The 288,358-nt window shown below is 42.3% G+C and overlaps 1 protein-coding gene and 1 pseudogene across 5 annotated transcripts; both read left to right on the top strand.

Annotated features, from left to right (window-relative positions):
* The first annotated feature begins 107,421 nt into the window (after window positions 1-107,421).
* PUM23 (pumilio 23) lies at window positions 107,422-264,741 on the top strand. Of its 5 annotated transcripts, none has more exons than XM_087668861.1 (11): window positions 107,422-108,070; window positions 188,961-189,342; window positions 189,433-189,729; window positions 190,532-190,702; window positions 190,779-190,922; window positions 227,756-227,875; window positions 227,984-228,169; window positions 261,161-261,309; window positions 261,437-261,619; window positions 261,742-261,852; window positions 264,188-264,741. In XM_087668861.1, the coding sequence occupies exons 1-11, from the start codon at window positions 107,457-107,459 to the stop codon at window positions 264,201-264,203; spliced, it is 2,373 nt and encodes a 790-aa protein (XP_087524987.1). In that variant the 5' UTR covers window positions 107,422-107,456; the 3' UTR covers window positions 264,204-264,741. The 5 variants fall into 5 exon arrangements, with proteins under 5 accessions (XP_087524987.1, XP_087524983.1, XP_087524984.1 ...); XM_087668857.1 differs by lacking the exon at window positions 264,188-264,741 and adding an exon at window positions 263,580-264,158; XM_087668858.1 differs by lacking the exon at window positions 264,188-264,741 and adding an exon at window positions 262,460-263,517.
* LOC148012055 (large ribosomal subunit protein eL13z pseudogene) lies at window positions 251,822-252,554 on the top strand (annotated as a pseudogene).
* Window positions 264,742-288,358: the final 23,617 nt, after the last annotated feature.

Raw genomic sequence — 288,358 nt, 5'->3', positions numbered from 1 at the left:
TTGGTGGCAATGCCATTCTTAGATACCACGTGCACTGGGATACATCCATGCTTCATCCCAAACTAACACTTTGAGGGGTTCAAGGTGAGGCTATACAACCTACATTTCTCAAGTACTCCCCGAAGTTAATCTAGGTATTCCCTCTAGCTGAAGTGAACACATAGATCGTCCACAAACACCTCCACTTCTCATCTAAGCATGTCTTTGAAGATGGTACACATGAGGCACTGAAACATAGCTGAGGCCTTTGCTAGGCCAAATAGCATGACTATGTAGGCAAACACATCCAATTCTATTGCAAATGTTGTCTTATGCCTATCGTCAAGGTGTACCTGCACCTAGTTATAACCTGAGAATCCATCCAGGAAGCTATAGGCCTCTTTTCCCGCTACTCTTTTAAGCATGTGCTCCTATAGGGTAGTGGATATTTATCTCTCTTTATTGTAGCATTGACCTTCTTATAGTTTATGTACACTCGAATTTTTATGTTCTTCTTCAGGACAACTACTATGGGTAATACCCAATCCGTGTGCTCAATTTTTAGATGAATGTGGCCTTCAACAGCTTATCTCTCTCTTCCTTTTGACAGTGTGTGTGCTTTGGATTCATCGAATATGGCCACTATTTAATAGGTGTTGCATAAGGAGTCATCAGAATGGTATGGGTTATGACCCTCGGATCGACTCCTTTGAGTTCATCTAAGGACCAAGTGAATAAATATATGAACTCTCATAGGAGAGCAACAAGATCAGCCTCCTCTCACTCAATTAGGTCATCAGCTACTATGAAGGCTTTTCCCCTTCCCCTTCCAAGTTAGATTTCTTGACCTTAGCAGGCCCTTTGATAAGTTCATTTGCTTGTCCTTGCCTCTTAGCTCCTAACAAGATCACTACCCTATTGCCCTTTTTAAACTTCGTGAAGTGCTTAGGTAGGTCCTGGGGCTTCCATTGTTCTTCAACTTCCAATCCCCTTGGTTGCTTTCTCTTTTCTTCCTTCAACCGCCCATGCCTTAGGTGGACTAGGAGCTCCCCTTTGGTGTGTTCGGCCTTAAGTGGCAGTTTTCCTTGGTGGTTGCAACTCCGAGGTCGATTTTGTTCTAAGGAGTGGTGCAGCACTTGGTTGAGCTAATCCAACTTGCTTGTATTCTATCACCCCTATGTGATCCTGTTCTCAGGACTCCTCTTTTGATCCTAGAAAATTTGCTTTCCGTGGCTTAGAGTATTGACTGCTGAAAAAATGACTCAATTTTTTGGCTGATTTTTGCTATTTTTGTGAACTGAATGGTTGATTTTTAATTCATTTTATATGTTGATTAGTTGTCTTGGAAGTGTTTGAGAGTGTTTTGGATTTGATTAGATCTGAGAAGCTCATGATAGTTTTTAGAGGAGATATGATGTTCTAACATATTCTGTTGATGTTCTATTGAGTGTTTGATTGGTTCTAATTAGTTTTGTTGAGCTTATGTTTTGTTTTGATTTCTTTTTGTATGTGAGGAGGAAATAATGATTAATGGAGTTTGAGAGTTTTTAGAAGCTTCTTGAATAATTCTTGATGGTTTTTAATGGTTTTAGCTTAGCTAAATACTTTCCTTATAACCTTTTCTATGATATTATAGACCCTCTCTTGAGCTTTTGTAGAGCATCTATCTCTGTTTTGTTTTTGTTATGTATGTCTCTATAAGTGTTATGTGGGATGGATGTGTAGCTTGGGAAATTTTTCCAACCTTGAAAAGAGATGAATACAAGTTAAAAATAGCTCAAAGAAGCGGAAAAAGTAGCTGCTGAAGACTCAATTAAAGACTAAAGTGACAATGACACTATTGAGCTACAAAGAGTCATTGCAGTGGCTCTGATGACCTTTCATATCAAACATACCTCTTGGGAGGGGTATCCACAACCAAAGAGGGGTTATGGATTTTTTTTTTTAATGATTCCAATATACCATTGAGAGAGAGCATGTATGCAAAAGAAGAGAGTGAAAGATAGCCAATTTTTAATGAAAAATAATGTATCTATGAGTGAGAGATCAAGAGAGATACTATGAAGACTATGAAACTATTGAAGATGAATGCTATGTGATGATTTCCATTCAAAGTGGAGCATTTATTTGTGTTATATTATTCTTTTGATGAAGAATATGAAGAATGTGTTGAAGTTTTATTGTGATAAATTCGTTAGAGAATTGTTATATGATGCTGCATGAATATTTGAGAAGATTGGTGTTATTTTTCTTGTTGTGGCATATAAATTATGAAAAATATGCTTTTTGATGATACAAGATGGATTTTCCATTTTCTTGGTGTTCCTCTTGGGGCTTCATGTTTTTGTTGTGTAGTTAGGGAAGATTGTCATCAGCAGGCATTAGAAGGGGCTAAAAATGAAGTTAATGGCATTGCTAAGAAGAAAAGAATTCAATGGATGCTTGCAAAGTTCCTTCTACCACTGAAGAATCGGAAATTCTTATTATCAAAGCCACTTTTTACAATATATTTATCCCACAATGGAAAAAACATATTACCATCCTGATGCAGGCTCTATGTGGTGGACTATTTCCTCTCCCTGCTACTAAAGCAATAGAGATGTGCATTCTAGTGGCAAATTTTTTGGGAGCAAATTGAAGAGCAGAAATAGAGAGAATGACCATACATGGTAGATTTGGCTTTCATTGAAGAGTTTTCAGACATCACTAAGTGGGAGATTATGAAGAAGCTTCAGGAGTCGTGGTCGATTGAAGTTCATAAGAACAAGAAGGAAAGGGTTGGAATTTGTTTGTGGATGCTCAACAAAAAGATATGTGGGATGCTTGGTGCACTGAGAACCTTATGTTTGTTCAATTCAAAACCCACTAGAAGCTAGTAGATAGAGTGTTCTTCACAACATGCATTGTTGAAACCATTAAAAGTTGGCATTACTATGATGATGGCACCACAATGATCCTCAAAATAATGAGTTTTGGTACCTTTAGACTTGAATATCTTCCCCTCCTATAGTGAAATGAAAGTTGAATTCAAAGATGTTGAAAACAAGGAAGTAGAAGAGTTGCTGGCAAGAGAGTCTTCTAGAGACTAAAGCCCTTCTGATTCTGTTTTGTTGAGTACAAACAAACTAGATGGAGCTAACTCCCTGATGAATGGCACGATCAAGAGGCAAGCACTAGAACGAGTCCAAAGGTATGTGAGAAGAGAGAAGGCAAAAATCAAAGTCGAGAATGAGCTAGCAATAGAAACCTCCTTTGATGCCCTTGTGGCGGCACTCTTTATAGAAATCCCCATGGCAACTCAATCTCCCCTTCCTAGTCAGATCCATCCTAGAATATTGATAACAGTGCAACAAATGTAGTCCCACTGCCCATCTTTAAGGGAGAGTACAATGAAGACCCTGATCTTCATGTAGCTGAGTTCATGGTAGCGTGTGTAGGCAACAATGCCAAAACCCCCGAGCATTGGTTGGTGATATTCCTTGCCACTTTCAAAAGCACGGCATTTTAGTGGTATGAGAGACAAGCAACAGGAACTTTTGGCACATGAGACGGCCTTTCTCACTAAATTCAACCGTGAAGGTTTTGAAGAGCGAATGTGAGAGTTCATGGACCTAAGTCAATCCTCTAGTGAACAGGTGGAAGCATATGTCTCTAGAATGGAATCCATACTGAAGAGATAGACTAACCATCACTTGAATGAAGGCATCCAGAAGGGAGTTTTCCTTAAAGGCCTAGAGCCAGAAGTTCATAAGTTTGTGGATTTGAGAAAACAAATCAATCTGCAAGCTGTAGTGGAGGGTGCAAGACTATATGATGAAGTTGAAGCAAGGCTGTTGATGACCTCAGTAAGAGGAGTCTTACCTCCCCCCATTCCAAGAATGGTATACCTACCAAATGCAGCCCTAGGGACAATTCCCTACCCCTACCCTCATATGAAAATGGTGTTGCAGTACAATGCACCAATTCCACAAGGGCCGCAAATGGTAGTACCTTAAATGATGGTTCAACCATAACAACAGTGACCTCAAACAACTCCCCCGATTGTAACTCAATAACAACAATGGAATCCTACCAACTGGAACCAACATCCCCTAGTCTCAACAAGAGCTCTGAATCAAAATCTTAATAGAGGACCTTGTGAATCAACCCAACCAGTCTATGCAGTGATTATAGAAGCTTCCCAAAAAAATATGGCCCCTACTCCATGAGCAAAAAATGTGAAGGACTACCTATCCAATTCAGTCGCAAGCATCAAGAAGGAGTTTATGGATGTGATTACAAAACAATTGCAGACGCTAAAGGCGAACACCGCCAACATATCCAACCCTACAAGAGGTGGAAGAGATGTGATGCAATCTAATACATGGTGTGTAAAGTGCCATCAAGCGGGACATTTAGCCACAAGTTGAGGAAGAGCCTTTATGGCCTTAAGCAAGCACCTAGAAAATGATACCATAAGTTTAATACTTTCATGCATTGAATGTATCCAAAGACCAACTATCCCTGAGAAGCCTTCTATTCGTAATATTTAATGAAGAACCATACAAATGATATTTTCTCTTTGAAGGAGATGTATGAAAGAAGGAAGAAAGATGAAGAAGCAAGACTCAACTTGTTCAAATCCAAGATGATCACCCAGGATATCAAACCAAAGCCTAAAGAGTTCGGTCCTTAGGAAGGTTGTCGATGACCTCACAAAGAAGAGTCTTACCTCCCCCCATGCCAGGAATTGTATACCCACCACATGCGATCCCATGGATTGTTTCCTACCCCTACCCTTAGATGCAAATAGTGTCGCAATGTACAGTGCATCGAATCCATAGTAGCCCCCACAGACAAGCCCGCAGACAACACTACCTCCAATGATGGTTCAACCACAGCAATGGTGGCATCAAACAGTTTCCTCAATGGCAGCTCAACAACAACAGTGGAACCCTACCAACTAGAACCAACAACCACCACTCTCAACAAGAGTTCTGTTAGAATATAGGTATGGGAATCCACCCTAAGCAAGGGTCTATGATGGTAGATGTATGTGAATGTCCTTAAGGGGCAGGGGAAACCCTAATTCTAGCTTGGCAAAGGCTATATAAATACCCTATGGGTCACTATCATGTGAGAAAAATGTACCCAAGTTGTACTCTGAGCAACTTAGCAAGAAAGATTTTGTTCTTGTACTTTGAGCTCTCTTCTCCCTCTTGTGCACATTCTTCTTGCTGCAAACTCTGATTTCCCACATGATATTAGAGCCTCCTTTGATCCTTTCAGCTTCCTCTATCCTCAACTTCACTAAGTGCACATAATTTTCCATCATCTTCATCTTTTCCTTCTTACATCCATAGCCAAACCTTGACCCCTTGACCTTGGATGACCTGAGGAGGCTAAAGGAGAGCATTTCAGCTCAAGGTTCCTTCTGAAGTCTTCATCCCCAACACAAAGCACTTTAGCACGGCACTTCAAACACAGAGATTGGGCAGCCAGGAAGACGTCATTGCAGAAATTGTGAATCTGGCATAGATTTCATAGCCTCTTCTTTAGCTCCTTGATGCATCTTGTAGTGGGCACAATCATGGCTGATGTCATAGGGCTATTGTAGTCCCTACAGTAGACCATCCTCACCTAAGAGGGTTTGTCCTAATTCATCTCCTATAGTTTATTGTGTTCAAAACCCTAGATGTGGGTCTTCTGGCAACCATAGCCAGAAAGCTTCAAGCTTTTCCATTTTTAATTTTTTCAATTTCTAAGCATTAACAGTGATTCTAATCACTAAAGCATATGCTCTGAAGTGTATTCCTGATCAATTCACCAAGAAGCGTGGCTTCAATACTAGAAATAAGTTAAGTGTCTCACCAAACTTAACAAAGTAATACCTAAACATCTCAATCTTGACATGAGTGCTTCTAAGCAATGAAAAGGCATGTAATGACATTAGTACTACTACCCTATGAATACTGATGTGATTGAAATCTCCTCGGACTCTTCATCAAGTGTCAAGGTCATTAATCGACCCTGCTCAACCAAATGCTCGTATACTAAACCGCAAGGAGAGGAAGAGCCTAAAGTCCAATCAAAGCTCATCTTGTTGAAACCTAGGAAAACAGTAAAGCTTAAATTAAGGCTTTTTCGAAGAACATGACCTTCTAAATCCTATCTTGAGATATTTCATGTGTATGATTTCCAACCGTTTTCAACTCTACAACTTTAAAAGTTGGTTATAATTTGTAAGGCTATCAGTTTTGCTATTTGGTTTTTGTACTTGGCCACCTGTAAAGGACTAGACACTGCCATTTCTCAAGGCAATAGGTAAGACCTTCTTATTATGGCCATGGCCTATGTAGATGTAAGGCCTCAAATTCGCAAGTTTAATGGAAAAGGTTTCCATCCTTGGCAAGTCCTGGTAAAATACAAAATGATGGAAAGAGGCTATTGGCCCTTCATAAAAGGGACCAAATTTATTGGCCCATCCAATCCCCTTGATGTAGAAGATGATGAAAGATCTCAAGCCATCATCATGCTTCATTTAGATGAATCTTTAATTCATTATATTGGCCAACTCTCCACTGCCAAGGAGAAGTGGGATAAACTTGAAAGGCTCTATGGAACTACTGAAAAGAACTCCAAGATCTTTCTAAAAATTGAGTTTTTCATCTTGGAATACAAACAGGGAGAAGTTCTAAGCAAGTTTGTTTCACATATGAAGGGGCTTATGGCACAGCTTGCCTCCATTCAAGCACCCATTCATGATGAAGATGCCATTGCCATCCTTCTAAAGTCTATGAAGAAGGTTTTTCCAACCCTTGTGACTACCCTAACTAATATCCCAAACCCAACCTTGGCAAGTACCATCCAGTCTTGCCTGGATGAAGAGAAGAGAAACCATACTGAAGGAACTTTAGCATTCACTTCCCTGAGCAAGTGTTAGTCCATACCGCCTCTACTAAGTGCTTCTTCTATCACAAAAAATGGCATATTATAAGCAATTGTTGGAAGAAATATCCTAACAAAATGAAGCGCAATAAATGCAAAAATACCTGGCATATCATCGTAAGTGTCCCAGTGTTCCAGAACTAACTAAGGAATTGGAGGCCAACTTCGCCTCCCAATCCATAGATGACGGACTCTTTTGAGTCTTGTAACATCCTCTACCCACGAATATCCTTGTAGCCTGATTTATAAAGGCATCCCGTTTGATTGAGGGGGGGAACCTTAACATGTCTTGTGATGCAATGCCACCCTGGCATTGGGGGAGGGGGGTGTTAGAATATATGAAAGGTGAGAAGGATCAAAGCTTGCACTCGAGAGCTATAGCAGGATAGCAAGAGCAAGAAAGAGAGAGACAAGAAATGGGAACTCCAACAGTCACAATGTGTGGCCGGGCCTTCCTTTATTCAAATTGTCACTAAAAGAATAAAGAATCAAGTGACAGTGACACGCGCCCGCCACCTACAATGTGTAGTGGCGGTGACTATCAGTGTAGTAATACACGGGCGGCTAGGCGGAGGCGCCTTTACCCCCAACAACCTCCCACTTAAAGGAGAATCTGCCCTAGTGAGGAGTGAAAAGAAAAAAGAAAAAAGAAAGTACAACATGTACACATGTACAACAGGATGAGGAAAGATGTCATCTCATCCCATGCCCATCAACCTCATGAGGAAGGCAAAGCGCTCTATAGACAGGCTTTTCGTGAGCAGATCTGTAGGATTCTAGTCAATCGAGATCTTGACAAGATCAACAAACTTGTCGTCAACGACCCCACGTATGAAGTGATACCTCACCTCAATGTGTTTCATCTTCGCATGGAAGACCGAATTCTTGGCTAACTGAATAGCACTCATAGAATCTGAATGCAGTGTAGGGATAGCATCAATACCAAGGTCAGCAACCATACGACCCAACCAAATGGCCTCCTTGCAAGCCTTAGTGGCTGCAACATACTCGGCCTCTATAGTACAAAGGGCCATGCATTTCTTCACCTTGGACATCCAAGAAACAGCACCTCCAGTATAGGTGAATACATAGCCGGAAGTGGACTTCCTAATATATGCATGTCCTGCATAATCAGACTCAGTGTACCCCACGACTCCTGTATCCTGGCTGCCATAGCATATGCACATATATGCATTGCCCTTCAGGTATCTCATGATACCCTTCACAGCATCCCAATGCTTCTTGCTAGGTGTAGCCTTATAGCGTGCCACAACACCAACTGCAAAGGCAATATTTGGACGAGTGGCAATCATGGCATACCTAAGACTGCCCACTATGGATGCATAGGGAATCTTGGCCATCTCGGCCCTCTTCTCATCTGTCTGCGGACAATCAGCCTGTGATACCTTCACATAAGAAGGTAATGGACAGCCAATAGGCTTTATGTCCTGCATGCAGAAGCACTCAAGGACTTTATGAATGTACTCCCTCTGTGACAAGTAGAGGAGTCCCTGATGCCTGTCGTGTCTAATGCGCATACCAAGTATGTGAGCACCCTATCCCAGATCTTTCATCTCAAAGCTCTTCTTGAGCTAAGCCTTAAGAGCGTCTAGCTCATCATGAGCTTTCCCTACTATACTATATCATCCACATAGAGTACCAAAATCAATAAAGAACCCTCACAACCTTTCTTCGTGTAAAGACACGGATCCATAGCACTCCTAATGTAGCCCTGTGACTACATAAAGGCATCAAACCTATGATACCACTCCCTAGGTGCCTGTTTCAAGCCATAAAGACTTTTCTTCAATTTGCACACTAGGTACTCCCTGCTAGGTTCTGCAAAGCCCTTAGGCTGCTCCATATAAATCTCATCATGCAAGTCCCCATGTAAGAAAGTTGTCTTGACATCCATCTGGTATAAATCCAAGTCAAGCTGAGCAACCAAAGCCAAGACTAAGCGCAGGGTGGACATCTTAACCACGGGAGAAAAGACCTCATCAAAGTCCACACCATGCTCCTACTTAAAATCCTTTGCTACCAGTCTAGCCTTGTATCCGGCTTGGGGTGTCTAGGGGTACTTTTCAGCTTGTACACCCACTTGCATGGCAAAGCCTTCTTGCCCTCAGGCAAGGAAACTAAATCCCAATTCTCATTCTTATGCAAGGAGTCTATCTCAGACTCCATAGCCCTCTCCCAGAAGTGACTGTCACCCCTGCGCATAGCCTCATCAGTGTCATCTATAGCAGTTGAGTTTGTTAGTCTTGAGAGAGAAGAAGAGAGAATAGAGGATGAATTTTTTAGAAGATCAAGAGGGGAAGGGCTTAGAAACTATAAGGTTTCAAGATGAAGTTGAGAGTTTGAATTTGTTGCCTGATGAGTTGGTCGAGATTTGTTCTGAGTTTGGTAGTGAGTTTGTTGATCAATAGAGTATTGAGGTTATGAATTCTAACTCTAGTTGTGATGATTTTGGTGTTCATAGGTGAAAGGCTCTCCTGCATCTGTAACCAAGATATAATGCATCAAGAAATCTATTAGGTAGACGTCTGTCTCTAGTGGATCGTCTCACAGCAGGCTCTGCTACCTGCCCAACTGCCTTTCCAACACCTTGACCATGAGCATCTGCTGCAACTGCAGGCTATCCAACTAGCTATGCGGAAGCTCTCAACTCCTCCTAAAATATGACCCTGCGGATCTCAACAACTCTCTCAGGCTGCCTATGCATCTTGTCTTCATGGAAGACTACATCATGACTACAAATGACTTTCCGCGCCTGCAGATCCCAGAGACGGTAACCCATCTTGCCTGCATCCCCATAACCAAGGAAAATGCATTTGACACTCTTAGGATCTAGCTTACTTCTCTTGTCCCTAGGCACATGGCAAAATGCCTCACATCCGAAGACACGGAGATGCACATAAGAGGGAGGTTTGCTAGTCCATACCTCCTCGGCAACCTGGAAATCCAAACTGACCTGTTTATGATATGCACATCTGTACTAACTGCCTCAGCCCAAAAGCTTTGTGGTAGACCTGTATGGCTAAGCATACTATATACACGCTCCTGGATGGTCCTATTCATTCGCTCAACCAAAACATTCTAGAGGGGGGTGTAGGGGGCGATCAACTGACGCTTAATACCCCTCTCATCACATAACTACTTAAAAGCACGTGAGACATACTCACACCCCTTATTTGTCCTTAGGCATTTTAGCCTATACCCAGACTGGTTCTCAACCAATACAAGCCATCTCTGAAACACAGCCAAGACATCAAATTTTAGCTTAATGGGATAAGCCCAAACTTTCCGTGAAAAATCATCTATGAAAGTAACAAAATACATGGTGCCACCCATAGATTGACAAGGCATGGGCCCACAGACATCCAAATGTACCAATTCCAAGGGCTCACTCATGCGTGGCCTACCAGACTTCTTATGCGTAGACCTAGTCTGCCTGCCATAAAGACAATACTCACATGAATCAAAACATGCATAATCAAGGGGCGGTAAGTACTGCAAACCAGAAAGCATTTTCATTCCCTTCAAAGACATATGGCCCAAACGGGCATGCCAAAGAGATACATGTGGGATAGAACCCACAAACAAAGCATGATCAAGGGAAGAAGCAAATATAATCAAGGGATAGAGGCTGCTAGCCTTGCCACCTCTCGCAATCACAAGTTTGCTACGAGTGATCTTCCATGCAGAGTCTCCAAAAGATACATGATAACCTGCGTCATCAAGATGTCCAGGTGACATGAGACTGTGTGTCAAAGCACATACATGACGTACATCCTGCATAACAAAACTGCTTCCAGAAGGAAACTGCAGCCTAACATCACCAATGCCCACAATATCAAGAGAGTTGTCATCACCCAAGCGCATAGAACCCGAAACAGTATGGTATGAACGAAACCACTCTCAGCAAGGTGTCACATGAAAGGACGCACCTGAGTCCAAGAGCCAACACTGTGCATACATAGAGTGTATCTCTGTCATGTGCAAAGCACTAGAAGAAGCTGCAAGGATATAATCATCATCAATATCCTCAGGCTTTGCAGGCACTATGCTATGATCAGAAGACTTATCCTGCACTTTGTCTTTCCCCTTATCTTTGCGCCTTTCATTGCGCAGTTCATGGCATTGTGGCCTAATATGGCCCTTTTTCCCACAATGGTGACAAGTAACATCTGCATTCCTGCCACGGGATTTGCTTCGTGACTTCCCACAAGACTTGGACCGAGATTTCTGAGAATCCCATCCATGGCCACTGCCACTGCCATGCTTTCCATATCCATCATTCCTGCCTCTAACTGTCATAGCATGCGGCATAGAGAGGCATCCAAATTCTTACGCTTAACCTCTTCTTGCAGAAGGGCACTCTCAACATCATATAATTTCAAGGTAGCAGTGGAGGCACATAATGCAGTGCGGAATACATAACATGACTCATTAAGAGTAGCAAGCAAGAAAAGAGGAGTGACATCCTCTACAAAAGTGATGTCTTGCGAAGTCAAGTTCTTGAGTGTAGTATGGAACTGTCTCAAGTGAGCAAACATAGTCACATTCTCCTTCATGAGCAGATCCATAAGCTGCTTCAGCCAATACATCTGACTCACTGGACTTTTCTTGTCATAGAGATTCTTGATTTTATCCCACAACTGCCATGCACTTTATTCTTCCTCAAATACATTGTAATGAACCTGTTTTGTGAGAGATAATACAATAGTGGACTTGCATAACTCATCAAGCTCAAGCCATTCCTCATCTGGCATAGTTGCAGGCGAATGCCCGCTCAACCTCAAAGGTTTGATCTACGATTTTTGCACAAAGATCTGCCAAATCTAGCTCTTCCAATAAGAGTAATTCATACCATCAAGCTTAGTGATGTTGAACATAGCATGATCAGTGGACGAACTCACCATAATGCAAGCTGGAAGACTGTAGAGAATTCAAAACTGCTTGCTATTTACTACAGAAAATGACCAAAAAATCACCAAAATCGAGAGAAAATTGCGAGAAAAGTGTAACCAAAGCTGCTGCCCACCAAGTACTAGTGAAAGTACATCATTTCAGAATATTTTAGCATGAAAAATCCGTGTCAATCCAGAGTTATATGCTTCCTGTAATAAATGACAGCACGGTACTGTGAGGGCCAATTGCTGACCAAATCACTGCACCAAGTCAATAAATGACGGCCAAGACATGACCAGGCATAAATCAGTATCAAATAGTCATCAAGACCTTGAGAAAACACCCAAACATATCACCAAAGCATCCGTTAGGCATACCCCCTGGACAATAGGGCAAAATATACATAATATTGGCAAGACCTGACACCAATAGGTGTATGCTCACAAGAGTGCAAAGCCCAAGCTCAGGTCAAAAGCAATTCCAAGATATTAATGCATGAACCATGCAATATTTAAGTGTAAAAGATCCCAAAGTCTCAAGTATCTGCAAAATGATCAAATAGCATAAACCTCCTGCTCAATGTCGGTCAAGCATACAAGATGCTCCCACTGGCTCAAAAGGCGGATAAACAAGCTCAACAGCTCAAGCAAACCAAGTCAAAGTACCAAAGACAGGTAATCAAGACAATGCCTCAATAGCATCCAAGTTCGTAATGGAAAAAGCCAAGTCATAATAGAAAAAATCCAAGTCAATGTCCAACTGCTCAAGGGAATACTCAAATGAATGTTGAGACGAGCTCAAACAACTGGCATCCACAGCCAAAGCATAAAGCATTCACCAAGACATCATAACCTGTACTGGGTAGTCTAGACATAAACCATGTCATAGATGAAATGCCAGCTGCAAAGAAGTGACAGTCAAACCCAAATCAAGCTCTAATCTCAACTCAAAATTATTCTGGAATATAAACAAGACATGTGGCATAAGTCTAATACATCATGACATCATACTAAGTAGTCGGGAGCACCCCGTGACCAATAGGCATAACCCAACCGTAGCATAAATAGCTTCAGTCTTGAAGTTTCCAGCAGCATATAACCTCTATAAACTGAGCATATCAGTGCTCAATCCAAGCTCAAATCCATAGGCAAACCATAGGCATACATTCCCATATATATAGGCACCAATTGGGCATAATCGGGCATCAAATGCCAAGACCTGTAAGCATAAAATTGAAGTAACAGGTGGCTGCCCTATTTTGGACAGATCTGGGATTATTCAAAATAGTCAATGGCTGAGCTAAATCAGCTCCAAATGCATCTCACATAAGAGGCATAACATCCACAAGTGATCCGGTATCAATAGACATCAGTAGAAGCATCACATAAGCCATAGGCATACAAATACATGTTGTCTCAGACCTGAAATCTGTTGCAGAATATTTTGTCATTAGAATTTGGCAAATCTGACATCATCATTGCGTCCGAAGTGTGCCAAAACCCCAACTTGTACTCTTATCTTGCCTGAATCGGGTTCCGAATGCCCGAGATATGACAAAAAGAGTGATTTTTGGGCCAGATTTTGAAACAGGCGCAAAAAATGCGTGAGCTGGCTGGGGGGGTCTGCTGTCCCATGTGTCAACAATGGGGCCTGAAGGGGGCACAAATGGGGGCCAAAGAAGGCCTACACCAAGCCTCAGCAAGCCTTGATAGTCTGGAAGCAAGATCCAGGTGAAGGAAGCTCCAAGAGGTGTGAGCTATGGCTGCCCACAACCTGTGAAAACCCTGTTAAACTAGACCTGTGGACTAAGGTAAATCTCTGAAATAATGAAGCAATACCTCAATGTCAATACCCTGATGGTGTCTCAATAGGCCAGGAAGAAGCTCGTGAAGCCGGGGAGTGACGGAGCTCAAGAGAATGAGCTATGGCTACTGGGAAGGAGACCCAATGGGAAGCTGAGAATGCCTCGAGCCAAGCTCAAGAGTCGGGAAGCCGTGCTCTGATACCAGTTGAAAGGTGAGAAGGATCAAATCTTGCACTCGAGAGCTATGGCGGGAGAGAAAGAGCAAGAAAGAGAGAGACAAGAAATGGCAACTCCAACAGTCACAATGTGTGATCGGGCCTTCCTTTATTCAAACTATCACTAAAAGAATAAAGAATAAAGTGACGGTGATGGGTGCCCGCCACCTGCAGTGTGCAGTGGCGGTGACTGTCAGTGTAGTAATACACAGGCAGCTAGGCAAAGGCGCCTTTATCCCCAACAATATAGGCATGGGAATCCACCCTAAGCAAGGGTCTATGAGGGTAGATGTATGTGAATGGCCTTAAGGGGCAAGGGAAACCCTAACCCTAGCTTGGCAGAGGCTATATAAATAGCCTATGGGTCACTATCATGTAAGAGAGTGTGTATCCAAGTTGTACTCTAAGCAACTTAGTAAGCAAGATTTTGTTCTTGTACTTTGAGCTCTCTTCTCCCTCTTGTGCACGTTCTTCTTGCTACAAACTCTGATTTCCCACAAGTTTCGAATCAGAATCAAAAGAGAGGTCTCTCTAGATCAATCCAACTAGTCTATGTAGTGATTACAAAGGCTTCCCAAAACCCTATTGCGAGTATTGCGGGAGGTGAAATTTTGAAGGACTACCTACCCAATTCAATCATAAGCATTAAGAAGGAACTTATGGATGTGATTATAGAACAAGTGCAGACACTGAAGGTGAATACTGCCAACATATCCAGCCCTATAAGAGGTGGAAGATATGTGATGCAATCTAATATATGGTGCGAAAAAAGTGCCATCAGGACATTTAGCCACTAAATGTGCCTAAAAATCAACCATCCCTAGAGCCTTCTGTTTGTATTGTTTAAGGAAGAATCATATAGATGATATTTTCTCTTTGAAGGAGATGCATGAAAGAAGGAAGAAAGAAGAAGAAGCAAGTTTCAACTTTTTGAAATCCAAAATTATCACCCAAGATATCGGACCAAAGCCTAGAGAGTATGGTCCTAATTTTGGCCCAAGGAGGTTTCCCTCTCAGAGTTACAAAGGATGACAATCTGGAGGTGGCCAAAGAGCAAAAGTCAAGTATTATAGATGTGGAGAAAAGGGACATATCTCACTAAACTATCCAAACCCTAGAACGTCCATGGACTACAAACCCTTATGCAATAGATGTAATGGAGAAAAGGGACATATCTCACTAAACTATCCAAACCCTAGAAGGTCCAAGAGATAGAGGATGCTAAAGTTTCTCTAGTAATAGAAGGATACACAGACAATTGCAGAGATAGTACTAGAGATCCAAGAGATAGAGAATGCCAAAGTACCTCCAATAATAGAAGAAGTGTAGATGTTTCCACTTCTAGAAGAAAAAGGGAAGATAAAAGTGGGGGTTGCCCCATTTCCTAGCCGGCTGGAAAAGCTAGTGGATCCTATCTAAGAATATGACTTGGGTCACACCTTTAAACCAAACCTAACATTGCGACAGTTGTTGATGTTGTCCCTTAGCTCTCGAAAGAAATTTAAAAGCATACTGACAAGAAGAAGAGGCCTAAGGATTGCTCCTACCACTGTCCCTAAGTCCAAGAAATCCTCAGAGCCTGTGAAAAAAGTGGATATGGCTAACGCCTTCTTGGATCCTGGTACCCCAAAGATTGCCATGTGGATTGAAGGATACTTTCTTACAGATGCATTGATTGATGGAGGTTTATCAATGAACATAATGATGGATGTGACAATGAGCTTGCAAGGTATGTAGCCTACACAGTGGCTTATCAGACTAGCAGACCAAAGTAAAATTAAGCCTTTGGGCATTTTCCTATATGTGAAGACAAACCTCACAGGAAGAGACTATTGGCTGACCTATCTGGTGGTCAAACCAAATTCCTATGGGACCTTATATCCTCTGTCTAGGAATACCATGGCTTTTTGAAGTAAGGTCTTGGACAGATTGGTTTAAAGGAATCCTAACCCTAGGCAGAGGACCCACTAAAGTAGTGCTGAAGTTGTATGGATCACAAAAAGGTAATGGATCCACTTCCATTGCAGTCTTAACTGACTCTTCCAATGAGATAATAGATGGCACATCAGAGGAGAAAGAAGCTGTCGAACAGATCTTTCCCAACAAAACAGAGGCACAGTCCCTAACAATGGGCATTGTAAGCCAACCCCCGAAAGAAGTAAAGTCTTTGTCAATGGGTGAATGCCTCCTGCTGCCTAAACCCAAAATGACTTTTGAAGTCATCTCTGAAAATGAGATAGAGGCATGGATGTAGTGTTCTCCCTGTTACATGGCCACAACAAAGATGGTAGCAGAGATAGAGACAAAAGCAAAGCCAAAGATAGGAGTAGAGACAAATGCGGAATCAGAGGTAGAGGATGCAATAGAGTCTATTCTTCTCTTACAGAGCCCCTATAGAGATAGAGACAGAGTTCAAAGAGGATGAAGATGGCATGTAGAAGAAGACTATGAAAGTGATCTGGAAGAATCTATCCTACTTGAAGAAGGCACAAATGAGGAAGAGGTCCTAGAAGCCTCAGAAGCAGAAGATCCCTTGTTGGATAGAATGATTATAGTACCCTTTGGACTAGCTAATGAGTCTGTCACATCATATGAAAAATATCCACAAGAAATGGATTAAGTAGAATAAGCCTTCCTTAAGTAGTGGCTCTTGTCACCCGAATCTATCCTTCTCAAGAGAGGATGATGATGATGCACCTTGCCAACAACTACCAGCCCTACAGCCTAAATAGAACTCCGAAGGTTTCTATTGTGTGATGTTCCTTGAGGCAACTTCAAAAGATGAGTCCTCGAGGTAATTGATTTCCAAACCAAACCCAAAACAACCCTGATACCTTTTCAACTTCCCAAGGAGCAAGCTTACTCTCTACTGAAAGAAGAAGCCAATTCTAACGGAGCCTTAGATATGAAGACACCATTCCCTTGAAGGAGTCAAATCTATACCCAAAAGCAATCTGTGGGACCTTCATTCACAAAGTGTAAGGTGAAAAGAAACTAACTTTCATGGATGTAGAAGGTACTAAACGTCACCTCAAGGTGGGTATCAGCCTTCTGAATGAGGAGCTGTCAGTCATGCATGACCTTATAAAAGAGAACTTGGACGTGTTTGCATGGTCCTACAAAGATCTAAAGGGGATTGATCCCAGGGTGTGCCAACATCATATTGACCTAGAGCTTGATGTTAAGCTAGTGAGGCAAAGACAAAGACGCATAAATCCAAATTACTATGCCCTAATGAAAGCCGATTTGTTGAAGCTCCTTGAAGCTAAGTTTATCTATCCAATGGCCAACCAATAGTGAATGGGTTTTGCCCATCATATTAGTATCCGAAAAGAATGAAAAGATGTGAATATGTGTGGACTTCTAAAAGATGAACTCCAAGACTAAGAAGAATCATTTCCCTATCCCTTTCACAGACCAACTGTTGGACACAGAGACAAGCCATGAACTTTATTTCCTCTTGTATGAATTTAGTGGTTACAACCAAGTCTAGATCGTAGAAGAATATCAATCCGAAACAACCTTCATAACAGAATGGGAAACTATGCTTACAAAGTGATGCCGTTTGGGCTCTATAATAACGCTCCTGCTACCTTCCAACGAGTGACGATGGCCGCATTCTAAAATCATCTGCATGATTTCATTGAGGTATACCTAGATGATTTCTATGTATATAGCCTAACCCGTGAGCATTGGGGACACCTGGACCAGTGCTTTGACAGATGTCGAGAGTATGGGATTTCTTTCAATCCCAATAAATGCATCTTCGGAGACTCTTTAGGAGTTCTTCTGGGCCACATTGTCTTTGCACAAGGGATAGCAACTGATCCTGCCAAAATTATGAAGATTACAGCCTTAATAATGCCAATCAACCTCAAACAAAGGCAACCCCCTTGCATAAGCTCTTGAGAAAAGATGCAAAGTTTACATGGACTGTTGATTGTGACAAAGCATTCAACATCTTGAAATAGTGTCTAATTGAAGCACCCATTCTATAACCTCTAGATTGGACGAAGGAGTTCCATGTGCACACTGATGCATCTATTGAAAGCTTTGGAGCGATCTTATGCCGCTATCTACTATTGATGCACTTCAAATTCTATTTGGACCATGAGACCCTATCCTTCCTACTGAAAAAATCCAACGTGAAGGGAAGAATGATGAGATGGGTCCTTCTATTCTAGGAGTTCAACTTTGAAGTAGTTACCAGACCCGATCGCTCTCATGTCCTGGCTGATCATCTGTCACGGATCCCTCAGAGCAACAAAGAGGAGCAGGATGACCCAGACCTTCCTAATGCTTCCCTTTTTCTATTTAAAAATGTAACCCCATGGTATGCATACATAGCCAACCTCTTGAAAACTCAACAGTATCCTCCTAGTATCTCCAGTCGTGAGAAAAAGAAGCTTCTATTGGAATCGATCCCCTACACCATGTTAGGTGGCGTTGTTAACCCTCAAACAAACGAAGGTGGAAAATCCGAAAAAGCTAAAGCAGAAGACAAAGACAAAGGCCAAGGCAAAGAGAAATGAAAGACAAAGACGCACAAGGAGAAGAGTCCTAAATAAGGGAGAAAGGCGCACAAGGAAAAGCGCAAGTCAAAACTTTTGTAAAAGAGCGCAAGCGCATCATGGTTTAATTCAAGGAGCGTCGCTCTCACCCGTGCAATTTGTAAATATAGACGGGCAGTGGAAAGGAAGCTCGGAAGATAGAAGGACAATGGGAAAAAGGGCCTAGGCTACGGCCGGTCATGTAAAAAAGGGGAAAAGGGGATGACTGCCCAAAAGGGATTTAGGGTTTTGTATATAAAGTTGAAAAGTGAATGAGAAGCTCATTCTTGTGTGTGGCCAAAAGTAGCTCTCCTCTTCTTCTTCTTCTTCTTCTTCTTGCTTGCTTGAGCTTGTGCTTAAGAGAGGGAGTGTGAGAGTGTGAGGGAGTGAGTGTGTGAGGGTGAGGGACCGTGGGGTGGAGAAGCTCTCCATCTTCTCCTCTCTTCTTCTCTTCTCTTCTCTTCTCTTCTCTTCTCTTGCTCGCGGCAATGGAGCTTGGAGCTTGGAGCTTGGAGTGGGAGGATCGAGCTTGCTTGAAGCTTGCACTTGGATCGTGGAGCTACTGGAGTGCGTGGGAAAGGAGGTAACTCGAACGGCACGGAGGTGAGCTCACTACACCCGTAGATTTGGATGGTGCGTCAGCTATGTGAGAGGTAGCCATTAGTGCTTGGCTTGGAACGCTTGAAACAATAAGCGGTCCGAGGGTCTTGGCGGTTGAGTGAAAGCTCCCACATTTTCGTTCCGTTTCCGGGACCAACGGATTCAAGCCTTGAGTGCTTGTGCGCTTCGAATCGAGCATTGAAGTAGGGTTTTCCCCGAACCAATGCTTGAGATAGGTAGGAAGTGAGGGGGTTGAAGATGGTATTCGATCTCCTTGGCAAGTAGGTTTTTTGCTTTCTTGAGATTTATGTTGAAGAATGAAGTAGCGTAGGTATTTACTTTGTGATTTGGGTGCATTAGGGTAGGAAAAAACAAAGAAAAAGAAGAAAAACAAGTATTAGGGTTTTTGTTGTCATAACAGGGCATGAGGGTTTGATTCGTTTACTGATTTGCATTTTGAAGTTTATTGGCTATCCTAGGTATATAGATCTCTTTCCCATCACTCCAACATCATTCTTGTGGAGTCTTGTAGCTTACAATAAACAATACCTTAAGATTTTGGATGATTTCATGCTCGAAAGTGCGTTCGGGTTAGCGAAATCGGACACCCGATCCAGTGTCCGATTCTCGAAATCGGACGTCCGATTCTGACAATTGGATGCTCAGATAACCGTCCGATTGGACCAACCTGTCCGACTCAGACACTCGGACTCGGACACTCGGACAACCGCCCGATCGGACCACTCGGACCAGCCCATACGATTTTGGAAATCGGACCACCCAGAATTGAACCACCTAGAATCGAACCAGTGCATAATCGAACGTTCGGACAATCGTCCGATCGGACCATCCTGTCCGATCGGACCACTCGGACCAAACTGTCCGATTTTGGAAATCAGACCACTCGAACACTCGGACTAGGACCATTCGGACCATCTTGTCCGATCGGACGCTCGTCCGATCGAGGCAATTGGACCCACCCTATCCGATCCGACTCCCAGAATCGGACCACCCCGAAAATCGGACCACTTTTTCGATCTAACTTCCAGAATCGAACATGACCAAAATCGGACCACTGGGCCGATCAAACCAACCCAAAATTGAACATCCGATTTTGATAATCGGACTCCTGAAAATCGGACATCTGAGAATCAGACAAAAAAAAAACTGTCAAAATCGGACAGGTATCTAGAACACAAATTTTGACACATCTAAACCCCGAGATTGACCCCAAAGGCTACGTAAAGCTAAAGGCACATCATAGATCTATCACTGGGCTAAAATTTAGAGTACGTAGCTCAAAATTTGGCTATAAACAGTCTACCAAATTGCATATGGCATTTACCGTAACGGCCCTGCGGGCCGGGGGGACTGCCCCCCCGAACCCCCACAGAGGGGGCTCTGCCCCCTCCGCACCTCCCCCAAGTAGGTTGGAGAGAAAACACGCGCCGTGACAGGTCCTCCAAATTGAACCCTAGTGTAGCAATGGCTCTACACGAGCATGGATTCTCACTTGCAAAAGAGCAACCAAAAGCTCGTACCCGAATAGAGACAAACAGAGACCCTAGAACCTCAATGGGCCCATCTAGTCAACAAGGGCAAAAAGGCCACACTGCAAAAACACATACGTGTTGGATTCGGACTGCATCTAGTCAAAGCAAAAAGCAACAAAATCAAGCTACAATAGTGAGAATGACTAGATGTGACAGTCCTGACAATAGACGCTCCTTGAATAGCACTGCCTTGACCATCCAAGACATCAGTGGAGAATCCACATCTGGTCGGGCAGTTGAGGACTCAAGGGGATTTGTCAGAAGGCTTAAATTTACGAGCCAAGACCCGGAAGATGAAGACGTAGTACCACCTGCTTATCTTAGGGTCAAACTCACCGCTAAAAGAGAGCATACTATCTATGCTCTGATTGATGAAGGAGCAGATTTCAATATCTTGACCTATGAATCATGGACCCTACTAGGCCAACCAGAGCTGACACCGACTAATGCAACTCTTAGCCCTTATGGGGGACCTCCACAAGCACTCATAGGGAAGTGCAATATCCTCAACAATTGAAACTAAAAGCTTGCCTATCCTATTTCATGTTCCTCCAAATAGTGCTAGCTACGGGAAAGAAACCCTCCTAGGAAGACCCTTCAAAAGGGCGACCAAGTGTGAGGCTGACTATATAGCACAGAGGATACACCTGACACTACCAAGTGTGAGGATAGTCACAACCTTTAGCAAGGGTGACCTCATCAAACCTCGAGGGAAAGGCAAGCAAGGTGCTGACATAACAGTCAAGCTTGCTGACGAGAGCAAGGACTTGTTGGAAGAACTGATACAAGCATAGGTCGAACAACGAGAACTAGTGAGTGAGGCCAGGCCTGAAAAAAGAAGGTCAAGAGACAATGCCAAGGATGGGCTTTGGACTTATCACAGAAGACCCCAAAAGAAGCCCAAGCCTTATAGATGCAGGCATCAATGGAGGGTCAGCGCAACGCCGCGATGGATATCCAAAGTGTTGCTACATGCTCAAGGGTACTACGCAGGTAACCAATGGATTTGGGTACCAAAATTCCCTGCTAAACCACCTCTATCAGCTGAAGGCCAGAGTGCATCAAAATCAACGAAGCACAGAAGGAAACCTTAGAGAAACTCTAGGTCTCGAGGCAAGAAACCATACATGAGTGTTCGATAGAAAGAGCCTCAACCTAGCATGCTAAATAGACAGATGTCATATGTAGCCATTGAGCATGCACAAAAATCGTTAGTGCCCAAGGAGCTTATGATTTCCCAAGGGGAGAACAAGCATCATAGGCACAACATTGCTCGAGGCAAGGCTGATCTCTCAACAAAGCAAATGGCACAATCGTCTAATAGCCTCGAGCAAATCATTCAGTCAGTGCCAAGTCCACCTAAGAGTCCTAGATCTCCTATATCCTCTTTTTCCAAATGGACACAGGAAGCACGACAGCGGTTGTCAAGGGAAATTGCTCAATTCCAATCTCTATCTCCATCTAAGCTTCCAAATGTCCAAGAGGTGGGACATGACGCCATCTGTAGCTCTCAACCCAAGGATATGCATGAGCAACCTAATGTGACTAGATCAACTCATGCTCGATCTACACAGATGAGTGCTCAAAGGGCAACAAAAAACACGGCCACTTCCAATCGCCCTAGGGACTTGGCGCCGCAATCCACCAAGGGTATCCAACCCACTAAACTAGTTGCTACTACTTCCAATCAGGGATCACAGCAGTCATAGCCCTTAGCTGTGACAATGCCCCTTGTGGAACGTGTCCTTAGTAGTTTACCTGTGGAGGAGGTGTTGCAACCAAATCCCTCGACAACTCCAACACTTTCAAAGTGCCTAAAGCCTAGGCTGAATGAGTTAAACACAAGGGAATTGGTTGAAGAGCTAGACTCTCCAAAAAGGGAGGTAGTTATGCTCTCACAACCTAGTGAGGCTATTCAGCAGGCCACGGCCATGTCCCATAAGGACACGCTAGAGAAAGAGGATGCTGAGGCCCAACCAAGCACATCAACGGTTGATCAAGTCCAGAGTCCTGAGTCGTTAAGCAATGCACCTTCACTAACCAAAAAAAGGAGGAGAAAACAAAAAAGACAACAGCAATCACAGGTGGTTGTGGACCCCAAGAGCATTGAGACCAAGAGCGATGGAGAGCTGGGGAATAAAGCATCAAGTCCATCCACCAGTGAATCCATTGATGTCTCTTCTAATAGCGGTAAAACCTCAAACACATCCGTGTGCTCTGAAAAATCAAAGCAGTTGTTGCCATCAACAGTTGCTTTCAACACTCAATCCACTGACAATAGAACTAACATTGATCAATCAAGAGTAGATACAACGTCGTCACAACAGGTGACAAATCTATACCAGTCACATCCGAGAAGAACATGACAAAATAGTAGCAAAACCTCAAGAAAAACACACAATCCCTGAGAGCATAAGCTATCCTAGCGTCGACCAATCTTGCTCATCTAGGCCTGAACCCCCAGTTATGCTAAAGCCTAGACAAACTCCTAGAACCTTGCATGAGATGGCAACTGAGCAAGCCCTCGTTGAACATAGAAGTGTTGCAGAATGCTTAGCTGAGTTGGATGCTAAGCTCAAGGTGTTCGCATGAGTCTATCTCCTTGCGGATGTAGGCACAATCCCCAAGGAGTAGCTTGGAGATTACTTGCCCTTCCCTCTATCCTGGAAGGAGCAAGAACATCTTAACGAGCACTATGATAGGCTTATGCATGAACGCATGAGACTCATCGCTGACGAGGAAGCCGATGAACTGCGCTTAACTGTCACGTTCAATGAAGTGCTCTGCCGACCGAATCTCGTAGACATAGAGCAACTAAAGCGACTAACAAAGGGCCGAAGTCAATTTGAACAGTGTTGGTGTGAGAACCGCGTTGCAATGGCTGAACTAGGGGCTCAAATCATGACAATATCTGAGGAGCAATTGGCCAAGTGGCGGTCTCAAAGAGACCCAACCTATGTGGCACCAACTTCCCTTCGAGTGCTAACCGGCATTCGGGATACGGACTTAGCTGCAACCAGCCTAGAGAGCCCTTTGATTTGATAAGGTTCTCACTGAGGAGGAGTTACACATTGCTAATAGACTGGGACAAGGTTCCATGCTGCTCAATGTGGCAAAATATCTATCGGTACTAAGTAAGCTACCACGAGTGCTGGATGCGTGTGCCACGCTCCAGTACAACCCTAAGTTCTACAATTGGTTCTTATCCCCGTGAAGTGACATGGATTCATAAATATGTGTCACCGTGTATCAACAATATCAACACACACAAGCAATGATAGTCAAGCGCAGGGAGAAGAGTTGGGTTTGACAAGCTAAGCTCCTCAGGTCCTCCTCTCATCACACATTTAAAAGTCGTATGACCATTCCCACCTTCGAGTGAAGGGCATGCAACCCTCATTACCGCCATAGGAAGCCTTGACCAACAACTCTGATGGTGTAGATGGAGTACCATCCCTTTCTATACACCTTTCCCCCTTTCTGGTCTATCCTTCCAAGGATGTGCCCTATCCCACTCCATGACAACCAGTCCACACAACTTAGCATAAGCCAATATCTGCTAATGGTTGGAGGCAAAACGAACATCATCATGGGGGCCATCCCTCTACAACAAACACTGCATGCCTCACCCCTCCCCTTCTTGTCATATGTGCTTGATAAACCACACTAAAATCCCTTCCATGCAAACAATTGTATCCTGTATCAAGGCCTAACCCTTGGTTCGCACCTTGTAGGTCCCCCTATGAGGAAAACATGGAGAGCCGAGAGCAGCTAGCTTGCAAGGACACTCTCCGTGGGCCGACGGGAACATGCAGTACACGCCCCTCCACCGATGCGCTACGTGCCCACCCTCAAACGGTATGCGAAGAAATGAGGGCCTAAGCGACACCGTCTCAGACGTAGGCCGAATAATCCCCGGGCCAGGGGAGCAGAAGCTCAAAGCAGCACACAAGAAGTGACAACATCAGTTGCGCAAACACCCAATGGACGCTCGGGCACCAGGTGCTCAAAGGCAAAAAGGGCAGCTCAAGACAAGGAAGAATTCAATGATTTGTTCAAAAGCATTTTGGAAACGATGGCGGCCAGGGATTACACCATTCATGTCTTGGCCGACATGTTCCCTACACAACCCCATGGGAGCTAGAGTCGCCCCGCCTCGTACAAATGGAGTAGCCCCATGTTGAATAAAGGCTTATCAAATGCTACCTGGCCAAAAATTTTTACCTTTAAATGGTTCAGTATTGACATGTTCCCTAATTGTACGAACTTTTCATATCTGTGTTTAATGTATTTCACGTCTTTAGCAAAAGAAAAAGCTAATCAAGCACAGGTGATAAATATCTAAGTCAACACCATAGAATTCAGATAAGTGATGTCTCCTTGCGTTGTACTGGTTTATGCATGTACTCTTATGAAGTGACGAAGTGGATGCAGGATGATACAAGTCTTTGTGCGAAAGTGTTCAATGCCCGGATCACCATAAGACCAGCGACCCCACAAAGAGCTGTGGCAAAGCCACGCTGTCGAAAGCAAAAATCACCCTTGCCGACCGCCCACATCACATGGCCCAAAGCATATTCATGGGCTACGCTCTCTTTCTGGGTCAAGCTCTATAGTTGGCTCACGGCAGTCGTAATTGTACTAACATTGCGTGTGTCGCAAGGAGGTTTGCAATATCTCAAGTGTATCTCCCCATCTCAACAACTGCTTCTCTAACAACGAGGCTAGGGCATAATCATCACTGTAATATCCATTTCCTGAGCCTTCGAAGCTTGAAATTTTCCAACCCATTGAAAACTGATAGCCTCAACATATTGTAATGGTTGTACTCAGGCAAGTCAAAAAAAAAAAGAGAGAGAAGAGAAAGAAAGAAAGAAAGCAAGAAAAAAGCACAATAAAAAGAAACAAAAAAAGAGGAAAAAAAAGAAAAAAATGAAGAAGAAAAAAAAAAGAAATGAACGAAAAGAAGCACCCACAATCACAGCACAGCACCTAGGGGTCCTCAAATTAGGTACGTCCAGTGACCTTGATCGACTGGCTCCGTCCCTAGTCCCCTAGCCCTTTAGCATCACCCACAATTGTTCAGGGCACATCAAGGGCAGGACACACCTAGGGAGCTTGTCTCGCCTATGGTTAGACCTGTCACCCTGACCCACTTGCACAATTCCCTCTTGCACTCTGCCTTAATACCATTGCAATCAATTGTGGTAAGCATCGCACGATTGGCCATCAAATGTACACCGTCCTCATCAAGCAAGTCCAATAGCTTCTAGCTACTGAAAGTGCGGTGTCTCTGTATTCAATGATGCTACGTCGTGCAGTCACAATGCAAAGGATGTCGCATATACCTTCATGTGTACTTCTTCTCAACAGGGACAACTTTGCTTCATCCACACATTGTTACGAGAAACTAGTGGCCTTGCTCACGGGATACTAGTGGCCAACCCTCCACAAGAATGCCTATGACTACTGTAAACATTGTGATACTTGTTAATGAATGGGAACACCTACCAAAACCTGTGATATGCCACTACATCCCATCCTTCCCCTAAAGCCATTCAAAAAATAGAAATTTGATTTTGTTGGCCCCATTGATCTGCCAACCAGAAGGAAGTAGAACAGATACATTTTGGTTTGTACATGGACCATGTGGCAAAGTGATGTAAAGCCAAAGCTTTGAAGCAGGATAATGGCAATAGCATGGCCCTATTCCTGTAGAAAAACATCATCACCTGTTTTGGCAATCCCTTAGAGCTAGCAAGTGACTAAGGTACTCACTTCCTCAACAAGATTATGAAAGAATTGACAGAGAAGTACAAGATCCACCATCACAACTCCATGCCTTACTACCCCCTAGAGCCAACGTCCAAGTCCAGGTTACCAATCTCATCCTTTGTTCAATTCTGAGAAGGATGATTGATGCACATCGCTCTAATTGGGACAATTGACTTACAGAGGCCCTCTAGGCATACAGAACCTCCTATAAGCCTACTACAGGACAGACCCCTTTTCAGCTAGTGTATGGCACAAAAGGTCATTTTCCATGTTGAACTGGAATTTCCCTCTCTACATGTGGCTATCAAAGAGTACTTGGGAGATGACGAGTCCCTGCAGCATTATCTCTTGCACTGGAATGTCTAGATGAGACTCACAGGATGGCCCTACAGTATATGAAATCCTTGCAAGCTCGACGAATGCCCTATCATGATAGCTTTATCAAGCAAAAAGAGTTTAAGGAAGGTGACTTAGTCCTTGCTTATGATTCACATTTTGGCAAGTTCTCATGAAAGCTCCAACAGCAATGGAGGGCCCCTATAAGGTACTTGTTGTCAACCCTAATGGCTCTATCCAAGTGTAGGCCATCGATGCTTCTAATGATCCCTTCCTAATTAATGGCTATTTCCTAAAGAAGTATTACCCTCCCTAGGGATCTTGATAATCATCACAGATAGCCCCTTTAGTCCTTACGCGTTGATCAGTAAGGATTTGCCTATTGCTCCTAATAGCCCTCTTGCTTATCCTAACAAGGTGGCCTCATTCTTCTAACCTCTCACAGGCACCTCCCACCCCTACATGGCTGATACATGGTATTCCTACCATTCTCCTTTTAACCAAGAAAAACAAGGAAAAAAATATATATCGATCATGGGAGAATAGGACTTCAATCACTATCATGCTGACCTATTCTTTGAGAAAATGTAGAAACACCCTTGGGATTAGGAAAAATTAAAAATTAAAAAAATCAAAATCAAAACTATTATGGGAGAAAATGAATAAATTTCATGTCATAACAAGCCTCATTCTAAGAAAAAGTGGCACATATCCTTGGACGGAAAGCTAGCTGTGGAAAAGGTGGCAACACTCATAGTCCAGGATAGTTGAATCAATAGTCGATTTTCTAGGATGTAGATCCGAAGCCGCCTCCCTTGGTGTGTTGTATCGTGCAACTCCATCAGTGCCTCTAACTCCTACAGACAACATTTCCAATATGCAATCCAAGTACTAGACTTGTTAGCTACCTCCCTTGGTACTTCTCATCCTCAACACCCTGATATTAGCCACAAGTGATCTTCATTGACAACCCTTGAGTGATGTGAGCTTTCATCCCAACCAGATGGGGATGTAAGTATAGGCTTCTCTTTGTATTTACTAGAAGAATGTGAAATAGAGGGTGGGGTGAGTGACCAATCCTTGCCTTTTTTATTCAAATGAGAGGTGAGATGTGTGAATGCAATGTTGCATGCCTAGGTTGGGCCTCTCAATGCACAAAGCACAATTCATTTCTGTGCATGGCACTATAAGGCTTCTTGGCCTTCCTTCTCGCACTGTATGCTAGCACAGGGTGGGATGCATTGTTGCACCATCAATTGTACACATGCATATAACCTTTGCACAAGTGATAGTGAGGACTACATCAATGGTGTTCGGGAATGGGTTTCATTACTATCGAGCAATCCATGAAAAAGGTTCCTTGGTGTATTATTTTGTACTTATTGTGAAAGTTTGCAGAATACTAGCTTGCTATGTTGTATCATTTTTTGTGATAATGGCAGAGAACAATGGAAATCCCATTATTGAGAAGCTTGACAAGAATAACTACCCTTCATGGAAGTTCTGTGTGACAAATTTCCTCATTGGAAAAGGCCTTTATGAGTTTGTTTTAGGTGAAGAAAATGAGCCAGAGTTTGTTATCTCTCCGACTGTAGATGAATTAAAGGTGTGGAAAGAATGGAATGCAATAGACAAAAAGATGATAGGCACGAAAGATTCAACTCAAGCAAGAGTTGAATACCTTGAAGAAAGGAAAAATGTATGTCAATGAGTATGTTTTGAAGGTGAAGAGCATTGATGCAAATGCTTTAGCAGTGATTGATGCAATGCTTGATGATGATAATTTGATTTCATCCACTTTGAGTGGACTTAATAATGAGAAGGCATGGAAATCACTTGTTACTTTTGTATACGTATGGAAGCCATTTCTAGATTTTGATGAGCTGGTCTCTCTCATGATTATGGAAGAGATCAATATGCAAGGTGACTCGTCTAAAAGAAATGGTGAATAGGTCCCAGAATTTTACTCAAGTTCAGGAAGGGGACGTGGTAGATTTTCTTCGAGAGGCCATGGTATGGACATACTAGCGATAACTAGCAAAATAGGTAAAATTAGCAATTTGGTGACATGCAAGTTTTAGGAGGCCGAGGAAACTTTAAATACAAGAGGAGCTCTAGAGAAAGAGGTGGATGGCAAAACAAAGGTTCTGAAAATTCTACTATTGTTTGCCATTATTGTGGCAAAACAAGTCATATTCCAGCCCATTGTTATGCTAAGAAGGATTATATTCACAATGGTAAATTGCAGCAAGGAAACTATGTATCATCTTCACGATAAAATGAAGACAAAAATGAGGGTATGTTTGTTATGTAGCATATGATGAATGTAGTTACAAGAAAGGGGACATATGATGATGTATGATATGTCGATTTAAAAGCAACTAATCATATGGCCAATCATGTTGAATGATTTGGAGAGATGCAGGACTTACAAAATCCAACTTATGTGCAGAGGGGTGATGATTCATACCACCCAATTTCACACGTTGGAAAGGTTCCCTTGTCCTTGCATGATAGCCAAACAAAGAGTCTGACAGATATATTATATGTGCCATCAATCACAAAGAATCTAGTGTATATTGGCCAAATGATAGAGCAAGGGTTGCAAGTTTGATTCAATGCAAAAGTTTGAATTGTAGAAGACTTTAATGATAAGTGCAGTTGGTCACAAAAGGAAGTAGAGTTGGCCACATGTTCACTTTAGATGTTGGAGATCTTACAATGGATGTTGCTATGTATGCTAAAGGAAAATGATTGGTTGTAGACATTGAAATATGGCATAAACGTATTGGACATGCAAATGTGCAAAGGCTGAAATTAATGCAATCCAAAGGATTAGTTACAGGTTTTCCTTCTTTTAGAGTTGCAGAATTTCATAAAGTGTATGAAGCATGCAAATTTGGTAAGCAAATAAGATAACCCTTTTCGCATGACAGATAAGTGAGTAAAAATATACTTGATGTAGTGCATATAGATGTTTGGGGCCTACACAAAATGTATCTCGTGGTGGCAACAAATACTTTTGTCATATTTATTGATAACTATTCAAGGAAGATATGGGTATATTTCATGAAGGAAAAGAGTGATGTATTTGAGCACTTCAAATATTTCAAGGCAACTGTTGAAACAGAAATAGGCTTGAAAGTTAAGTGCTTGATATCAAATGGAGGGGGAGAATACCTCTCTAATGATTCTAGTGGCTTTTTGAGGACTCAACGGATAAAGAGGCAATTTACTTGCAGGTATACCCCACAACAAAATGGGGTTGCAAAAATCAAAAATAGGCATATTGCAAAAGTTACACCGGCATTGATGGCTGAAAAGAATATGCCAAAACTTTTTTGGTCTAAAGTTTTTCATACTGCTATCTATATTATGAACAAAACTCCCACAGCTGCAATTCATGGGATGACCCTTGAATAATGCTTTACAGGCAAAAAGCTCGATGCATCACACTTGAAGGTATTTGGATATGTTGCATATGTTCATGTTCCAGATGAGTTGTCGAAGAAGCTTGATCCAAAGGCTGAAAAATCTATTTTTATTGGATACTCTTTAGAGAAGAAAGGGTCATTGTTATAACCCTATCACAGGTGAGTTCAGAGTGAGCAAGGATGTTATTTTTTATGAGATGAGTAGTTGGTATGCACCTGCTCTGGTGATGTATTAGATGATGATAATGATCATGATAGCTATTTGCAGAAAGAAAAGTAAGAATCAAGGAGACTTAGTGGACCAGAAACATCATTTGGTATTGCACCTATAGTGAGCCCTTGGTCTGGAAGACTAAGGAGTAGCCCTACATCTTCAAGTGGATCTATAATTGTTGCAGGCAACAAATGAAAGAAGAAAGTGTTCGATGGTAATGATGCATCTACCAGTCATTTGGGGCTTGATGGAGATTCTAGTGGTTCAAAGAGTTTGAATGATGAGCTTTTCTTCAGTCAGGACATTAGGTGTACAAAGAGCACATAGTAATGTAAAGGCTCCACTGAGTGATCCAGTGGTATGCAGGTTTAGTAGGGTCAGATACCCTATTAAAAGATTTGGTTTTGAAGGTTATACACCTCATCATTATGCTTATATGGTGAAGGTGGTTGAGGATGTTGAGCCCACTTCTTTTGAGAATGTTGTTAGTCATGCTTATTGGGATGCAACAATGGATGAGGAGATGGTTGCATTAGAAGCCAATAAGACTTGGAATTTGGTACCCTTGCCTAAGGGTAAGAAAGCTATTAGCTATAAATGGGTTTACAAATTCAAACATAATACAGATGGTTCCATTAGCAGGTACAAGGCTAGGCTGGTTGCAAAAGGCTATGTTCAAACATATGCCATAGATTATGAAGAGACATTCAATTCAATTGCTAGAATGGCAACTATAGATGAGTGATTGACTTGGCAGTAGCCAAAGGTTAGAGTTTGCAGCAAATGGATGTTAAGAATGCCTTTTTGCATGGTGAATTGCAAAAAGAAGTGTATATGGAGCAGCAGCAGGTTATGAAGATTTAGAGCATCCCACATATGTGTGCAAGTTAAAGAAGGTGCTCTATGGGTTGAAGCAACCACCTATAGCATGGTTTGACAAGATCAAAGAGTATCTTGTCAATATTGGATTTTGTATTTTTGATGTTAAGCACTCACTTTATGTGAGAAGGGGAAATGTAAGTTTGGTCATCATAGTCATCTATGTGGATGACTTGATTATTATAAGTGACAGTGACAATGGGATTGCTGAAGTTAAGTACTTCTTGAAGAAGAAGTTTGAGATGAAGGATTTGGGTGAGCTGAGATACTTTCTTGGTATTGAGGTGATCAGATGTGTTGATGGTATGTGGCTATCTCAAAGGCAGTATATCTTGGATATGTTATCCAAGTATGGTATGACAGCATGTAAGCCTACCATTGGAACAAAATGTGAAGTTGAGTGCTAACGTTGGAGATGAGATAGAAGACCCTACTATGTTCAGGAGGATAGTAGGGATTTTGATTTGCATGACTATCACAAGGCCAAACTTGAGCTATGTTGTTAGCCTTGTTAGTCAGTTTATGCAGATGCCTAGAAAGCCTCATTTGGATGCAATTAGACATATATTGAGGTATGTGAAGTCCACTTTACATTATGGACTTTTTTATGAGGCAGGTAAGGATCTACATGCCTTTGGATACACATATGTGTTGAGATGACAAGCTCAACACATGCGAACATTAATTATGGACCGCCTGGTTAGATGGGTCCACACATCTACACTTAGTATGTCGATGATCATTATGACTCTCACATGGCCACTGACTCATTACTTATTATATTCAGGTTGTTACATCTATTTACAGCTGGCATAGTTATAGCGCCAGTCGACTGGTGTAGTTAGTTATGCATTGTTTGACTTAGTAGACCACTTTCCTTTATGTTGTATCTTATCTATACTTTGTGTACATTGAAAAGTGTATGGAAGAAGAAGAAAAAACCAGCAAGAAAACGTTTTGGCCTCCATCTCTCTTCTTGTCTCTTCAGTGAGCTTCTCCTTGTGCATTCTGTGTGTGTTCGACGCAGCATCTTGAGCAAGTCCCCCCACCACGCGATTCTTGACATGGTATCAAAGCCACGCCATTGAGAGAGGCTGATTTTGAAGGATGAAGTGAATGAGAAGAAGCAAGATTCGAGCAAGCAAGCCACGGGTAAAAAGCTCTCCCATCCTTCCACTCTCTCTTAGATAGTGCTGTGGAGGCACTGGAAGTAGAGTCGAGCAAAAAATCTCAGATTGCTGTGCGATTTGTTATGCAAGCAGAGCACTGTATATTCTACATATAGCCCTTTTGGGCTTTGCCACAATTATTTTGGGCATCTGAGGCCATTTCAGGCCCCGTTTTAGAGCCGCAAGGTTGCGGACAGCAGTTTCAGGGTATACTGTGATTTCGCCTGTATTGACCAAAAGTGGGTGCACAGGTTACAGATTGCGAATCTGTAATTTTTGAGATGTTTGCAGGAAGCAAATATAAGGTTTATATGTAAACAGGTTGCAAATTATATGTACTGTTGAGCAATCAGTGAAAAAGGTTTCTTGGTGTATTACTGTGTACGTGTTGTAGAAGATTGCAGAAGACTAGCTTGCTGTGCTATATCCTTGTTTGTGATAATGGCAGAGAATAGTGGAAATCCCATTATTGAGAAGCTCAACAAGAATAACTACCCGTCATGGAAGTTCCGTGTAACGAACTTCCTCATTGGAAAGGGCCTTTATGAGTTTGTCTCAGGTGAAGAAAAGGAGCCAAAGTTGGGTATCCCTCGACTGCAGATGAGTTAAAAGCATGGAAAGAGTGGAATGCGAAAGACAAAAAGGTGATGTACTAGCTATCTGCAATAATTGATAATACTATGATAGGACATATCAGGAATGCAGAAACTTCACATGCAGCTTGGACGATTTTTGAGAGTATGTTTTCAGTAACACAAAGGCACGAAAGATTCAACTCAAGCAAGAGTTGAATTCCTTAAAGAAAGGAAAAATGTGTGTCAATGTGGCTTTCTAGGTGCTTGCATAAACTGACTCACAAGGGCAACAGCGTAGCTCAAGTCTGGCCTTGTAATGGTCATGTAGATCAAACTCACCACTATCCTCCTGAACATAGTAGGGTCTTCTATCTCATCCCCAACATCAGCACTCAACTTTACATTCTTCTCCAATGGGACTGAAAGTGGTTTGCATGTTGTCATATCATACTTGGACAACATATCCAAGCCATACTATCTTTGGGATAGCCATATACCATCATCACATTCTGATCACCTCAATGCCAAGGAAGTACCTTAGCTCACCTAAATCCTTCATCTCAAACTTCTTCTTCAAAAAGTCCTTGACTTCAGCAACCCCACTATCACTATCACTTGTAATAATCAAGTCATCCACATAGATGACTATGATGACCAAATATGCATCTCCCTTTCTCACATAAAGTGAGTGATCAGCATCAAAAACATAAAAGCCAATATTGATAAGATACTCTCTGATCTTGTCAGACCATGCTCTAGGTGCTTGCTCGAGCCCATAGAGCGCCTTCTTCAACCTACACACATACGTGGGATGCTCTAAATTTTCATAACCTACTGGCTGATCCATATACACTTCTTCCTACAAATCACCGTGCAAGAAGGCATTCTTCACATCCATTTGTTGCAACCTCCAACCTTTGGCTTCTGCCAAAGCAATCACACATCTGACAGTTGCCATCCTAGCAACTGGATTGATTGTTTCTTCATACTCTATGCCATATGTCTGGGCATAGCCTTTTGCAACCAGCCTAGCTTTGTACCTACTAATAGAACCATCTGCATTGTGCTTAATCTTATAAACCCACTTACATCCAATAGCTTTCTTGCCCTTTGGCAATGATACTAGACCCCAAGTCTTATTGGCCTCTAATGCATCCATCTCCTCATCCATTGCTGCATCCCAATGAGCATGAACAATGGCCTCCTCAAAACATGTGGGCTCAACATCCTCAATCACTTTCACCATATAAGCATAATGGTGAGCTGCATAACCTTCAAAACCAAATCTGTTAACAGGGTATCTCACCCTGCTAGACCTGCGTACCACTGGATCACTCAATGGAGTCTTTGCATTAATGCGTGCTCTCTGCACACCTGGAGTCCTCACTGAAAGAATGCCAAGCTCATCATCCAAGCTCTCTGAGCCACTAGAGTCTCCATCGAGAACTACATCAATGCCATCTGACACTTTATTCTTTCCTTTGTCTTTACTTGTAGTACTACTAAATGCACCTGAAGATGTAGAGATACTCCTTAGTCTCCCAGAACAAGGACTCACTGTAGGTGCAGTACCAGATGATGTTTCTGGTCCACTAAGACTGTGTGATTCTTGTTTATCTTTCTGCACATAGCTGTCTTGATCATTATCATCATCCTAAACATCACCAGCAGGTGTATACCAACTTTCCATCTCATCAAAGATAACATCCCTGCTCACTCTGAACTCACCTATGAGGCAGGGTTATAACAGTGATACCCTTTCTGCTCTAAAGAGTATCCAATAAAAACACATTTTTCTGCCTTTGGACCAAGCTTCTTCCGTAGCTCATCTGGTACATGAACATATGCAACACACCCAAATACCTTCAAGTGCGATACATCAGGCTTCTTGCCAGTAAAGCATTCTTCAGGAGTCATCCCATGAATTGCAACTGTGGGAGTTCTGTTCATAATGTAAACAGCAATATGGACAGCCTCAAACCAAAAATGTTTGGGCATATTCTTTTCAGCCATTAATGCCCGTGCAACTTCTACAATATGCATGTTTTTTCTTTCTGCAACACCATTTTGCTGTGGGGTATACCTGCAAGTAAATTGCCTCTTTATCCCATGAGTCCTCAAGAAGCCACTGAACTCATTAGAGAGGTACTCTCCCCCTCCATCTGATCTCAAGCAGTTTACTGTTAAGCATGTTTCTGTTTCAACAGCTGCCTTAAAAGATTTAAAGTGCTCAAACACATCACTTTTTTCTTGCATAAAGTATACCCATAGCTTCCTTGAACAGTCATCAATAAATGTGACAAAGTATTTGCTGCCGCCAAGAGATACATTCTGTGTAGGCCCCCAAACATCAGTATGCACTACATCAAGTATTTCTCTACTCACTTCTCTATCATGCGAGAAGGGTTGTCTTGCCTGCTTACCAAACTGGCATGCTTCACAGACTTTATGCAATTCTACAACTGTAAAAGAAGGCAACCCTGTAGCCAATCCTTTGGACTGCATTAATTTCAACCTTTGTACATTTGCATGTCCAATGCGTTTGTGCCAAATTTCAATATCTGCAACAACACATTTTCCTTTAGCATACATCACAGCAGCATTCATAGTAGGAATTCCATCATCCAGAGTAAACATACGTCCAACTCTACTTCCCTTTGCAACCAATCTGCACTTGTCATTGAAGTCTTCTACAAAGCAATCGTTTGCATTAAATCTGACTTGCAGCCCTTGCTCTACCATCTGATCTACTGACACCAAGTTCTTTGTAATAGATGGCACATGTAATACATCTGAAAGACTCTTTGTCTTACCATCATGCAAGGACAAGGGAACTTTTTCAATGTGTGAAATTGGGTGGTATGAATCATCACCCATCTGCACATAACCTGCATTTTGCAAATCTTGTATCTCTCCAAACCATTATGCATGGCTGGTCATATGGTTGGATGCACCTGAATCAACATACCAAACATCATCATGTTTTCCTTTCCTGTAACAGCATTCAGCATATGCTGCATAACAAACAGACGTTCATTTTTGTCTTCATTTTGTCGTGAAGACGATGCATAGTTTCCTTGCTACAACTTACCACTGCCAATATCATCTTTCTTAGCATAACATTGGGCTGCAATATGACTTGTTTTGCCACAGTAGTGACACACAATACCAGAGTTGTTAGAACCTATGTTCTGCCATCCACCTCTTCCTCTAGAGCTCCCCCTGCCTCTAAAGTTTCCTCTGCCTCCAGAAATCTGCATTTCACCAAACTATTGATTAAACCTGTTTTGCTGGTGATCGCTAACACGTCCCATACCACGCCCTCTCAAAGAGGATCTTCCACGTCCCCTTCCTGAACTCGAGTAAAATGCTTGGACCTGTTCACCATTTCTTTCAGACGAATCATCCTGCATATTGATCTCTTCAGTAATCATGAGAGAGATCAGCTCATCAAAATCTGGAAATGGCTTCCGTACATATACTGAAGTAACAAATGATTTTCATGCCTTCTCATTGTTAAGGCCACTCAGACTGGATGAAACCAAATCATCATCATCCGGCATTGCATCAATCACTGCTAAGGCATCTGCAATGCTCCTCACCTTCAAAATATACTCATTGACAGACATTTTTCCTTTCTTCAAGGCATTCAACTCTTGCTTGAGTTGAATCTTTCATGCCTTTGTATTTACTGAAAACATGCTCTCAAGCATTGTCCAAGCTACATGTGAAGTTTCTGCATTCCTGATATGTCCCAGCATAGTATTATCAATTACTGCAGATACCCAGTACATCACCTTTTTGTCTTTCGCATTCCACTCTTTCCATGCTTTTAACTCATCTGTGCAGTCATAGGGATACCCAGCTCTGGCTCCTTTTTTTCACCTGAAACAAATTCATAAAGGCCCTTTCCAATAAGGAAGTTCGTCACACGGAACTTCCATGAAGGGTAGTTATTCTTGTTAAGCTTCTCAATAATGGGATTTCCACTGTTCTCTGTCATTATCACAAAACTAATATCAAACAACAAGCAAATCTTCTGCAACCCTCGATCTGTAGTGCATAGCAATACACCAGACAGCCTTTTTCACTGTCTGCTCAACAATACATACAATCTCCAACCAGTTTGTAGACACCTTATGTTTATTCACTGGTAAACACCTTTGAACTTATAGATGTGAAATCTGTAACCTGTGCACCTGTATACGGAAAATAGAGCTGAAATTTCAAGATACCTTGAACTACTGTCCGCAACCCTGCAAGTTTAAAATGGGACTTGAAACGACCTCCGATGGCCAAAATAGCAGCAGGAATGTCCTATAGGGCTAATCAATAGAATACACAGCGCTCTTCGCGCACACCAAATCTCACTGCAATCTGAGATTTATACTCTGCCCTTCTTTTGGTGCCTCTAGAAGCACTATCCAAGAGAGAGAGTGAAAGAATGGGAGAGCTTCTTACCCGTTGCTTGCTTGCTCGAACCTTGCTTCTTCTACTTTACTTTAGCCTTCGAAATCAACCTCTCTCACTGGCATGGCTCTGATACCATGTCAAGAATCGCGTGATGGGGGATTTTCTCAAGATGTTGCGCTGAATACACACAGAATGCACAAGGAGAAGCTCACTCAAAAGACAAGAAGAGAGATGGAGGCCAAAACATTTTCTTGTTGTTTTCTTCTTCTTCTTTGACACACTTTTCAATGTACACAAAGTATAGATAAGATACAACATAAAGGAAAGTGGCCTACTAAGTCAAACAATGCATAACCGACTACACTAGTCGACTAATGCTATAACTATGCCAGCTGTGAATAGGTGTGACAACCTGAATATAATAAGTAATGAGTCAATGGCCATGTGAGAGTCATAATGACCACCGACGTGCTAAGTGTAGACGTGTGGACATCATCAATGTCCGCATGTGTTGACCTTGTCATCTCAACATGTTATACTAAGAAAGATGATATTCGCAGTGGTAAGTTGCAGCAAGGAAACTATGCATCGTCTTCATGATAGAATGAAGACAAAAATGAACGTCTGTTTGTTATGCAACATATGCTAAATGCTGTTATAGGAAAGGGAACACATGATGATGTTTGGTATGTTGATTCACGTGCATCCAATCATATGACCAGCCATGCAGAATGGTTTGGAGAGATGCAGGATTTACAAAATACATGTTATGTGCAGACGAGTGATGATTCATGCCACCCAATTTCACACATTGGAAAAGTTTCCTTGTCCTTCCATGATGGTAAGACAAAGAGTCTTTTAGATGTATTACATGTGCCATCTATTACAAAGAACTTGGTGTCAGCCGGTCAAATGGTAGAGCAAGGGCTGCAAGTCAGATTTAATGCAAAGGGCTGCTTTGTAGACGACTTTAATGACAAGTGCAAGTTGGTTGCAAAGGGAAGTAGAGTTGGACATATGTTTACTCTGGATGCTAGAATTCCCACTATGAATGCTGCTATGTATGCTAAAGGAAAAGATGTTGTTGCAGATATTGAAATTTGGCATAAACGCATTGGACATGCAATTGTACAAAGGCTGAAATTAATGCAGTCCAAAGGGTTGGTTATAGGTTTACCTACATTTAGAATTACAGAATTTCATAAGGTATGCAAAGCATGTTAGTTTGGTAAGCAGCCAAGACAACCCTTTTCACATGACAAAGATGTAAGCAGAAATATCCTTGATGTTGTGCATACAAATATTTGGGGGCCTACACAAAATGTATCTCTTGGAGGCAATTCATACTTTGTCATATTCATTGATGATTGTTCTAGAAAGATGTGGATATATTTTATGAAGGAAAAGAGTGAAGTGTTTGAGCACTTTAGAACTTTCAAGGCTGCATTTGAAAGAGAAACAGGCTTGAAAGTAAAGTGCTTGAGGTCAGTTGGAGGGGGAGAGTACCTCTCGAATGAGTTTAGTGATTTTCTGAGTTCTCATGGGATAAAGATATGGTTCACATGCAGGTATACCCCACAGCAAAATGGGGTTGCAGAAAGGAAAAACAGGCATATTGCAGAAGTTGCACATGCCTTGATGGCTGAAAAGAATATGCCTAAGCATTTTTTGTCTGAGGCTATTCATACTGCTGTTTATATTATGAACAGAACTCCCACAACTGCAGTTCATGGTATGACTCCTAAAGAATGCTTTACTGGCAATAAGCCTGATGTATCGCACTTGAAGGTATGTGGCTGTGTTGCATACGTTCATGTGCCAGACGAGCTACTGAAGAAGCTTGATCCAAAGGTAGAAAAATGTGTTTTTATTGGATACTCTTTAGAGCAGAAAGGATATCATTGTTATAACCCTATCACATGTAAGTTCAGAGTGAGCAGGGATGTCATCTTTGAGCCGTTGGTATGCATCTAGTGGTGATGCATTGGATGATGATGATGATCATGACACTCATGTGCAGGCTGAAAAGTAAGAATCACGGACTCTTAGTGGACTAGAGACATCATCTGGTAGTCCTTGGTTTGGGAGACTAAGAAGTAGCTCTACATCTTCAGGTGCATCTAGTAGCACTATAGGTAAAGACAAAGGAAAGAATAAAGTGTCAGATGGCATTGATGCAGTTCTTGATGGAGACTCCAGTGGCTCAGAGAGCTTGGATGATGAGCTTGGCATTCCTTCAGTGAGGACTCTAGATGTGCAGAGAGCACGCGTCAATGCAAAGACTCCATTGAGTGATCCAGTGGTACGCAGGTCTAGCAGGGTGAGATACCCTGTTAACAAATTTGGTTTTGAAGGTTATGCAGCTCACCATTATGCTTATATGGTGAAAGTGATCGAGGATGTTGAGCCCACATGTTTTGAGGAGGTTGTTGATCATGCTCATTGGGATGCAGCAATGGATGAGGAGATGGCTGCATTAGAGGCCAATAAGACTTGGGATCTAGTATCATTGCCAAAGGGCAAGAAAGCTATTAGATATAAGTGGGTTTATAAGATTAAGCACAATGCAGATGGTTCTATTAGTAGGTACAAAGCTAGGCTGGTTGCAAAAGGCTATGCCCAGACATATGGCATAGATTATGAAGAAACCTTCAGTTCAGTTGCTAAGATGGCAATTGTCAGATGTGCGATTGCTTTGGCAGCAGCCAAAGGTTGGAGGTTGCAGGAAATGGATGTGAAGAATGCCTTCTTGCATGGTAATTTGCAAGAAGAAGTGTATATGAATCAGCCAGCAAGTTGTGAAGATTTAGAGCATCCCAGGTATGTGTGCAAGTTGAAGAAGGTGCTCTATGGACTCAAGCAAGCACCTAGAGCATGGTCTGACAAGATCAGAGAGTATCTTGTCAATATTGGATTTTATGTTTCTGATGCTAATCACTTACTTTATGTGAGAAAGGAAAATGTAAGTTTGGTCATCATAGTATGACTTGATTATTATAGGTGATAGTAATAGTGGGATTGCTGAAGTCAATGACTTTTTGAAGAAGAAGTTTGAGATGAAGGATTTAGGTGAGCTAAGGTACTTCCTTGGCATTGAGGTGATCAGATGTGATGATGGTATATGGCTATCCCAAAGACAGTATGGCTTGGATATGTTGTCCAAGTATGGTATGACAACATGCAAACCACTTTCAGTCCCGTTGGAGCAGAATGTAAAGTCGAGTGCTGATGTTGGGGATGAGATAGAAGACCCTACTATGTTCAGGAGGATAGTGGGGAGTTTGATCTATATGACCATTACAAGGCCAGACTTGAGCTACGGTGTTGGCCTTGTGAGTCAGTTTATGCAAGTACCTAGAAAGCCACATTTGGATGCAGTCAGATGCATATTGAGATATGTGAAGTCCACATTACATTATGGACTTTTCTATGAGGCAGGTACAGATGTACAGGTGTTTGGATACACAAATGTAGATTGGGCTGGTAGTATGTCTAATAGAAGATCTACCAGCGGATACATGTTCTCTCTTGGTAGTGCAGCAGTTACTTGGAGCAGCAAAAAGCAATCTACAGTTGCTTTGTCGAGTACAGAGGCTGAGTATAGAGATGCTGCTGTTGCAGCATGTGAGTTAGTATGGCTACAAAAGTTATTGGCTGATTTAGATGTGCAGGTGGAAGGTCCAATATTATGACAACATGAGTGGTATACAGTTGTCTAGCAACCCTGTGTTCTATGCCAGGACAAAATATATTGAGGTACACTACCACTTTGTGAGAGAGAAGGTACTAGCAGGTGAGATTGACTTGGTGTATGTTAGCACATAGGATCAGATAGCTGACATCTTCACGAAGGCATTGGGTACAGAGAAGCTTCAAAAGTTTCGAAGCTTACTTGGAGTTGCAGAGATGCAGTTGAACTTGAGGGAGAGTGTTGAGATGACAAGCTCAACACATGCGGACATTAATGATGGACCGCCCGGTTAGATGGGTCCACAAATCTACACTTAGCATGTCGGTGGTCATTATGACTCTCACCTGGCCACTGACTCATTACTTATTATATTCAAGTTGTTACATCTATTTATAGCTGGCATAGTTATAGTGCCAGTCGACTAGTGTAGTCGGTTATGCTTTGTTTGACTTAATAGGCCACTTTCCTTTATGTTTTATCTTATCTATACTTTACGTACATTGAAAAGTGTGTGGAAGAAGAAGAAGAAACTAGCAAGAAAACGTTTTGGCCTCCATCTCTCTTCTTGTCTCTTGAGTGAGCTTCTCCTTGTGCATTCTGTGTGTGTTTGGCGCAACATCTTGAGCAAGTCCCCCCACCATGCGATTCTTGACAATATGCAAATTGGGCAGGGTAGTAGCATGTCAAACAAAAGATCTACTAGTAGATTCATGTTTTCCCTTGGTAGTGCGACAATTACATGGAGCAGCAAAAGGCAACCTACAACTGCTTTATTGATTTTACAGAGGCTGAGTATAGAGGTGCTACTATGGCAGCATGTGAGGTGGTATGGCTGGAAAAGTTATTAGGTGATTTGGATGTGTAGGGAGATAGTCTAGTTGTCATTCATTTGTGATAACATGAGTAGCATGCAGCTAGCTAGGAATCCAATGTTCCATGCTAGGATAAAACACATTGAGGTACACTACCAGTTTCTGAGAGAGAAGGTACTTGCAAGAACGATTGCATACAAGATCAGATAGCTGACATTTTCACAAAGTCATTGGGTTCAGAGAAGCTTTGAAAGTTATGAAGCTTACTGGGAGTTGCAAAGATAGAGTTGAGCTTGAGGGGGAGTGTTGAGATGGCAAACTCAATACGTGCAGACATTGATGATGGATCGCCTGGCTACATGGATCTGCACGTCTACACTTAGCACATTGGTGGTCATTATGATAATTACATGGCCACTGACTTATCACTTATTATATTTAGTTTGTCACACCTAACTATAGAGCTGGCAAAGATATAGCACCAATCATTTCATGTAGTCTGTTATTATGCATCACTATTTGACTTAGTAGGCCACTTTCCTTTATGTTGTATATTATCTATACTTTGTGTACATTGTATAATGTGTGGAAAAAGGAGAAGAAATCAACAACAAAACGTTTTGGCCTCCATCTCTATTCTTGTGTTCTTGAGTGAGATTCCTCTTATGTATACAATATGTGTTTGGCACAACAGCTCAAGCAAGTCCCCCCACCACACGATTCTTGATAGATAATATGCTAAATTTTGAACTTTTTTCTCATGCATGGCATATAGGACACATCATTTTGAAAATTAAGAGGGTCCAATAGCAGAAGCATGTTCGGTGGTGGACCTATGCAATGTAGCAATTATGTTTAAAGTAAAGGCATGAAAGAAATATTGTTGCATCTTCATAATGTTGGTTGTTAATGAAAAAATTATTTGAGCACTATAAACCATACATAATTGCATTGCATGCAACACATGGTATCACCCTAGATGCACAACAATTTTTTTCATGAACAATGACCCATGTTGAGGAGGTGAGGTACCCTAAGTTATAGGGCTAGTGATCGATATCCTTGGGGAGTGTGCAGTGAGGAATATATTACATATCCTAGAACGATTCGTTAAAAAGTGAAACAAGTATTGTGTGTGTTCTATGTATATGTGGCGCATCTTAGGGCCAATCCCCGAGGTGTAGGAGAGCCATAGTGGGGCCGCGAGACAATCAGTCAAGGGGTGCTCCCTTTGTCTGTGCTTACGTGGTGTGTGACACTGATATGTGTAGGGACTCCTTCTAAGGAGCATGGGAAGCGTTATCCATTGGATTGCAATCTATACAAATCTGAAGTTCTACATTAGAGGTTAGGGTAGTATACCCCTTAACGCTCCTAACTGCAAGGCTGTGTCGAGTGGTTTGGGTGTGCAATAGAGGCCCGACTAATGTCATAGAGCCAATGTTGGGCCGGTTTTAAGTCTTGACAAGTGGTGCATTTTCGAGGAGCTGCTAATAAGTGGCGATCTCTGAATCTCAATCGATATGGACCAGTTTATTCGTATATGCCAAAAGGTAGTGAAATAGATCCAAAGGACCATCAAACCGACCTTCAAAAGTAAAAAAGAGCTAAATGGACTAGATGGCGGGCTGAAATTATTAGAAGATATTATCTGCAAAGGGGTGGTTTGATATCCCTATAAGGGAGGGGTCTTAGTAACCCTAGCCAAACGCATAGTCGGTTAGGAGGAGGAGGAAGTTCTAATGCTTTCCCTCTCCCAATTAGTCAACCCACTTCAAGTGGGGTAGTAGTGCCATCCGTTCAAACTCCTTTGGAAAATCCAATTATTATCATGGCACAACATATTGCAATTCCAAGAGGAATGCCACACTTACCAGCCTTAGGATTTTCTCTACCCATTTTTAATGGGTTAGCATTAGAAGATGCAAAACTTCATATTAATGAATTCCAAAAGCTAATGTTTGACTATCGAATCTAAGATGAAGGAACTTGATGAGGTTCTTTAATATGACTCTGAAAGGATGAGCTACAATATGTTATCACAGCCTAAAGGCTAAAACCATAACTACATTTGATTTATTTTTCGCGGCCTTCCAAAGAGAGTTTTCCCCCTGAAAGGGAAGGTCGGTATTGGCTATGTAATCTCAATGTAACATGTCAAGAACCTCACGAGAATGTTTGAAGCTATGCCAAGAAATTGAAGTATTTCATAAGTTGTAGACCTATATTCCTATTCTAGTCGTTGCTCAATTACAATACTTTTTTCATGGATTGGACTTTAACATTCAATTGTAGTTGAGCAATATTTCTCTTGCTGACATTGATATGACTATTACATGAGCAGAGGAGATAGAATCACGATTACAAGTAGCCTATACCTCTGAGGCAAAGTGGAATCCAAGTCTAGGTGTTGGAAATACTTTGACACTAAGAAACGGAGGTCAAGGGATGCCCATGAGTACTTCCAATGGGAGAGGAAGCATGATTCCATGGTCACACTAGGAGGAAGCATGTTGCCAACTCCTCCTAATGTGACCATGCCGATGGCTAGTTAGATGGCTCCACCAAGTGTTGGAAGCCAAACAATAAATCCTAATGTTGTTCTAGGGAATCATTAGACAATTTTCAATCAAGTGGTTAGGCTAGTGAAATGACAGGTAGACGATCGTGGCTATGAGTCAAGTGCCTCAAATGTCCTTGGTGAAGTTAAGGATATGATGAAGCACTATACTAACATGATCATCGAATAATATAGGCAAATAGCTATTGATGTCAGTATCCTTAATAAAGTAGCATAATTTGATAGTGAGTCGGCACTCTGAAGAGGGTGCCCCCTCATGATTCTCAACTGTAAGTGGTGTGGTGGCCAACATTTCTCTAGAAATTATCCAAATGTTAAATGTGACACACGCAAAAAGTCTAGCCACTTAGGTAGTACTTGTTGGAGCAAGATTAGCTCTCTCCACAACAAGGAAGTAAACAGCTAAGTCCAGTCAACCATCAAGCATAAGGAAATAATCTCCAGCAAGATGAGGGACCAAAATAAATATTGCAAAGAGGGAAGGCTGATGCCAGAAGGCATATTCCACGGTGGATTCCGTGAGGTTTTGCGGTGGATTCCATAAAATTTTATTACCGGGGCTCATACACAAAATGGATTCTTTGTGTGAGAAGTTGATGGGGACGCCTATCCTTTTCGGGCGTTTTGTTAATTTTATGTGTACATGGGTGATTCCGTAGCAGGTGATTCCACAAAATACATATTTAAATTAATAAACGTTATGAGTTTAGAGTGCGCGCTCGTGATAAATTAAAGTAAGGATTGATTTCTAACCAATTTATTTATGTAGCTGAAGACTGTTAGGTATTCACTTTTGTTGGTTTAATTTTATTATTTTTCTAACAATTGTGAATGCTTCACTTGATGTGTAGAGATAGCAGTGGTGGCAGTGGAAAGCATTCGAGGATAGCGTGTATTCAAGTTATCGTCAATATTTTGATGGGCACATACCTTAGGCATGGCGCTTATATTTTGTCGCGCTTATTTATCAAAGCGCTTGATATTTCTTTATTATTTTTGTATGCGCATGGACGCACGATTTAAATATTTGTATTGGACATTGTATTTGGGTACGCCTGACTTCTTGGGTGCCCATTAGCTTTAATTCTTTATTGGCACAAAAGCAAACTCAAAATCTAAAGCGTGCTATTTTGTAATTTTGGCTATTATTTGAGCTTGAAGATGATTAATATATGAAATACATACTTTGTGGAGCGCTCACACAAGGCATGGGGGGAGATTGCACCCAATTTATCTCTTGTTCATGTCGTGCAAGCTTTCTACATTGATTTGTGTGCAAAAAGTAGAGTTCTTTTGTTCTTGGGGACCTTCTAACACTCACTACGCGCGCTTACGGCATCCGATCTGTGCATCAATGGTATCAGAGCGAAGCTGAGATCGAGAGCTTCCAATCGCTTACCATCTTGCGCGAAGGCGGAGCTCCTGGAATGATCGAGCTCTACAGTCAATTTCGTCGCGAACGGTCGATGCCGGTGTGTTCCTGGCTGTCAAGAACCCCCATCTGCACCCTTTGATCGCGAAAGACCAACCTGTGGAGGCGGGGGACCACGTGGGTAACTCCTACATCAAGTCGTCTTCAAACAGTAACCTCCATAGCTTAAAAGCTTAAAAGCTTTATCTCAAAGGTTAAAAAGCTTAATAGTAAGCTTAATAAGAAAGCTTAAGGCCTCAAATTTGACGAATTATTGCCGCGGGATGCTATCGCCACAGTCGACGGCGTGAAAAATGCCCCCCTCAAAAATCGAACGGCGACACAGACATCTTAAGTCTCCTAAAGCTTAAGTCAATTAAGCTTTAAAGAAGCTTAATCACCTAAGTTACACTAAGCTTACTTACTCCTGCAAGTTACTTAAGTCACAAAGGTCACTATAGACTTATTCAACAACTCCCATAAAGGCAGTTCACATGTAGAAGCACAGAATCCATTTATTGCTCTCTGGTAGACTCTGTTCACACTTTGCAGACTTGCTGAACCAGTTTCAGCAAACACAGAAGGTCATACGCAGGTCATACAAAGATTATACACCGTTTCTACGAAGACGGTTGTGACAACGAATACCGCAATCGCAAAGGACAAAGACTACAAAAGCCAAACAAAATTTACAAGCCTTGTATACCCGCCTTTGAGCTACGCTCATCCCGCTAATAAGATTTTGAGAGTGTGAGGTCTTTTGGATTTTACAGGATGACCGATCCAAACATGGACGATTTAATGGCTGAAGGTGATTTACCCGAACCAACAATGGAGCAAAAGTTGGATTTGATTATGATGCAGCTTGAAGAAGAACGAAGAGCCCGACAAGCTTTGCAAGTTCAATTGGCCAATCTGCAACGAACTACCACTGACCAAGAAGGATCGCAACCCGAAGATCTTATACGACGTACCATTGATGCAACACTTGAAGCCCAATCCATCCACAAAGAAACAAAGATAAGTAAAAGAAACTTCAAATTTCGTACTTTCAATGGATCTCGAGATGGAAAGACTGTACTTGCTTTTATCAGTCAATTTGATGATTACTTCCATGAAGAAACATATGCTGAGAAAGACAAAATTAAATGTGTCACTAACCATTTAGTTGATCGAGCATCCTTATGGTGGACTGTAGTCCGCAAGAGCATTGATTGTCCGACTACATGGGAGAGTTTCCAAAAGAAATTTTTTGCAGTATTTCCTTCCTCCTCAATTCCATGAAAAAGCCATCAAGCAATGGGATCTTCTACAACAAAGAGATCGCAACCTATTTTCCAATACACTAAACGTTTCTGGAATGCCCTACTGCAACTACGCATGCTCGAAGATGTACCTGAAGTGACTCACAAACACAAGTTTATGTCTAGCCTACTTGGACATTTCTATGCTGAAGTCAATATGTTCAAGCCAACAACCCTTGAAGATGCAATTTCCTTGGCTCATGACACTGAAGACAAGATTCGAGGACGAGACAAGTGACCACAACAATTTCCAACTAATGGTAACTATGGTTCCAAACAATTCAATTCAAATTTTTGAAGATTCAATCAAAGTCATTTTCTTCCATCTTCATTCCGTAAGTCTTGGACACGACCACCTGCTTTGCCATCAAACACCAATTCAAACTCTAAGCCATCCTCACAGTCAAATCCCAATCTTCCTAAACTCCCTGCCATTACCAATAATGTATCTAAAGCAAAACCCATAGTTTGTTACAAATGCCATCAACCTAGACATCTAGCAGCCAATTGCCAAACCAAAAAGCCACCTGTCCATATCAATTATCTTGGAGCAATCAAAGATGAAGAACATGAGAAAATGCCTGACTTTACGAAAGATGATGACGGCATTGGTACTACTTTGGATACTTTGCCAGGTATGCCAACTCCCCATTCTTTGTTAACAATGAAATGTTTTGTGCATGGTAAAGAAAAGACTATTTTACATGATGATGGGAGCACACATGACTTTATTTCTGCAAAGTTAGTCAAATAATTGAATTTACAAACTGTTTCTACACATTATCGCATTAAAGTTGCATTCCTAGGTACAAGATATAATGGAACACAAGAGGTGCATAATTTAGAAATTAAAATTGGTGAATATACTGAACGAATAAATTTCTCAGTTGTACCTTTGCAGTCTAGTGACATTATCTTAGGAATGCCTTGGCGTCATCAATATAACCCTGACATAGATTATTCTACGCATTCAATTAAAATTTATTTTCAAGGAAAACAAATCACATTGTATGGTATACACGCTTCCAATAATTTTCCACTGCTTACTCATACTCAAGCTAAATGTGCATTACGTAAAAGTAGCAAATCTTATTTAATATGGGTGAATGAACTTCAAGCTAAAGAAACACACATGCATCCTAGGCATACACAATTTCTTTCCCAATTTCAAGATTGTTTTCATGTTGCTGATTTACCACCTAGATTACCACCTTCACGTCCTGAAGATCACAAAATAGATTTAATTCTTGGAACACAACCACCATGTAAAGCACCATATAGACATAACCAAATTGAACAGAAAGAAATTCAAAATCAAATAGAAGAATTACTTAACAGAGGATTAATTAGACCTAGTAGTTCTCCATTTGGTACACCTATTTTATTAGTAAAGAAGAATAATAATACTTATCGCATGTGCATTGATTATCGTGCCCTAAATAAAATTACTGTTAAGAATAGATATCCAATTCCTAGGGTAGATGATCTTATGGATAAATTACAAGGATCTGCCATATTCAGTAAGATAGATCTTAAATCTGGTTATCATCAAGTAAGATTGGATAAATCTGATATATTCAAAACTGCATTTAGAACACAATTTGGACACTATGAATTTCTAGTTATGCATTTTGGTTTAACTAATGCACCAGCTACATTTAGTCATAGGATGAATCGCATATTTCTGAAACATCAGCATTGTGTCATAGTATTCTTTGATGATATATTGGTATACAGTAAAAATGAGAATGAGCATTGTGAACATTTGTCTTTAGTTTTCAAGTTGTTAAAAGACAATCAATTGTATACCAATCCAGAAAAGAGTGAATTCTTTCAAACCGAATTTGAATATCTAGGACATATTATTTCATTAGAAGGTATTAAAGTTGACCCTAAAAATATAGAAGCAATTTTAAATTGGCCCATACCCAAAAATGTGCATGAGTTACGTTCTTTTCTAGGTCTTGCTAGCTTTTACAGATAGTTTTTGAGGAATTTTTCATTACTTGCATTACCTTTGACAATACTTTTAAAGAAGGGTATTGTTTATAACAGGTCTGATAATCAACAAAAATCCTTTGATTTATTGAAACATGCTTTAACCCATGCTCCTGTATTACAACTACCTGATTTCAATAGACCATTCTTTTTAGTAGTTACTGATGCTAGTGGTTCTGGAATAGGAGCCGTACTTATGCAAGATAATCATTCAATAGCCTACTCTAGCTGTAAACTGAAACCATCTGAACTTAAATATTCTACATATGATAAAGAATTGTTAGCTATAGTACAAGTCTTACGTCAATGGAAACATTATTTAATGGGTTCTGAATTTATGATCAAAACTGACCAACAAAGCATTAGACATCTCCTTAGTCAACCACAAATATTTGACCGACACATTAAATGGGCAGCTTTCATTCAAAGCTTTCATCCCCTTATACAATATCAACCAGGAAAAGAGAATGTTGTAGCTGACGCTTTAAGTAGAAGACCGACAATTCATAATATTTCTGTGATATCATTTGATTCCCTTATCCCTATGAAAGATACTTATCATCAGGATCTTACTTTTCAAGCTGATTAGAATAAATTAGTTGCAAATAATTGGATTCCTATTGATTCACTGTCTTACAATAATGGATTCATGTTTTATGAAAAAAGATTATGTATGACAGTTCCATTTAGATCATTTGTTTCGAATGAAATTCATTGTCCTCCATATCAAGGTCATAGAGAAATTATATCTACTTTGCGTACATTGACTGAAGATTTTTATTGGCCACATATGGACACTGATGTATCTAACTTTGTATCTGAATGTTTAGTTTGTCAATGAGTTAAAAGACACCATGGTAAACAATACGGTTTACTAATGCCATTATCTATTCCATCACGACCATGGGAACAGATTTCAATGGACTTTATTACTGGTTTACCTAACACTAAAGCTAACCACGATATGATTTCGACTGTTGTAGATAGGTTTAGCAAACAAGCATATTTTATTCCATGCAAGAAAACTTTAACTGCATCTCAAGTTGCTCAATTGTTTTTTAAAACTGTTTTCACTAACCATGGTTTACCAAAAGTCATTATTTCTGATCGTGATTCTAGATTTTGTAATAATTTTTGGATTACTTTGTTTAGGAACAAAGATTGATTTTTCTTCTGCATTTCATCCTGAAACAAACGGTCAAACAGAAGCTACTAACAGTACTATTTTAGATCTTTTACGTGCTTACACTATTTCAAAACCATACACATGAGATATACCTCTACATTTACTTCAGTTTGCATATAATAATACACCACACACAGCTACAAAGAAAGCACCATTTGAAGTTATTTATGGATATAGATTGTCTACACCTGTTGCATCATTATCAAACAAAATTCAAACTGCTGATGATATTGCTAGCATGCATGCCGCTATTTTTTATGAAGTCAAAGATATGATTGCCAAAGCCCAGCATCATATACAAAACAAGCAAATAAGAAAAGACAAGCTATGAATTTTAAAGTTGATGATCATGTTTGGTTACGAATAGAAAAACGTAGATTACAAAGTGTAGATAAACACCCAGTTGTGCTCTCGATTCTATGGACCATTCAAGATCATACACAAAATCAATGACAATGCATTTAAACTAGAACTATCACAACATTGGAAAATCCACAACACCTTCCATATCAGTTTATTACGACCCTTTAGAGGCCAATTACCTATACACCCTGTCTATAAACTTTATTAGATGATGAAACTGAAATCCTTGAGCCTGAAACTATTATAGATACTGACTTTATGACCACTAGAACTAGCCGTAGATATTCTAGATATTTGGTCAAGTTTAAAAACCATCCTGTTGAAGAAGCCCAATGGATGCACGCTAGAGACTTAAATGCTTTCCCCACTCTGTTAGCTCCACATTGAGATAATAGCAATTGAGGACAATTGCTATCCCACCCCGGGGGTATGATGCCAGGAGGCATATTCCACGGTGGATTCCGTGAGGTTTTGCGGTGGATTCCGTAAAATTTTATTACCGAGGCTCATACACAAAGTGGATTCTTTGTGCAAGAAGTCGATGGGGGCGCCTATCCTTTTCGGGCGTTTTGTTAATTTTATGTGTACATGGGTGATTCCATAGCAGGTGATTCCGCAAAATACATATTTAAATTAATAAATGTTTATGAGTTTAGAGTGCGCACTCATGATAAATTAAGGTTAGGATTGATTTCTAACCAATTTATTTATGTAGCTGAAGACTGTTAGGTATTCACTTTTGTCGGTTTAATTTTATTATTTTTCTAACAATTGTAAATGCTTCAGTTGATGTGTAGAGATAGCAGCGGTGGCAGTGGAAAGCATTCGAGGATAGCATGTATTCAAGTTATCGTCAATATTTTGATGGGCGCATACCTTAGGCATGGCGCTTATATTTTGTCGCGCTTATTTATCAAAGCGCTTGATATTTATTTATTATTTTTATATGTGCATGGGCGCACGATTTAAATATTTGTATTGGACATTGTATTTGGGTACGCCTGACTTCTTGGGTGCCCATTAGCTTTAATTCTTTATTGGCACAAAAGCAAACTCAAAAGCTAAAGCGTGCTATTTTGTAATTTGGGCTATTATTTGAGCTTGAAGATGATTAATATATGAAATACATGCTTTATGGAGCGCTCACACAAGGCATGGGGGAGATTGCACCCAATTGGTCTCTTGTTGATGTCGTGCAACCTTTCTACATTGATTTGTGTGCAAAAAGTAGAGTTCTTTTGTTCTTGGAGACCTTCTGACGCTCACTACGCGCGCTTACAGCATCGGATCTGTGCACCAAAGGCTAATGTAGAGGGGCTGTCGCTAGTGGCACTGGAGTGAGCCTTATTGAAGCTGTACATGTCAATGGCACTAAAGCGTCCAATTTATAGGTCATTACAATAGGTCAAAAGACAAGGTAAAACCTATTGAGGGAAATCCTAAGCAAGATGATAAGGGGATGCAAGTCCTTAATCTCGACATGGAAGGCGGACCTCTAAAATCCATTGAATGGAAAACCTAATGCCAAGAAGGATAAGGAATTACCAAAGAAGAAGGCACAAGCCAAGAAAGAGGCACCAAAGCCTATTCAAAGACCAAATGAGAGAATGGTCTCACGTAAGAAGAGAGCTATTGCTAACTATCATGAATTTGATTTAGCAAGTTCTCTTTGTGAAGTTAAGCCGGATGATGTAAACCTCCTGGAGTTGATTAAGTTGTCTCCAAGAGTGCGCAAGAAATTTAAGAAGACTCATTAGAGAGGTACTCTTCCTCTCTACCTAACTTTAAGCACTTAACTTTCAAGCATATTTCTATTTCAACAACATCCTTGAAAGTTTTGAAGTGTTCAAATACATCGCTCTTTTCCTTCATGAATACACACACATCTTTATTGAACAATCATCAATAAATATTAAAAAATATTTACTACCACCAAGAGATATGTTTTGTGTAGGCTCCCAAACATTTTTATGTACAACATTAAGTATATTCTTGCCACAATAATTATAAATAATACCAAAATTTCTAGAATCTCTATTTTGCCACAATAATGGTAAACAATACCAAAATTGTTAGAACCTCTATTTTGCCATCCATGTCTTCCTCTATAGCTCCCCTTGCCTCTAAAGTTGCCACAATCTCATCAAACCTACATATCACTAGACTTTGATTTAACCTATGTTGTTGTTTATCACTAGCATGTCCCATACCACGACCTCTTAAAAAAAACTTGTTATGTCCACTTCTTGAACTCAAGTAGAATGCTTGAACCTGTTCACTGCTTTTTTCTAATGGTTCACCTTGCATGTTGATCTCTTCAGTAATCATACAAAATTTAGAAATGTCTTTCATAAATACACAAAAGTAATAAATTAATTTTGAATCTTTTTATTATTAAGGCCACCCAAAGTAGATGATACTAAATCATCATCATCACGCATTATATCAATAGTTGCTAAGGCATCTTCAATGCTTCTCACCTTCAAAACATACTCATTTATACGTAAAATTTCTTTCTTAAAGGTACTTAAATCTTGCTTGAGTTGAATCGTTCATACCTTTGTATTTACTAAAAATATTCTCAAAGATTGTCCAAGCTACATGTGAAGTTTTTACATTTCTAATATATCTCAATATAGTGTTATATCAATGACTACATATAGCCAATACATTATCTTTTTATCTTTCGCATTCCATTATTTCCACGCCTTTAATTTTTCTTTATTCATAAGGTTACTTAGCTCTAGTTCCTTTTCTCCACTTAAAACAAACTCAAATAGGCCTTTTCCAATAAGAAAATTTGTCACACTAAACTTCCATGACGAGTAGTTATTGTTGTCTAGCTTCACAATGATGGGATTTCCACTGCTCTCTACCATTATTACAAAATTGATACAAAACAACAAGCAATTCTTTTGCAGCCTCTCACAATAAGTGTACAATAATACATCGAGCATCCTTTTTCACTAATTGCTCAATAATACATGTAATATGCAACCTACTTATAGATAAAACTTGTATTTTCTTAGTGTAAAATATCTCCAAACTTACAAATTTAAAATCTATAATCTATGTATGCACTTTCAACACAATTGAAATCGTAGTATACCTTGAAATTGTTGTCTACAACCTTGCGAAATGGCCTCAATAGCCAATGTGGAAAAGCCCTAAAGAGCTCATCTACAGAATGTACAATGCTCTCTCACACACCAAATCTCATAGTAATCTAAGAGGCATTTATCCAAGAGAAAGAGTGGGAGAATATGAGAGATTTTTACTCATTGCTTACTTTCTCAAATCCTTGCTTCTTCTCCTTCACTTCAAATTTCAAACAATCTCTATCAGTGGTGTAGCTCTATCATGTCATGAATTACATGGTGGAGGGACTTACTCAAGCTGTTATGCCAAACACACAATACACACAAGGAGAAGCTCACTCAACAACACACAAAGAGCAATGGAGGAAAAAATGTTTTCTTGATGGTTTCTTATTCTTCGTTCATACACTTTTCAATGTACACAAAGTATAGATAAGATGAAACATAAAGGAAAGTGGCCTACTAAGTCAAACACTACATAACAGACTATACAAATCAAATGGTGCTATAAGTATGCTAGTTGTAGATAGGAATAATAAATCAAATATAATAGGTCATAAATCAGTGGCCATGTAAGAGCCACACAAATGTGATAAGGATAGATGTGTAGACCATCTAACTAGGTAGTCCATCGATGTCCGCACATGTTGAGCTTGCCTTCTCAATGCCATGAAGATCAAGTTTACAAAAACAATACTTTTGGACAAGTCCAAAAACACCAAGAGAACTACTTGTGGAAATTCAAAAATAAGAAGTCCATGACTACAAGAGACAAAATATTTCTTAAACTTAACCGATAAGCCCAGGATTACAAGAGGAGATACCAACATAAAATCTAGCCTCTAATATTGATGTAAATCAGAATGCATAGTCAAGATCAATGTATGTTGTAATTTCACCCTCTTTGTCTTCCATCATGTTTGTTATTGTAGTCTCCTTTTATATTGCTTTGTAATTCTTTGCTCCATATTTCAATCTTCCAATAAGGATACTTTGTGAAACAGAACTCTGATTTGTGGTTTGTCTTCTTATAGTGTTTGCATTGGTAAAACTTTCTCATTTTGATAGCATAGGCTAGCTCTTCTACATAGGATATCAATCCCATGCTCTTCTTTTCTTCAAGGAGAGAGTTTATTACATTCTCTACGGTTGGAATTGGTTCTTTTTCTTTTAGGATTTTGACTCTGGTCAAAGCTTGATGGCATACTGCTCAATGTTAGTGTTATAGAATCAGTGTCTTTGACTGGTTCTCCAACATTAGAAAGTTAGATCTTCAAGCTTTTCATTTTGTTGACTATAGATATAGTGATTTCTCCATCTTCAATTTTTAAACCAGAAAGATCAATATTAAGACTAGTAATGGAATGTTTACCTTTGGTTCCAAATGTAGTCTCCAATGTGTGCCATGCCTCAAGTGTAGTCTTTATTCCATCTACATGATGGACAAGCTCATCTACAAGATTAGTCACAACGGTCCCTAGCACTTCTTCATCTTTCTTCTTTTTCTCAGGGGTCAATTGAGCTACTTGAGCTTGAGTTGCAGATCTTGTGGCAATTCTAGAAGAACTTGATAAAGTTCCAGATTGTTGACTTTGAGTGGAAGACATAACATGCCACTACTTCTTTTTCGTGAGATACCCTTTCATCTTAGCTTGCCAAGTATGGAAGGTAGTTTCATCAAACTTGGTTGTCTTTGAATCCATGGTGAGGCTTGAGTAAAAGAAAAAGTAGTGGAAAATAGTTGAGAAATACTTTTAGAGAAGCTCTAACTAACTCATTGGATAGGCTCAGCAAATGAGAAACATAAGAGTAAGTGAGCTCTTTGTGTTTTTGGTGCGCAAATCGGTCGCAGATAGCTCACGTGGTGAATCCCAAAAGGTCCCCAAGAACAAAGTACTCTACCTTTTTGCACAAAAACCCATGTAAAAGCATGCACGACAAGAGGCAAGAGACAAATTGGGTTCAATCTCCCCCATGCCTTGTGTGAGCGCTTCACAAAGCATGTATTTATGTATATTTCCAATCTTCATGCTCAATAATAGCCCAATTACAAAAATATGACAAGCTTTTAGCTTTTGAGTTTGCTTTCTACAAAAATAGGAAAATAAAGCTAATGGACGGTGCCCATAGTGTTTGGCACGCCCAATCTCAATGTCCAAATAAAAATAACATATCCGGACGCATAAGCGCATACAAAATAATAATCGGTAATCAATGTCTCAATAGACATAACAAAATATAGGCGTGGCGCCTATCAAAATATAGTCCAAATGTCGAATACCCGCTAGACTCCAATGCTTTCCTCCGCCACTGCTGCTATCTCTACACATCAACTGAAGCATTCACAATCGTTAGTAAAATAATACAATTAAACCGACAAAAGTGAATACCTAGCAGTCTTCAGCTACATAAATAAATCAACTAGTTAGAAATAAATCCTAACCTTAATTTATTACGAGTGCGCACTCTAAACTTATAAACGTTTATTAATTTAATATGCATTTTGCGGAATCACCCGCTATGGAATCACCCATGTACACACTAAATTAATGAAACGCCCGAAAAGGACAGGCGTCCCCATCAACTTCTCGCACAAAGAATCCTCTTTGTGTATGAGCCCCGGTCATCTAAGTTTACGGAATCCACCGTAAAACCTCACGAAATCCACAGTGGCACGGAATCCACCGTGGAATATGCCTCCTGGCATCATACCCCCGGGGTGGGATAGCAATTGACCTCAATTGCTATTAGCTCAATGTGGAGCTAACAGAGTGGGGAAAGCATTTAAGTCTCTAGCGTGCATCCATTGTGCTTCCTGTACAGGATGGTTCTTAAATTTCACTAGATATCTAGAATACCTTCGGCCAGTTCTAGTGGTCATGTAGTCAATGTCTATGATGGCTTCTGGTTCAAGTATTTTAGTCTCTTCTTCTAATAAGGGTGGGTTTTCATAAACAGGGTGGATAGGTAATTGGCCTCTAAATGGTCTCAATAAACTAATATGAAATGTATTATGAATTTTCCAATGAGATGGCAATTCTAACTTGAAGGCATTGTCATTAATCTTATGAATAATTCTAAATGGTCCATAGAATCTAGGAGCTAATTTGACAACTGGGTGTCTATCTACACTTTGCAGTCTACGCTTTTCTATTCTAAGCCAAACATAATCATCAACTTTGAAATTCATAGCTTGTCTTTTCTTGTTGGCTTGTTTGGTATATGATTGTTGGGCTTTAGCAATCATATCCTTAACCTCATCAAAAATAGTATTATGCATATCAGCAATATCATCAGCACTCTGAATTCTATTAGACAAAGATGCAACAGGTGTAGATAATCTATATCCATAAATAACTTCAAAAGGTGCTTTCTTTGTAGATGTGTTGATTAGTAACACACTTGATTTTATCTTTTTCGGGATAAGTTTCCTCATGGAAATAGTCATCAAACTGGCTAATGAATGATAAAACAGTCTTTCCTTCTCTTATGCCATTGAAAGTGCGAAACTTGAAACTTCGTTTACTTATCTTGGATTCCTTGCGAATGGTTTGTGCTTCAAGAGTAGCGTCGATGGTACAGCGAATCAAATCTTCAGCTTGTGGTTCTTCTTTATCAGTGGACGCTCTTTGTAGCTTTGTCAATTGCGCTTCCAATGCTTGCCTAGCCCTTCGCTCTTCTTCCAATTGCAGCATGATAAGATCCAGCTTTTGTTCCATGGTAGGCTCAGGTAGGTCGTCTTCAGCCATAGGATCATCCATATGTGGGGTAGTCATCCTGTAAAACTCAACAAACCTTTCTCACTCAAAATCAGTTAGCGGGATGAGTGTAGCTCAAATTTGGGGTTACAAGGCTATGTATTTTTTGGTATTTTCTTCTTCAATTTTCAGAAATTCTGCAATATTTCTGTCTCCGTTTGCTGAAAGTACTTCAACGAACTTGTAAATAGGTAGAACAGCTTGCTGCGAACAACTTTCCAGTTTAGAGTTTTTGCATACGAACAAGTCTTCTATGAGTTTTAAGCACTAGTCAGTTCTGATTTAGTCTGACTTGCAGAGTTGCAGACTTAGCAGACTTGCAAAGTTGTTGACTTGCTGAACTTAGGCCGACTTGCAGAACTTGCAGAACTTGATTACTGTCGACTTGCAGAACTTAACTTCAGAAGTGCGAGACCCGGAGTTTACCGACTTGTCTGCCCTGTATGACTTGCAATGGTTTAAGCTTAAGTGATTAAGCTTAAGCTTATGAAGCTTAAGGAGGACTAACAGGCCGTCGTTGATTTCGTGAGGGGGGGGGCCGTTTTTTGGCCGCGCAATATTTTCGGGCCTATCTTCTGATACGCCGAGGTGATTTTGAAGAAGCTTAAGCTTCTTTTAAGCTTTTAAAGCTTTGTAATTAAGCTTTTAATTGAGAAGATTAAGACTTTTCTCACTGTTTTTCAACGACTTATTGTTGGAGATGAATGCGTGGTCCTCCACCTACAGAGCTTGGTCCTTCGCGATCTAACAGTGGAAACAGGGGTTCTTGATCGCCAGAAGTCTGCATGTATCGACGGTTCGCGACGAGATTCACTGTAGAGCCCGTTTGTTCCTGGAGCTCCGCCTTCGCCCGAGATTGGTAGCGATTGGAAGCTCTTGATCTCTGCTCCGCTCTGATACCATTGGTGCGCAGATCGGTCGCAGATAGCTCACATGGTGAATCCCGGAAGGTCCCCAAGAACAAAGTACTCTACCTTTTTGCACAAAAACCCATGTAAAAGCATGCACGACAAGAGGCAAGAGACAAATTGGGTTCAATCTCCCCCATGCCTTGTGTGAGCGCTTCACAAAGCATGTATTTATGTATATTTCCAATCTTCATGCTCAATAATAGCCCAATTACAAAAATATGACAAGCTTTTAGCTTTTGAGTTTGCTTTCTACAAAAATAGGAAAATAAAGCTAATGGATGGTGCCCATAGTGTCTGGCATGCCCAATCTCAATGTCCAAATAAAAATAACATATCCGGACGCATAAGCGCATACAAAATAATAATCGGTAATCAATGTCTCAATAGACATAACAAAATATAGGCGTGGCGCCTATCAAAATATAGTCCAAATGTCGAATACCCGCTAGACTCCAATGCTTTCCTCCGCCACTGCTGCTATCTCTACACATCAACTGAAGCATTCACAATCGTTAGTAAAATAATACAATTAAACCGACAAAAGTGAATACCTAGCAGTCTTCAGCTACATAAATAAATCAACTGGTTAGAAATAAATCCTAACCTTAATTTATTACGAGTGCGCACTCTAAACTCATAAACGTTTATTAATTTAATATGCATTTTGCAGAATCACCCGCTATGGAATCACCCATGTACACACTAAATTAATGAAACGCCCGAAAAGGACAAGCGTCCCCATCAACTTCTCGCACAAAGAATCCTCTTTGTGTATGAGCCCCGGTCATCTAAGTTTACGGAATCCACCGTAAAACCTCACGGAATCCACCGTGGCACGGAATCCACCGTGGAATATGCCTCCTGGCATCAGTTTTTGACTATGGCTGTAAGGTACTATGAGTAATTTGCTTATAACTCTCTATCGGAGTAGAATTTATTCAAGCCCTCTAAGGTCAAGTTAGATCACTATATGATCTTCAAGTACCCTATGATAGTCCTAGGAATGATTGTTGGGGGTAAAGGTGCATGTGCCTATGATGTTGCCCATGTATTCACTACACTTACAATACCTACACACTTGTATATTGTAGCTGGCGGGACCCGCACACATGTACATATGCAAATAGCATGTGGCCATCATGGTCACTTCATTCTTTATTCTTTAAGTGACTAATGAATAAGAGAATGTTGATCACACATTGCGACTGTTGGAGTTTTCGCATCTTGAGTCTCTCTATGTTGCTCTCTTGTTCCATTCTCCATAGCTCGCACCATCCTTACTTCCACTTGCTCGTACCCCCACTCAAGCTTTCCCCTTTGGTATTAGAGCATTAGTTCGAGGAGCTTTTTCTTTAGTGTGCTTTTGTCTTAGAAGACCTATAGCTCATTGTTCTTGGCAGCCATGGATGCTTCCATTGAAGGAGATAAACATTGATGTTCTCATTCTTCCCAATCTTCTTGGACTTTGTTCAAGGCTTCATTGGGCTTCTTTGAGCACCTTAGTGTACCCCTTGTGCCCCAGTTTCTTCAACCATAGTAGCAGTAGCAGCATAAATTGTGCATGTTGTTGTTGCCTCCATTTCAAACCAAGTGGTCATCATCTCAAGCTCTTGTGGCCTCTTGACAACCTTGGCAAGGCTTGGCATTCCTCCCACTTGTAGTCTTGTTGCATTGGGCATTGATTTTGAGCTTCTAAGATTCAGCCATTCACTATATGAATAGGGTAGCATGTTGTCATAAAACAGAGACAGCCATTTCACCTATTGTTTGAGCTCATACCTATGCCTATCAATGCTCATTTGATGTTGGATCATTGGTACATGTTTGGAGGATTTCTTGAGATGCTCTTGGCTTTATTTGAGCTTCCATAGCTCAATTTATCCAGGTTGGTTCATTGCTATAATATAGTAGGTAGCAAGTATTTACAAAGGAAAATATATGACTATTGCTCTTTGATGCCATTTGAGTAGTTAGCTAGATTTATTGATGTATGAGATTGATGCTATGCACCTAGATATGATTATAGAATGCTTTGAGCTTTACATTTGAGCTTGGTCACATGTCTTGGAGTTTTGGTTAGTTGCTATAGTGAACATTCACTTATAGTCTTGAATATTTTATTGGGTTTTCTGCTCCATGCTATGTACTTGATGTATCTTAGATGTTTGGATGTCATGTATATGATGTATTGAGCTTGTATTATCCAATTTGGCATTTGATTTTATTCTAGTGAGAGTTACTTTGAGCTACTTGGATATTTTGCATTCGAGTAGAGCTTTGGGTTTTATGCAATTGAGCCTAGTCTAATGCTTCTTGGATGTAGTTACTCTTTCGTGGGGACTGATTTGATTTATGCTTTGGATCTGGCACGTATATCTATCAGTGTGATGTCAATTATGTATACACGTTGCTTGGCTATGTATTAAGCCTTTGTTGCCCTTGCTTAGCCGGTCATGCATTTGAAAATTCTCTTTATTCCTCCCAAGATCTAGTACACACATGATGTCTAGGCCTACTAGATGTATGGTTTATTGATGCATTAATACTTGTTAGATATGCTCAATGCCCCACCCTCATTAGGTACTACCAATGATCCATGGTGCTCAAAGTTGTAAGGCCCCCATTATGAGGAGAAGCCAAGTGTGAGCCCGGACATTGGTGGAGTCCTGACTTGTATATCAGATGAGGTCTATGTGACCGGATGGCAAAAAGGTGACCATTGTGGGTCTAATCTTTGGGTTAGACAGAGTGGTTAAGCTGGTAGCAACTCGAGGCACATTGCATTGAGTTGCGTAGTAAGGGAGTTAAAAGGGGCCCCTATTGTGGGGTCCGGGGGCCGCGGAAGCGGCCCCTGGCTGGGGGGTCCCAGGGGGGCCAGCGGCCCCCCTGGCGGGGGTCCGGGGGCAGCGCCCCCGGCCCGATGGTAAAGGGAATATTCCCTGGAATATTCCCTGGCCGACTAGTGGAGGCTCATATGGTAGGTCGGTCAGCAGGCCGACCTAACGACCTTCGCGAGCTATAAAAGCTAAACCCCTTCGCAGCCATCGTACACTCATCTTTCACCCAGTCAGAGTTGTTGTTCCAGCTAGCCTTAAGCTCTTCACCTATCTTCTGTCTAGATCGCCATCTAAGCTTCACTCAGTGGAAGCGCACGGGTGGACAGAGCCATCTTTGTATCAGTTGTTTGGAGTTAAAGAATTTTACTGATTCTCCTCTTATCTGTTGTGTACTCTCTATCTCTTTCTCAGATTCTGTTCGCTGCGCCGTGTAATATTTTACATGGTATCAGAGCCCAGGGGGCTCTAGAGATCGGAGAGAGTGCAAGAGGCAAAGGCTTCAACAGCAAAGAGAAACGATGTCGACTCCGGGAAGCAGTTCTGGCGCATCAGGAAGCGGTGCAGGAGGTGGTGCTGCTGTACCGGCTATTCAAACACTGAGGATTCGTCCACCAACCTTCAGCGAAGGCAAGTTAGATGGTACAAACTACACCTTGTGGAAGTTCAAAATTACTACTATCCTTGATTCTTATGAGCTTCTGGAGACTGTGCTGGGGACTGACGCAGAACCACAGCCTACCCCCGACCCATCAAATCCTAGTGTGATGATTCCTCCGAATGCAGATCTTCTACGAGCTTGGAAACGAAGGAATGCAGATGCATTGTGTGCCTTAGTTACAAGCTGTTCTGACAGTGTTTTGACTCTGATTCAGCATACAACCAAAGCGTCAGAGGCTTGGAATGTACTAAGGAGTCAGTATGAAACACGAAACCAAACAAGGATTCAAAACTTGGAGAATCAACTAGCAGCGGAGAAGTTTGCTGAAGGAGAGACGGTTGAAGCATTCATCACTCGGATTAAGAATCTGCGCGACCAGATGGCTGGCGCTGGGATACAAAAGACTAGCGAAGAGCTAGCTCGGAGGTGTCTTCGGATTTGTCCACAAAAGTTTGATGGACTAGTAACTGCCCTTAATACTCAGGTGAGACCTCAAGCTTTGACTTTTGAGGAGTTTTGTGCATTATTAATGGAGGAGGAGTTGAGGCTGAAAGCCCGAGAAGGAAGCAACAATGGAGATGCTGCATTCTCTGCCAATGCAAAAGGCAAAGGTGTTTCCTCCACCAAAAATGATGGTGACAAAAAGAAGAAGGGCGGCAAGAAGAAGTTTCAAGGAGAGTGCTTCTACTGTAAGAAGAAAGGACATGCAATTGCAGATTGTCGTGTCAAGAAGGCAGATGAAAAGAATGGTACCCTTAAAAGTAAAGGGAAAGAGACAGCCAATACGGCTGAAGCAGAGTTGGAATTATTCATGGCGACCATTGAGGAAGTGTGCTCCTCGGCGCAAGAAGAATCTACCACTGACTCTTGGGTGTTGGATAGTGGGGCCTCCCGTCACATGACCAACAAGAAAGGTCTATACAGTTCTATGCAGCCTCTACAAGAATCCATCACTGTGACGGTTGGAAATGATGCTAAATGCCCTGCTGCGGGCACAGGTACTATTTCTTTTGTTGCTGCAAATGGTGAAGTCAAAAAGCTTTCAAATGTGTTGTATGTTCCCGAAATCAGAAGAAATCTCTTATCAGTTGCTGCCATAACTGATCTTGGTCATGAAGTGAGGTTCAAGAAGACAGGTGCAGAAATTATTGATAGTGCTGGCACAATTGTTGGCAAAGGAGAAAGAAGGAACAACCTGTATGAGCTAAGTGCTCTTACAGCCACCGCTGGAGTGGGCACAAGTAAGCTTTGGCATGAAAGGTTTGGACACATCGGATTTGCAGTATTGAAGGAGATGCAAAAGCAAGGTATGGTTGCTCACCTACCTACAATAACTGAATTGAAGGAACCATGTGAAGCTTGTATGATGGGCAAGCAACAGAGAAAGGCATTTCCACAAGAAAGCAAGAATAGAGCACATGCTCCTCTAGAGTTGGTGCATGCTGACTTGTGTGGTAAGATGCCTACACAGGCCTTGGGGGGATCTTCTTATTTTATGTTGATTGTCGATGACTACAGTAGGAAGATGTGGGTGTACTTCCTTCGTGATAAGGCTCAAGCTTTTGGTAAGTTTAAAGAATGGCTAATACTTGTTGAGAATGAAACAGGGAAAAGTGTGAAGAAATTTAGAACAGATGGTGGTGGTGAGTTCAACTCAAAGGAGTTTGAAGGCTTTTGCAAGAGCAAAGGGATCAAGCGTCAATTGACGACGCCTCACACACCTCAGCAGAATGGTGTTGTGGAACGCAGGAATCGTACCATTGTGGAGATGGCAAGATGCATGCTAAAGGGCAAGGGATTGCCTAACCATTTTTGGGCTGAAGCTGTTAATACTGCAGTCTACATTCTAAATCGGAGCTACACAAAGGCTCTCAAGGGAAAAACACCTCATGAGGCTTACACTGGTAAGAAACCATCTGTTTCACATTTCAGAATTTTTGGATGTGAATGTTATGCACATGTTCCAGATGAGAAGAGAAACAAGTTACAACCAAAAAGCAGAAAATGTATCTTCTTGGGTTATAGTGATGAGCAGAAGGCTTACAAGTTATATGACCAAGAGGCAAAGAAGATCATCGCGAGCCGTGATGTGGTGTTCAAGGAGGAGCCGCATACAGTGGAGGAGGAGAAGGCAAGGTCTTCCACTTTATCATCAAGCGAAGAAGTAGTCCACTATGAACCTGTCCCGAGAGCTATCCCTATCCTTAAGGAGGAGGAAGCATCATCTTCAGATGATGAGGAAAAAGTTCACCAACCTGACATCACCCCATCGGAAAAGCCATTGCCGCGCTGGGTGAAGCAGCTCTATGACCACAATAATCCTATGCCTGCATCTGTTGAGGAGAAGGCAGACGGACCAAGGAGGTCTCAGAGAATAGAGGAGCAAAGGAGGGCTTCTGCTCACATAGTCAACATGGCCTTGATGGTTGAGATTATGAGAGAAGTAAAGGAGCCAACTGACTTAGAAGAAGCACTTGCAGATCCATCATGGAAGGCTGCTATGCAGGCGGAGTATGACAGCATAATGAAGAATGACACTTGGGAGCTAGTGGATCGGCCAGCAAAGCGGAAGATTATTGGCACCAAGTGGATCTGGAAGGTAAAGTACAAGGCTGATGGTACCTTAGAAAAGTACAAAGCTAGACTGGTTGCCCAAGGATTTTCACAAGTTGAAGGGTTTGATTTTCAAGAGTCATTTGCCCCAACTGCCAGAATGACCACTATTCGCACGGTACTTGCAGTGGCTGCCCACAAGAAGTGGCCAGTGTACCAAATGGATGTTAAGTCAGCGTTCTTAAATGGTGACCTCAAGGAGGAGGTGTACGTGGCTCAGCCACCAGGGTTTGAGGCCCCCCATTCTGAGAACAAAGTGTGTAAACTAAAGAAGGCATTGTATGGGCTGAAACAAGCCCCCAGAGCATGGTACCAACGGATAGATAGGTTCTTTTTAAACCTAAACTTCAAAAGATGTGCCTCAGATGCTAACTTGTATGTTTACAGGGATGGTAAAAAGTCTGTAGTGATTGTCCTATATGTGGACGACCTTCTTATTACAGGTGACTATGAAGATATGATCAACCAAACTCGAAAGGCTTTGAGTTTTGAGTTTGAAATGACAGACTTGGGCTTGCTGCACTATTGTTTGGGGATTGAAGTCTGGCAAGAGCCAGGAAAGATCTTCATCTCTCAGAAGAAGTATGCATGGGAGATCTTGAAGGCATTTGGCATGACCGAGTGCAAGGAGATAGCTACACCTATGGAGGTGAATGTAAAGTTATCCGTTGAGGATACATCAGCACTAGCAGACATTGGGAGGTATAGGAGGTTGGTCGGCAGTCTAATCTACTTGTGTAACACCAGACCAGATATCAGTTTTGCTGTTGGTGTTTTGAGCAGGTTCTCAAACAAACCTCATGAGAGTCATTGGAAGGCTGGGATGCGGGTGCTCAGATACTTGAAGAAAACTCTTGACTATGGTATCACATACAGTTTCGGAACTTCTCTTGTGGGGAACTGTGACTCAGATTGGGCAGGAGACATTGATTCCAGGAAGTCAGTTTCTGGTTATTGTTTCTCTTTGGGTTCAGGAATTTTCTCTTGGATTAGTAAGAAGCAACCAACAGTGGCATTGTCTTCTACTGAAGCAGAGTACAAGGCAGCTTGTTTTGCTGCATGTGAGGCCGTATGGTTGAGAAGGATTCTATGGCATATGGGAGTGCAGGATGAAGAACCAACTGTGCTGAGATGTGACAATCAGAGTTGCATCGCTATTGCCAAAAATCCAGTGTTTCATGCACGCACCAAACATATAGAGATCCAGTATCACTATGTGCGTGATTTGATGGAGGATGGGATAGTGGAATTGGTCTACTGTCCAACAGAGGAGAATGGAGCAGATATCTTCACCAAAGCACTTACGAAGGATCTGCTTCAAGTTCATCTTCAGAGACTCGGCATTGGGCCGAGGAGATAGTTCACCTATGGGTGGACATTGAGGGGGGGTGTTAGATATGCTCAATGCCCCACCCTCATTAGGTACTACCAATGATCCATGGTGCTCAAAGTTGTAAGGCCCCCATTATGAGGAGAAGCCAAGTGTGAGCCCGGACATTGGTGGAGTCCTGACTTGTATATCAGATGAGGTCTATGTGACCGGATGGCAAAAAGGTGACCATTGTGGGTCTAATCTTTGGGTTAGACAGAGTGGTTAAGCTGGTAGCAACTCGAGGCACATTGCATTGAGTTGCGTAGTAAGGGAGTTAAAAGGGGCCCCTATTGTGGGGTCCGGGGGCCGCGGAAGCGGCCCCTGGCTGGGGGGTCCCAGGGGGGCCAGCGGCCCCCCTGGCGGGGGTCCGGGGGCAGCGCCCCCGGCCCGATGGTAAAGGGAATATTCCCTGGAATATTCCCTGGCCGACTAGTGGAGGCTCATATGGTAGGTCGGTCAGCAGGCCGACCTAACGACCTTCGCGAGCTATAAAAGCTAAACCCCTTCGCAGCCATCGTACACTCATCTTTCACCCAGTCAGAGTTGTTGTTCCAGCTAGCCTTAAGCTCTTCACCTATCTTCTGTCTAGATCGCCATCTAAGCTTCACTCAGTGGAAGCGCACGGGTGGACAGAGCCATCTTTGTATCAGTTGTTTGGAGTTAAAGAATTTTACTGATTCTCCTCTTATCTGTTGTGTACTCTCTATCTCTTTCTCAGATTCTGTTCGCTGCGCCGTGTAATATTTTACAATACTATGATAGAACTTGGTACTTATTGTATGCATCTTCACTCCTAGTTGCTCTTACATATCCCATTTGTTGTAGGATATTCTTGGCAATAGGAGCTTGATTTTTTGTTTGCTTTGCCCATAATTGGATTCTCATACTACTACATTTATTATAGCAATGCTGACATTGCAAGTTTATGCACTATCTATGAGAGTAGATGCCTTGATTTAAGAGTTTACTAGTAGCAATTTTCTTCCATTTAAACTTTGTCATAGTTGTGATTTGGGCCTAATTTAAAATCATTTATAGCATCTTATTTCCTTGTACTATGCTTTTATTTGTTGGACACAATGGCTAGTTGATCAAATGATAGTGTTATCTTTAACATTGATAAATTGGATGGCAATAATTACATCTACTAAAAGGCACATATATGGTAAATTTTGGTGTAGAAATTATAAATTAACCCATTGAGACACGAGGGTGTAAATCCCGAATGCTTTGATACAAAAGATTGGGCTGAATTGGATGAGTTATGTAAATCTACAATCATTTTGTCACTCTCTAAGTAGGTATTCTACAATGTTATCTTTAAAGGGAAAACTACATGGTAGTTATGGGAGAAGATCCGTGATGTCTATGTGATAAGCAAAGCCCCATGTCTCAAATGTATTTGCTGAAGCAACTCATGGACCTTTATATGAAGGAGGGGAATTCCATGTCTGCCTACTTAAATGGGTTTCATTCTATTTTTAGCCAATTGTTTTTGTAGGGGATTGATTTTAAGAAAAATCTTTCACCATTATTCTTGTTGGTTATATTTCCTAAATTATGGGACCCATTCTATACTATTATGTGTGCAAACATTCCTGTTCATGGGTTAAATTATAGGATGTAGAGAGTGCATTATTGAATGATGAAGTTAACAGAAAGAATGTAATGCTTCCCGTAGCTCTCATACTTTGACAGCCAAAGGCAATAAGAATGATAAAAGCAATAATGACCACCTTGGGAGAGACTTTCAAAAGTCTTGTTTCTCAGTTATATGGACAATCTTGCAGTAAGTCTCATGGTTGTAAGTCCTCATTGACTTATCATTATTGTGGGAGTCCAAGTCATACTCATATAGAAAGTACATGGCAAACTTAACAGAATTTGAGCAAGAAATAGAGAATACATAGTAAATATGAGAAGAATATAGAGTGCTTTAATTTCAAATGAACTAATACAAAGATAGCTATGTCCACCCATGCACTTCGCTTAGATGGAAATCCAAAAAGATGATAGGCAAAGAGCTTAGGGTAGCTGGAAGAACTCTTACTAGGTGAAAGATGGATTGATAAAGGCTTTAGATAGGTCTTTCTTTTATAGCCCAGAAAGGTAGTCTAGTCGGCATCTCTAACCATATTATGAATCTTCCCTACTAGACCATACAATATTCTAGGGAATATTCTATTTACCAGGGGCCAAGGTTGTTGCCGCTAGACCCTCATCACGGGTGTCACTGGTCCCCTTAAGACCTTCCAACACCAGGGGCCACTTTTGTGGCCCTTAGACCCCAAAGTAGGGGTCCCTAATAACTCCCACACCCCACAACTTGATGTATTGTGCCTCAAGTTGCTACTAGCACAACTACTCTATCTAATCCAAAGGCTAAATACACAAAGGTCACCTTTTTGCCATCCAATCACATAGATCTCATCTGACATACAAGTCAAGATCCACCCAATGTCCGTGCTCACACATGGCTTCTCCTCATAATGGGGACCTTACAACTTAGAATACCATGTATCATTGGTGGCACCTTACGAGGGTGGGGCATTGAGCATATCTAACAATTTAGCCACAATGCCATAAGATACATGATGGTAAGTACAAGGGAAAGAGAAAGGCAAAAGTGTAGAAAAAGAATGATGATCACAACATTATCCCTAGTAAGTCGAACATGAAGATTGAAGAGATTTATGTAGTGTAGACTAACTCAGATGATGATTACATGCTTGCAACTTTCTCTCTTGATGTTTCATAGTTGACTAATATGTCATTTGCTTATACTAAGTCTAGACGAGAGCAACACTTTAGACCAAAAGACAAATTCTAACAACGAACCTTCAATAAAAAAATTGGCATTTCAACCTCATTATACGTTGATTCATTATGCAGTGTTCTTTATATGATATGACATTTCTCCATAGAATCACCTCTTAAATGAGAACTTTAACACGCAAATGGGTGTAGGCTAAGGCTAAACCTCATGTCCTATAGCCCACCATAAATTTGAATATATTTTACTCTTTTTTTCTATTTTTGTATTAAAATCATATTTTTTCTAATTTTTTATCTTTTTTCTTGATTATTTCTACTATAAATAGTCAATATTATGTAATTTTTTATCAGACAATAACAAAGACCAACCATGCCAATCAGCATACACTATTTCATCCACATGTAATATTTCTTTCTACCATTTTTATCGATTGTTATCAAAACTACTTCATTTTACATGTTTTTCCATGTTTTGGATAATTAATTTCTCATTATTGTGATATTGGATTTTGGATTTTATTTATGATAGCACCCAAACACATCACATACTATGCTCATATCAAATTTTATGCCATATGCACATCATTTCCATGATCAAACAACAAAAAGAAACAAAATTTCAGCAAAATCAAGACTTATCAAGATTTCTTGTCTTTTGTATTTTTTTAAATGCATACACACAACCAGCAAATTGATCCAAATTCAGGCTCTACTTAGTGCTGGTCATTACATCTCAGCATCGACCTCGTCTCATCTTCATTCATATAGCAATCTCTCGTCCTGATCTTCTCTTGATTCACCATGCATGAACAACCCGCAAGAGGAGAGAGCGGGAGGAGAGAGAAAGACTAGATTTGGCCATTTCAGTTCAAGCCACCATTTTTGGAGGTGATGGCAGTGATGGAGAGTGAAAATTTTGAGGAGAAACCTTGTATTGTTGGTTGATATGGGTTTTTGTAGTCTCCCATAGCCTCTTCCCCCCTGGTCGTTCTACACCCCTGCCTTCCCTCCCCCCACCTGATTGGCTAGGACTCCCGCACTACCAGCACTTAACATTGTCAATCCCATTTCTTTTAGAAAATTTATAAAAATCTACAACCACTGCAAGATCCGTGTTCAAAAGTGCTTTCAAAACTTGTATTTCATGAATGCTTAAAATGATCGAATCTGCCTCCTTTGCTTCCAATGGGCTCGCATTTTTACTTTAAAATGATAAATTTTGGCATGCTTTCAAGCCTTTATCTAGCTTAAAATCGTGCTCTCAAGGAATGAAAATGCTTACCCATTTCCAGTATCTTCCTCCCCTTGACTATAAATGTTTTGATTCTTGTGATCATTGTCTTTATAGTAGGCAGACATGTAGTTTGTATAAGAACTTTGGCATTATACACATGGGTGAGCATCTAGCTTTTGTTCATTTTGATGTTTGTGGACCCATGTCCTATTAGTCATCATGAAGAATTTTGTTACTTTCATTGATGATTACTCACATAAGGTCTGGGCATAACCCATAAAGTAGTAATTGAAAGTATTGGCTGCATTTTAGCATTGGCTTGCTCTTTTTGAGAACCAATCTAGGTATAGACTGAAATGCCTATGATCTGACAATGGGCATAAGTATGTATCTAGAACTTTAAGCAGTTTTGTGATGAGAAGGGTATTAAGCGTCAATTGATTACCCCATTCATCCCACCCTAGAATGTTATGGTGGTGGCTGAGCGCATGAACATGATGATTTAGGAGAGAATCCATAGTATACTTAACTGGAAAACTTACCACAACATTTTTGGGCTAGGGCAGTTACTACTACCATACATTTGATTAATAGATCCCCATGTACTACTATTGGATATCAGGTTGTAGAGGAGATATAGTTTGAAAACCTCCACCATATTTTCATTTGTGTGTCTTTGGTTGTGAGGCTTTCTGTTGTACCCAAGGAGAAGTGCAATAAGTTGGATAAGTCAGTGAAATGTATCTTCATTGGTTATGGGGATGCATGTGAGATGGGCTATCACCTATGGGATCCGCAAGCTCAAAAGGTCATCCATAGCCACGATGTTAATTTCCATGAGGAGAAAATGCATAAGTAGCCTAACCAAATAGTTGAGGTACACATGGTGATATTTCAAAAGGAGCCTCCTTCTCCTATATATAGCCAGCTAGATAGCTTATAGAGTAGTTGATACTCTAGTGGCTTAGGACCATGATGTTAGATAGGAGGTACAAGCTCCATAGCCTAGTTTGCAATGGTCTACTCGAGATAGACATCAACCTTCTAATCGATTTGTGCCCTTTATAGATTATGTTATGGGGACAAATAATAATGGTGAACCTCTTACATATGATAAGGCCATGTGTAAAGGTGATAGTCACTCTTAAGAGAGAGCCATGTAGTCAAAGTATGACTCACTGTAGTAAAATCATATGTGGGATTCAATTCCTTTGCCTAATGAAAAACATGCTTTCCAATGTAAGTGGGTGTACAAATTGAAGAGTACCATTGGATGCCCCAAGCTAGCATATGAGGCTAGATTAGTCGCTAAGGGCTTTAAGCAAAAGCATGATATTGACTTCAATGAATTTTTCTCTCCTATAGTAAAGATGAATATCTTATGCTTGGTAATGGCTTTCATTGCTAAGTTATATTTAGAGCTTTATCATACATATGTCAAGATGGCTTTCTTACATGGGGACTTGCATGATGAGACTTTTATGTAGCAACCTAAAGGGCTTTGAGGAAAAAGATAGGCAACACCTAGTGTGCAAGTTCAGAAATATCCTTTATTGCCTTAAGCAAGTACCTAGGGGATGGTACCACAAGTTTGATGCTTTCATGCATTCATAGTTATACCTCCAATGATATGGATCTGTATCTATACATGAAGAAGGCCCATGATGATAGCATTATGATTTTGTTACTCTATATGGATGATATGTTGATTGTTGGAAGAGCCCATTATGAGTTGAATGCCTTGAAAAGTCAACTCAAGTATAGCTTTGAGATGAAAGACATGGGACATGTCCCACATATTCTTGGGATGTGCATCATGAATGATTTCTCTAAGGGGCTTCTTTACTTGTTACTGAAGGACTACATCCAAAAGTTCCTTTAGTGGTTTCACATGAAGGATGTTAAGCCTATTGGCTATCCTTTGACTTCTCGTATGGATGTTAGTCAAGCTGGTTATCCATAGTTTGATGAGCAAAAGGCCATGATGTCCAAGATCCCTTATGCATCCCAAGTGAGCAATTTGATGTATACCATGAGAGCCACTCATCCTGACATAGCATTTGCAATGGAAATTGTGGCATGCTAAATGGCTACACCTTATAAGCAGCATTGGAATGTCATGAAGGGTATCATGAGATATCTTAAGGGAACTACAGATATGTGCATATGTTATGGTGGCTAGGATATAGGAGTTGTGGGGTACATTGACTCTAGTTATGCAAAACATGCAAACTGTAAAAATTCTACCTCTGGCTATGTCTTCATGCTTTATTGAAAACATTGTTTCTTAGATGTCTAGGGTACAAAAATACACGACCCTATCTACTATAGAGGGAGAGTAGGTTGCAACCAATGAGGCTTACAAGGAAGCTTTTTGGTTAGGCTGTCTGGAGGCAAACCTTGGTATTACTAATATGGTCCCTAGACTGCATTTCGGTTCTATGAGTGCTATTCAAATGGCCAAGAATTTGAGCTTCCATGTGAAGACAAAGCACATTGAGGTGCATTACCACTTTATCAGAGAGACCATTGAGGAAAAGTCCATTGATCTTGTCAAGATCTCAACTTTTCAAAATCCTACAGATCTTCTCACTAAAAGTTTCTCAACATAACATTTTGCCTTTATTAGGAAGATGATGGGTGTAGGATGAAATGATGTCTTTCCTCATCCTATTGTACTCTATATACATTTGTCATTTGTCACTTTCTTCTTGTTCTCTCCTCACTAGAGGGACAAGTCTCCTTTAAGTGGGAGGTTGTTGTTGGGGGTAAAGGCACATGTGCCTACACCACCCGTATATTCACTATACTCACAATAACCACACACTTGTACACTACAAGTGATGGGACCCACACAATCATACACTATAAGTAGTGGACATCTATCACTATCACTTCATTTTTTTTTCATTCAATTCACTAATGTGAATAAGGGAAGGCCGATTACACATTTTGACTATTGGAGTTCCCACATCTCTCTCTCTCTCTCTCTCTCTCTCTCTCTCTCTCTCTCTCTCTCTCTCTCTCTCTCTCTCTCTCTCTCTCTCTCTCTCTCTCTCTCCTCCATAGCTCGCACATTCCTTGCTTCCACTTGCTTATGCTCCCACTTGAGCTTTCCCCTCCAATAAAGGCCTCTATGGAAAGAGATATTAGGTTGTTTGTAGGCATATGAATTTTTTGCCAAATTTGGGGATTTTAGTAATGATGGGCTATATAAGGCACAATGTTGGGGTTTCTAGTGATAGATAGAAGTGCCCTAAGTTGGAAAAACTTTTCTTAGTTCAGATCATGAGCTAATTTTCTCTCCATCTTAGGTAATGAGTTTTCCAAGTTGGGTAGGTAGATGCCACCTATATTCTTAGGAGTGATTGAAAGGGGAAAGATGCTTGCCAACTTGTACTACATTCTCCCCACTAATTATGTGTTTGACTAGATGCATTGACACTCAATTGGAAGGTTTTCGTAATGGATTGGACCTGCTTTGATACCATGTTAGAAACATGGGAATGACACATTAATCTAACTAAGCTACAAAGGATAATAATGAAACATTGTCAAAGTAAAATGGACATGAGACTTAATTGAAAAATGAAATGTACTAAATCAAGATTCCATTAAGTAGAAGAAGTTACAAAATGATGTAGGCTCACACTCACATCATCACTAGTGTGTTGAGACTGACACTCTTAGATTGATTCTCATGCTTGTTACGAATGAAGGATCAATGGCCTCTTTATAGGGGGGCTGAGTCAAGTGGATGATAGGTGAATTGTGACATCATAGATGGCTTCAACTTTTATTCCCTTCTAAGCAAAGGTCTATTCTCATGAGCTTGGATGAAGGGTCTAATTCTAATAGCACTAACACAAGGACCTTATAGTCCATAATAGCCTAAAATTCCACATCAATCTTGTAAGTCATTGTCACCTAAATAACAAGCACAAAAACAATGACAACCCCATGTGACTCCAAAAATGCAACCTCTGCAAGGCTTTCTCCACTCATCCCAAACTTGTCTCAACTATTGGAGGTGATCAAAACTAAAATCTAATCTACAAGGCTAAAACACAATTTTTTCTCCTTTACAAAAAGTTAAAAAACAACAACTTTGCTCCTTTCTCTTGTTTCACTTGTTTGCGCTAGCTTTGTGTTGATGTGCAACCCTCTTGCTTGCTCTTGAACACTAAAAACACTAAATTTTCTTGCACTAAAATCTCCCATTGGCCATGACCAATTAGCCCTTCAATGCCACTCTTATACCATGTCAGAGTGCAATGAATGTGGAAGTGTACGACCAAACTGAAAGAAAATAGACATAAGAGGAGAGAGAGAGAGAGAGAGAAGAGAATATAGAATGTAGAAAACTACAATAGATTAATGTTGAAATGAAGAAGGGAGATATACATGGCCTATCAAATATATCTCCATGAGCTGATGTCTCTCTCCACTTGAAAACCAAGTGAAGAATGATTTAGGCAAGTCAACCTTAAATAGGCAAGAAAAATACAAATTACTCAATAAATGTGATTACCATGTAGTAGCTTATATGCAACCTTTTTGGCCTACTCGAATCTCACTCGAATGCCCTAAAATGTTGGAAATGGCCTAGCAATTGCATCAAACTAAAAATAGGAAATGCTTAACTATGCTTGAGAGTACTCACTATACAACAATAAGTGCAAACTTTAACTATCAAAAATTCAATTAAGAAATTTCCTACCCAAGTTAGCCTCAACTTGCCTCACCCCAATAGACCAAAGACAAGCAATCCTTAGAGATAAGATCAACCCCTCAAGAACCCCTAGACCTCAAGGACTGAATATCACCTATCCCCCTAACGATACTCCCCTACATTATGTTGTAAAACATGTAGAACATAAGGATTATACAAACCCCTTTGTCTTCGATAATAGAAGTCCATCTCATCCTCATGGACTATCATCCAATACCTATCATGATGTTGGGATGTGGGAGGGGGCAAGGAATTATCCAACCCTGAGAAACCATAGCTTGCTGGAGTTGTAGATAATTAGGTCATGTGTCTTCACAATGTCCTCAAAAGCAAGAACCACCCAAGGAGAATGAGGTTGACCAATGGTGCATTGAATGTAGAATCACTCACGTATAATCTAATTTCCATTAGTGAAAAGCTATGACTAGCAAAGCAATTGTATCCTTAATGCATCTAAGTCTCTTGAAGTTGAAATAATTAAGGATGAAGATGTTATCCCAATTCTAGTCAATGCCATTATGAGGATGTAGAGCTAGAAAAGAGGAATTAATGTTGTTGACCAACAATTGCTAATAGAGAAAAAAGAAGAGTGCTAATAAGAGAACGAAGTGTATCGATATTATATGAAAGAGTAAAGGATTGATTATGCTTTAAGAAATCGCAATCATTTCTAGTGTAGAGAGTGCCACAATAACACCCCAAATTGAAAAGGTAGCCAAACCAAGGTAGGAGACTATCTTGACTTAGAAAAACTACCAGCTTTGATCAATTACATGAAATATTGGGTTAAGAAAGTGCAAGAAGAGTTACCCATCAAGTAGTGTCGAGCATGTTACACATGTCCACCCCCATCATCCCCCATACCTTTGGGAAACCTATTGTCAAGTCACACACTCAAGAAGAACATCATAAGGAAGCCATATACCTATTAACACATAGTGTAGGCCATGGGAAATTTTAGTTCCACGATATTGGACCTAGCATCATCACAAGCTTGGCCTCCAAAAGTGTCACAATTCACTTAGGAACCTTATTAAAGGTGAGTCCAATGATCTAGCAAGATATTTAGAATTAGATTAAACTATTATAATCAAATTCTAGAACCACAATAATGTGGGATATATATCCTACTTTGCCACTCCAACTCTAGGAGTCCTCAGAATGAATACATGTTGGGAAGGATTAGTACATGCTAGTCCTTCCCATGGAAGTTGGTGCTAGTTTGTGAAGATGGGCTAGTGCTACTCAAAGCAGGGCAACATGTATGCCCTCGAATCCCCATGCTCTTTGTTACTTGGTGCTTGTTCATGGACATAGGATGATATCTTTATACCATTCCTTAACATTTCTTAGGGTTAGGCTGTCCTCTCTCTATGTCTAGGACTTAGGCAATAATCCATCCAACCATACTCTTCATGAAACTTTGATGGTCACAGTTTTATTATGCAAAGTTAGTTCCATGGTTTTTTCTAATATGAACCTCAAAGAGATAGCTATTAATTAGTTGTTACAAATGGGATTAATTCAGCCTAGTCAACCATTATTTGCCTCTCTGGTGTTACTTATCAAGAAGAAGGATGGATAATTTAGAATGTGTATTGATTACTAAGACCTCAACAAGTGTACTGTAAAGAATATATACTTGATGCCTCAAATTTATGATATTCTAGATGAGCTCAAGGATGTTAAGTCTTTACAAAGGTAGATCTTAGATCAAGTTATGATCCAATACACTTGCAGGAGGGAGATGAATTTAAAGTAGCCTTCCAAGCTAAAAGTGATCTTTACCACTTCTTAGGCATGCCATTTGGTCTTTCAAATATGCCTTCCACATTTCAAGCATTAATGAATAAAGTACTACGGCCCTTCTTATTCAAAACAGTCTTATTTTTCTTTGACAATATCCTCATCTATAGTAAGAATCTAAGAGATCATTTAGAGCATGTGAAGGAAGTATATGGCACATTAAGGAAGCACAAAATTTTAGTCAAAGAGAGTAAATATAATTTTATGCCAAATGAGGTTGAATACTTGGGATAAATAGTTGGTGAAAAGGGCATTAATGTGGATAGCAAGAAAGTGCAATGTGTCAAAGATTAACCCAATCCCACAAACACTACTATGCAATGATTTCTTGGACTTTCTTTATTTTATCAATATTTTGTACAAAATTATGCTCATGTAGCCACTCCACTTATATCAAAAGTTGAAACATGAGGCATTCTTTTGGAATGCAACTACCACCAAAAGCTTCAATGAGCTAAAAGAACTTCTAATTTCAACACCTATCTTGGTATGTCTAAATTTCTCAACTAGAAAGATCTTACATTCAAAACTCTACCGGTCAACCCTTTTTGAGGGTGCAATATGCTTTGTCAAACACATTGGTGAGTGCTAATGAATGAAACTACCAATTTGAAAAGACAAGATGGAACTCTCTCTAGTGATTACTTGTCGACCCTTTGAAAAGTAGGGGAGAGATTTTGTGAAACCCATTACCCCACAAGATGGAACTCTCTCTAGTGACTACTTGTTGACCCTTTGAAAAGTAGGGGATAGATTTTGTGGGACCCATTATCCCCACTATTCAATACTTGCAAGTGTGCTACATTGTTGTGGGGCTATGGATTACATGGGAAAATGGGCAATGGTTAGGGTCACTCACAACATTGAATGATACTTAAATAATTGTTTAGTTCTTGTGGAAGCAAGCCATTTCTCGATTCATCCATCCCATCAAGATTGACAAGAACCAAGAATCTCATTTTATAAATGTAGTTATTGAACATCTCTTATCTACCTTCTCAATCTTGCATCAAATAATTCTCCTTAATATCCTCAAGAAATGACCAAGCAAAATCTACAAATAAGGTACTTATCAATGTGCTAACCAAGACTATTTTTGCCTAAAGATTGGATTGGGACACCCATTAGGCTCACATATGGAAGTGCTGTCATAATGCTAGTTTAGTTTGTGATCTCTAGTCTTTGGATAGTAATCCAAGAATGTAGGCTGACAGTAAAGCTTGAGCAAGGTCTCTAGTTGAACAAAAAAACTTAAGATAGAGACATGCCCTCTTTGTGCCTTGATTATTGTTGCCGAAAAGGCCAAATGAGAAGTTTGGTTTGATAAGAACATGAAATAGAGAATCTTTGATAAAAGAGACTTGGTGCTATTAGATTCAATCAAGTTGCATAAGTAGAAGCTAAAACTTTGATGCCTTAGATCCTACCATGTCTAGTAAAGTGGAGTTAGAAACATTGGCTAGAGAGCATTACACATTTAATCAAAGTCATGTCAAAAAAATACTATCTGCTAGGGCACTAAGTGCATGAACCTCCCATATAGGAACTTCATGGTCCTATCAGATCTATCATGGGGATAGAGTAACTTAGTATGAACTCAAGCAATAAACACAACTTAGCAAACTATCTCAACCAAATCCTTCATCGGCATGCCACACCACATTGTTGGAGTAGTTTTTCTTAGTGACACAGACTCTAAGGATGAACCCATCACATCACTAGCCTACCTTAGAGTTCAGTTTACCATTACAAAAGTTGTTGCAAATGCTAATTAATGAAGGACTGGATTTCAACATCCTTTTATACTCCTAAGAAGATCTTTCAAATACCTAACGAAGTGTAATATCAATTATGTTGACAAAAGGATTCAATTAGTATTTCCAAACATGAGATTTATTTATGAACTTTTCTTAGGGGCACTAGCTGTGGCACATATCAACCGACACTCCTATGCCATCACCTTTGCATTCAACTAGCAAGCTACTAGACAATACTCTACTAAGACAATTATTAGAAATTTGGGCCAAAACCTGTAACCAATCAGTGGGCCCAAGTCATCATCCCTACCTTAGAAAATCCTAACTTCCACGATGATTTCTTGAAACACCACTTCAAACCAACTAACTATACATGTGGGTTTATATAATATTAATACATAATTCTTCAAACCAAAACAACTCTACACATGCATTGAAATCTCAGGTCAATCTAGGAAGCTTGTTTGCATCTTTTTGTAAGGGAGGAATACATCGATGCTCTTGGTAACATCTTTTGGTAAAATAAAAGCTAAGAGAATGGGAACAAAAACTAAGACAATGGGTTTGATTTTTTTCCCATATAATTCTCATGATAGTCATTTTGTTGTACACCTAAATGGAAGCTCCTCAGCCCTCACAATTTGCAATTGTCATTTTGCTGACTCTTGCCCAAAGCAAGGAGACAATGAAGACAAACTTGTATTCACTGTCAAATTGGGACACTTGAAATTTTGGCTAAAATTCTCAACTTGGATCTTGACATCCTTAGTTTCATTTGGTATTCTTCTTTTTCTTTGTTTCATTTAGACTTTTTCTTAATGGCTTTCATCTTTTCTTGATTGAGAATTTTTTAATTCTTGAAAAGTAAAATTCAAAAATCCTTTCTTTAGGACATAATTGTTTTTGCATGAATTGGCTTGGCACAATGAAGTCATGGCATACATGGCTTGATGGGACACTACATAGATACATGAAGCTTGAGATTTTATTCAACTTTGGCTCAATGGCTTGCTAGTCTTTATCAATTTTACATTTGCTTGCCATTGGAGTTTGATACAAATATTTTATGATTTTAAGGTGCATTCGTAAGGGATTTACAAAGAGGTCCCATCGAGTTATTTCCACGATAGTGTTTAACTCCTTACAATATACTTTGTTGGAGATTGTAGAGGGAGCTCATTGCTCAACCACCAAGACCCACGGACCACTTATCCCTTCAAGCATTTCAAGAGAGCACCTATGGCTATCTCTCACCTAGTTGACGTGCCTTTGATCCTACCGGGGTGTAGTGAGCTTACCTTGATGCCCGAATGAGTTGCCTCCTCCCTCAAGCACACCAGTAGCTCCAGATTTGTGATGCAAGCTCAAGCACTCTCAAGCTTTCACCTCCAAGCTCCATCCTCCATAGTCGCGAGCGAGACAAGAGAACAGAAGAGAAGAGAAGAAGAAGAAGAGATGAGAAGATGGAGAGCTTCACCTCCAAGATCCCTCACCCTCACACACTCACTCCCTCACACTCCCTCTCTCAAGCACACACAAGCAAGAAAAGAGAAGAGAGGAAGAGAAGAAGATGAGTCCACGTTTGCCACACACCAAAGAATTAGCTTCTCTATTCACTTTTTGGCTTTTATACATGCCTTAAATCCCTTGCACTCTTTTACAATAGTTTTAGGGGTGCCTTGCATTTAAAAATACGCTTTTGCCTTTGACTTGATTTTTAGGCCACCCTTGCGCTTTTAGCTATTCTCCATCTTGCTTCTTCCGTTGCATCCGCATTCTTGACTTCTTTTTCTTCCGTCTCCAACTAGGGTTAACATTACTCCCCTCCTAGATGAGTGTCAGCCCCATGGTACTTGCGGGGCTTTGCTGATGAGGGCTTGGTGCTTGGAAGGGTGGTTGTCGAGGTGATGATGGGCCTTGTGTAGGTGGGTACTAGGTGAGAAGCTTGGCAAATGATTGTGTTGTTGAAGGCTGAGCGATATGTTGGGTGGATGGTGGGGCCCCCGATGTTGGTGGTTTGGAACATCCATCACTACTACCTGAAAGAGAAGAAGTACGCTACCTAGGGGGTGTGTCTACCTTACTGAGTGGTGCATTGTGCTCGTGTGAGTGGAACTGGGCGCTGGGTTTTACCACAAGAAGCCTGGGTGGTGTCCCACACTTGAGAACCTAGTTTGTGCATAAGGGAGGTACAGTGGATCTAGCTTAGGGAGACAAGTCTAATCATAGACAAGTGTGACCTCCCTAGGTATGTCCTACCCTTGATGTGCCCTAAGCGTGTGTAGTGGGGAATCAAAAGGGCTAAGGGCCAACTAAAGCCACCGAACGCACCTAACTTGAGAACCCCTAGATGCAGTGCTTGTGGCCTATGTGAAGTGAGGTGGTCTAACTACTTTGCTCATTAAGTGCTTCTCTTTCATCTTTGTTATTCTTTTTTTTTGAATTACATAGTCATGACAAGAGGTAATCTTCATCATTTGAGTGGGGTGGAGATGGGGGCCTAAAAGATTTATTCAAGAATTTCCAACTCTGGAAGTACCCTTTGAGATTCAAGCAGACTTGCAGAGTAGTAGTAGAAAGAAATGGATGATTGCAACGCATAAAGGGGCTATCATTCATATCTTCAAGGAGGGAAAAGAAAAATGAAGGGAGAAGAGCAGGTCGCATCATCAATCGAGTCATGGCGCAGCTATCTATGGCATTGGGATCAAAATAGAGGGTTGGAAGGCTGCATTCTTGTGGAGTGGGATCTTGCCTAAGTAGCATTCTAAGTAGTCTAAGGTAATTACATGTAGTGATGAAAGCAGGGTCGGGGCAAGAGGAGAATTTGTCTACAAAGCCGTCTATAGAGTCATACAAATCTTCATATGTGAAGACAAGGGCCTCTTCAAGTTTAGTACAATTCGCATTGTAGATTATAGGGAAGTCATATTGGCCATGGACATTGGGATCAAAATCCACTCCTACTCTTCGAGGGTATGGCATGAATGTTGGGTTGTTCCGCTCAAAGGGCAGGATGTTACTAAAAGTCATCCAGTGTCCATATTCACATCACAGATGTGCCTTCTCCATGTGAGTTGGCACTCATAGCCAGGCAGCTTTTAAAGGCCCTAGCCTCTAAACTTCATATTCTGTTTATGACCCTTGATGGAGTATAAGAGTACTAAGTCTCCCTATTTGAAATCTCACTACTTGACATGCTTGTCAAACTAGCTTTTGCATCTTGCCTTCTCACATATTAGTGTGTGGGTGGCTAGAAGTTGAGTTTCCAATAGGCGTTCTAGCTCAATTAGGCACTATGTCCATGCTTCCTTTCCATCCCATTTCTCTTAAAGAGTGATTCTCATTCTAGGAACAAAGAATTCTATGGGTAGAATTGCCTCAGTCCCATAGGTCAACCTAAAGGGAGTCTGTTCTATAGCCATTTTATAGGCTATGAGGTAGGCCCACAAGGCTACCATCAATTTGTTATCCAGTCGTCGCTGCATGAAGCAAAGACTACTTTGGTCAGGACGTTTACTACGATTTTATTAGTAGACTCAACTTGGCCATTCGCCTAAGGATAGTAAGGCGAAGACTTTTGATGGATGATTAGAAAGGTAGAGAAAAGGTGAGTGATCATTTCATTAATGAAGTGTGTGCCTTGGTCATTAACCAGTTTGATGGGGCAGTCGAATCATGAGATCAGCTACTCCCATAAGAACTTGGCAGTGATCCTAGCATCATTCTTTCGAGTTACTCATGCTTCAGGCAACAATGATGTATTTGGCTTGTGATTACTATGCCACAAGACTAATCGGCCCAATGAAGTCAATTCCCCACTTCTCAAAAGGTTTTCTTGCAATGATAGGGGTTATCTCCATTTGATCCTTGTGAATCAAGACCTTGGTCCATTGGCACTCGTCGCAGTGTTTTACGAATCATGCTACATCTTGGAAGAGTGTAGGCCACTACAGTTGAGATTGCATCACTTTGTAGGCTGTCGTATCTCCACTGAAGTGTCCTCCTGCAATCCCGTCATGTGCCTCTGTCAGAATGTCATACATTTCATACTCGCATACACATCTATACAGCAATCCTTCTTGCCCTAGTCTATAAAGTTGGCCTGCTATCTGATAGGGTTGGATTTTAAGGATGAGTTGCCTAAGTCGGGCCTTCTCGATAAGGGCATTTAGGGAGTCTGTGATCAAGCACTTGGACTATGTCGTCTGCCCAATATGGCGTCAAATTATCTCTAAAAAAATCTCTCTCGTTGCTAGATAGGTGAAACAGATGCACATCTGGTAATTCATCTGGGATGCCCTATCCACAGCGGCTTCTCCTATGGGTATGCGAGACATATGGTCACCCATGTAATGCTACTTCCCCTTGCATACCACCATGAAGAAGTCAAATTCTAAAAGTAGAAGTAACCATTGAGCAATGTGTCCCATAACACAAGGTTTATTAATAAGATAAAGCAATGCCTGATGGGTCAACAAAGAAGGTAAAAGGCGTGGCCAAAAGATAATGCCAAAATTTCTTTACAACAAATACCATGGCTAAGCCCTCTCTCTCTGTTGTTGAGAAATTCATTTCTATATATGTGAGTTGTCTACTAGCAAGGCTCACTGGATAGTCTAGGTTGTGTTCACCAAGTTGACACAACACAGCTCCCACAGTGAATTTTGGAGCATCGATGTGAATGTGGAAGGTGATTGTCTAGTCTAGGGGTCATAGAATTGGTGCAGTGGTTAGAGCCTTTTTCAATTCCTCATATGCACGTTGGAATTCCTCGAGTCCACTCAAATGTAATCAAGAACTTGTATAGAGGTCTAGCAATCAATGCATAGTTCAACACAAAGCACCGATAGTATACTATGTGGCCTAGGAAGCATTGAACTCCCTTGTAATCAGATGGTGATGGAAGATCGACAATAACCCTAACTTTCAAGAAGTCTGTGGCAATGCCGTTCTTCAACACCATGTGCCTTACGATGCATCCATGATTTACCCAGAACTGGCACTTCAAGGGATTCAGTGAGAGGTGATATAAGCGGCATCGTTCAAAGACTACTCGAAGCTTATCTAAGTATTCCTTCCATGTAGAGTGAACACACAAATCATCTACAAAAACCTCTAACTCCTTCCTAAGCACACCCCACTTAGTGGGGTAGTGAATGCAATCTTATGTCTATCGTCAAGCTGCACTTGCACCTGATTATGGCCTAAGAAGCCATCCAAGAAACTATAGGCTTCTTTAATAGTCACTCTCTCGAGCATGTGTTTAGTGTATGGCAATGGATAATTGTCTCTCTTCATAAGTAGTATTTACCTTCTTGTAGTTGACACACACTCTAATCTTTCCATTCATTTTTAGCACAATCACTATGGGTGAGACCCAGTCTGTGTGCTCAATCTTGTAAATGAATCCTGCTCTCAACAACTTATCAATTTTCTCTTTCAATATGTGAGCGTCCTTGGGATTCATTGGATACGGTCGTTGCTTGTGACTGGTGTTGCATTGGGTGTCATGGGTATGTTGTGAGTCACTACGCTCGGATCTACCCCTTTTAGCTCATCGAGGGACCAAGCAAACATGTCTATATACTCTCGCAAGAGAGCAATGAGACTTGCTTCCTCTTCCTTAGTCAAGGCATCGGCTATAGAGACAGGTCAGGGTGTCTCCCCATCCTTGCCTAAATTGACCTCCTTGACCTTGGCGGGTCCTTCTACTAATTCGCTGGCTTGCCCCTGGCGTTTAGCTCCCAACAAGATCACCACCCTATCGCCTTTTTTGAACTTCATGAATCGCTTTGGTAGGTCTTGTGGCTTTCTTTGCTCATTAGCATGTGGTTCTTTGGGTTGCTTCCTCCTTTAGCCTTTGGCACCTTAGGTGAATGGGTAGGTCCCCTTTGGTGTGTCTAGTCTTAGGAGGTTGAGGTATTTCAGGATCACTATCTGCACTTACTTCCAACTTAGAATCGAACTCTCCATCTTCACTAGAAGAGGGTCTCTCCTGGAGGTCGTAGCTCAAAGGGTGAATCCATCTTGAATAATGGTGCAACGCTTGGCTAGACTAGGCCTCCTTCCTTGTAATCTATTGCTCCAATCTACTCCAACCATGTGTGGTTGCAATCCATACGCATGACTCCTTTCTCAATCCTAAAAACATTCTTCTTGCTTGGTTTGAAGTCTACTCGTATATGTTCTATCACTCATCCCTCTGTGTCGTATTCTATGGTATCCATCTCTCCTTCACTTTGGTCACTAAAGGAACAACAGTCCTCGTATTTATTGTTAGAGCTATCTTCATCCGACTACTTGTCATCTCCTAAGTCTTGATACTGCTCCTCCTTTTCATCAGTGACTAAGGCCCAATTGTACATCAAGTTTAAGTCATGCACTTTGGTCCATCGCCACTTAAGTCCCTCCAAGACATCTTGGAGAGGTTTAAGGTTAGTGGCTGGGTTGCCTGCTAGCTTGTTTGTCAAATACTCTAGGATCTCAAGGAGTTCTTGCTTGCTACTAAGGATATGTAATTTGACAATGTCATTCATTTGAGCTTTTAGCCATCATGCAGACTGGCACTGAAGGTTCATCTCTAGGCTTACGGACTACCTTAGAAGCTTTCTCATACTTCTCACCGTCGGAGAATGGTAGATCGATAGTGGCTAGCACGTGCATCCAATCTCTCTCATCTTCTGGACAAGGGATATACTTAGTCAACGGCTCATAATATTTTATTATCTGGGCATCACCCTTCAACATGGCTAAGATGGCATCTAGGTCAACTGTGGTAAAGTCTTCCAAGTATCCATATCTACCCTTAGTGCTTTTGTTCTATTTCCTAAGAAGATTAGACCATTACCCTAGTCCTCTATGACCCGTGCATTGTGCATCTAGGGCTGGCCTAGCAGGATGTCATAGTCCACCCCCTTCATGACTGTAAAGTCAACAGAGAATTGGAATCCTGCGATCTTCAAGGGCCAGTTCTTTAGCACTCTGAATGGCCTTACCTTCATTCCGTTAGCTAGTGTGACATTAAACCTAGCATTCTCAATAGGCCGATTACCCTAAGCCTAGAGTAGTGCATGGCTAAGCACACTAACTCCTACCCTTTTGTCTACAATTCCCTTTCCTGTGGTATCTCCAAAAGCTAAAACCGGTAAGATAGCATGTATTTCTGTGCCTTCCCAGAAAGCATTGACGTGCAAGGATTTGGGCATTGAGTGTAGTGTCAGACTCGGTATTTGCATCTTTCCATCATGTTCATGCAAGTCAACGGGCATGGTAGCTTGCTCCAACGAACCTTCAATCCATTGTTTCAACTCTTGCCATAGCATTGGATGCTGCCTAAGCAGCTCTCCTAGGCTTAGTGTCACAGGAATGGTCACTAGTGTGGCGAGGAGGTTGCTAGCTGCTTGCTTTTCTCCATATCCTGCATTTCGAGGCCAATGGCCTTGATTGATTCGCTGGCCCATAGCATTCAAGCTAAGCGGCACTGCTTATGGTGCAGTCGCGTCTCTTGATTTTGGTCGTGGTTGTGACTCTGATGTGCTTATGCTTGAGACATCATCGATCTCATCTTCCAATATGGGCTCAGCTTCTTTTAAGTGTTCTTGGGTCTCTTTCACCCACTCCTTCACTTTTTCGATGGCTTCAAGTTGGCACTTTGGGTTGGGGCACTCCTTGACCTTCACACTTCCCTTCTCAGCCATCTTTGGAGAGCCAATGTTTCTGCCTCTGCGTCTATCACCTTTTTTCTAACAGCAAGCAACATTGCGGCACTCTTCATTTTTAGCGTGACCTTTGCGTTTGGTTTCTTTTTCCTTCACCTCTACAACTCTTTTTCGATTGAGGCTCTGTCTAAGTTGTTAGGCCCTAGCAATGATATGACGGCCTACTTTGTCTATGTGCGGGTCATGACATGCAAAGGGATGGGTGTGGCCTCCCCGTCGAGTGTCTCAACACCAAACAACCCCAATGGGATTAATGGCATGATTGCCAAACGAGAGGATGGTTTCCATCTAGGGCAATCGACAAAGAGATGAGTGATTCCACACTCCGTGCATCTAAGATCTGCCTTGTCATGGTTGGCCTGCTCCCTCTCGAGGTAGCGCGAGGAGATATGTCCTAGGTGACTGCAAGTCCAACGGCTCTTAGGTATGCCCTCCTAAGCCTCTACCTCTACCTCTACCTAATGCCATCACTAGTATTGGTCGGTAATCCATAAGGATCAGATTACCCTCTTTGTCATACGAGATGTAAGGGTTCACATAAGGTTCTTCGTCGTTCGGCTCCTCCACATAATGGACTGGAGCATCGCTCGATGGATGGGTTACGTAGGGTCCACGTGGTCTGGGTATTCCTGTGGGTTTTATCTCCATCCTAAGAATTGCTAGTTTGGCATTTGTTGGGTGTCGAAAGAGTAAATGGAGCTCCCCTTCCAAAGAAGTTTGGCAGTCTATTTTGCTAGGTAAGGCTGATTGTAAGGTTGCGAGTGTACAGAAGTCACCTTGGCAGTCTACAATGCATGGCATTGTGGCCAAACCTACCACAATTTGTGCAAGGTCAAGACCTAGGGTCCTAACACTCAGTTGATAGGTGATTTCTGCCACAATACACACATTGAATGTGAGGGCATGTTGGTTGTCTCATCATCTCTTATAGTTTGGCTAGCTCCATCTTCATCTCTGCTAGCTCCTAACTTGGGTCAGTGCCCTTTCCTTTGTCCTGAGTACTTGGGCCTGATCTTTCACTTGACGTTGAAGCTCTCTCAGAGTTTCTAGGGTTAGTCTCTTCTCGGCTTGAGCTCTTGGAGCTTCTCTCCTTGAGTTAGTCATCCACTCTAATGGCCTCTTCAAAGACCCTAGTTAGCACATATCGCTGCAAACTTGAGTTGCGTGCCAAGGCCTTGTAGAGTTCTTCACTCCGTATCCCGTTGATGAAGACTATGGACATTGCTCTCTCTATGGGTCATTCGTTCATCAAGATTCTCTTAAAGAGACTCCTCACATGGGTCACATAATCCCTGATGTCTTCCTTATCTCCCTGTTTCACGTTCATGAGTTGTACGATCAGGTTGTCTGAGTACCCAATCTCTGAGAATCTCTTAATGAAGAGATTCTTGAGGTTATTGAAGTTATTGTGCTCTGTGGCATCTAGGCTGGTGTGCCAAGTCCTCCCCTTATCGCCTAAGCATAGGCTGAAATCTTGTGATTGCTGAGCGAGGTCGATGAGGCCGTTGGCTTCACAAGACCTACTCGAACTGCTCTACGAAGCTATAGGGATCATTGTCTAACTGGTATTTATCTAGCTACTTCGCGACTACAGGGATTTTAGATTGGCTCTTAGAGCCCTGGGTAACTCCTAATCCTGCAAGCAGTGAAGTTGCTAGAGTTTTTGCACTCTACTCTACCGTCGTGTTATCTAGTAGTCACTTGTTAGAAGCTCACTCAGTGCGAAGTTCCCTTCTAGTGCTCTCTCTCTCTCTCTCTCTGTGCATCTGATCATGTCCGATTTCTACCTGCTCGAGCTAACACTCACTGGATCTCTCGCATTTCTATGTTCTTGCGTAAGCTTCTAGTTTGTTATTCTTTTATTGTATGCAGCTATTCCTTGCAAGGCTTTACGTGCTAGCTTTCTTTCCTCCTCGAGATCCGCCATAATATCTTCGATTGGTCTACCGTGGTGGTCTAGTTGGGTTTGAGTGTTGTATTTATTCACCATTTCTTGAATCACCTCTAGGAAATCTCCCAGGTAAAGTTCTTCATTTCATATGCAATTAGTACTTGTCTCTACCATGTCAATAGTCTCTCTCTCCACTAGGTTGTCGATGAGATTGATTAGATCGGGTAGATCCACTCCTCTAATGGTATTTGTCCTTGATGTCTCAAGCTTCTATGTTGCGTCTTCCACTTAGTCCTATGCTTGGGGTTTCGATCACCCATCGACTATGTCTCAGGGTCTTCTCCTACTGGTGGCTTTGTTTTATAGTTATGTCTGAGTGTGTTCCTTGTTAATTACAAACAATCCTCAATTTATAGTCACTCTATGTATGTGTGTGTGTGTATGTACTCTCTTCCGTGCACTGTGCACAATCAGGCTTTCGGATTTTCTTAGGTGTACTTCAAGTGTTGGAAAACAATACAAGTGCGAAGGTAAAGTGACTCTACAACTTTTGCGCTCTTGTTTACAGATTTGGCCCAATAGGCTATAAGTTCGTGTGGTTCTCACTGGCCCTAGGATCTGTACTATGTTGTTTAGCTCGATCGAGATCTATTTGAGGATCTATGACTCAATTTGGTGCTATTAGCGGCTTGAACTGCTAGTTGGTTGGCTAGAGTCAATTAGAGTCTCTTTTAAGTCCATGTTTCACTGATTTTCCTATTTCTCATGCCAAAAAGCTATTTTAAGCATATGTATGGCCTTTGAGATTTCGCACGGCAATGGTCTAGATCCATCAGGGTCTACATGTTAAAAATTTGAAAAATTCCAAATTCAGCCCAACATGTCTAAATTGCAAGGGCCGAATGTCTGATTCGGCCGATTGGAAACGCCGAGGGCCAAATGAGAAAGGGCCGAATGCAATTGGTCCGAATGTCAAATTCGACCAGTCCGAATGTGGTTGTCCCTGGGGGCCAAATGGCCAAACGGTAGTGGGCGGAATCGACTAGACTGAGGGCCAAGTGGTTTGTCCAAATGGGTTTGGGCCCAACGGCAGCCCGAGGGCCGAGTCAAGGGGGCCGAATGCAAAGTTGGTCTGAATGGTTGAGTCGACGCTGGGGCCGAGTCCTAAGCATCCGAATGGTGGTGGGCCGAATGACCAAATACAAGAGGATCAAGGGCCGATTTTGGGGTTCGTGGCCCAGAATCGTTGTCACTCAGGTGGGCCAAACGGGGCATAGTTTTGGCAGATATGATGACTAATTGATCAAATCATATAATTTAGGTCACGACATATAGCACGCACCTCTAGATCAAAGCTATGGATAGAGGAGAAGAGTTGCATATACGTGCAATGCACAAAAGACTGATGGGTGAAGCGATTGATCCGATGCGGGCAATGGTCTCATACACGACACTTATCACACTCACAGCACCATATTTTCAGTTTCCAGTTTTTAGCTTTTCATTCAGCACTTTTATTTTGGATAGCTGGACCTCATCAGTTGTATCACAGTTTGTCTCATAGGCCAGTTTTGGTCTTTAGAAGACGTTAATATAACTTTCTCTCTCTCTCTCTCTCTCTCTCTCTCTCTCTCTCTCTCTCTCTCTCTCTCTCTCTCTCTCTCTCTCTCTCTCTCTCTCTCTCTCTCTCTCTCTCTCTCTCTCTCTCTCTCTCTCTCTCTCTCTCTCTCTCTCTCTCTCTTTGTGCCACAATTGCAAATGAGCTCTCCCTTGGCCTCTTGGGTTATAAACCCTTCCCTAGCTAAGGCTTAACCTCTCCAATCACTCTCTTAGCAACATAAATCCATTCAAGCACTCTTTTTTTCTCCTTTTTTCTTGATTTGTGCCCTGTCTGGGCACTTTTTACTGCAGCAACCCTAAAGCTTTCCGCTTCGATTTCTTGATCCTACCTACTCTAAATGCAACAAAAATCAAAAGTACAGTACTTAAATGATTTCTCCTACTTGCTAGTCATCAAAAACCAAAAATACTTACTTGTTGCAAGGATTAAAAACCCAAAACCTCTTATCTATCTCAAGCTCTGATTCGGAGATGAACCCTTATTTTAATGCTCAAGTTGAGGCGCGCAAGTGCTCAAGCTTGAATCCGTTGGTCCTAGCACAACGGAACCAAAATGTAGAGGGAGCTCACCGCTCAACCGCCAAGACCCACGGACCACTTATCCCTTCAAGCATTTCAAGCGAGCACCTATGGCTATCTCTCACCTAGCCGACGTGCCTTTGATCCTACCGGGGTGTAGTGAGCTTACCTTGATGCCCGAATGAGTTGCCTCCTCCCTCAAGCACACCAGTAGCTCCACGATTCATGATGCAAGCTCAAGCACTCTCAAGCTTTCACCTCCAAGCTCCATCCTCCATAGTCGTGCACGAGACAAGAGAAGAGAAGAGAAGAGAAGAAGAAGAGAGGAGAAGATGGAGATCTTCACCTCCAAGATCCCTCACCCTCACACACTCGCTCCCTCTCTCAAGCACGCACAAGAAAGCAAAGAGAAGAGAGGAAGAGAAGAAGATGAGTCCACTTTTGCTACACACCAAAGAATCAGCTTCTCTATTCACTTTTTGGCTTTTATACATGCCCTAAATCCCTTGGGCACCTATCCCTTTTTTACATGACCAGCCATTGTGGCAAGGTCCTCTTTTCCATTTCCTTCTATTTTCCTTTTCTCTTTACCCATGCATGCTTACCTTTTACAATTTGCACAGAGGGAACCTAACGCTCTTTTACAACAGTTTTAGGGGTGCCTTGCATTTAAAAATGCACTTTTGTCTTTGACTTGATTTTTTGAGGCCGCCCTTGCGCTTTTAGCTATTCTCCATCCTGCTTTTTCCGTTGCATCCGCATTCTTGACTTCTTTTTCTTCCATCTCGAACTAGGGTTAACAAATATACAAAGAGTTTCATTAGATTTTTAATTATTTGATTTTAGAAGGAAATTTGTTGCGGGGATTACAAAGAAAAAACATCAAGAGAACCTGCACACAATAACCTCATTTTTACACTATGGACCTTTGATCACTTCTGAGTGTGAATTTTCATTTAGAATGATTATATAGACCAGTTTAGGATGGTAAGTAGTGTGAATGCATATTCTAAAGTGTTCGGTGTGAATAGGGTCTAAATAGAACTAGTTTATGAATTCTCAGTGTGAAAGGAGCCTAGTGTCAAAATGATTTGATGAGAACAAGTGTAACAAGGCTTGAAACTATTAAAGCTTAAACCTTTGATATAAGAGATAAGGGAGGTAATTAAAAGTGAGGAATGCTTATTTTTGGACAAGCTGGTGAATTGATTTTCTAGAATTCAATGAGGATAGTGGCACACATTTTCTAGACTGGACTCATTCTGGGGCATGCTAAGTTACTATAGTGATTGATGTCGAAGAGCTTCAAGCTCTTTTAAATAAATCTCCTATCCTTCTTCTCTTCTCTCCTCAATGTAACATAAGCAAACCCCCTACTTTAGTGAAAGCAAGCTTCAGATATTGGCCACAAGAATGCCCTATATTAAGCTCCCAATGAGCTTGAGCTAGCCCCTACTTTAAGGCATGCCCCTTGTTTGACTGAAGCAACCCCCCTTGCTTGGGATATGAGCAACCAAGATACCAAATGATTTAAACTTTGAAACCATCCTTTTAATGGCTAAAAACCTTCTTTTTCTTTCTTAATGATAGCCTTCAAAATGGATCAAGTTATAACAAGCAAATGAGGGAGGTATACCTTCTTGACTTGACACCCTTGCAAGCTTTGATCCCAAGCCTTGAACCCCTTGAGCAGAACCTCCTTGTCTTGAGCTTCTTTACCTCATGCGCAACAATGGATACCTCTCTACCTCACAACCTCAAGAAAAGAGGCTCTAATATACTAGGTTACAAAACATATAAGATAAGCTATGAGGGAAAGAAGAAGAACAAGTAGGCAAACATGAAGACAAAAAATAGACTTGATCAATTTTAGTTGAGCCAAGTACATTCTTTTATTTATTTTTAGCTAGGTCACTCTTCCCTCTCTTTGCCTACGGGATTTAACCCTTTGTCATACATGTGCCTTTAGGACTGACTCTAGTACCATACTTTTAACAATGAAGACTTAGGGGCCTCCAGATCTTGTAAAGCACAGCTGCCTAGGAAAGGGACTCCCCTCACTCGGTAAAGATGGTTCCCCCTCATCAAAGAAAGAAATCTCCCCCGTTGGTGGCTCAACACCCCATGAAGAAACCCAAGAGGATGGGAAAGAAGCAAAAATACTTAGAGAAGAATGAGAAGAAAGAGGAATTGGCAAGGTTAGGGGAGGAATATGAGGAGGAGGAGGATAATAGGGAGGAGTCACATACAAAGAACTTGTGCCTAGAGATATCTTGGAAGGGAGTGGGGGTGCTATTGGTGGTAAAGGATGACTCAAAGAAGATTCACTAGATGCAGAAGCACCATTAATGGGAGGATTGGAGGGCGTAGCCTCATCAAATATCACATCCGGACTCATCATAATGTTTCATTTTCTAGGATCATAGAGGATATATCCTTTAGTCACCTAAGTGTAACCAATGAAGATGAGTTTCTTTGACTTAGTAGAATCAAGCTTGCATATGTGCTTCTTGTCTACATGGAAAGATACATTGTTGCCTTGGTGTGGAGTCATGTCCTTCAACACTGTTGTCAAAGATCCATTGCAGATATGAACCATACTAGAGATAGCCTCTCCCTTAAAAGGCAAGAGGAAGTCTTGAATGCTCCATGCCATTTCTAGCATGGTTTGATTTGCGTGCTCCACCATACCATTCTTGTATGGTGTGTTTGGATGGGGTTATTCAACTCAAATTTAATGCTCCTTGTAGAACTTGTCAAACACTTTGAAACAAATTTCACCTTGACACCCCAAGAAATTGGCAAACCTATTTCTATGAACATTTCTTCATATCACACTTCATCTCTCACCAATCAGGTCCTCAAATGTGGGATGAACCTAGGAAGCCTTAACTTCTCTAGTGTACACCCATCTCCCAATTGCACTATTCACCCACTGTACACTAGCTATTCCTTGCAGGTGCTTGAGAAAGTAGCAAAGACCCATCAACAACTTCCCTCCCTTCATTGTCACATGACCTCTTAGCCTCTCCCATCATTCCATGCCGGTTTCTCACATTTTCACCGATGCCATGGGACTAGCACTTCAATTGTGAGGGGGGTAGGTAATGTTAACCACTTTGGCAAAATGGAGCAAAAGTGAAGCAAGTGAGAAAAAAATAACAAAGAAGTAGGAAAAAGTAAGAAAAAGAGAAGATCATGTAAAAGATCAAAAAAAGAGTTACAAAGAGCACAGGCAGTGAAAAAAGGACAAGGATTCTATGATGCAATTTGTAGCAAAATTAAACGCCACATCGCCTAAGAGTAAAAATTGTAAAGTTGAATTTTCCTAAGCATTGGGTTCACTCCCGTGCTAATTATAAAATCAAAGTGTAATTAATAATGAACAGGTGTGTAAATCAGTCTCTTTAAAAAAAAAAGATAGTCTGATAGGTTGCAAGACCCTAAAGGTGGATCTCAAGAGAACAAGCAACATGCACTAATAGAGAACTAGGCCATGTCCAATGCCCAAAAAAATAAAACTTCATATATACAGTGAAATAACTTATTGTAAAGAATTTTATGACTAATGCAACCTAAGCTTATATTTTTCTCTACCACTATTCTAGTTCTCCATCTCTAAAGCAATCTATGCATGTAAGCTTTCTGTGAAGCAAGGAGAGAGGGTTCTTAAAGGGCTTGTGACCTAGTTCTTGGCTTCTTGTTGTCTGCTCCTCCATATTTTCTTCTCACCTTCTTGGGATCCTTCCTAGTTTGATAGGTAGAGGGATAGAGTTGTTGCAATAGAGGTAGAGAAGTTGAGGGGGCTTGAGAGATAGAAAGAGAGGGAGAGAGGGAGAGATTGAAGGTGGACTCATTTTGACTTGGATGAACAAGACAAGGGGATCGATTTCTTGTGCACGAGGGACAATGAATTGAGATGTGCAAGGCTCATGAGTATGGACATTGGCGGAGTCATTGGAGCTTTGGAGCTTACAACAAACATCGAGACTACGATAGGGTGAGTTCATTTGACCCAACTATTCTCTTGAATTATTATTCTTGCTTGGCAAGTGGTAGATAGCAATCTATGGCTAGCTGAGTGAGCAAGACTAGATGGTAGGAGAGCTTATGGGATGAGAGACCATGAGAAAGCTCAAGTTGAGAAGGCACATGATCAATATGCATTTCCCATCTAGATTCGACAAGCAGGAATTTGAGCCTGCATGTAGGTCTTTGTCAATCAAGACCTTGACAAGCTTTATATGCTTGTTCTCAATCACCTATTTGATGAAGTGATAACAAACCTCAATGTGCTTGGTCTTTGCATGAAAGACTAGACTGTATACCAATTAAATGGCACTCATTGAATCAAAATGTAATGCAACAGTCGTAGTCATACCAAGCCCCATCAGACAGAGCCTTACCATAGGGCCTCCTTGCAAGCCTTAGTGGCTACAATGTACTTGGTCTTGGTGGTAGACAAAGCCAAAATAGCACCTCAAGCAAAGATGAAGACGTAGATAGAGGTGGACTTTCTACTATTTGCATGTCATGCATAATCAAAATCCAGATAGCCCATGATTCTTGTATCCTAGCCACCATTAAAAATTCACATATTTGTAGTGCCCTTAAGGTATCTCATGATACCCTTCACGGTATCCCAATGTCACCTACCAAGTGTCACCATATAATGAGCCTTAACTCCCACTACAAATGCCATGTTAGGTTTAGTGGCTATCATGGTATATATCAAGCTATCCACCATATATGCATATGTGATCTTGGCCATCTCAACCTCCTTATCATATGACTCCGGACAATCTGACTAACTTATCTTCACATGACAAGGTAATGGGCAACCAATAGGCTTATCACCCTGCATATGGAACCACTCAAGGACTTTCTAAATGTACTCCTTCTGTGACACGAAGAGAAGTCCCTTTAGGGAGATTGCACATAATTTGCATGCCAAGTATATCAGAGGCATCATACTTTCTAGCTCAAACTAGCTATACTATAACATGAGACTCCTCTTGAAAGATCACCTTCCAAGCCTTCCAATGTCTTTTCCTTATGGAATACGACATCATGGCTGTGAATAACCTTTCAAGCATGCAGATCCAAACGGTTATAGTCCATCTTATCTCATCACCCTATCTAACAAAGATGCATTTGGCAAACTTTAGATCCAACTTATTACACTTGTCTTTAAAAATATGGCAAAATTCCTCACATCCAAAGGCTCGCAAGTGTATATATGAGGGAGCTTTACCATACCATATATCCTCTCTACAACTCTTTCACCAAGAGTGATACATGGGGATCTATTAGTGAGATGAATGGAAATAGTAACTACTTCAGGCCAAAGTACTATGGTAAGCTTGCCTAACTAAGCATACTATAGACTCTTTCTAGATCCTATTCATGCACTCTACAATATCATTCTAGGGTGGGGCATATGGGGCAATGAACTAATGTGTAATACCCTTCTCATCACAAAACTACTCAAATGCCTTAGAGACATATTCACCCCATCCTAGGGTGGGATATATGGGGCAATGAATTGATGCGTAATACCCATCTTATCACAAAGCTATTCAAATGCTTTAGAGACATATTCACCCCCGCTATCAAATCGCTTGCATTTCAACCTATGTCCAAATTGGTTCTCAACCATAGCAGGAAAGTGTTGAAAAGTAGATAGCACCTCTAATTTCTACTTAATGAGATATACCTAAAACTTATGTGAATAATCATCAATAAACATAACAAAATACTTAGCACTACCTAATGACTTATAAGGCATGGGTCCATAAGGATCTAAATGAATAAGAGCCAAAGGCTCACCCATGCAAAGGGTATAGACTATCAACCTCGGCACCTCTAGCCAAAATAAGACTATGATGAGTGATTTTTGAGGCAAAATCACCAAAATAGACATGGTACCTATTATCATCGAACTCTGTAGTTGAGATAAGGTTTTTAGTCAATGCTACGGGACATGACATACATCATGAAGCACAAGAGGAGCACCAATATCAAACTGCAATTTAACATCACCTATACCAATGATATCCAATGCAATGTCATCTCTTAGTCTAACAAAATCCATAACAATATAATAGTTATGAAACCAATGATAATGTGGGGTAATATGGAATGAAGCCCCTAAATCAAGAAGCCAACACTGATAGGAAGAAGACAGAATATCAATCAACTGAGTAGCATCAAGTGATGAAGCAGTAAGTACGTACTCCAAAGCATTTATCTTCTCTATCTTCATATTGGACTTAGGCACAATGCTAGGTCATTGGAAGATTTAGCATTATCATGCACTTTTTCCTTGTGCTTATTATTTGTGCATTTTATGGTACTGTGGTCAATGTGACCCTTCTATCCACAATAATGACATATCGCAAGACTTACTACGAGACTTGTTGAGATGATAAGCTCAACACGTGTGGATATTAATGATGGACCGTTTGACTAGATGGGTCCACATGTCTACACTTAGCACGTGGGTGATCATTTTGATCTTCACATTACCACTGAATTATCACTTATTATATTTAATTTGTTACACCTAGCATAGTTATAGTGTCAATCCATTAGTATAGTTAGTTACTAGTAGGCCACTTTCCTTTATGTTATATCTTATGTATACTTTGTGTACATAATATTATGTATGGAAGAAGAAGAAAAAACTACCAAGAAAACATTTTGGCCTCCATCTCTCTTCTTATGTTCTTGAGTGAGAAAGTGTTGGATGGTAATGATGCATCTACTAGTCATTTGGGATTTGATGGAGATTTTAGTGGTTTAGAGAGTTTGCATGATGAGCTTGGTATTCCTTCAGTCAAGACACTAGGTGTACAAAGAGCACATGGTAACGTAAAGGCTCCATTAACTGATTCAGTGGTATGCACGTGTAACAGGGTCTGATACCCTATTAAAAGATTTTGTTTTATAGGTTATGCAGCTCACCATTATGCTTATATTGTAAAGGTAGTTGTGAAGATGTTGAGCCCACTTGTTTTGAGGATGATGTTGGTCATGCTCATTGGGATGCAACAATGGATGAGGAGATGGTTGCAAGCCAATAAGACTTGGGATTTGATACCCTTGCCTATGGACAAGAAAGCTATTAGATGTAAGTGGGTTTACAAAATCAAGCATAATGCAGATAGTTCACTTAGCAAGTATAAGGCTAGGCTAGTTGCAAAAGGCTATGCTCAAACATACAGCATAGATTATGAAGAGACATTCAACCTAGTTGCTAGGATGGCAATTGTTAGATGTGGATTGCTTTGGTAGCAACCAAAGATTGGAATTTGATAGCAAATGGATGTCAAGAATGCCTTCATACATGGTGAATTGCAAGAAGAGGTGTATATGGAGCAACCAACACATTATGAGGATTTAGAGCATCCCACATATGTATGTAGGTTAAAGAAATCGCTCTATGGGTGAAGAAAGCACCTACAGCATGGTTTGACAAGATCGGAGAGTATATTGTCAATATTGGCTTTTATGTTTTTTATGTTGACCACTCACCTTATGTGAGAAAGGAAGATGCAAGCTTGGTCATCATAGTCATCTATGTGGATGACTTGATTATTACAAGTGACAGTGAGTGTGGGATTGCTGAAGTTAAGGACTTTTTGAAGAAGAAGTTTGAGATGAAGGATTTGGGTGAGCTGAGGTACTTTATTAGTATTGAGGTAATCAAATATGTGACGATGGTATATGGCTATCCCAAAGGCAATATGGCTTGGATATGTTATCCAAGTATGCTATGACAGCATGTAAGCCTCTTTCAGTACCATTGGAGCAAAATGTAAAGTTGATTGGCTGATATTGGGGATGAGATAGAAGACTCTACTATGTTCAAGAGAATAGTAGGGAGTCTCATTTATATGACTATCACAAGGCTAGACTTGAACTATGTTGTTGGCCTTCTCATTCAATTTATGGAAATGCCTATAAAGCCTCATTTGGATGCAATTAGATGCATATTGAGGTATGTGAATATGTTATCCAAGTATGCTATGACAGCATGTAAGCCTCTTTCAGTACCATTGGAGCAAAATGTACAGTTGACTGGCTGATATTGGGGATGAGATAGAAGACTCTACTATGTTCAAGAGAATAGTAGGGAGTTTGATTTATATGACTATCAGAAGGCTAGACTTGAGCTATGTTGTTGGCCTTCTCAATCAATTTATGGAAATGCCTATAAAGCCTCATTTGGATGTAATTATATGCATATTGAGGTATATGAAGTCCACTTTACATTATGGACTTTTTTATGAGGTAGGTAAGGTTGTATAGGTGTTTGGATACATAGATGCAGATTAGACTAGTAGCATGTCAGAGAGAAGATCTACAAGCAAATTCATGTTTTCCATTAGTAGTTAGGTAACGGTTCAATGGAGCATAAAAAAGAAACCTATGGTTGCTTTATCGAGTACCGAGGCTACTACCATGTGTGTTAAAAGGTCTGTGGTCATAGACGTACAAGTCCAACAAAAAGCACCTAAGGTACCTAGGATTGAAGAATCCCTAGCTTTAGTACCTCTACTCTTGCAAAGCCACACACAAGAGTGCAAAGGCATGCCAAAAGAACTAGAAGATCAAAAAGATGAATTGAATGAGGAAAGAAAGGCCACCTTAGTTGCCCTTGAACAAGAGAAACAAACCCATGCAACATACCAACAAAAGGCAATTAATGAATCTTTCAACTTGAAATAAGAATTAGCAACACCTAAAGCTAGAGAAGATGCAAAAAATAGGTATAAGAAGCCACGAGAACAATGAGAATTGGAGAGAGAGAGAGAGAGAGAGAGAGAGAGAGAGAGAGAGAGAGAGAGAGAGAGAGAATTTGCAATTGACATCAAGGAGAAGGCCTAACTAGAAGGAGAGCTAAATACAACGACACGCCTACAAGAGTAGTTAAAGAGGGAGTTAGAAGAAGGAATGAAAGCAAAGGATGAGGTAGAATTAGAAAATTTGGTGGAGTTGGCCAACAAAGTAGCAAGGGTGTCATACAATTATGAACACTTCCAAAACCAGTTGGCTTATAAACTGCAACAAACAATAAGCTTGGAAGGAGTAGCACTCCACACTAAAAATCCTAACCTAGTAGAATAGAGGACTAGTGTAAGCTAAGGAGAAACTGGACTAGTGGAAAGAGAAGAATGCAACCCTTATGCTTGATCTGGCCATGAAGCTAGCACAATGACAGTGAATAGAATTGAGTAAAAGAAAGGGTGATGATAATGGAAGAAATGATGCAAGTACAACAACAAAGCTTTGTTGATATCTTGCTAGAAATGATAGAAGAAGATAAAGGGACATTGTTGAGAACTTTAGAAGGAAGTTACAACTTACTAGGAGAGTGCTCAAGCAAAGTATGGAAATAACCTTGGCCTGACTAGAGTATAGGATGACAATGAAGGATTATGTCTGTGGCTAAGAGAAGTAGGACCCTCTACAAAGGACCTAAGGGTGCCTTAGTGTCCTAGTAGGGCTGACAAATCGTTTTCAACTCTATAGAAGAAAATATGCCATCCCCTCTAATTCTTGAGATAGAAGAATGAGACCCAATGTAGGTCAAGGGATTGATGTCACAAGTGCTTAAATGCATGGAAGCACCCATCTCCTTAAAAGTAACGGTATAAGCTAAGAAAAGAAGAAAGAAAAGGCTAGAAAGAATTAGGAGGAAGTTTGCTACATCACCCTAGCAAGTGAGAATCGGGCTTACTGATGCAAATTGTAATTGATGACATAGAGCTTTTGTTCAATAAAATTGGGAAGGTAGATTAAAGACTGGAAAAGCATGCACAAAATAAGAGAAGTCCAATTTTAGGCCCAAGAGAGGGTAGTAGGGTAGGGTGCCCAAAACTCAAGCCCATGTATAAAACCCAGAAAATGAATGATTAAGATCATTCTTGTGGTGTGCAATCTTGGAGAGCTCTCCATTACTTCTTACTTCTATCTTCTTACTTGTGTGGAAAGTGACAAAGGGAGAGTGTGAGAGAGAGTGAGGGACTGGTGTGTGAAGTTCTTTGCCTCTTCATTTTTCTTATTCTTCCTCTTCCTAGTGAAGCGAGCTTGGAGCGATTGGATCTATGAAGGTGGAGTGCATATAAGGAGCATCAATTGAATTATAGAGCCATCAACAAGCCTTTGTAGATCGATTATAACAAAGAGGTAAATTGAAGAGTTCACAATGGCATTTGTGAGAGTGTACTATGATTTTTTGAGAGGTGACCATAGCCACATTGTACAAAGCGCTTGAAGCAATAAGCATTCAGTAAACTATGACATTAGTTTCAAAAGTGATCTAACAATATTCACATAAGAAAAAAGGGGAGTAGAACTAGTCCATGATGAATAAATTGCACCCTAGTCAAGCTAAAGCCATTCAACTTACGGGTTAGTTCAATCCCAGCTCCTTCACTTGGGAAGATGGATAGTCACTTCTACCCAATTCAAAAATGCTATCTTTGAACCATAAGCTCACATCCAAGCTAAATGATAAGCGGCAGTAGAACCAGGAGCAAGGGGGATAAAGATCTAAAAGCATATGGTTTCCAAAGATCCTTGAAAAAAAATCAGTTTTTCTTTGGCTCGTATTGCATAAAGATCTCTTGATAGATGAAAAGGCACTTGGTTTAAGAATTGGGAATGGAGATTGCCAAGATATAAGAATGACATAAAATATATTTCTAGCTTGTTCTTGAATTGTAGGTACAATGAATTTTTTGTAACATATTCATAATAGGTTATTAGGGCCTATAATCCTACCAAAATATCTTGGAAAGAGTTGCTCCTAGGAGAGGTCAGTGGTCCACTTGTGAAAGTACACAAAAGAAGAGAAATGGGAACATAGAGAGACAAGAGAAGAGAAAGACAAGAAGAAGAGAAGAGAAGTGTACACTGAATCTAAAATGAATTATGAAATATAATGATGGGTTGATCAATCCTTGCACACAACCCAAAGCATCAGTTAGGGCACCAAATATAGCTACTGATGAGGACAACATCAGAGACAGAGACAAAGACAAATGCAAGAGTATGCAACCTACAAAAGGAATACAAGATCATCTGCCCATCAAAGTGGGTTGGCTATATGTAGCCATGATCCACCAAAATTTGCCAATTGCTAAATATGTTGGCAGTTCAATTGCCAAAAATGGTCGATTAGGCAAAGTAGCTTATGAAAATGTTGATGTAGCATAAATTGTGGCTAGTTTGATCAACATCGTGATGTACAGTCTATGCAATCCATAGAAAAGTTGGATAAATGGTTGCATAAATAGTGTAAACATACTCAACACTAATTGAAGAAGAAATGCACACAAATTGAATGAATAGAAATAATTAGAGCTCCAATGTTTCCATTAGACTCTGGCAAAGCTCACAACTAGAAGATGATGATTGATTGACAAAATGGTAGGCTAACATCCTCTCTTAGATCTTAGGAGTGTTTGAAGATCCAATGACACTAACTCAAAATCCACGATATGCTCATGTACAAAGTTGCACTAAACCGCTATGTGCTTCGTGCAAGGCATGGAACATAGGTTTCTCTGCTAGAGCTAAGGCACTTTGGTTATTCACGTGCAGTTGTGTGGGTCCTATATGTGGAAAGCGAATTTCCACCAACAAGCGATGGAGCCAAACTACCTTCTAAGTTATAGAACAAAGTGCTCAACACTTAGCCTCCATGGAAGACAAAGCCATTGTAGGCTAATTCTTATTGCTCCATGGGATAGCTCCCAATCCAAGGGAGAAATCAAAACCTACAGTAGAGTGTCTATACTCTATTTGGCCCCCTCTCCATACGTGATCCACTAGAATCAAGTCCCATGTAAGTAACACAACACAAGCAAATCAACTCTCCAATGAGCTTCAGTAGAAGTCTTGATAAAAGAAGATAATAATGCCATTACAAAAGAAATATCTAGCCTATTATGGTGGATGAGATAGATCAATGATCTAATAAGATACCTATACCGAGTAGCATCAGGAAGAGAATGTCTATTAGCAATAACCATCTTGGACTCAGTGTTCATGGAGCATGAAATGGGCTTACAATCAACCATACTAGACTTCGAACAAAGCTTGGATGTATACATATGCCAGGAAACCCTATCTCAACTAAACCCTATGTCAATTGATAAATCTCAAGACTAAGGAAGAAGTGTAGGATCCCAAAGTCCAACATGTCAAACTCCTATCCCAAAATTTCTCATGTCTAATCCACTATCTATGAGTCACTCCCTATAATAATGAAGTAATCCACATATAAGATGACCAAAGTACACTTGTCACCCTCAGCCTTGTAGTAAAGGTTTGGGTTATGATGAGTAGAATGATGGCAACCACTTTGTAGAAAGAACCAATTGATCCACTAGTACCAAGCCCTAAGAGCTTGCTTTAGGCCATAGAGGGCCTTTTGCAACCTATAGACATGATCCTCCTTCCCCTGCACACATAAACTAGGAGGTTGATCAACATAAATCTCCTCCTTAAAGATGTTGTTCAAGAAGATAGACTTGATGTCCATTTGATAAATAGGCCATCCGTGATGAGATGCAAGAGCCAAAATGACCTAAATAGTAGACATACAGGGTGTACATGCAAATTTATTGAAATAGTCAAAACGTACCCTTTGGCCAAATCCCTTCGCAACAAGCCTATCTTTGTGCTTGTCCAAGGTGCCATCAACCAAATATTTGGTCCTATAGACCCACTTCACACCCATCATCTTTTGCTTCTATGGACATAGAACCAACTCCCAAGTCTAATTATGCTCAATGGAATTGAGCTCCTCTTATGTATAGCATGACACCATACATCATGTGCAAGAGCCTCATCAATAGTAGTAGGCTTATGATCCTATAGAATCAGAGACATAAGGGCATAGTTTATACAAAAAGTGAATTACCTTGTTGAACCTATATATTGGCTAATCTGTGTGGACTTGCTAGTGTAGTAGGAAAGTGAAAAATGTCTGCATCTTGCATAAGTTGTCTGTAGAATCAATGACAATGAACTCATCTTGCAATGATGGAGATAGAGAGGTCTCTGGTATTTGTAATGTAGTTATCTAGGATAGGGACTCCCCCTCACTAGGTAATGGTAGATCTCTCTCATATGAAGAAGAGGGCCCCCCCTTGCATGGCTCAACACCCCCTGAAGACATCTACAGGGGTGGGGAAGGAGTAGGGATACTCGATGAAGAAGGAATAGAAGGAGCTGTCAAAGGTGGGAAGGCAGGTAACCTTATATATTAAGCGAAAAGTGACTGAAGCATGAAATTGGTTCAGTACTGGGGCCATGGTGAGTTCAATTGATGGGTTTAGAGTGAAAAAAATTTTTACAACAAAGATTACTATGGTGCAACCCATTTGGATTGGTTGTCAAAGGCGGAAGGGGAGTTGAAGAGGGGAAGGAAGGGATAGAGAGGGAGGAGTCGAAGATGAAGGAGGGGTGCTAGTTGGTAACCTAGAATGAAGGGAAGGGGTTGATGGTTTTTGGGGGGGGGGGGGGGGGGGGGGGGAAGGGGAGTTCAAATGAAGAACCACTTATAATAGAAGAACCATCTATCCAATCATTTGTAGCCTCATCAAATATCATATCCTTGCTCACCTCAATCTTTTGTTTCATTGGGTTGTAGAGGATGTAGTCCTTCATGTTGTGCTATAACCAATGAAGATAAACTTCTTTGACTTTAGATTGAGCTTGCCTTGTTTCTTATTGTCCAAATGGACATAGGCAATTGCACCTAAAAATTCAAAAATGAGACATGGAAGGCTTCTTCCCAAAGAAAGCCTCATATGAAGTCATGTCCTATGAAGCTAATGTCAAAGACCAATTACAAATATGGACCAGTGTAGCAGCAGCCTCACCCCAAAGGGAACATGGAAGACCTTGGTGCTCCAAGATTGATCATGCTATCTCAAGCATGGTCTTATTGGTCTCCCCCACTAGATGATTCTTAGATGGTGTGCTTAAATGAGAATACTCAATTCAAATCCCATGCTCCTTGCAAAATTTTGTCAATAGCCTTGGAGAAAAACTCTCCTCCACGATTTACTCTTACACCAAGAGCTTTGAAAGAAGTTTCCATTTTTGCAAACACTCTCCAATCACAAAAGTTGGAGCTATGCCTCACTCTTGTACTTCAAAAAATAAGGCCACATGTACCTACTAAAGTCATCAATATTGAGCATTAAATATTTGGCCTTTCGAAGGGAGACTATTCCCATAGGTCCACACAAGTTAGCATGCATCAACTCAAGTGGAATAGAAGCCCTAAGAGAAGCAACCTATGGATGAGTCTGCCTACATTACTTGCCCCGTAAGGAGCTACAATATAAAGGATGAATGGGAGAAAAATCTAAAAGTCCCTCAACTAAATTCTTTTGAGAAGCCTGTTTGATGGAGTTAAAATTCAAACACCCATAACAAGTATGCCAAAGTAGCCCAAGCTCATGGGAAGTTTGCATAGCAAAGATAGTGAGCTTGTAAATCCCGCCCTCCTATGTACCTGCCCAAAGGATAGAACTTATAGTATAGTCCTCAACAATCGCAACATCCTAGGTAAAAGACCATGCATGTACCTAGTTGTGTCAAACCATTGGTAAAAAGAATGTTAAAACCTAGACCTAGTACATAAAGGACTTTGGAAGGTGAAGCTTGTCTATCTATAGAAAAAGGGGGATGATTCCCAAACCATGAATTGGGATGGAAGAGTTTCCACAAATGGTGATGGAACCCCCTCTAAAATAGAGATCCTAAAGCCAATCTCATTAATAGGTCATATGTGAAGAGACCCCACTGTCAATGAGCCATGGCTTGTCCTCAATGGAGGAAGCAAGAGTCGTGTTCTCAACCGCAAATAAATGCACAAACACGAACTCGGTAGTAGCAAGGGTAGCCTTTGAATCCTTTGAACTTTCCTTTGGCTTCAAATGGAGATACTTTTGCCAACACCTCTCCAAATGAGTACCCTTCCTACAATGTGGACACTTGGGCTTTGATTTATTCTCATCCTATTTCTTATTGTTGTTATTTTCCTTCTTGTTCCCCTTCTTGTTTCCCCCTCCCATACTTGCGATAAATACCTTGGTAGAGTTGGATCCATTGGCTTCTATTTGTATGCTTGTCATGCTCTAAGAAAAGTGGGGCTAGCTTCTCCTTCCAAAGAAGATTTGGGTACTCTTGAGGTAAGAAGGCTAATCTAGAAGGCATCATACTTAGGAGATGCTAGATGGATAAGGAGAACCATTGGCACATCCTCTGAAGTTATTTTCCATCCAAGGGATACAAGCTCATGTCTCATATCCTCTGTTTTCTTGATTGATCCATAGAAGGAGAATCATTAATTGAGAGCATGCAAAGCTTCTTCTCCAAGTTGATATGGTGGGCAAAAGTCTTCTAATGGCGGTGAGAAGAAAGCTTTGTCCACATTTTTGCCATCATCCTTAAAATGCTCATATGAACAAAGACAGAATCATGTAGGCTCGTAAAGAGAAGAAATTGAGCTTGATCGTACACTCCACTTTACATGACTAAAGGGAGTAATTAGATTCATCCAATCGAACGTCTTTGGGTAGGAAAGGGAGAACGAGAACTTGAATAGAAGGTGCTATCATGACGTCCTAGGCCCTATAGGAGACATGGAGAGAGGGGGGAGGGGAAGGTTGCTCAACCTTCGAGACTTGTTAGGTAATGGTTCTCCCATTCAGAATGGGGCTTTAACTTTTGGACTTTTGTGATGTTCATGATGCCTATTAGAGGAAACATGAATAAACTTCTCATCCAAGTCATCAAAACCATTGAACTAGTGATATTCCATGTCTCTAGATCTATAAACATACTAAATCTGTTACATTTTGTTGTAGAGGAGCTTGAATTGAGAGCATAAATAGCTACATCTGCATCCCATCTTTATTGAAAGCATGTAACAAATGTTGAAAATCCATGTTTTCTCTAGTAAATAATAGGCTAAAATATGTTTTTCGCAGTAGTGTGGTCTCATGTAGCTGAAACCTGTGTGTCCTCACTTAGGTGATGATACCATATGAGAGTGAGCATGGGAGAGAAACACAAACATGGAGAGAGACAAGAAGAGAAAGATAGCCGGAAGAGAAGAGAAATCTACACTAAATCTAAAATAAATGTTGAGTACAATAATAGATTGATTAGTCTTGCACATAACCCAAAGCATTAGTGATGAGGGCACTAGATCAGGCTAAAGATGATAGTAGTACTAGAGACAAAGACAAAAGTTAGAGTGCCAAAAATAGTCGAGCAACCAAACTGGCTGACAAAAATGCTAATGTGGCTTAAATTGTGGCAAACTAATCAACATCATGATGCATATGCTATGCAACCCTTGGCAAAGCTAGATAAATGGCTACATGCATAGTGTGAACACGCTTGATAGTAAAATAACTAAGAAGAAATGCATACAAACTGAATGAGTAGGAACAATTAGAGCTCAAATGTCTGCATCAGACTTTGACGGGGCTCACAATCAGGAGATGATTGATTGACAAAATGGCAAGCTAACACTCCTTGCAGAATTTTGACCTTTTAAGGGCCAATATGTTGTGGGGCATACATATACAAAGAAATGAGGTTCTCTTTCAAGGTAAAATTTTCATGACAATTCAAAATTAGAAATTTCAATTGTTGTGGTAAGAAGTTAAAAAAGGAGCAACAAAGTTGACCTTGAAACTGAATCTCTATTGCTATTGCTACCTCACCACACGTCATCTAGACGTGGAACAAGAATTGGAAATAATCATGCTTTAATTTAGAGGTCCACACAAAAGGCATTAGTGATGGCTATACTTCCAAACTGAAACTCATAGCTGTGTATACTCCCTCCATCTTTAAGTCTTTTTCAAATAGGAACTTCCCCCTCATAAAGGTAACCAAGTACTCCAGCTAGTAGAGGGGTTTCGTACGCTGAGTTTGAAACAACATCTCAAACCTAGAATATAGTTTGTGGATGAATGCTCTCATGCAAGCAAGTATACTTGATGCAAAAGGTCAAATGTAAAGTAAATGCAAGCTGGAAGGAGAGTGTTTGCATTGTGATTGGTTGTAGCAAGTTAAATGTACAAACTAGCACTAAAGTTTTAAAACTTTACTAGAAAACAAAAATTGTGCAAGGCACAACAAAAGGTAGTAAATTTTGGATATATGGTAGTATATCTGCCCTGCAAATTATCTCTTGTTCGTGTGAAACATTTTGGTGAGAAGGGACTCTGGTGGTCCCTCCTCTCCCTACTCAATCTCTCCTCTCTTGGCAAATTTAAATTTACTCCTTTCACCCTCCCCCCCCCCCCGGGCAAAAAAAAAAAAAGCATTAAATTAAAAAGAAAATAAAAGAGAATATTGGCCTTCTCATGCCACTGCCATGTCAAATAATGCCATGTCGAACTCGTAAACTTGCTGCTGGAGACATGAGGTTTCTTCCGTCGACTCTGCTGCTAAAACACGGGACTCGCAGCCTCCTCAGCGTCTCTAAGAAGATAAATAAGAAGCAGAAGAAGAAGAAGAAGAATCGAAATAATGACAACTCCCAGCAGACAGAGCATGGAAACGTGAGTCAGAGGCATGAACAGGAGGACCATAAGGCCATGGCAGCAGTCAACCAAACCTCGAAAGAAAGCCATGGTTCTATGGAAAGCTTGCATAGCAGGAAGAACAGAAATATTGACAACTTGCAGCAGGTAGAACATGGAAATGGCAGTCAGATGCAAGCAAAGGAGCACAATGAAGCCACAGCAGCAGTCAACAAATCCTTGAAAGGAAGCCGCGGTTCTGTGGAAAGAATGCATGACAGGAAGAACAGAAGGCTTAAGCGTAATGCTGCTCGAGATGATGAGAGAGGGATGCTTAAAAGGCAACGGACTTTGGATGCAAAGAGTCCCACTATTAATAGACACGGTGCTAGGGGCGAGAGATATGATGCAAAGACTTTCACTGATAAGAGACATGGTGCCAGGGAGGACAAACGGATCCATGCCAGCAAAGTTGCAGCCTCTGCACCAAGTCATATACATGCTGACAACATGTACTCTCATAAAATCTTCCATCCTAAGTTTGCATGGAAATTGGTGCCATAGTAGTTGAAGGTCATAGCTTTCTGATCGTAGATTACGTCTTAATAACTAGATAACCTAGCAAGACTTGGTATATGAATGAATTACACATTTGATAGGTAATACAATCATCTATTTGGATAGTCGATGGATGGATTTCTTTAATTGCAGTTCATTGAATATGCTATATGGTAGCTATATCAGTTAGTTAGGCTAATCCTAGGGATAACTATGGTTGAATTGCTCGAGATGTGTTGAGCTGGATGATTGATCTTGGGTGAGGTATGTGATTGATTTGCCACATGGAATAAAGGCTATGGTAGACTATAATCCTTGAAGAAGCTCCTCAAATCCTTGGGAAACCCCCTTTGAAACACAAAGGGCCAAGGAATCCAGAGTCACATCACCGACATCGTTTCCTTTTGAAAGGGATGGGGATACGAGGGAACCACCAAAGGAGATGGTAGGGGATGGGATAGAACCTATGGGATGGGTGATGCACAAACAAGAATAGGTGTAGCAAGAGAAATTTGATTTAGAGTGCCCTTCACAATGGAAGGGGAATAGAGCTTGTATAGCCCCCTCTCACGCCAATGTGTTGCAAGAATGGCTCTCGATGAACAATCCTCAACAAAGACGGTTTGCTCGGTGAAGACAACTTGGGTACTGAGTCTAGTCAAGCCATGAACTGAGAGGAGATGGAAGCCCAAGCCAAGAACATGTGGGACTTTTGAGATGGAGCTCGATGGACGGTGAAGTAATGAAGGCAAGGTGCCAACACCAATAGGCATTGATGAAACATCACCAATAGTGATTGTACGCTTAGATGAATGGAGGTCTTGAAGCTAATCTCCTTGAGGAGTCATATCACTTGATGCACTATTGTCAATGAGCCAAGGCCTCTTGGAAGATGAGACAATTGAAGAAGGCTCCTCCATCTCATGGATATGAAGGAACCGATGAAAGTGTGAGAGTGCGGAACGGTAGAAGGTGTGAGAGTGCGCAACGGAAGAAGAAACACGAACACAGAGGGAGAGAGAGAGAGAAAGCAGAAAATGAAGGAAGAAAATCTGCGCTGACTGAAATGAATGCTGAATACACTGAAATGGACTGATCAGTCCCTGCACGTAGCCCGAAGCGTCAGTGAGGGCACCAGATCAGGCTGATGATGACAGTAGCACCGAAGACGGAGGAAGATGACGGAGTTGGAGTGTGCACCTGCCAAAGAAGGAGGGAAGATGATAATACAACTGACTGTCAAGTGGGAAATGGCTATAAATAGCCAAATAACCAAAAAATTGGCCGACCTGAAATTTGAGGCCATAAATATGTCCGACTAGCATTTAATGTTGATTCGACCAGCATTTAATGCTGGTAAAAATGCCAGGAATGCTCAGAAAAATCCCGGAAAGGGTGAACAATGTTCGACAGGTGAGGTAGGCTGAAGAATGCAGAAACTACCCCGGGAAATGCACATAAAATCCCGACTGGAGGAGAAAATGCATTGAAATGCAATAAACTGAGTGCTCTAGAATGAGCTACCTCCTCCATCAAAACAAGTGATAGATAAGTCAGAGCTCCTAAAGTCCTCCTCTAACTCAGACTGAGGCTCATAGGCAGGAGATAACAAGGCATGACAAACATGACTGCTAACACCCCCTCTCAGATCTTGGATGTGGCAGAAGGCCAAGGGAGAAACGGATCCTGGGGTGGCAAGAGGAATGCCAAGGTCGATGAAGTCCGTCGATGAAGATTGCCAATGAAGAAACTCCTCGCGATCCTTGGAAGCCCCCTCTAAAACAGTAGGGGCCAAGAAATCCACAGCCGCATCACCGAGATCGTCCCTCTCTGAAAGGGATGGGAGGTACGAGGGAACCACTGGAGGAGAGGGTGGGGGATGGGAAGGAACTTGTGGAAAAGAGGGTGCACAAGTGGGAACGGGTGTAGCAATAGACAACTGCCTCGGAGGTCCTTGCATAAGAGAAGGGGAATGGAGTCTATAAAGCCCGCTCTCCTGCCAACCTGTCGCAATAACAGCCCCTGTAGAAGAGTCCTCAATACAAACGGCCTGCTCGGTGAAGACAACCCGGGTACCAGGCCTAGTTAGGCCATAGACTGAGAGGAGTGGAAAGCCGAAGTCAGGAACATAAAGAGCTTGGGAAAGGGAGCTCGATGCGCGGTTGGGAAATAAAGGCAAAGTGCCAACACCACAAATAGGCACCGAAACAATGTCACCAACAGTGACTGAACCCTTAGAAGGGCATAGATCCTGCAACAAATCACCTCGGGGAGTCATATGACTAGAAACTCCACTATCAACCAGCCAAGGTCTCTCAAAAGATGAGGTAACCACTGAAGAAGGCTCCTCCAAGTCAACAATATGAAGGAACACTGACTCATGGGTAACCGCTGGAGTAGAGGTAGAAGGCTCAAATGTTTTAGCTCCATCCTTCGCTCCTGGACGAAGGTGAGGGTACTTCTTCCAACATTTCTCCTCTGGATGTGTCCCCTTCCCACAGTATGGGCATTTAGGCTTCTCCGATTCGGAGTCAGAACTTGAAGAACTCTCTTGTCTTTTAGCCTGTGACTTCCCTTTCTTTTGTGTCCCCCCTCTCGAACTTGCAACAAAAGCTTTGATGGAGGTGGATCCACTGGCTACCTCTTTGGCGCGCTCGTCATGCTCCAAAACAAGCGGGGCAAGCTCCTCCCATAGAAGCTTCTCACGGGTCCTTGATGTAAGAAGGTTGGTGTAGAAGATATCAAAACGGGGAGATGGCAGCTGAGTCAAAAGAATCATGGCCATATCCTTGGAAGAGATCATCCTGTCAAGGGACGCAAGCTCATCCCTCATGTCCTCCAACTTGTTGATATGGAACACGAACACAGAGAGAGAAAGCAGAGAATGAAGAAAGAAATATTGCATTGATTGAAATGTATGCTGAATACAAGGAAAAAGGATTGATAAGTCCTTGCACGCAGCTTGGAGCGTCAGTGAGGGCACCAGATTAGGCTGAAATGAGTGGTAGCACCAATTTCGGAGAGGAATGGGAGTAGTGTGTGCTGAATAGTGAGTGAGAGTGACCAAGAGGGCTGCTATAGATAGTCCTCTCCTCCTAAATTTGGCTGACCAGTTGGTGGCCTACCAAAACTGGCCAATTGCCCTAAAATGGGCCGACTAGAAAATGCGGCCTAAAAATGGGCCAACAGCCACTCAAAAATGAAATGCACAAACACATAAATGTTGAACAAACTGATAGAGCTCCTTTGTCTCCTGCCTTACTCTGACAGGAGTTCATAACTAGGAGATGACAGATTGACATACAAAATAGGGCAGGCTAAGAGAAACCAAATAAACAAAATCCATTTGGCAACAATTCCCTTAGAAAAATGGATTTTACACATACTACCAAAGATTAGCCCATGTGGATGAGGATTGTCATATCAAGGCCTAGGTTATTCCTCCTAAGAAACCTTAGCAGAGCATTGCGATTATCTCCACTCTTGCTAGACAGTCCAGTGGGGCTTCACTTGCTGCTACCCCATTTGCTCCATCTGCCCCAGCGGCTATTGGATGTGGCATGTAGACAACCTCAGCAGCCTATATCTTTCACTACTCTTAAAGGATTAGCTGATTGGTTTGCTAGTTTACCATTGATCACACTCTTTGCATCCATTCCTAGGTCATCCTCTGCATCCTCATCTAGGGCCACTTCTCTACCTTGCCGAGGGGTTTCATCTGTAGAGACATGCTGATGGATATATGCAATGGCGGCTCCATCTTTAGTCTTCCGGCGCATTCACTCATACATATACACTCATTGCATTGTTTTTTCATGCAACTTTACTATTTTGTTTTGTTTTGCTTTGGAGCATCTCAATACTGACCTCTATTTTGCAAATTTTGATCACTCTTGTAAGGTTTTGTATTTTAGTGTAGGGCTAATATGTTAGTTTGTATCGGTTCTTCTTGGGTTGGAGACATGAGATGCGCATCATTCCTTTTATGGTTTCATTTTCGTAGAAGATTTGCTCTTCTATTTGCATGGATGCTTCCTCTTCCAAGGTAGATCGTACAACATCTCTCTTGATGCTATCATAGCAGTGACTTCTGTTGAGCTAAAAATGCATTAGCTTCACTTAAACAACCCCAAAACATGCGTAATTAAGGTAGAAGCCTTGTTTATTTAAAAATAAATGCGTTCCTAGAGTGTTTGTATCCCATAAGCACAAATCCACTCATGAGGGCCCAAACTTTTTATAAATAGATATGTTGCCCTCCATTCAGCCCTAATCTCGTTTTTGCAGGTTTTAGGTGTTTTCAGCTTGCTGCCCACACCTCGTTCGCAAAGGACATCGTAGTCTACGCTGTTCATTGCAGTCTTTACTTATCTGGCGCCTATTTCCAATCCTTTGTCATCAGTTTATTGTTGCTTCCAGCCAAGTGACTGCTGCTGTCCATCATCCAAACGTCATATAGCTTGCCATATCAGCATACTGTTGTGTTTGCATACCCCAGTTGTCACCCTATAGATTTTCTATCTCCTCCAGCTATCGCCATCATCTCGTTAGCCTATCATTGCTGTTTTCTCTCTCCTATAGTTTGCATTTGCTGTTTTCTCTCGCCTCACTTGCATTTTTAGTATTTCTCTCTCCTGCATTGTTGTCTGCATCAGATCCAGCCTTCCTTGGCTGTGTTTGTTGGTGTTCAATATTTAGAAGCTGCCTTACTGCGATATGGGATCCATTCGGAGTACGACACACTCTTCAGCTTATTACCCTTGCCTTGATCCATGAGATACAAGAGTTTGAGGTAATATTCATTCACTGCATAGTGTGTTTGTTGCATGAGCATTGTATATTTAATAGTCATATCATTTCATTCATTCTCTCTGTTTATTGTTTGTGAGTTATCCTAACCCTAATTGTGTTTTTCTATCAGTTTGTGCTTTGTTGTATGGTTTTATTTGTGTTTTTGTGTTAGGGTATTTTCTTCACATGGTATCATAGTCAAGTTCTCTGAGAGAAACCTAGGCCTTGATCTGAAAGCTCTACACAAGAAGCAGGAACAATAGAAACCTAAAAGATAGTGTCTCTAATCTTTTAAAGCTTGAATGATGGCCATTAACTCCTTTTCGTAGGTAGTAGCATTCTTTTTTGCATTTTGCAACCTTTTTCTTGCATAAGCAATTGCATGCCCTTCTTAGTTTAAGAGTGTACCAATGGAGTCTCCTGAAGCATCACATTCCACAAAGAAGGGTTTCGACAAATGAGGTATAATCAAAATAAGTCATTTCTTGATATAGAACTTTAGAGCTTCAAAAGCTTCCTTCTCTAGTTTGGTCCATCATAATGTCATTGCTTTCTTGGCTAAATCATGTAATAGTCCAGCAACTACTGCAAACCATTTAATGAATCTCCTCTAATAAGAGCGTAATACCAAGAAACTTTGAATTTCATGAACACTAGTCAATTCTGGGCACTCTACAATAGCCTTGACTTTCTCTGAATCCATCCAAATCTCATCTTTGGATGCAACATGGCCGAAGTAGTGATATCTTTTAGTAAAAATTCACTCTTTTGCCATTCACATAAAGTTTGTATTTATGGAGTTCTTGAAATACTATTTTCAAGTGTTGTTTATGCTCTTTTTCATCTTTTGAATGGATCAAAATATCATCAAAGAAAGTATCTCTAAACTTTCTATGTGCTCTAAAGATTCCTTCCATCATTCTATTAAAGGTTGTAGGAGCATTGGTGAGACCAAATGGTAGTATAAGAAACTCATATAAACCAAAAGTTTTCCTAAATGCAATTTTATGAGTATCTTGAGGAGGAATCCTTATTTGATGGTAGCTGCTCTTCAAGTCAATCCGGTTGAATACTTTGGATCCATCCAATCTATCCAAGATATCATCAATTCTTGGAAGGGAATCTTGTTTCGAATTGTAATTTTGTTGAGAGCCCTGTAGTCCATACATATATGTCAAGATCCCATCTTTCTTCTACACTAAAAATGATTGAATAGTAAAACGGTGAGGAACTGGGTCTTATTAGACTCTTCTTCAAGAGCTCATTTACTTACTTTATAATCTCCTCTTGTTGTATTGGACTCACGATAGGGTGACCTATTTGGAGGTGAGCTCCCAAGAATGAGATCAATGTGATGATCTTCTGGTCTCTTTGCTAGTAACTCGTTAGGTAAAGCGTCTGCAGAACAATATTCATACTTGTTTAAGAAGCTCATCCTGTGCTCGTTCATATCTGAGATAGACTCTTCAATTCTAGACTCTTTGTTAGAATCTTTGACAAAAATCAAGTACGAGGAAATAGATTTTTTCATTGCTTTACAAATTTGTACATGGGATAAGATGGGAATAGAGTTTCCTTCCACGCCCATATAAAAAGATACATTTTTACCCTTAAAAGGGAATCTAAACTTATTTTGATTCTAATCAATGGCTGGATGTATTCTTCTATGCCAAGATATTCCTAATATAACATCAAAATGGCCAAGATCTCCCATGACTAAACTCTCATGATCTACATAATCTCCTATCTCAAGTAGTTTTTTCAGAATGGTAGTAAATTCAGACTCCATTTCTTGAAAAGCAGCACCTATCATTTATGGTTTTCCAAACCTCTCCTTTGGTAGATGTAGACTTTCAACAATCCAAGGATGGATATAATAATATATAGCCTCCATATCAAAATGAATGAGAACAATTTGATTAGCAATCTTATCCCAAGCCATAAAAAGCTTTATTTTCTCTGACGGAATTTCATCTAGTTGTAAGGATTCCTGAGGTACAACATTTGCTTGAGATGTCTTTCGAGGCTGGTTTTTCTTCTTTGCCTTATTAGGACATTGACTAGCCACGTGTCCTTTTTCTCCACAAGAGAAACATTGTCCTTCTCTTGTATATTCTACTAACTACTGATATGTTAGCTTTTTTTGGGATAGCAAAGGTAGTCTACCTCCATCCTTAATACTTTGGTTCTTGTTTATCTGACTTCTTTTGGTAAAAATCTTAGTTTTCTTCCTTTGTAGTTTTTTTTTGAGGCTTTACCAAGGATCCATGGCATATGTAGTTCTTTAGCTTCTGAGGCCACACCTTGGGTTGCTTTCAAAGTATCAGGCTTTGTTATCTCGACAGCTCGCCGTACTATTGGATGTAATTGTAAAAATTACATGGTGCAACAAATAGAATTTGAGCAAGAGAGAGAGAATGAGAGTACATTGAGATAAGAGGAGAACCAAAAATTTCTTTAACTCCAAAAAAGTTGATACAAAGATGGTTTTGTCCATCCATGTGCTTTCAATGTGAAGCTTAGATGGCGATCTAGACAAAAGATAGGTGAAGAGTTTAAGCCTAGCTGGAATAACTCTGATTGGGTGAAAGGATGGAACATGAAAGTTGTGAAGGGGTCTACCCTTTATAGCCTGTGAAGGGGGTCATGATGGATGACCTTCCATATGCACCTGTGTTTGTTGACCTTCCATGTGCATGTGTTTGTTGACCTTGTTAGAGTGATGCAATGCGGAAGCAAATGACCATGACAAAGAGTGAGCGGAGAGAGAAGAGAGTGAAAGAGACAGTGAAACACAAAATCTGTAGTGAAGAATGCTGTATAAGGATGCATAATTATACATGTGTGCAGAGAGAGTATCTGTGTATGTCTCTGCCTTGAGGACCTCGATCTCCGTTAGCCGGAGTGCTGTCTCCGTCACCAGTAGGCCGAAATCTGTCAGATACAAATAATAAAGTCTGCTAGAAACTTAGCCTTAAAAAGGCTGAAAAGAATGTCTTAAAAAATACCCAAAAAAGGCAGATCGGTTGCATTTAATGCAGTTGATTGCAGTCAGATAGTTTGACTGCTGGCACTGTTGACGTAGTAGGGAGTTGACTCTTAACACCCCATCTCAAATCCTGGACAAGGCAGCAGATGTAGGGATTTGGAATATCGATAAAGTAAAGCCTGGGGAAGTATCTTTGTAAACAATTTTGCAAGATTGTCTTTAGTCTTACAGTACTCCACATCAATGGTCGCATCCAAAAGCTTCTCCCTGATGAAGTGATACTGGATCTCTATGTGCTTCGTCCAGGCATGGATTACGGGATTCCATGCCAAGGCAATGCAACTCTCATTGTCACACCGCAAGATAGTAGGATGAGTTTGGGGGCAGCCAAGCTCCTCCAACAACCGCCGAAGCCACATAGCCTCACGTGGTAGAAAACGCAGCTCGATACTCTACCTTAGTCGAAGATAGGGCTACCGTGGTCTACTTCTTGCTACTCCAAGAGATAGCACTAGCACCCAAGGTAAAACAATAACCTGTAGTAGACTGCTTGTGATCCACATTGCTAGCCCAATTTGAATCACTCCAACCTGCAAGAACAGGATTAGAAGCACCTGTACTTGCTGGATAATGAATCCCTAAGTTGGAGGTGCCCCTTAGATACCGTAGTATCCTCTAAGCAGCCTGCTAATGTACCTGTTGAGGCTCACTCATGAACCCAACCAAGAGACCTACAACAAAACATAGATCAATCTGTGTGTTGAGGAGCCAAATCAATGAGCCGCTCGGCTGATGGTAGTGAGTAGCATCCGCCAAAGGAGAATCTGCGTGTGAAGTGGCCTTCTAGTTCAGATCCATAGGAGTAGAAATGGACCGACCATCTCAAAAGTCACCAAGAGCTCATGTATATATCTCTATTGAGAGATGAAAATCCCCCTCTGAGAGTGAAAAATCTCATGGCCCAAAAAGAAATGGAGAAGTCCTAAATCCGTCATCTCGAACTTCTGGTGTAGGGCTGCCTTTGTCTCTTCGACCTTTTGGGTATGAGCACCTGCAATAATCAAGTCATCAACATACAAAACAAACAACACATGACCACCCTCGGAAGTGTGCACATAAAGCTGTGGATCGGCCCGAGAATGCCGATATCCCAACTTGGCTTGGAGAAACGAGTCAATCTTCTCGTTCCAAGCACATGGAGCCTGCTTCAAGCCATACAAGGCCTTCCTTAACCTGTAAACCCACCCATCTGAAGAACCAAATCTAGGAGGCTGCTCTATATAGATCTCCTCCTTTAAATCACCATTCAAGAAGGCCGACTTCACATCCAATTGAAAAATAGGCCATCTCCTATGGCCAGCCAAGGCAAGGACAGGACGAATAGTTGCCATGCGAGCTGTAGGGGCAAAAGTATCATGGAAATCTACACGTGGGTGCTGTGCAAAACCTTTAGCAACAAGGCGAGTCTTGTGCTTGTCCAAGGAGCCATCACTATGATACTTGGTCTTGAAGATCCATTTGACACCAATCACCTTCTTATGAGAGGGACGAGGCACAAGGAACCAAGTGCCATTCCGCTCAATAGCTTCCAACTCGGCTTCCATCGCTTTCTGCCAATGATCAGACTACAAAGCCTCCTTCATTGATGTAGGCTCTCTATCTTGCATAACACAAGACATCAAACAATAGTTAAAGCAAACAAGCTCCGTAGTATGTGCCTGGTGCCTCCGTGACCTCTGCGGTCCATCTTGCGGTTCCCACTCCTCAGGGACCCACTCGATCCTTGAATCTCGGAGGGTGTCATGGGTCCACCAGCGAGGAGGAGGCCGGTGGATCTCTCCTCGGCGCTCTCCATCCACTGAAGACTTAGGTACATCCACTGGTGTGATCTCCACTGGGGTGGCCGGTGGAAGAGAGGACTTGGGGAAGAAGAATCTCCATCAAGTGGCTCTGGCTTCAAAGGAATTGTTGCGAGAGCCCAACTCTCCCTTGGATCTCCAAGTATGGGGTGCTCCTCACCCCCCTCTATGGCCGGAACTTCCACGAACCACACATCTTGGCTCGTGTTGACATCTTGCTTTACAGGATCATGCAAGCGATAACCTTGGGACTGGGAGCTATAGCCAACAAAGACTTGTCGTCGAGAAGCCGCCTCAAACTTGTCACGCTGCGTCTTCAGGATGTGCACATAGGCGTCACACCCAAAGATCCTGAAATAAGAGACATCAAGCTTAGTTCCAAAGTAAGCCTCAAAAGGTGTCATCCTGTCAACGGCCGAAGTGGGAGATTGATTTAGGATGTGGATTGTTGTAGCCACTGCCTCGGCCCACAGAAACTGAGATGTCTGTTAGTGCTCCATCATGGTGTGCGCCATCTCCATCACACATCGGGTTTTCCACTTTAAAATGCCACTCTTGAGGAGTGTTGGTATTAGTAAACTCTTGGTGAATGCCCCTATTTGCACAAAAACGAGCAAACTCATTAGAAACAAATTCACCACCCTTGTCTGATCGCAAGGTCTTCAATCTCCGGCTAGATCGGTTCTCCTCGAAGAGAATCCAATCCTTGAAGTGGGAGAAAGCCTCCGACTTCAACGTCAAGAAGTAGGCCCATGTCATCCTGCTGTAGTCATCTACAATCAACATGAAGTACAAGCTCCCCTTCAGGGACTCATTCCTCATCGGGCCATAAAGATCCGTAGATACAAGCTTGATAGGTGAAGTAGACCGCCTCGAAGCTTTGCTTTCCATGAATGCAGGAGACGCATGGTTTCTGGCTCACCACTATGTTCGGCAAACCTTGAACAAGCGACACGCATGATGCCATTCGAAGATACTCATAGTTCAGGTGGCTAAACTGAGCATGCCATAGCTTGGACTGTGTCGAGAGGTAAGAAGAAGATAAGTAAGAGAGCAGAAGAAGATTTCAATTTGTAGATGCCATTCTCCTCATACCCTGAAGAGAGAACCTTCCTCAATCCACGATCAAGGACTCGAACAACATCACTGTCAAACTCCACCAAGAGACCAAATCTTATGTACTGAGAGCAAATGATATCCTCAACCTGGCACATGCAACACCTCGGAAGTGTGGATACCACCATGTCCATTTGGAATCAGTTGCATCTCACCTCGTGCAACAATAGACACAGAAGAGCTGTCTCCTATGAGAATTTGCCCACGTGAGGGTCACAAATAGGCAACACCTATTATTGAAGGATTCATGTGCCGTGAAGCACCACTGTCCACGATCCACTCTCGAGCTTGGGGAGCTGTCATTGCAGCATCAGAAGTCTTCGGTGTAGGGTCTTCAATGACCACTAAGTGTAGAAAAGCAGCTAATGAGGGTGCAGTCACCGCTCCAGAATCCTTCGTGTCCTTCTTGGTGTTCTTTTTGTCCTTGTCAAGGCAATCCTTCTTCCAATGGCCGGTCTTACCACAAATACGGCACGTCGATTCTTTCTTTTTGTCCTTCTTGGATTTGTTGTCCTCCTTTTTCTTTTGGTCATCCCCCTTCTTCTGAGAGGCTTGACTAATCAATGCCTTTGATTTGGAAGCATTTTGTCCCTTCAACTGTTCCTCTTGGTCCAAGACCATAAGAACTGACTCTTCCCAACGAAGAGTCGACTCCCGCCCTGAAGCAATAAGAGCGGAATAAAAGGTATCGAATCGTGGCGGCAACTAGAACAATAAAGTGATCGCCATGTCTTCGGAGGAAACAGGCTTCCCCACATTTTGAACCTACATTTGAAGCTGCCGAAGCTTGTTGATATGTTCCCGAAGCGAAGAAGACTTATTTACAGACAAGGTCCGCATCTGCACCTCCAAAGAAACCCTCTTCATAAAGGTCATCCGGTTGTACATTTGGTCAAGTTCCAGCCATATCTCCCGAGCCACCACCAAGTGCTCGATATGGGCTATCACAGCTGTTATACAAGACAGAAAGAGAAAAGAACGAATCTTGGTATTCAGTTTGTCCCAATGAGACTGAGCTTTGGTCAACTCTGCAGGAGCACTGGAAGAGAGTTTGGACTCATCTCTCACCGAGGGCCGGTTGATCTCCTCCATCACAAGCTCCGACAAATCATAAGACTCCAATATGGCCAACATCATCACTTGCCAGATACGGTAATTGTCGCCATCAAGCTTCTGATCTGATGGAAGAGTCAGTAGGACAGGCACATTCCAGTCCATGATCACCTGGAACTCCACGTCAGTCTCTGTAGACATCTTCACCTACAATGCCTCCACAAACGCAAAAGAAACCCCCTTTGACTGTGAAAACGCAGCCTACTTGGGCTCTTGTCTTTGATTCCCGAACCTTCTTCAGCCGCTGGAGGCAATGAAAAGGTTAAATCTGCACTTGAAGGCAAAAAAACACAACCTTTTTCCTTCTCTAACAGCAGAAAAAACAGCAGGAGCTTCAGCAAATCCTCTCTTTTCTCGCACGCCCATGCTCCCCTCAGCCTTGTTCTGATGCACAGCCCACATGCTCGCACTTGAACGCTGAAAGCACAGCCTTGTGTTGCGCTGAAAACTCCTCTTCAGATAGGTCAATCCTTCAATGCTCTGGTACCATGTCAGAGTGATGCAATGCGGAAGCGAATGACCACGACGAAGAGTGAACGGAGAGAGAAAAGAGAGTGAAAGAGACAGTGAAACACAGAAAATCTGCAGTGAAGAATGCTGTACAAGGATGCAGAATTATACACGGGTGAAGAGAGAGTAACTGCGTATGTCTCCGCCTGAGGACCTCAATCTCCGTCAACCTGAGTGTTGTGTCCATCACCAGCAGGCTGAAATCTATCAGATATAAGTATTAAAGTCAGTTGGAAACTTTGCCTTAAAAAGGTTGAAAAGAATGCCCAAAAAAGGGAGGTCTGCTGCATTTAATGCAGCCAGTTGCAGTCAGACAGTCCGATTGCTGCCACACATATGGCATTGTTGATGTGGTAGGGAGCTGACTCTTGACGGACCTTCCATGTGCACCTCCACTAGTTGGCCAGAGAATATTCCAAGGAATATTTCCTACTCCTAGCCAAGGGCTATTTCCATGGCCCTCGGACCCAAAATAAGGGTCCTTGATAACTTCCTTACCCTGCAACTTGATACGGTATGCCTCGAGTTGCTACCAACTTTAACTACTCTGTCTAATCCAAAGGTTGGACCGGCAACGGTTACCTTTTGGCCATTTGGTTAGATAGACCTCATTTGACACACAAGTCAAGAACCACCAATGTCCAGACTCACACATGGCTTCTCCTTAGAATGAGAGCCTTACAACTTTGAACACCATGGATCATTGGTGGCACCTTACAAGGGTAGGGCATTGAGCATATCTAACACCCCCTCCTCAATGTTTACCTGCAACAAGTGAAGTAACTCCTTGGCCCAATGTTGAGTCTTTGAAGATAAATGTGAAGCAAATCCTTCGAAAGTGCTTTGGTGAAGGTATCTGCTTAGTAATACTGGATCTCTATATGTTTTGTGTGTGCATGAAAAACTGGATTCTTGGCAATGGCAATGCAACTCTAATTGTCACACCTTAGCACAATCGGGCCTTCATCCTGCATTCCCATATGCCATAAGATCCTCTTAACCATACTACTTCACATGCAGCAAAACAAACTACCTTGTACTCTACTTTGGTTGAAGACAATGCCACTGTTGGTTGCTTCTTACTGATCCAAGAGAAAATTCCTAAACCAAAAGAAAAACAATAACTAGAAACTGACTTTTTGGAATCACTGTCTCTTGCCCAATTTGAGTCACAATACCCCACAAGAAAAGAAATATTGTATGTGGTACCATAGTCAAGAGTTCCCTTCAAGTATGTGAGCACTTGCATCCCAGCCTTTCAATGACTCTCACGAGGTTTGTTTGAGAACCTGCTCAAAGCTCTAACATCAAAACTAATATTTGGCCTTGTGTTGCACAAGTAGTTCAAGCTGTTGATCAACCTCCTATACCTCCCAATGTCTACTAGTGTTGATGTATCCTCAATGGATAACTTTGCATTTTGACCTCTGTAGGTGTAGCTATCTCCTTGCACTTAGTTATACCAAATGCTTTCAAGATCTCCCATGCATACTTCTTCTGAGAGATGAAGATTTTTCTTGGCTCTTGCCAGACTTAAATCCCCAAACAATAGTACAACAAGGCCAAGTGTGTCATTTCAAACTTAGAGCTCAAAGCCTTTCGAGTTTGGTTGATTATATCTTCATAGTCACATGTAATCAGAAGGTCGTCCATATATAGGAAAATAACTACAGACTTTTCACCATTCCTGCAAACATATAAGTTAGCATTTGAGGCACATATTTTGAAGTTTAAGCTTTAAAAAAACTTATCTATTCATTGGTACCATGCTCTAGGGGCTTGTTTCAGCACATACAATGCCTTCTTCAGCTTACACGCTTTGTTCTCAAAATGGGGGATCTTAAATCTTGGTGGCTGAACCATGTTCACCTTCTCCTTGAGATCACTAGTCAAGAACACTAATTTAACATCCATTTGGTAAATTGGCCACGTATTGTAGACGGCCATTGCAAGTATTGTGCGAATAGTGGCCATTCTGGTAGTTGGAGCAAATGAATCTTGAAAATCAAACCCTGCAACATGTGAAAATCCTTGTGCAACCAATTTGGCTTTGTACTTTTCTTAGGTTCCATCAGCCTTAGACTTGACCTTCTAGATCCACTTGGTGTCAATAATCTTTCTCTTTGGTGGCCGATCCACTAGCTCCCAAGTGTCATTCTTCATTATACTATCATACTTAGCTTGCATAGCTGCCTTTCATGCTAGATCTGTAAGTGCTTCTTCCAAGTTAGTCGGCTCCTTTACTTCTTTCATAATCTTAGTCATCAAGGCCATATTGACTATATGAGTGGAAGCCCTTTTTTATTTCTCTATTCTTTGAGATCTTCTTGATCCATTTGGCTTCTCCTCAACAGATGTGGGCATAGGATTGTTTTGGTCATAGAGTTGCTTTACCCATTGTGGCAATGGCTTTTCCAGTGGTGTGATGTCAGGTTGCTGAACTTTCTCTTCATCATCAGAAGATGATCCTTTCTTCTCCTTAAGGATAGGGGTCGCTCTTGGGACAGGTGGACTACGTCTTCGCTTGATGATAAAATGGAAGAACTTACATTCTCCTCCTCCATTGTATGTGGCTGCTCCTTGAATACCACATCACGGTTCGCTATGATATTCTTTGCCTCTTGGTCATACAATTTGTAATCCTTTGCTTATCACTATAACACAAGAAGATATATTTTTTGCTTTTTGGTTTTAACTTGTTTCTTTTCTCATCAGGAACATGTACATAGCATTCATATCCAAAAGTTCTGAGATGTGAGACAGATGGTTTCTTACCAGAGTGTAAGCCTCATGAGGTATTTTTTCCTTAAGAGCCTTTGTGTAGCTCCGATTGAGAATATAGACTACAGTATTTACAGCTTCGGTCCATTGGTAATCCACAATGCTTGATCCCTTTGCTCTTGTAAAAGTCTTTAAACTCCTTTGAGTTGAATTTACGACCACCATCTGTTCTAAATTTCTTCACACTTTTTTCTGTTTCATTCTTAACAAGTTTTAGCCATTTTTTTAACTTACTAAAAGCTTGAACCTTATCATGAAGGAAGTACATGTTAGAGATCATTGCCAGGCAGGCAGGATCTGGGCTGCACAGTTGGACTGTGCAGTCGGACTGCCACGTGGCAGTCCGACTGCCTGCAGCCCAGTCGGCTGCATTTAATGCAGCCGACCTGTCCTATTTTTTGGGCAGATGTCGGCTATTTATACCTGACGTCTCCAGCAGTCTCATACATCTCCCGACTCTTCTCTGTCGCAGATTACAGACCGGTGCCGTGCAGATTTCTGTCTCTGTTCACAGATTTCAGACAGCAGACAGTGCAGACTGCAGCAGACTTCGAGGTGGACAGCAGGTCGCATCGTCGAGGTGGAGACACGCAGTCCAGCACATTGCGCGTGTGAATATCTTTGTATTCAGCATTCTATATACAGCAAATCTTCATCGTCCACTGTCTCTTTCTCTCCCTTCTCTCTCTGCGTTCTCTCTCTCTCAGTCCTACGCTTCCGCACCGCTGCACTCTGACATGGTATCAGAGCAGTGTTTGAGGGCTGATTGAGCGCAGAATCAACCTGAAGGGGAGTTTCCATCGCGACACAAATTTGTGTTTTTTGCGTTTAAGGGCAGACAGGAGGGCTGCGCCTTGGAACAAGGCTGAAACGAGTGTGGGCGCACAGGAAAGGAGTACAGGTGGTGGATTTGCTGCTGTTTACTGCTGTTTGACACGGAGGAAGTTTGAGTTTTCAACCTAAAAGTGCAGGTTTTGCTTTTTCATCGCCTCCGGCGGGTGAAGAAGCTTCGGGACGCGGAAGAGCCTTAGCAGGCTGAGTTTACCCAGTCAGAGGGGGCTGCTTTTGCGTTTGAGAAGGCATTGCAGGTGAAGATGTCTACAGAGATGGACTTGGAGTTCCAGGCGATTATGGACCGGAAGGTGCCTGTCTTACCGGCTCTTCCTACAGATCAGAAGCTCGACGGCGACAACTACCGCATTTGGCGCGTTATGATGTTGGCCATCCTTGAGTCCTATGATTTGGCGGAGTTGGTACAGGAGGATATTGACTGGCCTTCGGTAAGAGATGAGTCCAAACTCTCTTCCGATGCTCGTGCGGAGTTGGCCAGGGCCCAGTCTCATTGGGACAAACTAAATGCCAGGATTCGATCCTTTCTCTTTCTATCATGCACTACAGCCGTGATCGCTCACATCGAGCACTTGACGGTGGCTCGTGAGATATGGCTGGAGCTTGATCAAATGTACAATCGGATGACCTTGATGAAGAGGGTTTCTTTGGAGGTACAGATGCGGACCTTGTCCGTCAATAAGTCTTCTTCGCTAAGGGAACACATTAACAAGCTAAGGCAGCTACAGATGCAGGTTCAGAATGCGGGGAAGCCGATTTCCTCCGAAGACATGGCGATCACACTATTGTCCCAGTTGCCGCCACGATTCGGTACATTTTACTCTACCCTTATTGCTTCGGGGCGAGAGTCTACTCTTCACTGGGAAGAGTTGGTTCCTATGGTCTTGGACCAAGAGGAACAGTTAAAGGGACAGAATGCTTCCAAGTCGGAGGCGTTGACAGGTCAAGCCTCTCAGAAGAAGGGGAAGGACCAAAAGAAGAAGAAGGGGGATAACAAGTCCAAGAAGGACAAGGAGAAGGAGAAGGACAAAGACTCCACATGTCATATTTGTGGAAAGACTGGCCATTGGAAGAAGGATTGCCTTGACAAAGACTCGAAGGACACCAAGAAGAAGGAAACCAAGGATTCTGGAGCAGTGGCTGCACCCTCATCAGCTGCATTTCTACATCTAGTTGTCATTGAGGACGCTTCACCGAATGCTTCTGATGCTGCAATGACGGCTCCCCAAGCTCGAGAGTGAATTGTTGATAGTGGTGCCTCACGGCACATGACTCCTTCATCAGATGGTGTTGCCCAGCTGCGACCTTCGCGTGGGCAGGTTCTCATTGGAGACAGCTCTTCAGTTTCTGTTGCAGGTCGGGGTAAGATGCAGCTTATTCCGGATGGACGAGGTGGCACCCATACCTCAGAGGTTTTGCATGTACCAGGATTAGGGTACCATCTCCTTTCAGTCCATAAGATTTGCTCCCTTGGTCTTTTGGTGGAGTTTGATAGTTCTACAGTGCGAGTCCTTGATCGTGAATCGAGGAAGGTTCTATCATCTGGATATGAGGAGAACGGCATTTACAAACTGAAGTCTTCCACTGCCCTCTCTACTCTTCTTCTTACCTCACAGTCACAGTCTGAGTTATGGCATGCTCGGTTTGGTCACCTGAACTATGACTATCTTCGGAGGGCGTCACGTGGACAGCTTGTTCGAGGGTTGCCGGATATAGTGGTGAGTCAGCAGCCATGTGTCTCCTGCATACGGGGGAAGCAGCATAGAGATGCCATTCCCCACACTGCTTCGTGGCGGTCTACTTCACCGATGGAGTTAGTATCTACGGATCTATGTGGCCCTATGAGGAATGAGTCCCTGCGTGGGAGCTCGTACTTCATGCTGATCGTGGATGATTATAGCAAGATGACATGGGCCTATTTTTTGGCACTAAAGTCAGAAGCTTTCTCGCACTTCAAGGATTGGCTTCTCTTTGAGGAGAATCGATCAGGCCGGAAGTTGAAGACCTTGCGATCCGACAAGGGAGGTGAATTTGTGTCTAATGAATTTGCTCGGTTTTGTGCAGATAGAGGAATTTACCAGGAGTTTGCCAATACCAATACTCCTCAAGAAAATGGTATTCTAGAACGGAAGAACCGCAGTGTGATCGAGATGGCGCGCACCATGATGGAGCATCGACAGACCCCTCAGGTTCTGTGGGCCGAGGCTGTGGCTACTGCAGTCCACATTCTTAATCGATCCCCTACTTCGGCCGTGGAAGGAATGACTCCATTTGAGGCTTATTTTGGGACGAAGCCAGATGTTTCTTACTTTCGAGTCTTTGGGTGTGATGCCTATGTTCACATTCCCAAGGCTCACCGTGATAAATTTGAAGCGGCTTCCCGAAAACAGGTATTTGTTGGCTACAGCTCCCAGTCCCAAGGCTACCGACTGTATGATCCCGTCAAGGGGGATGTGTACACTAGCCGTGATGTGCGGTTTGTGGAGGTTCCGGCTTCTTCAACGGGTGAGGAGCACCCCGTTCTTGGAGATCCAGGGGAGAGTTGGGCTCCTTCTACAGTTCCACTGGAGCGCGTGCCTTTTGATTATGATTCTGTTTTTGACACAGAGTCTACTGTTCCACCGGACACCTCTGCGGAGTTACCACCGGTGGATATTCCAGAGTCTTCTGCTGATGGAGAACGACGAGGGGAGGTTTGGCCTCCTCCTCGCTGGGCCCGTGACACACTGTGATTCAGGGATCGAGGGGGTTCTTGAGGAGTGGGGACCGCAGGATGGTCCGCGGCGGTCACGGAGGCACCAGGCGCATTCTTCGGAGCTTGTTTGCTCCAATTATTGTTTGATGTCCCGTGTTATGCAGGATCGAGAGCCCACCTCCGTAAAGGAGGCTTTACAGTCCGCCCCATGGAAGAAAGCTATGGAAGCTGAGTTGGAGGCTATTGAGAGGAATGGCACTTGGTCACTTGTGCCACGCCCCCCGAAGAAGAAGGTGATTGGAGTCAAGTGGGTCTTCAAGACCAAATATCTCAGTGATGGTACTTTGGATAAGCACAAGGCTCGCCTTGTTGCTAAGGGTTTTGCCCAGCGCCCAGGGATTGACTGTCATGACACCTTTGCCCCCACAGCTCGTATGGCAACCATTAGAGCTGTTCTTGCTTTGGCTGGCCATAGGAGATGGCCTGTTTATCAGTTGGATGTGAAGTCGGCCTTCCTGAATGGTGATTTGAAGGAGGAGATCTACGTTGAGCAGCCTCCTGGCTTTGGTTCTTCAGATGGGAAGTCTACAGGTTGAAGAAGGCTCTGTATGGCCTCAAGCAGGCCCCGCGAGCTTGGAACGAGAAGATTGATTCGTTCCTCCAGTCTCAGTTGGGATATCGGCGGTCCAAGGCCGATCCGCAGCTGTATGTTCACACTTCCGAGGATGGTTGTGTGCTGTTTGTATTATATGTTGATGATTTGATTGTCACAGGTGATGATGCACAGCAGGTCCAGGAGACACAGTCAGCTTTACATCGGACGTTCGAGATGACGGATTTGGGGCTACTCCATTTCTTTTTAGGCCATGAGATTTATCAGTCTTAGAGGGGGATCTTTCTCTCCCAACAGAGATATGTACAGGAGCTCTTGGTGTCTTTTGAGATGGAAGATTGTTGGGCCCTCTCTACTCCTATGGATCCGAACTGGAAGGCCACTTCCCATTCAGCTTCTCCTTTGGCGGATGCGTCCCGCTATCGACAGTTGATCGGGTCCTTGATTTGGCTTCTCAACACCAGGGTTGTTGATCTATGTTTTGCTGTTGGGCTCTTGGCAGGGTTCATGAGCGAACCTAAGACGGTGCATTGGCAGGCTGCTCAGAGGATACTTCGGTATCTGAGGGGGACGTCTGATTTGGGGATTCATTACCCTGCAGGGACAGATGGGTCAGATCTTGTACTTGCAGGTTGGAGCGACTCGGATTGGGCCGATGACGTGGACCACAGGCGGTCTACAACAGGTTACTGCTTTACTTTGGGTGCAGGTGTTATTTCATGGAGTAGCAAGAAGCAGCCCACGGTAGCCCTTTCGTCTACTGAGGCGGAGTATCGGGCCGCGTCTTCCACCACATGCGAGGTTGTGTGGCTTCGGAGATTGTTGGAGGAGCTTGGGTGTCCCCAGACTCATTCTACATTGCTGCGATGTGACAATGAAAGTTGCATTGCCTTGGCGAGGAATCCTGTTTTTCATGCCCGGACGAAGCACATTGAGATCCAGTACCACTTCATCCGAGAAAAGCTTTTGGATGAGACCATCACTGTGGAGTATTGCAAGACGGAGGATAATCTTGCGGATTTGTTTACGAAGGCGCTTCCTCAGGCTCTACTTCGGAGACATTCCAGATCCCTTAGGCTTCTGCCCTGCCCAGGCTCTGAGAGGGGGTGTTAGAGATCATTGCCAGGCAGGCAGGATCTGGGCTGCACAGTCGGACTGTGCAGTCGGACTGCCACGTGGCAGTCCGACTGCCTGCAGCCCAGTCGGCTGCATTTAATGCAGCCGACCTGTCCTATTTTTTGGGTAGATGTCGGCTATTTATACCTGATGTCTCCAGCAGTCTCATACATCTCCCGACTCTTCTCTGTCGCAGATTACAGACCGGTTCTTCTCCATGGAGGGATTCTTGGGACAAGAGGAGGTAGCTTGTGTATGATGAAACTTTGAAGTCACTGTTTGGATGGATCCTTGAATGATAGGTGATATGTTACCTTTCATAGACTTAGTTGCATCAATAACATTGATATCTTTCATGCTGAGATAGGTCTTCGCAGCCATAATACCATCTGTCTCAAGAGCCTTCTTGATAAGGAAATCTTCAAAGGCCTTCGTTTCAACTTGTCGTTTAGCCCTTCTCTCTATGAAAGCTTGAAATTTGGATTGGCTTCCAACTCCTTGTATCTTTGTATCTTCTCATAATAAGAGAAGCATACAGATACAGTGTGTCTAGAGCCTTTAGGTTGTTCACCAAAAGTCTCCTCTTCGCCTCTTGACATGGTGAGAAAGTTGGGCCCAAAGATCTCGCCACCCAGAAAAGTTCTTGCAAAGAAGAAGTCCTTGCTTTGATACCAATGTAAGCATGGGGAAGAATGTGAGAATGACAATAATTTGAACTTAACCAACTCAATTAATTATCACCATGAAAATGTGTGTGTGTGAGAGAGAGAGAGAGAGAGAGAGAGAGAGAGAGAGAGAGAGAGAGAGAGAGAGAGAGAGAGAGAGAGAGAGAGAGAGAGAGAGAGAGAGAGAGAGAGAGAGAGAGAGAGAGAGAGAGAGAGAGAGAGAGAGAGAGAGAGAGAATGTGGGAGGAGATGGGCTCGTCGCCTGCGTGTCGTGCCATGCTGCCGCCGTTTTGACCTAGCGCGCTGCCGTTTTGCCCTATCGACAAGAGCCCTGACGTCGCCCCGTCCTGCGCGACCTGTTGTCGCTGCCTGCGTGACCTGCGACTCGTGCCCCCTGCCGTCGCCCTTACCTGCGCCCCCTCGCCCCGTCTCGCTTGCGTCTCGCGTCTCCTGCCCTCGCCCTAACCTGCGCCCTCCATCACCAGGCCCCGTGGACGCCCACCATCTACCCGCCACTCCTGCCGTTGGTCGTTGGTTCTGTGCCAGCGAGCCGCGCCCTTCGCATCTGCCCCTCGCCGTCTGCCTTGTGCTTGACCCCGTGACGCCTGCCCCGTCCACGATTGACCGTTGCAGAGCATTCCGTCCGTGGTTGATTGCTCTGCGTCAACGAGCAGGCCTACTGCAGCCCCGTTGACGCCTCACCGGTGCCTGACCCGTTACCCCGGGTGGTTCCCTGATTTTGCAGGTCTGCGGGTCTTGCACAGAGAAAGAGAGAGAGAGAGAGAGAGAGAGAGAGAGAGAGAGAGAGAGAGAGAGAGAGAGAGAGAGAGAGAGAGAGAGAGAGAGAGAGAGAGAGAGAGAGAGAGCGAGAAGACAGCAGTATGGCTGGCCTGGATATGGATTTTCTCGACCGGACGGTGGCAGCCCTTGGCCCTGATTCCGATGCAGAGGAGCCGGAGGATATGGTGCCATGCACGGAGGAGCTGCCTCCGGGTTCTGAACTGCAGGGTTTTGAACTGCCGCCTGCCGGCAAACGCTCCAAGCATACTTCTGATGAGCCAATGGGTCCTCAGGACCGTTCCTATGCGCAAGTGGCCTCTGATCCTGTGGATTCGCAGGACATTGACTGGGAACATTTGCTAGACTTTGCCAATACTCTGCTTGGCAATTATGTCCAGCATAATAATGAATCTTTTTTTGAAGCAGGAACGGATGATGTGCTGGAAGCCACGGTGGACCCCAAATCAGTCTTGTGATCCTTCTCGGTATTTTATGATCGTGCAGTTATACTTTTCTTCACTGGCAGGATCCCAGTGCTGTCGCATATTCGCCAGTGGATGCACCATTTATTGCAAGGGGAGTGTGTTGAGGAGATCTTCCTTGGACCTCGCGGCTTTTATGAGGTGCTGTTGAAATCGGAAACGCATAGAGTTGAGCTCCTGTCCAAGTTGCCACTATTCTTTGATCGCCGCTTGGTCCATGTTGTACCATGGCGCCCCATGGCCGACTTCCAGCGTCTGCTTCAGCGCGAATGCCCGGTGTGGGTGGAAGTCGAAAATTGTCCGGCGGTCTATTGGCCAATGTTGAAGGATGCGATGGCGGTTGTGGAAACAGTGCTGGTTCCCCCAAGCCTCAGGGCAATGAACCGCAACCGTTTATGCATGTTATGGGACACGGCCAGGAAAAGGCCCGCCTGGCTTCGCCTCAATTGTTCAGTCATGCATCCTTTGCATTTTCGCTTGAAATGGGGCAACTTTGCGGGATACTGTTTTTCATGTGGTAAATTGGGGCATTTCATGGCTGAATGCCCTGAAAGGCAACCGTCTTCGGAGGATGCGCAGGTTGTGCTGCCCAAGGATGACATGGTGCTTGATGCCCCGCCCCAGCAAGACCTTCAGTCACCTCATGTCATGGATAAAGGCAAACAACAGGTCCTGGGTTTCGACTCCCGTCACACTGACTGGATTGAGGCACGTCCCAAAAAAGGTAAAAAGTTGGATGCAGGCCTGGCGGATCCTGGGCCCACTGCTTCCCAGGATTCCGTGCGCACGTATACGCGCAGAAAAGAAATGGTCACTTCACAGCAGGCTGCGCGTACTACGGCCCCGTCTGCCCCCCGTAATCAGTCTCCAAGGAAAGTCTATACCGACGGCCCCAAAGGCCCTCCTGCTAAGCTGGCGTTTGATGCCAAAGGTAATGTGATTACACCCTGGGATCGGCGTTATCCCTGCCCCACTCCCAAGGCAGTGGATTTCCCTTCTACCTCTAAAGCAGGTCGCCAGAATTCGTTTGCAGTATTGGCTGATTTTCTGGATGAGGGCATCCTGGATGCTCTCGCGGAAAAGGTGAAATCGAGGCAACAGGCGCCTTGTTCCTGACTTCCTTTTTTGAAGATATATGAAGATAGCTACGTGGAATGTGCGAGGCATTTGCTCTCGCCATAAGCAACATGCCATGTGGACCGTCTTGCATGAGAACCAGTGGGATGTATTGTGTGCAGTTGAGCACAAAAGTCACGGTGAAGCAGGAAAAGTTGTGGATTGTCATGGATTCCGTCTGTTTTATGCAGGCACCCATGCTACGCACTATTCGGGCGTGCTGATGATTGTCCATGAGAAATATCAGCCTGTCCTTATTAAAAATGATGTGCAGGGCCGCTTTCTGGTAATCGAAGTCTTATTTGAAGGAGAGATTTTATGGTTATTGGGCCTCTATGCTCCGAATGATCCCGCATCCCGACGGGATCTTTGGTCCACTTTGCAAGCCTCCATGTCACTTGGCCGAAGGGGGTTTTTGATGGGAGATTTCAATATGTGTGTTCACTCTTCTCAGTCCACTTCAGGGCATTCGGTAATGGATGCGCCGGAAAGCCGGGTGTGGAATTCCTTTGCTTTGCACGTACTTAAGCAGGATCTTTGGTCGTGGCTTCACTCTTCTTTTTCAGGGTTTACTTTTCATTCCGCACAATATGCAACTACTTGGTCGCGGCTGGACAGAATGTATATCATGCAGGGGGATGATTTTCTTCCCGAGATGCTGGAAATGAAGGTCTTGCAACAGTATGCGTTGTCGGATCATTTCCCCCTCCAGCTGGAGATGCGGGCACACTCTATTGCACCTTTTATGCAGTTGCTGGATAGGCTCCCTCTACGTTTCAACTCCTCTTATTTGAAGCATTCAATTTTTCAGGGCTATATCCAGCAATTGATTGAGAGGTTCTTATTGGACTTCGCCTCTGAGGGCTTGCCTTCCTTTGCAAGGTTGCTCTCTAATGTACAGCGGGTTGCTCGGCAGTCTAGGATCCATCATGCCTCGCTTTGTCGCCGTCGTCGATCTGCAGCAGAGGAGTTACTGGCTTTGGTCCGTTCCTTGCTCCTGGATTCCCCAGATGATGATTTTCTGCCGTCATTGGAGAGGCGTTTGGCCCATCTTCTTCAAGTATTTCAGTTGAAATCTTATCAGCAGGCCAAGCTGCATAACTTGACTGACACATTGCAAGATAGTGCTTGCCAGTCTCATAAGTTCTTTCGCGCCTTGCATGCGTCTCCGGCTTGCGACAATATGACCAGACTCTAGGATTCGGAAGGTCGCATGGTCACTGATCCGCAGACCATTGTCAATATGTGCAGAAATTATTTTATGGAACTTCTTGGTTCTTCTCCCTTGCCTTCTAGCCAGGTCACGCATGCCCGCTCGGTCTTCTATCATCTGGTCCGCCAGCAGGTTCCATTGGATATGCAAGCCACTTTGGAGGCGGACATTTGCGAGGAGGAGGTTATGGATGTTTTGTTGCACCTGGCTACGGATAAAAGTCCTGGCTGGGATGGTCTCACTAATGAATTCTTTCAGAACTCGGCCACGCACTTGGTGAAGCCATTGGTGGTCATGTTTCAGCAGGTTTGGGAAACAGGGGTCATGCCCTCCTCATGGAAAGAAGGCCTTATCAAACTGATTCCAAAGGTCCCTTCTCCGTCAAAGCTGCAACACTGGAGACCAATCTCTTTGATGGGCTCCATGTATAAAATCTACTCCAAAGTGCTGGCGAATCGGCTTCACAAGCACCTTCCCGCTATTGTGCATCCTCTCCAATATGGTTTCATTAAGGGCCGCAACATTCTGCCTAATATCTTAAATGTGCAAATGGCTATTGACTATGCGCGACACTCCGGTCAGGAAGTGGTATTGATTCAATTGGACTTGGAAAAGGCGTTTGATTATGTGGACTGGTCTTTCATTGCAGATCTCATGTCTGCTATGGGCTTTGGTACCCGCATGTCCCGATTGATCTACACCATTAGTGCTGCAGCTTCCTCCAGAGTTATGCTCAATGGTGGGGTTACAGAGCCATTTGTCCTTGCACGCTCAGTCAGACAGGGTTGTCCTTTGAGTCCTCTCTTCTTTGCCCTGGCGACTCACCCGGTCCTTTCAATGTTATCCTCCATGGCGGATTCTGCTCAGCTGGCAGGGTTGTCTCTTCCTTTGGGCCAGCACTTCATTAGCCAATCTTTGGCTGATGACACCTTTATGATTTTGCAGGCGGACAGGGACAACATTCGCAAGGCATTAGATGTTTGGACGCTTTTTGGTCAGGCCTCTGGGCTTCGCATCAATGCCTTTAAGTCAACCATTCTCAGTTGCACGGAGCCTGATTTATAGTCATTAGGCTGGCAAGGCTAGGTGGTTTCCCGTGGCTCTATTGTCAGGCATCTTGGATACCCATTGGGGGTGGATGTACGGCCAAAGGACCTGCTGGAGTGGATTTCACAAAAACTGGCGGCGAAGTTTATGTATTGGAAGTCGCAAGCGTGGCCCTTTCATGTCCGCCTCAAAGTGGCTTAGATAATTATGCTCACCAATGCTAACGTATTTCCTGCCATTGTTGCCATGGACGCCTACTACTTTGAAGGCTCTCACTCATCCCATCCGGTTCATGCTATGGAAGAAGGATTCATTGCAGGCAGGCATTTCGTGGATTTCATGGTCACATACATGTACCCCTAAGCGCATGGGTGGTGGAGCTATTTTGGATGCAGAAACTCATATGCTAGCTCTTCGTTGGTCCCTTTTTCGTGCCATGTGTGTGGATCATCACCCGTGGACCATCATTGCCCGTTATTTTCTTGAGGACAGCGGGCTCTGCCATGGTAACACCCGGCTTCGGGCCTCCTGGTGGCATGTCCTTAATGCTGACTCTTGTTTTTCCAGTCCCTCTTCCTCTTTGTTACTGCACTTGGTCGGCTCTTGGAAAGTGGTGCTCCAAAAGGCCCGTTGGCACCCAGTAGGGGACCGCTTGCAGACTAACTCCTTTCAGCTGGAATTGTTGGCAGTATCGAGACTACTTTCATGGGAAGATAAACATCAGCTCAGACTGAGATTTAACCGCCTGGCCCGTTTAGGTGTGATGTCGGTTGCGGATGCTACCCTTGCCACTCGCAATGTCCTCGTATCGTTTCGGACTGCTAGGCGACTATTCAAGATCCCGCGCGGATACCGTGATTTATGGGAAAATCTTTCGTCGGAGCTTCAGGGCAGGCAACCCTTTCCTGCCCTGGCTGTGGATCGCCCTTGGCAGGACTGGGACCTTGCAGGCCGGTTGAGTCTGGAAAAGGCCTCTACTAATCAGGTGTATCATCTTCTCATTCAGGATCACCAATGGCTGGGGGAGAAAGCTAATACTGTTTGGGGACTGCGGAAATCGCTGTCATGGTGGCAGACAACGCTGATGGAGGGCTGGCTGAATAAGGCACCTTTCAAATGCAAGGTCTTTATTTGGCGGGTAATGATTGGTGGTCTTCCTCTTGCCTCGGCCCTTGCCAAGCGTTGTATCTCGAATGGCAATTGTTTCTTTTGTACCACAACGGCGGAATCGGCCCGACATCGTTTTCTTTGTTGCCCGCTCGCCAAGAATATCTGGTCACTCTTGTCGCACATTTGGCGCACTGTGGTGGGGTCCTCACTAACTCCTTTCGACTGGGTTTTTGTGTGCCCGAAGTATCCCACACTGCCACAGTTGCATATGAAGATCTTATTTCACTTTTTCAGATACTGGGGATGCTGGCACATTTGGACCACGCGCAATGCTTTTCTCTTTGATCCGGCCTCTAATGTACCGCGCCATATTGCCAGGCTTAAAGGGCTCTTGCATTGGCAGCTAGATCTTATCCGACACTCCGACTTGCTCCCTCGGGAGGATTTGCGTCCTTGGCATATGGCAATTGCCTCTGGGTCGTTGCCATGATTGGTGTAGCTTTTTTAGTGCATTACTACGGGGATTTCCCACACGTTGGCCTACGGCCCTCGTGTCTCTTGTAATCAGAAAGAGAGCGAAAGAGAGAGAGAGAACTTCTTCACCTGATGGCTTAGTGTCATCAAGTATCTTGTAATCAAGTAATCTTGTATTTTTTTCGTAATTAATACAATTACCTTTTACGAAAAAAAAAAAAGAGAGAGAGAGAGAGAGTGAGAGTGCAGGGACTGGCAACGCGGACCTTCTGCCCCTCGTCGCCTGACTGGGTTGTAGCAGTGCCTGACAGCCACTCAACAAGGGAGAAAGAGGGCGACAGTTTGGCGCCCCCCACCTGAATCGTTTCTAGATTACACTACCCTGGGGCCCGCGCTTGTTGAAGGAACAACAGGACACAGAGCCAGAGGCACCAATCCTTCTGTAGACCGGCAAGTTCGTCAGCAACTGTCAGGCAAATTAGGGCAGACCCGCGCAGAACAGGTACGTGCAGCAGCAACCACTTTGACTGCTAGTTCAGGCAGTCACATGTCCAGGTCATGACTGCTGGCACAGGTAGCAGACACGAGCGGCAGCGCTGACTGCTTGTGCAGGTCAGCTTTGGGACTGGGATTGGCATCTGCTGGGTGCAGACCCATACCATACATTCTGTCCAAGGGACTGTGGGCTATGGGGAGTGCTGGACCCGACTCTGGGATTGTGCTTCTTCTTGCAGGCTGCTGTGCATAGCCTGGAGAGAGAGAGAGAGAGAGAGAGAGAGAGAGCCTGTCGCCCACATCGCCTGCCGCCTGTGTGTCCCGTCGTCCACGTCGCCTGCAGGACTGCGCGCCCTGTTGCCTTGCCGCCTGTCGGCTGTGCGTTCCGTCGTCCACGCGCCAGGCTGCCTGTCGCCACGTCGCCCGCCTGTCCCGCTTGTCCACGCCTCGAGCTTGCCCGCCTGTCCCGCCCCTGTTTGCCTGTGCCAGCCGGAACCTGCTCGCCTGACGACTGCCCGCCTGAGCCGCCTGTGTTCGTTTCCCTTGCATTAGCGTGCAGCGCCCTGTGGCCCCGTTGACGCCCGAAGACTGAACGCCTTCCATTTGCAGAAACAGGTACCTCTCGTTTGCTGCCCTGTCAGTCATCTCCACTGCGTCTGCCTGCGGGTGCCTGCCCTGTGCACCTTGTTGGGCCGCGACAGAGTCAGGGAACCCTAACCTGGCAGCACGTGACTGCATCCCTGTGCAGATCAGAGAACTAATCTGCTCCCGTACACAGAGAGAGAGAGAGAGAGAGAGAGAGAGAGAGAGAGAGAGAGAGAGAGAGAATTCCTATTCTTGAGAGAGAGAGAGAGGAGTGAGTAGGTTGGAGAGAGAGAGAGAGAGAGAGAGAGAGAGAGAGAGAGAGAGAGAGAGAGAGAGAGAGAGAGGATGGCGGGAGGAACGAGACCAGCGATGGCGAGACGGGACCTGTCGTAGGGTTTTTGTGCCCTGCCTCTTTCGGATTGTTCGTCCTTGGCCCTCAGCCCATTGTCAGCCTGCGCCTTGCTTCGTCTTCTGCCTACGCCTACGCTGCGCTGCCTGTTGGGCGTAGGCTCTATACCCTTGCAGAGGTCGTTCTCAGCACCATCATAGCATACAAGGGTACCTGCGTCTTCTGCACAGGGAGCCCGCCTGTGTCCCTGCCACTGTTGGCGGGCTTTGAAGGTCGTCTGACTTCTGGATCGTGGCTCCCCATCCGACCTGTGCAGGGTCTGTTCGTGGTGTCCTATTCTTCTTTCGGCAGATTCTGGATCTGCGCAGAGAACCTGAAGCACAACAGCCTATAGAAGACGCCCCTCTGCCTTCAACCTCTCTTCTGTTCGCGGGTGCGCCTGGTCGTTTTGCTCCCTTCTGCAGAGGCGCCCAGTTGCGGTCAACCCTAAGCCCCACAGACGTCAGAGAGGCAGTGTCCCGTCCAGTGTGCTCGTTGCTCTGTACATAGAGAGAGAGCTCCCTCGGGATAGGCCACGGCTGAGGCCGCCAAGTCTGCGGGACTTGCACAGAGAGAGAGAGAGAGAGAGAGAGAGAGAGAGAGAGAGAGAGAGAGAGAGAGAGAGAGAGAGAGAGAGAGAGAGAGAGAGAGAGAGAGAGAGAGAGAGAGAGGGCGCGAACGCGAAGACAGCAGTATGGCTGGCCTGGATTTGGATTTTCTCGACCGGACGGTGGCAGCCCTTGGCCCTGATTCAGATGTAGAGGAGTCGGAGGATATGGTGCCATGCACGGAGGAGTTGCCTCCGGGTTTTGAACTGCCGCCTGTCGGCAAACGCTCCAAGCGTACTTCTGATGAGCCAATGGGTCCTCCGGAACGTTCCTATGCGCAAGTGGCCTCTGATCCTGTGGATTCGCAGGAAATTGACTGGGAGCATTTGCTGGACTTTGCCAATACTCTGCTTGGCGATTATGTCCAGCATAATAATGAATCTTTTTCTGATGCGGCAACGGATGATGTGCTGGAAGCCACAGTGGACCCCAAATCAGTCTTGCGATCCTTCTCGGTGTTTTATGACCGTGCAGTTATACTTTTCTTCACTGGCAGGATCCCAGTGCTTTCGCATATTCGCCAGTGGATGCACCATTTATTGCAAGGGGAGTGTGTTGAGGAGATCTTCCTTGGACCTCGCGGCTTTTATGAGGTGCTGTTGAAATCGGAAACACATCGAGCTGAGCTCCTGTCCAAGTTGCCACTATTCTTTGATCGTCGCTTGGTCCATGTTGTGCCATGGCGCCCCATGGCCGACTTCCAGGGTCTGCTTCAACGAGAATGCCCGGTGTGGGTGGAGGTGGAAAATTGTCCGGCGGTCTATTGGCCCATGTTGAAGGATGCGATGGTGGTTGTGGGAACAGTGCTGGTTCCCCCAAGCCTCAGGGCGATGAACCAAAACCGTTTATGCATACTATGGGACACGGCCAGGAAAAGGCCCGCGTGGTTTCGCCTCAATTGTTTAGGCATGCATCCTTTGCATTTCCGCTTAAAATGGGGCAATTTTGCGGGACACTGCTTTTCATGTGGTAAATTGGGGCATTTCATGGCCGAATGCCCTGAAAGGCAACCGTCTTCAGAGGATGCGCAGGTTGTGCTGCCCAAGGATGACATGGTGCTTGATGCCACGCCCCTGGAAGCCCTTCAATCTCCTCATGTCATGGATAAAGGCAAACAACAGGTCCTGAGTATGGATGCCCGTCGCACTGACTGGATTGAGGCACGTCCCAAAAAAGGTAAAAAGTTGGATGCAGGCCTGGCGGATCCTGGGCCTACTGCTTCTCAGGATTCAGTGCGCACGTATACGCGCAGGAAAGAAATGGTCACTTCACAGCAGGCTGCGCGTCCTACGGCCCCGTCTGCCCCCCGTAATCAGTCTCCAAGGAGAGTCTATACCGACAGTCCCAAAGGCCCACCTGCTAAGCTGGCGTTTGATGCCAAAGGTAATGTTATTACACCCTGGGATTGGCGTTATCCCCGCCCCTCTCCCAAGGCAGTGGATTTCCCTTCTACCTCTAAAGCAGGTCGCCAGAATTCGTTTGCAGTATTTGCTGATTTTCTGGATGAGGGTGTCCTGGATGCTCTCGCGGAAAAGGTGAAATCGAGGCAGTAGGCGCCTCGTTCCTGACTTCCTTCTTTGAGGATACATGAAGATAGCCACGTGGAATGTGCGAGGCATTGATATGTGGACTGGTCTTTCATTGCAGATCTCATGTTTGCTATGGGCTTTGGTACCCGGATGTCCCGATTGATCTACACCATTAGTACTGCGGCTTCCTCCAGAGTTATGCTCAATGGTGGGGTTATAGAGCCATTTGTCCTTGCACGCTCGGTCAGACAGGGTTGTCCTTTGAGCCCTCTCTTCTTTGCCCTGGCGACTCACCCGGTCCTTTCAATGTTATCCTCCATGGCAGCCTCTGCTCAGCTGGCAGGCCTGTCTCTCCCTTTGGGTCAGCACTTCGTTAGCCAATCTTTGGCTGATGACACCTTTATGATTTTGCAGGCGGACAGGGACAACATTCGAAGGGCCTTAGATGTTTGGACACTCTTTGGTCAGGCCTCTGGGCTTCGCATCAATGCCTTTAAGTCAGCCATTCTCAGTTGTACGGAGCCTGATTTACAGTCATTAGGCTGGCAAGGCCAGGTGGTTTCCCGTGGCTCCATTGTCAGGCATCTTGGATACCCATTGTGGGTGGATGTACGGCCAAAAGACTTGCTGGAGTGGATTTCACAAAAACTGGCGGCGAAGTTTATGTATTGGAAGTCGCAAGCGTGGCCATTCCATGTCCGCCTCAAAGTGGCCCAGACAATCATGCTACCAATGCTAACGTATTTTCTGCCTTTGTTGCCATGGACGCCTACTACTTTGAAGGCTCTCACTCATCCCATCCGTTTCATGCTATGGAAGAAGGATTCACTGCAGGCAGGCATTTCGTGGATTTCATGGTCACATACATGTACCCCTAAGCGCATGGGTGGTGGAGCTATTTTGGATGCAGAAACTCATATGCTTGCTCTCCGTTGGTCCCTTTTTCGTGCCATGTGTGTGGATCATCACCCGTGGACCATCATAGCCCGTTATTTTCTTGAGGACAGCGGGCTCCGCCATGGTAACATACGGCTTCGGGCCTCCTGGTGGCATGTCCTTAATGCTGACTCTCGTTTTTCCAGTCTCTCTTCCTCTTTGTTACTGCACTTGGTCGGCTCTTGGAAAGTGGTGCTCCAAAAGGCCCGTTGGCACCCAGTAAGGGACCGCTTGCAGACTAACTCCTTTCAGCTGGAATTGTTGGCAGTATCGAGACTCCTTTCATGGGAAGATAAACATCAGCTCAGACCAAGATTTAACCGCATGGCTCGTTTAGGTGTGACGTCGGTTGCGGATGCTACCCTTGCCACTCGCAATGTCCTCGTATCGTTTCGGACTGCTAGGCGACTCTTCAAGATCCCGCGCGGATACTGTGATTTATGGCAAAAGCTTTCGTCGGAGCTTCAGGGTAGGCAACCCTTTCCTGCCCTGGCTGTGGATCGCCCTTGGCAGGACTGGGACCTTGCAGGCCGGTTGAGTCTGGAAAAGGCCTCTACTAATCAGGTGTATCATCTTCTCATTCAAGATCACCAATGGCTGGGTGAGAAAGCTAATACTGTTTGGGGACTGCGGAAATCGCTGTCATGGTGGCAGACAACGCTGATGGAGGGCTGGCTGAATAAGACACCTTTCAAATGCAAGGTCTTTCTTTGGCGGGTGATGATTGGTGGTCTTCCTCTTGCCTCGGCCCTTGCCAAGCGTCGCATCTCGAATGGCAATTGTTTCTTCTGTACCACACCGGCGGAATCGGCCCGTCATCGTTTTCTTTCTTGCTCGCTCGCCAAGAATATCTGGTCACTCTTGTCGCACATTTGGCGCGTGGTGGTGGGGTCCTCACTAACTCCTTTCGACTGGGTTTTTGTGTGCCCGAAGTATCCCATACCGCCACAGTTGCATGTGAAGATCTTATTTCACTTTTTCAGATATCGGGGATGCTGGCATATTTGGACCACGCGCAATACTTTCCTCTTTGATTCGGCCTCTAATGTACCGCGACACAGTGCCAGGCTTAAAGGGCTCTTGCATTGGCAGCTAGATCTCATCCGACACTCCGACTTGCTCCCTCGGGAGGATTTACATCCTTGGCATATGGCAATTCCCTCTGGGTCGTTGCCATGATTGGTGTAACCTTTTTAGTGCATTACTACGGGGATTCCCCACATGTTGGCCTTGGGCCCTCGTGTCTCTTGTAATCAGAAAAAGAGAGAGAGAGTGAGAGAACCTCTTCACATGATGGCTTAGTGTCATCATGTATCTTGTAATCAAGTAATCTTGTATTTTTTTTCGTAATTAATACAATTACCTTTTACGAAAAAAAAAGAGAGAGAGTTCCTGGAAACAGGTCCTCCAGAAGGCTCAGTGGCATCCAGCGGAGGATCGCTTAGCTACTAACTCTTTTCAATTGGAATTGCTGGCAGTCTCGCGTTTACTTGCATGGGAAGGTAAACATGAGCTTAGACCACAATTCAACCGGATGGCCCGTTTGGGCTTGTCTTCAGTTGCGGATGCCACCCTTGCCAGTCGCAATGTGCTTATATCTTTTCGTACAGCTAGGAGGCTTTTCAGGATCCCTTGTGGATATAGGCCTTTATGGGAACAGCTTTTGAGGGTGCTCCAGAGCAGACAACCCTTTCCTGCCCTTGCTTCGGATCATCCCTGGCAGGATTGGGACCTACAAGGCCGGCTGACTTTAAGCAAAGCTTCTGCAAACCAAGTGTATCATATTCTGATTAAAGATCATCAATGGCTAGTTACCAAAGCGAATGCTTTATGGGGATTACGTAAATCCCGGTCATGGTGGAGGGCAACTGTGATGGAGGGCTGGTTGAACAAGACACCCTTCAAATGTAAAGTCTTTCTTTGGAGAGTGATGATTGGTGGTCTTCCGCTTTGTTCGGCTCTTTCTAAGCGACGAATCTCCAATGGCAACTGTTTCTTTTTCACCACTGCTGTGGAATCCGCCCGCCACCGATTTCTTTCTTGCACACAAAGCTCTCGCCACAAGCAACATGCCATGTGGACTGTATTGCATGAGAATCAGTGGGATGTCTTGTGTGCTGTTGAGCACAAGAGTCACGGTGAAGCAGGAAAAGTTGTGGATTGCCATGGCTTTCGTTTGTTCTATGTAGGGACACATGCCAGGCAGTATTCTGGGGTGCTTATGATTGTACATGAAAAATATCAGCCGGTTCTTATTAAGAATGATGTACATGGCCGCTTTGTGGTCATTGAAGTTTTATTCGAAGGAGAGTTCTTATGGTTACTCGGCCTCTATGCTCCGAATGATCCTTTATCTCGCCGGGAGCTTTGGCATACTTTGCAGACTTCCTTCTCTCTTGGCAGACAGGGTTTTTTGATGGGGGATTTTAATGTGTGTAGATTCTTCGCAGTCCACATCAGAGCATTCGGTAATGGATGCGCCGGAACGTCGTACATGGCAGGAGTTGGCTCTTGCCGTTCTTAAGCAAGATCTCTGGTCCTGGCTGCACCCTTCTTCTACGGGGTTTACTTTCCATTCTGCCCAGTATGCTACAACATGGTCGCGGTTAGACCGCATTTACATCATGCAGAATGATGATTTCCTTCCTGAGATGCTCGAAATGAAAGTGTTGCAACAATATGCCTTGTCGGATCATTTCCCTCTCCAGCTTGAGCTCCTTGCACAACCCATTGCACCTTTCAAGCAATTTTTGGATAGACTCCCTTTGCGTTTTAACTCCTCTTATTTGAAGCATGCAATCTTTCAGGGCTATATGCAGCAATTGATTGATCGATTCCTATTGGATTTCTCATCTCAGGGCACTGCTTCGTTTGAAAGATTGCTCTCTAATGTGCAGCGGGTTGCTCGGCAGTATGGGATTCATCATGCCTCTCTTTCTCGGCGGCGTCGACAAGCAGCGGAGGACCTCCTGGCTTTGGTTCATTCTTTGCTGGCGGACACTCTAGATGATGTATTTCTGCAGTCACTGGCAATGCGTCTGGCTGATCTTAGTAAAGAGTTTCAGTTAAAATCTTATCAGCAGGTCAAATTGCAACATCTGACGGAAACTTTGCAAGATAGTGCTTGTCAGACTCATAAGTTCTTTCGAGCTCTCCATGCCTCTCCTGCTCGCGAGAATATGACTAGACTCCAGGATGCAGACGGGCAAATGGTCCTTGATCCGCAGACTATTGTGGATATGTGTAGGAATTATTTTCTCGACCTTCTTGGTTCCACTTCTCCTCCTTCAGGCCAAATTGCTCATGCTCGTTCAGTCTTTTATGATCTGGTCCGCAATCAGGTTCCGCAGGACATGCAATCTATTCTGGAGGCAGATATTTGTGAGGTGGAGGTTATGGACGTTCTGTTACACTTGCCCAAGGATAAAAGTCCTGGCTGGGATGGTCTCACCAATGAGTTCTTTGAGTTTTTTGCCACCCAGCTCGCGAAACCATTGACGACTTTGTTTCAGTAGGTGTGGGAAATGGGGATCATGCCGTCCTCATGGAAAGAAGGTCTTATTAAACTGCTTCCAAAAGTTCCTTCGCCGTCCATGTTGAAACAGTGGCGTCCAATTTCTTTGATGGGTTCTATGTATAAAATCTTTTCCAAAGTAATGGCGAACCGGCTCCATAAGCATCTTCCTGCCATTGTGCATCCTCTCCAATATGGTTTTATTAAGGGCAGAAACATTTTGCACAATGTATTAAATGCGCAACTGGCGATTGATTATGCAAGGCATTCTAATCAGGAGGTCGTACTGGTTCAATTGGACCTGGAAAAGGCTTTTGATTATCTGGACTGGTCTTTCATTGCAGAACTTATGTCTACTATGGGCTTTGGTGCTTGGATGTCTCGTCTGATCTACACTATCAGTGATGCAGCGTCTTCGCGCGTCATGCTGAATGGAGGCGTTACCAAGCCAATTGTCCTTGCCCGCTCTGTCAGACAGGGGTGCCCTTTGAGTCCCCTCTTCTTTGCCCTTGCGACTCATCCAGTTCTTTCAATGTTATCTCACATGGCAGCTTCTTCTCAGTTGGCTGGATTGTCGCTTTCCTCTGGACAGCACTTCATTAGTCAATCCTTGGCTGATGACAGCTTTATGATTCTACATGTGGACAAGGATAACCTTCGCCAAGCATTAGATGTTTGGGCTCTCTTTGGTCAGGCTTCCGGTCTTCACGTCAACGCTTTGAAATCAGCCATTCTCAGCTGCACGGAGTCGGATTTGCAGTCATTGGACTGGAAGGGAATGGTTTTTCCCCCGTGGCTCCATTGTCAGGCATCTTGGGTACCCTTTGGGTGTTGATGTTCCCCCAAAGCAGCTACTACAGTGGATTTCACAGAAGCTGGCGGCTAAATTTATGTATTGGAAGTCTGAGGCCTGGCCCTTCCCTGTTCGCCTCAAAGTAGCCCAGACAATTATGTTGCCAATGCTCACATATTTCTTGCCATTGCTGCCCTAGACTACTACTACACTGAATGCTCTTACTCAGTCTATTCGTTTCATGTTATGGAAGAAGGATTCTTTGCATGCAGGCATTTCCTGGATTTCTTGGTCGCATGCGTGCACCCCCAAACGCATGGGTGGAGGGGCTATTTTAGATGCTCAAACTCATATGCTAGCACTCCGCTGGTCTCTTTTTCGCGCCATGTGCTCGGATCATCATCCATGGGTCGTTATAGCCCGTTATTTTATTGAGGATCACGGGCTTCTGCATGGTGATACTCAAATTCGGAGCTCTTGGTGGCATGTTCTTAATGCCGATTCTCGCTTCTCCAGTTCTTCTTCGTCTCTGCTTGCCCATTTGGTGTGTTCCTGGAGACAGGTCCTTCGGAAGGCACAGTGGCATCCAGCGGAGGATCGCTTAGCTACTAATTCTTTTCAATTGGAACTGTTGGCAGTCTCGCGGTTGATTTCGTGGGAAGGTAAACATGAGCTTCGACCAAAATTCAACTGCATGGCATGTTTGGGCTTAACTTCGGTAGCAGATGCCACCCTTGCCAGTCGTAATGTATTGATATCGTTTCGTTCAGCCAGGAGGCTTTTCAGGATCCCTCGTGGATACAGGTATTTATGGGAGCAGCTTTTGACGGTGCTCCAGAGCAGACAACCCTTTCCTGCCCTTGCTACGGATCGTCCCTGGCAGGACTAGGACTTTGCAGGCCGGCTGAATTTAGAAAAGGCTTCAGCTAAGCAGATGTATCATCTTCTGATTAAAGATCATCAATGGCTGGTTACTAAAGCTAATACTCTATGGGGATTGCATAAATCCAGGTCTTGGTGGAGGGCAACTGTGATGGAGGGCTGGTTGAACAAGACACCCTTCAAATATAAGGTCTTTCTTTGGAGGGTGATGATTGGTGGTCTTCCGCTTGCTTCAGCCCTTTCCAAGCGTCGAATCTCCAACGGCAACTGTTTCTTTTGCACCACCACTGTGGAATCTGCTCGTCATCGTTTTATTTCTTGCCCCATCTCTCAGAAAATCTGGTCATTCTTGTCGGCCGTTTGGCGAGCGGTGGTTGGTTTCTCGCTACGCCCCTTTGATTGGGTTTTTGCGCGGCCCAAATATCCCACACCGACACAGCCTCATATGAAGATCTTGTTTCACTTTCTTCGATATTGGGGCTGTTGGCATAACTGGACCATTCGGAATGCTTTTCTTTTTGATTCCGCCTTTAATGTTCAGCGGCATATTGAGCGGCTTAAAGGTCTCTTGTATTGGCAGATAGATCTTCTTCGGCACTCTGACATGCTCCCTCGGGAGGACTTACGTCCCTGGCATATGGCAATTTCCTCTGTGTCTTTGCCATGACTTTGCAACTCTTTGGTTGTCTGGTTCTTGTAGAGAGTCAGTGTGTACACATGATGGGGTAGAGCCATCGTGTATCTTGTAATCATGCAAACTTGTACCTTTTTTCGTAATTAATACAATTACCTTTTATGAAAGAGAGAGAGAGAGAGAGAGAGAGAGAGAGAGAGAGAGAGAGAGAGAGAGAGAGAGAGAGCGATGGCGGGTTTGCTGCCTTCTGACACGCGGACGCGTTTTCCTGCACGGCGCCCTGTCTGACGTTGTCTCGTTGCTTCCGTTCTGCCCACGTCTCGTTGCGCCCCGCTTCTGCCTACCCGTCGCCCTCTGCTGCGTGCTGGACGGGACCCACCATCCACTGGCGTCCCGTTTCCTGCGTGCGACATCTGCCTGGAGAGAGAGCCGTCGCCTGTTCGCTTTACCTGCGCCCCGTTGACGCCTGGACCTGCGCCGTCGCCTGCTGCACACCAGGACGCCTGGACCTGCGCCGTCGCCTGCTGCACACCAGGTCGCCTGGACCTGGGCCACCTATCCCGAAACCCGGTACGCTTTCGCTGTTGTCCCGTCTGCCCTACGTCAGGTCTGCTGCCGGTGGGTGCCTGCAAAGAGCATCTTGTGGTGACGCGCCTGGAGAGAGAGAGAGCGGGAGAGAGAGAGGGTCAGTCCTCCTTCGAGATCAGATCGTGATACATGATGGCTGGTTTGGATCTGGATTTCATAGACCAAACGGTGGCAGCACTTGGCCCGGATTCTGATGCTGAGGAACCTGAGGATATGGTTCCGTGCAACGAAGAGATGCCCCCTAGTCCCGACATCCAGCCTGCGGGTAAACGTACTAAGCATACTTCGGAAGAGATTGGTGTTCATCAGGATCGTTCCTATGCTCAGGTTGCTTCGGATTCTGTGGACTCTCAGGATGTTGACTGGGAGCATTTGCTGGAATTTGCCAACACTTTGCTTGGCGATTATGTTCAACATAATCAGGAAGTCTTTTCTGACTCTGCACCTGACGATGTTCTGGAAGCCACCGTGGACCCAAAAACTGTCCTACGCTCCTTTTCGGTGTTTTATAATCGCGCTGTGATACTCTTCTTCACTGGTCGAATCCCGCTGCTTTCCCGTATTCGCCAGTGGCTGCACAGTTTGCTACAAGGGGAATGTGTTGAAGAGATTTTTGTTGGGTCCCGAGGTTTTTTTGAGGTCCTGTTGAAATCAGAGATGCACCGTGCTGCTCTCCTGTCTAAACTGCCTTTGTTTTTTGATCGCCGGTTGGTTCATGTGGTTCCATGGCGCCCAATGGCAGATTTTCAGCGTCTGCTGCAACGTGAATGCCCTGTGTGGGTAGAAGTGGAAAATTGTCCGGCTGTTTATTGGCCACTATTGAAGGATGCTATGGCCGCTGTGGGCACTGTTCTGGTCCCTCCCAGTCTCAGGGCTCTGAATCGCAACCGCTTGTGTATGTTATGGGACATTGCAAGAAAAAGGCCTGCTTGGTTACACCTCAATTGCTCTGGCATGCATCCGTTACACTTTCGTTTGAAATGGGGCAATTTTGCAGAACATTGCTTTTCCTGTGGACAGTTGGGGCATTTTATGGCCGAATGCTCGGAACAGCAACACACTTCAGATGTTGGCCATGTTGCGCCGCCCATGGAAGATATGGTGTGTGATGCTCCGTCACTGGATACTATCCACCAGCCCCAAGTTCTGGCCAAAGGTAAACAAGAGGTTTCGGGTCTGGATTCCCGTGCCACTGATTGGGTTGAAGTACGTGCAAAAAAAGGCAACAGGGTTGTTGCTGGCATGGAGAATACTGTGCCTACTACCTTACAAGATTCCATGCGTACATATATGCGCAGGAAGGAAATGTTGTCTTCCGAGCGCTCTGCTCCTGCTATGGTTTCCTCTGCCCCCCGTCCTCAGCCCGCCAGGAAAATGTATTCGGATCGTCCAAAGGGTCCCACTGCTAAGCTGGCTTTTGATACCAGAGGCAACGTCATTACCCCGTGGGACCGTCGTTATTCCCCTTCCAACCCCAAGCCAGCAGATATGCCGTCTACTTCCAAATCTAGTCCTCAGAACTCTTTTGCAGTGTTGGCGGATTTCTTGGACGAGGGAGTCTTGGACATTCTCGCCGACAAAGTCAAATCGAGGCAAGCTGTGCCTCGTATCTGATTTTGTTTTGAATACACATGAAAATAGCCACGTGAAATGTGCGAGGAATTTGTTCTGGACACAAGCAACATGCCATGTGGACTGTATTGTATGAGAATCAGTGGGATGTCCTGTGCGCTGTTGAGCACAAGAGCCACGGTGAAGCTGGCAAAGTTGTGGATTACCATGGCTTTCGTTTGTTCTATGCAGGGACACAGGCCATGCATTATTCGGGTGTGCTCATGATTGTACATGACAAATATCAGCCTGTTCTTATTAAAAATGATGTTCATGGCCGATTTTTGGTGATTGAAATTTTATTCGAAGGGGAAATCTTATGGTTACTTGGCCTCTATGCTCCGAATGATTCGTTATCTCGCCGGGAGCTTTGGCAGACTTTGCAGTTTCCTTGTCACTTGGCAGACGGGGCTTCTTCATGGGGGATTTCAATGTGTGTGTTGATTCTTCCCAGTCCACATCGGAGCATTCGGTAATGGATGCGCCGGAAAGTCGTATGTGGCATGAGTTGGCTCTTGCTGTTCTTAAGCAAGATCTCTGGTCCTGGCTACACCCGTCTTCTACAGGGCTTACTTTCCATTCTGCCCAGTATGCAAGAACATGGTCGCGGTTGGACCGTATATATATCATGCAGAATGATGATTTTCTTCTCGAGATGCTCGAAATAAAAGTGTTGCAGCAATATGCCTTGTCGGACCATTTCCCTCTGCAGCTCGAGCTGCTTGCACAACCCATTGCACCTTTCAAGCAATTTCTGGAGAGACTCCCTTTGCGTTTCAACTCGTCTTACTTGAAGCATGCAATCTTTCAGGGCTATATGCAGCAATTGATTGACAGATTCTTCTTGGAATTCTCCTCTCAGGGCACTGCGTCATTTGAAAGATTGCTCTCTAATGTGCAGCGGGTTGCTCGGCAGTATGGGATCTATCATGCCTCTCTTTGTCGGCGGCGTCGCCAGGCAGCAGAGGACCTGCTGGTTTTGGTTCGTTCTCTGCTGGTGGACACGCCGGATGATGCATTTCTGCTCGCACTGGCCATGCGGGTGGCTGATCTTATTAAAGAATTCCAGTTGAAATAATATCAGCAGGCCAAACTGCAACATCTGACGGAGACTTTGCAAGATAGTGCATGTCAGACCCATAAGTTCTTTCGAGCTCTCCACGCCTCTCCTGCTCGAGAGAATATGACTAGACTCGAGGATGTAGAAGGCCACCTTATCCTGGATCCGCAGACTATTGTGCATATGTGCAGGAATTATTTCCGTGACCTTCTCGGTTCCACTTCTCCACCTTCAGCCCAAATTACTCAGGCCCGTTCGGTTTTTTATGACCTGGTCCGCAATCAGCTTCCGCAAGACATGCAAGCTACTATGGAGTCAGATATTTGTGAGGCAGAGGTTATGGACGTCTTGTTATACTTGCCCAAGGATAAAAGTCCGGGTTGGGATGGTCTCACCAATGAGTTCTTTGAAGCTTTTGCTACACCCAACTGGCGAAACCATTGCAGGCTTTGTTTCAGCAGGTGTGGGAAACGGGGATCATGCCTTCCTCATGGAAAGAAGGACTTATTAAACTGCTTCCAAAAGTTCCTTCGCCATCTAAGTTGACACAGTGGCGCCCAATTTCTTTGATGGGTTCAATGAACAAAATCTTTTCCAAAGTAATGGCGAATCGGCTCCATAAGCATGTCCCTGCCATTGTGCACCCTCTACAGTATGGTTTCATTAAGGGCCGAAATATTCTGCACAATGTATTGAATGCTCAACTGGCAATTGATTATGCAAGGCATTCTAATCAGGAGGTAGTACTGATTCAACTGGACCTGGAAAAGGCTTTTGACTATCTGGACTGGTCTTTCGTTGCTGAACTTATGTCTGCTATGGGCTTTGGTGCTCGGATGTCTCGTCTAATCTACACCATTAGCGCTGCGGCGTCTTCGCGAGTCATGCTTAACGGAGGTGTTACTGAGCCATTTGTCCTTGCCCGCTCTGTCAGACAGGGGTGCCCTTTGAGCCCTCTATTCTTTGCCCTTGCGACACATCTAGTTCTTTCCATGTTATCTCATATGGCAGCCTCTTCTCAGTTGGCCGGACTGTCGCTTCCTACAGGACAGCAGTTCATTAGCCAATCCCTGGCGGATGATACCTTTATGATTTTGCGTGCAGACAAGGATAACCTTCGAAAAGCATTGGATGTTTGGGGTCTCTTTGGTCAGGCGTCCGGCCTTCGTATCAATGCGCTCAAATCAGCCATTCTAAGCTGCACGGAGTCGGATTTGCAGTCCTTGGACTGGCAGGGTCTGGTTGTTCCTCGTGGCTCCATTGTCTAGCATCTTGGGTACCCGTTGGGTGTTGATGTTCCCCCAAAGCAGCTTTTGCAGTGGATTTCTCAGAAAATGGTGGCTAAGCTTATGTATTGGAAGTCTCAGGCCTGGCCCTTCCATGTTCGCCTCAAAGTAGCCCTGACAATTATGTTGCCAATGCTCACATATTTCTTGCCATTGTTGCCCTGGACTACTACGACTCTGAATGCTCTTACTCAGTCTATTCGCTTCATGCTATGGAAGAAGGACTCATTGCATGCAGGTATTTCCTGGATCTCTTGGTCGCATGCGTGTACCCCCAAACGCATGGGTGGCGGAGCTATTTTAGATGCCCAAACTCACATGCAGGCACTCCGTTGGTCTCTTTTCCGCGCCATGTGCTCGGATCATCATCCGTGGGTCGATATAGCCCGTTATTTCCTTGAGGGCCATGGGCTTCTGCATGGCAATACCCAAATCCGGAGTTCTTGGTGGCATGTTCTTAATGCTGATTCGCGGTTCTCCAGTTTTTCTTCGTCGCTGCTTACTCATTTGGTATGTTCCTGGAAAGATGTCCTCCAGAAGGCTCAGTGGCATCGAACGGAGGATCGCTTAGCTACTAACTCTTTTCAATTGGAATTATTGGCAGTCTCGCGTTTACTTTCATGGGAAGGTAAACATGAGCTTAGACCACAATTCAACCGGATGGCAGGTTTGGGCTTGTCTTCAGTTGCGGATGCCACCCTTGCCAGTCGCAATGTGCTTATATCGTTTGGTACAGCTAGGAGGCTTTTCAGGATCCCTCGTGGATATAGGCCTTTATGGGAACAGCTTTTGGGGGTGCTCCAGAGCCGATAGGGCTTTCCTGCCCTTGCTTCGGATCATCCTTGGCAGGATTGGGACCTACAAGGCCAGCTGACTTTAAGCAAAGCTTCTGCTAACCAAGTGTATCATCTTCTGATTAAAGATCATCAATGGCTAGTTACTAAAGCGAATGCTTTATGGGGATTGCGTAAATCCCGGTCATAGTGGAGGGCAACTGTGATGGAGGGCTGGTTGAACAAGACACCCTTCAAATATAAAGTCTTTCTTTGGAGAGTGATGATTGGTGGTCTTCCGCTTGCTTCAGCTCTTTCCAAGCGACGAATCTCCAATGGCAACTGTTTGTTTTGCACCACTACTGTGGAATCCTCCCGCCACCGATTTATTTCTTGCCCCATCGCTAAGAAAGTCTGGTTATTTTTGTCGACTGTTTGGCAAGGGGTGGTTGGTTTCACCCTGGTTCCTTTGATTGGGTTTTCGGGCAGCCCAAATACCTCACTCCGGCACAGCCACATATGAAGCTCATGTATCATTTTCTTCGATATTGGGGCTGTTGGCATAACTGGACCATTCAGAATGCTTTTCTTTTTGACTCCGCCTATAATGTTCAGCGGCATATTGCGAGGCTTAAGGGCCTCTTGTATTGGCAGTTAGATCTTCTCCAGCATTCTGATTTGCTCTCTAGGGAGGACTTACATCCCTGGCATATGGCAATTTCCTCTGCGTCTTTGCCATGACGTTGTAACTTGTAGTACTTAGAACCTCTTTACATGATGGCTTAGATTGTCGTCATGTATCTTGTTATCAAGTAATCTTGTACTTTTTTCGTAATTAATACAATTACGTTTTACGAAAAAAGAGAGAGAGAGAGAGAGAGAGAGAGAGAGAGAGAGAGAGAGAGAGAGAGAGAGAGAGAGAGAGAGAGAGAGAGAGAGAGAGAGAGAGAGAGAGAGAGAGAGAGAGAGAGATGATGCGATGGCGGATCTGCCGCCCTCGTGACCTGGCGACGAACCTCCTGTGCACAGCGGGCGATCTCCCCCTGGACGTGTGTGGAGGTCGTCACCCTTGACGTCCGTGTCACGCCTTCGCCTGGACCTCCCGCCTGCTGCGCCTACTGACAGAACGTGCCACTACTCGCCTGACGGTCGCCTGGATCTGCACCTTCCGCTTATCGACTGCTGAGCAGCGCTGCGGCTGCCCACTGCTTCCACACGCCCTGTTGGGACGCCGCCTCGCCCCTGTTGCTGTTCCGCGGCTGTCGGTGGATTGCGCCACACTTGATGGAGGCCCCCGTCTCGTTTCCCCATACTGCCGCCCCTGTTGCTGTTTCGCTGCTGTCGGTGGACTGCGCCATGCTTGACGCAGGCCCCCGTCTCGTTTCGCCATACTGCCGTTGCACTCCGGCCAATTTTCCTGGGCGTTGACGGAAACAGGTATTGCAGGTCCTTGCTTTTGTGTGTTCGCCTGTGCCGTTTCTGCCTTCGGCAAGCTCTGGCCTTGTCCTCCTGCGAGCTCTGTCCCTGTACGCCTGCCACCTGTCGTTTGTACCTGCCTTTCGAGACCTCGGCCCGTCAACGCCTGCAACCGGTTCGTGTGACGTCCTGGTCAGTAGAGGGTCGTCCTCCGCCGTGTGAGAAACCAGCTTACAGGGGTGCAGATTTCTAACTCTAGACCAAACGGTGGCAGCACTTGGCCCGGATTCTGATGCTGAGGAACCTGAGGATATGGTTCCGTGCACCGAAGAGATGCCCCCGGGTCCTGACATCCAGCCTGCGGGTAAACGTACCAAGCATACTTCGGAAGAGATAGGTGTTCACCAGGATCGTTCCTATGCGCAGGTTGCGTCGGATTCTCTGGACTCTCAGGATGTTGACCGGGAGCATTTGCTGGAATTTGCCAACACTCTGCTTGGCGATTATGTTCAACATAATCAGGAAGTCTTTTCTGACTCTGCACCTGATGATGTTCTGGAAGCCACTGTGGACCCAAAAACTGTCCTACGCTCCTTTTCGGTGTTTTATGATCGCGCTGTGATACTCTTCTTCACTGGTCGAATCCCGCTGCTTTCCCGTATTCGCCAATGGCTGCAGAGTCTGCTACAAGAGGAATGTGTTGAAGAGATTTTTGTTGGGTCCCGAGGTTTTTTTGAGGTCCTGTTAAAATCAGAGACGCACCGTGCTGCTCTCCTGTCTAAACTGCCTTTGTTTTTTGATCGCCGGTTGGTTCATCTGGTTCCATGGCGCCCGATGGCAGATTTTCAGCGCCTGCTGCAACGTGAATGCCCTGTGTGGGTAGAAGTGGAAAATTGTCCGGCTGTTTATTGGCCACTATTGAAGGATGCTATGGCCGCTGTGGGCACGGTTCTGGTCCCTCCCAGTCTCAGGGCTCTGAATCACAACCGCTTGTGTATGTTATGGGACACTGCAAGGAAAAGGCCTCCTTGGTTACGCCTCAATTGCTCTGGCATGCATCCGTTACACTTTCGTTTGAAATGGGGCAATTTTGCAGGACATTGCTTTTCCTGTGGACAGTTGGGGCATTTTATGGCCGAATGCTCGGAGCAGCAATACACTTCAGATGTTGGCCATGTTGCGCCGCCCATGGAAGATATGGTGTGTGATGCTCCGTCGCTAGATACTATCCACCCGCCCCAAGTTTTGGCCAAAGGTAAACAACAGGTTTCGGGTCTGGATTCCCGTGCCACTGATTGGGTTGAAGTACGTGCAAAAAAAGGCAACAGGGTTGTTGCTGGCATGGAGAATACTGTGCCTACTACCTCACAAGATTCCATGCGTACATATATGCGCAGGAAGGAAATGTTGTCTTCCGAGCGCTCTACTCTTGCTATGGTTTCCTCTGCCCCCCGTCCTCAGCCTGCCAGGAAAATGTATTTGGATCGTCCAAAGGGTCCACCTGCTAAGCTGGCTTTTGATACCAGAGGCAACGTCATTACCCCGTGGCCGTCGTTATTCCCGTTCCAACCCCAAGCCAGCAGATATGCCGTCTACTTCCAAATCTGGTCCTCAGAACTCTTTTGCGGTGTTGGCGACTTTCTTGGACGAGGGAGTCCTGGACATTCTCGTCGACAAAGTCAAATGGAGGCAAGCTGTGCCTCGTACCTGATTTTGTTTTGAATACACATGAAAATAGCCACGTGGAATGTGCGAGGAATTTGTTCTTGACACAAGCAACATGCCATGTGGACTGCATTGTATGAGAATCAGTGGGATGTCCTGTGCGCTGTTGAGCACAAGAGTCACAGTGAAGCCGGAAAAGTTGTGGATTGCCATGGCTTTCGTTTGTTCTATGGAAGGACACAGGCCATGCATTATTCGGGTGTGCTCATGATTGTACATGACAAATATCAGCCTGTTCTTTTTAAAAATGATGTTTATGGCCGATTTTTGGTGATTGAAATTTTATTCGAAGGGGAAATCTTATGGTTACTTGGCCTCTATGCTCCGAATGATTCGTTATCTCGCCGGGAGCTTTGGTAGACTTTGCAGACCTCCTTGTCACTTGGCAGACGGGGCTTCTTCATGGGGGATTTCAATGTGTGTGTTGATTCTTCCCAGTCCATATCGGAGCATTCGGTAATGGATGCGCCGGAAAGTCGTATGTGGCATGAGTTGGCTCTTGCTGTTCTTAAGCAAGATCTCTGGTCCTGGCTACACCCGTCTTCTACAGGGATTACTTTCCATTCTGCCCAGTATGCAAGAACATGGTCGCGGTTGGACCGTATATATATCATGCAGAATGATGATTTTCTTCTCGAGATGCTCGAAATAAAAGTGTTGCAGCAATATGCCTTGTCGGACCATTTCCCTCTGCAGCTCGAGTTGCTTGCACAACCCATTGCACCTTTCAAGCAATTTCTGGAGAGACTCCCTTTGTGTTTCAACTCGTCTTACTTGAAGCATGCAATCTTTCAGGGCTATATGCAGCAATTGATTGACAGATTCTTCTTGGACTTCTCCTCTCAGGGCACTGCGTCATTTGAAAGATTGCTCTCTACTGTGCAGCGGGTTGCTCGGCAGTATGGGATCTAACATGCCTCTCTTTGTCGGCGGCGTCGACAGGCAGCGGAGGACCTGCTGGTTTTGGTTCGTTCTCTACTGGTGGACACTCCGGATGATGCATTTCTGCTCTCACTAGCCATGCGGGTGGCTGATCTTATTAAAGAATTCCAGTTGAAATCATATCAGCAGGCGAAATTGGAACATCTGACAGAGACTTTGCAAGATAGTGCATGTGAGACCCATAAGTTCTTTCGAGCTCTCCACGCCTCTCCTGCTCGAGAGAATATGACCGGACTCGAGGATGCAGAAGGCCACCTTATCCTGGATCCACAAACTATTGTGCATATGTGCAGGAATTATTTCCGTGACCTTCTCGGTTCCACTTCTCCACCTTCAGCCCAAATTACTCAGGCCCGTTCAGTTTTTTATGACCTGGTCCGCAATCAGCTTCCGCAGGACATGCAAGCTACTATGGAGTCAGATATTTGTGAGGCAGAGGTTATGGACGTCTTGTTACACTTGCCCAAGGATAAAAGTCCGGGTTGGGATGGTCTCACCAATGAGTTCTTTGAAGCTTTTGCTACCCAACTGGCGAAACCATTGTAGGCTTTGTTTCAGCAGGTGTGGGAAACGGGGATTATGCCTTCCTCATGGAAAGGACTTATTAAACTGCTTCCAAAAGTTCCTTTGCCATCTAAGTTGACATAGTGGCGCCCAATTTCTTTGATGGGTTCAATGCACAAAATCTTTTCCAAAGTAATGGCGAATCAGCTCCATAAGCATCTCTCTGCCCTTGTGCACCCTCTCCAGTATGGTTTCATTAAGGGCCGAAATATTCTGCACAATGTATTGAATGCTCAACTGGCAATTGATTATGCAAGGCATTCTAATCAGGAGGTAGTACTGATTCAACTGGACCTGGAAAAGGCTTTTGACTATCTGGACTGGTCTTTCGTTGCTGAACTTATGTCTGCTATGGGCTTTGGTGCTCGGATGTCTCGTCTAATCTACACCATTAGCACTGCGGCGTCTTTGCGAGTCATGCTTAACGGAGGTGTTACTGAGCCATTTGTCCTTGCCCGCTCTATCAGACAGGGGTGCCCTTTGAGCCCTCTATTCTTTGCCCTTGCGACACATCTAGTTCTTTCCATGTTATCTCATATGGCAGCCTCTTCTCAGTTGGCCGGACTGTCGCTTCCTACAGGACAGCAATTCATTAGCCAATCCCTGGCGGATGATACCTTTATGGTTTTGCGTGCAGACAAGGATAACCTTCGAAAAGCATTGGATGTTTGGGGTCTCTTTGGTCAGGCGTCCGGCCTTCGTATCAATGCGCTCAAATCAGCCATTCTAAGCTGCACGGAGTCGGATTTGCAGTCCTTGGACTGGCAGGGTCTGGTTGTTCCTCGTGGCTCCATTGTCTAGCATCTTGGGTACCCGTTGGGTGTTGATGTTCCCCCAAAGCAGCTTTTGCAGTGGATTTCTCAGAAAATGGTGGCTAAGCTTATGTATTGGAAGTCTCAGGCTTGGCCCTTCCATGTTCGCCTCAAAGTAGCCCTGACAATTATGTTGCCAATGCTCACATATTTCTTGCCATTGTTGCCCTGGACTACTACGACTCTGAATGCTCTTACTCAGTCTATTCGCTTCATGCTATGGAAGAAGGACTCATTGCATGCAGGTATTTCCTGGATCTCTTGGTCGCATGCGTGTACCCCCAAACGCATGGGTGGCGGAGCTATTTTAGATGCCCAAACTCACATGCAGGCACTCCGTTGGTCTCTTTTCCGCGCCATGTGCTCGGATCATCATCCGTGGGTCGATATAGCCCGTTATTTCCTTGAGGGCCATGGGCTTCTGCATGGCAATACCCAAATCCGGAGTTCTTGGTGGCATGTTCTTAATGCTGATTCGCGGTTCTCCAGTTCTTCTTCGTCGCTGCTTACTCATTTGGTATGTTCCTGGAAAGATGTCCTCCAGAAGGCTCAGTGGCATCGAACGGAGGATCGCTTAGCTACTAACTCTTTTCAATTGGAATTATTGGCAGTCTCGCGTTTACTTTCATGGGAAGGTAAACATGAGCTTAGACCACAATTCAACCGGATGGCAGGTTTGGGCTTGTCTTCAGTTGCGGATGCCACCCTTGCCAGTCGCAATGTGCTTATATCGTTTGGTACAGCTAGGAGGCTTTTCAGGATCCCTCGTGGATATAGGCCTTTATGGGAACAGCTTTTGGGGGTGCTCCAGAGCCGATAGGGCTTTCCTGCCCTTGCTTCGGATCATCCTTGGCAGGATTGGGACCTACCAGGCCGGCTGACTTTAAGCAAAGCTTCTGCTAACCAAGTGTATCATCTTCTGATTAAAGATCATCAATGGCTAGTTACTAAAGCGAATGCTTTATGGGGATTGCGTAAATCCCGGTCATGGTGGAGGGCAACTGTGATGGAGGGCTGGTTGAACAAGACACCCTTTAAACATAAAGTCTTTCTTTGGAGAGTGATGATTGGTGGTCTTCCGCTTGCTTCAACTCTTTCCAAGCGACGAATCTCCAATGGCACCTGTTTCTTTTGCACCACTACTGTGGAATCCGCCCATCACCGATTTATTTCTTGCCCTATCGTTGAGAAAGTCTAGTTATTTTTGTCGGCTGTTTGGCAAGGGGTGGTTGGTTTCACCCTGCACCCCTTTGATTGGGTTTTTGGCCAGCCCAAATATCCCACTCCGGCACAGCCACACATGAAGCTCATGTATCATTTTCTTCGATATTGGGGCTGTTGGCATAACTGGACCATTCGGAATGCTTTTCTTTTTGACTCTGCCTATAATGTTCAGCGGCATATTGCAAGGCTTAAGGGCCTCTTGTATTGGTAGTTAGCTCTTTTCCACCATTCTGATTTGCTCTCTAGGGAGGACTTACGTCGCTGGCATATGGCAATTTCCTCCGCGTCTTTGCCATGACATTGTAACTTGTAGTACTTAGAACCTCTTCACATGATGGCTTAGATTGTCGTCATGTATCTTGTAATCAAGTAATCTTGTATTTTTTTCGTAATTAATACAATACCTTTTACGAAAATCTTGGCTACACCCTTCTTCTACAGGGTTTACTTTCCATTCTGTGTAGTATGCAACTACATGGTCGCGGTTGGACCGCATGTACATCATGCAGAATGATGATTTTCTTCCTGAGATGCTCAAAATAAAAGTGTTGCAGCAATATGCATTGTCGGACCATTTCCCTCTACAGCTTGAGATGCTTGCACAACCCATTGCACCTTTTAAGCAGTTTCTAGATAGACTCCCTTTGCGCTTCAACTCATCTTATTTGAAGCATTCAATCTTTCAGGGCTATATACAGCAATTGATTGAGAGATTCCTATTGGACTTCTCCTCTAAGGGCAATGCATCGTTTGAACGATTGCTCTCTAATGTGCAGCGGGTTGCTCGGCAGTATGGGATCCATCATGCTTCTCTTTGTCGGCGGTGTCAACAAGCAGCGGAGGACTTACTGGCTTTGGTTCCGTTCTTTGTTGGTGGACACTCCAGATGATGTATTTTTGCTGCCACTGGCGATGCGTTTGGCTGATCTTATTAAAGAGTTTTAGTTGAAATCCTATTAGCAGGCCAAATTGCAAAATTTGACTGAGAATTTGCAAGATAGTGCTTGTCAGCCTCATAAGTTTTTTCGAGCTCTACATGCATCTCCTGCTCGAGAAAATATGACTAGACTCCAGGATCCAGAAGGTCAAATGGTCATTGATCCTCAGACTATTGTGAACATGTGCAGGAATTATTTTCTCGATCTTCTTGGTTCTTCTCCTTCACCTTCTGACCAAGTTACTCATGCACGTTCAGTTTTCTATGATTTGGTCCGCAATCAGGTTCCACATGACATGCAAACAACTTTGGAGATAGATATTTGTGAGGCAGAGGTTATGGATGTTTTGCTACACCTGCCCAAGGATAAAAGACCCGGTTGGGATGGTCTCACCAATGAATTCTTTGAGGTTTATGCTACTCAATTGGTGAAACCATTGACGACTATGTTTCAGCAGGTTTGGGAAACGGGATTCATGCCTTCCTCATGGAAAGGTCTTATCAAACTGCTTCCCAAAGTTCCTTCGCTGTCAATATTGAAACATTGGAGACCAATTTCTTTGATGGGTTCGATGTATAAAATCTTTTCCAAAGTGATGGCAAATCGGCTCCACAAGCATCTTTCGGCCATTGTGCATCGTCTTCAATATGGTTTCATTAAGGGCCGAAACATTTTGCATAATATCTTAAATGTGCAAATGGCTATTGATTATGCAAGGCACTCTAATCAGGAAGTGGTATTGATTCAATTAGACCTGGAAAAGACGTTTGATTATTTAGATTGGTCTTTCATTGCAGAACTTATGTCTACTATGGGTTTTGGCACTCAGATGTCCCAATTGATCTACACCATTAGTGCTGCGGCTTCTTCGCAAGTTATGCTAAATGGCGGTGTTACCGAGCCATTTGTCCTTGCACGCTTTGTGAGACAGGGTTGCCCTTTGAGTCCTCTCTTCTTTGCCCTTGCGACTCATCCGGTTCTTTCGATGTTATCTTCTATGGCAACTTCGACTCATTTGGTTGGATTGTCGCTTCCTTCTGGACAGCACTTCATTAGTCAATCTTTGGCTGATGACAATTTTATGATTTTGCGGGCGGACAAGGATAATCTTCGCAAAGCATTGGATGTTTGGACGCTCTTTGGACAGGCGTCTGGTCTTCATATCAATGCTTTCAAATCAGCCATTCTCAGTTGCACGGAGTCAGATTTACAGTCATTGGGCTAGCAGGGACTGGTGGTTCCCTGTGGTTCCATTATCAGGCATCTTGGGTACCCTTTGGGTGTTGATGTTCGGCCAAAGCAACTACTAGAGTGGATTTCACAGAAACTGGTAGCTAAGTTTCTGTATTGGAAGTCGCAGGCTTGGCCCTTCCATGTTCGCCTCAAAGTGGCTCAGACAATTATGTTGCCAATGCTCATATATTTCTTGCCTTTGCTGCCTTGGATTGCTACTACTTTGAATGCTCTTACTCAGTACATTCGTTTCATGTTATGGAAGAAGGACTCCTTGCATGCAGACATTTCATGGATTTCTTGGTCGCATGCATGTACCCCCAAATGCATGGGTGGTGGGGCTATTTTGGATGACGAAACTCATATGCTGGCTCTTCGTTGGTCTCTTTTTCATGCCATGTGCTTGGATCATCACCCTTGGGTCGTTATAGCCCGTTATTTTCTTGAGGATCACGGGCTTGTGCATGGTAATACCCAAATTTGCAGCTCTTGGTGGCATGTTCTTGAGGATCACGGGCTTGTGCATGGTAATACCCAAATTTGCAGCTCTTGGTGGCATGTTCTTAATGTAGACTCTTGGTTTTCTAGTCCTTCCTCATCCTTGCTTGCTCATTTGGTATGCTCCTGGAAATTGGTCCTCTAGAAGGCTCGGTGGCATCCAGCGGAGGACCGCTTACATGCAAACTCTTTTCTACTAGAATTGTTGGCAGTCTCGCGATTACTTTCCTGGGAAGGCAAACATGAGCTCAGACCAAAATTTAATTGCATGGCAAGTTTGGGCTTGACTTCAGTTGCGGATGCCACCCTTGCCAGTCGCAATGTGTTGATATCATTTCGTACAGCCAGGAGGCTTTTCAGAATCCCTCGTGGATACCGTGATTTATGGGAACAGCTTTTGCTAGTGCTCCAAAGCAGACAATCGTTTCCTGCCCTTGCTTTGGATTGTCCTTGGCAGGATTGGGACCTTGCAGGTCGCTTGAATTTGGAAAAAGCCTCAGCTAACTAGGTGTATCATCTTTTGATTAAAGATCATCAATGGCTGGTTACTAAAGCTAATACTATATGGGGATTGCGTAAATCTCAGTCATGGTGGAAGGCAACTGTGATGGAGGGCTGGTTGAACAAGACACCTTTCAAATGCAAGGTCTTTCTTTGGAGGGTCATGATTGGTGGTCTTCCTCTTGCTTCCGCCCTTTCCAAGCATCGCATCTCTAACGGCAATTGTTTCTTTTGCACCACCAGTGTGGAATTAGCCCGTCATCGATTTATTTCTTGCCCTCTCGCGAAGAATATCTGGTCACTCTTGTCAGCGGTTTGGCGAGCAGTGGTTGGTTTCTCCCTAAGCCCTTTTGATTGGGTTTTTGTACGGCCCAAATACCCCACACCGACACAGTCGCATATGAAGATCTTGTTTCACTTTCTTAGATACTAGGGCTGTTGGCACAATTGGACCACTTGGAATGCCTTTATTTTTGATTCGGCCTCTAATGCTCCGGGACATATTGCGAGGCTTAGAGGTCTTCTGCATTGGCAGTTAGATCTCATTCGGTACTCTGGCTTACTCCCTCGGGAGGACTTACTTCCCTGGCATATGACAATTTCCTCTGCGTCTTTGCCATGACTTTTGTAACTCGATGGCTTAGAGCCATCGTGTATCTTGTAATCATGTCAACTTGTACCTTTTTTTCGTAATTAATACAATTACCTTTTACGGGGAGAGAGAGAGAGAGAGAGAGAGAGAGAGAGAGAGAGAGAGAGAGAGAGAGAGAGAGAGAGAGAGAGAGAGAGAGAGAGAGAGAGAGAGAGAGAGAGAGAGAGAGAGAGAGAGCGCAATGTAAGCACGGGGAAGAACGTAAACGTTGAGAATGATAATACTTTGAACTTAACCCTCGATCAATTATCACCATGAAAATGAGAGAGAGAGAGAGAGAGAGAGAGAGAGAGAGAGAGAGAGAGAGAGAGAGAGAGAGAGAGAGAGAGAGAGAGAGAGAGAGAGAGAGAGAGAGAGAGAGACTACCTCTAAAGCAGGTCGCCAGAATTCGTTTGCAGTATTGGCTGATTTTCTGGATGAGGGCATCCTGGATGCTCTTGCGGAAAAGGTGAAATCGAGGCAACAGGCGCCTCGTTCCTGACTTCCTTTTTTGAAGATATATGAAGATAGCTACGTGGAATGTGCGAGGCATTTGCTCTCGCCATAAGCAACATGCCATGTGGACCGTCTTGCATGAGAACCAGTGGGATGTATTGTGTGCAGTTGAGCACAAAAGTCACGGTGAAGCAGGAAAAGTTGTGGATTGTCATGGATTCCGTCTCTTTTATGCAGGGATCCATGCTACGCACTATTCGGGCGTGCTGATGATTGTCCATGAGAAATATCAGCCTGTCCTTGTTAAAAATGATGTGCAGGGCCGCTTTCTGGTGATCGAAGTCTTATTTGAAGGAGAGATTTTATGGCTATTGGGCCTCTATGCTCCGAATGATCCCGCATCCCGACGGGATCTTTGGTCCGCTTTGCAGGGCTCCATGTCACTCGGCCGAAGGGGGTTTTTGATGGGAGATTTCAATATGTGTGTAGACTCTTCTCAGTCCACTTCAGGCCATTCGGTAATGGATACGCCGGAAAGCCGGGTGTGGAGTTCCTTTGCTTTGCACGTACTCACGCAAGATCTTTGGTCGTGGCTTCACCCTTCTGTTTCAGGGTTTACTTTTCATTCCGCACAATATGCAACTACCTGGTCACGACTGGACAGAATGTATATCATGCAAGGGGATGATTTTCTTCCCGAGATGCTGGAAATGAAGGTCTTGCAGCAATATGCGTTATCGGACCATTTCCCCCTCCAGCTTGAGATGCGGGCACAATCTATTGCACCTTTTGTGCAATTGCTGGATAGGCTCCCTTTACGTTTCAACTCCTCTTATTTGAAGCATTCAATTTTCCAGGGCTATATGCAGCAGTTGATTGAGAGGTTCTTATTGGACTTCGCCTCTGAGGGCTTGCCTTCATTTGCACGGCTGCTCTCTAATGTGCAGCGGGTTGCTCGACAGTATGGGATCCATCATGCCTCGCAGAAGACTTACTGGCTTCTGGATTCCGTTCCTTACTGGCTTTGGTCCGTTCCTTGCTTCTGGATTCCCCAGATGATGATTTTCTGCTGTCACTGGAGAGGCGGTTGGCCCATCTTATTCAAGTGTTTCAGTTGAAATCTTATCAACAGGCCAAGCTGCACAACTTGACTGACACATTGCAAGATAGTGCCTGCTAGTCTCATAAGTTTTTTCGCGCCTTGCATGCGTCTCCGGCTCGCGAAAATATGACCAGACTCCAGGATTCGGAAGGTCGTATGGTCACTGATCCGCAGACCATTGTCACTATGTGCAGAAATTATTTTATGGAACTTCTTGGTTCTTCTTCCTCGCCTTCTAGCCAGGTTATGCATGCCCGCTCGGTCTTCTATAATCTGGTCCGCCAGCAGGTTCCAGTTGATATGCAGGCCACTTTGGAGGCGGATATTTGCGAGGAAGAGGTTATGGATGTTTTGTTGCACCTGGCTACGGATAAAAGTCCTGGCTGGGACGGTCTCACTAATGAAGTCTTTCAGACCTCGGCCACGCAGTTGGTGAAGCCATTGGTGGTCATGTTTCAGCAGGTTTGGGAAACAGGGGTCATGCCCTCCTCATGGAAAGAAGGCCTTATCAAACTAATTCCAAAGGTTCCTTCGCCGTCAAAGCTGCAACACTGGCGACCAATCTCTTTGATGGGCTCCGTGTATAAAATCTACTCCAAAGTGCTGGCGAATCGGCTTCACAAGCACCTTCCAGCTATTGTGCATCCTCTCCAATATGGTTTCATTAAGGGCCGTAAGATTCTGTATAATATCTTAAATGTGCAAATGGCTATTGACTATGCGCGGCACTTCGGTCAGGAAGTGGTATTGATTCAATTGGACTTGGAAAAGGCATTTGATTATGTGGACTGGTCTTTCATTGCAGATCTCATGTCTGCTATGGGCTTTGGGACCCGGATGTCCCGATTGATCTACACCATTAGTGCTGCGGCTTCCTCCAGAGTTATGCTTAATGGTGGGGTTACAGAGCCATTCGTCCTTGCACGCTCGGTCAGACAGGGTTGTCCTTTGAGCCCTCTCTTCTTTGCCCTGGCAACTCACCCGGTCCTTTCAATGTTCTCCTCCATGGCAGCCTCTACTCAGCTGGCTGGGCTGTCTCTTCCGTTGGGTCAGCACTTCGTTAGCCAATCTTTGGCTGATGACACCTTTATGATTTTGCGGGCGGACAGGGACAACATTCGAAGGGCATTAGATGTTTGGACACTATTTGGTCAGGCCTCTGGGCTTCGCATCAACGCCTTGAAGTCAGCCATTCTCAGTTGTACGGAGCCTGATTTACAATCATTAGGCTGGCAAGGCCAGGTGGTTTCCCGTGGCTCCATTGTCAGGCATCTTGGATACCCATTGGGGGTGGATGTACGGCCAAAAGACCTGCTGGAGTGGATTTCACAAAAACTGGCGGCGAAGTTTATGTATTGGAAGTCGCAAGTGTGGCCATTCCATGTCCGCCTCAAAGTGGCCCAGACAATCATGCTACCAATGCTAACGTATTTCCTGCCTTTGTTGCCATGGACGCCTACTACTTTGAAGGCTCTCACTCATCCCATCCGTTTCATGCTATGGAAGAAGGATTCTCTGCAGGCAGGCATTTCCTGGATTTCATGGTCACATGCATGTACCCCTAAGCGCCTGGGTGGTGGAGCTATTTTGGATGCACAAACTCATATGCTAGCCCTCCGTTGGTCCCTTTTTCGTGCCATGTGTGTGGATCATCACCCGTGGACCATCATAGCCCGTTTTTTTCTTGAGGACAGCGGGCTCCGCCATGGTAACACACGGCTTCGGGCCTCCTGGTGGCATGTCCTTAATGCTGACTCTTGTTTTTCCAGTCCCTCTTCCTCTTTGTTACTGCACTTGGTCGGCTCTTGGAAAGTGGTGCTCCAAAAGGCCAGTTGGCACCCAGTAGGGGACCGCTTGCAGACGAACTCCTTTCAGCTCGAATTGTTGGCAGTTTCGCGACTCCTTTCATGGGAAGATAAACATCAGCTCAGACCAAGATTTAACCGCATGGCCCGTTTAGGTGTGACGTCGGTTGCGGATGCTACCCTTGCCACTCGCAATGTCCTCTTATCCTTTCGGACTGCTAGGCGACTCTTCAAGATCTCGCGTGGATACCGTGATTTATGGGAAAAGCTTTCGTCGGAGCTTCAGGGTAGGCAACCCTTTCCTGCCCTGGCTGTGGATCGCCCTTGGCAGGACTGGGACCTTGCAGGCCGGCTGGGTCTGGAAAAAGCCTCTACTAATCAGTTGTATCATCTTCTCATTCAAGATCACCAATGGCTGGGTGAAAAAGCTAATATTGTATGGGGACTGCGGAAATCGCTGTCATGGTGGCAGGAAACGCTGATGGAGGGCTGGCTAAATAAGACACCTTTCAAATGCAAGGTCTTTCTTTGGCGGGTGATGATTAGTGGTCTTCCTCTGGCCTCGGCCCTTGCCAAGCGTCGCATCTCGAATGGCAATTGTTTCTTCTGTACCACATCGGCGGAATCGGCCCGACATCGTTTTCTCTCTTGCCCGCTCGCCAAGAATATCTGGTCACTCCTGTCGCACATTTGGCGCGCGGTGGTGGGGTCCTCGCTAACTCCTTTCGACTGGGTTTTTGTGCGCCCGAAGTATCCCACACCGCCACAGTTGCCTGTGAAGATCTTATTTCACTTTTTCAGATATTGGGGATGTTGGTACATTTGGACCACGCGCAATGCTTTTCTCTTTGATTCGGCCTCTAATGTACCACGACATATTGCCAGGCTTAAAGGCCTCTTGCATTGGCAGCTAGATCTCATCCGACACTCCGACTTGCTCCCTCGGGAGGATTTGCATCCGTGGCATATGGCAATTGCCTCTGGGTCGTTGCCATGATTGGTGTAACCTTTTTAGTGCATTACTACGGGGATTCCCCACACGTTGGCCTAGGGCCCTCGTGTTTCTTGTAACCAGGAATACGAGAGAGAGAAAGAGAGAGAGAACCTCTTCACATGATGGCTTTGTGTCATCATGTATCTTGTAATCAAGTAATCTTGTATTTTTTTCGTAATTAATACAATTACCTTTTACGAAAAAAAAAGAGAGAGAGAGAGAGGAGTTGACACCATGTTGAGAGAGGAACTGACCCCTTGTCTTTTATAGGAATTTATTGAAACAAACCATGGGTACCAAGTGTTTGAACCATATACAAAAGAGCTGATTAGCTGCAATTCTGGAAATTAGGATTTTGAAACCCTAATTTCTGCAAACTCCAAACAAGCTGATTTTGTTCTTTAGTGCTTGGATTAGATCAAACTAAGTAGAAAGTGCGTCTTGGATGAGAGAGAGATAGGAGAGTACAAAGTATGCGGTTGAAATATCAGCATGAGAGCTTATTCCAAATGAAGACAACGCGCACCATTAAATGTCCTATACGAGAGATCACAATTGTAGTGCATAAGAGAAATAAAAACGAGCGGATGTGAGTATTGAGTTTGTCCCAATGTGCATGAGCCTTTGCCAACTCCAACTTATCCCTTGAGAGAGTTTGGACTCGTCTCCTAAGGACGATGAATAGCCTCCGTAACAAGCTTCGCCAAATCATAGGACTCCATATGGCAAGCATCATAACCTGCCAGATGCAGTAGTTCTTACCATCGAGCTTTTGATCTGATGGAAGAGCCAGTAACACGGGCATCTTCCGGTCCGTGATCACTTGAAACTCTGTCTCGGCCTCAAAAACATCTTCACCTACAATGCTTGCACAAAACACAAAAAAAAGCCCCCTCTGACTATGTAAATGTAGCCTGCTAGGGCTGTTCGCCGCTCGTCCCACTCCTCCTTCACCCACTGGAGGTGATGAAAAGGTAAAATCTGCACTTGAAGGTCCAAAACACAGCCTTCTTCCTTCTAACAGCAAAAATCAGTAGTAACTTCAACAAATCTACTCCTTTCTCACAGACCCATGCTCGCCTCAGCCTTGTTGTGATGGGCAACCCTCTTGCTCGCCCTTGAATGCTGAAAACGCAGCCTTGTGTCATGTTGAAATCTCCTCTTCAGGTAGGTCCACTCCTTCAATGCTCTGATACCATGTCATAGTGAAGTAGTACGGAAGCGTATGACCATGACAGAGTAGAGAGAGAGAGAGAGAGAGAGAGAGAGAGAGAGAGAGAGAGTGAAACACAAAAAATTTGTGATGAAGAATGTTGTATAAGGATGCTGATATGTACACGGGTGTAGAGAGTATATTTGTGTATCTCTCCAGCTCGAAGATCTACTCTCCATGAACCCTGAGGGCAATCTCCACGATTAGTGACTTGGAAACCCTAAGATCAAAACTGAGGAAGTGCGTGGAGACTGGGGCCAATAAATAGCCCACAAAAAACACAAGAAATAATGTAGGTTGACTGCCGACTGCATCAAATGCAGCTTACTGTATAGCTGATGTCCAACTTGCACTGATTGCTTGCAGCAAACTATCTAACCTGCCTTGTTGTGCCACGTGGCACTTGCTCTGCTCGCCGCCTGCTCACGTCTATTGTACGGACTGTCTGCCACATGGAGTACCTGGTATGACTGTAAAAAATTTGCTTAGATCTGGTATTGCCTATCCAAGGAATGCCAATCTCTAACACCTAAGCCTCGCACCTATATATTAGAGATATGATTGGAGCTTGATGAGATGTATAATCATATGACCGTTATGAAATGAGTTTCTTTGGAAGTGCAGATAAGGACCATGAGTGTCACAAGTCATCTTCTATACGGGAGCATATTAATAAGTTGAGGCAACTTCAGATGCAGGTCCAAAATGCAGGGAAGGTGATCACTTCTGAAGACATGGTGATAACTATTCTTTCACAGTTACTGTCTCGTTTCAGTGGTTTTAATTCCACCTTGATTGCCTCAGGGGGGGGTTTGAGACTCTTCAGTGGGAGGAGTTGGTTTCTATAGTCTTGGACCAAGAGGGGCAGGTGAAAGGGACGGATGCTTCTAAATCTAAGGCCTTGATTGGTCAGTCCTCTCAAAAGAAGGGGAAGGACCAAAAGAAGAAAAAGGAGGACAAATAAAAAAAGGACAAGGAAAAGGAGTCCACTTGTTACATTTGTAGCAAGACAAGTCATTGAAAGAATGATTGCCTCAACGAGAAAAAGAAGGATAAAGAGAAGAAGGAGAAATCTTCAAAGGATTTTGGTGCGGTGATAGCTCCCTCATCAACTGCTTTCCTCCACTTGGAGGTGGTTGAGGCTTCAACCCTGAAGGATTGTGATGCTGTGTTGACGGCCCCATACAAGGCCAGATTTTCATTGGTGGTAGTTCTTCTATTCCTATTCAGGGACGGGGTGACATGCATCTTATTCCAGACGGGCGAGGTGGTACCCATACATCTAAGGTTCTTTATGTGCTGGCCTTGGGATACCATCTACTTTTGATACACAAGATTTGTGCCCTCGGCCTCTTGGTCGAGTTTGAAGTGGATTCTTTTTGGATTCTTGATTATGGATCGAGACAAGTACTTGCTTCAGGTTATGAGGAGATGGAGTCTATAAATTGCAGTTTTCTTCTGCCTTGACTTCTCTTTTTCTTACCTCTCAAACTCAGTTCGAGCTTTGGCATGCTCGGTTTGGCCACCTCAACTATGATTACCTTCAAAAGGTGTCTAAGAGACAGCTTGTTCGAGGTTTGGTGTATATTATAGTGAGCCATTGGCCTTGTATATCCTGCCAAACTCGTGATGCTATTACCAACAAGACTTCGAGGCAGTCTTCAGCACCCTGGGAGCTTGTTTCTAGCAATCTTTGTGGACTGATAAGGACGGAGTCCCTTAGAGGGAGCTTGTATTTCATGCTCATTGTGGATGATTACAATAGGATGACATGGGCTTATTTCATAAACCTGAAGTCCAAGGCTTTCTCCAACTTTACGGATTGTGGTTGCTCTTTGAGGAGAATTAATGGGGTCGGAAATTGAAGCCTTATGATCGGATAAGGATGGAGAATCTGTTTCTAATGAGCTTGCTCGTTTTTGTGCAGATTGTGGTATCCACCAAGAGGTTGCCAATACAAATACTCCTCACGAGAATGGCATATTGCAGGGGAAGAATAGTAGTGTGATCGAGATGGCCCGTACCATGATGGAGCATCGACAGACACCTCTGTGTCTATAGGTTGAGGCTGTGGCTACTACAGTTTACATTCTTAATCAATCTCCTACTTTCGTTGTTGTTGATATGACCCCTTATGAGGTGTACTTTGGGTCTAAGCCAAATGTTTCTTATTTCACGGTTTTTGTGTGTGACGCCTATGTTCACATCTTGTAGCCATTCGAGCTATAGGAGCAAAAGTATCATGGAAATCAATGCTTGGGCGTTGTGCAAAACCTTTAGCAACAAGGCATGCCTTGTGCTTGTCTAACGTGCCATCACTGCGGTACTTGGTCTTGAAGACCTATTTGATGCCAATGATCTTCTTATGAGGAGGCTTCCACATAAGGTACCAAGTACCATTCCTCTCAATTAACTCTAGTTGCTACTCCATCACTCTCCACTAATGATCATGCTATAAAGCCTTCTTCACTGAGGTGGGCTCCCGATCCCGCATGGCAAGAGTCATCAAATAGTAATTAGTGTATACAAGCTCGGTGTAGTGTGCTTGGTTCCTCCGAGAATGCCTTGGGCCACCCTGTGGCTACCACTCCTTAGAAACCCTCTCAATCCTTGCATCACGAAGAGTGTCACAAGCCCAATGATGAGAAGGCCGGATCTCGCCTCTCGTCGCTCATGATTTGCTGAAGTTTCTAGAAGGTCCACCAACTGTTGGGGTGTAATTGTGAGTCCAGTGGTGGGTGAGAACTAAGCTCCTGATCCGAAGAAGAGTCCTCAAGAGACACAGGCTCCACAGGAACAATCGCTAGCATCTAGCTATCACTGGGATCTCCAAGAACAGGGTGTTCCTCACCCCTCTCTGAGGCTGAAACTTCCATGAACTGAACATCAGGTCTTGTGTAGACATCCCGCTTAATAGGATCTTACAATCGGCAACCTTGAGATTGCAAGCTATAGCCCACAAATGCCTATCTTTTAAAAGCCACTCCAAATTTGTCTCTATTCTTGTAGTTTTTGCCTTAGCTAGCAATAGGAGCTGGTGATGGGGAGGTGAAGGAGGAGATCTATGTTGAGTAGCCTCCCAGCTTTGGTTCTTCTGATGGTAAGGTGTACAGGTTGAGGAAGGCCATCTATGGCCTTAAGTAGGCTCCCTGTGCTAGGAATGAGAAGATTGACTCGTTCCTCCAAGAGATTGGGGTGTCAGCGTTCCAAGGCTGACCCCTAGCTTTATGTTCACACCTCAGGTGGAGGTCATGTGTTGTTTGTTCTTTATGTGGACAACTTGATTGTGATAGGTGACCATGCCAAGATGGTCGAGCAAACAAAGGAAACACTTCATGAGAAGTTTGAGATGACGGATATGGGACTTCTTCGTTTCTTTCTAGGTCATGAGATCTATCAAACTTTGAGGGGAATCTTTATTTCCCAGTAGCGGTATGTATAGAAGCTTTCGACTATGTGTGAGATGGAAGGATGCAAGTCTCTTACGACTCCTATGGACCGGAATTGAAAGGCTATAGCTCATTCCGATTCTCCTTTGGTGAATGTTACCCGTTATAGGCAATTGGTTGGCTCCTTGATTTGGCTTCTCAATACTCGTGATGACTTATGTTATGCGGTAGGTGTGCAGGCCGGGTTCATGAGTGAACCCAAGATGGTGCATTGGCAGGCTGCTCAACAGATTTTGAGGTTCCTGCGAGGGACCCTTGATCTTGGGACCTATTATCCAGGTTGTATATGTGATGCAAACTTGGTACTTATAGGATGGAGTGATTTAGATTGGGCTGGCAACGTGGATCATCAGCGGTCCACGACAGGTTATTGCTTTACCTTGGGTACCTGTACTATTTCCTAGAGTAGTCTCTTGGGTTCTCTTTGAAGACAACAGTGTTATTGCTTTACCTTGGGTTCTCTTTGACTGAGACAGAGTATTGGGCGAGATCTTCTACCATATGTGAGACAGTGTGGCTTTGCAGGCTCTTGGAGAAGCTTGGTTGCCCGTAGACAGGTCCTACTGTTCTTCAGTGCGACAACGAGAGTTGCATTGCTTTGGCCAAGAGAACCCTATGTTTCATGCTTGGATGAAGCACATTGAGATCCAGTACCATTTCATTCAGGAGAAGATTCTGGATGAGACTATTGTCCTGGTCTACTACAAGATAGAGGATAATCTTGTAGACTTGTTTATGAAGGCGCTGCCTCAAGCTTTCCTTCGATAATAGCACTCAAGATCCCTTAGCCTTCTGCCCTATCCAGGATTTGCGAGGGGGTGTTAGAGATTGGTATTCCTTGGATAGTCAATTCTAGATCTGAGCAGTTTTCTACAGTCGTACTAGGCAAGCCACATGGCAGACAATCCGTATAGCCGACGTTAGTAGGCGGTAGGCAGAGCAGGTGCCACGTGGTACAGCAAGGTAGGTCGGATAGTTTGTTGTAGTCAGTGTGCAGGTCGAGATAACAGCTGTATAGCCATCTGCATTTAATGTAGTTGACCTGTATTATTTCTTGTGTTTTTTGTTGGCTACTTATTGGCCCTAGTCTCCACACACTTTCTTGGTTCTGATCTCAGGGTTTTGAGACTGTTGATCATGGAGACTACTCTCGAGGTTCACTAAGAGTAAGATTTTTGAGATGGAGACATATGCAGACATACTCTCTGCACCCATGTACATATCTGCATCCTTATATAACATTCTTTACTATAGATTTTTTGTGTTTCACTGTCTCTTTCTCTCTCTCTCTGTGTGTGTCTCTCTTCTCTCTTTGTTCACTCTTTTTGTTGTTCATACGCTTTGGTACTGCTTCACTTTGACATTGGGTGCTCAAAAGTGGAAAGTAAAGGCTACAAAGTGTTTATTGAAATGATAAGTGTAGGGATACTTGTCTTTTTATGTATCATACTGTTGTCTCTTCAAAATAACACATGTTCTCTTCTAGATGCCACATGTCACTTTTCTAGAGAAAAAAGCTTCCAAACCTTCTACTCTAAAAATCTTTCAAATGGTTAAGAATTTGAGATAGCTGTTGAAGATAAAATTGTTCCTTGTGAAATTCCAAAGCCTTTGACGCGAACAAAATTTCCATTTGAGAAACTTCCAAAAATAGTAACCTCCTAAATTTTAGGAGGTGCTAAATTTAGCTTTTGGAGAGCTTCATTATATAGGTTTATCGGTTTATGGTTTGTTTCTTTGATCATGAGCATCTAGTTTCACTTTCTGAAGAAGCCACTCATTTTATGGGCTTCTTGTCAATGTGACTAATTGAGTGTAAAAGTCTTAGTCATCTGAGCTTTTTGGTCAATTTGACCGCCACTAAACTTTTAATTTCTCTTGGGCATCTCATTAATAACGACCCATGTATAATTATAGGGCGTTCTGGCCATTGGCCACCCTTGAATAGAAAGATGAATATTTAATCATATTTTGAAATACATAAATAATACAAATTACCTTTCAAAGTACATGAGGATCAAATTAATTTGGAATCATTGAGCCAATATATCTTGGTAATAATTGAAATACAAAAGGTTTGTTACATATTGCAACCCCAGATTATGTTTCAGCAAGTTGGCTAGATTTGGAGGTATTCAATTATTTATAGTTGATCACTTCTTACCTTGGCATTCATCTTTTGTTGATTGCTCTTCCAACTCTAGCATTCTCGTCCATCTTTGGTGTTGCTGCTGCCATCATCATTCTTAGCCTGATTTGGTGCCCTCATTGATGCCTCGATTTGCATGTAGGGAGTGATCAATCCACATTGTTGTATTCAATTTTCATTTTCAGTCGTTGCAGATTTCTTTCTTTCTTTTTCTTCCTACTGTCTCTTCTCTCTTTGTGTTCGTGTCCTTGTTCCGTTGCGCACTTTCATAGTGCTTTGGCTGTACTCTCTCTACTCCTTTTCTTTTATTTCTTTTCTCTTTCTATCCTCTCCAAATGGATCCTCCCTATTATTTCATTGATGACAAATTATACGGCCTTGATTACCTAACATGGAGTGTTGTTATGAAAGCATGGTTTGTGCAGAAGCGGTTATGGTATGTTGTTTCTAGAGCCTTTGAGTGTCTTACTCCTTTTCTAGCTGATTTCGACGAGGACAACTATGAAGAAGTTGTGCTCACATGGAATATTGATGATGGTTGTGTCTATTCTGCTCTTCTTTGCTGTATCTCCAAAGAAGTTGTTTTGACACTCACCTCATGTAGGACTTTCTCTGAGATCTCAGCGAAGATATTGATGCTGTATGAGGCTCCTTTGAACATGCATGTAGTTACTCTTTATGGACAGCTCTAGCAAATGAAGTTTAAACTGAAGGATACTATACAATCATTCTTGCTCTGGGTTACACAGGTACAAGATTATGTGCGACACATGTAGTCCGCTCATTTAGAGACTCATCTTGTGGGGATTGTGCTCTACAAGCTTCCTTGGAGTTTGATGGAGTGGCTAATGCTTGGTGGGCCCAAACATTAGCAACACCACTGAGATTTACCCATATGTCCTCGATGCTACTTGAGCATGAGGCATCTTTATGGTTCTAGGGGTTTGAGGGGAGGCTTTTATCCCAGTATGGTGGCTTGATTACCCATTTCTTGGGTATCCATGGTTCTATTATGATGGTATTTGTTGTATGGCTTGTGATGAGTCATTATCATTGTATCATTGTATTGTATCAAATCACCCATGAATTGAGAGAGAGTATTAGCATTCTAGTCAGCTCGTGTGAGTTTAGGTTGAGCCAGGTATTCTAGTGATATTTGGATTTTTTTTACTGGTCACATGAGTAATTATTTTAGCATTTTAGGCTTACCAACCTGATGCATTATTTGCATTATTTTCACTCGTCCTCTACACTCTTATCATTCATCACTTTCAAATCTAGTGCATGCCTTGTGGAGAGAGGGAGCCAATGCTAGTGCCCACAGAGCCAATGACTTATTGTTGTATGCAACGGTTTCATGTTTGGTATATAGATTCCATTTCTTGAGCACATATTTGAGTTCTTCTTTGCAATGTTCTTGTGTTTTCTCTTTTCTCTCTCTTCTGTCTTATCTTCAGCAGTCTATTTCAACATTCTTTCACGCTTCCATTATTGTATCCACTTCTGACAAGTGGGATAGTTCACTTTGTGTAAACTATGCCCTTATGTCATAAATTCCTCAGGACCGTGAGCCTATTACAATTGATGACGCTCTTGCATAGGAGGTTTGGTGCAGTGCAATGCAGGTTGAGATTGATTATATCATGCAGAACCAGACTTGGGAGCTGGTTTCTCGTCTAAGAAGTGGAAAGTGATTGGTGTAAAGTGGGTCTATAAGACTAAGTTTTGTGGAGATGGGACCTTGGATAAGCTTAAGGCTTGGCTTGTTGTCAAGGGATTTTCTCAGCAGGTAGGTTTGGATTACTTTGAGACCTTTGCATCTACAACTTGGATGCTCACTATTTGAGCTGTCTTGGCTCTAGCCACTCATCACCATTGGCATGCTTATTAGATGGTTGGCCTTTTGGAATGGCATCTTGAAGGAGGAGATTTATGTCTCACAGTCTCCTGGTTTTCTTGTGCAGGGGAAGGAGGACCACGTTTATAGGTTGCAAAAGACCCTTTATGGCCTCAAGCAAGCTCTCAAGCTTGGTATTAGAGGATTGATCGCTTCTTCTTACAGAGTGGCTTCCATTGTTTGGATCATGATTCCAACCTTTATTATAAGGTTTTGGGTGACAAGTGTGTGTTGGTCATCTTGTATGTTGATAGCTTTATTATCATAGGGAGTGACTCTTAGGAGATTGATCGGACTTGGGAGATCTTGGGACAGGAGCTCGACATGATGGATCTTGGGATTCTCCACTTAATCCTTGGTTTGGAGATCTATTAGATGGCATGGGGTATCTTCATTTCTCATCACAAGTACATCTCTGAGTCAACTATTGGAGTTTGACATGGTGATGTGTTGGCCTATTTCTTTCCCCATGGACCCCAAGTCCAAGGTATTCATAGTAGGTGATCCCCTTCTAGATGCTACCTAGTATAGGTGCCTTGTTGGCTCATTGATCTGGCTTATTTACACTTGGTCAAACATTTCCTTGGTGATCTGGCTTATTTACACTTGGTTAAACATTTCCTTGGTGGTAGCTTTATTGTCTTCTTTCATGAAGACTCTTACTCAAGCTCACTTGAGAGTTGCTTTGTGTGCTTTGTGCTATTTACAGGGGATTCCATCCTATGGGATCATGTATGGAGAGAGAGCCACTCTTTTTGGATGGAGTGACTCTGATTGGGCAGGTGATGTGGATTTGAGATGGTCCACTACAGGTTTTGCTTTCTCCCATGGATCGAGAGCTACTGTTATGCTTTCTTCTATAGAGCCAGAGTATCGTGCTCTTTTTTCGATTGCTATGGAGGTAGTGTTATGCTTTCTTCTATAGAGCCAGAGTAAGAAAGAACCTACTGTTATGCTTTCTTCTATAGAGCCAGAGTATCGTGCTCTTTTTTCGATTGCTATGGAGGTAGTGTGGCTTTGTCGTATGTTAGCGGAGATCGAGCTTTCTCAGAGCAGGATCTACTGAGCTACGCATGGACAATCAGAGTATCCTAGCTCTGGCTAAGAACTCGGTGTTTCATGCTTGCATGAAGTACATTGAGGTTCAGTAGCATTATGTACAAGAGTGGAACTTGGATTTTGAGTTATTGATGGCCTACTGTCCCATGGAGGACAACGCCGTGGATCTTTTCAGGAAGCCTTTGCCCAAGGCTTCTTTGCTTCAGCACATGAGCTTGTTGGAATTTGTGAGTGTACAATAGAAAGAGGAAAGTGAATATGAAGAGAAGGAAGCAAAGAGAGAATGAAGGAGAGAAGGAACAATGTGATCCAAGGGCTGAAGGTACAAGGTTGCAACAATCATCCCCAACACATAGCTCTATGCATCAGTGTGGGTGCTAGATAGTAGTAGGGGGATGAGAGAATGAGGAGGACTGGCTGCTCACGAAAGATCAATGATGGATAATGAAAGTGAGGGGGGTAGGCTGCCTATATATAGGCATAGAAACAATGGGAACCAAGGCCCAAGTGGTAGGGGAGGGTGGCTTGATGATTAAAAAAAGAGGTAGCCGCATAAAGGAAAGGCCCAAAGTAGAATAGAAACGTTGAAGAAATTGCTTAGGATCTTGGGAAGCCCCCTCGAAAACACAAAGTGTGAGGAAATCCACAGTTGCATCATCGATAGTATCCCCCCTAGAAAGGGATGAGGGGTACCAGGGAACTACCAAAGGAAATGGTGGGGGATGGGATGGAACATGTGGGAGAAATGATATATAATCGAGAATAGGTGCGGCAATAGAATGTTGCCTTGGAATGTTTTGCACAATCGAAAGGAAATGGAGCATAGATAGCCCCCTCTTTAGCCAACCTGTTGTAAAAGTGGCTCTTGTAGAAGAATAATCAACAAAGACAGCTGGCTTAGTAAAGACAATGCAGATCCCGAGTCTAGGAAGGCCATAAACTGAGAGGAGAGGAAAGCCCAAGTCCGGAACATGTGGGGCCTTGGAAATGGAGCTCGATGGATGGTTAGACAATAAAGGCAAGGTGCTAACACCAGTAATAGGCACTAAAGAGATGTCACTAGTAGTGATGATATCCTTTGATGGACGGAGATCCTGCAATAAATCACCTTGGAGAGCCATATGACTAGATGTAGATGAAGTCTCTGACGTATATCCACCCTTCGCTTTGGGACAAAGTGTTAGCAGATTAGTCAGTTCATGGTTGAGTCTGTACATGTGGTACAGCAGGCTGAGCATACAGATATTTTAGGCATTTTATTTGGTCTGTATATTCTCAGGCTCCCTCCTCCTCATTCATTCATCACCTTACGGTTCTTGGAGAGAGGGAGCATGTGGCAGTGCCTCCACAGCCGGTGACTCACATTACTTCTGTACAGTCTCATGTCTTGGTATATGGATTCCATTTCCCCAGCATACGTCTGAGTTCTCATCGGTATTGTGTTCTTTCTTTCCCTTTCACTTTTTTCTTGTGTTTCAATAGTTTATTATAGCTTATGTTTACGCTTCCATTGTTGCACCACTTTTAACATGGTATCAGAGCTTAGGATTTGTGTTCCTGCTGTGTTTTCTTGCTAATTTCAGGACTGTTTACACCCTTGCTGATCAAGCAGCTGCTGCTCCAACTAGGCGACCTGTTTTACCTACATTTTTTTTTAAATGTCAGCATCTGTATAGCCTGTGCATCCGTTTCAGCCCGTGTTTTGGTGTCTCAACATCTCCTCTTGGTTGGGCACTTGCATTATCATGCCGTTTTTTCTGTTTTTGGCAGTTTTTGACTGATTTCTTGACTTTTTACAGCAACTTTTGTCTTATTTTGGTTAGATTTTGGGTTATATTGTATGTGAACTCTTGTTTTTTGCAGTCTATGCTCATGTTTTGGCTGTGTTTCCTCTCCAAATACCTTATTTTCTCTACTTCTTTTCTAAATCCCCTACAGATGGCTCCTCCATGCACATCCACTGATGATACGCTACATGGAGATTTCCGTGAGGCTTTTGTTGCTTCAGAGAGGGGTTCAAAGATGAAGAAGTTGAAGGCCCAGTGTTACCACTGTAGTAAGAAAGGTCAGTTACGGAAGGACTGCAACGAGTTAGTGGCTTCCAGGAAAAAAAAGGAGCAGAAGACCAAGCGGGATGTGGACTCCTCCGACAAGTCATTATCTTCCGGCCAAGGCAAATCAGATCCTCCGGCCAAGGCGAATCCAAGGCGCGGAAGGGATCCTCTTCTTCGGATCGCGGGAAGGGCTTGGTGGCCCCTTTCTCAGCTCCTTTCTAGTGGTGGTGATGAGGTCCTCTCTCACAACTCTCCAATGCCAGCGAGGGAGTGTGAGCGGGTGGCGAGATGGGGCAGCCGTGCCTCATCTATATTTCTATACAGATACACAGGATCTAGAGAGGGACATTTCTGACGCATTGACCGAAGTCTGACAGGTACAAATCCTGGAGCTGGGATTGACATCCAGGTTCATGATGGGTTGGTTATTTGACAGAGAGCGGGTGGCTTTCGTCTGGAGCTCACATGAGGGGACACTTTGGCGGTCTGGCCAAAGAAGGGGAATCCATGGTCATTTATGCACTGCGGCATTGGTGACAGGATGGTCACATGTGCTACATTAGAGGCATTGTTGACAAGCATTGAGAGTTGCTATGATCTTTTTTATTTTCAGAAGCTGGTACGATCGACATCGACATCAGGTTCTCTTCGAGGCACCTTGGTGGCGGCTTGTGCACCCACTACTTGGGTATCCATGGTTCTACTGTGATGGACATTGTTGTATGTACTATGATGCGGCATTATCATTGTATATTGTATTGTATCAGATCACCCATGATATGAGAGAGGGTGTTAACAGATTAGTCAGTTTATGGTTGAGTCTGTACATATGGTATGACAGGCTAGACACAAAGATATTTTAGGCATTTTATTTGGCCTATATATTCTTAGGCTCCCTCCTCCTCATTCATTCATCACCTTACAGTTCTTGGAGAGAGGGAGCATGTGCCAGTGCCTCCACAGCCGGCGACTCACATTACTTCTGTACAGTCTCATGTCTTGGTATATGGATTCCATTTCCCCAGCATACGTCTGAGTTCTCATCTGTATTGTGTTCTTTCTTTCCCTTTCACTTTTGTCTTGTGTTTTAGCAGTTTATTATAGCTTATGTTTACGCTTCCATTGCTGCACCACTTTTGACACAAAGGTGAGGGTATTTCCTCCAACACTTCTCCTTGGGGTGCGAGGTCTTTCCAAAATGAGGACATGCGGGATATCCTCTATGCTTTTCCACAAATTTGTATCAGAGTTAGAAGATGACTCCAACTTCTTCCTCTTTTCTTTCTTCTGCTTGTCATGTCCTGTACCTTGAGATAAAGCCACATAAGCATGGCCATGTGCATGATGGACTCTCCATGGATCTCTCACTATGACCCACATCCTACTCAAGTACCAATGGGACTAGCTTTTCCCAAGTGAGTCTCTTGGCTATGAGAAGTGAGAAGATTGGTGTAGAACACATCATATATTGGTGACAAGAGATGTGAGAGAAGTGTCATAGCTAGGTCCTCCAAATAAATATTTGTACTCATCCCTAGTCTTCTCCATCCTATGGATGTGATCCCTCATCGTAGGGGAATCTATGACAGAAAGTGTTGTAGCTTCAAATCATGAGATAATTGATGCCCCAATGTTTGGATTTGGATGAGAGATGCCAATCTTCTTCAAACCTTTGCAGCGTCTTAACATGCACAAACACATAATTTGGTCAACTCAAAAGGAGAAAAGAGTGGGTTGTGGCATTCAATTGATCCCATAAAGCTGTTGAAATTGTGGTCACACCATCATGAGGATCCATGCTAGGTTGGGATTTAGGGACAATAACAAAATCCCAAAGGTCACAATCATCGATGAGACACTCCATGCAGCATGACCATAGAAGGTAGTTTGTCCCATCCAACTTGTCGGATGTGGGTAGAGAGGGTAGGATTGGCATCTGCTCAAGAGATGCCTTAAATACCAATCAGGGATTGGAAGCCCCGAAAGAATTATAGTGGGAAAGAGGGACAGGATAGTGGTTGGTCTGAATCGTCCCGAACCACACTATCCCCAATAGCATACACATCGACCATATATGTCCTTCAATAAAGTACCTGCAAGAAACAAAGGAGATGGTGCAATTGGGATATCCTCCACTTGTATGGGATCCGTCTGTATGTTGATCAGAAAGGACTGATGGACAATAGTGTAGATAGGGAGTATCCAAGGTAAGAGAGACGGCTTGATGTGGAGCAAAAGGAGGGAGCAGTAAACACAAATGAATGCAGGTCTCTAACCTGTATTCGCAGCCAATCCACTGGCTGGTATTGTACCAGGAGTGCCTAGAAGTACAATGCGTCCAGCAAACATAGATCCGGCCTGCATCAGGCCTGACAAAGAGGCCACCCAACACTGAAGGAAGTCAGTCTGGTTAGAAAAGACTAGCCGGTCTAAAACACAGCAGAGTAATGATTCTGTCTGCTTGTAAACAGGCCACCCAGTAGAGAATAGGTGCTGCCCAGCTCAAGGAGGGTGCCCTATTGTAAAATGCAGATGTAGAGGAGGGCTGCCTGCAGGAAATGCAGGCAATACAGGGCCTAGTTTTGCAGTAAGTGTGCTGAGAGTTGCCTGCATAAAACGAAGGTTTGTATGTATAGGAGTCGATGAGGCACGGAGATAGAGGTAGACAGACCTTACGCTCTGAGAGAGACAGAGAGAGTCCGAGTAAGCAGAGTAGAGATTGAACACGTTTTTCAGTACAATGACGAGTGTACCACTTTAGGTTTTAGATAGATATATGTATGAAAGTACAATGTGCTAAGGGTGTGTTCACACCCGTGCACATATAAAAGGCACGATGGCCCTTTATTCCCAACAACCTCCCACCTAAAGGCAATGTGCCTTAAGAGGAGAAAAGAATTAGCTAAGTCTAAGTATGTACAAAGCTGAAATAAATATATCTATCCAACTCCTATCATCTGTCGGCAATGAGCAAACCGCTCTGTTGAAAGACCTTTCGTGAGAAGGTCTGCAGGATTATCATCTGTATGCACTTTGACAAGCTCAATACTCTTGCTATCAAGTACATCTCTAATGAAGTGATATTTCACCTGTATGTGCTTTGTCTTTGCATGAAAGACAGGATTCCGTGCTAGCATGATAGCACTCTGACTATCACAATTACATACTCTGCCTCTGTAGTAGACAATGCAACACACTTTTGTAGCCTAGAGATCCAAGAGACCGCTCCTCTTGTGAAAGTAAACACATGCCCAGAAGTGGACTTCCTGCAGTCCGCATGACCAGCATAGTCTGCATCCGTAAAGCCAACAACAGATGACTTCTGCTTTCCAAAGCAGATGCGCAACTCCGTAGCTCCTTTGTGCCTTTGAGGTATCTCATAATACCTTTCACTGCATCCTAATGCTTCTTGCCAGGGGTTGCCATGTATTTGCTAACCACTCCCACTGCAAAAGCAATGTCAGGACGTGTAGCAACCATAGCATACATCAAACTGCCAACAGCTGAAGCATATGGTATCTTGGCCATTTCAGCCTTCTCATCATTAGATGTAGGGCTGCCCTCTGCACTGAGTTTCACATATGGAGGCAATGGAACCCCAATTGTTTTTCCCCCCTCCATATTGAAACGCTGCAAAACTTTGGAGATATACTCCTGTTGAGATAGATAGAGTAAACCTTTAGATCTATCTCTGAGTATTCGCATGCCAATAATGTGATTTGCATCACCCAGATTCTTCATGTCAAAGTTGCCATGAAGACTTTGCTTCAATGAATCCAAGGCATGAGTATCCCTGCCAACAATCAGCATATCATCAACATACAAAACCAAGATAATCAGGCTGTCATCTGCTGCCTTCTTGGTGTACAGACAGTGATCCACTTGACTTCTATGAAAGCCTTGGGATTGCATGAATGTATCAAACTTATGATACCATTCTCTTGGTGCTTGTTTCAGCCCATACAAACTCCTTTTGAGTTTACAGACCATTTGTTCTTTCCCTTGTTCAACACACCTTTCAGGCTACAGCATATATATGTTTTCATGCAGATTACCATGTAAAAACGTAGTCTTTACATCCATCTGTATGAGCTCCATATCCTCAACTGCAACCAAGCCTAAAATGGTTCTCAATCTAATCATCTTGACTATAGGAGAGAAAATCTCATCAAAATCAATTCCATGCTCCTGCTTGTACCCCTTTGCAACCAATCTTGCTTTGTACTTTGGTGAGGAACCAGAAGTGACCTTCATTTTGTAAATCCATTTGCATGGAAGGGTTTTTTGCCCTTTAGGCAACTGCACAAAGTTCCAAGTGCCATTTTTGTCAAGAGATTCCATTTCTGAGAGCATGGATTTATACAATTTCTTGCTGTCAAGATGGTTCACCATATCTGTCAGCATGACATAGTCAGCCACATTAATTGTACGAGGAACAAATCTGTCAGGTTGCCTAGTAGCCTTAGACGATCTCCTAGCCCAATGGTCATTGTTTGCTGGCTGTTCCTGCAAATTTCCATTTTCAGCATGCTGTCCTGGCATTTCAGCCTGCAAATCAGCATTAACAGCTTGCTGTCCTGGTTGTTCCTGCACATGTAATGGCTCATTTTCATGGGAAATAGCTGGCTGATCATTTCCAGCATCATTTCCTGCATTTATAGGTTCATTTACAACAGGTATTTGTTGCTGTACAGCGGGCACATTTTGCTGTCCAAAAGATATTTCTTCTCGGAATACAACCCTACGGACCTCCTCAGTCTTTTTGGGTTGTTTGTGCGTGCGATCTTCCCGGAAGATAACGTCATTGCTGCGTACTATTTTCCTTTTCTTGGGATCCCACAATTTATACCCCATTTCACCCTCGTCACCATATCCTAGGAAAATGCATTTATAGGACTTTGGCTCAAGTTTGCTGCGTTTTTCTTTACGAATGTGCACAAAAGCCTCGCAGCCAAACACTTTTAGATGAGCATATAAAGGTGTCTTGCTCGACCACGCTTCTTGGGGAACTCTCCCCCCTCCCCCCCTAAAGACTTGTTTGGTGACCGATTAATCAAGTGAACGATTGTCATAATAGCCTCTGCCCAAAAACCATGGGGTAATGCAGCATGAGACAGCATCGTACGGACCTTATCCTGTATGGTCTGATTCATACGCTCTGCAACTCCATTTTGGGATGGATTATGAGGGGTATTGAGCTCCCTCTTTATCCCTTTGCTGTCACGAAATGCTTGAAAGACTTTGGACACATATTTCCCACCATTGTCAGATCGAAGACACTTAAGTGTCTTATCTGTCTGATTTTCAGCCAATGCCAAGAATTTTTTAAACTTGTCAAGCACTTCATCCTTGCTACAAATAGGGTAAACCCATACTTTCCGTTTAGCATCATGGACAAAGGTGACAAAATAATTTTTTTCCCCTAAAGATAATCTTGGCATTTGACATACATTTGAATGTACTAACTCTAGAGGAGAAGATTTCAAAGAAAGAGACTTTTTGTGAGAAATCTGTGCATGTTTGCCATAAATACAATGATCACAATGCTTAAAATCAGCATAACGAAGACAAGGCAAGTAACCCAAAAGAGAAAGCACTTTCATTCTTGTTTGACTCGTGTGTCCCAACCAGCCATGCCACAAAGAAACACTTGGCTGCTCGGTCACAGCAACAACATGGTCACGCACACTAGATACATGAAGTGGATACAACGTATCACTCTTGCAACCTCTGGCAATAACCCTAGATCCCTTACAGATCTTCCATTTTCCATCACCAAAGGTGGTATGAAAACCATCATCATCTAGCTGCCCTGTGTTGATCAAGCTCTTCTTGAGCTGAGGTACATGTTGTACATGCTGAAGTGTAAAGACAGACCCATACTGAAACTGTAAGTACACTGCCAATACCTGCAATATCACATGCATAGTTGTCCCCAAGATGGACAACACCATGTCGACCCCGTGTATATGCGGAAAACCACTCACGATGAGGGGTGACATGAAAAGAAGCACCTGAATCAAGAATCCAGGTATGCATGCCATCATCTGTATCTGCAAGTAGAGCATGTGCACCAAAATATGAAGAGACAAAGAGTACATCACTGCCACTGTCACTGTCATGAGTGACTACATTCACCTTCCATTTTTACACTGCTTTTCTTAGGCTGATTGTCCTTCTTCTTTTCCTTGCAATCATCTGTCTTCTTGCCTTTTCCTTTCTTTTTCTTCCATTTGTAGCAGTCACGTTTAAAGTGACCCTTCTTGCCACAATGATGGCATTCAACATCTTTGCTACGCGATTTATTGCGTCCCTTGCCATCATATTTGCCCTTTTGTTGTGATCTGCACCTAGTATGCAAAGCATTGGAAGACTTGCTGGATGCATTGTTTTGCCGATTCATTTCTTCCATAAGTAGAGCAATCTCTATATCAGCATAAAAAAGGATCACATTAGAATTGCTCATGGCAGTCCTGAATGTATCCCAACTCTCTGGTAGAGTGCAAAGCAAGAAAGTAGCCTTAAATTCCTCATCAATCATGAAATTCAAGGCAACCAGCTGGTTGAAAATGGAGTTAAACTCACTCAAGTGAGTAGACATTGCTGTACCTTCTTTCATATGCAAATCCATAAGCTTTTTCAGCCAATACACTTTACTTGCAGCGCTCTTCTGTGCATACAGTTCTTCCAGTCTAGTCCATATAGCATATGCAGAATCCAAACCTTCAATGTTGAAGAGCAAGGCATGAGAAATCGATAGCTCTATGGTTGAGCGTGCAAGCTCATTCAACTCATCCCAATCGTCTTGATCCATGTCCGCAGGCTTTGCCCCTTTAGTTTTGATCGGCTTTGCCTACTTCTTTTGTAACAAGATATTGTAGCACTGTTTTTGCCACACTGCAAAATTATGTGCGCCGTCAAGCTTCTTTATATGCATCAAATAACTGCTGCCAGCCATGGTTTTCAGCTCAAAAGTTACCAAAAAACCAGTAAATGCAGGCCCAAATTGTCACCCAAGTGACCAAGGTACAAACAAGTATCAATCAGCAATAAATGACCACGCAGAAGTACAGATTTCAGATCTGTAATTCAGTTTTCAGAAGCACCAAACCAAGTGCTACAGCATTATCCAACTGATTACAGCTGTTCCAAAGGGCATGTGCATCACATTACATGAGAAATCCCAAAATTTCAGCTGCAATTTTTGTTGTACGTGTACCCACGGGCATAAAATTTGACACGAACGGTCAAAATCCCCAAAATTTTGTTCTCAAAAGCGTCAAACACACATCTGCATTTCCTCTGTCATGCATAGGGCTGTCCAATTTTGCCAAAAAGAAGCAATTTCAGCAAAACCCCCAAATTTCACAAAGTGTTGATGTCCAAATTGCGCGGAATTCAACCTGCATGTACATAAAATGACCAAAGCTATACAAATTTTGCCCAAATTGCAAAAGCCCCAAATTGCATGGGGTCCAATGTGCCTCACTGTTGAGAAATTGAGTTAATTTCAGCCCAATTTGTGCATGTACATGAAAAGCCCCAAATGTCGGGGACAAAATGTTACAAATTCTGATTTCTGAGACAAATTTGCTTGTTCTGCATCAAATTTCCCAAATCTGGGAAAAGCCCCAAATTTCTGGGCTAAATGTTGAGAAAATTCACTCAGATGAGCAAAATTTCAATAATTTTGGCGAAATCCCCAATTCAAATGCGCACAATGTCTGCAATTCCGACGCAGATGCCTCAATTTTTCACGAACAGTGCTCAGTTTGGCAAAGCCCCAGCTTTTTGGGCCAAAATTGCACAAAGTTGATGTTTTGTGCTTGCACGTGCGAACCCCGGTTAGGGGAAGGAGTTTGAGAATTTTTTTTAAAAAAAAGGAAAATTTCAAATGACAGGTCTGTTGACCCGTCAGGCCTCCCCGTCGCGCACTTGCCCACTGGTTTCGTCATGCGTTGCGCGCCCCGTCTAGTCTCCTTGCCCGCTGCTGGTTCCGTCATGAGTTGCGCGCATTGACTACTGCCCACTATCGCCCGTTAGTTGCAGTCGTTTTGGTCCACACTGTCGTAACCTGTCACGCTACTGCCAATGTAGTTGCCTTGGTCCACGCTGGACGCTGACTAGTCGCAGCCCGTCATGCTACTGCCCGTTCTGTCGGACTGTTGCCTGCTAGCAACCTGCCAGCGATCCTTGCTCGCATTGCCTCTTGCCGGCTCCTCAACAGTCCACAAGACTGTTACAGGAGACTCTGCGTGTCGCCTGCACCTCGCAACAGCTTGAGTGAGCCATTGGCTCTAATACCAGTTTGTAGGAGTCGATGAGGCACGGAGATAGAGGTAGACAGACCTTACACTCTGAGAGAGAGACAGAGAGAGTGCGAGTAAGCAGAGTAGATAGTGAACACGTTTTTTGGTACAATGACGAGTGTACCACTTTAGGTTTTAGATAGATATATGTATGAAAGTACAATGTTCTAAGGGTGTGTTCACACCCGTGCACATATAAAAGGCACGATGGCCCTTTATTCCCAACAGTATGGTGCCACCTAGCTAGTAGAATGGCCGTCTAGCCTATTTGATGCCGCCCAGGTGCAGAGATAGTGCTGCCGAGCCTATAAGATGGCCACCTAGGTTAAAGTGCAAGTCTGTCCTTGAAAACACAACCTTAAGGGACTGGAAACATGCTGCCCTGCCTTGTTGGACTCCAAACGCAAGGTTTGTAGCACGTAAGGAAGACGCATGATTGGTTTCATTGCAGACAGCATGCTCCTCTTCAAGATCTCTGGCTACCACGTGTGGCTCTGATAGGAGAAAAGTGAACAGGGAGAGGAGATAGAGAGAATGCTAGAGAGAGGAGGAACAATGTGACCACAGTGGTTGAAGGTACAAGGCTGCAACAGGGAGTCCCAACATGCAGTTCTATGTGTCAGTGTGGGCGCTATATGGTAGTAGGGGGATGAGAGAATGAGGAGGGCTAGTTGATAATGAAGGATCAATCTCCTAGTTTTGAGCTCTTGTTAGACTCAGATATAGGAGCTTTGATAGTTTATTGTGCTTTTCTTGTGTGTTTTCTAGGTTTTCTAGTAATTTTGCTGCCCTTGTCACACTGTGAGTGCCACATCAGCATTTGCACTAGCACATCATTTCTATAGGCTGTTGGTGTAGTCAGATTGCATTTACTATAGTCGGCAGGTTTTTTGTGGCAGTTCAGCCATATTTTTGGCCCCAAACAGTAGTTGCCCAATTTTGGGGCTTTTGTGCTATTTATAGTTGCCCCCCACACTTGGCTGATTCATTCTCTTTTGCAGATTTCAAAAGAATTCTTTGTCTTTGACATTCTCTTCTGTCTCTAGTGCTGCTGCCATCATCATTCTCAGCCTGATTTGGTGCCCTCACTGATGCCTCGGGCTGCATGCAGGGGTTGATCAGTCCTCATTGTTGTATTCAGCATTCGTCTTCAGTCAGTGCAGATTTCTTCCTTCCTTCTCCTATTGTCTCTCTCTTCCTTTCTCTTTGTGTTCATGTTCTTCCGTTGTGCACTCTGACAAAAACAATATACGAGACTCGCTTTTGCACAAACCACGCTTTCATAATGCACCTCATGGTAGCTATCGTGTTTTGGTTTCCAGCCTGTTGCCCTTCCACTTTCAGCTCTGGTTAGGGGTCAAAAACTCAAGATTTGTCTCTTGTGGATGTCACTTTTCAACTACTCCCATTGCTTTGCCTTTTGGCATTCTATACATTCTTACATTCACTTACAACATTGATTCATTCACTTTTGAGTTCTCTCTTTTTTGTGTTTGTGTTTCATGTTTTTGCATTTATTGTGTTCTTGTTAGAATCCTTGTGCTTTAGTTGTCTTTATACAAAAACAAGAGAGAGGAGAGATAGAGAAAACAGAGGAAGAGAGTAGAGAGCAGAAGTGAGAGGAGAGGGAGGGGTAGGGAGTAGAGAGAGAAGTGAGAAAAAGAGGATAGAGTGTAGGAGAGAGAATACTAAGAAGAGAGTCAAGAGAGAGAGAGAGTATAAGGAGAGAGAAGAAAGGAGAGAAGAAGAGAAGAGATAGTTTGGGTAGAGAGATGAGTAGGAGGGAAGAGAAGAAAAAGAAGAGAGGAGAGAAGAGAGAGGAATACCTTTTGTGTTTCCTTAGTACAAACCCTAGCATCACTTCACATTGTCTGGCTGTGCAGAAAGATGTCAACACACCACGATCCGACAGAGCTGCATATGTAATAGAAACAAACCCCAGGCATGCCATTCAATTGATCTTGGACCATTCATCTTGTTTCCCTTTCCAAGAGTGCAGCTGAGACAGCCAACAATTCAAACTACAAGGAATTAGCATGTAATCTATCCTTGATTGGAAGCCAATTTACCTTTTGAAGGAAAGCCTTCCATGAGCACAACAAATGGGTCAAGAGAATAGAAGAAGGAATTGAAAGCTGGGAGTCAGTGTTATGTGCCATCAGGAACCTTGAATTTAGTACTACCTTGCACAACTCCTTAGTCTTTAAGAAAGAAGCAAGCGATAGAGACCTAGGGCTAATGACCAGCACACCAATGATGAATGGAGAGCAGCCATGCGAGACTTAGCATCAAAAACAGCCCCACCATCCAGGTTTTTGGAGTACAGGCATGGCTCCAAGAAATCCAAGAAATACCAGCATGCACATAATCCTTTTTCCATAGCATGAAATGGATATGCTGGGTAAGGTTGTTCAGACTACCTTTGGCCCAAGGCAAAGAGGCGCACGCACATGCGTGTGTGCACACACACACACACACACACACATTCTCTCTCTCTCTCATCTTTATTGTCTCTTAGCTGTGGAGTTCCACCCATCATAACTGTTATTTCACCTCAGCTGTGCAAAACATAAGCATTGTAGAGACTGTTTTGTGTTTAAGTAGTAGTAATGGTAGTAAATAAATTTTCTTGCTTGAAAAGAACACTGCAACATGAGTTTCTTGCATACTAAAATAATAATTCGTAGTTGAACTTGGTTACCCTTAAAGCACCAAGACCTCTCTTTTGAGAAGTGTTTTAAGTCCATGAATTCTGTTTCTGTGTTAGTAAAGGACAACTTCACTTTTCTGAAATAATTATAGTAGGATGTGGTGTTTCCTTTGTGGAGGCTGTGGTTATATAACTTGAATAGGTTGTTTCATGTTATTCCAGGAAAAAGCTGGATGCCGAGACACTTCAGTATTTTGCAGAGATTTCATCTTTATTAGGAGCAGGGGGCTCTGTCACTGACCCCGAGGAACGGGCTACTTTATGTGCAAATGCATTGGAAGAGACATATGGAAAAGAACTTCAGCTTGCCTGTGACAGATCATGCAGCAGGGTGCTAGAGATGCTTCTTTCTACTTGTGATTCATCTCAGATCGCATCTTTCCTCCATCGTGCGAGTCCAGTTTTTGTTCCCATGGCTAATGATGCTTGTGGTTCACATGTAGCAGAAGCTCTACTTAAGTCTGCAGCTGGAGCAAGTTATGGCTGTGATAGAGATACTCCATGGTACAGGATTTTCAAGCAGGCATTGGCTGCAATTTGTCAGGTATTTCCCAAAGAAAGTGAAGGTTGAACCTTAAACAATTACTATTTTCAACTATGATTAACTTTTATATGCTATGCCTGAAATTTTCAGGTTGTGGGTGCAAGAGCATCAGATGTTATAAGCAACTGCTATGGTTCACATGTTGTCCGTAGTCTTTTGTCCCTTCTATCAGGTGCTGCGCTTGTGTCTTCTTCTGTTAAACCGTATGGAAAAATTTCAGGTGGTCTTGTAGGGAGATTATTGTGCTCATCAAATGCTGATAACAATCCAAAGCACAGCATAATGTTCCCAGATCTCCTAAACTCTCTTATCGAGAAGTTACTGGAAGAAGCAAAGAGAAACCTATCGCAATTACGCAAGGATACTTTTGCTGGTCCTGTGCTTCAGGCAAGTCCCTAAAAAAAGTTTAATAAAATGCATAAAAATTTTGCGAGTTTTTAATATTTTGTGATGTTTTTTAAAAGTTCAGTGCTTTTTGAAGGTTTACTATGTTGGTATTTGCTTTCAGTGTAAAGTCTGTTTCATAATATGTAGGAAAGGAGTTAACATATTGTTATTACTATGGGGTAAGTGAATCTAACTTGTGGAGAGAGAGCCTTCAACTGCTTGAGATGAGGGACTTATCACTAGGGTTAATAAAACAAGTTGCTTACCACTATGGTAGCCATTGGATTACGAAAAAAAGAAGAAGCTGAGTGACATGTAGGAAATGCATTAATAAGTCGTTATTACTATGAGTAAGATGTCGAAAGCAAGCTTCCAACCACCTCAAGCACACCTGAATGTACATGAAAGGCATTCACATACCTAAGCATGCCAACTAGAAACCAAATTGAATGGAAGTTTGAACGATATGCCTTTTCTAAGTATTCACCTGGAAAGTCAGGATAGGTGTAACACCAGTGCCACAGGAGTTCTGTTGTCGATCACATGTTCAGAGCTCTGTTGTCCTTAGGAGTGCTTGGTGTCCATATATTCAGTTACTGTGGCTCTATAGGCCACCAAAGGGTCTTCCCCTGGCAGTTGCGCACTAGATTGGCCAGCCTGTGTGCATACATGTCACTGTCTTTTTGTGGATTTTGGAACTTTCTAGAGACTTTGCAAATGTTGAAGCTATACACCAAATACTTGTCATTAACTCAGGTGATTTATTACTATGAAGAGAACCTCTGATTTTTTTTCCTTGCAGATGATTTTGCGAATTTTGGCACATGATGCATCTGCTGTTGCGAAAGCAGTTAATATTCTTTTAGAATGCAACATTCAGAAAACTGAGAATGTAGTGGAGTCATTGGGAGATTTTTCACCTGAGCTCCTGAAAGATCTGATATTCAACAATAACAGTAGTCATCTTGTAGAGGTAGGCTGTCTTTTCTTTTTTTACCTTTCTGTATGTGATCCATGAGATCAAACTTCTGCTTTCATAATTTTCGCAGGCTATGCTGGAAGTATCTCCTGACAGTGTTTATGAAGACATGTTTCGGTGGATCATGAGCTTTAACATCCTTGAACTAGCAGTTCATTGCTCTGCGAATTATGTTGTGCAGGCACTTATAACATCTGTACGATGTCAAGATCAGGTAGTGTGCAAGCTCATTCCATCTCCTCTTAGAATTTTCCCTTTTGTAGAATTCTCAGTGTAGAGTATGTCAGACAGCTTATTATGATGTTGGTTGCAGGTGCAAGAAAGAAAGCTGTATTAACATCTACTATAGGCCACATGGCCTATGAGACAAGTACTGATACTTCCGAAACTGAGGGAAACTAGATTTTCCAAGTAGAAAATGAAAAACATGAATTGGAAAAGAAAAGTCACTAACTACATTTTGGGGCTTGGAAACAATAATGGCCTGATACAAATGCCAGGATGCAATTGATAGAAGTATGGAACTAGAACATTGTGATGAAGGAAGTATCCGAGCCTCATCCTATGATGTCTTGCATGGGCTATTCCAACATAGATAGTCTAAATTATTGGGGTGGTCCTGCATGCTTTTGTCAAAATCACTTGGATCCTTTGATGGTGTCTTGATTGCTTGGTTCAAGGGTCGTGGGTGCTCTGCTCTACATAGCTTCTTGGGGGTAAAGGAGCTTGTGCCTAACAGCCCTTGTATTCATTATACTCATAGTACCCACACACCTATACATTGCAGGTGACAGGCATCCATCATTGTCACTTCATTCTTTATTCCTTCAATGACATTTGAATAAGGGAAGGCCGGTCACATATTGTGATTGTTGGAGTTCTCACATCCTGTGTCTCTTGCTCTTGCTCTCTTATTTCTTCCACCATAGCTCTTGCTTTTGCTTGCGTGCTTCACTCAGGGCTTCGCCCTTCAACTGGTATTAGAGTTGAGATCGAGGAGCTCTTCCCTTTAGTTTGCTTGAGCGCTGAATGTCTACAGCAGTTCATTTCAGGGCAGCCATGGGTCCTTCCCTACAAGGTATGCATTGATGCTTCACTACTCCAGCACTTGTCAAGGTCTGCTGCGGCTCGCTCCAAACCTTGGATAGACTTGATTGAGCTTCAGTAAGTGCTCAAAAGTGACCAACAACAGCAGTAATACCTCAGACTAGCTGGCATAATTTGCACCTGTTTCAGGCCTGGTCTTCTTTGATCCCCTGCAGGCACTGGCAGCCTCCACTGTGGCTTGTGTAGCACTTGGCATTCAGTGGGCATTGCTTGCCACCCTTCTTGTCATTGGTATTGAGCATGTGGCATTGGATTTGAGCTTCCATACTTCAGTCCTTGATTGCCACACAGGATAGTTTGTTGTAATAACATCTGGGACAGCATGCTCCCAAATTTTGGAGCTCCCATTTTATGTCTAATGATACTCATTTGGTACCCCGATGCTTGATGGATGTTATGATCTTGTATTGGGATGCTTCTTGGCTGATTTGAGCCCTCGTTTGGCTTATTTTTCAGATGTTTTTTTCATTGTTGTTATAACAGGGCAGCAAGCTCTTATTAGGGAAAAATAAATGCCTATTGCTCTTGGATGTCATTCGAGTTCTTCATATTAATGTGTTGCTGCTTAGCATTGGTCTATGCGCTTGAATATGCTATGGGATGGTCCTGAGTCTCAATTTTGAGCTTGGTAACATTCATCTTGGTTGTGATTACATGCCTTGGTTGTTTCAGTGGCTCACACGGTTCTTGGCTTGAAGAGTCTATTGGGTCTTATGCCCCCTGCTTATGCTTCATGTATCTTGGATGTTGGGATGGCCATACACTTGATGTTTTGAGCTTTGGGTTTATGCAAGTGAGCTTACTTTAGTGAGACCATGGGACTTGGTTGAGTTATGTCAATGCTTTTTGAATGCTATTTGGATGTAGTTGTTGCCAGTGGGTTGATTTGATTCATGCTTTAAGCCGGTACCCATTTGTGTCAGGTTGTTGTCAGTGATGTATTCATCTTGCTTGGCTATGTATCAAACTTTTTTCCACTTGCTCAGTGAGTTGTGTATTTGGCAGTTCTCTTTGGTTATCTTTGAGACCTACTATACTCATGATAGTTATGCCATTGGATGTATCTCTCTCTGATACATTTGAGTTTGAAAATTCTCAGTACGGGGCTAGTGACTGCTAGTGGTTTATACATATCACCCTTTTTGCAGGATATACTTGATAGTTGCAGATTGGATTTTATCAGTTGATTGCTCACACTTAGCTTTGGGTTTACTACTGCCACTATTTTCAGCTTGCTGTAATTACAGGTCTATACATCATTTATGAGGGTAGATGCTTTGACTTGACTATCATCCTTTGGCAGTTATTGGATAGCCCTACTCTTTGTAGTTTTTCTTTTGATAGACTCTGCTTTAGCTGTGACTTAAGACTATTTTGCTGTCACTTACAGTAGCTTGTTTGTCTTGGTTGTGCTTTCATTTCTTGCATTATTGCTGGTGGGTCGAATGATAGTGCTATCTTCAATATTGAGAAGTTGGATGATACCAACTATAGCTATTAGAAGGCATAAATTTGGTAGGTTCTAGTGTAGAAATTGCAGATTAAGCTGTTGAGACATAATGGTGTAAAGCCCGAATGCTTTGGTACAGAGGATTGGATTGAATTGGATGAGTTATGTAAATTTGCAATCATTTTTTCACTCTCTAAGTAGGTCTACTATAATATTGTCTTTGATGTAGTAGACTGTTTGGCAGTTATGGGATAAGATTTGTAATGTCTATGATAAGCAGAGCCCTGCCTCTCAGATGTATTGGTTGAAGCAACTTATGGATCTTCATATGAAAGAGAAGACTTTCATGTTTGTTCACTTGAATGAGTTTCATTCTACTTTTAGCCACTTGTTCTCGTAGGGGATTGAATGTAAGGACAATCTTCCTTCCTTGTTCTTGTTGATTACATTGCTTGAGTCGTGGGACACATTTCATACTACTATATCTGCAAATATGCTTGCTGATGGGTTGAAATTTCAGAATGTAGAGGGCGCACTCTTGAATGAAGAGGTTAACAGAAAAAATGTAGATGCTTCTTGCACCTCTTATGCTTTGATAGTTAGAGGCAATAATGGTAAGAGCGGTAATGATGGCCATAGGAGAGATTCTCAGAAATATTGTTCTCAGGCACGTGGATAGTCTTGCAGTAAGTCCTGTAGCCATAAGTCTGCATTGATTGTCACTATTATGGAAAGTAGGGTCATATTCGGCCAGTGTCATAAAATGCATAATGACAAGCGCAAGGAAAAGAAAACGATAAAGTGCAAGGAAAGTTTGATGATCATAGCGTTATCTCTAGTAAATCTAGCGTCAAAATTGAAGAGATTAATATCGTGTCGACTGATTTTGATAATGACTATATACTTGTAGCTTCTTCTCTTGATGTTTTGTAGTTGATTGATGTCTCGTCCACCTATGCTCAGTGTTGGTTGATTGATTCAGGGTTTTCATTTCATGTCATCTCTCATCGAGAGTGGTTGTACTCGTATTGTAGTATGACATGACTTGTCAGATTGGGTAATGACTTGGCATTGGATATTGTTGATATTGGAGATGTCCAGTTGCAGTTTTCTTTAAGTAGTATGTTTACTTTGCATAATATTTGCTACCATGTTCTGGCTTTGAATACAAGGCTAATTTTGGTTGGATAGTTGAATGTAGGTTATGTTGTATCTTTTGGTGATTCCTTATAGAAGCATACACGCGGGAATCTTGTTTTGGTACGAGGTGCCAAGTTTGGCACTCTTTATTCCTTGTATTTGGGTCTATCAATCATGTTTTGGCAATGGTTGCAGTACCACATATATCGTTATGACATCATCACCTTGGGCACATGTCATTAAAGGGAATGAAAATGCTTACTTGTTGGTAGTGTCTTTCGTTCCTTGACTATAAGTGTTTTGATTCTTGCGATCATTGTCTTTATGGCAAGCAAACTCGTAATTTGCATAAGAACGCTGGCATTACACGCATACCTCGAGTGAGCCCCTAGCTCTTGTTCATTCTAATGTTTGTGGATCTATGCTCTATAAGTCTTTAGATGACGTGAAGTATTTCATTACTTTTATTGATGATTACTGGCATAAGGTCTGGGCATACCCCATCAAGTAGAAATCGGATGTTTTGGCTTTATTTCAATGTTAGCTTACTTTTGTTGAGAACCGGTTTGGGTATAGGTTGAAATGCCTACAATCTGACAATGGAGACGAGTATCTATTTAAAGCCTTTGAGCAATTTTGTGATGAGAAGGGTATTAGGCGTCAGTTGACTGCTATGTATACCCCACCCGAGAATGGTATGGCTGAGCATAAGAATAGGATAATTCAGGAGCGAGTCCGTAGTATGCTTAGCTGGATAGGCTCACCAAAGTACTTTTGGGCTGAGGCAATTACTACTACCGCACTTTTGATTAATCGATTTCTATGCACTGCTCTTGACTATTAGATTGCAAAGGAGGTATAGTCTGGAAAACCTCTATTATATGCTCATTTGCGTGTCTTTGGTTGTGAGGGTTTTTGCCATGTTTCCAAGGACAAGCGCAATAAGCTGGATCTTAAGTCCGTGAAATGCATCTTTCTTGGTTATGGGAATGTAGATGAGATGGGCTATTATATAAAGGATCCGTAGGCTCGGAAGGGCATTCACAACCATGATGTTATTTTTCATGAGGAGAAAATGCATAAGCAACCTGAGCCAATCGTTGAGATACGTAGGGTGATATTTTAGGAGTCTCCTATTAGTGTATAGCCAGCTAGACATATTACAGTAGATGATGCTCCAGTGGTCCATGACCGTGATATTAAATAGGAGGTACGGGCTCCACAGCCCATTTTGCGACGGTCTACTGGAGATAGACGTTAGCCTTCCGATTGGTTTGCGCCCTCTATACATTATGTTATGGTGATAAATGTTGGTGAGCCTTCTACCTATGATGAGGCCATGTATAGAGGTGATAGTCACTCTTGGGAGAGAGCTATGCAGTTAGAGTATGACTCACTGTAGAAAAATCGTATGCGGGATTTGATTTCTATGTGTAGTGAAAAATGTGCTTTGCCATGCAAGTGGACCTTTATCAGATGGATGTCAAGATGACTTTCTTACATGGGGACTTGGATGATGAGATTTATATGTAGCAGCCTAAGGGCTTTGAGAAAAAAGGTAGGGAACACCTAGTGTGCAAGTTGAGAAAGAACCTTTATGGCCTTAAGCAGGCACCTAGGAAATGGTATTGCAAGTTCGATGCTTTCATGCATTCACAAGGATATATTCGTAGTGATATGGATTCGTGTTTATACATGAAGAATGCCCGTGAGGGTAACCTTATGATTTTAGTACTCTATGTGGATGATATGTTGATTGCTAGGAGTGCTCATGGTGAGCTGAATGCTTTGAAAGTCAGCTCAAGAAGAGCTTTGAGATGAAGAACATGGGACAAGTCTCATATATTCTTAGGATATGCACCACGCGTGCTCGCTCTAAAGGACTCCTTTACTTGTCGTAGAAGGTATACATCTAGAAGGTTCTTGAGTGGCTTCATATGCAGGATGTTAAGCCTATTGGCTATCCTTTACTTTCTTATGTGAAGGTTTGTCAGGCCAATTGTCCACAGTTTGATGAGTAGAAGGCTGAGATGACCAAGATCCCTTATGCATCCGCAGTGAGCAGTTTGATGTATGCTATAATAGCTACTCGTCTTGACATAGCATTTGTAGTGGGAGTTGTGGCATGCTAAATGGCTACACCTGGCAGGTGGCATTGGGATGCGGTGAAGGGTATCATAAGGTATCTTAAGGGCACTGCAGATATGCGCATATATTATGGTAGTTAGCATACAAGAGCCATGGGATACACTGACTCTGAGTAGTTTGATGCATGCTATGATAGCTACTCGTCTTGACATAGCATTTGCAGTGGGAGTTGTGGCATGCTAAATGGCTACACCTGGCAGGTGGCATTGGGATGCCATGAAGGGTATCATAAGGTATCTCAAGGGCACTGCAGATATGTGCATATATTATGGTAGTTAGCATACAAGAGTCATGGGATACACTGACTCTGATTATGCAGGACATGTAGACAGTAGGAAGTCCACCTCTGGCTATGTCTTCGCCTTTGTTGGAGGTATTGTTTCTTGGAGGTCCAAGGCAGAAATGCATTGTTCTATCCACTAGAGAGGTAGAGTGTGCTGCAGCCATTGAGGCTTGCAAGGAGGCTCTCTAGTTAGGCTGTTTGGTTGCAGACCTTGGTATTATTGATGTGGTTCCTACACTGCATTCAGATTCTACGAGTGTTGTTCAATTGGCCAAGAATCTGGTCTTCCATGTGAAGACAAAGCACATTGATGTGCATTACTACTTTATTCGAGAGGTCATTGAGGATAAGTTCATTCAGCTTGTCAAGATCTCAATTGACCAAAATCTTGTAGATTTGCTTACTAAAAGTCTCTCAATAGAGTGCTTTGCATTCCTTAGGAAGCTGATAGGTATTGGATGAGATGATATATTTTCTCATCTTGTTGTAATTAGGGTTTTCTCTGTACATAGTGCAGACTGATTCTTATGGTACGATATGTACCGTATTGTACATATTCGTACGATTTAGTACGAAAAAACTAGCATTTTTTGGCTACTCTTCCCCAAGGTTATAACTTTCTTTCTTTCTTTCTCATTTCTTTTTTTTTCTTCTTTCTTTGTTCTTTCTCTCTTCCCCAAGCCTTTCTCAAGCCTCTCACACCCCCTTTTTCTCTCAAGCCCCCCCCTCTCTCTCTCACAACCTTTTGTCTCTCAAGCCTACTCTTATTTGTATGATCCTTCATGTATGATATATCCATTGCCATCTATGTACTATACCGTATGTATTCGTATGATTTAGTATGAAAGAATTGGCCCTTTTTGGCCACTCTCCTTCAAGCCTACATATTTCTTTCTTTCTTTCTCCTCTCTCTCTCTCTCTCTCTCTCTCTCACCTCTCTTTTTCTCAATCTTCTCTCAAGTCTACTTCTATTTGTATGATCCTTTGTGTATGATGTATGCACTCTCATCTATGACATATGTACTTGTAACTTGTAGGTAACAGTAGTGCACATTGAGCATGCGGCATGAGGTTTCGGCATGTTACCCTTAAATATTGATCTTATATACTCTCATAGCATTGCTATTTAGACTTTAAATATCTATTCTATTATCTTTAGTTCAAAATAATCAAGTTAATTTTTTTCGTACTAATATCATACCGTATCTTATAAAATCTTAAGGTACCATTTAGTACTGTATTTTATCATATTGTACCGTGTCGTACCTTTAGTACCTGACAACTATGGTTGTACTTTATGCACATTTGTGCTTTGTTACTTTTTTCTTGTTCTCTCCTCACTAGTGGCACATATACCTTTAAGTGGGAGGTTGTCGGGGATAAATACACCTAGTCTAATTGCCTGCGTATTTATTACATTGATAGTACATGCACACTTGTACACTATAGGTGTTGGGCGCCCGTTACTGCCACGTCATTCTTTATTCTTTTAGTGGCATTTGAATAAGGAAAGGTCGGTTATACATTGTGATTGTTGGAGTTCTCACTTCTTGTGTCTGTTGTTCTTGCTCTCTTGCTTCTTCCACCATAGCTTTTGCATCTGCTTGCATCCTTCCACAAAGGGCTTTTTCCTTCATAACTCTCTCAATCTATATATGGGGACACCTTGAGGTAGTTGAGTGTGTCTAGTATGTCCCTTGATCTATAGTGCTTTAGGTTGCTATTCTTTGAAGAAGTTGGTGAGTATGCATTGACTAGTCTCTTGGATTGGTCTCCTTGCCTCAATCATAGAATGTGATCTTGATATTTATGCAGCTCAATTGTTGAGCATTTGTGCAATGTGGGGCTTTGGATGAACTCTTATTGTTTCAAAAGCTTGCCTTCTATTGTGGAATGAGGCTATCTCTTACATAGCCAACTTATACTCTAGCTTCGAGGACCTATGCTTTCTTTATTCCAAGAAAGCAAGTAGACAAAGAGAACCTGAGGGTTGTAGTAGGCTCTCTAATACTTACTCTTATTGTTTTAGTCTGCTGCTCTACTAATGGAGACCTTGATAGCCTCATGATTTGAATGTGCTCACTGCTCCTCTTCCAAGCCAAGCTCTCCATCTACATTTGATTGCTCCTCTCTAGATCACCAAGAAGAAGAAGAAGAGAAATGGAGGAGTAGAAGCTTCACTCTCTTGGTCCTGAAGTCTTTTTTTTTTCATAAAAGGTAATTGTATTAATTACGAAAAAAAGGTACAAGTTTACTTGATTACAAGATACACGATGACACTGAGCCATCATGTGTAAAGGCCCAGTACTAAACTACAAAAGAGTTACGAAAGTCATGGCAAAGACGCAGAGAAAATTGCCATATGCCAGGGAAGTAAGTCCTCCCGAGGGAGTAAGCCAGAGTGCCGAATCAGATTTATCTGCCAATGCAAGAGACCTTTAAGTCTCACAATATGTATTGGGACATTAGAGGCCGAATAAAAAAGAAAGGCATTCCGAGTGGTCCAATTGTGCCAGCATCCCCAATATCTAAGAAAGTGAAACAAGATCTTCATATGCGACTGTGTCGGTGTGGGGTATTTTGGTCGTACAAAAACCCAATCAAAAGGGCTTAGTGAGAAGCCAACCACTGCTCGCCAAACCGCTGACAAGAGCGACCAGATATTGTTAGCGAGAGGGCACGAAATAAATCGATGACGGGCCGATTCCACAGTAGTGGTGCAAAAGAAACAATGGCCGTTAGAGATTCGACGCTTGGAAAGGGCTGAAGCAAGTGGAAGACCACCAATCATCACTCTCCAAAGAAAGACCTTGCATTTGAAAGGTGTCTTGTTCAACCAGCCCTCCATCATAGTTGTCTTCCACCATGACTGAGATTTCCGCAATCCCCATACAGTATTAGCTTTAGTAACCAGCCATTGATGGTCTTTAATCAGAAGATGATACACCTGGTTAGCTGAGGCCTTTTCCAAATTCAACCGACCCGCAAGGTCCCAGTCCTACCAAGGACAATCCAAAGCAAGGGCAGGAAAGGGTTGCCTACTCTGGAGCACTAACAAAAGCTGTTCCCATAAATCACGGTATCCACGAGGGATTCTGAAAAGCCTCCTAGCTGTATGAAAGGATATCAAGACGTGACGATTGGCAAGGGTGGCATGTTCTTGGTCCTGAAGTCTCTCACTCTTTGCCTCACTCTCTCTCTCTTTTAAACTCTCGAGTAGCTATGGAGGCACACACTATGTGGTATGCTGGACGAGAATAGAAGAGGAGAAGAAGAATGAAAGCTAGAAGAGCTTCACTATCTCAATTCCCTGCCGGCCACACACACACACACACACACACCTCTCTCTCTCTCTCTCTCTCTCTCTCTCTCTCAAGCAATGGCTATGGTGGAAGCAAGAAGTTAGACATAAAGCTTGAGCTCAAAATTGCACACACAACAATAAGACATTCTATTCATTTTACACATTTTATACATAGGGTTACAAGGGTAGGTGGCCTCAACCCTTGGCCTCTCTCTTAAGTCTAGTCACTTTTCTTTTATATGCTTGTGGACTTTTAGTATATAGACTTGCTAGTAGGTGTTCATTATCTTTTTTGGGTCTTATGTGCATATATGAACATAAAATAAATTACAGACTTCAACTCCAGGGGATATTTTGTGTAGGGGAGTGAGCCACTATGCAACAAAGGGTTAATTAACATTAATTACCCCTTTTTCAGCTCATTAAACATCCCCAAATCTCAATATCAATTGCATCTATGTATACTATCTCAAGAGCTACGCATTGATGCCCTTTGATCCATCATCTTGGCTTCCTAGGCATTTGAATTATCATTAAATGCAGTTGGTGCCCCTATGTCTTAGACATTAAGTGACATTGGGGTTAGGGCTTCCTATGATGGTTAAGCAGTTTAGGGTTACATTTTACTAAACAAAGGCACTTTGTGCCACATTAGCATATAAGTGTAGCATTTTCATTGTGATTGCCTTGAGTGTTGTACTCTCTCACATTAATTAGTATATCATTTTCCATTTGTGATTGGGTATTGTTGTGCATCGATTATTTCTCATTCTGATTCATTCTCTATTAATTAACTGCACCATTACTTCACACTCAGCTATAGTGGTATTGGAGCCACTTAACTTCATCTTTGTCATTCGCGATAATTTTCCTTGTAGTAGCAATACCATTGAGTGTCACACCTGGGCGGTTGCCGCTCGAAGCCATATTGTCACCCAAGTGGTTGAGGTGCTGAATACCATAACCTTGCTTTTCTCAAGGTTCAACCTAAAGTCTCTGTCTTTGTAGAAAGCTGATAGTGCATCCAAATGTCTTTGTAGCTCCTTAAGTGAGTTGATATAATCACAATTTCATTTGTGTAAAGCAATATGTGTGTGTGTGTGTGGGGAGAGAGAGAGAGATATGAAATGATATATTAATGTTTGCAACAAGGCCAAAATGACCTATGAGACCATGACTTACAATCACTTGTGTAATGGTACAACTATATGAAAACAATAAATGAAAATGTAATAAACAATATAAGAAGGTTAAAAGCTATAAGTAAGGGAAACTCTAGTTGTCAAATAAAAGAGCTCTAGTTGAAATAATGTCATGGGGATGTAGAGGGCTTAGCTCTAGCCCAAGTAATAATCTCCTATATTTGTCTATGGAAGTGTTGTTGACACTTGTTTCGGGGTCTAGGACATCTAGATTGCCGAGTTGGACAGCTTCATCAATCAATACTCCTCATATATGTCTAGATGAGTGAGGTTGTGGCTGTGTTGAAACCTCTTGGGTCTCTCTCGCGAAGAAATCTTTAAGGTACCTTTGGGTGGGACCTTGGTGTCTTGGAGTTGCTATATTCTTGAGGAGCTATGTATGTATCTATGTATGTGCATGTTTCATAAGTTTGTATTCATTCTCTCTCCTCTCCTTTATTTTCACTCCTCTTTTTTATTCTCTCTCTCTCTCATTATTTGGCCTGTACATTGATAGGATTGCTGATTACATTTCATAGGAAGGAGATAGAGGAGCTCCACTAGTTGGCACTTGGATACCCCTCCTATTGTATGCAGATGACATTGTATTGATAGCTGACTCTCCAGAGGGTCTATAGAGACACTTGGATGCACTACACTCCTATACTTTGGATAGTGGGCTTTTAGTGAACCTTGGTAAAACCAAGGTGATGGTATTTAATACTACACCATAGTGGGCCAGGAGATCAACGCCTAAATTCACATATGGATCTGAGGAGCTGGAGTATGTGGATTCTTATACATACCTAGGAGTCTTATTCACAGGATCCACCTTTTCTATGTGAGAGGCAGCAGACACTAAACTGACTCGCGGATACATAGCACTAGGTGGTTTGGAGAGAATGTGCTCACAGGTGCAATTCCAAGAACCCCGCACCAAGCTATGGCTCTTCGATACACTGGTCACATCCACACTACTTTATGGAGTACAGATATGGGGGCCTAGTCTTGACCACTGTAGTAGATCAGGGCGCACTTATGACGGATGAAGGTCGATGGAGAAACCCCTTGTGCCCATGATATCCATGATGATCAGATGTAAGGCCTCAATGCCACATGAGATCATCACAGCCGAGCTAGTAGCTACGCTGATGGTGGTAGAGGCCCTCACCCGATCGGTTGCATACATACATAGCCTATGGGACTTACCCAAACAAAAATATGCACGGTTGGCCCTTGAGTCCTCTAGACAGCTTGCCAGAGAGGGTGATACTTCATGTTGGTATGCACAGATGTCGGCCTGGTTTGAGCTGCATGGCTTTAGCATGGACAAGTTACCCCCCTTCCAGTACTCCCTTGATGCACCATCTCTTGATCTGAGTAGGTTAGAGATCCGCAAGATCATCAAGATGGATCTTACCCAATTGGATATCGGACGGACATGGTTGATGCCAGGGCAGGAGCTAGGGACAAAGATGGCTTTCTACTGCGTGCATTTCCTTCATACTACAGATGATGGATTTATTGTTCGCCGGAGATACATGGACACCCACCTTTCCCATGGGATCATATGTACTATTGGCCAGTTGCACACCTCCTCACATTAGCTAGAGATTGATACTGGCAGATATAGATCCATTCCACCAAAGGAGCGCATATGCCAGATATGCCAATTAGAGCTAGCGACAGAGAAGCATTATATTTGCGGCTGCCCAACGTATTATGAGGTCCGTGGTCGTTTCCACTGTCTCTTTAGAGACGGATTTGGACCACTATCTAGAGTCATGGATTTTACTGATTAGCGATGCCTTGGCCTCTTTCTTCTTGAGATACGACGGCTTTGTGACATGCGCCTTAGGAGTACAGCTACTCCATGACATCAAGGCCCTTCACAGAGGCAGCTCACAGAATTCTTTGCAAAGGAGACTTAGAAGACTTCAATACAGTTATAGCCACAGTCCACACGAGAGCCTCTCTCACCGCCACAGTCCACACACAGACAAGGAGTACTGATTGATCAAGCTGTTCAGCTTAGTTGATCTAGATGTCCTAGGCCTCGACACAGACGTTGACGACACCTTCATAGGCGGATACAGGGGATTATTGCTCAGGCTAGAGCTAGGTCCTCCATACCCACATGAGATTGTACCATTTGGAGCTCATCGTTACTAGATAGAGCTCTATGTTTTACACATAGCCATAGTTAGTTTCCTTTCTTATTTTGCTTTGTGCTATGCCAAACTTAGGGAACGAGAACGGCATTAAAGATTTTAAAATTAATTAAAAAATAATAATATTTCATTCATAATTCATGTGGAGTACTAAAGCCAAGGTCTATAATCCACAATGAATAATAAAATTTTTAATCAATTCAGGTGGTGTTATGGGTAGAGCCAAGACAGGCAGGTGAGTGAGAGACAGGCAGGTGAGTGAGAGACAGGCAAAGCACATGCGACATTGGCGGGAGACAGGTGCATGATTCGGTAGGCGGTAAATTGGGACAATCGATCGGTCACTTTTGTAGGTAAGTTTTGTGCCACGTGGCGTTCCGTGTCACGTTCTTGACAGGGAACACAGTAGGGAACGCGTTCCCTGTCAGGGACGTGACAGGGAACGTCCCACCCAACAGGGACGCGATTTGGAACGGATTTCGGCATCACAAGGGCCGTTTTGACCGTTCCCTATCACTCTGGTTCTATCATTAAATGATTTATAGTTTTTTTAAAAATCAAGTCAAATTTTACTGCATCTCACAAAATCATAAGGTACCATTTAGTACCATATTATATCATAGCGTGCTGTATTGTACCTTTCATACTTGATAACTATGGGGAAGGGTGCCTAGATTTGAAGGATTTGGATTGGAATTTTCAGAGCTGAAATCAACTAGTTCACTGTTTCCAGCCTGCAAATAAGCTCCAAAACTGAGCATTTAACACTCCAATATCATGCTCAAATGCATGATAATAAGGGCATATATATTGTTAGGATGTATTTTAGGAGATTTCAAGAGACCATCCAGCCAACATTGAACTTGGCACTCATTATTTCCCAAGGAGCATGCATGAAGGTCAATCCCCTAGAAAATCAATGGGCAAATTGGTTCGAAGGCTTGCTGGTCATTTATGATAGCAAAAGGCACTTGGATTAGTGGAGAACCAATCGGGTGTTGGTAGTCCAAGATTAAGTGGTGAAGTGTATATTTTATTTTGTGTGAATCTACTTCTTGCTGTAATTAAGCGTTAACCAACTCATTACCACCCTTGTGAAGAAAAGGTCTGGTTTCAATCTCCCTCACAAAGAAATCTGCAAGCTGCCTCTAGGTAGGGCCTTAAAGTTCCGGAGCTGCACTTCTAAGAAGTATGTATTGAAACTGTTGTATCTCAAGGAGAAAGAAGCCAAGGCAATGTTGATCAGTGAAATCCATGACTCTAGATAGTGGTCCAAACCCATCTCTAAATAGATAGTGGAAATGGCCTCAAATCTCATAGTGTGTTGGGCAATGGCAAATACAGTACTTCTCTATCTTTGGTTCTAACATATCTAGCATATGTTCTTCTTTGGTGGTATGGAATTGTATTTCCTAGTCTCAATCTCTAATTGGTGAGAAGAGGCATGTAGTTGACGAATAGGGCACTTGATCCCATGTGAGAGGTGGGTGTCCATGTAGCTCAGGCGGACAATAAATCTATAATTTGTAGTATGCGGAAGATGCTGTTGAGAAACTATATTATTCAATATTGTTTCGCTTCTCCATTTTGATTTTTGGTTTCCACTTACAGCCCCAAAAAGGCTTTTCGGGTGCCTCAAGAGAGAGTCAAGGTGCAGCCCGAGAGACTTCAGTGGGGGTGACACTCTAGACCAATAGGGCACTTGATCCCATGTGAAAGGTGGGTGTCTATGTGTCACGGGTGGACAATAAATCCACCGTTTGTAGTATGGGCAAGATGCTATTGAGAAACCATATCATTCAGTACGATTTCCCTCCATTTCTATTTTTGGTTTCCATTTACAACCCCAAAAAGACTTTCTGGACGCCTCCGAAGAGAGTTGGGGCACCACGCGAGAGACTTTAATGAGAGACACTCTACATTGTCTATGGCTGTATATATGAGACTGCCTTCACCCATTCTATACATTCCACATTCATTCCTTTTGACGTTTTGTCAGTGTCTTCCATCTCTCCATTGCTTTCATCTGTTAGGCTGCACTTTGGGCTGCAGATTCTCTTTCTCCACTTGGCGACCATCTCCACCATCTAATGTCAAATTGTACTTGGTTTTTGGTTGCAAATTCTCTTTCTCCACCTAGCGACCGTCATCTCCATTTGGCATTAGTAGGTACCTGTGTTTTTGGTGCCAAATCACCTCTCTGTACCTATAGATGGTGCTCTCCACCTTGCGTCAGCTTCTTAGGCTATGTTTCGCAATAATATCTGACACCTCCCTATCATCGGCGATAGCTCTGTCAGACACCTGCTACCTAAGATACTTGTGTTGTTGCAGTTCTTGCTCCATTAGGGGTTGGATATCCTCATCTGGTGTGCCCTCTTGTTGATCCTCATTTTCAGGAGTATGTATTTATGGAAGGCGATCTTTCTTGACTTCGACGAATTTGAGGATTGCGTTCCACTCCCTCAACAACCGTTCTTCACCTTCAACATACATCTTTGACACCCTACCATTGGAGGATTGTATTTCACTCCCTTCATTGTGCAGATTCCCTACATGTGTTGTTGCTTGATTCAGATAGGACAATGGAATTGTCTTCAATGCTTCGACTTCACTGAATCAACTTTGTTCACTTAGCATGATTTGGTGCTTCATCATATTCTTTTGTGTTTTTGTGTTTCTCTTCTCTCTCAGTGTTTGGTGTATACACTTTGTGTTTCCCTCTGCAAACTCTATTGTTTCTTTGGTTTGCTTTCACAACTGTCATTTCTTAACATGGTATCAAAGCTAGAGGTGCTCAAAGAGACACAAAGATCCTTTATATTGGAGAAGGGAAAGATAGGTTGTGGATTTGGTATCATCTTCTAATAATCCCTCTCCCCCCCTCGTATTTCCGCTACATTATCAGGAGTTTCTCGTGATCTTCTTTTCCCATCAGCCTCCCTTTCAAGGTTGACACATCGATACCATGGCTTCTCCCCTAACAGATGGAAAGTCTATTCAATGCTCCTACTACGGCAAGGGTGGTCATCCACTGAAGAATGTTCTTTGACCTTAGCTCCCTATGCCATCGGGATGTGAGTCTACCACTAGGCAATCTTTGTGTCACATCTTCCTTCTGGGCCACAAAGATTGTTCTGTGTCGGCTATTAGAATATTACAATGAATGTAATAAGACGCATCCGATACACAGTAAGTCCTTATGAGCAAAAGGAGGATCATTAGGTGCCATGATCTCTTGGATACCGCAACATGCTACAGAGGTTTCCCACACCTATTTTTTGACCCATTGGCTTCCACCGCCATGGCTTGTGGTTCAGTAGTCCGCTCCATCAAGAGACTGTGATTGTTGAATATTGTCCTCTCATCAACCTACTCCTTTTAGAGATAGTGGTTGTTCAAGTTGTTCCTCTTCTTCGGCTCCGGGGTTCGCTCCACTAAGAGACAGTGACTATTGTCTATCCTTGGCTCCTCGAGAGCTTCCTATTTCCTCATCTCCCTTATCTCCATAGGCAGCAACTCCGATGTGGGCATTGAGGAGATTCTATGTGATAACCCTCTTTCTACTTCCTCTTCTATTGAGGTTCGAGAGGCACCTCGGGGAGCTACCCATCCTTTGTTATAGCAAAGCCCTAGAAATCTTCTTTGGCACCGCAGGTGGCATTTCCTTAATGCTTTGATGTTTCAAAGGCTCATCTCTGAGGGGATTCATTGGGGGTTTCAAAGGGGGCTCATCTTTCTTCTTCCAAGGGGGATCCCATTTCCTCACCTTCAAAGGGGGTTCCTACTCGTCTTCGGGTTCTTCACACATCCTTTACCTTCTTGGGGTGTTGACATCTCCATGCCATTTCACCCATTGATTTCTCTTCCCCTTTATTCCGAATGATATACAGGATCTAAGGTTTGTCCTTATTTGGGGCTTTGGATGTTTTAGCCATGGCTTGGTGGCTAGCATGGCCACAAGAGGCGGTCATTTTTGGACTTGAGGATTGCAGGGATAGTAGCTTCTTTTCGTCCTATGTCCCATTCCATGTGACTATATAGTCACCAGTGACGGCGATTCCTCCTTGCCTCCCGTTCCATTTTGTGTCACTTGTTACTATGGTGGCTAGGCTTGCATATACCCTCCGACATGGAGTAGTGGAACTTGTGGCTTCTTTCCCACAGTTGAGTTTCGGATCCTATTTTCATTTGGGAGCTTACCAATAGAATATGATATACACCTTATGCATGACATACTTGGGTTAGAATGGAGAGAGTTATGCATGGATTGTGCGTAATAAAGTATTGAATCATTTAGGGAAAAATCTTATGATGTAAAGAAGAGGATAGAGATGTGTTATTTTGAGTTGTGACTTAAGAGTGGCTTGTATTACTTTATGTGACTGCACTCAAAGGAAGAACGAGTTCTTGTGGATTGTATCTTATTTATGGACTTTTCAAAGGACATCGTTTTGGTTTGTTGAATTGGTTTTAAGACAAGGCTTATTACTTGAGAGAGTGGTACCTACAAATAGTACTTCTAGATATGTATAGGAATCTACATGAACTCCTCCTACCCTTATGTAAGTTTAGGTGTTGATCTCTTGACCCACTATGGTGTAGTGTTAAATGCTATCATGTTGGTTTTCCCAAGGTTCATTGAGAGCCCATTGTGTAATGCATAAGAGTGTAGTACATCCAAATGCCTTTGTAGTCAGTGTTGAGAATCAGCTATCAGTACCATGTCATCTGCATATAATAGGAGAGGTATCCAACTGCCGGTTGGTAGAGTCTCTCTTTCTCCTCCATGAGATATATAATCAGAAATCCCATCAGTGTATAGGCCAAATAGCATAGGAGAGAGGGGGCATCTTTTCTTCACCCCAATGGTGGAGTGGAACGGTGTTGAAAGGCCCTCGTGTGTTCAAACTCTACCAACAACCCTCTCATATAGTGTCAGAATACCCCAACTGAGCTCCTTGGGAATCAGTTACTAGCTATAGTAGGATCGCTGGACTTGAGGATAGGCACAATAGTGTTTGTGCTTCAGCCCTAGTATGAATATATAAGCTAGGAAACGTGCCACCAAGTCCCTAGTATGAATTAGGCGCTTAGTTACTAATCCTTGTGATCTTGTGCCTTGCCTTTGTTGAGTCTGTTAATAGCATCACTGACCCTACTTGCTGTAAAGAAGGTAGAGGTCTTTGGGCAGGGCTCTAGTGGATCGGGAGAGGAGGCTAACCTGCTACTGTGTAGAGAGTAGCTGTATACTGTTTCCATGTATCAAGTGATGTAATGGGCATGATTGGACAATGCTCTCTGAAAAGCCTCGAGACCTCTTTGGAATCTTGACTCAGGAATAATTGGTACATGTCTCGGTCCAACTGGGCTAGCAATGCTCTTTTCTTTTGTTGTGTGAGGCATGTAATGAGTAACTGTGCGTGCTTGTGAGTAGTGGATCCCAATGCTACATCTCTCTATAGGTGAGCTCTAGTCTCACGACACTAATCATCATTTCAATTGTTCCAAGGTATCACCTTGATGGAGGCTCTTTGTGTAGGCCGTGAGTGTGGAAAGGCTGCACATGTTGCTGTTTGTAGAGCCTCATTGAACTCATGGGTGAGCTCCTGTAGTGGAATATCGACGTTTGCATCATGTAACAATTTGAGAATCTTTGCCTTGTAGATATCCTCTACTACCTCGGGTGTTGGTGGCCACATGTGGGTTTGTTCATCAATAAATTAGAGATCTATATTGAACGATAGATAAGCATGATCCACTGCTACTCCGATGAGACATGGTGAGACTAAAAGGTTGTGAATATGGGGTATAAGCACCAGCAGAGCAAGTAAATAATCTACCATGTTGCTGCCATATTGATGGGGGTAGCATGTGAAAGTGCCTGATAGGGGGTGTCTAGCCAGGCCATCAAGAATGGCTAGTCTTTGTGCCATGCCTATCTCCACAAGATTTCTCCCATACTCTTGTGACTTGTCTCATGGCTTGAGAGGTCCTCTCCATTTATAGCTCTAACATATGGTGCTCTTGGAGTAGCATGTGAAAGTGTCTAATAGGGGGGTATCTAGCTAGGCCATTAAGAATGGCTAGTCCGTGTGCCATGCCTATCTCCACAAGATATCTCCCATACTCTATGACTTCTCCCGTGGCTTGGTAGGTCCTGTCCATTTATAGCTCTAGCATATTGTGCTCTTGGAGTATCTCCTCACTTGCATCAAAGAAAGACACCCATTGTGAGGCTGTCCTAGCATTAAAGTCCCCTACTAGGATGATATCTCCCTCCTTTGAGAACTTCCAAATATCTTCATCTAGAGCTACATATGATGATTGGCCATTAGGTGGGGTGCATGTAGATGTCATAGCAGAAAATATTATACAGCAATGTAAAGCGTGCATTCCTCACCCTGCTCTCTCACCCACATCTACTGGCCCCACTCATCCCTACTACCTAACTACTTGGTCATGTATTGGAGCTCCTCTTTGAATAGCATTTCCACTCCTAATTCCCAGCTACTATGGTTTGTGTGCATCTCCATCCTATATGTAAACTCCCACCTATAACTTGCCACTCATGGAGGTGTAGTATGTGGCCCTTGAGTGTTTGCAAGTAGAATACTATGTCTCTCCCTCTAAACCTCTCCTCAAATCCAATCTAAAGGCTTCATTGTAATTCCATGTTGCTACTCTGAGGCTTGTCCCGTAGGTCCTGAACTGTCATTTGGTGCGTCTCTCCATAATCACCATTCTTCGTCCTCTGTAGAAGGCCAACTTGCCCTTCTCCCTAGCTGCCTTAGTTTTCCGCATGCATTTTCTCATGTGGCCTAGTTGTGTCAGTGTGATATCATCACCCAAAAATACACCGGTACCTTTTAATGCTCCGCATTGGGCTAGGAAGTTGTGTTCACACTAAAAACTGAAAAAGAACCAAACACTAAAACATTGGGCACTGCCCATAGAATTGGCAAATTTTAACACCCCCTTGCAATGCCAATGCGGTAAAGTACAGGAATATTCAATCACCAAAGGGTAGCAAGTTTAAGGACTTGCGAAAAGCCTCAAACTTCTCACAAGGTAGTGCCTTGGTGAAAATGTTTACAACATTTTCCTGTATTGGAATATACATCAAGCTGATCTTTCTTCCATAGTATCTCTCTGTGACACAATGGTAATGCACCTCAATATGTTTTGTGTGAGCATGAAACATAGGATTTCGTGAGCTAAAGGAGAATCCATTTTACTCTCCTCGAGAGTTTGTAACAGCCATCTTGGGACTGTTTTTGCTGCATTTATAGCAGCCCTTTCATGCTGTACTGCATCTTCCACTGCGTGTGGTATACCATCATCAATACCTTGCTGTTCAAGCACATATGGTGCAGAAACAGCTTGCTGTATGACATCTGTCCGACCATTTACAACAGGCATAGACTTCAAGGAAAGTGGCAAGAGGCCCTCATAGACATCACCAATGTCATGGGTCACTGGCATTTGAAATTGATCATGTGAAAATTCAGCATTTTCAGTAAATATGACATCCCTACTGAAAAAATTTTTCTTTGTCCATGGGTCGTACAAGCAATAGCCCTTGCTTTCCGAATTGTAGCCAGTATATATGCATTTTACAGGCTTGTCATCAGGCTTTCCATGAAGCTCTCTTTCGGAACATGTGCATAGACTACGCAACCAAACACCCGAAAGTAGTCAAGCTTTGGTTTCTTGCCATGCCAAGCTTCAAATGGGGTTATTGTCTTTAGTGCCTTAGTGGGTACACGATTCAACACATGATTTGCACACTGAAGGCCTTCTAATCAAAATTTATGAGACAGCCCCTTACTTTTGAGCATACAATGAGTCATCTCCATAAGAGTGCAATTCTTCCTTTCAGCAACACCATTATGCTAAGGAGTCATTCTAACAATGGCTTGACGTGTAATGCCATGATCAAGCAAATATGTCTCAAAAGCACAAGACATGTACTCCTACCCTCTATCCATGCAAAGTGTCTACACTTTCGAGCCAATTTTAGCCTCAAGCTTTCCAACAAGATGTGTAAAATGCATAAAGATGATTTCCAAGTGCATGTGTCCTCATGGGACCACAAACATCAGAGTGAATAAGCTGCAATTTCTGGATAGCATGCACTGCACCATCCTTTTTGAAGGCAAATCTGTGCATCAAGCCCAAAATACATCCCTCGCATGCATGAGGAGATGGAGTCTCCCACTGTGGCAATGCATCTATCATATGACACCTCTAAAGGGTCATCAAACTCCCAAAACTCATATGTCCATAGTTGGCATGCCATAGCTCCACATTCTGTATAGCGAGCAATAGAGTAGTGACTGCTCGAGCAACATGAGATTGTGCACCATAGGTATTTAACAAAAAAAAAACCCTTATACAGGGTCCTAGGCATCCTGAGTGTATAATCTATCTTCCTATCTCTGACAATGCATTTGTCATCCTCAAAGATGACCAAAAAGCCATGCTTGTTAAAAGTAGAGATAGAAAACAAGCTCTTTGTTATGCCAGGCACAAACAAGACATCTAGAAGCAGGAAGTCAGAACCATCTGCAATAGTAATAGTGACTGTCCCAATGCCACAAACATCATAATTGCTACTATTCACACGTGTAACATGCTTCCCAACAAGGGCTGAATGCAAAGAGGAAAACAAATACTTTCTAGAAGTGATATGCTTTGAAGCTCCACTGTCAAAATACCATGTTTGTTGTGTTTTAGTAGCATTAAATACTGAATCAGCCATTGAAGAATCATAACTCTAAGTCAGAAATGCATAGTCCTCCTCCAAAAAGTTGGTTGAAGCATCACCATCAGTAGATTTGTTGGCTGATGTTTGTTGGACAGCCAACCTGGAGTCCTTTTTCTTCTCTTTGGCTAATCTCTTACGACATTCATCAATATAGTGACTTGGCTTCTTGCAATAATGACCTTTAGACTTTTATATGTAATGGACAACATTATTTGATGGCTGTCCATCACCCTTTTGCTGATTTTTTGCATTTTTCTTGACTTTTCCTTTGCCTTTGAACTTGGAAAGCATAGCCACATTTTGTGAACGCAATGCAACATTCTTCCAAGTCTGTTCCTCTTGCAACTAGAGGCCTTGCAACTCCACAAATGTAAGGGGATGTTGCCTCTACCTCAAAGACAACGTTAAAAATGGTGTGGAAACCAAGATACGACGTTGGAAGAGAGTTCAGTGTGATATTTACCAATTCAACATCTTGAATGATTTCATCCACATTGAGCAGCTGCTCGTGCAAATCCTGTATGTGAGTAAGCTGATTTGTCATGCTATCACTCTCATCCATGTTCACATTGGGCAACTCCCTATGGAGATAAGATATTCAAGCCTCATTACATGTTGTAAACATACACTCAAGTACATCCCATGCTGATTTTGAGGTCTTACAAGACCGGATGTGTGGAATGATCGATCTTTTCATTGACAAGGCAATCAAAGAAAGTGCCTGTGCATCGCTTGAGTCCCATCTTCTCTAATCCTCAGTAGGAGGGTGAAGAGAGGCAGCAACACCAATAGCCTGTTCTCTAGCGTCACGCTAAGGTGTTTGAGGTGCAATACCTCTTGGTCGCTGCAAATCACTTGTAACATAGTTCCATAAGTCTTTCGCTATAAGAAGGTTGCGGACCACAAAACTCCCCAATGGGTAGTTTGATCCATCAAGTTTGTTCTCCTAAACGAGGAGACCAAGGATGTTGCTCTGATCATTAGTCTCTTGATATGCCATGCTGTTAGTAATGGACAAAAAATTGCAACCAAATACTTCTCTATTGAAGTATAGATTGTACTCCTCAGAGTATCAAAAATCCCCTCGAGATTATGTAACAAGTACCAAATTGTCACACAAATGCCAAAGTGTGCCTGATTTTACCCAAATCAAGACCGAGTCAAGAAATAACAGCAATGCACTACTGTACCACACTTGCCTCATAATGCGTGCCCTCAAAAGTATAAATTATAGCAACTTAATGCCGATTTTTACCGAAATTTATTGATTTTTTTTCAAAATTATCTACTCAATTTGATTGTAATAGCAATTTTATGCTGTTGTACTGCTTGTTTGCTGCCTTGGAATGTGTGTCGCGCAAAAGCCCCAAATTTCTTTCTGAATTTTCAAAGAAATTGAAGAACCTAAAATTTCAAAGAAATTGAAGAAATTTGTATCTTACAACTTGAGCTTCTGTAGTAATGTCACCTCGGGGTGCATGACAACAACGAATAGCAGCTGGAATCTGCCTCGTGATGCATATTGGAGCCTCTAGGATAGAAAGCGCCAAATTTCTTGCGCAAATGTCAATGAAATTGTGCAATGTCAGTGTTTCCAATGAAGATTCGTACGTGGGATTGCAAATTGAGCAAAAGCCCAAAGTTTTTCGGCAGGAATATCAAAGAAATTGTGAAATTTCTTTGAATTAGTTGTCAATTTGATCTCCAGGAGTGAAATTTGACAAAAGCCCCAAATTGTTGGGAATAAAAACCCTCGTGCCTTTTAGTATGCTCGGGTGTGAACACACCCTTAGCACTTGTACTTACATATATATATCTATCTAAAAACCTAAAGTGGTACACTCATCATTGTACCCAAAAGAATTGTGCACACTCTCTACTCTGCTCTCTCTCTATTGCTAACGAACACTGACTATCTCGATCTCCGTGCCTCCCAGTCACTACAAACTGGTATCAGAGCGGGCAAGAGACAGCTCAAGTGTCCGGCAGGTGTAGGAGAGACAATTGATGAACAAGCAGCGGCGTTTCAGGAGCCGCACAAGTGGCACACAATCTCGATGGGTAACAGACTCTAGGCGACAGTCAGGGCATGCGACAATCAGGGCGATTTGAGGCTCTAACGACAGATGCGGCACAGTCCAGCAGGCATGACGAGCAGCAGCAGGCGCAACGGACCGGCGAGGCTTATGAGACGGATGAGACTAGTTGACAAGATGGTGGGCGCTAACAAACAACCGTGCAATTGTCAACATGTGACGGGACGGGTAGGTGACCAGGCGGTGACCTACACAGCGGGTCAATGGACCCGTCATTCAACATTTTTTTTTCTCTTCAAAATCCTTAATTTTTTGAAATTCCCCTACCGAGGGTTCACGCGTGGAGGCACACCTTCAAATTTTCGTGCAATCTAAGCCCAAAAATTTGGGGCTTCTCCAGTCTGAGTGCTGTTCATGCAAAATTGAGGCATTTGCGTTAGAAATTGCAGACATTGTGCACATTTCAATTGGGGATTTCGCCAAGATTATTGAAATTTTGCTCATTTGAGTGAAATTTCTCAACATTGGACCCATAAAATTTGGGGCTTTTACTGTATTGGTGAAATTCTGTTCAACTGAGTCAGATTGGCTAACGTTGGTGCACATTTGGACCCGAGAAATTCGGGGCTTATGCAAAATTTTGTGAAACTTTACGAATTTTGCATGTTTTATGCTTTCGGGAACATGTATTAATGCAATTGGGATAGATTGGTCAGTGAAATCTTGGGGTTTTGCTGAAATTGCTCTATTTTGGCAAAATTGACCTATTTTATGCATGTCAAAGACTGTTTAGATGTATGGTTAATGCTTTGAGAACAAAATTTTGGGGCTTTTGATCGTGCGTGTCAAATTTTATGCCCATGGGTACATGTACAACAGAAATTGCAGCTAACATTTGGGACTTCTCATGTAATGTGATGAATTTGCCCTTGGAACAGCTATAATCGGTTGTGGAATGCTGTAGCACATGGTTTGGTGTTTCTGAAAATTGAAATTACAGATCTGAAATCTCTGCTTTGACGTGGTCATTTATTGCTGGTTGGTACTTGTTTGTACCTTGGTCACTTGTGTGATAGTCTGGGCCTGCATTTGCTGATTTTTTTGTTGCATTTGGGCTGAAAATCATAGCTGGCAGTAGTGACAGCAGTAATCTCATGCACATAAAGAAGCTTGAAGGAGCACATAATTTTGCAGTCTGGCAAAAACAGTGCTACAATATCTTGTTGCAAAAGAGGCAAGCAAGCCGATTAAGACCAAAGGGGCAAAGCCTGCAGATATGAAACAAGACGATTGGGATGAGTTAAATGAGCTTGTACGCTCAACCATCGAGCTATCGATTTTTGATGCCTTGCTGTTTAACATTGAAGGTTGGATTCTGCATATGCTATTTGGACTCGATTGAAAGAACTGTATGCACAGAAGAGTGCTGCAAGCAAAGCGTATTGGCTGAAAAAGCTTATGGATTTGCGTATGAAAGAGGGTATAGCAATGTCTACGTTTAAGACTAGGTTTTTGCTTTCACTCTTCTAGAGAGTTGGGATACATTCAGAACTGCAATGTGCAATTCTAATGCGATTCTTTTGTATGCTATTGTAGAGAGTGCTGTACTCATGGAAGAAATGAATCGGCAAGACAATGCATATAGTAAGTCGTCTAGTGCTTTGCATACTAGGGGCAGATCACAGCAGAAAGGCAAGTCTGATAGCAAGGGACACATTAAATCACGTGGCAAAGATGTTGAATGCCATCATTGTGGCAAGAAGGGTCACTTTAAACATAATTGCTACAAATGGAAGAAAGAGAAAGGAAAGGGCAAGAAGACAGATCATAGCAAGGAAGAGAAGAAAGAGTATCAACCTAAGAAGAGCAGTGTCAAAATTGAAGAGGTGAATGTAGTCACTCATGATAGTGATAGTGGGAATGACGTACTCTTGGTCTCTTCACACTTTGGTGCACATGCTTTACTTGCAGATACAAATGATGACATGTATACCTGGATCCTCGATTCAGGTGTTTCCTTTCATGTCACCCTTGATCATGAGTGGCTCTCTGTCTATACAGGGGATCGACATGGTATTGTCCATCTTGGGGACAACTATGCATGTGACATTGCATGTATTGGCAGTGTGCAGTTGCATTTTTAGCATGGTTCTGTCTTCACACTTCAGCGTGTATGGCATGTATCTCATCTCAAGAAGACCTTGATTAGCATAGGGTAGCTAGATGATGATGATTTTCATACCACCTTTGGTGATGAAAAATGGAAGATCTGTAAGGGATCTAGAGTAATTGCTTGAGGTTGTAAAAGTGATACCTTGTATCCTCTCCATATATCTAGTGTGAGTGATCATGTTGTTGCTGTGACCGAGCAACAAAGTGTTTCTTTGTGGCATGGCCGGTTGGGACACATGAGTCAAACAGGAATGAAAGTGCTTTCTCGTTTGGATTACTTGACTCGTCTTCGTTATGCTGATTTTGAGCATTGTGATCATTATGTTTATGGTAAACATACACAGACGTCTCACAAGAAGTCTCTTTCCTTGAAATCTTCTACTTTAGAGTTAGTATATTCAGATGTATGTTCGGATACCAAGATTATCTTTAGGGGGAAAGAAATATTTTGTTACCTTTGTTGATGATGCTACACGAAAGGTATGGGTTTATGCTATTTGTAGCAAGGATGAAGTGCTTGACAAGTTTAAAAAGTTCTTGGCATTGGCTGAAATCAGACAGATAAGACACTTAAGTGTCTTCGCTTTGACAATGGTAGGGAATATGTGTCCAAGGCCTTTGAGGCATGTTCTGACAGCAAAGGGATAAAGAGGGAGTTCACTGCCCTCATAATCCACCCCAAAATGGAGTTGCAGAGCATACGAATCGGACCATATACGATAAGGTCCATACGATGCTGTCTCATGCTGCATTACCCCATGGTTTTTGGACAGTGGCTGTTATGACAGCCATACAACTAAATAATCAGTCACCAAACAGACCTTTGGGGGAGGGAGTTCCCCAAGAAGCGTAGTCGGGCAAGCCACCTTCATATGCTCATCGGAAAGTGTTTGGTTGTGAGGCTTTTGTGCACATTCGTAAAGAAAAACGCAGCAAACTTGAGGCAAAGTCTTGTAAATGCATTTTCCTAGGATATGCTGATGAGGGTAAAATGGGGTATAAACTGTGGGATCTCGAGAAAAGGAAAGTAGTACGCATTAGTGAGGTTATCTTCTGGAAAGATTGCATGCATAAACACCCCGAAAAGACTGAGGAGATCGTAGGGTTGTATTCTAGGAAGAAATATCTTTTGGATAGCAAAATGTGCCCATTGTACAGCAGCAAATACCTGCTGTATATGAACCTGTAAATGCAGAAAATAATACTGGAAATGATCAGCCAGCTATTGCCCATGATAATGAGCCACTACATGTGCAGGAACTGCAAGGACAACAAGCTGGTAATGCTGATTTGCAAGCTGAACTGCCAGGACAGCAAGCTGATAATGCTTATAAACTAGCAAACAATGATCATTGGGTTAGAAGATTGTCTAGGGGTACTAGACAACTTGACAGATTAATTCTTGGTGCAAACAATGTGGCTAATTATGTCATGTTGACAGACTATGGTGAACCATCTTGCTTCAAGGAAGCAATGGAAGGAAAAGGACAGCAAAAAATGGTATAAAGCCATGTTATCGGAAATGGAATCTCTTGAGAAAAATGGCATTTGGGACTTGGTGCAGTTGCCTAAAGGGCAGAAAACACTCTCATGCAAATGGGTTTACAAGATGAAGGTCACTTCTGGTTCCTCACCAAAGTCAAAGCAAGATTGGTTGCAAAGGGGTACAAGCATGAATATGGAATTGACTTTGATGAGATCTTCTCTCCTGTCGTCAAGATGACTACCTTGAAAACCATTTTGGGCTTGGTTGCAGTTGAAGATATGGAGCTCATATAGATGGATGTAAAGCATTCTTAAATGGTGATTTGCATGAACACATATTTATGCAGCAACTTGAAGGGTTTGTGGCAAAAGGGAAAGAGAAGATGGTATGTAAACTCAAAAGGAGTTTGTATGGGCTGAAACAAGTACCAAGAGAATGGTATTATAAGTTTGATACATTTATGCAATCTCAAGGTTTTGATAGAAGTCAAGTGGATCATTGCTTATATATAAAAAAGGCAACAGACGGCCACTTGATTATCTTGGTTCGGTATGTTGATGACATGCTGATTGCTGGCAGGGATACTCATGCCTTGGACTCACTGAAGCAAAGTCTTCATGGCAGCTTTGACATGAAGGATCTTGGTGATGCAAATCACATTCTTGACATGCGAATACTCAGAGATTGATCAAAAGGATTAGTCTATCTATCTCAACAGGAGTATATCTTCAAGATTTTGTAGCGTTTCAATATGGAGGGGAGGGAAAACAATTGGCGTTCCATTGCCGCTATATGTGAAACTTAGTGCAGAGGACAGCTCTACATCTGATGATGAGAAGGTTGAAATGGCCAAGATACCATATGCTTCAGCTGTTCGCAGTTTGATGTATGCTATGGTCGCTACATGTCCTGACATTGCCTTTGTAGTGGGAGTGGTTAGCAGATACATGGCAAACCCTGGTAGAAAGCATAGGGAAGCAATGAAAGATATTATGAGATACCTCAAAGGCACAAAGGAGTTGTGCATCTGCTTTGGAAAACAGAAGGCATCTGTCGTTGGCTTTACGGATGCAGATTATGCTGGTCATGGGGATTGCAGAGAGTCCACTTCTAGGTATGTGTTTACCTTCATAGGAGGAGCAGTCTCTTGGATCTTCAGGCTACAAATGTGTGTTGCATTGTCTACTACAGAGGCAGAGTATATGGCTGCCATTGAGGTATGCAAGGAGGCTTTATGGCTTTCACATCTAGTGGGAGAGCTTGGCATTATAGAGTTACGTGTTCTCCATTGTTAGAGTTAGAGTGCTATCATGCTAGCACAGAATCCCGTCTTTCATGCGAAGACGAAGCACATATAGGTGAAGTACCACTTCATTAGAGATGTACTTGATAGCAAGAGAATTAAGCTTGTCAAAGTGCATACAGATTATAATCCTATAGACCTTGTCACAAAGGGTCTTTCAGTAGAGCGGTTTGCTCATTGCCGATAGATGATGGGAGTTGGATAGATATATGCATTTCAGCTTTGTATACACCTAGACTTAGCTGATTGTTTTCTCCTCTTAAGACACATTGCCTTTAGGTGGGAGGTTATCGGGAATAAAGGCCCTTGTGCCTTTTAATGTGCTCGGGTGTGAACAGACCCTTAGCACTTGTACTTACACATACATATCTATCTAAAAACCTTAAGTGGTACACTCGTCACTGTACCCAAAAGAATCGTGTACACTGTCTACTCTCTACTCTTTACTCTGCTCTCTCACTGTCTATCTCTCTTTGTTGCTAACGAACAGTGACTATCTCAATCTCCATGCCTCTTGGTCACTACACAAATTTTCGGCGACAAGAGTTGAGATTCGGAAAGAGATGGCCAAAATGGATGGGAAATTGCAGAAATTTTGAAAAAACCCCAAATCTGAAAATAAGGGCTTCTACACTTCTTAGGGTTTGCAGAAAATTGCAAGCAGGGCTGAGAATATGCTAGGCAGAGGTGAGAAAATAAGGGGCAAAGCTAAAAACAACAGGAGCTTGTCCAAATTTGTAGCTTCTCTGGCTGCGTGCGGGTTACGTACGGAGCTGCATGTAGGACTATGCGTAGGGTTGTGCGCAACCTAAAACAGTAGCAACTCGTGCTTCTCTTCCTCTGGTAGAGAGCTGGCTGACAGCAACAGGACCTTAGGGAGGTTAGCAGTGGCTGACAATGGCTGAATTAAATGCACGCGTAGAAGTTTCTCTAATTCCAAATGTTGGAAAATGACAGCCAGCTATGGAGGAGAGAAAAGAGAGACAGTGAGAGTGTGCTGAAGCAAATGAGTAGAGTGTATTTGTTGAGCTGAAAGAATGAGAAGGAAAGGTACAAGATAGGTCTAAGATAGACCTAGATCTAACTCAACTAGAGCTAATTGGCTCTAACTCTAACTCTAAGAGTGGTGACACAACTTATACCCTTAGTTGTATTCACACTAAGAATTGAAAAAGAACTAAAGACTAAAACATTGGGCATTTTCCATAGAATAGGCAAATTCTAATACCTCCACCTGGCAATCCTCCTAGCTACCTAGCGACGAGTGGACACCTACGTTTGCATGATCCACTTGTTGCCTTGCATTAGACATCAGCTCCAAAGCTGCATTTGGGCTTATAGACTCTCGCATGGCTTAGAGGAGGCTTTTCCTACTTGCGTTTGCCTTATGTAGCTGCTGCCAAATATATTCTCTCCTTCACAGTTTGCATTTGCTGCATATTCTCTCTCCTTTACTGTCGTCTGCATCAGATCTAGCCTCCTAGGCTGCGTTTGCCGGTGTTCAACCCTTAGTGGTTGCCTTGCTGTGTTTCGGGCTCCGTTTTGAGTATAACACACTCTTCAGCTCATAACCTCTACCTTAATCCTAGAAATAGGAGAGTTCGAGGTTCAATATTCACTACATAGTGTGTTTGCTACATGAGGATCGTATATTCAATAGTCATTGACTTCATTATTCATTGTATTCATTGTCTTTGAGGTATCCTAACCCTAAGTGTGTTTTGTGTTATCAGTTTGTGCTTCGTCATACGATTGGTTTTGTGTTTTCTATGTTTTTTAGCATTTCTTCATATGGTATCAGAGCCAAGTTCTCTTTGAGATACCTAGAACTTTGATCGGAAAGCTTATATGTAGAAGCAGAAACAACAGAAGGGTGAGATGACTTCCAATAGTTTTACACCAATTTAGTCTCCACAACCAAACATGTTCAGAAACAATCATGAGTGGGCCTCCTAGCTTGACTTTGATAGATTTGACATGGTTGGAGAGACTTCAGACTACAATGAAGTTCATTGGCCATATGAAATTTCAGTTGTGGAGTACGAGCTCATCCTAATGCATAGGGCTCAAGAGCAAATGGAAGATAAGACTCAGTTTTCTCCTTTAGATTTGATGCATAGAACTAATGACCATGTAGGAAAGATAGAATCTCCACTATGGACTTGCCATTTGCAAGTGGAAATTCGCACGGACTATGTACCACTTTCATTATTCATTTTTACTTCAATGTCAGGTATGAAGACATCTATTCAAGTTGATTTTTCTTTGTTTCAATGATCGGAAGATCCTCTTGATGAAGGGACTATCCACAATAATTTTTGGTTTATAAGAAATGAAGAAAACATATATTTTTTTTTGAACTCAAAAGAAGGTATTCAATTAAGAGCAAAAGCTGTAAGCATCCGGTTACCTCCTTTTTCCTTCAAACGATTTTGTTTCTCATGGTTGAACTAGAGTAGATACATCCATATCCACGTCACAATCATCTTTTGAATTTCATGCATTTAATGGACAGAAGGAATCCACTTTATTTCCCACTTCTATACCAATTACAAATCCTTTTGGGGTTCCACCCATCCCACCCTCATATTCCGCTACACCTTCTTTTTAGCCTCCATTAAGTGCACCGCATGTTCCAATACACACCACTTTTGGGGGATCCATAGCCTTAGGCATAGCCTTTAGGACCTCTCCCTTCCCCTATCGGAGCAATGTACTTGTGATGGAGGCTCGATCCTTTCCTTCACACAGTTTCAAGGTATTCCTTTGGAAGTGCATCCCAAACATATCTGAGTATGCCCGAGTTAATACCACAGTTTGTCTCTATGGCATTGCTGAGTGGCCGGATTGGTCATTCTTCCATTTCCTAGTTGATATTTGGACAAGGCTTACATGTCCCAATGTCTCCACCTCCCCTCTTGATATCTTATGGAAACATTCATGTTTCAGTGACTCCACATCAATTAACACCCATTGGACTCTCACAGGCTATTTTTGCCTACCCACCTCATCTTCCCCCAAATCCACCTTATCCACTTCCATATTCTACACTACCCATCTATCTCCCACCAGTATCCCATTCATTCTCATCAACCAAGTATGCATTTTCAGACAAAACTCATTTTAATGGGTCACATTTTACCACTTGGTTCAATTTGTTGAGGCATGTATTTGATTCCCAAGGTTTGTGGGAACTTGTCCTTGGACAAGAACCTTAGAGTGCTGACCCCCGCTGGTTTCCATTTGAAGTTTGTTGCTCTTGGAAGAGTCGAAATGCCATAGCCATCGTCGAGTTGATGCAAGGTCTCCTTTTTGCATTGTATTCTTAGCTCCAACACTTTGACCTTACCTCTAAGCGTTGGGTCCATCTTGTTGATCTCTATGCGGAGCAGGATCAAGCTTGTCGCGTCAACTTAGATCATGACCTTCAAAACTTCACCATCACTGATAAGGATGACTTGAAAGTCAAGTTGGCTGAGTATTGGCATTTGCTCCCTAAATTTTGAACCACTGGGGACTCTTAGTCTCCTGATGATTAGGTTACCTTGTAGCTACCAGGGAAATATTTCCATTTTGTGTAGTAGGTGATCTCATAGCCTTAGATGCCTACTCTATGAATTTGAGTATCTACTATGTTACACTTGGCTATTTGATCAATTTCATGAGACATTCTCCATAGAGGAGACCTTTGTTGCATCTTCTCAGAAGGGGTAGCAAGGGAAGGGCAAGCAAACTCAAACTTTCAATCAAAATTCAAATCCAACCCAAGCTAGTGGGCCATAAGGAACTTTCTGGTCAAAATTCAAACCTAGTGGCAGAATGTACCAAAGAAAAATAGGTATTGTCATTATTGTGCAAAGGCTGGTCGCTTTGACAACGAGTATCGTTTAAAGGCTAAGGGTAGTCCACCCAAGACTTGCGTCTGGAGTCCATTTAGTGAGGGTACTCCCGTCCCCCCTCCACAACTAAGACAACAGGGTAGACCCACTGCTCACATGGCATCTGGTTCTTCTGCTCCCTCTTCACGTGAGTTGTCGGAAATGTTTGCCCATCCTATTGTTGTGGACTTTAGTTATCCTTAGGCATGTATTGTCTCTCTTGAGGACTAACTTGATGAGTCCCCTTTCCACTCAAAGTTGCAGTTTCCTTTGAGTTCGCAAGTAGAAGCATTGGAGTTTACTTTCTCTAGAGACCATTAGGCTTGTTGAGAAATCAAATGATGTATGCCTAGAAGAGGCTTTGTATAAGAGAGATGACAAAAGTTGTATGCTCTAGAATGCTCTAGGAAGAGATGTTCAAAATCCCATAAGCACAGAGAGGAAAAGTGGTACTACCCAAAGCTATATAAGAATGTACTTGACACTCATTTAAAAAAAATGGAACTATCAGTTTGAGTTACTCAATACTGTCTTTATGAGTCCAAGCTAATCTATCTTGGAACCCAATTCACTTGAGTTACAATCTCTTGTTTTGATAATGTATCGTGTGTTTGATTTGCGTCCACCATAGCTAACTAGCTCTAGATCCATGTTTCTTAACATGGTATCAGAGCCATGGTTGAGCTAGATAATGAGTGAGCATAGCTTCCTAACATTCCCTTCTTCATTGCATAGTCTAAACCCTTTTCATCTCGTTCTTCTCCTTGTAGACGCCTATCTCTAATTCAAAATTTTCAAACCAACATCTAGTGTTGTGTATGAAGTAAAGAAGCTCAAGAAAGAAGAAGTTGTCATTTGGAAGAAGAAGAAGAGGGGCTTGCTTAAGGCCAAGCTAAGGGCTTGCTTTCAATTGCAAGCAAGGGCTTTGCTTTGAAGGAAAAGGAAAGGGTGTGTTTTTTGGTTTGACAGAGAAGAGAAAGAAGAAGAAGGTGTCGAGTTTCAGTTGCAGAGCCTCATCATCTTCAGTCGCATCCTATTCTGACGAATCCTCCTTGTAATAGAGTGCCGACTAGTCCACACCGCTCTCTGCCTTCTTCAAGGTTATCAGCAGCTTGTTTGGATTTACAACAACATGAGACATATGTGGCATGATCTTTTTATTAAGCTTCCGGATGCCATATCTAAAGCTCTGTCTGCGAGTGGCATGTAGCAGAGTGCATTGCTGGTCCGATTGGGGAGTCTGCTGAAGCCTGAAAGGGAAGCCCTCATCACAATCGGCATCAATAGACCGAAAGATGCCATCAGATCTATCACGAGCCACAGAGAAGCGAGGCCTGCAATTCGTCATTTGTTCTTAACCTTATCCTAAGGTTTCATAAAATCAAAAAGGCCTTTTTTTTTCTCAACCCTCTTTCATACCTATTTACACACTCTCTATGGAACCCCTTTTCACACTAAATGATTTTGGACTGAAATTTATTTGCATTGAAGAAGGCCTATTGCTCTAGTCATAATCTTGATCTCAAAAGTGAGTTTATGCTTCAGTGATTAAAATCCTTATAAATCTCTAGTTTATTGTAAAAGGATAGACACTGCCCGAGAGTTCTCGTGGTAAGACCTACTAAGATGACTGAAGTGGAACATATAGCAAAATTTAATGGTGAAGGCTTCCATGCCTGGAAGAAGAAGACCATGTACCATCTTATGCGGAAAGACTTATGGGACTTGTTTGAAGATGATGGAGATAACAAGAAGGAAGACGATGAAGATGGGTTCGTTGAAGAAGACCAGTTCAAAACCACAGAATGGAAGAAGATGAATAACAAGGCACTAGGCATCATTGCCTGGGGACTAAGTGATGATGTGCTACATCATATATCTGGCATTAGAAATGCTAGAACTACTTGGGAGGAACTTGACAGAATGTTTGGTACCCAAGCAAAGAACTCAAAGGTAAAACTACTCATGCAGTTTTATAAACTAGATATCAAAGACAATGCTTCTATGACCATGCACATTAACAAGTTCAAGAGCCTAAAAACCCAGCTTGCAACTCTTAAGAAGAATATTGATGAAGATGAAGCAATAGCCGTACTACTTGCAAGTGTAAACAAGGATCCATATGAAAACCTTGTGTCCACTCTAAGTAATGTTCCAAGTCTCTCACTCAAAGATATTGAGCACTCACTGCTTGATGGAGAAAGCAAATTTAAAAGCAAAGATGTAAAAGAGGCCAGCTCAAGGAAAAACCTCTTATACACTAGAGGAGCTATTGGACCCAAGGGAAGAGGTCGAGGATTCAACACCGACTACAGGAGTCGGATGATATGTCATTATTATGGTAAAACTAGCCCTATTGTCAGTGAATGCTTCCACAAGAAAAGAGCACATCAGATGCAGAATAACTACCACCAAAATCAATTCATGAATGAAGAAGAAGAAAAAGATACTTCCGCTACCATCAACAACTATGACAAACTGTTTTAAGGAATTTGTTCCCATAGTGGATGTTGTAAAAATCCTACAAAAAATGTAAAGTTTCAAGCCTTAACTTGACTAGGCTGCTAGAGAGCTATTTTCGTGGGCCATGTCATCATGAAGGGAGGGACAAAAGCCAGCAAGGGTAGAGACTCATCATTTGAGGGCGGGGTGTTGAGAAATCAACTGATGTATGCCTAGAAGAGGCTTTGTATAAGAGAGATGACAAAAGTTGTATGCTCCAGAATGCTCTAGGAAGAGATGTCCAAAATCCCATAAGCACAGAGGGAAAAAGTGGTACTACCCAAAAGCTATATAAGCATGTACTTGACACTCATTTCAAAAAAATGGAACTATCAGTTTGAGTTACTCAAGACTGTTTTATGAGTCCAAGCTAATCTATCTTGGAACCTAATTCACTTGAGTTACAATCTCTTATTTTGATAATATATCGTGTGTTTGATTTGCGTCCACCATAGCTAACTAGCTCTAGATCCATGTTTCTTAACAAGGCCCACTAGCAGATTGTGAAGCCTAGAGACCATTAGGCCCACTAATAGATTGTGAAGCCTTCTTCTAGTTCAAATCTTTGTGATACTAACCATGATCTCTTTCCACTCTCCACCTACACATCACTTGATCCTTGTAGGGCATACTCTAGTTTGTCTTCTCTTTTCTGTTGTACATTTCTCCTTTTACTTTGTTACGTTCTTAGCGTGTCTACCTTTTGGTAGTGGGAGTCCCATTCACATTTGTCCATAGCACTCATTTGCACTTAACATTGAAGTAGAGGTCTGTATGTTTCATGATCTTATGTAGTTGTTTTTGCTTCCTTTTGCAGGTTGATGTTTGCTTCTAGAGGTTCTACCGCCTAGCTCGGAGCAAAGCCTTGGATTGTTTGGCACTTCTTTCCATGGTTGCATTTTTTGGTAGCGCATCTTTTCTAGGATTCATCATTGCCTCTTCAGGGGCCACCTTGGAGGCTATTCTTTCACAAGTTTTCAACTAGACATGTATCTCACTCTTCTTCTTTGAGTGCTACTCCTTTTCCCCATCAACATTAACGTCTTGGGGATAGAGGGGATACTTACTTCTCCTTCCATCATCCGATGGTGAGAGGGGGCGGTCTATAGTTTTCCCTTCCATTTTGAGAGGGGACAACTTCTTCTCTTAATAGTGACAGTGATGATGCTTACAGCTTTTGTTTCAGACATTGTAGTTATTGTACATTTTTTAACATTGTATCTTCATCTGCATTGTTAAGATGATCTAATTGTAAAATGGCGCTTCGGCAAGTGAACAATTTCCTTGCGTGGGCATTATCCAAGTGGCACTGTTGCATAGCATTTTGCGTAACCATGACATTTTGCGTCTAACTTTTGGCATAATTCCCATGCATCAGCATTCTATTCATGTAAACATGCATGTCTGCGTATTTCTTCATTTTCGGTCCCTTAGAGTGGTCAACTCTAGATCCACCATATTCGCGGCATTTCCATGGCAGTCTCCAAAGGCAAATTTTTCATATGCTTGCATGTTGGCTTTACTTGTCTTGCTTGCTCACTATCATATTTCGTGCCTCTCCACATATTCCCCATACGATTGGCACACACACACATACTTAGGTAATCCATCCTACTAGTGTGGTATAGTTTTACTTATTTTGTGAAGGTAGTGGGGCTACTTATCCTGGTTTCTTGTACCTTGGGGCATAGTGACTCAATGGGACAAAAATTGATTTGAAACCCTCACTTCATGCTAAATCTTGTGACAAATCAAATCAAAGTCCTCTTTCTTTGTCAAAGAAACATCAAAGACATGGCTTACTTCTCTCATCTCAATTTTGGGCCTAAGAGGGGGTGTTGAGCTAAAAATGCTAAAAATACCTTGGTTACAGATAGTGGGAGGTGCTGGCACGGTCCTATAGGGCAGCAGGGAGGAGGCTGGAGCAGTGCAGAAGCTGGCTGAGGTGGCGCAGGGCTGCGGGCTCTGGCTGGACAATGGCAGGCTGACTGAGCCTGGAGATGAGGAACTGGCAGGGCTGGTGGCACAGGGTTTGTGGAGAGAGAGAGAGAGAGAGAGAGAGAGAGAGAGAGAGAGAGATTGATTGATTGATTGATTAATCGATTGCATGTTTCAGGTAAATTTGCTGGTTATGGAATTGAGTCCAAACTTCTGGATTTTAATCAAGGAGTCACGCTCAGGTGTCATCACAAGTCTCTTGACAGTTTGCAGAAAATTCTCCATCCATCAACAGGAGGTAAGCATATAAGGTGTCATTATAAATGTGATTTTTTGAAGTGGGCTTTTAACGAATGATAGCTGAAGAAGAATGATGGTCTATGGCTTTGTCTCCATCCGGCTACAGGTTTGCAGGGCTTTAGCAAGGGCTGTTCATAGTGAATCAGTTTCTCATGCGTCCTTGGTTCCAAGGTTGTTGTTTCTTGACACTTATGCCAAGAGCAAAGGGGTTGAAGGCTGGCAACCGAGATTTGGAAATAAAATGTCAGTTCTTGGATGTGCCATGCTGCAATTAGTTTTCAGCTTCCCAGAGGTAAGTTTCTTGCAGAACCATATTGGTGGTTATGAATGTTGTTGTAGCTGTAGCATGGTTTCTCTTCGTGAAAATTTTCAAAGTTAAGAGCAAGCATATTGGTATGGAATGTATGCAAAAACTAAAATTTTGTGCATTGAAAGTTAAGAAGCCAATGTACCAATAGGATTGAAGGCTGAGGAATAAGTTTGCTGTCTAGTTTTGATTACTCTGTATGTTGATAGTTTTTTCAGGATGCCCAAAATCTGTTAATTACAGGACCTTTACACTTTTTGAGCAGGACTTCAAACATTTGAACATCTGCATAAAGGGCATAAGCTCTTAAAAAAAAACATGTCACCTTTGTTTCAAAAAAAGCAACAAGCTTCATGAAATTGAAGCAAATCGATTTAGAATCAATGGCAGCCACATTTTGGGCTCTCATAGATGTTAGTATGATATATCCCTACCCCCCCTTCCCACAGTGCTCCCCCCCCCGCCCCCCAACCCCCAAAAAAAAGAATACAAAACAAAACACCCAAAAAAAAGAGAAAACAAAAGAAGAATCTAGAATTGCAAATGATGGATAAGAGTCAACTGCCCATCTCTCCCTAGCAAGTTAAGTGATGGCACCAATTTGATCTTATTTTCTTTGGGTAAGGCTCAACTTCCCATCTCCTCCTAGCAGGTTAAGTGATGGCACCAATTTGATCTTATTTTCTTGTTGGAATCAGCTTGTTGAAGGGTCAACTTCCCATCTCTCCCTAGCAAGTTAAGTGATATACACACCTCAGCAGCATACGCTTTCCCACACACTACACCGTCAGATAAACCTCCACGAGGTAATGCTCCACAGAATGGTTGGTATGATGATGAGTGCAGAGAGACACGAGCACGTTTTCAGCAAGAGCTGGCACTTGGCATATGCACACATAAGCATGCTTGAACACTCTTCAGACGGTTGGTACGCAAAAAGAAGCGGGAATACCTGAGCAGACTAGAAACAGAAATGTATTCCATGTTCTTGGGGCAGGACAGCAAGAGAGCATGGAAAAAGATGCACCAGCCACCCCTACAAATTACTAGACGAGATGATTGTCATGGATATGCTTGCACACTCTATGATATCCCTGGCCAAGAGCCTATGCCACTCCCCTCAACCTCAAGACCAGCAAATTGCAGATTTTTCACAGAAAAAAAAGTGAGGAATGCCATATGGAAACTGAAAAATGGAAGAGCCCAAGACCATGAGGGTTTAGTGGCTGAACACTTCACACATGCCTGTGATATTCTGGCACCAACGCTGGCTCACATCTTTAATAGGGCAGTTTGTGAGGGATTTCCAACCTGTTGGTCAGACCATATTATTGTGCCGCTCTTTAAGAGTGGAGACCCCGCGCTACCTAGTAACTACCGAACTATCATGATTGGACACATGCTGGCCAAGGTATATGGCTCTATCGTGGAACAAGCGTTGAGTGAATGGGCCGAGATGCATAGCCTGAGGTCAAAAGGCCAGGCTGGCTTCAGGAGGGGATATACAACTCTAGACCATATCTTTACGTTGAGGGCAATCGTTGAAGAAGGCAAGGCATTCAAGAAAAAGATCTATTGCTGTTTTGTGGACTTTCGCAAGGCCTTTGACACAGCCACGTGCTAGACTCATGAAAAGAATGCAAAACATTGATGTGCCCGTAGAGATACAGTGGAGTATCTATGCCCTGTATGAGACAGTGACAGGCAGAGTACGAACACCTGAGGGCATCTCAGATACAGTCAATAGCACCATTGGGGTGAAACAAGGCTGTCCACTTTCAGCGACACTTTTTGGACTGTATATAGATGAAATTTCAGAATATGTAGATAGGACGGGTGGGGCTGGAGCCAGCCTAGCTGGAGTGCTGATACCATTACTGCTTTATGCCGATGATATTGTACTTATATCTGACTCACCTGAGGGACTAAATAGACACTTGGATGCATTATTAGCTTTTTGCAAAGATAGAGATCTTAAGGTGAACCTTGGGAAAACTAAAGTTATGGTATTTAACACTTCAGCTGCTTGGGTGACAAGAGCTGAGCACCAGTTTACTTTTGACGGAGAGCCAGTGGAGATGGTTAGGCAGTATGTTTATTTGGGGGTCACATTGAAGGGACCACAGTTCTCTTGGAGAGAGACATTAGAGGCTTGTTTGGCAAAAGCATATGCAGCCTTAGGTGCATTGGAGAGGCAATGTGCTCACATACAATTTCATGAGCCGCACACCAAACTGTGGCTTTTTGACACCTTGGTTACACCCACACTCCTATATGGGGCAGCTATTTGGGGTCCGAGTCTGTCACACGAGGAGACAGCCTTTGGGAGACCAGGATGGACCAGAGAAGGAATACTATGATGGATGGGAGCATATGGAAAGACCACTGGTCATGATGATCTCACGCATGATACGAGCGAAGAGCTCGACCCCACATGAGATTATCAGAGCTGAGTTGGGGGCATCACCCATGGTGACTGAGGCCTTGGTTCAGGCAGTGACTTTCATACATAGACTATGGGAGCTCCCCCAAGATAGATACCCACGGCTAGCCCTGGCCTCTTCTAGACAACTAGTAGCAGACGGCGACAGACACTGTTAGTATGCTCAGATGAGTACATGGATGCGTCTACATGGTCTGCAGATTAACAGACTACCCCCCTTTGACTATAGCCTGGATTGCCCTACACTTGACCTAAGCCGATCAGAGCTAAACCATGTGATCAGAGCAGACATACTGAAGTTAGATACGGAGAAGACCTGGATCCGACCCCCCTCGCTCCATGGCACGAGGATGGCACACTACCAGACTCACTTCCTCCAGGTATCTGAGGATGGTTTCATCACCCGACCCAATTACATGGACACACAGCTGCCTCATGGACTACGCACAATTATTGGTCAGATCCGCACCTCATCCCACCACCTGAGGATTGAGACAGGCAGATGGGAGGGTATACAGACAGAAGAACGCATATGTCCACTATGCGACAGAGAGCCAGAGACAGAGGAACACTACATCTGCCGATGCACTGTATATTATGACATACGAGGTAGATATCACTGTCTGTTTCGAGAGGGTTTTGGACCCCTGAGACGGATCATGCAGTTTGAGGATCAGAGATGCTTGGGATTTTTCCTCTTGGAGCTCCAGAGGCGCAGAGCAACAATTCTACGGAGTAGGAGGCCCCCATAGCTCGGCTCACATAGACAGAAAGCAGTCATTGACTTTTTCAGTGATACACGACAGAGTATGGCAGATACCACTACTACTGCCACACAGCCTACAGGAGTACATAATCATTGGACCTCATCTTCTGTAGGTGTCCCTTTGGATAGAGCAGTGGCACTTAGCCGGTCTAGGCACCCACGTCCACCCAGACAAAGGCCTAGACATTCACACCACAGACAAATTAAAGCCATCATTGAGCGCCACAGGAGACAGATGCCGAGACGCCTCAGCCATGCAGAGATACACCTCCCTAGAGAACAGACATATCATTGATGGAGAGTTTTCCTTTCTCTACTCTCACTTTCAGATCACTGACATGTTTTCCTTTTATAGGATACTATTTCATTTCCTTTTCAGTCTTATAGGCATGTTTTTCATCTTTTTTCTCGTTCCAGATGAGAAACACACCATCATTGTATGTACTGCTTTGGTCTCATAGGCCACATTGGCCTTTTAGAGACGTTAATATACTCTCTCTCTCTCTCTCTCTCTCTCTCTCTCTCTCTCGTGAAGATAATTGAATTAAAAAGTAAATATTTACATTAGATCATCAAGTCAGCAAAGAAAAAACTGACACAAATGAAAGTCTACCAAGACTCTAACACAGAAATATCACATAGAAAGGACAGCTTGTGTGGAGCGAACAATATCGAGCCAGGGAGCAACAATTTTAGGAAGAACTAGATTAGTTGACACCATAGAGGAGATCTGTCATAACACTAAACCACGAACACAGGCCACATGACCATGGATGCCCAATGTTGAATAAAAAATAAAGGCATTCCGAGTATGCCAAATATGCCACAAGGTTGTCCATCTACTTTATTCCCAAGAACCTCCCACCTAAAGGCAATGTGTCTTAAGAGGAGAAAACAATCAGCTAAGTCTAGGTATGTACAAAGCTGAAATACATATATCTATCCAGCTCCCATCATCTATTGGCAATGAGCAAACTGCTTTGTTGAAAGACCCTTTGTGAGAAGGTCTATAGGATTATAATCTGTATGCACTTTGACAAGCTCAATGCTTTTGCTGTCAAGTACATCTCTAATGAAGTGGTACTTCACTTATATGTGCTTCGTCTTTGCATGAAAGACGGGATTCCGTGCTAGCATGATAGCACTCTAACTCTAACAATGGAGAACACGTAACTCTATAATGCCAAGCTCTCCCACTAGACGTGAAAGCCATAAAGCCTCCTTGCATACCTCAGTGGCAGCCATATACTCTGCCTCTATAGTAGACAATGCAACACACATTTGTAGCCTGGAGATCCAAGAGACTGCTCCTCCTGTGAAGGTAAACACATACCTAGAAGTGGACTTTCTGCAATCCCCATGACCAGCATAGTCTGCATCCGTAAAGCCAACGACAGATGCCTTCTGCTTTCCAAAGCAGATGCACAACTCCTTTGTGCCTTTGAGGTATCTCATAATATCTTTCATTGCTTCCCAATGCTTTCTACCAGGGTTTGCCATGTATTTGCCAACCACTCCCACTACAAAGGCAATGTCAGGAGATGTAGCGACCATAGCAGCATACATCAAACTGCGAACAACTGAAGCACATGGTATCTTGGCCATTTCAACCTTCTCATCATCAGATATAGGGCTATTCTCTGCACTAAGTTTCACATATGGAGGCAATGGAACGCCAATTGTTTTTCCCCCCTCCATATTGAAATGCTGCAAAACCTTGGAGATATACTTCTACTGAGATAGATAGAGTAATCCTTTTGACCTATCTCTAAGTATTCACATGCCAAGAATGTGATTTGCATCACCAAGATCCTTCATGTTAAAGTTGCCATGAAGACTTTGCTTCAGTGAGTCCAAGGCATGAGTATCCCTGCCCGCAGTTAGCATATCATCTACATACAGAACCAAGATAATCAGGTTGCCGTCTGTTGTCTTTTTGGTATACAAGCAATGATCGACTTGACTTCTATCAAAACCTTGAGATTGCATAAATGTATCAAACTTAAGATACCATTCTCTTGGTGCTTGTTTCAGCCCATACAAACTCCTTTTGAGTTTACATACCATCTTTTCTTTCCCTTTTGTCACAAACCCTTCAGGCTGCTGCATAAATATGTGTTCATGCAGATCACCATTTAAGAATGCAGTCTTTACATCCATCTATATGAGCTCCATATCTTCAGCTGTAACCAAGCCCAAAATGGTTCTCAATGTAGTCATCTTGACTACAGGAGAGAAGATCTCATCAAAGTCAACTCTATGTTCCTGCTTGTACCCCTTTGCAACCAATCTTGATTTGTACTTTGACAAGGAACTAGAAGTGATCTTCATCTTGTAAATCCATTTGCATGGAAGGGTTTTTTGCCCTTCAGGCAACTGCACCAAGTCCCAAATGCTGTTTTTCTCAAGAGATTCCATCTTTGAGAACATGGCTTCATGCCATTTCTTGCTGTCGTGTTTGTCTATTGCTTCCTTGAAGCAAGAGGGTTGATCATAGTTTGTGAACATGACATAATCAGCCACATTGTTTGCACCAGGAACGAATCTATCAAGTTGTCTAGTAGCCCTAGACGATCTCCTAACCCAATGATCATTGTTTGCTGGCTGTTGAGTCTGCAAATTTCCATGTTCAGCTTGCTGTTGTAGCATTTCGGCTTGCAAATCAGCATTAACAGCTTGCTGACTTGGCTTTTCCTGCACATCCAATCGCACATCATTATGGGCAGTGACTGGCTGATTATTTCTAGCTTTATTTTCTGCATTTCTAGGTTCATTTACTGCAGGTATTTGCTGTTGTACAGCGGGCATATTTTGCTGTCCAAAAGGTATTTCTTCCCAGAATACAACCCTACAGACCTCCTCAGTCTTTTCGGGATATTTATGCATGTGATCTTTTCAGAAGATAATATCATTGTTGCGTACTATCCTTTTCTAGGGATCCCATAATCTATATCCCGTTTCACCCTTGTCACCATATCCTAGGAAAATGCATTTACAGGACTTTGGCTCAAGTTTGATGCATTCTTCTTTACGAATGTGCACAAAAGCCTCGCAACCAAACACTTTCAGGTGTACATACGAAGGTGGCTTGCGAATCCATCTTCTTGGGGAACTCCCCCCCCCAAAGACTTGGTTGGTGACCGACAATCAAGTGTACGATTGTTATAACAGCCTCTGCCCAAAAGCCATGAGGTAAAGCAGCATGAGACATCATCGTATGGACCTCATCCTATATGGTCCGATTCATACGCTAAACACCATGTCGACCCCTTGTATAGTCAGAAAACTACTCTCAATGAGGGGTGACATGAAAGGAAGCACCTGAATCTAGAATCCAAGTATGCATGTCATTATCTGTACCTGCAAGTAAAGCATGTGTACTAAAGTGTGAAGAGACAATGAGTACGTCATTCCCACTGTCACTGTCATGAGTGACTACATTCATCTCTTCAATTTTGACACTGTTCTTCTTAGGTTGACACTCCTTCTCTTCCTTGCTATCATCTGTCTTGTTGCCCTTTTCTTTCTCTTTTTCCCATTTGTAGCAGTCACGTTTAAAGTGACCCTTCTTGCCACAATGATGGCATTCAACATCCTTACCACATGATTTACTGCTTCACTTGCTATCAGATTTGCCTTTTTGCTGTGATCTGCCCTGAGTATGTAAAGCATTGAAAGAATTATTGGATACATTGTTCTGCCGATTCATTTCTTCCATGAGTAGAGCACTCTTTACATCAGCATACAAAAGGAGCGCATTAGAATTGCTCATAGCAGTCCTGAATGTATCCCAGCTCTCTAGCAGAGTGCAAAGCAAGAACATAACCTTAAATTCTTCATCAATCATGAACTTCAAGGCAACCAGTTGGCTGAAAATGAAGTTAAACTCACTCAAATGAGTAGACATTGCTGTACTCTCTTTCATACGCAAATCCATAAGCTTTTTCAGCCAATAAACTTTGCTTGCGGCACTCTTCTGTGCATACAGTTCTTCTAGTGGAGTCCAAATAGCATAGCCAAAATCCAAACCTTCAATGTTAAACAGCAAGGCATTAGAATTTGATAGCTTGATGGTTGAGCGTGCAAGCTCATTTAACTCATCCCAATCTTCTTGTTCCATATCTGCGGGCTTTGCCCCTTTTGTCTTAATTGGCTTTGCTTGCTTCTTCTACAACAAGATATTATAGCATTGTTTTTGCCGGACTACAAAGTTATGTGCTCCTTCATACTTCTTAATGTGCATGAGATTACTGCTGTCACTACTGTGAGCCATGATTTTTAGCCCAAATGTGACAAAAAAATTTAGCAAATGTAGGACCAAATTGTCACACAAGTGACCAAGGTACAAAGAAGTATCATCCAGCAATAAGTAACCATGTAAAAGCAGAAATTTCAGACCTGCAAATAAATTTCCAGAAGCACTAAACCTTGTGCTACAACACTCCATAACTGATTACAGCTGTTCCAAGGACAAATACGTCACATTATATGAGAAGTCCCAAATTTTAGCTGCAATTTCTGTTGTACATGCACCCACGGGCAGAAAATTTGACACGCACTATCAAAAGCCCCAAACTTTTTGTGCTCAAAGCATCACCCATACATCTGCACTGTCTCTGACATGCATAGAATAGCTCAATTTTGCCAAAATAGAGCAATTTCAGCAAAACCCCCAATTTTTTCGAAGTGCTAGATGTCCAAGTTGCATGGAATTAAACCCGCATGTACATAAAATGACCAAATGGCGCACAAATTTTGCCCAAACAGCAAAAGCCGCAAATTGCACAGGGTCCAATGTGCATCAATGTCGAGAAATTGGGTAAGTTTCAGCCCAATTCTTGTATGTACATGAAAAGCCCCAAATGTCGAAGGCAAAATGTCACAAATTCCTGCAATTTCTAAGACAAATATCACTGTTGTGTCGTCTTGCTCGCATCAAATCTGGACAAATCCCCAATTTTTTAGCACAAATATGCCCAAAATCTTGAACTATGCTTACACACACGAATGCTTGTCAGTGAGCAAAGGGCTTGCTTGCAGGGAACCTTGGAAAAATTTAAAAAATTTTGCAAAAGAAAAAAATGCAGCATGTCGCTTGCTTACGTGACCTGTGCCTGATTGGAAAACAACATTTTGACTTGTGTGCAACCCATCGGCTACTCGCATGACCTACACCTGACGTTTTGACTTGCGTGCAGGTCATCGAATCCAAGCCGACGTGTTCCTGCAGTGTGTTTCATTAGCACTATTCGTGTGTGTTGAACCTGTCGACTGCCTCTCTTGCACACGAGCCTGGCCTTTCATGCCTGCCTGATTGCACGAATGAAGTTTTGACCTACTCGCGACTTGGAACTGTTGCCTTGGTAGTCGTCTGCTCACTCAGCTCACGCTTGACTACGCCTTGAGAAGCATGCACTCTTAAGTTGTCTCGAGAAGTGTGCACTCCTTGCCTGCTCTGATACCGGTTTGTTATGACAGAGAGCGCGAGGATCGAGACACACAACGCTTTCTCATAGCACAGAGAGAGAGAGAGAGAGAGAGAGAGAGAGAGAGAGAGAGAGAGAGAGAGAGAGAGAGAGAGAGAGAGAGTTATATTAACGTCTTCTAAAGACCAAAACTGGCCTATGAGACAAACTGTGATACAACTAATGAGGTCCAGCTATCCAAAATAAAAGTGTTGAATGAAAAGCTAAAAACTGGAAACTGAAAATACGGTGCTGTGAGTGTGATAAGTGTCGTGTATGTGTATGTGCGTATGTAGCTCTGGTACTCCAGATAATGGCTACAAAAGGGGAACAAATGTTGGCTGTGATGGGGGAACAACTGTCGGCTGTGATAAAGTGGTGCGATGTGTATATGTAACAGATGCAGGGAGATATACTATCCTGGGATGTAGTAGCAGTCGTCGAAGTCGCTAATAGCAGGTGATCCCTCCTGGATGCAGGATGTGGTACATCGGCGGTGGAGAAAGAGCAAACTGGAGATCTGAGATCCAATGTGTCGAGTGTCGTCGGATCTCAGTCCTCTGTCGATGTAGATCAAGAATCCTCCGGATCTCCTGTCGGTGTGGCTGTGGGGTCCGAAACCCACGGATCCTCGTGCGGCATCGGGTACGCTGGTCCTCAGCCTGCTGTAGTGTGAGCTCGGAGGTCTGGCTGGAGGCTGGTACAGTAGCTCTCACTCTGTCTGTCTGAAAGAACTGTGTAATAGTCGTCTGGGTGGGCCCCTCTCTGACTGGGACCCGCTGTGTGCTCTGCTCTCTGATGTGCCATGCCTCTCCCAGAAAACAGCCAAATGATCTCTGATCCATATCAGTCATACATCCCTGAAGTGAGCTGCTCAATGTGTATCTAGATCTCAACTCTGAGTATGCGCATCTGAGAACAAAATGCTCCTCACTCTCCACCTCTGATCTGCAAAGGGGGCATATCCTCTCCTCCCGTGGGATGCCACTGGCTCTGCCACTCTCAATCATAAGCTGATGTGATGATACCCTGAGCTGTCCAATAAGACTCTCAATCGATGTGGCATATAGATCTGCATATATCTCGGAATCTCTATGAATCCCTGCTCTGATATGCTCAAGAACTGTGTATAATAATGTGCCATCTTCGATGGCAGTGGCTGTGCAGGGCTGACCCATGTCCTCTGTATATAAATATGCCATATCTCCTGTCTGATGACTTTGTTCCTCTCAGAGAGAGAGAGGGTGTAAGTGGGAGCCTGAGTATCATATAGAAGAGGTGGGAGTCTATCAATGTCCAGCCCATGTTTGTCAAACCAAGCTCTAGTCTGTGCATACCATGATGTGGTATCCCCCGCTCGAGCCATCTCCTGAGATGCCATATATGCTCTGTATGCAATGCGATCTCTGTCCATATCCCGAAATCTGTGTAGGAAGCATACTGTCTGAAATAATGCCTCGACTAGCATGGGCGGTGTGGCAAGCTCTGCTCGCACAATGTCATGTGGGACTGAGGCCTTGCTGCGAATCAATCTAGATATCATGATCACCTGAGGTCTCTCCATCAATGTCCATACATAATCGGCAAGGCCTAGCCCCCATATAGCTGCTCCATACATCAGTGCTGGAGTGACTAGAGTATCAAAGAGCCACCCCTTGATGCGGGGCTCCTGGAAATGTGCCTGATGACACTGTCGCTCCATAAGAGCCAATGCTGAGTATCCTCTAGTGAGGCGGTCACGAGCTGCCTGTGTCATCGAGAAAATCCCTGAAGCTGCTGTAAAGGTGACTCTCAAATATACATATGATCCAATGACCTCAATACTCCCTCCTGCTGCCATGAAAGTGCAGAGAGAGAGAGAGAGAGGGAGAGAGAGAGAGAGAGAGTGCAGAGGAGAGAGTGAGCACGACACATTGGGTGTTCGGTACAATGACGAGTGTACCTCTTTAGGTTTTTAGATAGATATATAAAGTACAAATGTGCTAAGGGTGTGTTCACACCTGTGCACATATAAAAGGCACGATGGCCCTTTATTCCCAACAAGCAAATTGTAAAATTTTCACAAAAAAAAGCAAGGAATACCATATGTTAACTGAAAAATGAAAAATCCCAAGATCATGAGGATTTAGTAGCAGAAACACTTTACACATGCCTGTGATATCTTGGCACCAGTGTTGGCTCTCATCTTTAATAAGGCAATATGTGGGATTTCCAAGCAATTGGTCAAACCATACTATTGTGCCGCTCTCTAAGAGTGGAGACCCCGCACTACTTGGTAACTATCGAACCATCATGATTGGACACATGTTGGCCAAAATATATGGCTCTATTGTGGAACGATCATTGAGTGAATGGGCCGAGATGCATGGCGTGAGATCAAAAGGCCAAGCTGGCTTCAGGAGGGGATATACAACTCTAGACCATATTTTTACATTGAGGGCAATCATTGAAGAAGGCAAGGCATTCAACAAAAAGATCTACTGCTATTTTGTGGACTTTCACAAGGCCTTTGACACAGTGCCACATGCTAGACTCATGAGAAAAATGGTTCAGTTGTTTGGGTGATGAGAACTAAGCATCAGTTAAAAGTTTACTTTTGATGAAGAGCCAATGGAGATGGTCAGAAAGTATGTTGACTTGGGGTCACATTGAAGGGACCATAGTTCTCTTGGAGAGAGACACCAAAGTCTCGTTTGGCAAAAGCATATGCAGCCTTAGGTGCATTGGAGAGGCAATGTGCTCACATACAGTTTCATAAACAACGCACCAAACTATGGCTTTTTGACACCCTGGTTACACCCACATTCCTATATGGGGCAGCTATTTGGGGTTTGAGTCTCTTCCACACGAGAAGACAACCTTTGGGAGACTAGGATGGACCAGAGAAGCAATACTATGATGGGTAGGAGCATATGGAAAGAGCACTAGTCATGATGATCTCATGTATGATAGAAGCGAAGAGCTTGACCCCACATGAGATTCTCAGAGCTGAGTAGGGAGCATCACCTATGGTTGTTGAGGCCTTGGTCCAGGCAGTGACTTTCATACATAGACTATGGGAGCTTCCCCAAGATAGATACCCATGGCTAGCCTCTAGCCTCTAGCCTCTTCTAGATAACTAGCAATAGATGATGACAGACATTGTTGGTATGCTCAGATGAGTACATGGATGAGTTTACATGGCTGCAGATTGATAGACTACCCCCCTTTGACTTTAGCCTAGACTGCCCTACACTTGACCTAAGCCGATTAGAGCTAAACAATGTGATCAGAGCAAACATTCTAAGGTTAGATATGGAGAAGACTTGGATCATACCTCCTCCCTCCATGGCACAAGGATAGCACACTACCAGACCCATTTCCTTCAAGTATCTAAGGATGGTTTCATCACCCAACCCAGTTACATGGATAGACAATTGCCTCATGGATTGCACACAGTTATTAGTTAGATCCGCACCTCATCCCACTGCTTGAGAATTGAGACAGGCAGATGGGAAGGCATACACGCAGAGAAACGCATATGCCCACTATGTGGCAGAGAGCCAAAGACAAAGAAACACTACTTCTGCAATTTGCATGGTATATTATGATATACAAGGCAGATACCTTTGTCTGTTTTGAGAGGGTTTTGGACCCTTGAGACGAATCATATAGTTTGAGGATCAGAGATGCTTGGGTTTTTTCCTCTTGGAGCTACAGAGGTGTAGAGCAACTATTCTATGAAGTAGGAGGCCTTCGTAGCTCGGCTCACATAGACAAAGAGTGGTCACTGACTTTTTCACTACTACACGACCATCTTGTGGCTATAGACTTATTATTTGAGCAACTAGATCTTACAGAATAGCAAGCTCTTGCAAGTCAAAAAATTGAATTGTTTCTACAAGCAGCAGATACTGAGCTTCAAGAGAAGCTTGATGATTTGTTAGAGGATCAGCAGACTACAGAGTCAAGGCTTAAAACAGAGTGGAGACATGTTAAGGAAGTTGTTATTGCTTTGGTGAAAAAGCATAGAAGAAGAGAAATATTGCATGTATCTAGCTTGCCCAGTGTTACGGGCAAAACAATTGATTTGTCCAGTAAGCCACTACTGTTGCACAGCCCACAAGTTGTACTCATCTTCTGGCCCATGTCCACCCGGACGAAGGCCTAGACATCCACACCACAAACAAATTAGAGTTACCATTGAGCGCCACAAGAGACAGATGCCAAGATGCCTTAGCCATGTAGAGATACATCTCCTTATAGGACAGACATCTCATTGTTGGAGAGTTGTCTTTTTCTACTTTTACTTTTAGATCATCGACATATTTTCGTTATATAAGACGCTATTTCACTTTTCAGTATTATAGAAATTTTTTTCATATTTTCTCATTTCAGATGAGAAATGCACCATCATTATATGTATTGCTTTGGTCACATAGGCCACCACATTGGCCTTTTAGCTTGAGGGGTTCACTATATATATATTCTCTATATAACCTGCGTTCATGGCCTATTTATAAATATCCTAATTTGTGAATTTTTCTTGAATAAAACACAACCCTTTTCTATTCAATTTGTAAGTAACCCCTTTATATGACACCCTTCTATATGTAAAAAATATATAAAAATGGTGTTTTAAAAATCCCTTATTTTGAACTCACGTTATATATACATATATTCATGAGTAACCCCCTCGAGCCTTTTAGAGACATTAATATACTCTCTCTTTCTCTATATATATATATGTGTGTGTGTGTGTGTGTGTGTATGTATGTACGTGCGTGCGCCTAAAAAAATGTCTTTTCCACTTGCCATGGGCAAGTTTTGCCAAGTGGTAGCCTTCTAATGCCGTTTTTCAACATTATCTAGCTTATTAAATTAATAATTATTATAGTGCCTAGAAAAATAATTCCACGAGCCAATAATTAAATTGGCTAGGTCAATTTGTCTCCCAAGTGTCCCTGAGCAGTTGTTGACCCCTAGATTGGCATTAATGAATTAATTAGTGCCTAGTCTCTATTTTCACCATCGACATTAGTGGCCAAAAAATTGATCTAAACCCAAATCTGACAGTGAGCACCATCTAGTATCTCTCGAGCATAACTTCCAATTTTTGCTTTTGGCACCAACTGATATCTCAGGGTATTGGGTCCTACATTGTAAAATAATTAACTTGCACCTCACATGTGCAAGTCACATTAGCACATTTGATCATAGTTACCAAGAACGGGAAACGATGGAACGAGAACGGGACCCCTCGAAACAAGGGGAACCCTCAAAGTTAGGGAATGGGAATGGCATATATATATATATATGTATATGTATGTATATATATATGTATATGTATGTATATATATATGTATATGTATATATATATACATATACATATACATATACATATAGTATATGTATATATATATATACATATACATATAATATACATATACATCAAATTAGAGACATGAGAATCAACACCCAATCAATTTAATGTGAGGTGCAAGTTAATTATTGTTGAGGTGCAAGTTAATTCATCTAATTCATCAAATCAAGTTTCAACAATAATAAAGATTCAAAATATTGTAATCAGCAATGGATTGTCGCATTGTAATCAACAATGTTGCATAAGTCCAACAAATGTGCATTGCAAAGACACAAAATATGCACTAAACTTTAAAGTCTAAAGATCCAAGTTACAAGAGCTCCAAGTTCCAAGTCAACTCTAAAGTCCCAAGAGGCTAGTCACTAAGTGCTCTCATTCATGGAAGATGGCTCCATTGTGCCTAAATGCTCATCCTGTTGAACATCATCCTAGCCATCACCATCACCATCACCATCACCATCACCATGATCTGTTAGAGTGCAGCGGTGCGGAAGCGTAGGACTGAGAGAGAGAACACAGAGAGAGAGAAGAGAGAGAAAGAGACAGTAGAAGATGAAGATCTGCTGTATGAAGTATGCTGTATACAAAGATATGCAGATATATACACGGGCGTAGTGCGCTGGACTGCGTGTCTCCACCTCGACGATGCAACCTGCTGTCCACCTCCAAGTCCGCTGTAGTCTGCACTGTCTCCTGTCTGAAATCTGCAAATAGAGACGGAATCTGCGCGAGCCACCAGCCTGTAATCTGCGAGCAGAAGAATGTGTGGAAGAAGACAGAAAACTCGGCTATAAATAGCCAAAAATCTGGGCACCAGAAAATGCAGGTCGGCTGTCGGCTGCATTAAATGCAGCCAACCTTACTGCAGCAAGTCGGACTGCCACGTGGCAGTCTGACTGTACAGTCCGACTGGACTGTGCAGTCCGACCAGGCAATGATCGCTAACACCCCCTCTCAGAGCCTGGGCGGGGCAGAAGCCTGAGGGATTTGGAATGTCTCCGAAGTAGAGCCTGGAGAAGTGCCTTCGTAAACAAATCTGCAAGATTGTTCTCCGTCTTGCAGTACTCCACGGTGATGGTCTCATCCAGAAGCTTCTCTCTGATGAAGTGGTACTGGATCTCTATGTGCTTCGTCCGGGCATGAAAAACAGGATTCCGTGCCAAGGCAATGCAACTCTCATTGTCGCTTTGCAGCAAAGTAGGACGAGTCTGGGGGCAGCCAAGCTCCTCCAACAATCTCCGAAGCCACACAGCCTCACATGTGGTGGAAGACGCGGCCTGATACTCCGCCTCAGTAGACGAAAGGGCTACCGTGGGCTGCCTCTTGCTACTCCATGAGATAACACCTGCACCCAAGGTAAAAGAGTAACCTGTAGTAGACCGCCTGTGGTCCACATCACTGGCCCAATCCGAGTCGCTCCAACCTGCAAGAACAAGATCTGAACCACCTGTGCCTGTTGGATAATGAATCCCTAAATCAGACGTCCCCCTCAAATACCGAAGTATCCTCTAAGCAGCCTGCCAATGCACCGTCTGAGGTTCACTCATAAACCCTGCCAAGAGCCCAACAACAAAACAAAGATCAACACGAGTGTTGAGGAGCCAAATCAATGATCCAATCAACTGACGATAGCGGGAAGCATCCGCCATGGGAGAAGCTGAATGGGAAGTGGCCTTCTAGTTCGGATCCATAGGAGTAGAAAGGGTCCAACAATCCTCCATCGCAAAAGAAACCAAGAGCTCCTGTACATATCTCTGCTGAGAGGTGAAGATCCCCCTCTGAGACTGATAAATCTCATGGCCCAAAAAGAAATGGAGTAGACCCAAGTCCGTCATCTCGAACGTCCAATGTAAAGCTGCCTTCGTCTCTTGGACCTTCTGTGCATGATCACCTGTGATCATCAAATCATCAACGTACAACACAAAAAGTACACAACCAGCCTCATAAAGCTGCGGATCGGCCTTAGAACGCCGATATCCCAACTGTGACTGAAGGAACGAATCAATCTTCTCGTTCCATGCATGCGGAGCCTGCTTGAGGCCATACAAGGCCTTCTTCAACCTGTAGACTTTTCCATTTGAAGATCCAAAGCCAAGAGGCTGCTCGACATAGATCTCCTCCTTCAAATCACCATTGAGGAAGGCCGACTTCACATCCAACTGGTAGACAGGCCATCTCCTATGGCCAGCCAAGGCAAGAACAGTTCGAATAGTCGCCATACGAGCAGTGGGGGCACATCCAACTGGTAGACATGCCATCTCCTATAGCCAGCCAAGGCAAGAACAGCTCGAATAGTCGCCATACGAGCAGTGGGGGCAAAAGTATCATGACAATCAATCCGTGGGCGCTGTGCAAAATCTTTAGCAACAAGGCGAGCCTTGTGCTTGTCCAAAGAACCATCGCTAAGGTACTTGGTCTTGAAAACCCATTTGATGCCAATCACCTTCTTATTCGGGGGGCGTGGCACGAGTGACCAAGTGCCATTCCTCTCAATAGCCTCCAACTCGGCTTCCATAGCTTTCTTCCATGGTGCGGACTGTAAAGCCTCCTTCACGGAGGTGGGCTCTCGATCCTGCATAACACGGGTCATCAAACAATAGTTAGAGCAAACAAGCTCCGTAGAATGTGCCTGGTGCCTCTGTGACCGCCGCGGACCATCCTACGGTCCCCACTCCTTAGGGACCCCCTCGATCCCTGAATCACGGAGTGTGTCACGGGCCAAACGAGGAGGCCGGACCTCCCCTCATCTCTCTCCATCAGCGGAAGACTCTAGGATATCCACCGGTGGTAACTGCTCGGGGGTGACCGGTGGAACAATAGACTCTGTGTCAGAAACAGAATCAGAATCAAAAGTCACGGGCTCCAAAGGAACTGTAGCAGGAGGCCAACTCTCCCCTGGATCTCCAAGAACGGGATGCTCCTCACCCACTGATATGGCTGGAATCTCCACAAACCGCACATCTCGACTGGTGTACACATCCCACTTGACGGGATCATACAAACGATAGCCTTGGGACTGGGAGCTGTAGCCAACAAATATGTGTCTTCGGGAAGCTGCTTCAAATTTATCACGATGAGCCTTGGGAATGTGAACATAGGCATCACACCCAAAGACCCTAAAATAAGAAACATCGGGCTTAGTCCCAAAGTAAGCCTCAAAAGGTGTCATCCCATCAACGGCCGAAGTGAGGGATCGATTAAGGATGTGGACTGCAGTAGCCACAGCCTCGGTCCAGAGAAACTGAGGTGTCTGTCGGTGCTCCATCATGGTGCGCGCCATCTCGATCACACTGCGATTTTTCTGTTTAAGAATGACATTTTCTTGAGTGTTGGTATTAGCAAACTCCTGGTGAATACCTTTATCTGCACAAAAACGAGTAAACTCATTAGAAACAAATTTACCACCCTTGTCGGATTGCAAGGTCTTCAATCTCCGGCGTGATCAGTTCTCCTCAAAGAGAAGCCAATCCTTGAAGTGGGAGAATGCTTCTGACTTCAATGCCAAAAAATAGGCCCATGTCATCCTGTTGTAGTCATCTATGATCAACATGAAGTACGAGCTCCCTCGCAAGGACTCGTTCCTCATAGGGCCACAAAGATCCGTAGATACAAGCTCCATTGGTGAAGTAGACCGCCGCGAAGCTTTGTGGGGAATGGCATCCCTATGCTGCTTCCCACGAATACAGGAGACGCATGGCTGCTGGCTCACCACTATATCCGGCAACCCTCGAACAAGCTGTCCACGTGACGCCCTCCGAAGATAATCATAGTTGAGGTGACCAAACCGAGCATGCCATAGCTCTGACTGTGTCTGTGAGGTAAGAAGAAGAGTAGAGAGGGCGGTGGAAGACTTCAATTTATAGATGCCGTTCTCCTCATATCCGTATGAGAGAACCTTCCTTGACCCACGATCAAGGACTCGCACCGAATCACTGTCAAACTCCACCAAAAGTCCAAGGGAGCAAATCTTATGAACTGACAGAAGATGATATCCTAAACTTGGTACATGCAAGACCTCTAAGGTATGGGTACCACCACATCCATCTGGAATAAGCTGCATCTCACCCCGTCCTGCAATAGACATTGAAGAGCTATCTCCAATGAGAATCTACCCACGTGAGGATCGCAACTGGGCAACACCATCTGATGAAGGAGTCATGTGCCGGGAGGCACCACTGTCAACGATCCACTCTCGAGTCTGAGGAGCTGTCATCGCAGCATCAGAAGCATTCGGTGTAGAGTCCTCAATGACAGCTAGATGAAGAAATGCAGCTGATGAGGGTGCAGCCACCGCTCCAGAATCCTTCGTGTCCTTCTTGTTGGCGTCCTTCTTGTCTTTGTCAGGGCAATCCTTCTTCCAATGGCCAGTCTTTCCACAAATATGGCATGTGGATTCTTTGTCCTTGTCCTTGTCCTTCTTTGACTTGTTATCCCTCTTCTTCTTCTTTTGGTCCTTCCCCTTCTTCTAAGAGGCTTGACCTGTCAGTGCCTCCGACTTGGAAGCATTCTGTCCCTTTAGTTGTTCCTCTTGGTCCAAGACCATAGGAACCAACTCTTCCCACCGAAGAGTGGACTCTCGCCCCGAAGCAATAAGGGCGGAGTAGAAAGCACCGAATCGTGGCGGCAACTGGGACAAGAGTGTAATCGCCATGTCTTCGGAGGAAATCGGCTTCCCTGCATTCTGAACTTGCATCTGAAGCTGTCTAAGCTTGTTGATGTGCTCCTGCAACGAAGAAGACTTGTTCACGGACAAGGTCCGCATCTGTACCTCCAAAGAAACCTGCTTCATAAGGGTCATCCGGTTATACATTTGATCAAGCTCCAGCCATATCTCCCGAGCCATCGTCAAGTGCTCGATGTGAGCTATCATGGTTGTAGTACAAGACAAAAAGAAAGGAACGAATCCTGGCATTCAGTTTGTCCCAGTGAGACTGTGCCTTGGCCAACTCCGCACGAGCATCGGAAGAGAGTTTGGACTCATCTCTCACCGAGGGCCAGTCGATCTCCTCCTGTACAAGCTCCGCCAAATCGTAGGACTCAAGGATGGCCAACATCATCACATGCCAGATGGGGTAGTTGTCGCCATCGAGCTTCTGATCTGCGGGAAGAGCCGGTAAGATAGGCACCTTCCGGTCCATAATCGTCTGGAACTCCAAGTCAATCTTTGTAGACATCTTCACCTGTAATGCATTTACAAACGCAAAAGCAGCCCCCTCTAACTGTGAAAGCTCAGCCTGGCTCTTCTGTGTCCTAAAACTTCTTCACCCGCCGAGGTGATGAAAAAGCAAAACCTGCACTTGAAAGCTGAAAACTCAAACTTCCTTCTCGTCAAACAGCAGTAAACAGCAGCAAATCCACCACCCGGACTCCTTTTCTGTGCGCCCACGCTTGCTTCAGCCTTGTTCCGAGGCGCAGCCCTCCTGCCTGCCCTCAAACACTGAAAACGCAGCCTTGTGTCGCGATAGAAACTCCTCTTCAGGTTGGTTCTGCACTCAGTCAGCCCTACAACACTGCTCTGATACCATGTCAGAGTGCAGCGGTGCGGAAGCGTAGGACTTAGAGAGAGAGAACATAGAGAGAGAGAAGAGAGAGAGAGAGAGACAGTAGAAGATGAAGATCTGCTGTATAAAGTGTGCTGTATACAAAGATATGCAGATATATACACGGGCGCAGTGCGCTGGACTGCGTGTCTCCACCTCGACGATGTAACCTGCTGTTCACCTCGAAGTCCGCTGTAGTCTGCACTGTCTCCTGTCTGAAATCTGCGAACAGAGACGGAATCTGCGCGAGCCACCAGCTTGTAATCTGCGAGCCGAAGAATGTGTGCAGAAGACTGAAAACTCGGCTATAAATAGCCAAAAATTTGGGTGCCAGAAAATGCAGGTCGGCTGCATTAAATGCAGCCGACTGTACTGCAGCAAGTCGGACTGCCACGTGGCAGTCCAACTGTACAGTCCGACTGGACTGTGCAGTCCAACCAGGCAATGATCGCTAACATGATCATCATCATCGTCATCTTTTTCCCAATGTATAGAAGAATCAGCCTTTACAAACAAGCTAGCAAGCAAAGATTGAAGCTCACAAAAACTAGGTCATTCGTCTTCATTGTACCAAGATGATTTCTCTTCTCTAAGTAAATATGATTGAATGAGCTCCATAGTTGCTCTAAACAAGAAGAGCTAATTGTTTGGCTAAGAATACGAAAAGTCAAACTCTCCAACTCTGGAGCTTCTACCCCGTAGTCCCCCCACCATGAAGCAGCCCCAATATTTGTCCTTTCCTCTAGTGCATCCTCTGTACGAAACATCCCTAATGCTTACCAATACATAGAGAGCTGGTTTTTAATTTTGCTTTGCATTTCACGGCTAGGATAAAGCCTTGCAAGCAATGTGTTCCAAGCCTTGACCACCTCAAGGTCTCTTTCTTACATCTTCCCTTGAAACTTAGGATCAAGCACATATGTTGCAGCATGCATAGGAGAGTCATACTCATTCCATCTGCTGATGCATAACTCCTTGATCTGCTCATACCTGTCTGCATGTGATTTCTAACTCTCCAACTTCTCAATCATATGATCCATACCTTCGTAGATTTTCCCAATGCATGGATCCATGCCATCTGCAAGCCTCAACATGTGCATGATAGGATCAACCATTTGGTTGGTGTGATTCACCTCATCCTAAAAATCTCTATTAGAGATATATGCATTACATAACACGACAGTAGCAGTGGCAGTGCGAGTCCAATTTTCATACTCATCACTAGCAAATAGCTCCCTAATTGCACCTTTGCAATAGTGCAATCGACCGAGCATAAGAAAGTTATATGAAAATCGTGTTTCTGAGTATTTAAGAAGTTCTTTGTCACTTCTCTTGTGAAACTGAGCATGCAAGTATTGATGATTACATATAAATGTGACAATCTTGTTTCCTTTCACAACAAGAGATGCAATCCATGGCAAGTATCTAATATCCTTCAACAAGTTATTCAAGCAATGCGCTATGTATGGACTAAAGGTGATATGTGGATACATTGCCATGTTTCTTGCTACCCTTTTGTAGGTTCACCATTTGCCACAAACTGCACTACATTTTTGCCCCAACAGCCTGCGTTGCCTCGCCTCACTTAGATGCCAATACATCTACACTCTTTCCAGTCTCTGAAGCATCATGACTATCAATGAAGTATACATCCCCACGAGAATATGCGACAACATCATGTATGGACCTGTCAGAAGTGGAGCAGCGGTGGAAGCATAAACATGTGCTGAAATAAACTGCTGAAACACAAGACAAAAAGAGAAAAGAAAGAACACGATACAGATGAGAACTCAGATGTATGCACGGGAAATGGAATCCATATATCTGAACACGAGACAGTCGCATACAACAGTGAGTCACTGGCTGCGTGGGCACTGGCACTGGCTCCTCTCTCCACAGAGTCTGCAGATGGTGAAGATGAAGTGACTGACTGAGGAGGAGCCACTGAGTATAAATAGGCTGAAAAAGTGGGGAGCAATAATGCTGGTCGGACAGCATTAAAGCTGGCCGACTGGTGCATAAAATGCCCCAATGGCATAAAATGCCACACCAGAAAAATACCTAAAATACCTAATAAAAATGCCTAGCCCAGATCAAGCTCAGACTCACACATGAGCTGACAAATACTCTGCTAACAGGACCTATGGCATGTGTCATCAATGTCACTCCATTTCTTGCCCATTGATTGTGAATTTTTGTTGTTGCAATCTCTATGGCTACTTTCTCTTCTGAAGCAATATAGTCCTAATAGTTCATGATGAAGGGGGCTTATATGTGGGTCCATACTCTGCAATCTTTGTCACCATATTTAAAAAATAAGTTGACCTAGCTGATTTGAATGCAATATGGTCATGGTAGAAAAAGTGTGCCATTGCTGCATCTGTTTCCTCTTTTTTCTTTGGTTCCCTTGAAGTGTGCAATGAACTTTGTCTAACACCATGACCTGCTGCCATTGATGGCCCATGAGAAGGCTGCATAGCCACTAATCCCGGTGGTCTTTTGCATGAAGCACCATGCCCTACTGGCCTTGGAGTCCATGTTGTTGGATTCATTGCTATGCTTGGCATCCTCATGGCATGTGAATTTCCCATAGAAGTGGCTATGTGGTTGAGTAACTCCTGCCTTTTCTCAATTGATACATTGATGCAAAAACGCACCTCTTTCCCCTCCTCATGTAGAAGATGGGCTCTCACTTTATCAGCTCCACTAGTGCGAGCATAAGAGCAAAGTTTGCATTTCCAAGGGTGAGCCCCTCCACCTCTCAATGGCACTCCTGCATCTACCTCATCCCACCATGACCTAGTGCTTCGACAGTTGTTGACGAAGTACCTGCTGAGGATGATGAAGTTCCCATAGATGTCAATGCTGCCATCTATATAAAAGTGACAAATAATCAGTAAAGTTCAACGAAATTGCAGAAATTTGCAGCCAAAATTTCAACATGCATGTGTTTGCTAAAAATGCTTGAACTTTGGTGCTACTTTATCTTGCATTCCTTTTACTGAAAATGCCTGAAATTTGGGGGCTCTTTCAGATCCCGAGATACTAATGCCCCAAATTTGGGGACATTGCAGCCAAGTTTGGGCCCCAATCCTTGTTGAGAAAGCCCCAAATTTTGGGGCAACAACTGATCCAAAATGCCCCAAATTTGGGGGAGATTGCAGCCTGAATCATAGATGCTTTAAATTGGGGAAAATCCTTGCTGAGTCACCCCTAAATTTGGGGCAAAGACTGATCTGAAATGCCCGAAATTTTAGGGCAATTTTAAATCCCAAATGCCCCAAATTTGGGGGCAATTTAGGCCTCAATTGTAAACACTTTAAATTTGGGACAATCAAGAAATTTGGGATAATTGGGGCGATTTGGGGAAATTGTCCAATTCGTGAATCGTGATATTGTGAGCGATTTGAGGCAATCAATAAGGGGACATATCGGGTCCCAAATTGCTCCATATGTTCAAAATTTGTCCATAATACCCCAACATTGATACAATTTACACAAATTTCTTAACATTTAAATAAAATCAAAAGCAGTGTGCATGGTTAGTAGATACCTTGGAATTTAGAGAAGCTGAAATTAATTGTTGATGATGTGCCAAGTCACGTGTGAACCTCCCACTCCGCACCAGCTCGTGACAGCCCACAGGGCCTTGCAATGAGATGAGAGGAAGGCTAAAGTGAGTGCGCGCGAGAGAGAGAGAGAGAGAGAGAGAGAGAGAGAGAGAGAGAGAGAGAGAGATCAGCGACATATTGTGAGGCTTAAGGGCCTTTTGTACTGGCAGTTGGATCTTCTCCGGTATTCTGATTTGCTCTCTAGGGAGGACTTCCGTCCCTGGCTTATGGCAATTTCATCTGCCCCCTTGCCATAACTTTGTAACTTGTAGCACTTAGCCCCTCTTCACATGATGGCCTGGATTGGCGTCATGTATCTTGTAATCAAGTTATCTTGTACTTTTTTTCGTAATTAATACAATTACCTTTTACGAAAAAAAAAGAGAGAGAGAGAGAGTATTTACGAAAAAAAAAGAGAGAGAGAGAGAGAGTTTCGGTTGTCTGAGAGAGAAGGTAGGTTTTGGCAAAGTTTGCCCCCCCTCTCCCTCGCCTCCAGAGATGAAGCATAACAATGTTGTTCCGAACGGCCATTTCAAGGACTGGCAGAACTATGTCAGAACATGGTTCAATCAGCCTGCTGGCAAGAAGCGCAGACGTTTAGCGAGGCAAAAGAAGGCCGTGAGAATATTCCCGCGACCTACCAGCGGGCCTCTCCGGCCTGTAGTGCACTCTCAGACTCTGAAGTACAACTCGAAGATCAGAGCTGGCCGTGGATTTACTTTGGAGGAACTTAAGTCTGCAGGTATTTCAAAGACTTGCTCCAACTATTGGGATTGCTGTGGACCATCGTAGGAAGAACTGCTGCTTGGAAAGTCTTCAAGCCAATGTCCAGAGGTTGAACACATACAAGGCTAAATTGATTATTTTCCCAAGACGATCGCGCAAGATGAAGGCTGGAGATGCTAGCCCAAAAGATCTGGCTAATGCTATGCAAATTCAGGGTCCTGTTCTTCCTATTACAAGGGAGAAGGCACCTGTTGAGCTGGTAGCCTTGACAGATGAGTTAAAGGCAAACAAAGCTTACTCAAAACTTTGTCTTGAACGGATGAATGAGCGCATGATAGGAATCAGGAAGAAACGAGCTGCTGAGACAGAAAAAGATGAGAAAAAGTAGAAATGAGCTCTGCTGAGATAGATGAGCAAATAGTGGGAGGCTGTGATACTACTATTTTTGAGAAATGTGTGCTTGGGTTTGAAGCCGCAGGATTATGGCAAGAATTTTGTGTAGTTTACATTCTAGTGGATGTTTGACTTTTGGAATTACCATATAATGCAGCATGTGAATTGTTGCAGTGTCAAAGAGAGAGAGAGAGAGAGAGAGAGAGAGAGAGAGAGAGAGAGTCCTCAGTCCGAACAATGAGAAAGAAAGAAAGAAAGAAAGATATATTAACGTCTACATAAGGCCAATGTGGCCTATGAGACAAAATCCAGAGTACATCCATGTCTAATGTTATCTCATCAGTAAGGTAAAGATAACATTACAAATAAGTGGGTGGCCTATGAAACAATACTGAAAATAACTATATGATGTGACTATATGAGGGTTGAACCATGTGTAGTGTTATTCCATCAATAGAAAAGAAAAGGAAAGGAAAGGAGAACCAGATCTGATAGAACCATGTACAAAAGTGTGGTGGGGACTATGGGCTATAGGTGATCTCAAGATCTGCACATGATCTCAGCTATTATGTGGTCCCTAGCTGCTTCACTAATATGCCTGGTGGTGAGTCTATGGTGTCTCGTGATAATGGCTCTTATCCGACTGTGGTGTGGCCTCCTCGGACGTGGTCCTGGTAGACGGGGTGGTTGTGCTCGACGAAGGGAAGTGGCTCTATCCAATGTGACACCATAGTGTGGCCTGTAAGGTGTCTGGCGGGGTGGCTCTGTCTCTGCTAGGTTGGTAGTGTCAGTAGGTTCCGCTCTGTAGAAGAAGTCTGTCATCACTGCTCTCTATGTGTGTCCCTCTGGGTGAGCTTACAACATTAGTTTGATTTGAGTTTGCATCTACAGGTCATTTTTGTGTTTTCGAAACTTTTCTTCATTAGCCTTTGCTCCGACTGGTGGTTATTGCACTCTCATGGGATAAGCACTCTCGTGGTTATCAATGATGAGTAATGACTCGTGAGGGCTCAAGATTTTGACATAAGCAACAAGTCAATAATGGATCATGGATATGTAACGTATTATTCTCAATTGACTCTCATGTATTATCACTCAAACTCAATTGGCTTTTCTTTGTTTAAGAGAAATGTCCATAGAGATTTAGAACCTCTTTCCCTAGTCAAAAATATAAGAAATCCATATGTAAAAAAAACCCATGTTTCTTATTTTATCCCCCCTTGAAAGAAACTTACAAAACATGTTTCTAATATTTTGTTTCTAAACGTTTTTTATGTTTTTGGTTGCTATGCATTTAGGGTTTGCATTACCATCTAAATTATTGATTTTTAGTTGTGTTCGCTCATTCTGTGGTTTCTTTGTGCAAACCCTAGCATACCTTCACATGGTATCAAAGCCGGTACTCTTCTAAAGAGTATCCTACGGTGTTATGGAGGATTGGTTTTGTGTGAGATACATGGATGGCACGTAAGCATTTCACAATGTCTTAGACTCCTTCTTAGGATCCTACTATGTTTTATTAAGCTTCTCTATTACCAGAGGCCTTGAGGAGACATTATGAACTCAACGAGAAAGACGATGCTTCACCTTCATCTTCTTTTTTTCTCTTGTTCCAAATTTTAGTTACATGATAGAGGAGTATGAAGAGTTCTTGCGCATGACGTATTCTTGAGTTTACACCCCTCCTTCTAGCTTTGCTACTACATCCTGACCGGTTGGTGAGACTAGCCACCTCTTCGATCATGGAGAATATACTTTATTTGGGATGATTGGCGAACCATCTTCTTCATCTTAGCCAACCTAGTGTTAGGTTCATATAATCCCTTCGACTCATATGAATCAAAACCCTCCCCTATTTCTCTGCTTGGTTTGCAGGATCTGGATAATTTTCAGTACATCAATGTTGATTGAGGCAACTCTGGACAGAGATATACATCTACATGTATAATTGGAACTGTATCTTTTGTCTCTTTTGAGCATCGAGTTGGCACTTCTCTTTCATACTTCTCTCGCAAGTGAGGGGAATGCAACCCTTGTGCCTTACCCACACTCGCAAGTGAGTACATTTGTTTATCCTAGGACGTCAGTGATGGATATCTCCCTTACTCACCTTCTCATCTATTGGCCTCTCAAATGCAAGGAGTTCAAACGTAGGGAGTTTCATCCTTTGCTTATAGTGCACAATCACACACTCCATGGGTCAGTCTCACATTGAGATTTCCATTCTTTACTGCATGTCTCCTTATCCCTCCTCCATGGGCTACTCATGCAATCACCATGCCCATGCCTAGTCAGTCCATTCTTACCTTTGGATCCACTTGCACACTCTACCCACTTTTCCCATCCTACAACACTACCACTTACGTTGCTATGGCCAAGAATGCTTTCAAAAACTTATTACCCTTGGTGATTGATCATTCTTGTATTTCATGTGGTGTGGACACTTATTAAAGTGTCAATGTAGTGTGTATATCTAGTGTCTTTAGACATCAAGTTAGTGACACTAGGAACTAGAGTAAGTTAGCCTTAAAGTTCTCACGTAGTAATGCTTTGATGAAAATGTTTTCAACATTTTTCTATGTGGGTACATACATTAAGCTAATCTCTCCTACATAACATCTCTCTTTAACATAATGGTAATGCACCTCAATGTGTTTTGTGTGAGCATGAAACACAAGATTACGTGCTACTGCAATAGCACTTTGATTGTTAGAGAGAATGTGTGTTGGACCTCCCCATGGTAGATGTAGATCAACCAACAATTTGTGCAGCCAAATACATTCCATTGTTGCTACGAAGGTTGCCCTATACTCACGGCCTCACAAGACAAGGTAGCCATTGTAGATTGTTTCTTGCTTAGCTATGAAATGCATGAATAGCCTAGAAAGAAATAATGTCCACTAGTAGATTGCGTAGTATCAACATTACGGGTCCAATTTGAATCTCTATAAGCTTGTAAGTGCATGTTGCCCCCGAGGAATAATAATGCATGTGACTGAGCACCTTGCAAGTATTTGAAGATCCGCTTAACAGCTTGTGAATGTGTGGTCCGTGGGTTGTGCATATATTTTCTCACATGAAATACTGCATACTGAACATCAGAACATGTGCTACAAAGGTAAATGACGCAGCCAACAGCTTGTCTATAAATTGCAACATCATGCATAGCTAGCTCCATAGGAGTGCACATAGGTCTGCAATCTTGCATATTAAACCTATGTAACAACTTATCCGTATACTGTGACTTTAGCACTTATTACAACAATCAACAAATTAACATAACTTAAATTGCACACATTACCTTAATAATTTCAGACATTGGATACGTTGTTGGCCCTAAAACTGGCGCCCCCTTTTTGTTATTTCTTTAACTTGATTGCTAATGGGATGAGTACAAGCTGAGATTCACAATCTCCTTTGTTGTTCCAAAAGCCCCTTTGCTGTAGCAACAATCAACAATCAATTTAGGCTAATTGCCTCTTGATTTTTCACCCAAGACTCGCATAAATGGAACATCCAACTAGCGAAATGTTGCCCCAAATTACAATGAATGGGCTGGTATCTAAATTCCCTGACAATTGCACAAATTTTAGGTGCTGAATTCAGTGTACAATGCCTTCACCAATTGGCAGAGGTCCCAAGGTGACTGTCAAACCCTAATTTTTGCACAAATTTAGGATTTACGGCACACCAAAAATGACTAAAATTTAATCCACAAGGCTAAGAAATGCTGAGATTGACTAAGCACAAGTTGAAGAAGGTGAGAGAATGCTAGAAGAGAGAAAATCAAGAATTCTTTGTGAGAAAGACCTTCAAATTGGCTACAAGCTGTCAAATACTTCCTAGGAGTTGTCATCTACTAGTAGGGATGCTAGAATTTGCTATCGCCAACTCTAAAAAGCCTCAAAGTTGTTGTCGCCTGCTGCTGATTGCTTTTCTCATATTGCTACTTGCCTTGGAAGGTTCTCCAATGGCTATAGATCAGATCAACAATATCTCCTCTCTCTCTCTTGCAAGCTAAATGCCTCTCTTCAACCTCCAAAGACGTTTTTTAGTCTTGTATGGGCATTTTTGCCAAGTGGCAGCCTTCTAAACTCATTTTTCAGCATTATTCAGCCATTTAATTAATTTTCAAAATTAAATAATTCTAAAAATTAAATTCACCCCTTCTAGCCCTACCCAAAATTAAATGTACCCTTCCATAATTTAATTGGATAGGTCATTTGTAACCTAAAGTAATCCCAAACCTTTGTTGACCCTTGGACAGACATTAATTAATTAGTTAATGCTAGTCCCTAGTGTCACCGTTGGCACTTATTGTTCAAACCACTTTCCTAGGGTCACATTTGATACCAATTAACCACCAAAACCCAGTCGGCATAACTTAAAACAACTTTTGCCTTTGACACCTATTGCATCCTCAAGATCCTTGGCGTGTTACTATGGAATATCTGCCATGTGTATCACATGTGCTTAAACAACCTTGCACATTTAATTAATAACTTAATCAAATGTTATCAACAAGATTAAAGCATCTTAAAATTTCACGTCCTCGTGACATATAGTGTGGAATCAAATGTACATATAGCAGATATCAATATTGCTATATGTCACGCTATATGTTAATAACTTATTCTTGACAATTAAATCCCCATTCAAGAATGTTGTTTTAATATCCAATTGATGTAGTTTCCGACCTTAATTTGCAGCCATTTTAACCACACATCTGACCGTAGTCATATGGGATGTAAAAGCAAAAGTTCCTCATAATCTATGCCTTTCTTCTACACATAGCCTTTTGCTATCAACTTGTACGTGTTGATTGTACTATCAGCTTTACGTTTGAGTTTTAAAACCCACTTAGTGCTAATGGCCTTCTTGCCAAGTGATAGATCCACAAGATCCCATGTAGAGTTAGTGGCAATGGAGTCTAATTTCTCCTACATGGTCTGCATCCAATGTACATCTTGCTGAGCTTCATCCAAGGAAGTAAGCTCATTATCATCCAACAGTGAGTTTTTGCTATGTCGGCTAAATGTGCCCCCCCATATCATGTGTTTCATGCTTGGAAATCCTTCTAGTGTGCTAAGGTAATGGGGCATCCATTTTACTCTCTTGGAGAGTTTGTAATAGCCATCTCAAGACTGTTTTTGCTGCATTTACAGCAACCTTTATATACTAAACTACTACCTCCACTACATGTGGCAAACCTTCATTGATACAATGTTGTTCAGGAGCATATGGAGCAGCAACAACTTGCTATAACAGGTTTGTCCTGCCATTTACAAGAGGCACAAACTCCAATGAAAGTGATAAAAGGCCTTCAAAAACACCACCAATGTCATGTGTGACTGGCATTTGAAACTGATCATGTGAAATAGCTGCATTTTCAGCAAGTATAAAATCCCCACTGACAAACATCTTCTTTGTGTGTTGGTCATGCTTTCCAAATTGTAGCCAATAAAAATGCATTTTACAACGTTATCATTAAGCTTCCCACAAAGCTCTCTCAGAAAATGCGAGTAGGCTATGCAACCAGACACCTGAAAGTAGTTAACTTTGGGTTTCTTGCCATACTAAGCTTCAAACAATGTGGTTGTCTTCAAAGCCTTTGTAGGTGCACAAGTCTATACATGATTGGCACACTAAAGCCCTTCTAACCAAAATGTATGTGGCAGCCCCTTGCTTTTTAACATTACAATGATTCATTTTCATGAGAGTGCGATTCTTCCTTTTAGCAACTCCATTTTGCTAAGGAGTTATTCTAACAGTGGCTTGATGCATAATGCCACGGTCCAACAAATATGTCTCAAATGCATGAGGCATGTACTACCCTCCTCTATTTTTGCAAAGTCTCTGCACTTTTAAACCAATTTCAGCCTCAAGCTTTGCACAAGATATACTAGGTATACATACTACATTGACACTTGAATAAGTGTCCACACCACACACAATACATTGGACACTACCCAAATTTACCAAATTCTAACAATCATCTCATTGACCAGTATGTGGTAGGAAACCATACTTGACGTATGAATCTTGATCTGAGCTTCAAGAGTTTTCCATTATGCAAGGGATGATTTGAAAGGCAAGTTGGCTGGATATAGGCGGTTACTCACGGAGTTCGCTACTATTGGCTCACTGAAGTCAGATGATGATTAGGTTACATTCTTTTTTAACAAGCTTCCTGAAAAGTATTGATTGCCAACCTTCTATGAGTTTGAATGTGAGTTCTTGTGTTATGCGAGGTTGCATGATGAAGTCCACAAGAAGTCCTCCCCGCATTCTTATTCATAAAGGGGTCTAGTTTTCTCTTCTTCTCAAGGGAAAACCGTGTGAAGAAATTGCTAAACTCAAAGAGAGAGAGAAGGAGAAATCTGAAGTGAATGAATCAATGAAAGAAATGAATGTAAGAGTGTACAGAATGCTCAAGGGTAGAGCTGTGAGTGTTGGAGAATGATGTCCCACTAAAGATGGATCATGAGTGTTGTAACCACCAATTGGAGATGAGAAAGTGCTGAATAATGAAGGGCAGTAGGTTGGTCACCAAAACACAACAATTGGAGATTGAAATCTAGTAAACACGGTAGTGTACCGGGAGAGAAGGCTGAAAACCGATCTCCCGAGGTAGAGAACTATTAGGCGATAACAAGAGAGGTGTTTCTTGAGATAGATGGGAACGTAGGTATTGCAGTAATCCCCTGGTGGGAGAGATGGCATCAGCCTGTCGCCTGGCACCAAATGCTGAAAACGTAGGTTGATCAGGTGCTATGATTACCCAGTAGATGGAGACCTCCAAATAGCAAGGCAATGGCTAGAAACAAGCTGCCTAGGGATGGATGGTGATGGGCTGAAGTCGGTGATGGTTGGATAGTACATGGTAGGTGGTTGATGGCTGAAATCTACACAGTAGAGTGAGAAACTTGCATAGAAGGGATGGGCTGCATGGTGGGTAGCCTGTCTATTTATAGATGTGAATGGACCCTCCTAAATTTGGGTTTACAGAGAAACTCTCTTGAACCGCTCTCCGTTTTAAGGTTTTTAAAATTATTAAGCATGTTTTGGGGCTATTTAAGAGGCTAATCAGCATGTAATGCATGTTTTACCCCAACAAACCAGAGGTGGCAAGAACTCACAAGATGTGAAAGCAACTCAAAGCATGGATGACGCCCCTTCTTAGATGGAAACAAAGTTGGCTATTGTGATGCTATCACAAGGGACCTATGCTTGCCCTTGTGAGAGAAATTGGAGCACATCTTTCTTTTTTTAGAATTCAAAAAAGAAAATTATTTTAATGACACCGCAAAGAAAAATCCCTAAGGAGCACATTTTCTTTTTTCCAAACAAAGAGGAGGAACAAGTTGCTTCCAAAACATATGCCATAGCTTATGCACTTTTAACCTTCACCTTATCAATAAGATCAAGGAACACGGCTATGGAAAGATGGAGGTTGCATTGCAAATGCCCAACAAGAAGGTTGATGACAAACTCCTTGCATTGGAAGAGACACGTGAGGAAGAGAATCACACATGGAAGCAAGCACAAGACGTTATTGGGTGGAGTTTCCTTGTGTGAGCATGATATGGATGATGATGATGATGTAGAGTATGGAGGACGACTCTCCTTTCGGGAGCAATGAAGATGATCAGTAGACTAGTCACTCATGTCTACAGACTACAACCATGTTACTTTTGTATGTTTGTTATTAGTTTTCAGTCTCTAGTAATCTTGGCTCTTGAGTTTTGACCCTTGGACCTCTAGTATCTCTTGTTGGGTTGGTATCAGTCATTTTTTCAGTGACCTAAACTTTAGTGTGTATAGACATGCATTTTTATTCTTTTGCACATGTCGTTTTTTTCAAATTGGAATAGTTGTTTTGGAGATACTTATTAGTTTAGTGCTCAAATTTCAATGTTATTGTGTTTCTCATAAATCTTTTCAAATATGTCAAAACATTAGGGTCAAATATGATTCAGCTCAAGTGTTTGAACCATATTTGAATCAAACTTTCATACCTGTTCTCTTTTTGGTGTTTGACTGTTATACAAAATAATTATGGCTTTGGCACCCTGACCCTGCAATCTGTCTCTGAGTCTCCTGCAGTAAATCTTGAAAAGCCAATCTGCGTGGAGAATCTCCCCCAAGAAAAATGAGTTCTTTGTCTTAGGGGTATGGCACAGCACTGATCTCAAATTCATGGTTAAGAGAAGAGGCTAGATGAAATAAATCTCCAGGAACTGATGATGGCAGTTGCAAATCTGACCTCATATCCCTTCCCAAGATGTCTGGCCTTGATCTTTTGGAAGATCCAATGTATGCTAGAATCTTGTTGCTGAATTCAAAAGAGCTTTTGACCCTATCTTTTAACTTGGACGAAATTTTCTCAAGAACCTTTGAATTGATTTGAAAAGTGATTCAAATCATGTTCAAGAGCATGAAACATGTTTTTTCTTATATGCTCGAAACTAGCATTGGCCATTCCTGTTTTGCATTGTTGCTATATAGTTGCTTTGCTGCTAAATGTTAGGATCCTGCAGACTTGTCCACTGTGCCTAACATCATTTGATGAGTTCTAGACTTTATAATAGACAACTGCAGCATTGAATTTCATGCAATGCTGTGATTTCATTATCACAAATCTGTATTTACTTTTGGGAGGTTTTGCAGGAGTGTAATCAGCAGTTTTGGTTAAGCTTGGTTTCCATGGAACCTGCAGACATGCTGGCAACCGTGAAGGATCCTGGAGGTTGCCATGTTGTTGAATCTTTTCTGTCATCCAATGTACCTTTGAAACACAGAAACAGGGTCATAACAAAGTAAGTTGTCATGTGTAGCAATAACAAACTCCACAAGAAGTGAAGGGGATTTTGTTGAATTGCAATGACAGGTGCTAATATGTAAATGGTCCTAATTTGTATCTGAAGTGAGATGGCTGTTGTGTAGGTTGAAGGGACATTTTCCTGAGCTATCAATGCACGTGTTCAGTGCCTTTACTCTGGAGAAATGTTTTTCTGTTGCAAGCATTGCTCTAAAAGAAGCAATTTGTTCAGAACTGTCTACTGTACAAACTGAGTTGTCAAAGACCAAGCATGGCCCACATCTGCTTAGAAAGTTGGAAGTAGAATTGTATGTTTGCAACCCACGGCTTTGCAGAAGACTTATTACAGACAGGAATACGATGAAAACTTCTATCTGCTTCAAATTGTCATTCAAATTGTCTGATCATTATTTCATTTCTTTTTGCACAGATATTCAAGAACACCTCAGCAATGGCATGCAAAAATGAGCACCAAGCAAGGCACCCTGAAAGCGTTTTCTGAACTATTCAACTCAGAGAAAACAACCAAATCAGACAAAAAGTAAGTTTGTCAGGTCACATCTGAAATTACTGTCTACAACCTCTTGTGTAAATGTGTCTGCAGCAAATGAAACTGCAACTCGCTTTTGCCAAAGCTGGGTGCCAAAAATAATTGGTGCTAGCAGCAAAGTGGGTAGGGGCTTCAGTTATCACAGAAGAGGAGATCAGGAAGATTTACATAGTCATCACAACATAGGCTCCACATGGGTCCAAAAGAAGTCTCTTTGAAATGTCCTTTTTGTTGTTGGTGTGAGAGTGCAGTGGTGGCCCCGCCAGTTTTGGTACAGTAGCAACTTCAAAAGATATGTAAGAATTTCCATGGGGGAAAAAGATAAGTGTTTCCTTATGGTCTGGCACTACAACCCACCAGATTGGTGGTTCACACAACCATTGTATTTGTGATGTACTTAGACATTTTGCAATGTACTTGGACACTCTATAGAGTTCCTTGCACTTTGTATTTTTACCTCAGGGGGGCTTCTCCAAGGTGTTATTAAATAGAAATTTCTTTTTGCGAAAAAAAAAGATTAGTGTTTCCTTCCGCATGCACCATCTTCTGATGAAATTTGTAGCAAGGAAACAAGTTGAATTTTTCCTTCAGCATGCAGACATTTGTTACAACCATGCGACAACAGGGATTATGAGACAGGTTTGGCACTGGCAGGGGGGGTAGAAGTTTGAAGCAGGTTGGGCACTTGAAGGGGGAGAAGAAGTTTGCTGAATGGAAGGGAAAATAATGCTGGAGAAGGAATGTTGGCTGAAGTAGTTGATGAAACTGTCTGCTAGATTGATTGTTGGGATTATAGTCTGGGTTGTAAGACTGATCAAACCTTTTTTCTTGTTCTCGTAAAATCGTTGAAACATATACTCACCAAAGCAAGTATGCTGCTTATCTTGGTAGCACAAAAGCAGCTTCCTTATTTACAGGCCCTTATTTTGGGGTTCTTTGCTGGCTTATACAACCATATTTTTGATTTGCTGTGTCTGGAAAGAGAGCCTTGGAGGAGGAGGTTCCATGCTTCAACCAAGCTCTCCAGGTAGCTTACCTGTGTTTACATACTTTACAAGAGGGTGAATATGCACTAGAAATGTAATCGATGTTGGCAATGTTGTGTTGGGGATAGTAACCAGACTTCAAAAACGAGAACCAAAGCTGTTTAAACTCTCTGAACTCATCTGACACTCTGATTTTAGTCATTTTAAACACTTCCTGAACTCATCTGACATTGTGATTTTAGTAATTCTATTCAACATTCTGCATTTAAGTATAAATGGCTCTTGTCATGACCAGTTCAACTTAACAAAACTGTCTAATATGAAGGTTTACCTTACGCATGATAGCATTGGCAACTTGGCTTTGGTGACTCATAGAAAATAGTGGAAGACCCTGGCCCATACATTTTCGCCTACTTTGCATGGAACGTGACAATTCAGCTATGTGCACAGCTTCTGAGATGTATGATTGAACACTACCATACAGCTGTATGACTGGTGTTAAATGTCATGTGGCCCTAGTAAAGCTACTGTAGTTAAAAGTCACATAGTCTATAGCCAGCTAAAGCAATCCTGTCAGAAAGGTCCTTGAAAATGGGACAACACAATGGTACTGTTCACTTTTACCCTTTTTATTCTAATAGTGGCCTTAGTTTGGTCTCTAACCAGTATGATTCTAAGCATTCTTAGTACTCACATTAGTTTCTCTTGTGTTTCTCCATGCCATCTCTCAAGGTCATCTATAGGTGCATGGAATGCAATCTTCTTTTGGAATAGACCTTCATCTATTGTCAACTCTCTCTCTGGTTCTACCAAGTACACGAGCACTTTGGCAAGTGAGTCTTTCAACTTGTTCATATACATACTTCTCCCATGAGCTTGGCTCGTAATTTGATTTGGGCAGTGATGGGAAGAATTTGAGAAAGTCTTTGGGTTCATCTTGTTGTCAGGGTAGGAATTTAGATATAACCCTCACCCCTAGGTGGTGTTCTTGCACCGTAGGGGGAGGTGATGAGGGAGATTAAAAACTGGTTAGCTTGTTTGTACACAAATGTCTTTATTTAAACAGGGAGAAATTTGTGGGTGGAAAAGAGAAGCAAAGAAAGAAAAGGGCAGTTCAATGCTTGATTCAAATGAGATGCACACACATATGTGTGTCTACAAAAGGCTAAATCAACCCATGAGACAAAAATAAATACATTCAAAATTCGAGAACCTAGCATATTTTCCAAGTAGAATAATGAAAATTTGATATATCTAACATGGATAAGCTGAAGCATCAAGGTAGAATTGCTCAATGGCATGCCAATATTGTTTGTATCTTATGATGGTGTCTCAAGCAGGGATGTGGACCAATGAGCTATTAGGGCACTCTACATCTAGTAGTGGCTTTAAGGTGACTCCATGTGATGGAGCAAGAAGTTGATTTGGAGTTCATTGTGAAGTATTAGATGTAACTATGGCTTTGAAAAGGTCATAATAGTGTGATGTCATGCATTTCCAAGATCCCTTTCTTTGGATTGTAAGAGATGGTGTATGTCAATATAGTTCCAAGAGGAAGATGTTAGTAGTCATGTGTCTTGCAGGGGGATCTACTTGTGAGCCTCAATTTGAGTTAGACAAGGACATTAGGAGCTTTGACATTCAATCGATCATTCTTGTCATGTCTCTTGACAAAGAAGGCAACTCTTTCTAGTATTTGCATAGTAGTGCGATTCTTTTTTACTCAGCTTTAGATGTGTTTGCATTGGTTGATTTTTATTTCCACCCTTATGTTTTAGGCATCATTGCTTTTAAAAAGTCTTACACTCATTATCATTAAAGCTCATTTGAGAGACCATTTCACTTAAAGGAGATTAAGGAGCTACTAAAGATTCGTGATTTCAAAGGATATGCAAATTCATGGAGTTACCATTATTCAAGCTCATTGCTACTCCAGGAAATAAGTGTTTGACAAGAAGGTTGCTACACCAAGGTTTGAGAATAATCTCTCTTAGAATATTTGGGTATGTTTGCAAACCACATGGCTATGTGGAGCTTGATTTAAGGTTGATGTGAAGATGACGAAGCATAGGAGCAAGCAACAAGTAAGAAGCTCTTCCATCTTGTTTAGTTTGCCTTGGAATAGCCACAGGGGATTCCTAATGCTAGCAAGGCTACAGTTCTAATTGCAACAAATGTGAGTGAGTATGAAGAGTAGTGTATATATTGCAAATAAGGCCTTTAGGGATTATTCGTTTTGTAATTTTATCCATTTTGGATCGTTTTGGCCTTGAAAGTTCATCAACAACAATTTCATGCATACTATAGTTTTGGCTCTATTAGCCATTTATAGATGCAAAGGTTACGAATGTTGAATTGTAAGGTTTTAGGTGTTTGTTGAATTATAGACACAAAAGTGTATGTACATGTTGATTGTAGATTGTTGTTGTGCAATTAGTGGATAAGTTAATGTGCTTGGTTTCAATACACCTAGTATTGGCTTGTTATATTGTCTTGCTTGCATATTGTAGTTTTTGTAAGGTTCTTTCACTTGCTAAAATTTATGACAAAATCAATCAATTTATCAATGAGAAGTCAATAATAATAACTAGTTTGCATGGAAGTTCAAGATGATAAATTTCTTGAAGGGAAAAGGTGTTTGAAACTATATAGAAGGATATAATGCAGTGATATCTAAAGTTTTTCTAAGAAATGTTGTTGTAGAACATATAAAGTGTAAGAAAGATCAAGAGTACACATAAAGTAAACTAACATATTGATTATTAGTGCATTGTCACTAATAGCATAATGAGTTATTTGCAAGAATTTGAAACCCCCATTATTCTATGGAAAATTTTAGTAAGGTTATTGGAAGTAAACACAAAGGCCAAGAAGTTACAACTCAAGTCAAAGATCAATCTGATTATAAGAGAGAACTTATCCACATCAACGATTTTGGACTAAAGATCAAGAGTATTGTGGAAACTATTGGATCTATCAATGTAAGAATTAATGATGATGTTGTTATAACAATTGTGTAAGCTCTTGGGTCTATCAATGTATTAATTAATGACGACGATGTTATTGTTATGCATACATGTTTTGATTGACTTAAAGATAAGAGCTTATATGTTAATACTAGGCATAATATGTACATATGCTTTAGTACTTTCATGTCTTTTATCATGCTATAGCATTTTTTTATTTGGTAGAAGAAATGTTATAGGCTAAGCATTTTATTGTATTGTAGACTTAGCATTTTCTTGTCTAGAAAAAGAAAAAATAAGAAGTTTTTAGCTCTACTTCTCTATGTTTTCAAGTCTTTATTCTTTGTGTGTGTGTGTGCACGTGCGCTTGTGGTCTTTTCATCCCTCTTGTTTCTTTACACAATATCAGATTTGTTTCATGATTGTGCGAAGCTCAATTGAAGGTTACGATGAAGGTAACAAAGTATAAAATTAAGCAAGTAAGCAATGGATAAGAAGCTCTTCCATCTTATTAAGTTTGTCTAAAAACATAGCCACAAGAGGCTCTTGAGGATAGCAAGGATATAGTCTCTAATTGTAATGAGATGACAATGAGCTCAAAGAGCAATGTATATATTACACGAATAAGCCCTACAATTTGGTCAATAGCAACCTTTGAGTATATTATGGTTTCAAATGTGTTACCTACTAATAAATATAGAGATAATAGATTTTGAATATGTAAGGTCTCAAGCTTCTACTATGTTACAAATACAAATGACATTTACATATAGAGTATAAGTTACGATTATAATTGTGTAGTTAGTGGCAAAAGCTATATTCTTACTTGCAATGCACATAGTATTGTCTTGCTTGTAAATTACAAATTCTATAAGATCCCTTATCTTGCAATAATGTTTGACAATTTCAATCAAATTATCAGTGAGAAGATTTATAAGAATCAATATTCTACATGAAAGTTTACAATGACAAAATTTTTATAGGGAAAACACATTTAGAATTGTATAAAAGGAGACAATATAGTGGCATTTTAAGTTTATCTAAGAAATGTTATAATAGAATAGACAGAGCCTAGGAAAGATTGGGAGTAGACACAAAGTAAAGTAATGTATTGACTATCAATGAGCATTACAAATAGTATGATGGGCTATTTCTAGGAATCTGAGATCCCCACCATTTTATGGAAGAATCTAGCAAGGCTATTTAAAGTAAACAAAAAGACCACGAAGGTGCAACTTAAATCAAATATGAATGAAACTAAAAGATGAGGAAGTTGCAACTCATGTTGGAGATGAATTAAGTTAAAAGGAGGAATCTATCCACACCATTAATAATTATGCATTAAAGATAAACTTTTGGATCTATTAATGTAATAATTGATGTTGACGTTGTGTAAGCATGTTCGGATGGACTTAAAGATGAATATAAGAGCTTTAGGTCATTTATGAATGCCATGGATAATATCCTAGTCTTTGCAAATTTGATTTCTATGTTGATACTTGAGGATAAAAATCTTGGCTTGGATTTTTTTTTCTCTTCAAAGAAACAATAAGTCGAAACATGTATTTTACTCTAGTAACTAAGGTAGAAGTTATTGTTGATGCCAAGTTAGTGATAATGTGGTCAAAATATGCATAGCAAACAGAAGAGGATAGTCTCAAGGAAGGGGGGCCAAAGAAGAAAAGAAATAGGTTCTAATAATAAACAATAGAATTTTGGTGATTACATGAACTGCTGGTATTGTTGTAAGGAAGGCCACATTTTTAAAAACGATTTCAAAACTAGCATAAACATTTATGATAAAAGAGCAACTTTTTCTCATGCAACATTTTATGATATCATGGCTACTAACGGTTCCTCTAAAAATGATGTATAGTCTATAAACTCAAGTGCCTCTAACCATATGACTTCTCATGAAGAGCGGTTTTAGAGAGATGTGTAGTCCATAGTCTTCGGGTTATGTGGAGACACGAGATGATACAACTCACCCCATACTCACATTGATGCTATTCTATTGAGTATGCAAGATGGTAAAACAAATTATTTGATTGATGTATTGCATGTGATAAACATAACTAAAGTACTTGGTTTTTTTAGTTAAGTAGTAGAATAGGGATTGCATGTTCAGTTTACATCTGATGGTTGTTATGTAGAGAACCTTAGAAATGATTACAAGTTAATTGGAAAAGGTAAGCATAGTGGCATTTTGTTTACCCTTGATGCAAATTTTCTAAAATGAATATTGTTATCTTTGCACAAGATTCGGATGTTGTGGTTGATATTAGAATTCGACATAAGTGGATTGGTCATTTAAAAATGTATCATCTATCAAATATGTATTCAAAATAAATTATAGATGACTTATCAAAGTTTAGAGTTGATAGGATGCCTAATGTATGCACAGCATGTCAACTTGGAAAGAAGGCAAGTCATGTATTTTTGCATGAAAAGAATGTATGCAAGAAGCCACTTGAGTTGATGCATAATGATGTTTGGGCTTCTATGAAGATTATAACTATAAGTAGTTATAAGTATTATGTCTCCTTCCTTGATGATCATACTTGAAATCTAGGAATTTATTTTATGCATCAAAAGAGTGAGTTGTTTACTCACTATAAAAGCTTTAAATCTTTTGTTGAGAAGAATACATGATTGCATAACAAATACCTAAGGTCAAATGGGGGGATAAGAGAATATTGCTCTAATAAGTTATAGAAAATGATATACAGAGGTAGCATAAATGTAGATATACTTCATAGAAAAGTGGAGTTGTTGAGTAAAAAATAGGCATATTGTAGAGGTGGCTCATGGATTGATATCTAAAAGAAACTTGTATCATTACTATTGGGTTAAAGTAGTTGCTACTACTACATACATTTTGAATATAACACATATGGCTATTGTATATGATGTAACACTTGAGGAGAAGTATCTTGTTAAAAGACCACTGTAGCTATCCTATCTAATAGTATTTGGATGCATTACTTATGTATATACTACTAATGAGTTACACAATAAATTGAATACCAAGGTTGAAAAATATGTATTTGTGGGATATTCTCTTGAGCAATAGGGATATAGATACTATAAGCCTATTACATGTCAATTGAAAGCTAGCAAGGATGTTATCTTTGATTAAATTAGTATCTAGTATAGTAATGTGCAGGATACAATTGGAACTAATATATATGAGAGTGTGGCTATGTAGAAAGTAGGTGAGTTTAATCCATAGACACTGATTGGGCCGTAGAAGTCTCCTAGCCATGAGTTGCTTAATCTTGGAGTGATACATTGTGATCACAAGTCACTCCACCAAGTACATGATAGATGTCAAGAAAAGGCAAGGAGAAGTTTGGGGAATCACCTATTATGCCTTATGTATCATTAGGGTCGTGGCCCAAGCTTATAAAAGTCAACTAACGTGAAAAAGCCAATGCAATGCTTGACATATGATAGCTATGTAGCTCATTACAATGTATATATGGACTAGGTTGTATAACTAGGTCCGAATAATGGTTATTAAATGGATATTATACCATTGTCTAGGGTTTAAATGAATAATATATGTAGATCCAAATAAAAAATCTTTTGATTGAAAGTATTTGAATCGACAACTCTTTGATTGAAACAATAAGTATATAACTATAATTTCGAGATTCTTTCCATTGCTCTTAGCAAACTAGTATTCCCTCTACTCACTTTCTACTTTCTTGATTGTATCACTTTACATATGATTTTTAATATTTATTTTATTTTATTTTTATATTATTTTTAAGTACTATTTGTCACTTTGGAATATTTTTGTTGTGTTAAAGGTTATCTCAAACTTCAAAAGTCATTTTTTATTTTTAGTCTTCCTTTTTATGCATTGTAGAGGGGCCTCACACTCCACAAATAGGATATTTAGATTAGTCACTTATGTTGTGTCATGTTAGAGACTTATACTCGTACTCATAATACAAGCATATGATTTTCTTAGATTTGCTATTGTTAGTAATATAGCTTTGCACCCACACCAATAGTCAGCCGAGGCAATAAAACATTCATTTCGTTAGAGGCTTACCTTACACTCCAGGAATAAATTTGCACTTTATCATGCTTGTACTTATGCTGTGTTAGAGCCTACTACTCACACTCCCAATAGAAGTGTAGAATTTTCTTAGTCTTTGCTATTGGTTACTTTTGAGATTTACATTTACAATCCAATAGTATATCTAGGCCATAAAAACCTCTATTGCTATGACTGTTGAGGCTTGCCTAACACTCCAAGGATAGTTTTAAATTGTGGCACTTGTACTTGTGTTGTGTTAGAGACTAGTGCTCACACTTAAAATATAAGTGTCAGTTTTAACTTAGTTTTTACTATTGGATACATTCAAGACTTGTACTTACTCCAACAGTAAGTTCATGTGTTGAGGCTTGCCTCACACTTTAGGAACGAAATTCTGTGTTGGAATGATCTACCCTCCACGTGTGTAAAAGGCTTGCCTCACATGAGAATCAAAATTACATTTTGGAATACTTATTTGTGTATTGTGTAATAGGCTATTATTTACATATACAACAACTTTTTGATCATAGTGTTCATTGTCACTTTTCTCTAATTTAAGTCCTCTACTCACTCATGTAGCTCACTCTATGAATACTTGTATATGTATTTTCCCACATACTCACAGTATGGTGCACATTTTGAGTTTGCACAATTTTGTACATCTCTATGCTTGCATATTCTAATTTAAGACCAAATAGGATTTTTTTGTTATTCTTTGAATGTTATTTAATAGTTTTTTATTTTCAACATCATAGAAATGCCAAGCAGTGAACCCACCATGCTTAAAAGCCACAAAAATTCTTGAGCAAAGCTATTTGTCAGTTCTTGTATCAGTGCAAGGAAAATCGGCTTTGCACAACCTTTCATAATGATAACAAGGGTGCATATGACTAGTTTACTATCAACTTAGTAGCCCATGCATTTAAGTGTCTTCAAGATACTTTTTCGACCCAACAATTTGATGTAGCCTTTCACACATCCAAGTCCGTATTCTTGAAGATCATGGTTTATATTATAGTCATAGCAAGTATACTTTCCACACTCATTTTGCATTAGTCACTATTTAAAAAGAGGATACAATTAATGCATAAACTCTTACAAATATACAAAGGCAAAATACAATTAGAGGGATCAACATGCAAATGTGTGTGAGTACTGGAGCCAAGCAATAAAGAGACATCACATATGAGTGCACAAGAGAGTAAGCTAGAGTCCCACATAGAGATATAGCCTTGTACAATGCTCCCACATTGTATAACTTATAGTCCTCTAGCATTGATTTTTTGCTTTATTTATCGAGTGGGAGAGGAACTATTTGCTTTTTAAAAATGCAAAACCAAGGTCAATAACAAAGCTTTCCTAAATGACGTTTATACAAGCAAATGCATGATGATAGGTGAATATGGTATAATTATATGGTGGCACTTCAAGAAGCCACACACATTACATTCAAACACTTTGGCATTATTGCCTCCATCGACCCAATTTGCAATCCTAATCAACCATTGTTAGTATTTAAGGACTAGAATAGTTGTCAGTTACAATAGTGGTCTAATTTTACTCAAAAAATATGTAATCAAACAAGTGGCAAAGGATTTTATAGTGTCTTCAGGTAACCTTGAACAAGTACATGTGCTATAACATGTGTCCATCCTCAAAGGCTTACCATGTATTTTTTATGCAAAGCAATGATTTTATGCACAATGGCTCACATGCATCAAACATATTGGTACATTTTGGCATTTGTGGCAATATATACATGGAAATAGTGGATTGGGGGTGTGCTAGAATGTATCCAACAATTGACACTTTTCTAAAGCTCTTAGATATAAACTCCACTACTAGAAGGGGCTATAGCATAAATATCTACTAATCCCCTCCCCCCTTATGATAAATGGCAAGAGATGTAGAGTTTTGCCTACATAGTCCATTGTTCATTACAACATTCATCCCCTAGCGACATCCAAGCTAAGGAGGATGGCATAGATAACGAACCACTTTCACTTAAAGAAATTAAAAAGCTATGTCCAAATTGGTTCATGTGAGACACACTACTTTTATATTAGGTAGGGCAAAGGAAACTACACCTTTGAATATATTTGACCTCCAACACACATGGGACTAGCTAAGGGTTAACCATGTTCATTCAACAAGAAAGAAACTTCGTGTGAACAACAAACCAAGTAGCCATCTATTTTGCATAAGAATACTATGCCCATTATATCTTACGAAGGCATGTGGAATGAAAAAAAAATACAATCAACTAGGACTTGCAAATAGTTGATAGGGTCCAATTACTAAAAAGACAATCTACACAGTCACCAAGAAAGAGATGTTGTGTTGCTAGTCGAAGAACATAAGCATGTCATGGAGATGGCAACACAAGGAGCAGCATTGGCATCACAGGGACAAAGTGTGGAGGAACTATTGACACATAATGCCACATTTGAACAAGAAAATGATGAGCTTGATTGAGGAATGCCAATAGGATAATCACACATCTACTAATCCAACAAATTCAAGCCTAGTAGAGAACTTATAAACATGCGACATCATTTTGAAAATATGATTGTTTACGTAACCATGAGATGGTGTAATAAAAAAACGTTTTATCAATGAATGGGCACTAAGTATTATGCTTCAACTTGTATTGACTATATATTTGTCATTATGTTCATCAAGAAATGTACACATGAGACTCACAAAAACATTCAAGTTGTACGTATAATGAAAAACATGGCTTTGATATTAGGGTGTCGCATATCCAAAATTAAAACCAAGTGATCAACCTCATCTACATCAGAGCACTTTGAGGCTATCTCTCACTCCATGTTGTCCTCATTCTATTGTTCTCTCACAAGAGCCTTGTAGTTTGAAGCATATTGAAAGCCGTATATGGATCTCTTGTTGCTATCTTTGATGACACATGTATTAATCACATGTTACCAAACATGTACATCAAATCAATTGCATGGACTAGATTCGATCGATTACATTAGTTAGTTTAAATAAAGTCAAAAGCACACTAGTTATGCTTGCAACTACCACTAGAAGCTGTAGTTGGGAGAACTCTAGGGGCAACATGTTGTAGCTCAACATCGTAGGCAAAGGAACCAAATCCCACATATGATTACCATGTAAGGAGTGAAAATCTGACTACATAGCTGTGTCCCATGAGTGATTATCATCTCTATGCATAGCCTCATCATAAGAGAGGCTCACCTACATCTATCACCATAACATAATCCATGGAGGATGTAAAGTGCTTAGCTCTAGTAGAGCATCTCAAAGCAAGATGCTCTTGCACAACAGGCGAGGCTTGTACCACTGGAGCATCAGTGCGGCGAAGACATAGGTATATGTGATCCCTAAGTGTGAACCCGCTAAAGATAAATGAGGTTGCACAATGAATGTGTCATAACCTAGAGTACACTATGTGGGTGTAGTGTAGCTATAGAATCACTGGTATATCTCCATGTTGGTCTCCTGGCACAGGTATGTAGTGGATGCTAGCTCATGTAGAGCTCAAAATCTTAACACTTCCCCTCGAGCTTAGCATGAGCTTAGATGAGCTTAGATGACCTTCTTATCCACAAGTAGTCCCAAATCACCAAGTACCTTGCATAGCCAAGCTACTGACATGATGTAACTTTAATATCCTTATACTTTATCATAGTACTCCCACCCAAGGGAAAATATAAAAGCATTCGTAGATCTCCTATCTAAAGAAATAAAAGCCCAATTTGTAAATGTGTAGCAAATCAAGGTGAATAAACTTGTTGCCAATGTATGGAATATGTAAACATGATAGGAATGTTTCAATGCCTATGGCATAGTGACACAATAAAACAAGCTAGCAAACCCATTTTGTGGAAGCCCATTTTAGCTTTGCAAGATTGGAGACAATAGTTTTAGGGTATTTATTATTTTCATTATGTTAGATGTTCTCACATGTACATGTTACCATTTTAAATATGTAAGTTTTGAGATATTTGCCATAAGGACAAGCTATATATCTGAATAGGTTACAAATTATATATATTGTTGAGTAGTCCGTAAAAAATGTTACCTAGTTATTATTATTCACTTTTTCTAAAAGGTTGCAAAAGACTTGTCTGTTGTTTAGTACTTAGTCATATCATAATGGCTGAGAACAATGGAAATCCTAAGATTAAGAAGCTAGGCAAGAACAATTATCCATCATGAAAGTTCTATGCAATAAACTTCCTTATTGAAAAAAGCTTATATGAGTTTGTTTTAAGTAAAGAAAAGGAATCGAAGCTTAAGTGATCCTCTAATTTAGAAGAATTAAAGGTATGAAAAGAATGGAATACAAAAGATAAAAAAGTGATATATTGATTGTCAACCATCATTGATAATACTACGTTAAGGTATATAAAAAATGTAGAGGTTCACATGCAGCTTGGACCAGCTTTGAAAATATATTTTTAGTAAATACAAAGGTATAGAAGATTTAGTTCAAGTTAAAGTTGAACACTTTGAAGAAATAGAAAATATCTATAAATAAGTATGTTTTTAAGGTGAGGAGCATTATAGATGCTTTGATAACTATTAATGTAATATCTAATGATGATTTTTTTGTTTTTTCCACTTTGGATGACCTTCATAATAAAAAGACTTGAAAATCTTTTTTTCAATACAAAGGTATAGAAGATTTAGTTCAAGCAAGAGATGAACACTTTGAAGAGAGAGAAAATATCTATAGATGAGTATGTTTTTAAGGTGAGGAGTATTATAGATGCTTTGACAACTATTAATGCAATATCTAATGATGATGGTTTTGTTTTTTGTACTTTGGGAAACCTTAATAAGAAAAAGACTTGGAAATATCTTATTACTTATGTGTATGCACAAAAGTTGTTTCCAAAATTTGAAGAATTGGTCTCTCTCATAATTACTAAAGAGACCAATATACAAGATGAATGATCAGAAAAGTGATAAACATGTCCAAGCAATCTACTCAAGTTCAAAACGGAGACATAGTAGACCCTCTTCAAGAGGCCGTTGTATGGAATGTTTGATGGTAACTAGCAAAATAGATTAAATAAACAACTTGGTGACATGTAAATTTCAAGAGACTATGGTGATTCTAGAGGCAAAGAGAGTTGTAGAGAAAGAGATCGATAGCAATTCTATTATTGTCTATCATTATTATAGACTAACATCTCATACTACAACCAATTATCATGATTAAAAGGATTACATCCACAATACTAACTTTTAGCAAGGAAATTATGCATCATCTTAAGAAAAAATGATGATAAAAATGAGATTTATTTGTCATGTAGCATATGATGAATGTTGTTACATAAAAGAGGACATATATTGATGTATAATATGTTGATTTAGGTGCATCGAATCTATGAGTAGCCATGCTAAATCCACAAAGAATTTGATATATGTTAGTCAAATAGTAGAACAAGGACTTTAAGTTAGATTTAATGCAAGGGGAAACTTTGTGGAGGACTTCAATAATAATTGCAAATTAGTTGCAAAAGAAAGTAGAGTTGTATGTTTATGTTGGATGTTGAAATTCCTAGTATGAATATTGCTATGTATACCAAAGACAAAGGTGTAGCTATAGAAATTGAAATATGACACAAATATCTTCAACTTGCAAATGTATAAAGTTAAAATTAATGTAGTCCAAAGCGTTGATTATAGATTTACTTGCATTTAGACCTATAGATTTATGTAAGGTCTCCAAAGTATGTTAGTTTGGGAAGTAGGCATGACAACCTTTTTCACATGACATAGATGTAAGCAGGAATATACTTGATATTGTGTATACAAATGTTTGGGAGTCTACATAGAATATATCTCTTTGTGATAGCAAGTATTTTGTTGCATTTATTATTGGTTGCTCTAGAAAACTATGGGTATATTTCATGAAGGAAAAAAGTAAAGTATTTGATCACTAGCTCAAAACTTTCAAGGTTGTTGTTGAAACAAAAACAAGCTTGAAAGTTAAGGGCTTGAGGTCGAATAGAGGTGGAGAATATCTCTCAATGAGTTTAATGATTTTTTGAGGTTCCATGGGATAAAGGAACAATTTACATGTGGGTATGTCCCACCACAAAATGAGGTTATGGAAAGGGAAAACATATGTATTGCGAAAGTTTCATAGGTATTGCTAGCTAAAAATAATATGCCCAAGTATCTTTGGTATGAAGCTATTCATACTAATGTTTATATTATGAACAAAACTTCCACACCTACAATTCATGGTATGATCCTTAAATAATGTGTTACGAGCAAGAAACTTGACGTATCACACTTGAAATTCTTTGGTTGTATTGCATATGTTTATGTGCCCAATGAGTTGCATAAGAAACTTGATCCAAAGGCTGAAAAATGCATCTTTGTTGGAAACTCTATATTGCAAAAAAGGTATCATTGTCATACCCCTATCACCACCAATGAGTTTAAAGTGAGCAGCATGCTATTTTTTAAGATGAGCACAATTGGTGTGCACCTAATGGAGATGCATTGGATGATGATCATGATTATGATAGCCATGTGCAAACAAAAAAGTAGAACCACGAGCTCCTAGTGGACTAGAGACATCTATTAGAGAATATCTATAGTCACTAGGAGGCAAAAATATGCCCACATCTTTATGTGCATCTACAAGTGTTATAAGTAATAACAAAAAAGAGAATAAGATATCAAATGGTAATTATGTATCTACTACTCATTTAGTTCTTAATGGAGACTCTAGTGGGTCAAAGAGTTTGGATGATGACCTTGGTATTCCTTCAACTAGGATACCAAGTGTGCAAAGATCACATGGTAGTGTAAAGGCTCAATTAAGCGATCCAATGGTATGAAGGTCTTGTAGGGTGAGATGCCATGCTAGAATATTGTGGACATTGATGATGGACCATCTAATTAGTTTGGTTTGCATATCTACACACTGAATATGTTGATGGCCATTATGATCCTTGTATTGCCATTAACTCATCACTTATTATATTTAGTTGGTTACACCTATATATAATGTGTGTAATTATATCACCGATCGATTAGTATAATCAATTGTACATGTTTGACTTAATAGACCACTTTTCTTTAGGTTAATCTTATCTATAATATGTATACATTGTATAGTGTGAGGAAGAAGAAACAAAAACTAGAAAGAAAACAATTTGGCCTCCATCTCTCTTCTTATCTACTTAAGTGAGCTTCTACTTAAATGTCTTGTGTCTGTTTGACACTAGCTCCAGCTATCCTTGCACCATGCGATTAGTGACATTGCCCATGATACAATGTAGAAAAATGCAAAAGACAACTTGTCTACAAATATCATGCCTATGGCAACTACCCATAGAGAAGCAATTAAAAAGGGATTTGATCCATAAAATGATGGAGATGAGGATACCATTGAAGAAGAGTGTAAATGCTTTCTCTTAGAGGTTTACAAGAAAAAAGAAATAATCTCAAATGTTGAATATCAAAGTATAGGTAACCAAATCTCTCAATTTAAAGAATCCAACTTTGTGTTACTTGCGAATATTATGCAACAAGAGAAACCTACGTTGTATGAAGATGCACGTAGAAAACATGAGTGGAAGAAGGCTATGGATGAGGAAATATGTGCTTTGCAAAAAAATAAAACTTGAATTCAGGTGACCTTTCCAAAGGGGAGAAAGCAATTGGCTATAAATGTGTCTATAGGCAAGTATGACAAAGAAATGAAGTGAAAGGCATAAAGCTAGGATGGTTGCGAAAGTGTTCTTTTAAAAGCATGGGTTAAACTATGAGGAAACTTATACTGCATTTGCCAAAGTGAATTGAATAACACTTCCCATTCCTCTTTCTATTATTAACAAATGGAATGTATATCAAATGGATATAGACAATGTCTTCTTCAAATAGTTCAAAAATAGGTATGCATGACTGAGATACCTAGTTATGCAAAAGCCAAGAAAGAAAACTTGGTTTGCAAGTTATAGAGATTCTTTCATGCGATAAAACAAGACCCTAGATCATGGTATGCAAGTTAATTCAAACAATACACTCTATCACAAGGTATGTAATGGTGACATTTGTATTGGTACTCTTATATGTGGATGATATATTGATTACAAGGGAAGTGAAAAGTATGATTGCCAAAGTAGATCTTAGCTTTCTTCAGCATTTGACATGAACTATTTGGCAACTCTGTATTACACTTTGTAAATATTGAAGCTTATAGGTCCAAATCAACCTTTATGTCCCAACAAAATTACATTATTAAAAATTATATCCAACTATCATCGTCTCAAAACTCACATGGAATCGAATATGAAGATCTCTAAGGATGAAGGGGAAGCTCATTTTGACGTGTAAGGATAGGTCTTTAATTTATATGTTGAATGATGTAACTATTATCAAGCCATGAATATGTTATGCAATAAATAGCTTGGCTTAGCCTATGTAAGCTCCCAAAATGTCTCATTGGGGGAATGCCAATAGCGTGCTTAGATACTTGAATGGTACTACACATTCAAAAATTGAATGGTACTATGCATTCAAAAATTGAATATGTTGGAAATAGTGTGCCTTTACATGGATTTTTAGATTTTTTTGACTATGCCTCCAGCTTGGATGCTTACAAGTATATTATAGGTTTCTCCTTAGGTATTAGAGAAATTTCATGGGCTTCTAAGAAGCAAACTATTGTCAATATTTGTTCTACAAAGTTTAAGTATAGAGCTCTTACAACTTCAACCTATGAGGTTATACATGAGAATTCTACTTGAGATTGGGTTTGTGATGACTCGCAAGTATCCCTATCCTAATACTTCAACATGCCTTATGATTCTAGTGGCCTACATCTAGATAATGATGTATATTACCTTCTTATTAATATAAGTGGTTTAAAGCTTCACATCTTAACTATCCATTCACACCCTCTTATTGGCAAGTTTTATAGTTTTGATATCCATCTTTGTAAGTTCTTGTTATTTTGATATGGAATTCAATTATTTAGATATTTAATACCAACTTGGATTAGTTATTGTAATGGCAACTTTGATTTGAATTAAATTATGTAATGCTCTTGATTTACGATCTAGAATGGTTAACATTAATGTATTATCCTTTCTAACAATAATAATTATGCTTTGAGAGACTCATGGATGACATTTAGATGACACCATTGACCCAATGGACTATTCAATCTTTTATTCAAACTATAATAAGAAACTATAGCTAGTCACAGAGTTGTAGAGAACCTACAAAGGTAGTGGCCCTAACCTGGTCCCGCTAGCTATAGAACAATTTCCAAAACCCATTAAGTTAAAAAGGTGCTACTAGCCTATATGGAATTTTCCTTCATGAGAAATACCCATAGGAGGAATATAGTGCCATTTAAATGAAGCATTGATATCGAGAGGAGTAAAGAAGTGACCACGTATTTGAGCAAAAAAGCAAGAGTCAAATATGTTTGGTTACACAAGCAACTCAATTGGCCTTACATGACCATTAGATCATTAAGATTTTGTTCATAGATTGAATCGACCATACTTATCATTCTCTACTTTGGTAATGGTGACTTGGGCATGGTTTGATAAGTGAGAACTACAAAGGCGGGATTTCCAAATGAATATATATCACAAAGTACTTTCAAAAAGTGACTAATGCTCTCCCACTAGAAGCACAAGCTATATTAGAGAGTGTATGTAAAACATTCACTACCCTAGAATTGTTTGTTGTTTAGGAGTCGGAACTTGCTACGACAGTCCTAGTGGGTCTCTCATGCTTGTATTTTGTTATAGGAATGGCTCAAATATGCACCATTGGCTATATGTCACTCATTCCAAAATAGATACAAATGATGTGCCCCCTAAAGAGTTTGTTAGCCTATCTAAGAATGAGGATTGGTACATACAAATCCAAGATAACACCCTTTCCTCAGTGGTTGGCTTTGAAAACATGATGATTGTATTGCATTAAAAAATTTAAATCATAGTGATTTGTATACAAAAAGATCGTGTTTCAACTTCACCAAAATATCAAGCGAGGTATTTATTGTGGTGGAATGATACGGGATTGTGAACTCCGTAGGTCTATGGCACCAAAATTCTTATCCCTACAACCCCCTCCTCTTCCCCTTTATTGTAAAGTAAGAAATTTATTCCATCAAATATGTTATACATAAGCTCTTGCTGATCTTTAGCTCATATACAATTGAAACTTTACAATGTTAATGGTTTATACTCATTTCATTCAAATCACGATTAAAATAAACGTCCAAATCATGACCAACATTAATACTCATTAACAAATTACAATAATCCATATAAACCATTATTAAATGCTAAAAACATTGAATTTAATATCAGAATAGAAAGAACTTAGGAAAGGTAAGGCGCCAACTGTTTGCCCCATTTGTGTTAATGAGAATTGTTTAGACATCATTGTCCAGGCAGAGACCACTATATTCATTGAGATGAAATACATGAGCACCATATGCAAGTAGTAGTGATTATATTTTTTTAGAGCAATTAGATATAATTTGTAGCATAATTATGAATAAGGAAGTGTATACTTTGCATTCAAATCATGTGCAAGTTAATTTCCTTCCAATTGATTGCATTCCAATTGTGTATGCAATCGTACGAGTTAGTTCTGTCCTTGAAGTTCCAATCATGTGCGAGTTAATCATGTGCTTTACATTTAAATTGTATGTGAGCTAACCATGTTTCAATCATACTAGCTAATCATGTACTTTACATTTAAATTATCTATGAATTAGTTGTGCTTCAATCATATATGAGATAATAGTATACTTTGTGTTCACATCGTGTACGAGTTAGTTGCATACTTTGATAATAAATATTTATACAATTTAAGTCTACATACTAAAGCTAATTAAATAATAATATATTTTACATATTTTGTCCCCATTGTAAACATGCCTATTCAAAGAATGAAATCCACAAATAGAGCTAATATTGTAGCCATTTTCCTATCCTATCCACAATGTTAATTTTAAAGCACATCTAAATGTAAATCTTAAAAAGAGCTTGGTATTTTGTAATAAATTAAAAAATAAAATTATTTAATTGACTATAAAATATTCTAAAAATATTATGACTTCCCTTTAAAATGAAAATTATTTAGCACAGTTGGGTATGTTCTAGTGTAGACAATATTTGCTTCAACTCATTGACTTGGGTTTTGGAGGCATTTCCATGAGTGCACCCCAATAAGAACAATCTAAGCATAGGCAACTATTAGTGATAGCTACTAGTCTCCCCAAGGTGACCCAAAAGTGGTAGCTACCATACCTAGATGTGGTATATGCTAGTCCTAGTATAGGTAACTATTAGTCTCATCCATGGAAGCTACCAATTTCATCAATGATCGCTACCATGTAAAAATCTAACTACCAGGTAGCTACTAGATTCATCAATGGTAGTTACTAGGTGGCAATCCAACTATTGGTAACTATCAACACACAACTACCAATGGTACCAATCCATCAAATGGTTTAGCTACCATGCTCATGGTGGTAGCTAATAGTTTAACATGTGGGAACAATCTAACTAATACCAATATCATAATGTAGCTAGCACTATGAAATTGCTAGCTTTTAGCTTGAGACTAGTAGTAGCTATTGGATTAAATCAAATTGGTAGTTACCATTCCCAAATTGTTGGATACTAGTGCAAACTATTAACTAAGAGTCTGAGACTAGTAGTTATGAGACTCAAATTGGTAGGTACTAGACTCGTATTGCTAGCTATAGCTACTTCACATGCACTTAACATAAAATAAGTTGCATATTCAAGGTCTCTTATCAACATACTTATAACTGTGTGAAAACTAAGATTAGGGTGTATACCAGACTTGATGCTTTTTTGTGCACCACAATTTGGAAGGGCACTGAAGACTATATGGTTTGTGAATCTCCTTAGCAAGAGGCATCACCATTCTCTAAGAGAAACAAATATCGCATAATGTGCAAAACTCATTTTCATACATCCAATACTCATGAGCAAAACAACAAATGTGGGCAAAGGTCTCCATATTCACATATCCACAAAGTAGCCCCATTGAACACTTGAAATGCATATCCAACCATCAATGAATTGCAAGTGACTATATATTGTACTAGAAGTCCATAAAACACTTCTTGTGCTCCTATGCATGCCACATATGACATGCATATCCACCATGCAAGTATAGACATGTTTTTGGAATTAATACTAACCCAATATACATCATTAGCATGTATTTCTTCACATCTCTTGATTTCTCCTATGTTGCCACAAGATAAAGCTAGCTACACGTGGTGATTCGCTCTCCGCTTACATCCTCCAAGGAAGTTGAGAGCTTCCTTATTGAGCCCATGCCAAGATAGCCTTTAAATTAGCAGATATTGTACTTGAAGCTCATCACTAACTTATTGTGGTTTTGGCAAGCACACAAAACTTGGAACTACATGGTAAGGAATGAATTGTCTAAGCACAATATTAGAATTATCCCACAACCCGAACATGCGAGCTTATCTAGTACCTCTTGAACCCTCACCTCACATTTGACCCAAGAAGTGTGGAGATTACTCATTGATCATATATTGGACATATCCAATAAGTAGCAAAATTTAAGAGATTGCATCTTGCATGAAAGCCCATTAGCTTTGAAAAGCATGTCACATTTGACATACATACATACCAATGCAATGCTAATAACAAGATCATGCTTTTTCAATAATCCCATTCATTCCAAAATGACATCTATTGCTTCACCTTCGAATTGCTCCATGTTATTGCAAACTTTCAAAATGCATATTAAGGTACCTACATCTAAGGACCAACTCTTGTTTTGCATTTGGATAAAGTAGCACAAAGCTTCCTAACTAAGTGGTGCTAGGAAATCAAAGATTATTAGACCTAAATTTATACCAAAGGTTTCAATTGCTTCTGCTTTGGTAAGTGAAGCCACATTTGGCATACTAATTTTGCAATGTATTATTGGAGTGTAATTACCATCAACTTGCAATAGCCCTAGCCTATGACCTCAATACTTATATTTTTAACCCCCCTCTTCCATCAAACCCAAATCACTTGCACCTTGTCAGGAACTCCCCAACAAAAAACACATCCCAATAGGCTAACTTTGCATTGGAGGCACATTGCATATGCCATATTTGTCTACCATTGCATTTCCAAGCACAACATAAGAACCTTGTTGGGATTCTCCAACAAACATACATCCCAAGAGATTGGATTTTGCCCTATCAACACATCACACATTTCATATGTGCCTATCGCTATATTTCCTAGCACACTTTGATAATTTTCCAATGATTAGGTGTGGACCTCAATATTTATATTTATGAGACATCATTACACATCTTAGTTGCTAATGTGTTGCTACAACCTTTTAATATACATGTGTAACCTCCTCTAGTCTGCCATCCTAACCTGAAACGGAGCTGGTAGAAACTCGTCCTGCTTGGTTGCTATATATGTATATTCAGGGAGTATATTAACTCCAGAACCCCCATCCAATAGGACATCATCATGCTTCCTTCCTGCATATTCAACTTGAATAGTGGGCACTTGATAATCCACAACTTCTTGTTGGGTTGGTATAACTGCTTAACAGTCAGGAACTGCCTGATCCTAAACTGGTATACTTTCAAGAATCTCTTGCTATTTTTCCTTGATCTTCAAGAGGAACTTCTCCTTGAAACCTGGAATTAAATCCAAGATCTGTTCTAATGTTGATTGCAATGAGCACTTTACTGAGCTTGGAATAGCTCTACTGTTCCTCCCTCCTGAAATTTTTCTAATTCTTTATCTTTAGGATATTGATCATGGCCATCAGGATACATGGTTCCTAAATCTGCCAGATCACCAGGCTCTCCAAATCTAACTTTCCCTGCAAGTTTTTGAAACCTTTTGACCTGCTTTTTTGCCTTTTCCCTGGCTTTCTCTTATTCCTGCCAATCAAGCTTCAAGCCTGCTTGGCTTCTGGTAACCGCTAATACCATAGCTTCATTAGGACAATCCTCTACTTTAATGCAATTAGAACAATCACATTCAACATGCATACCTATAGAATTTGAGTTACTTGACACCCCCTCTTGCCATTCTTGAACCTCTTCTTATTAAATTTTCCTACAATTAGTAGCTCCTATACCATTCGAAAATTTCCTTTTCTCATCTTGGTCAGGTAACTCTATGAGGACTACTGCAACTGGGGTAGGTGGATGCTGTAGATGAGATGCTCCTGTAGGTCTTCCGTCATTGTAGGTCCTTGCTACTAGCATTCCTCTCTCAATCCTATGCCTTGTCCAAAGTTCATAGTTTGGTCCAACAAAGTGTCCTTGACCTCCACAATACTGGCATGCTCCGGTTTGAGTAGTTTGCTGTTGTGTTCTTAAATTTCCCCAAGGTTGTCTTGCCTACATTCTTCCAAATCCCCTGAAAGATCTTTGAGGCATTGTGTCAATAATAAGCTAATTTACTACAGATGGCTGCATAGGTGTCGCTGCCCCATTGGTATCTGTTGTGCCATCCTAATATTAGGATTGTACCAACATGTCCTGGTTTCATGACCATTTCTTTGGCATATCTCACAATAATTTTCCTTCCTCTCAGTGTCCAACAAACCTAAATCTTTCAGCTTCTGCTTAATCTTCTTATCTAGTTTACTCTCCCCTGCTTTTCTTTTACTTCAATATTTTGTTTTCTTCTTTTTAGACTTGACTGATCTTGATTTTTTTTTTCTTCCTATGTTTCTTTCTGCTAGACTCCTCACCATCAGAGTCACTGGAATCATTTTTTGAATCTCAACTATTCTCACTATCATCATCATCAATATCACTTTCAGATCCTAAATCTGAATCTGTATCAGAATCTGAATCTAAAGAATCATCATCTTTATGAGTTTTTGAATGAGAAGTACCCAGCCTTCTCTCAACTCTCATACAGTCATAATCATGGTATCCAATGTACCATTTTGTCCCAATTCTACATTAGCAATTGGGTTCTTGATTTTGCCCCTCAAACCCTTAATGAAGTAAGTAATTTGCATCTCCACTAATGGTGCATCAGCATTATTTAACCTATTCAATAGGTTTATGAACTTTTGAGCATAATCTTCCACCAGCATACTCTTTTTCTTAATCCTATTGATCTTCCTCAGAATATCCCATGGGGTTTTATCTTTCCGAAACCTTCCCAAAAATGCATTTTAAAATTCATCATATGTATTAAATGCTGCCATACCATAACTAGAAAATCAGTCCATGGCTTTTCCCTGCAGAGTGGTTGCAAATTGCTGCTCTTTGACCTGATCTCCATAAATTGATTAAATCCACTTGCTATCCACCTTGTTTCAAACTAAGCCACATGGCAGTCTGGATCTTCCTTCTTCTTGCCTGAAAATTTAGATGCTCTCACCTTTGGGTTGAATAGTTGATTTTGATTCATATTGTTTTATTCTTGGGCTTCCTCTGTGGTTGTAAAGGGTTAAAACTCAAAGAACCCTTGCATTCCATAATAGGAATGTCCTTTCTAACATCGTATGCTATAATCTTTCAAGTGCATGGCTTGGAGGAGTACCCTGATAGTCAGGAGAGGTACTATTGATTCTTCATTATTTGATAAACCTGGTATGCTTGAAGGAGTTGAAGGTGTTGGGGGAGACTCTGTAGAGGTGGCAGGAGAGTGGTACACTATTGAGGTACCCTCAGAGGAACCCACCCCCAAGGGATTCTGTCTAGCATCTGTGAACTCTTCTTCATCTAGCCTACCTAATTGCACTACTTCATCTGTAGCATTAGGCCTTGCAGTTTGCTATTGCTGTCTTGACAACACCTCCCTCAATTCTCGAGACCTGCTCCTTGTGAGGATAGGATTGGATAAATAAGGATAATTATTTGACATAAATACTTCCCATACGAAGCACCTTGTACATCTCCAATGCCATTAGCATCATGAATTCCTACAGCCCAATTTTGTAATTATTCTTTCCAAGCATGATGCCTAAATCATGAGAGTTATTCCCATGAAACTAGCAGGATTGCCAAAGTGTTATGGCCTATCAAGACCATAACAGAAAATGCAGGAAACATCAAACCGCCTGAAACAACTATGTTACTGCAGGAAACTCTCTGACATGATTTACAACCATTTCATACATTTATTCTTCAGGAACACTATGCAAACACGAACTACATATTACATTCATCAACACAGAACTACTGTCCTAAGAACTATCACACGTTTCTCTGTCATCACGACCACACCTAATCAGATAACTTGAAATAGACATCGTAAATATTCAGGATAGAGATACGCAGTAATAGAACTGGAGATGAGCGACCAAAATTTGGCACTGTCTTGAAGAAGATCACATTCCTCATCACGTGGGATCTCAAAAGATACAACTTCCTGAACATCAAGAAGGCACCTGAATGCCATGTAAAAACTTCATATGACATTTTAAGTCACTTTACATACGCTGGTTCTACATGTATACTAGTACTAATATTTTTTGATATAGTGCAGATTTGTCACATGAGGTAGCACTAACATGTGGTTAGCCGCCCATCTAATTTTGTTTGTTTCATCAACTAAGGACATTTTCTTTTTAACCCCCATGCAATTAATGTTATGCAAATTTCTAGGAAAATAAGATGATATTTGTTTATCTATATTTTGTGATTTTTTTTGGTCTATTTACCACATGACTTTGACTTGTTTTGTGTGGACCCATGTGTGACACTAGTTGCATTGTGATTGGTAGATAGATTATAGGGAATTAATGTGTTTTGTGTGGTGATGAGCAGATTAGTAGGTGGAGTTAGGTGAATCAATATTTTTTAGTAGAGTGCATCATAGTGCACGAGTTTAATTTATTTGTGGGCACTTAATCATTGTGGGATTATTATAATTTTGTAGGCACTTCTTAATGCAAGGTTATTGTATGCACACATGCACAAGATGTTTATTTGGTTGTAATTTCTTGCAAGTAAGCATAGAAAGGCTAAAATATTATTTTATAACTAAGTCTATAGTTTAATATTTCTAGGAAAAAGCATGTTGCACAAGAAGAGACAATCAAGAGCCCAAAAAGGGATGCCCTTTCAATGTATTTTACGTATAAAAGCCAATAAAAAATCCATAAATACATGCATGGGGGAGGTGCTTACCCACACAATGGGGGAGATTGTACCCATTGGTTGTGTCATGTACTCTTTCTCTATTATCTTCTCTATTGCAATTTGTGAGTTGATTCAATTTTTAGTTAATCTTGGCTTGCATGACGAAGGACTACAACATCATCACAATGGTGAGGTGCACTGATGATAGGGACCACCCCCCACAATGAGTAAGGGAGAGAGTGCCCAAAAGACAAAACACACAAGTGGAGTATTAAGAGATATTCCACTAATTTTGTTGCATATGGAAATAGTGCATACCAATATTCTAGTAAGAGGATGAGATAAAGATTGAAATATGGGAAAGATGGATCAAGTGGATATGGATGTATGTCACACTATATGCTATGATTTCACATAGTGCTTGTATTTTCCCAGAGATTATTCCTAAATAAACTTTAGTCAAAGAGAGATTAATAGTGAAGATTATTACAAAATAAACTTTGGTCCAAGAGACACTATTCCCACATAAACTTTGGTCCAAGAGAGATTATTAATGAAAGGTTGAGATTCTTCCCTTGTATGGGAGGATAATATGGGTTTAATGAAAGCTTGTTGTGAAGAGGGTGACATATGTGAAGGAAATTGTGTAGGTTGGATGTGACACAACATGTAAAATGTTACATTATAGAAATGCAATCTCTTGAACTGTGCAAATACACAAGTATCCTTATTAGAGGATTAGTGGGGGAAGCTATAAATGACTTTGTATCATTCTAAGATGAGGTCTTCCTTGTCACTAAATAGAGAATGCGTAATAAGCAATCAATGTCAAATTGATTGCTTATTACTCATTCTCTATTTAGTGACATTCCCCATAGAGATATTACCACTGTTGTGTTAAGAATGTCAAAGATTGGAGATTCCTATAAGATGCTTTTGGGTAGTTAGCTAAATTGAAGCATGATTGGGGGAATGATCATGTATGTATACCAAGGGGATTGAAAGAGATCTGATTATCAACAGTTAATAAGGTAATCCTAAAGAGTTCTTCTCGACCTATGGTAGCTCAAACTATTAATTTGGCAGATGAAGTGGAAGATGATGAGGAGGAATTGTTTCTTCAAGCAAATCCTTCTATAGTTCCAGTGTTTGAAATTGATGTGGACAATATTATCCAGAAGTATCAAGATTCTTCCATAACTATAGGACATGAATTTTTGGACCACTAGGTTGTTCAAATTGTAGGTACAAGCCAATCATGACAGCAGCTTGAATGTTTTCCTGAAGGTTAGGAGGAGTCTGATGTTTAGGAGAGATTAGAAAATGAGATCCATAAAAGGGTTCATGAATGGGATAGTTGTTA

This window comes from Lygodium microphyllum, chromosome 27 (genome assembly GCF_053477565.2).
Source record: "Lygodium microphyllum isolate KBCC chromosome 27, Lygodium_microphyllum_v1.1.10, whole genome shotgun sequence".
NCBI classification, from domain to species: Eukaryota; Viridiplantae; Streptophyta; class Polypodiopsida; order Schizaeales; family Lygodiaceae; genus Lygodium; species Lygodium microphyllum.
This window is presented reverse-complemented; position numbering and strand designations above follow the sequence as displayed.

What these genes read in the sequence shown, in the direction of transcription:
- PUM23 (XM_087668857.1), top strand. Translation starts at nt 107,457, where the DNA reads ATGAGGTTTCTTCCGTCGACTCTGCTGCTAAAACACGGGACTCGCAGC. An exon ending in CATATACATGCTGACAACAT is followed by an intron (nt 108,071 to 188,960) that starts GTACTCTCATAA and finishes ATGTTATTCCAG; the next exon opens with GAAAAAGCTGGATGCCGAGA. An exon ending in TCTCCATCCATCAACAGGAG is followed by an intron (nt 227,876 to 227,983) that starts GTAAGCATATAA and finishes ATCCGGCTACAG; the next exon opens with GTTTGCAGGGCTTTAGCAAG.